At 41.3% G+C, this 288358-nt stretch overlaps 2 protein-coding genes across 3 annotated transcripts in view; both read left to right on the plus strand.

Annotated features, from left to right (window-relative positions):
* The first annotated feature begins 15804 nt into the window (after window positions 1-15804).
* On the plus strand, window positions 15805-180925 carry SLC24A4 (solute carrier family 24 member 4). Of its 2 annotated transcripts, none has more exons than XM_089522417.1 (17): window positions 15805-16145; window positions 39809-39919; window positions 129940-130016; window positions 135362-135436; window positions 136150-136234; window positions 137785-137888; window positions 139631-139705; window positions 142343-142368; window positions 144079-144132; window positions 150354-150496; window positions 160812-160981; window positions 164152-164290; window positions 166300-166466; window positions 169725-169839; window positions 172254-172366; window positions 173709-173774; window positions 174781-180925. In XM_089522417.1, the coding sequence occupies exons 1-17, from the start codon at window positions 15992-15994 to the stop codon at window positions 174931-174933; spliced, it is 1827 nt and encodes a 608-aa protein (XP_089378543.1). In that variant the 5' UTR covers window positions 15805-15991; the 3' UTR covers window positions 174934-180925. The 2 variants fall into 2 exon arrangements, with proteins under 2 accessions (XP_089378543.1, XP_089378544.1); XM_089522418.1 differs by having other exon boundaries at window positions 150354-150439.
* Window positions 180926-198385: 17460 nt separating this feature from the next.
* Window positions 198386-288358, plus strand: part of RIN3 (Ras and Rab interactor 3) — a 115139-nt gene continuing 25166 nt past the window's right edge. The window contains exons 1-7 of the mRNA XM_089522419.1: window positions 198386-198659; window positions 229622-229811; window positions 239588-239702; window positions 257866-257938; window positions 261883-261974; window positions 267240-268706; window positions 277096-277404. Coding sequence (XP_089378545.1) covers window positions 198625-198659; window positions 229622-229811; window positions 239588-239702; window positions 257866-257938; window positions 261883-261974; window positions 267240-268706; window positions 277096-277404 — 2281 coding nt within the window. The 5' untranslated portion in view covers window positions 198386-198624. The remainder of the gene's footprint in view (window positions 198660-229621; window positions 229812-239587; window positions 239703-257865; window positions 257939-261882; window positions 261975-267239; window positions 268707-277095; window positions 277405-288358) is intronic.

The raw sequence follows: 288358 nt of genomic DNA on the forward strand, positions 1-288358 counted from the left end.
ATAAATTTTAAAAAGATGAATATTGAAGGCAAACGCTTCAGGGCCTAGTACAACAGGGTAGAGATGCTAGAGGAAATGGAAACAAACAAATCAAATCACAGTGTGAGCCTATTTTTGAGGATTTGTATTGGGGGGATCTGGGTATATGTTTGCTTCCCTGTTTGCATCCAAAGACTGCCTCACTAGAAGAACACAGCTCTACAGCTTTCTCTTGGTTCCATCGCCATTAAACACTCATTTGGTGAGGACATGGGAAAGAGCCCTCCCAGTGGCTGAACTCCCTTCCATAGGAAGTCTGATTAGCTCCCCCTCCACTCTCCTTCCACTGGAAAGGTAAGACCTTCTTATTTAGGCAGACGTTTGATTGATTTTTAAATGTGTATCCACACTCCTGAAATAAAGCAGTTTGACACCATTTTAACTGCCATGACTCTGACCTACAGAATCCTGGGATTTGTATTCTGACAGACCAGTCTGAATACCTCACCAGACCATGAACTAAGGACATTTAGTCCAGGGGTAGGCAACCTGCGGCCTGCGGGCCGGATGCGGCCCAGCGAGGCCTTGGGACTGGCCCCAGCCCGGTCCTGCTGCCGACTGCCGCCGGGGCTAGGGTTGCCATAAGTCAGGACCTCCAAACCGGGACAAATGTAGGACAAAATGATCAAATGTAGGACACATTTTTTTTAAATGGAGGGCACACAAAAAAAATGATTATTTTTGAAAAAATTTTCATATAAATGCATGTTTCTTAGGCATGATCAAAATGGAGGACATTTGGCATTATTCCTAGACAGATGGCAGAAATGTGCTTCCCTTTCTGGCCAAAAACCAGAAGAGGAGGAGGAAGAGGAGGAAGAAGAGGAGAAGGAAGAGGGGAAAAGGAGGAGGAGGAAGAAGAGGAAGTAGAGAGGAAGAAAAAGGGGAGGAACAGGGGAAGGATGAGGTGGAGAAGAAGAGGTGGAGAAGAAGAGGAGGAGGAAAGGAAGAAGAAGAGGAGGAGGAAGAAGAGGAAGAAGAAGAGGAAGAAGAGGAGGAGGAGAGGAGGGCGGAGGAGGGGGCAAGGCAGGGGAAAAGGGCTTCGCCGAGGCGAGACCCTTTTCCTCCGTCAGGCCGCCTCCCTGGCCGGCGGAGGAGGCGGCAAGGCAGGGGAAAAGGGCTTCTCCGAGGCGAAGCCCTTTTCCCCTGTCAGGCCGCCTCCCTGGCCGGCGGAAGAGGCGGCAAGCAGGGGAAAAGGGCCTCGCTGAGGCGAAGCCCTTTTCCCGTCAGGCCGCCTCCGTCCCCAGCGGAGGAGGCCAAGCAGGGAACGAGCCTCGCTGAGGCGAGGCTCCTTTCCCTGCCTGGCGTCCATCGCGGGGGGGGGAATCCCGGGGGTGGGGCCAAACCGGGCGGGACCGTGCGGACCCGCCCCAAACCGGGAAAGTCCCGCCCCCCGGCGGGATATGGCAACCCTAGCCGGGGCCTTTGGCGTCTCGCGCGAGGGGCATGGTGGGGCAATTGTCTATAGAAGCCTCAGAAACATGCATTTATCTTAACATTTTTAAAAAAATCAGTAAATTTTTTCGCGTGTCCTCCATTTTTTATTTAAAAAGTGCCCTCCATTTGAAAATTTTGTCCTACATTAGTCCCGGTTTATTTATTTATTTAATTTTTAAAAATTCATTTAATTATTTATTTTTTGGTTTCGGCCCCCCAGTTGTCTGAGGGCCAGCAACCCGGCCCCCGGCTCAAAAGGGTTGCCTACCCCTGATTTAGTCCAACCCCTGCTATGCAAGAATATACAATTATAGTCGCCCTAAAAGAGGCTCATCCAACCTCCAATAAAGAGTTCACCACCCTCTGAAACAGTCTATTCCACTGTTGAATAGTGTTTCCAATGAAGAGGTTCCTCTCAGTATTTAGGCAGAATCTCTTTTCTTGTAATTTCAATCCATTGTTTCTGGTTCTACTGTCTCAAACAGCAGAAGAAAAACTTGCTCCATCTTCTACATGGCATCTCTTCAGATATTTAAAGATGGTTATTCTGCCATCTCTCAATCATCTCTTCTCCAGGCTCAACATACTAGCTCCCTAAGTTGTTCCTCATGTGCACAAATGTGCAGAAAGAAGGTCCTGAGTCTCCAGATTCTAGTTTACCTCTCAATGATCTTGCATGCAGCTAAACCCATAATAATTTAATCACAATGATTTAATTGAACAACAGGATCATTCCCTTTATATCTGGCTTTTAAAAGAGTACAGTCAGCCCTCCATGTCCACAGATTCCTTATCCATGGTTTCAACCATCCAGAGCTTGAAAATGTTTAAATATATATATAAATTCCCAAAAGCAAACTTTGATTTTGCCATTTTATCTAAGGGACACCATTTTACCATGCCATTGTATTTAATGGGACTTAATCAAACATTAATCAGAAAGGAGACTGCAGTCAAGAAATCAGAAGACTAGGAATGGGAAGGGTAGCACAGAAAGAACTGGATATGATAATAAAAAGTAAAGCTATACAGCTGGACATGAAAGTAAGAATTGTCCAATCAAATGTATTCGTCACCAGAAAGTAAGAATTGTCCAATCAATTGTATTCCCCGTTAACATATATGGATGTGAGAGCTGAACAGTAAAGAAAGAAGATAAAAAGAAAATAAATGTATTTGAGATGTGGCGCTGGAGAAGAGTGCTGAGGATACTGCGGATGGCCAAAAGGACAAACAAATGGGTCCTATAACAGAACAAGCCTGAACTATTCCTGGAAACCAAGATGTTTAAATTGAGGCTGTCATATTTTGGCCACATCATGAGAAAGCATGACTCATTAAGAAAAACAATAATACTAGGAAAAATAGAAGGCAGTAGATAGCTTGACTAAATCAGGGATGTCATGAGTCTAAATCTGCAAGACCACCATGAGGCAAGATCTACTCAAGGGCAGCTAACAACAACAACAATAACAAAACATCCACCAATTTTGGTATCCACAGCATGTCCTGAACCAAACCCCAGCGAAACCCAAGGGTCTACTGTTTAAGCTGAGTAGCTTTAAGTTGCACTGAACTCTGAAGAAGATGGATGGCTACTCTTTTTACTTACAGCATTGATGGCAGAACCAATCAAAGACATTTTGCTACCCAAAATGTTTTGAAAAAAGAAAATGCAACTATCACCCACCCTAGCTATTTCACATAGAGAAGCTGAACAGACTGGCATTAGAATCAAACTGGGTGGGTTAGCTCAGAAAACAGAATCAAGAATCAAGATGACCTTAATTTATTGGTGAATTGGTTGAAAACTACTACTGTAACAGTTTCAGCAAGGATAAAATGGAAGATATTACATTTGGGACCTTATTGCTTGGCTTATTAAACCAGCGTAATTCTATCTGGTTTAAGGCTTAATTTGGGTGGCATTGTGATCTCATCACAAGCTTTTTACCACTGAATTTGCCACCCGAATACAGACTGGGTCCATCCCCAATTGCAGAGCTGCTCCTCCAAGCTTGTTTTGGATCTGGAAGTTTTTCGATTTAAGAAAATGGCTGCTGGAGCAGCTCTGCAAGTGGGGATGGACCCGGGCTGTATTTGGGTGCCAAATTCAGTGCTAAAAAGCTTGTGATAAGATCTCAAGTTCTCCAATCTGTTAAGGTAATTTTGAAATCTGAGCCTCTATTGGCTACCCCTCCTATTTTTGGTGTCATTTGCAACTTTGATAAGCATGGCCTCTATTCCATCATCCAAGACATAAAGATGTTGAATAGCACTGGGTCCAGATCAGAACCCTGTGGCACTCCACAAGTCATTTTTCTCCAGGTTGAAGAGGAGCCATTGGTGAGAACCCTTAGGGTTTGGTCAGTCAACCAATTACAAATCCACCTAGCTGTAGCATTGCCTAGCCCACATCTTACTAGCTTATTTGCAAGCATATCATGGGATATTTTGCTGAAGACCTTACTGAAATCAAGATACACTACATCCACAGCAGCCCCTTCATCTACAAAGCTTGTAACTCTATCAGAAAAAGAGAGAACATTAGTCTGGTGTGAAATGTTTTTGAGAAAGCCACGTTGACTTTTAGTGATCATGGCAGTGGTGTTGTGTTTGCCAGAAGCAAAGGAGTAATGGATCACGACCATGTTAGAAAGGCGAGTAGCACCTACAGAGCACCTGTCAAGTGGCACTTTTGGCCAACTGGATTCCGCTGCCCACTTGTTAGTTTAGAAACTTCTTTTATGGATCACATCTCTTTTAACTGGGATCAGAAAACCAATGTGAAGACTAGATAGGGAATGAAATGCCAAGCATTAAGCAAATAGAAATGAAGAGTAAACAATGCAAACTTGTTTTAATGGCATGTTATATCTAAAGATCAAAGATCATGTGAACTACATCCTTCTCACCCCCAGTCTACAAGAACATTCTTTGTCACATACTGGATTTGTATTTTTATTGTTGCTCTCCTTCTCTAAGAGTGTATTTGCATATCTCCACTACACAGTTATATCAGTTTTATACCACTTTACAGAATCCTGGAAACTGTAGTTTTGTGGGGTACATAAATTTCTCTGTTCAGCGAGGTCTGCTGCCTGTCTAGAGTTCGAAATTTCTCACTAAATTACAAATCCATAGGACAGACCCATGATAATTAGTGGTTTCACAGTGCTATTAAGTGCATAGTGCGGATTTAGCCATATTGTTTTTGAGGGCATAACATACCAGGAACACTTCCTGCAGAGACCCCAGTAACATACACTGGACAGAAGATCTTCACTGGGGCAAAAGTGATGGGAGCATAGCGTGAATTCTAGCATCACTTTTTTATAGATGGGAAAGTCCTGTGAATACCAAGTGATAGCACTTTTTATTCACAGGATAATGATGTGATTATCAGGATGTTGTGCAATGTCATATGATAATCTCTGTGCAATTGCACAATAGTGACAGGAGCATCCTGCTATGTGCCAGTCACTTTTGCCCGTGTGAAAATCTCCAAGTCTTTGGATGGAAAAAAGTCCCTGCAAGTCCCAAGTTTTCTTCTTGTACAGGCTAATCTTATTTTGTAGATCCATATGAAGCTTTCCTCATCCTGAAGTATTTCTTGTGAACTCCTGGCATTTATTTATCTAACTTATTTAATTTACCAAAGACTTTTTATTCCCACTCCCAGGTCAGTTTAAATTAACCCAGTACGTTCCACAATGTCTTGGTTACTTGCTGTGTGTTTCTACTAACAGTGATGTTCTCACTTATTTTATTTTTCTCTGAATGAGTTGTATCGTTACTTGGAAATTAACAAAGAAATGGTAGATTTCCTTTTGGAAGGTCCCTCAAAGCACTGGTTAGTGACAGAGATCCCTTTTGGGATTATTAGTTTTTCTTTTTCTTCCATTCACTTCATACTATCTTGGTAGCACCAGATATTTTCAGACAATAAATTATAACTCTCTAAGTCCCTCAACAGCACCTTTTGACCAAGCTCGTTAGGGGATTCTGGGAGTCATATACTTACAAGCAATGTCTTCAAGCTCAGATAACCACAATGCTTTAATTTAAAGGTATAGCCTTGTTAGTTTTTTGTGGGTTTTTCGGGCTATGTGGCCATGTTCTAGAAGAGTTTCTTCCTGACGTTCTGCCCAAATCTGTGGCTGGCATCTCCTCTCTGAAGATGCCAGCCACAGATGCTGGCGAAATGTCAGTAAGAAACTCTTCTAGAACATGGCCACGTAGCCCGAAAAACCCACAAAAAACTATGGATGCCAGCCATGAAAGCCTTCGACTTCACATAGCCTTGTTAGTCTGTAGAATCAGTATATAGAGAGATCTTGTAGCACTTTGAGACTACCAGAAATATGTCAACTTCTTTATTTCAGTTAGTCTCAAAGGTGCTACAAGATCTCTCTACAAACGAATGCTTTAACTTGTTAGTCAAATAAAGTTGCAGACAAATTCACCAGTGTTATAGCTGAATTAGACAATGCGTCCTTGGCAAATGGGCCTGAATTGAGGTCAGAGTTGGAGGAATCGCTGATACAGGTCGCAACACATTTAGTAAACAGCATCAAATGAAATTAACTCATGTACAACACTATGCTGAAACGTTTTAATTATGAGGAAACCAATGTTTCCCATTTTGACAGTTGCTTCAAAGCTTTTTCATTTTGGCTCCCCCTCGCTCTGCCTTCTCTTCTATGTGATAGCTGGCAAAGTACAAGGAAAGCAGACTGTGTAACCATAAAAACAGACCTTTGATTAGCAATTTGCATAAAGAAAAAAACATAAATGGAATACACAGAGTTGGGAGGAGGCTGGGAGAGAAAATGGGAATTTGTAAATATATGTTTAAAGACCTCTTAAATTCATACAGGTTGGTATCTGCTGGGGTTTGGTTCCAGAACCCCCCGTGGATACTAAAATCCGTTGATGCTCAAGTCCCATTAAATACAAAGGAGTAGTAAAATGGTGCCCCTTATATAAAATGGCAAAACCAAGGTTTGCTTTTGAGTGTGTGTGTGTGTGTGTGTGTGTGTGTGTGTGTAATATTTTCTAGCCATGGATGGTTGAATCAGTAGATAAAAAAATCTGTGGATACAAAGTGCTGACTGTATATGCTATTAATCATCATTGTCATTAACAGGAAGAGGAAGAAAAGGAGGCAAAAGAAGCAAAGAAACATATGTATTATATAGTCAGCAATTTTAATTACAGAGGAAAGGCGGGTTGAATAGTACCATCCAGAGACAACTGACTTGTTCTCCTGTTTCTACTAACTCATGTACAAAATGTTATACCAAGAGGTATACATTAGAACTATTTCCTTTTAATTTTGACTGTCATTTTAAGATCAGCGTGGCAATGACACAACATGGCAACAACATGAAGGACCGGTCATGCAAGAGCACTGCCAAACATGCTCCCAGCTTACAATGAAAGGCTGGATATAAATCCTTGAAATAAATAAATAAATAAATAAACAAACAAATAAATAAATATTTTTGTTTTATTGTGATTTTTCCAGAATGCTCTGTCATACAATATTATTTGCTTATTTGTAGATTCAAAGTAGGGGTGGAAAGTATATTCAAAAATATTTGACAAATCACTAAAAAATATTTTTCCAAGTATCTAGAAACCGCGATGAGAAGAATCCTGGACTGATGAGAATCCGCACAGTGCATGACTTATTTTGGCTGTTTTGTACAAAAATTAGTATTTTCTGTGCAGAAAATAACATTTTCACACAGAAATATTTCCTGTGTGTTCCAGAAAGGTTTCCTGAAAATGCTGCAATTGAGGCCATTCCGTGCAAAATTCACATGTAGTTGAATTGCACTGAAAGCAGCATTTTCTGTGCAGGAAACAGCTTTTTCTGAATGTTTCACAGTTTCCTGCACATACATGCAGATTAAGCATAAGATAACACCCCTACAGATTCCTTTCCCCCCAATCACATTTCTAGGAGACCTCACTGTTCCATAAGATTTTTTGCAGACATCAAAGGTAGTTTTCTGCCTCCTTTCCAACAAAGGTTCACTTCCTTTAACTAACTCTTGTTAGTGCTGCACAGAGGAAGGTACAGGCAAACAATTTCTGAATGTCTTTTACTTTGAAAAGTCTATGCTGAGACAATATTTATAAGGATGGTTGCATTAAAAAAGTGTTCTGTGTGAACACCAAGGTATTTCCTGCCACTAAAAAGATGTAGTAACTGAAGTTACACATAAACCAAGAAAAACCATCTTACTTTGGAGATACAGAAAGTACTTGCAGAGAGAAAATGAGCTATCATTTGACAGGGGGAAAATGGCCCATTTCAAGTCAATTGAACAAAGGTTTCACAATAGTGTAGTAGCAATTTTTTCAGTGAGCCACTTTTATGAACCAGAATTATATGCATTGCCAACACATTTTTGAAACACTGTGTTTACTAGTGTTTCAGTATTACTTTCTAGTTTGGACTTCTCCAAGCTAAACAGCCCATTTTTACTTTTGGAAAGCGTAGGTTTATTTTAGCACAAGATAGATCACCCCAAAATACATGTATGAACGTATGTTTTCAGATCCTCCCTCCTCTCATGTTTGAAGTGGGTATTAATTGTATGATTTTAAAATATGGAAATATTCTAGAACAGTATCTAAAGCCGTTCACAGAAGCCAAGTTTCCAATTCCAAATTCCAAGAAAAAAAATCCAAAAAAGCCAGCTGATGGTATTGTGCCAAGAAAATGAGTGTACTTTGGCAGGTGAGTGCCAGCATGAAGTATGGCTTTACTACACACCATCAATCAATACACACTGTCTGAAAAGTGCTACTCAAGAGGTATGGCGCAGGAGGTGGGTGAGGTTGCCAGAGGCCATGCTATGATTTGGTTTTGGACTTGTCTCCCTCCTTCCATTAATAATTCTGGAATAAAGACTAGTGGACTAAGTTCTTGAGAAGTAAATTTATGGGATGGAATAAAATTAGTGATGCTCCTTCCATCATAGCACATAATCAGTACCTATCTTTTGTGTAATTCCCAGCACAGTCTCTCCACTTGCAATAATTTATCTGCTTAACTTACCCATGTTCTCTTCCTTTATTCCTTTCTCTTTCCCCTTATATTTACTTGTTTTGTTGCACAAATCAAACACACATGCACACATACACACTGATTTTGTATTATTGGCCAAGATCCTACACCACAGTCTACATTTTATAACTTTACAAATCTGTAGCTATGTTGTAGAAATGCAATGAAACTGTTAGTGAATTTTGAAAATGAGCACCAGCAAGAGCATTCTAATGCACATTGGACAGGTCTTATGCATATCAGGCATTTTTGATGTGCATTGGACACTTTGGACGGATACAAGGTGTTGTATTCCAGCACTTTCTAAGCAGTGTGTGTGTGTGTCTGTGTGTGTGTAATGGCAAGTCGCAAAACAACTCAATTCAATTTTGTGCACACATAAGGCCATTTACAAAGATGTATGTCCCAAGCAGAATGCCTGCCATTGCAATTATTGTTGTTTTAACATTTTTTATTAGATACAAAGTAAAAATTGCACAGTTCATTTAGCAAAATAGTACAATATTTATAAATTCATCAGCATCAAAATAATATGATCATGCTGGCTGCATCTGCATTGAATAAATAATCCAGTTTGACACCACTTTAACTGCCATGGTTCAATGCTATGGAATGCTGGGAAGTGTAGTTTCTTGTGGCACCAGAGCTTGCTGACAAAGAAGGCTAAATGTCTCATAAAACTACAGTTCCCAGGATTCCGTAGCACTGAGCCATGGCAGTTAAAGTGGTGTCAAACTGGATTATTTTTGCAGTGTGGATGCAGCCGCTGTATGAATTCGGTAGCAACAAATTTATAAATCATCTGACTTTTGCCATTTTATAGCAGGACTTCCTGTACTTCCCATCAGCTTATTCAAAAAGATCAATCCAAAATATCCTACATAACAAGGGAATTACTCCCAGACTCCCAAACCTGTTGAGAAAGTCTATAAAACCTTGCCATTTGGTCCGAAAGTCATCTCTTGTTACTTATTTATTTCTTTGTTTTTACCACTAACATTCTAATATACATTCAACATCAAAATAATATACATTCAGAAAATACATATAGAAATTAAGAAACAAAGAGAAAGAAAATGAGAAGAAGAAAAAAACAAACATTTAAAACACAGTAGATCTCTGACCCTCCAGTCTTAACTGTAATACAAAGAAAAAGAAAAAAGGCAGGAGGAAAAAGTTACTCTACCATTACAGATCTTACTAAATAATCCTACTAGAATTACTAATAACCATAACCACAGAGTATTACACAGTTAGATTTCTTATAGCTCAAAAAAGTCCATAAAATCTACCTCTAAACTTTTTGGAATTAACCTGTCACCTTCTTACACATCCACCATCTATGAAAGAATGCCCCCTCATTATCTTGACATCCCCAGCAAGAAAGTCATCTTCTTATACTCATGTGTACCTCAACTTCATGGCTAATTTTTTTCATATTTAAGGCCAAATCCAGGACTTTGTTGATCCAGGAAGATAGGGACCACATCTAGACTGTAGAAATAATCTGGCTTGACACCACTTTAACTGCCCTGGCTCAATGCTAGGGGATTCTGGGAACTAATTTTGTGAGACATTTAGCCTTCTCTGTCAGAGAGCTCTGGTGCCACAACAAACTACTGTTCCCAGAATTCCATAGCATTGAGCCATGGCAGGTAAAGCGTCAAACCAAATTATTTCTGCAGTGCGGATGCAGCCTTGATATATCTGATATTTCCCCCAGAACTGGGACTGAAGGCAACTTAGAACAGTTAAAATAAATGAAAATAAAAACACAGTTGTAAAAAAAATGCAAAAAGTTACTGCTAATTTATAATTAAACGACAGCACTAAAACACTTTTAAGTATATCATATGCCACGTAACTGGAATGCTAGGCATTTATGATAGGGATTCTGGGGAGGGGGAACAATGCTCAGAATGGGTGCAGGAATTCTTGATACTAAACAGCATCTAAAAATATCAATGAGATTTATGTATACAACAAAAACGTGAGTTGTGCTAAAACACCATTGTAATATATGGGACAATTTATTTGTGATTGAAATCATTTCCTGTGATCTCAGTAGGACTTAAACATGACTATTAACAAGACTGAATTCATTTCCTGTGATCTCAATAGGATTTATGCATGACTATTAACAATGCTACGCTACACTGTTGTAGCACTATCATTCCACTTTTGCTGTTCTTGAAAAGATGCAGTGGAAGCTTGGGTTGCAAATGGGCCGCGTACTCCCCAGCGAGGGGGAAATGAGATAAGATCTGTTTTCTTAAGTTACATCCCGCATCTATTGTGGCAGCAAAGCCAATGCAATAAACTCCAATATCAGTTCACCAGAGTAGTAAATCTACTGGATGTAGGTGCTGTACTGTTCAGTGATATGGCTGAACAGCTTGGATCCAGGTTATTTATACATCCCGTGTCTATCACAGGAGCAAGGCCAATGTGATAAACTCCTTAGTCCACAAGGATTTTCTGCAGCATCTTAATTCACAACATTCCTATGTGTATCAGGGTTGGGAAACTATGGAAAGCAAGGGGACCACATTAGCCCCTTAAGGTCCAAAACACACTGCACATATAATTGTCAGAAATCCCCTGCATTCATATATTCATTTGGGGTTTCTGTCATAAGGATTATAAGTTTAGGGTTTTGTTTAGATATTATTAGAATAAGTTTATAATGAGTTTGATATATATTGGTTTGTTAGAATATGCTAGAAGGGGATAGATTGATGGTTAGCTTCTGTGCTTGCTTATTAGGATTGGAATGTTACAGTGTTAGGGAGTTACCCAGCCAGGCAGAGACTGTTACTGAGTTGGGAGGGGGAGTTTAACCTAAAGAGTTGTTGCTATTGCTTATATGATGTTATGGTAATATGTTCATGATACTTATATATTTTAAATGCTGCCATGTCTGTTGGGTTGTGGGATGATGGGATATATAACCATGCTTGATTATACTTATAGGCTGTTAAGGTTCATTATTACTTAGTCTAGTGGTGAAGGATGTTTGTGCTTCAAGGCCAGAGGTGCAAGGAGGAGATAACGCCTTGTGAGAACTTAATTGTTTTGAGAGTTTGCCAGAGATCCCGGACTATACATCATTGGGGAGGAGATTCCTCACTGCGAGGGAAAGACTTATCCAATTAATTTACTTTATTGCTTTATGGGGGGATGGTTATGCTTGTGGGACTATGGCCGGTTACAAACCGGCAGTTGGGACGTCCTCTGGACGTCCCATTTTAAAAAAGGGGCGTCTCTTATAGACGCCCCTGAGTCTAGTACGGACTGTGTCCGTACAAGATGGCGGCGCCCCTTCCACATGGGCGCCGCCATCTTTGCGTATCGGACGCTGAGCGTCCGTACGCGTCGCGCCGCTTGTGACGTAGCGAGCGTGCCCCTGGCACCTCGCTACGTCGCAAACGCGACGAAAAAAGAAGCTCCATTTTGGAGCTTCTTTTTCGGTCCGCGCGGGAGTCGGGCCGTGTGAAGGCTCCGGCTCCCCCGCGGACCAACTGGCGGCGGCGGCAGAGCGCCGCAAAGCGGCGGTCTGTACCCCGCCTATATAACCCATCTGTAACTATACATCTTCATTCCTGACAAAAAAGTCACTTCTCTTGTATGTACACTATTTTCAATAAAGTTGGTACTTTTACAGCCCAGCCTCTTATTGGGAAGGGAGACTGCAAGCAGGAGCCTGAGACTGCTTTAACTGCCATGGATCAATACTAGGGAATCATGGTAATTGTAGTCTATTGTGGCACCAGAGCTGGTGTATTGTGGCACCAGAAAAGGGTAAATGTCTCACAAAACTACAGTTCCCAGAATTCCCCAGCGTTGAGCCGGGGTGGTTAAAGTGGTTTCAAACTGGATTATTTCTGCAGTATGACTTTAGAGACTTTGGAAAGTTGTGCTGGCTCCCACATATAAGAATAAGAATAATAAAAAATGTTTTGCTCCCAAAAGTCTCTAACAGGTATGGGGGCATTTCCACCATGTTTTGGGTTTGGGCCTCTTCTAGGCCTAAATTGATCCGGAAGGCAGCAGAATATGATGGAAATGCACCTCTTAAATGTTCTACTAGTGGGCATTTTGGAACATTTTGAGAGCAAAAATGTTTTTCTTTAAAGTTTTGCAAACATTGTTTTTAACCTTTGAGGAATCTGAGGGGTGGTGTCCACATGAGTGGAAATCCCCTCCACATCCATTGGGCATTTTGGGGCATTCTGCAGAAATTCAGTTTTTTTCCTCCCAAAAACCCCTGGGACTCACCCAGGTCAGAACCAGGGTCAGAATAGCACAGGCTTGATCTGCTTAGGCCCATGTTTTGGATTTCAAAAAAGGTCTCCTAAATTGGCCCCAGGGGGCCAGCAGAATGTGGTGGAAATGCACCTTATTGGATATTATATAATATTAATATAAATGCATGCTTCTTAGTCATGCTCAGAATGGAGGACATTTGGAATTCCTCCTGGACAGAAGGCTGAAATGTAGGATACATATCCAGGAAAAGGAGGATGTCCGGTTACCCTGGAGCAGATGTCCTAACTGTAAAGGAGGACAAGGCATTGCAAAATGTAGGACACTCCAGAAAAAAGTGGAAGACCTCTACATTATTTATATGGTTTCTAATATGTGAATGTTGCATGTGTGTGTAAAAAGAAAAAATGGAGGACATGACAAAAGAAAAGCCAAAACCACTCCAATAATAATAATAATTTTATTCATTTGTAGCTCGCCTTTTCCCCACAACAGGGATTCATGCTTCTTTGTCATGCTCAAAATGGAGGATGTTTTTGGAATTCCTCCTGGACAAAAGGCTGAGATGTAGGACATGTCCTGGAAAGGTGGAGGTCTGGTCATTCTGGACCAGGTGCCATCACTGCAAAGGAGGACAAGGCACTGCAAAATGTTGGACACTCAAGAAAAAAATGGAGGACATGACCAAAAGAAAAGCTAAAAACATTCCTATAAATACAAATCCATGCTCCTTAGTCATGCTCACAATGGAGGACATTTGGAAATTCCGCCTGGATAGAAGACTGAAATGGAGAAAGGAGGACATCTGGGACCAGGTATGTGTGTATATGTAAAAAATGCTTGTTAGTCATCCTCACAATGGAGGACATTTGGGAATTCCGAAAGAAAGAAAGAAAGAAAGAGTGAGAAAGAGGAGAAGGTGTCTGGTCACCCTTAGGGAGAGAGAAAGGAAAGGAAAGAAAGAGAAAGGGAGAGGAGGAGGAAGTGTCTCATCACCCCGAGAGAGAGAGAGAGAAAAGAAAAAAGAGCGAGAGAGAGGGAGGGAGGTATTTGGTCACTCTGAGGGAGAGAGAAACAAAAGGAAACAAAGAAAGGAAGAGAGAGAGATAGAGAGAGGAGGAGGAGGAGGAGAGAAAAAAGAAAAGACAAGAAAGAAGGAGAGAAAGAGAGAGAGAGAGAAGGTGTCTGGTCACCCTGAGGGAGAGAGAAAGAAAGAAAGTGAGGAGGAGGTGTCTGGCCACCCTGAGGGAGAGAGAGAGAGAGAGAGAAAGTGAAGAGAGGTGAAAAGACAAGACAAGAAAGAAGGAGAGAAAGAGAGAGAAAGAGAAGGAGGGAGAGGAGGAGGGGGTGTCTGGTCACCCTGAGGGAGAAAGAAAGAAAGGAGAGCGAGAGAGGGGCGAGTGCCCTGGGTGTGAGGCTGGTGTGCCAAGAGGGCCAGCGGCACATGCCCTGGCACGCCTCCCTGCTGCCTGCCTGCAGTGCCAACCAGGGCTAAGTGAAGGCGGGATAATAATAAGCATGCCTGCGCCATTTCGGGGGAAAGATTAATTTGGTCAGCTAAGCCTTGTCCTTTCCCGCCTTTCTCTCTCTCTCTCTCTCTCTCTCTCCCGCCAGAGGTCAGCGCGGGAGAAGCACCTGCAGCCCCAAGGAGGGAGCCCCCTCCTTCCCTCCCTCCCTCCCTTCCTCCAGGTGAGGAGGCGCCGAGGGAGAGAGAGAGAGAGAGAGAGAGGGACCCAAGGGAGAAGGCGCCCTGAGGAGGAGGAGGAGGAGGAGCGGGGCCAGCCAGGCGCCGGGGGGAAGGTCTGGGGACCCCTTTCCCAGCCCAAAAGCCCAGAGGAAGGAAGGAAGGGAGGAGAGGAGAGGAGAGGAGAGGAGGCTGCCCAGGAGCCGAAGGATGAGGCGGAGGAGGGTAGTGGCCCTGGTGGCCTCTGGAGAGAGCCTGCGAAGGGGGCAAGCCTGGCTCTGAAAGTTTCCCGTGGGATGCTCCTCCTGGATCTCTCTCCCTCTCCCTCTCTCTGGATCCCTTTAGGCTCCAAAGTGTTCACAAGAGCCTTTGGCACCGACACCTTGGAAGAGTCTCAAAGGAGGGGCAAGAAGAGCCTCTGGCATCTCCGACCCTCTTTGGGTCCTGAAAGTCTGCCAGACCCCTTCGCATCCTGACTTTCTTCAGCGTCTGAAAAGACTAGGCAGACGCTCCTTTGGCATCCCGACCCGGCTGCCTCTTGGGATCCCTCCAGCCCCCAAAGGAGGAAGGAGCAAGATCCCTTTGGGGATCCCTTTAGTCTGAAAAAGGAGGTACAAGGCCCCATTTGGCATCCTGACCCGGCTCTCTTTGGGGGTTCGATTCAAAACCGCCCCAAGATCCCTTTGCGCACTGATTCTGCAGACGCCCCTTTAGTCTCCAAAAGGAAGTACAAGATCCCTTGGCATCTCCGGCTCTCTCTTGGGATTCTGCTGGCTCAACCCAGGCGCAGACGGATCCTCCTCCAGAGTCAGCCGCGGCATCTTTGGGTCCTTGGCTCTCGAGGGCGGCGAAAGAGAGAGAGAGAGCCCCTGGCATCCTGACCCTCCTCTCTCTCTCTCTCTCTCGGGATCCTTCTTGCTCTCAGAGGAAGGAGGTGCAAGAGAGCCCTTGGCGTCCTGATTGTTCCAGACTAAAAAAGGAGGGACAGGATCCTTTGGGCAAACCCTGATCCTGCGAAAGTGCTCCAAGATCCCCTTCGCGCACTGGTCTTCTCTTTGGATCCTGAGCCTGGCAGGTGCCACTAGGAGATCCCTTGGCCCCCTGGTTTTTCTCCTCCTCTCCTTCCAGATGGCTCTCCCTTCCCTCTCCTGAAGCGGGGCTCATTCTTGGCGAGGGTGTGGGGGCTTCTCTCCAACGTCGCAGGGGATACTTCCCCCTCTTTCCGAGCCCTGCAGCCGGCGGCGATGGGACGCTGAGAGCAGATCGCGCGAAGAAGGGACTCCGGGTGGCTGGCTCTCCGGGTGGCTTTCTCCGACCCCTCTCCCCTGCTTCCCTCGCCTTCGGTGATGAGGAGGAGGATGCCCCCTTCGGCGGGGATCCCTTCCCAGTAGCAGCCAGCCAGGCTTCTTTCCGGACTCCTGGCCATTTGGGAGAGACGCGGAGGGAGCCAGAGCCGGAGCCCGAGGCCCAGGCAGGTGGCCATGGCTCCTCCGGAGGGACCCAGCCCGGCCAAGGCGGCCCTTCTCAAGCTGAGGAAAGTTCGCAAGAGGCGGGAGATGCTCCTGCCCCAGCTGGGCTTCATCTGCGCCCTGCTCTTCTTCGTCTGGGGCATGGCCAGCCTGCTTCCCAAGCTCGGTAGGTGGAGAAGGAAGGGCCCCTTCCCCGGGGCTTTGAGGGAGAGTTCCTGCATGGCAGAAGGGGTCGGGCTGGAGGGCCCTCGGGCTCTCTGCCAGGTTTTATACACTTGTTTTCTGCTGCTCCAGAGAACGGGACCCAGAGCAAGGGATGCCAACCCCAGGAAAAGAGATCCCAGCTCAGACAGTAAGAGCTGTTTGAGAGGGGAACACACTCCCTCCGAGTGTAGCGGAGGCGCCTTCTGTAAGCAGAGGCTGGATGGCCATCTCTCAGATATGGTTTGATTGCCAGTTCCTGCATGGCAGAATGGGGTTGGACTGGAGGGCCCTTGGGGTCTCTTCCAACTCTGTGATTCTACGTTTGCTGCTTATATGCCCTCAAGTTGTTTCTAACCCTAAGGCTAGGGTTTTCCTGGCAAGATTTGTTCAGAAGGGATTTGCCTTTGCCTTCCTCCAAGGCTGAGAGAGTGTACTGGCTTTGCAAACTGCAGAGTCCTCATTGCCCTCCTGACTGCTTGCCACTGATGGGCTCATGCTCAGTGAATGCTTTCTCGTTTTAATGCCATCACTACATCTTGTGGCAATGAGCTCCATAAGTTTTCAAGGTGTGTGGAGATGTACATCCACCCTGGTTAGTAGTTGGACAGGATAGGAGACTGCAAACAAATACCTCGTGTTGTCAGCTATATTTCAGAGGAAAGAACTGGCAAATCCACCTCTGAGTATTTCTTGCTTGTGAAAACACTTAGCATGGGTTGCCTTAAGTCAGCGGCAACTGGAAGGCATACATATAGAGAAGCAGCCTTTGGCCTCTCCTTTCGCCTCATCTGTACCGGGCCTTAGTCACTTCAGGGATGATACATAAGAGCACATGCCAAATACATGAAGGTAGCCAGGAGTGTTTGATCCCATCAGTGCATATTTCTTCATCAGTACTTAAACAGATGACTTAGGCAACTAGTTCCAGGGCTGCTTTGTGAAGATTTCTTTTTCTTATCAGAGATACCAGGGAAAATTGCACATCAATTTATAAGTCTTTCTTGCAGCAAATAGGTGACTTATGGTATGCAAGGGAACTGATTCTTTCCTTGTAAATCTTAGTCAGATCTGGAGTTGTACATGGGAAACTTTTTATCACAGATCAAATGGAATACAGAACCTGACTTCATAGTGATTTTTGGAAGCAGAAGATCTGAAGTGTGAACGATAGCGTACAGCAGGGGTAGGCAACCTGCGGCCCGCAGGCCGGATGCGGCCCGGCGAGGCCTTGGGACCGGCCCCAGCCCAGTCCTGCCACCGATTGCCGCCGGGGCCTTTGGGGGGCAATTGTCTATAGAAGCCTCAGAAACACGCATTTATATTAACATTTTTTAAAAAATCAGCAAATTTTTTCGTGTGTCCTCCATTTTTTTTAAAAAAAGTGTCATCCATTCGAAAATTTTGTCTTACATTTGTCCTGGTTTATTTATATATTTATATTTAATTTTTTTAAAAAAATATTTAATTATTTATTTTTTGGCTTTGGCCCCCCAGTTGTCTGAGGGACAGCAACCCGGCCCCCGGCTCAAAAAGATTGCCTACCCCTTGTGTACAGTGTCCAAAGGGTGTGGGAGAGCACAGCAATCAATGGCAGTAATAGCGTAATATAACACTGAATGACTTTAGGAATCATGATTTGGTGTCTTTTATTAATTAGTACAATGCGTAAAAATGACAGTTACCACTGAATGAACTTTTATTGGACAAGGATTTTGCTTTGTAAGTGATGATGATCACCATCATATGAACTTGATTGTTCCCTTATGAAGAGTCCCTTGTAAGCTGATTTGTATAAAACTTGGTGAAACCCACCCCCCAACAACAACCCAACTCTGGGAAATGCTTTCTTTCTTTCTTTCTTTCTTTCTTTCTTTCTTTCTTTCTTTCTGTCCTTCCTTCCTTCCTTCCTTCCTTCCTTCCTTCCTTCCATAGGCTTAGAATATTAATTCCAAATTGGGCAGATTACAACTAGGGTTGCCAAATCAACCATTTTAAAACATAAAAATAAGCAGCCATGAATCTTTGCTGTCTGCTGAGTAGAGTTTGATGAAGCTGTGGCAGATCAGAATTCAGTGATCCAAAGCACACTGCAGAAATAATCCAGTTTGAGAACTGCCCTGGCTCAATGCTAGGGAATTCTGGGAACTGTAGATTTGTGAGACATTTAGCTTTCTCTGTCAGAGATCTCTGACATTAAACTACAATTGCCAGGATTACCTAACACTGAGCCAGGACACTTAAAACAGTCTCAAACTGGATTGTTTTCTGCAGTGTGTTTAGGACCAGAGTCATCAGATGCAGTCCTTTAAAATACTGCAGGCTCTTAAATAAATGGACATCTGGCAGTCTCTAGTCCCCAGAGGTGATGGCACCATCCTTCTTCACCCCTCCGCTAGGGTTCCTGTACCTTTAACAAGAGAAGAAATTTGGCAAGTATACTGGCTTCTTCCTTTAATAACTGAGATGTTCCAAACAGCCTTCTGCCAGGTAGTTATTAAGTGAATGATCTGTGAGACCAGGAACTGGCAGCTGTTCTTAACTTGGACCCATCCGTGGGTGTGTTCTCGGTGATTATGCTAATAGTAGGTGTTGCAGAAAATAGAACATTAAAGACAAGAGATGTTGAGTAGAAGAGGTGCATGTGGCCACTGAGCAAAAGAAAATTTCCTTTTGTGGTTTCTGTCCTGAAAAGCTGGTATCATTTAGTGGCTCATGCTACAATCCTATGTGGCAGGGGTGGGCAGCCTCCTTGGGTCTAGGGACTACTTTTCTCACCTGGGGCATTCTAGAGGATTGCAGTCAAAATTATTAAAAAATGGAAAACAAAAACCAAACAATAGTGAAAGTGTTGAGAATCACAGAGTTGGAAGACACCACAAGGACCATCCAGTCCAACCCCTGCCATGCAAAAACTCACAATCAAAGCATCCCCGACAAATGGCCATCCAGCCTCTGTTTAAAGACCCCCAAAGAAGGAGACTCCACTACTCTACAAGGGAGTGTGTTACATAGTCGAACAGCTCTTACTGTCAGGAAGTTCCTCCCTAATGTCGAGGTGGAATCTCTTTTCTTGTAGCTTCCATCCATTGTTCCAGGTCCTATTCTGTGGAGCAGCAGAAAACAAGCTTGCTCCATCCTCAGTATGACATCTCTTCAAATATTTAAATGTGGCTGTCATGTCACCTCTTAACCTTCTCTTCTCCAAGCTAAACATACCCAGCTCCCTGATCTGCTTCTCATAGTGCAATCTACTTCTAGTTTTGAAAAATAGGGTGATTTTTTTAAAATGTTGAACAGTGGGGTATGTGTGAGAGAAAGATTGATTTAAAAATTGGCAATTACATAGCTGCTGTGGCTGCATCCTATGGGATCATGGTATTTGTAGTTTGATGATGAGGCAGGAGAGGAGCTCCATAGCTGAGAATACAGAATATCTTTCCCTAAACTGCAACCTCAGGATTCCACAGGCTGCAACTGTGGCAATTAAAGTGGAATCACAGTGTCTCAAAAACAGTGCTGTGGGTTGTATGCAGCCCCAGGGCCATGCTTTGCCCATTCCTCTTATACACATTTGCCTAGGAGTAAGCTCCACTGAACGTAATAGGATTTACTTCTGACTAAACATGCATAGGCTTGTGTTGTGCCCTTCTAAGCTGTACACTGGCCAGTTTCCAAGTCAAACCATACTGACTTTAGATTTTGGGGTTGCCTCCTGGTGGTACATAATTGGTGGGTTGTTTTCATTGGCAAGAGACGTAGGACACTGTGAAATATAGTTGTACCCAAATGTAAAGGAAGCTAATGCAAGCAAGACAAGACACACATTTTCTGGAAGGACATCAATTTCCAACTCTCAGGTGGTACAGCTAAAAGGCAGTTTTACCATGCTGGATGCCAGGACTTTCTTTCAGTGGCATAGAGATGTTGAAGACTGAAGGAAATTTAAAGATTATTGCTAAAGTCATTGCCTGAAAGGTTTGTTTGGTTTTCTCAAACCTCAGCTTTTAGTCTTCCAGCCTTCAGTCCCCAGAGTCTGCTCTATTTCTTCAGGACACCAGGCAGGCATCTTTTGTATTACCCAGGTACATGTTCCTTGTAAAGGGAGATGCTAGGGCTTGAGTTTGGGCTTTCTCTATGCAACATGTATGTGTTACCCAATCCTATCCCTAAAGGAAGCTGCTGTTATTTAAACCTCAGTACTATGGATACAAATATGCATATGTACGTGATACATGTAGCTGCAGTTACTAGTGGGAAATTGTGGACGAATGAAACACCTTAGCCTACAGAATTGGAAGGGTTCTCAAAAGTAATCTAATCCAATCACCTACCAATGAAGGAACCCACACCTAAACTATCCTTAACCATTCACCATCTGCCCTCTCTTTGGAAGCCTCCAACAAAGGAGAACTCACCATCTTCTGAAATACCGTAGTCCTTTCCACTGTTAAAGATTTTGTACTATCAGGTTTTTCCCAATGTTTAGACATAATCTCCTTTCTTATCATTTGAGTCCATTAATTTTGTGTCTGCAAGTTTGTTCTGTCTCCAGGTATTTGAAGATGGTTAACATATCACCTCTCCGTCTTCAACAGCCTAAACAAGCCTAGATTCATAAGTTGTTTCCCATGGGGCTTCATTTCCAGACCCTTTATGATCATGGTTGCCATCTTCTGGACATGTTCTAGCTTGTCAATATTCTTCTTAAACTGGACATAGTACTCCCATTGGTGTCTGAATGGAGGAGAATAGAGTGAACACGTAAACATGTGAAATGCATTATATGGATATAAAACAGAGCTAGGCAATTTGTGATTCTCAACATATTGCTGAAGTACAGGCCCCATCAGCCCTAGCCAACACAGAAATACCCAGTGATGAGGAATGATGAGACTTGCAGTTCATCAACTTCTAGAGAGTCACATCCCTAACAGAGAGTATTACAGTATTACTTCTGCATTTGTTTTTATTCCATCCCAAAATTAGGTAGATATCAGTAAGATAAATATCTAATTATTAGCAGTCTAGTCATGTAGCACTTTTGAGACTAACAGAAAGAAAGAAGTTGGCAGCATGAGCTTTCGTAGGCTGAAGTCTACTTCCTCGGATGCATTTGGGCCAAATTTGGACCAGATGCATCTGAGGAAAGCTCATGATGGCAACTTCTTTCTTTCAGTTAGTCTCAAAGATGCTACAAGATCTCTCTGTATACTGATTCTACAGACTAACATGGCTATATCTTTGAATATTAGCAGGCTAAATATCTAGTTGGATTAGTGATTTGAGGTTTGAACTACAATTCTGGAGACAAGGCTTCAAATCCCCACTCAGCCATGGAAACCCAATAGGTGACCTTGAGGAAGTCACACTCTGTATGCCCTGAGAAAACTCTGTGATAGGTTACCATAAGTCGAAAATGACTTGAAGGCACACAGTGGCACAACAAAATACTTAAAATCAGATCCAAAAAATGTGCTGCAAGTTTTTCCTGAAACCCCAGATGTGTGACAAGCACCAAAGAATTCTCCAAGCATGCTCTTGCTAAATTGATTTGGAGAAAATATAGTGTTGCTAAGAGAATGCTATTGATTTGCTTTAGAGATTTTATGATAGAACAGGGCCTAAGATTTGCAGGCCCTGACAATGGCTGAATCTGCACTGTGAAAATAATGCAGTATGGCACTGTTTTAACTGTCATGGCTCAGTGCCATAGAATTCTGGGATTTGTGGGATGTTTAGTCTTCTCTGGTGCCACAACAAACTACAAATCCCAGAATTCCATAAAATGAAGTCATGGAAGTTAAAGCAGTGTCAAACTGCATTATTGCTGCAGTGCAGATTCTGCCAATGTTAGGAAGAAATCAAAACCAGCTTCTTGAATTGATTTCAAATAGTTATCATGAGTTCCAGGGTATCCTCAACTCTTAACTGTTGAGGATTCAGATAGATTTCTCCAGGAAAGCCTGCCTTTCCCAACTTGATGCCCTTTAGATCTGCTGGACTGCAGTTTCCTCCATTGTAGGCAGCATGCCCAAACTTGCTAAGGTCTCAAAGGTATTGCTGTGTTAGTGTGGAAAATCAGTATGCAAAAGGATTTTGTAGCATCTTTTGAGACTAACTGAAAGAAAGAAGTTGGTAGCATGTTCACTTGCTTTGCATGCTGACTAGGGATTGTGAGATTTGTAATCCAGATGGAAGAAAGGCAGCAAATCATGGAAGGATGCTATAAGAAGTTGCAATTTATCCCACCCATACTTCTACAATTTATTTTTTAAATGACATTTAATGTTCTGTGGTTCTTGGTGAGTTCTCTATTCTCATTCAGCTGTTTATAGAACTCTTGGAGAGGATTTGATTCATTTAAATAAGTTTATTTAGAGCATGGTGGTTACTTCTGCAAACCTTAAGGTTCCTTGCAAAAATGCTAATAACCACCATCTGTGGAATTGTTTAGAGCTTCTAACTGCATGGTTGGAGCATTTCACATTTTATTACTTGTGTTTATAGCTTGCTTATCAGAAAAAGGTCAGTTGAACTTTGTGATTAACTGTAAGTCTTCCTTTCTTACCATTTGTAATTTATTAAACCATTGTCCTTTTCAGATCTGAAGATCTGTAAACACCAGAAAGGAGAATTGCACCAAATCATCTCAAATATGAAGTACAGATTGTTGCTGAAGAGTGAATGCAGAGGCATCATTTTAACAATAGAGGAGGTGGTTTGATAGAACCATTGCTGCTGTCAAGTACAGTACTTTGACCCTGTTTTGCAAGTTGTAGGTCTGCTTGAGGCTGAACTAGAGAAATACAGGGATCTAAACAGGGTTAGCATGCACATAATATTACCATAACTCGTTGAGTTTTATAACAGGTTATAAAACATTTTTAACTTTTTCCTTCAGTATGCCGTATGAAGTATCAGTGCATGTAGGCTTTAAAATGTTGTTGTGTGTTTTCAAATAGTTTCTGACTTATGGAAACCCTAAGGCGACCTTATTATAGGGTTTTCTTTGTTCAGAGGTGGTTGCCTTTGCCTTCCTCTGAGGCTGAGAGACTGTGATTTTCTTAAGGTCATCCGGTGGGTTTCCATGGCTGAGCAGAGATTCAGACCCTGGTCTCCAGAGGCTTAGTCTGATGCTAAAACTACACTGGCTTTCTTAAAAATGTGTGTGTTTCTTGAGAAACAGCAATGGCTGGAGAAATTCCATTTGATGTTCAAGGGCAGGAATGAGCCTGAGAATGAGCCTCCTTGGGAAAGGGAAGCAATTTGCTGGTCCAGGATTTAATTTGCAAATGAGGTCTGGATTCACAATGCAGGTTAAAAAAACTGCTTTGAGAGGGTTTTCAGATGCTGAGCCTGTCTTCACATAGAAGTGCAGGTAAATGTGTGCAATTTGTATAGGGTCATATTTAAAGCTTAATTCTGGCAATTGAAACTTAGCTAACAGAACAATCCTAATGATGGGAAAGTGTGTAGTGTCCCTTTCCAAGCCCCACAAGTTCCTGCTAGCCAGGGAAAGGACAGAACTTGGAAGAGTTACTTTTTAAAGACTTTTCAATGAATGAATGAATCTTAATTTAGGTCAATGACCAGAAAACCTTTGGACTTTTGTAGTTGTTATGTACCTCTGATTTATGGTAACACTATCATAGGGTTTTCTTGGCAGGTTTTATTCAGAGGCTGAAAGAATGTGGCTTTCCCAAGGTCACTCAATAGGTTATTATAGTTGAGTGAGGATTTGAATTCTGGTCTCCCAGAGTCCCATTCCAAAACTCAGACCACTATACTATGCTGACAGTTTTTGAGGTGTGGAGAACTATAGCTTCTGAAACCCCTGGCTAGTATGTCCACTTGGATTCTGGAAATTGTAGTCCAAAAATGACATTTTCAAGTTCTGCTCAAGGGAAGTGGGCACACCACCATTGCCTCCAAGGGAAAGGAATTTACTACAGTTTGGACTCACACAATTTGCAGCCCTGTGGGGCTGTACATTACAAACAGTATCTTAAGCAAAGTAGAGCATCATCCAAACTCCACCAAACAGTGATACCTTTATTGGGCCAAAGAAAATGCACATTATACATGCTGCAAACTTTCAAAGCTCCTCTGGCTGTTTCATCAGGCAAAGGTGTTAAAGATGATACAGGATATTTTTTAAAAATGGATGATATTAGTCATAGCCCAGCATTAGGTTAAGCTGTTGTACGTGTAGACCTGAGTTCAGATGGTTTGGAAGGGAATTCATGCAGGTGGTACCCTCCTCTTTCTGGCCATGTGGGTGCTCGGAAATTTAGTCCAGGAAATAAACTTTAAATTCCATTTGCAAGATAAAAGGCTACTGCCTTTGAGATCCAATTTATCTCAAATCCTTCATGAGGCCACAAACCCTTTCTTACGAAAAGAATCCAGGGCTTCAAGCATCCATGGCTTGAAAATGTATTTTTAAAAAGTATAAATGCCAAATAGCAAACTTTGATTTTCCATTTCATATAAGGGACACCATTTTGCTGTGCCATTATATTTAATGGGACTTGAGCATCCACAGATTTTGTTATCCACAGGGGATCCTGGAACCAAACCCCAGTGGATAACAAGGACCCACTGTACATTAAACATGAATTTTGTTATATCAGCAGACCAGAGAGGCTATGATGTCTGCTGTTAAATCTCAGCAAATCCAAGTCTTCTATAAATAACAACATTTATTAATAGCATTGGAGAGGAAAATTTGGGATATACCTTGGTAACACTGTAGCCACAATGGTGGAAAGCACTACTGTTATTCAAGGAAGATCTTTGTGGACAAATTTCCCTTTCTGGAGAGGAACATACAGATGGGATGTCTTTACACATGAATGTGTTCAGGGACCAGAGAATTGCACCGTACTTTTTCAGTTCACTAGTAAGTGGAATTTGAACTCCATTTTATTCAGTACATTGATCTAAAATTAGAGCTATGATAGCAATAAATTTATTATAGGTAACAGCAATAAATCTATTTTGGGACAACCTAGAAGCTTTATAATCTGAATAGTTTATGAAGTACATTTTGTTCTATGATGAAGTTCAGACCTTATCAATATGTGTAGCATATCCTGTTTGCAAGCTTGGATAAACCCCTATCTGCCAATTGTTTGTCTTTTTCCCCGGTCCAAGGATCACTGTGGAACATCAAGCCAGAACTCCCACATGCCTTGATTCTGTTTCATGCTCTGTTCTGTGTTTCAACTTATATTTCTGTTTGGTGCTGGAAATCTCTTTCCCCAATCCAACTGTAGGAAGGAATACAGAATTCCTACAGCCCAATATCAATTTCTGTGTATCTTTGTTTAATTTCAACTAGATTAGTGGCCTCTCCTATGAGGGAAATTTAATGTTACATGGCTCAACTATGACATACAAAAAAATTCAATATTTAGACTTTTTTTGTAATCCCAGTTGAATCATGGTTCATATAACTACAAATGAGCCAGCATGGACCTTAGTCTTACATATTGCCTATCCTTTGTGTGCTTTCCCTTTTGATTAAACCATAGTTTTGCATTATGTATGAACTCAGGAATCTCTGGTCTTATCCCAATTCGAATTATTTATCCAACCAGAAATAACAAATTGCAGATTTTTCCTGGCTTGTTTTCACTAACTATGGTTTGAATAAACCACTGTTTCTTGTATTCATAAGTAATGTGAAACAGTGATTTAGGGTGGGTCCACACTGGCCAGAATACTCCAGGCTGCCCCCAGAGCATTCTGTCCCTGACACTGCCCTGACATCCCTCCCATTACCTGCACATTCTGTAGTGATGTCAGAGAGCTGACTACACAGCGTCATGCTCTGCTGTCTATTGCTTCTGGCACAAATTTCTCCCCCTGAGGCCAGAAATGAAGTGCCCAGTGTTGATTACATACATGTATAGACAGCCCCCCAGCATTGCTCCAGAGGGTTCTGGATTTTCTGGGAAGATCCAGAGTAAAAGATGAATACAGTTCACCTTTCACATTTGCAGTTTTGATTTTTGCAAATTCAATTATTCACATTTTTGATTACCATATATCTCTAAGTCAAGGGTAAAATTTAGGGCCACATAACAAAGGATCTAAACAATGAAGCAAAAGAAAACAGTACCAAAGAACTTAGAAAATTCCAGCAGACATAGCTTTAGTGCTCACATTAAAGGCTGGATGGATGGAGAATAGAGGTGTGTCAGTGCTTCCAGGACAGATTATGCTCTTGCTTTTCACCAGGGGATGGTTCCTTTTTAAAAATAAGAGTTAAAGTAACTAACATTGACCTGTGCATAAGTCGACTCTGGTTTTTGGGGTCAAGTTTTGGACTAAAATTTCTAGATTTATACATGAGTATATACAGTAATATCTAGGAATCTCTAGGTCCTCCAGCACAACTTTACCAGAAGTTGACCATAGAATTGTGGTGGAGAACCTAGAGGTATCTAGAGAAAACAGTTCTCTGGGCATTTGTAGCCCCCCTAGTATGATTATGTGATCACCTTCCGGCAGACGTTGGTCATAAAGTTGCACTGGAGGACCTGGAGATCCCTAGAGAGTTGTTCTCTCAGGTAAAAAAAAAGTGTTTTTTTATTTGCAGATTTCCACATTCACGAGCATCCTTCACCCCTAACTCCAACAAATCTGAAGGGACCACTGCAATTTAAATTCATGTTAAGGGAAGAATGGCCCACATTTGCTGTGGGACTGCCTTTCCCATGTGTGGACAGCCTGCAGTCCAAACTTCTGAATAGGATGACATGGGGGTGGGGGTAGAAACCACTGCAAATGGCCTATGTGGTCATGATTTTAGACAAAGCAGTAGCAGAAATTTTAATTCTCCTTCTGTCATAGAGCCTTATCACACCGAGGTTTTTGCAGCTTTTTGCAGCTCAGATCCGATGTGACTGCGGGTCCAACAATGTGAATTCATGTTATAACGTGAATGTTTTATCAGACGCGATTCCTTTCTATGGGAGCTGCTTATGTGGCACTTTCGCAGTAAAGCCAAAGTGACTCCTCCTTTTGATGAATTCGGAAAAAAGTGAATTCACAGAATGAGCTTTCAAGCTCACTTCGATTTCACTCCAAATTGGTCTGGTGTGGAATGCAACTTTGCCTCTGCTCTGGTACACCACCACAAACCCCCCGGGTTGCAAATTTCCTATGATGCAGCGCTGCAATTTCCCCCCATTTCCTTTCGGTGGTTCTTTCACTTTCAGGAAAACTTTCAGGGAACTCATTTTTGGGGAATATATATATGTGTGTATGTTCGTGAATGTGAATATACAGATATGTCTGTCTGTCTATCTATCTATCTATCTATCTATCTATCTATCTATCTATCTCTGTGTTGAAATTGCCGAAATTGAAGGGAAAATAAAAAAGGGAGATGAAGAAGACACAGAAATATTCACGAGGCAAATATTCACGCAATTACGCAAAACAGGGAACAAGAACCTGTGCCCCTTTTCACCCCGTAAACATACAAGGTCACGATGCATTCAGACCCCCACTGAGAATGCGCAAGGGTGCAGATTCGAATAGTTGAATCCCACCGGTATGGTAATATAATTTGCACTCACTCCGCTTTGCTTGAATCTGCATCACATGACTTGCCTTGGATTCGATTCCCCCTCGATTTGGAAGGGCAATGGAAGGGCAACCAGGTGTGATAAAACATTCACGTTATAATGTGAATTCGCATAGCTGAACCAAGAGTCACCCTGGATCTGAAGTGCAAAAACCTCCGTGTGATAAACACCATATACAAAGGGAGTAGGTGATCAGTCAGTAGTCATCACAGTTCATCACCATAATCTATGTTAGGACATTATCACACTAGCGAACTCGCACTGACAAATAGGATTTAAAGTAGATTTAAATTAAAGAAAACTTGCAAATGCGGGAAGTTTATCACACAATGTTTTGCCAGATCAGAAATAATGCGAAAATAAAGGGAATGTAAAGGGAATAAAAATGGCAGCTTTTTACTTTTGGGAAGTTCCGAGAGTAAAAAGCTGCCGTTTTTGTCCCCTTTAAGTTCACTTTATTTTCACATTGTTCCTGTTTGGTGAAGCATTGTGTAATAAACTTGCCGCATTTGCGGGTTTTTAAAAATTTAAATCTACTTTAAATCCCGTTTCTTGCTAGTGTGATAAGGTTCTTAGGGCTAGTCAATTACAGTGTTACAGATGTTTTTAGCCTGAAGGTTCCCTCACCCCTAGCCAGTATAGCCCTTGGTAAGGCATTATGGGTACCGCAGCACAACCATATGTTGAGGAATACAATTGACCACTTGTGTTCTAAATAATCTAAGTGGCCCCTGCACCTCTAGTCCAAATTTTTGGCTCTACACTAACTCAGGTAGTTTGGGATTTACCATTGGAACACAGGATGTGTCCTTAAAAACAGAGTTGGACCATCCATACATCTGGCACAGTTTGTCAACTCTGGAATGTCTAAGGATTCAGGCATGTTTCTTTCCTAGTCCTATATGGAGATACTTTCTTTAGTGATCAGCCAAGCATTAACCAAACCTGTTTAGCTGCTGAAGTCAGCCTAGAGCCAATGCTCATTAGTTCATTATCAACAGTGACTTCACCTTCTAAACTGAGATTCCTGACTCACTGATTTCTGCTAGGATGGGGGCTGGGGTTGGAAGCCGTGCTCTGGGCACTGGACCACCATGGCAGTATTTTATCTGTATAACAGAGCTCAGGCTGAGTTTCTCAGTCTGTATCATAGGAATCCCCTTCATTCAAGTAAAAACAGTCTGGACATCCCAAAGATGCGCAAGCAGTTTGCACTGTACATTGCTGTAGTGTGAGTGTGGGAGTCATGCTTGGTAGTCTCTTGTCACAGTACTAATCAAGTCTGAGTCTTAGGTCCAAAACACATGGCAAAAATAATTCAACTTGAGACAACTTTAACTGCCCTGGCTCAGTGCTAGGGAATCCTAGGAACTGTAGTTTACGGTATTATCTCTCTGACAGAGAAGGTTAAATAGCTCACAAAACTACAGTTCCCAGAATTCCCTAGCATTGAGCCAGGGCAGTTAAAGTGGTCTCAAACTGGATTATTTCTGCAGTGTGTTCTGGACTTCAATTTCCAAAATCAGAAAATATAGTAAAGCGGTTGGTATATGTGTGTGACCTGTTTCAAAGGTCAGAGACAGATACTGTATTTAGATTTATTTTAATGCTTGCATGTTGGCCTTTATGCATATTAAATTTACATTTTCTAGTGATGCAGGAATAACCTAACAATGTTGATATTTGTGAGTGAGCAATCTTCTCTCTGTTTGTCCCATTCCTCTTGATATATGTGCATATATACACACAAACACCTGCAGATTATTCATGATTGCGTAGTTGTTGATTCCAGCAAAAAAAATATCAAATTCTGTGGATAATATGCATATAAAAATATAAAAGGAAGAGAAGGGAAATGATTTATTTTAGCATGAGGGCTCATGGAGATACAGTGCTGTGTGTCTTGAAGTCATTTCCAACTGATAACAATCCTAATATGACCCTATCTATCATGGGGTTTTCTTGGCAGGATTTCTTGAAAGGAGGTTTGCTATTGCCTTCTACTGAGAGAGTGTGACTTGCCCAAAATCACCCAGTGGGCTACCATGGCTGAGTGGGGATTTGAACCCTTGTCCCTAGAGTCTTAGTCCAACCACACTGGTTCTCTTTATTGAAATGCACCTGGGGAATGTGGATTGCAGTCTACAAAAACATGTGCTAAAATAAATTTGTATGGAGAAAAAAAAACTTTTGAAAATCTTCTATTCAATGCTATGGCAAAGATTAGTAAGCAGGAGGATGTAGACAAAACTCTAGTCTTTCACATATTAAGCTCATGAAGTCTTTGTGAATTTTGTATTCTAGTGGATATTTCGGCCCATGGAAATGATTGTACAGTACTTGCAAAACCAGAATCCATATATTTGCATTCACTTCCATTTTTGTGCTCAAATAAACACATTATATTACACTAGGTGAGTCCATTTTTACTTATTATTTTCTCCTGTTGTTGTTTGGATTGGATAGGTTTAGCTTGGTTTTAAAATGTGCAGCTCCAGCCCATTGATTGGGTTCATGTTTAGGGTTGCCATTAGTCAGGGCCTCCAAACCGGGACAAATGTAGGACAAAATTTTCAAATGTAGGACCTATTTTTTTTGGGTCCTACATTTGAAAAAGAGCCTCGCTGAGGGGAGGATTCCTTCTCCGCTTGGGCTCCGTTCACGGAGCCCAAGCGGAGAAGGAATCCGCCCCCAGGGAGGCATTCTTTTCCCCTTGGACTCCGTTTTTGCCAACGGAGCCCAAGGGGAAAAGAATCTCTCCGCTCAGCGAGGATTCCTTCTCCGCTTGGGCTCCGTTCACGGAGCCCAAGCGGAGAAGGAATCCGCTCCCTTTCCCGGCCTCTGTGGAGGCTTGGCCTTCACAGAGGCCTGGAAAGAGGGAGGAGAGCCAGGCTGCCTCCCTCGGCGGCGGAGGCCAAGCAGGGAAGGGGCCTCGCTCATGCGAGGCTCCTTTCCCGGCCTGGGGTCCGTCGCAGGGGGGGTGTCCCGGGGGCGGGGCCAAACCGGGGCGGGACCGTGCGGACCTGTCCCAAACCGGGAAAGTCCCGCCCCCAGGCGGGATATGGCATCCCTATTCATGTTCCTTTCTGTTGCATTGCCTTAGCCAGTTGTATATGTGTGAACCCAGGGTCTCTGTGACAGGAACTGTGTTAACTGTCTCCACTTGTACTGCTAGCACTTTCTGTGAACATTTGAAGTGCAAGTTCCTACTGGGCTTCTTTAGACCACTTTGAACTTGTCTCTGCACAGTACCTGTGAAACCATTTTTGAAGAGAACCCATGTGTTAATTGAGAACAACGTAGAGTTCTATATGGGTATTTCTCTGACTGCTATGACAGTCTGGATGTTGAGTTAGTTGACAGTGACAAAGGCAGTTGCTTTCCTTTTGAGGACTTTTGTTTGTATCTTGAATAAGAGAATTCTACTGTCAATTATTTTAATTGCTTTATTTGCCCCTGCTCAGAATCAGTGGGTGGGGAACATGTATGTGATTTCCTAAAGAAGTTAAGAAGAGCTGGATCAAATGGAAGGCCTTTCTAGTCCAGCATTCTGTTTACCCAGCAGCCAGCCAGATAGAGGCCTATGGAAATCCCACAAGTAGGACATAGAATCATAGCGTTGGAAGAGACCACAAGTGCCATCCAGTCCAACCCCCTGCCATACAGGAACTCTCAGTCAAAGCATACCTGACAGATGTCCATCCAGCCTCTATTTAAAAAGTTCCAAAGAAGGAGATTCCATCACTCTCTGAGGAAGTGGAGTTTATCGCATCGCGTTCCGAGAACATTTTTGGAACCCGATTGGAACAGAACACTTTCAACTTTACCGCACGTTTTTGTCCCCATCGGGTTCCCATCGGGTTCCCATCGGGTTCTACATACCCCGCAAAGTGTTCCATATGTGTTCCTCGGAGGGAACGGATGAGAAAGTGATCCAAGCTTGTGGAAACGTTTTTAAAACGGTCCAAGAAATGTCAGAGCGGTAATGTAATCCGTTCTTACTTCCGTTCCCATGTTCTGCCTTGTTGTGATTGGCTGAAAGGACTTCCCTCCCTGCATTCTGTTTCCCAAGCTCTAGCCTGGCCCTGGATGGGGCTCCTCGACTGCAGAGTCCTCCAAAGCTTGGCTGGAGCTTGAGAGAGGCTGTCTCCCCAGCTCTAGCCTGGCCCTGGACAAGGTTTAAAAATGTAGGACCTTCTTTTTAAAATTTCCTGGCCAGGAAATTTTTTTTTAAAAGTCCTACATTTTAAAACATTGTCCTACATTTTTCCTAGTTTGGAGGTCCCCAGGGATGGCAACCCTATGTTTATGTATATGTATAACATTTATATATATATGTGTGTGTGTGTGTCTAAAAGTATACATACAATATATATACAATATACATATTTTAAATATGTAATATATACAAAATATATATTATATATAATATAAATATATTACACACAATATATACATATATATGCATATTATATATATATATATATATATATATATATATATAAATATATAATTGCAGACTATATGTGTTTATACATGTGTGTGTGTGTGTGTGTGTGTGTGTGTGTGTGTGTGTCTATATGTATCTTGTATATAAAAAGATTAGGTTGTGTTTGCACAAATATCTCCCTGTAAAAGCCTTTTGTTCTGTGTATGTGGTACTCATGAACAAGAATACACAGTTACAAATACGCATGTGCAAATATTGAAACGTTCTCATACTTATCACGCTTCCTATAAGGACAAATGCGGTAAATTGTGTTCCCGTTACGTTCTCGGAACGCTTTACATTTTCGAATGCGATAATATCCGTTCCCATAACGTTACATCTTGAAACGTTTTCGGAACAGAATAGAAACGTTTCAGGCACTGATGCGATAACCTTCAGTGTGTTCCACTGTCAAACAGTTCTTACTGTCAGGATGTTCCTCTTAATGTTGAGGTGGAATCTCTTTTCTTGTAGCTTTCATCTATTGTTCCGGGTCCTATTCTCAGAAGCAACAGGAAACAAGCTTGCACAATCCTCAATCTGACACCCCTTCAAATACTTAAACAGGGCTGTCATATTATCTCTTAATCATCTCTTCTCCATGCTAAATATACCCACTCCCTAAGTCTCTCCTCATAGGGAATGGTTTGCAGACCCTTCTCCAGTTTGGTAGCCTTCCTCTGGACATACTCCAGCTTGTCAGCATCCTTTTTGAACTGTGGTGCCTAGAACTGGACACAGTATTCCAGATGAGGCCTGACCAAAGCAGAATTGAGTGACACTATTACATCCCTTGATCTAGACACTATACTCCTATTGATGCAGCCTAGAATCATGTTGGTCTTTTTAGCTGCCACATCACAGTGTTGAGTCATTTTCAACTTGTGGTCTACTAGGATGCCTAGATTCCTTTCACATGTAGTCTTGTTAAGCCAGGTTTCCCCCATCCTATCTGTGCATTTCATTTTTCTGCCCTAAGTGCACTACCTTACATTTTTCTGTGTTGAAAATTTAGGCCATTTTGAATTTTCATCCTGTCCTCTGGGGTATTAGCTGTCTCCTCTAATTTTGTGTCATCTGCAAATTTGATAAGCATGCCCCCTATTCTTTCATCTAAGTCATTGATAAAGATATTGAATAGCACTGGGCCCAGGACAGAACCCTGAGGCACCCTGCTGTTCACTTCTCCTCAGGATGAAGATGAGCCATTGCTGAACATCCTTTGGCTTTGGACGGTCAACCAATTATAAATCCACCTAACAGTTGTATTGTCTAACCCACATTTTACTAGCTTGTTTGTAAGAATATCATGGGGGACCTTGTCAAAGGCCTTACTGAAATCAAGATATGCTATGTCTACCGCATTCCCTTCATCTACCAAACTAGTAATTTTATTAAAAAAAAAAAGAGAGAGATCAGATTAATCTGGCACGACTTGTTTTTGAGTGCAATACATGAATGCAATAGTATTTCCTGGTTGTGTGCACCGGTGACTGAAATTCAGAAACATACTCAGGGGTTGTGCTAAGGGGAGAGGAATGAGGACACTGTCCCCAAATAAGAATTCTTCCCTCCAGTAAAAATTTTCCTACAGTCCCCACATTTCTACCTCTGGGTGCTTAAATTGGATTTCTGAATGCTCAGCTGAAGTTTAAGCCATTGCAATACTAGAAATGTGGGGACTGAAGAAAAATTTCAAGGAAGAATATTTATTGAAGGTGGCAATGTCTCCATCCCACTCCCTCCCCACTATACCCCTGGGTATACTTCCTTTGAGACTGGAGATAATATATAGGCTAGTAGATCTAAAGGCACACAACAACAGCAAAGCCATTGTTGGTCTTAATGTCCATAGAAACCTTTCTTGGAACTGCTTGTGTTTTGAAACACAACCACATTGTTATATTTTTGCAGGTTTTTCTGAATGTAACAGTTGCATCCTCCCCATAATTAAATGTAAAGGTAGCTTGTTCTGCTTGTATTGTGGAAGGGGAAGAGGAGAAAGCAAAAAGGAAGTTGGTTTTTATATTATTATGTATTATATCTTCCAACAAGCATCTTAAAATATGCCACTAGCAAGCTCAGAAGACAGACAGAATATTGGATAAGTAAGGCATTTCTTACATTCTTATCTTGCCATAAGTGAACAGAATCACAGAATTATATGTAGAGATGGAAGGCATCTTGGAGATCATCTAATCCAGAGCGAGGCAAAAAGTAGACTGGGATCTTCTGATAGACACCTCACAATTTACAGATGATCATTGGGGACTTTGATTCTCTACTGTTTAGCAATAAAAGCAACAAAATGACTCTTACGTCCAAGATAACTAGGAGTGGATTTTTGAGTGGGAGGGCTGTGAGCCCTGTTTATTTCTGAAAATAGCTGGGTTCAGAATTTTTCAGAAGCTAATGAATGTCTTTGTATGAAGCTCTTAGAATCATAGAATCATAGAGTTGGAAGAGACCACATCCAGTCCAACCCCCTGCTGGTAGATCTTGGAGTTCAAGGCTCCCCACCTCCATAAGAGCATGAACAACATACGACACACCTTGTGAGTCTGATTGTGTGCCCAGTCCTGTTGTAATCCAGCCCTCAGTTCAAGATAAGATCTGAAATGCAGAAGATCCAACTACAGCATCCCTGACAGATGGCTCTCTAGCCTCTGCTTAAATATCTCCAGAGAAGGGGAACCCACCAGCTATACAGCCACAATCTGTTGCAATGTGAAAAACAGTAACATATTTCTATGTTCAGATCCATGTATTTTAAAAATGATTACAGAGCAGGAGGAAAAATAGTCATCCTATATGAGATCTATGTGTTAGTGGTCAATGTTGTCACCATGAATACATAAGCTGGAATGACTCCCTCACTTATTTGTTGTTTTTGTTGTGTACCCTGACTCAAGTGTTTTCTGACTTATGTCAACCCTAAAGTGAACCTATCATGGGGTTTCCTTGGCAAGATTTGTTCAGAAGAGGTTTGCCATTGCCTTCCCCTGAGGCTGAGAGAGTATAACTTGCCCAAGGTCACCCAGTGGGTTTTGTGGCTGGGCTGGAAATCGAACCCTGATCTCCAGAGTCACAGTCCCAACAGTCAAACCACTGCACCACACTGACTCTCACTAATAAGAACCTGTAACACTGTCTTAACTTCTTGCCCTTTGCTTGAGTGAAGGAGCTTCCTATGACACAGAGAAATTGAGCCCAGTTAGACTTATGAAATATGGCCATGATAGACCAGTTGCTCGGAGGGTTTGCAGTAGAAATACTGTCCTTCTGAATTCGCAGCTTTGGAACTCGCAGTTTTGATTATATGCAAGGTTGCCGCCTCCCACTTCCCTCTCTCCCCAGTGCTCCTTTCCATCTCCTCTCAGCCCCATCGTTCTGGAGCTAGATCAGCTGAGCTGGCTCTAAGGCAATTGGGCCGAGAGGGGAAGCAATCGAGGGGACCCTCTGCTCCCTCTCTCTGCCCCATTACCTTGAAGTTGGCTCAGCTGATCCAGTTCCAGGGTGATGGGACCAAGAGGGGAAGCAAATGGGGGACCAATTGGTCATGGTGGAGGGGGAGAGGGAGTGCCCAGCGGGAAGGGGAATTGCCATGATGGCCGGTGAGCTGGGCGTGGATTACAGGCCCTGGTTGCCCCTGCACTTTGGCTCACTCTCCCGGATGGAGGGAAGGCCCTCTCAAGCCCCTGAGGCAAAGGTAGGCGGGGGGGGGGGGAGGAGGTAAGGAGAGAGGGGAGGGAGGGACTTGAATATCCACAAAATTTCGAATTCACATGGGGTCCCAGAATGGACCTCTGGGAATTCAGAGGGACGACTGTATGGGATTCTCAGTTTAGTAAGTGAAGTAATTGTTCACAGGGACCTAATGAGAACTGGACCCAGCGAATCTCATATGATGCTGGAAGCTAAGCAGGGTCAGGCCTAGTTAATACTTGTATGGGAGATCACTTCCCAAGGGATCTCCAGAGAAGATCAGGAAAGAATCTTGCCTGATACCCTGGAGAGCTGTTGCTGTCAACTAGAGCTGAGAATATTTGTCCAGATGGTCTAATGTTCTGACTCAGTATGAGCCAGCTTTTTGTATACACATGTTTGTACATACACATTTATTTTGTTCCTGTGGTAGATCACTGCAGTGTTGGAGAGGTAGGAGCAGTTATAGTGTTATTATTGTATGTAAGGCCAGAAACTCAAAAGGAGTTTTATTTTTTGGAGTGCAATTGCCTAGAATCCATGCTGGCAAGGGGATTCTGGAAGTTATAGTCCTATGTTTCCAAGTTCTGTGTGAGTCATGTTCATCTTCATTTGTAAGATAGAAGTGAATCAGTCTAACAAGCAATTGTGCAGTTTGAAATGCACATGTGTGCACACACTCACACATGTATACACACACTTTTCAATAATTAAATTGCAAACTACTAGTCTGCAGCCCAGGCTCTGGTGGATTATTTTAAATAAGTGGATGAATTCTAGCATTAACATCTGCAGTTCCTGGCCATGTTATCGCTGTACAGACCTCTCCGCCCCACCTATTCTGCCAGTTTTTCCTCCCTATTCAGATTGTTCTTTATTATTGTTTTGTTATTCTTGTAATGTGTCTTCATAGAACCATAGAATCATAGAGTTGGAAAAGACCACAAGGGCTATCCAGTCCAACATTCTGCCATGCAGGAACTCACAATCAAAGCACCCCAGACAGATGGCCATCCAGTCTCTGTTTAAAGACCTCCAAAGAAGGAGACTTCACCACTGTCTGAGGGAGTGTATTCTACTGTCAAACAGCTCTTGCTGTCAGACAGTTCTTTCTAATGTTGAGGTGGAATCTCTTTTCCTGTAGCTTGCATCCATTGTTCTGGGTTCTATTCTCTGGGGCAGCAGAAAACAAGTTTGCTCCATCCTCAATATAAAGCCACTTCAAATATTTAAACAGGCCAATCACATCAACTCTTAACCTTCTCTTCTCCGGGCTAAACATACCCAGCTTTCTAAATCTCTCCTCATAGGGCATGATTTCCAGACCCCTCACCATTTTAGTCTCTCTGCTTCAGACATGCTCCAGTTTGTCAATATCCCTTTTGAATTGTGGTGCCCAGAACTAGACAGGTGAGGTTTGACCAAAGCAGAATAGAGTGGCACTATTACTTCCCTTGACTCAATTTGACTCAAATTTATGGTGACCCTATTTTAGACTTTTCCTTGCAAGATGTATGGAGAGGGGTTTTGTTGTTGCATTCCTCTCAAGTGTGTACGTGATTTGCCCAAGGTCACCCAATGGATTTCCATTGCTGAGCAGGGTTTTAAACCCTCATCTCCTAGAGTCCTAGCCCCAAACTGAAATCACTATGTCACACTGACTCCTTGCCTTTAACCTCCTACGATCTTAGCCTATTACCATTTCAAGACTGCTGCCTCCTCATTTCCTAGGTTCCTTCTATTCTAATTTCTTTGCCTATTTTGGGTAATAGCAGCTCAACCAATGGCAACCATAGATATCTATTGTTTGTTCAACTCTTCTGGGATATTAGAGCAGTCCAGCCCATCTCTCCTTGGAAGCTTCTGTGATTCCATCTGATCACACTGTCCTTTACAGTAATAATGCAACCTGATGGAGATAGCATAAGAATAGTAGGACTGTTTGCACCTGCAGCAATACTAAAGTAACTAAGCTCACCATGCCCTTATTTATTTATGTATTTATTACATGAGATAGTGGGATTTCAGAGTTCTTTATGAATAAAACAATATGCACAATTTTTATTTGAGAGACTACAGACTGGCCATGAGCTTTTGCAGACAATTGTATAGAGGCATAGTGGAATGAGACACTTGATATGTATACATGCATTTGGCTTAAGGTTTGAGTCACAAAGCAGAAGAAAGAAAGACAAGAATAAAGAGAGAGGTTGTTAAAAATACTTCCCCCCTCCACGGTTTTTTTTTTAAATAAAAAGCATCTTGGTAACATGTACTGTATTCCCTTTCAACTAGCATTATAAATATTCTTTGAACATTTCAAAGTACTCTTTGAAAAGGTCTACAGTGTCTAACAGAGACGTCTGGTAAAGTCCACACACACTGATACAGACACATATACAGATGTGCCTTGCTTTAAGGTGCTTCACTTTAGAGCATTTCTCTAATACAGCACTTTTCTAATATAGCACTTTTCAGTTATATTGTTGTTGTGTGACATCAGGTTTTTTCTGACTTATGATGACTGCAAGATGAATCTGTTTTATTTTTGCAAGATTTGTTCAGAGGTGGTTTGCCACTGCTTTTCCCTGAGGCTGAGAGAGTGTTGTTTACCCAAGTTAACCCAGTGGGTTTCACGATTGAACAGGAAATCAAACCCTGGTCTCCAGAGTTTGTAGTCCAACGCTCAAACCACTACACCATGCTGGCTGACATAGTATATCACTATTTTGTTACCCACACCCAGTCTGTTTACACTTGTGGACTTTGTGTCTCAGTTTTGTATTCTAGCAATTTTTTAGGCCTAGTGCTTTTGTACACTTAATAAATAGTGGTGTAAATATATTTTTAGACTGCTATTTTCATTAGACTGCTATTTAGACTGCTATTTGCAAGTGGGGGAAAGGGTTGTGTTTCTTTTTAAGGCAATCTTGGCTTTACTTTCAAAGATATGACTGTGTTAGTCTGTAGAATTAGTATGTAGACAGATCCTGTAGCACTTTTGAGACTAATTAGTTAATCTCCAAGGTGCTACAAGATCTCATTGCTTTACATTGGTGGTTTAGAACCTAACTCATCATATTAGCAAGGTCTGTCTGTATTTTTTTATTATCCTACTTCCTGACATGTATCTGTATTAGTCATTTGTGACTTGAAAGAAAGAAAAAGAGAGTGAATGAGAGCAAGTAAGTGTGCTACTCACATTAAGGTTCCCCTATTATTTGCAGGTCTTGTTCATTAGAAGTAGGTATCTGTTGACAAGACTGTGCTGAGCACTCAGGCTTTCAGTCTTCATTTATTTTTTTGTATGGATTTGCTATTGCTATTATTCATATTCTTACTCTTTCTTCACTGACTTCACGGGGCAAATTACCCCTGTGTATCCTTAGAGCAACTCTGTAAGATTGGGAAGGCAAAGAAAGAGTGAGTGATGCAAGATTCTTTCGAGTTTTTTATGCAAAAGTTGGATGGTCATCTGTTGGGATGCTTTGATGGTGTATTCCTGCATGGCAGCATGATGGACTGGATGGCCCTTGGGATCTCTGCCAACTCATAATTCTCTGATTCTGTGATTCAATGATTGTGTAGTAAACCTCACAGCTATGTGAGGATTTGCATTCTGACTCTTTCCCATTTGTGTTTCTCTCATTAACTTTTATCACCAAACATACATCCAGCCATAAATGCGTAGAGAGAAAAGATGCCAAATTTTGTTTAAGTCTGACAGAAATATTATCAAGGAGCAGAATAATGTGTATACAGGAGCAGCTAGGTTTTTGTTCTTTTTTGGCAAAATAAAACAGTACAAACATTTTGTCTGTCTTTATGCAGGACAAGAATCAGCTATTGTCAACAGAAATGTCCTGTCAGAATTATGGAGGAACAGAAGATTGATGGCATCAAATAATGAGTCACATGAAGAAAAGAACTGCACGGAGCCAGGTAAGAAATGGAGAGCTTTAAGGTATTCTTCATCCCCCATTTCTGCTTTGTTGTACTGCTGTAGCAAAAGCTGCAGTGAAGTGTCAGACCTGGAATTGTCTGCCATGCAAGAAGAACATTTAATGAGCACAAAACTTTGTAAGAGACAAAAAGCACAGGAACTGAAGGCCTTGCCCAAGCAAGCAGAAAGGTAATTTATCAGTTATAGAAAATGTACCCGATTCTTCATGCTGATTCTTCTGGAGATGTTTCTTGATCAAAGCTATGTGTGCCATGTTTGTGCTAGTGTATTCAGAAATGACTGGACCACAAAATGTATAGGTGTGTGATTATTTGCTTCTGAGCATGTGAAACTGAGATGTGACATGTTTTGTTCATGCTTAGTGATGCATCAGTCTACAGTAAAGGCAAATGCATTTAGCCTGCTTGGTTTGATTGATGTCCTCAAAAATTGGACAGAAGAGGAGAGAAATCAAAATGTCACTGAAAAACAGCAAAATCAAGACTCAGCAAATGCAAATGAAAAAAACCACCCAGGTTCACGGGTTTTTCCTGCAAACAGTGATCACTAATTAAACATACACTTTTTGCACATCCTCCCACTCTGAGGCCTTGCCATTCAACAACAGAGCAATACACAGATTAACATGAAAATCACTCCTCCCTACACAGGGTCACACAGTATATATATATATATATACATACATACACACCCCACTCTCTTCCATGCCAGCATTTTTTGAAGATGCCAGCCAAATGCTGGCGAAACATCAGGAATAAACTCTTCTAGAACATGGCCATGTAGCTTGAAAAAACCACACAAAAAAGCTACAAAATGGCACTGCTCAGACAGGTTCTGGTCAGGCAGATAGTGGAGCTCAGGCATTATTTCAGTAGGCAAGCATGCAAATCAGATTGGAAGGGCAGAAAAATTGAAAATTTACAAGCAGATCGATCTGTACCAAAGCATCAAGTTACTCAGAAGGGGGAAAAAGCCTGGAATTAGAAGATTTCACAGGACCAGAACTGTGTGCCATCTTAAGTTGCTACCTGCAGTATCGCCCTATGGACCTCTTCAGTCATGGCCATCCACAGTCCTCTATGGGCCAGAAGATGTCAAGGTTTCTCTCATGCTTCTAATTTAAGGGAGGTTTTCTTTTGGAACCACCTCATAGTTTCAGTGGCTACTCAATGCTGCACTTCCTCACATAGGAAAGAAAGAGGAAGAATAAAGTCACTCACAAAGTGCTGGTCAAGAGCTTTTAGCTTCACACACTTCTCTCCCTTCCTAACAGGAAGTAACAATGGGGATTCCTGTAGCCCCCTTGTAGTCTACAGGCTTGGTGAGTGTGACTCTGCAGGCTAGATTGGGTATACAGAAGGTAACATGCACATCATGCACTAAATGGTCCAAAGCACACTGCAGAAATAATCCAGTTTGAGACTGACTTAACTGCCCTGGCTCAGTGTTAGGGAATCCTGGGAATTGTAGTTTATTGTGGCACCAGAGCTCCCTGACATAGACGGTTAAATATCTCACACAGTTCTCAGAATTCCTTAACATTGAGCCAGGGCAGTTAAAACAATCTCAAACTGGATTATTTCTGCAGTGTGCTTTGAACCAATGTCTCCCTTCTTTGGCTAGCCATCAACCAATGGTTAGCCAAAGTGGCAACCTTTCCCCTACCACAATACGATGCTCAGGATGCTATGTGCTTTGCAGTTACATCACCTCAATCCATTAAACTGCTTCATATTTTTTACAACATTTTAATTATCTCACACTGCAAACTCCCCTCCTCACATTTTTAGTGCAGTAGGGATAGTGTCCCTAAGAGTGATAAATATATGCCATCATTGCTATGTTTCATTGTGACAAAAATGTACATCTTTTAAGACTGCAGCTGTGCAGAGGACTGGAAATGTATTCTCACTAAATCACTCAAATAGGAATGGGGCTATAATTTGAGTTTATGATTGCTGTTTTCCATATTATGTACTGCATGCATTAGAGTCTCACAATTTTTTTAAAAAATAATTCATTAGAAGTAGGGAAGGATTTTCATGACTTGCAAAACAGCACTCTGAAAGTATAGCCAAGGCCAAAATAAAATATGCTGGCTATCTTTGTTTTGAAGCTCACAAAGGCCTTTTATTCCTTAATGTTCACTTTCTTCTTTGCTGGTGTGCATAGAACAGTATATTGCATTTGTAGCAAGCATGCTCTGACTTGGTCCTGAACTTACTGCAAGGAAGAGTTCTGAAACAGTATTAAGAATCCTCTCTATGCTTAAGCCAATGGATCACTTCACCCAGGCAGATCCTGTGGCTCTCTCCGTAGTTTCCTTATTATATTGGTGAATCCACTCTTGTTACAGGAGGTGAATATTCATTTACTTCAGATAGATGTTTAACACATTTCTTCACTGGCTACCCGATTCTTTATATTCTCCCATCTTTACAGTCTTGGATAATGGAGCATAGTATGAAGATTTTCTCTATGACTACATCATGGGTTATGATCACTCACTGAGTGAGAATGAAATCCTAGAAGCTGGCAGCATCAATTCCATTGACGCTATAAAGCACAGATTACAACTTTGAGGCTTTGGCAAGTTACTATACTTAGGTGCTTCGTCAAAGGATATTCACTGTGCATTTTCTTATGTAAATTTTAAAAGGAGCCACTGGAACAGCTTGATGGACAGAAATACATTGCTGACCCTGATTTCCTAATGTTTTAAAGTTTCTTTGGAGTTGTTAAATATAAAATAGAGATGGACAGGTTCGGTGAGTCTAGAGGCCAGCCATCTGTTATTGGGTCATGTGGATGCTATGTCAGCTGACACAAATGCCCAAAGTGGAGAGGAGCTGGTGGTGGAAGCAGCCAGAAGTTCAATTCTGGTTTGGAAAAAAAGATTTTTTTTTAAAAAAAGTTAAATGGTTCAGAGAGTCCCTGAAGGGGTCATTGAAAACCTCTAAACTATTTAAAAGGTAAATTGCTGCTCTTGGACACTTCAACCCTCTTCCACAGTTTGACCACAGCATTTGTTTGTTTGTTTATATCTTCTGCTCCCATCTGCCTACCATATCTATAGATCCCAGGGCAGGTGCAGACAAATCAGTAAGATACAAGAATGGGCAGAAATCTACAACAGTTTACATTGGAGCCAAACCATTGTCACTGTCTACCAAAAGCTTGGCTCAAGGGCCAGATTTAAACTCAGCACCTAGATGAGGCCTCAGTGTTGAGCCTCAGATGCATTTGAGGAAGCAGGCTCAAGTCTATGAAAGTTTATGCTACCAACTTCTTTCTTTCAGTTAGTCAAAGGTACTACAGCATACTGATTTTCCAGATTGCCTTTGAATTCTGTCTCCATACAATGTACTGCTCTTATTGGTAGACACAGAGGAAATATATAGAACCACAGTATATTCATACCAAACATGCATACCAACATGGGATGTTGAATCCACTCTCAGTTTAAGGCTGCTTTTCCCACAGCTGTTTTGGATTATTACGGGAGTAAGCCTGGGGCCAAACTACTTTCAAGAATAGGGTCCAATGGCTAGATGGCTCTCACAGAACCTGGGGCAGCTGCGATAACGATGCCCCTCAAAAGATTAAAAATAGATTTGTGCCCTCCCTGAAAATGGACCCACTGCCTGCCTCGGTTTTAGTGTGTGGTTCATAATTGCTGGTGAATTTGTTTATTCCTCTGACTGTAACCACATCTTGTGGCAGTGAATTCTGCAAATAAATTATGCATTTTGCTGCCTCTGAGATGGCTCTGCCTCAGATGATGACAATCTCACATTTATTCTGTGATTTTCCAGAAAATTAGAGTCAATACTGATGGACTAACTAGTGGACTAACTAGTCCATCTAGCATTAATTGTTTCCTCAATGTGATTATCAGCATTCATTGATCTTAGTGCAGTTAGAGGACTAGGCATCTTGGTGCCCTCTGATGCTTTAGGGCAGTGGTTCCCAAACTTTTGTCCTCCAGATGTTTTGGACTTCAGCTCCCAGAATTCCTGACAGTTGGCCAAGCTGGCTGGGACTTATGAGAGCTGAAGTCCAAAATACCTGGAGGACCAAAGTTTTGGAATCATTGCTTTAGAATAAAAATCCCATAATTCATCTCCATTGGTTGGTACTGACTAAAGCTGTAATTTAAAATATCTGGAGGGCACCAGATTGCGTATCAACAGAAAGGGAATCTTGTTGATAAACAAGGAGAACAAGGAAGTACCAGTAATTGAAAACTAGAAATATAACTTATTACTTTGTCACTGTTTATATAGCTTTCTCAGCAGGGAGCAGGTCAGCCAGCTGACTGTTATTACAACAATTCTGCAGAATATTCTCACTATTGGAACTGATTTCATATTTATGATATGATAATCTGTAGATGCTGGTAGTCACAAGCTTAGGAGAAATGACAGAACCATTTTTTTTATTCCTCCCAGGAAGTTATTGCTAAAAATATTTACAAATGCCTGGATATTACAGCAAACATTTGGTAAGGATCTAAAGGAAGGAAAAATAACAAGACTGCAAATATTAATTATCTCAAGTATTGAATGATTTCCTTGTGGGTTCCCCCCCCCCCCCCAGCTATGGCAGCTTAATTTAATATTTTAAAATATCTTCATCTTCCTTCTCTATATCTATACTGATGGCTTAAGAAAAAAAAATATATTTTCTTCCTTTTCTGATTATGCTTTGCTGCTTTACCAGGAAAGTTATTGTCAGTTTTATTGTCTTTTGGTTGGTTTCTAATTATATTTTTCTTTTCTTTTTTAAATGTGTGGGATCTTTTTAGGACCAAAAGATAGCATATAAATGCTTTTACACATACATAAATTAAATATACACCATGGAATAGGGTATCACCAACAATAAAGATGAGACTAAATTGAAATACTGCTTTTTATAATAGATGTATGGATTAAATTTGGTCTTTGAAGTACTGTATACATGGTAAACGAAGAATGAACCCTGAAAGCCATTAAAAGGGAAAGGAGGAAAGATTGCAAAACTCTATTTTATTTAGTTCTGTTATATTTTCTCTCTCTCTCTCTCTCTCTGTGCATGCACACACACATACACACACACATATATATATACGTATATACGCATACATGTACCTACACACAGACGCACACACTTAATGTCTTGCTGTGCATCCAGGTCTGGCACAAAAGCATGTAGGTCTGGATTGTACCTACTAGATGTACTTCTTATTACTAAGCACAAAATGGGCACTATTTTCTAGGGCATTATCCCATTCAAGCTGGCCAATTGCATCTTTAATAGGCGAGAGAGGGAAATCAACCAGACATGGTACCGTTGTTGAAATATTATCTTCTACACTACTGTTAAAATTGCAGGAACCCAGTTCTCTGGTCATCCTGTGTGTGGACAAGTTCCACTGAAACAAATAGAAATGTATGCAAAAAAATGATTGTGAGAATGAGCTGGGGGTTATACCAGTTGATAATTACAGTCAGACAAAACTAGTTGATTCCACTGTTTGCACACTATCAGATGATGAAACTAGTGATTCTGCCTCCATACTGGCCTATCTAAGGAAATTATGACCCCATATTTTCCCCTGTTGTTTCATCTCCTTCTGGCTATCAGTAAAATCTCAGCTGTGTTATATGTGCAGTATCAGTAGGCAGCAGAAGTGACCAGACCTATTTAGCTTACATCCATTGTTAGCTCTGAAGGTGTACCCAGCTATTAGCTCCTTTCTTTTACTAGCATGTAATCTCTTTATATATAGTTATGTGAAAACATGTTCTAATCTAAAGGAAAGAGTCCATGAGTAACTTTTTCAGTTGTCCATCAACAATATAATTTCCCTGCATTGAGTCCAAGGTCTAATCCTGAATGAAGTAATAAACTTATACTGCAGTTGTGAACTCATTTGATTGAGTGCTCTCCATAAAGAACAACAAACTTGCACAGAGAAAATTAATATGGCATGGAGTATTCCTTTGCCATACAGCCAGTTTCTTTCATATGAGTTTTTGTTTTGTTTTGTGTATCTGTGGGGGGAGCATTCAGTCATGAGATCACCCACTAGCAGTCTCAAGTAGTATGGTCTAGCCATAGGTTTACCTCTAGAGCAGTGGTTCCCAAACTTTGGTCCTCCAGATGTTTTGTACTTCAACTCCCAGAAGCCACAACCAGCTTGGCCAACTCTCAGGAATTATGGGAGCCGAAGTCCAAAACATCTGGAGGACAAAAGTGTGGCAATCACTGCTCTAGAGTGAAAGCTGGGCAGTAGGACACATTGCCTGCACATTTCAAAGAATGTCTTCTGCAAGGTGACATAATAACTATCTTTAAATATCTGAAGGAATGTCATGTGGAAGATAGAGCAAACTTGTTTTCTAGTCCTGGATTCATTGGGAAGAACTTTACTGTAAGGGTTGTTTGACCACTGGACTGAGTGGACTGCATCAAAGGGTGTAGACTTTCCATCTTTGAAGGTCTTTAAACAAGTATCAGATGGGCATCTTCCTGTGCAGTAGGGGTTTAGACTTTTGTGATCACTTATATTTCTTCAGATTCTGTAGTTCGACTGAGTTCAGTAAAAATTGTAAGTGTGTATGGGAATGTAAACACACCAGAGCAAGAATAAGCAAAATGGGGCACTCCAGATGTTGCTGGTCTTCACCTTCCATCAATACTAAATAGCATAGTCAATGGTAGGAAAAGTTGGGAGTTGCTATCCAACAATATCTCAGAGGGAAAGCTGCATTTTAGAGACCCTTGTAACAGAGAAATCCCTACTTAAAACAATAAGATTTACTAAAATCACGGCATTTGCCCAAAATCCTAGGAGAGACGCTTGGGATATAGACGGCCACAAGACTGAACAATGGGATTTACTTCCAAGCAGAAATGCGTATGTGGCTAAAGTCCTATCTACACTGTAATCTGCAGTCCAAAATAGCTGAAGGGCCATAGTTTTTTCCGTTCTTATGTGCACTTGTGCCCTATTAAGCCTCGACACTTTACATCTAAGTAAAAATACAGAGAACAGTGCTGCATGTGTTGTACCTAGCATAACACAGAACTTTTTGCGGCATCATTGATCACAAGGTTATTTATGCTCACTGCCTTGAGTCCGTATATTGGGAGAAAGGCAGGATATAAGAAAATAATAATAATAATAATAATAATAATAATAATAATAATAATAATATAGTGATGCCTTTCCAAATGGACAACCCAGAAGAACTTGTCAGGAGCTTCTGGGACTAGACCAAGGAAACTGTGCTTCTCTTCACATCTGCATCATATGAAGAGTATGGGTATATATGGTTCCTTTAAGAGGTGGGCTGCAAAGAAACAGATTAGGATTGAGTTGGCCTTGGCCAGGTCCAGAGTCAGTGAGAGAGAACAAGTGGGAATGTTAATTAAGGGGCTGGTCAGACTGCCCCTAAAGGGTGGCTTGCAGCTGCCTCTTTTACAGCTGGATCGGGGCCGTGGCAACCGCACTAAAGGGTTCTCACCGATTCAATGGGTGACCCATCTGTAGGCTGACCTCATGAGGAAGGGCAATAAAAAATACTGTTTAGTCTGGGACATTCCCCAAGCAAAGACAATCTCTACCTGATTCTAACTCATTATCTCCTGTCTCTTGCTTGTGGCATCATTCTGACAGTAACTAAAAAAGACTCATAAGATCAAATAATATGAACAGAAGAAATAAAATTAAATCCCCAGAACAAAGAAACAGAACTGCAAAAGCTGATGCTCAAACTTCTTTCTCTCAGTTGCAAATGTGCTACAACATCTTTTTGCAAACCGATACAAACTAACACGGTTTTGACTTTGAATATGAGTAATATTTAAAAATCCCTTGTTTTTTCATCCCTACTGAGGGACTAGAGTAGAAATAGTTGAAAAACAAACCATTATGTGCCACTAGGAATATTACTGAACAATGCTCTGGTCCCTAACATGTAATAAATAGTAAATAAGTAAGTATGTAAGTAAGTAGGCCAAACCTTCCTCAGAAAAGAAAGGAATCCCTGACATACACACACAAAGAACCTCTTCCCTTGAACCAGGAGATGGTATTTTCCATCCCCCCTCTATGCTGTGTGATGGTGAGATTACTCATGACCACAGTCTTTGAGCAGGAACCACATCCTCAGCTCTTCCCTGGGCAAGGAAGAAGAGAGAGCAGAAAGGAGCCAGAGCATCCATCATATGACAAGGCCCTTGTGAGACTACATTTTTATTTGATTTTAACTCAGTCATAGAACCTCTAAGAGGAGTGCCAATGGTACTGTAGGCTATTAGCTTCACATCTTCTTTCCTAACATCCTCATCTTACATGTGCCAGAGCCCAATACCTCTCTTTGAACCCTTTAAAATTACTTTATAACTAGAAACATTAATTCAAGGTATGATCAAAAGAGTGGACCACATGTCAGACATCTGGGTTACGGGTATAATTCAGAACAGTTGAAAGAGCAGGTCGTTGAAAAGCAAGAGACACACATTAAGAACAATAATTAATATCAGCACAATTTCAAGACAACTCCTAGCATTTACGCCGCTATAGACATATACACACTCACAGGATATCATATAGGATAAGAGATTTTCATGTTTACTGCTAAATCTGGATATCAGTATGGAAACGGATCTCCATTTTCTTGAAATTGCATTAACTATAAGCACCTTTTGACTTTTCATAACATCCTCCAGGGAACACGATTCTAAAATCTCTCCAAAGTAACTTGTGTTTTTGTCAAACACCTTGAGGATATCTTGTGGGGGAAAAGTCCTCTGAAAACTCTTAGAGAACAGAAAAGTATGATGTAAAAGGTAGTAATTTCACATTGTGTTCTCTTCAGCCTATTAATAGTTTGAAAATGACTGTACTGGAACATAAAACATTGTAAAGTTCTAGCAATATGTTTTTAAAACTTTTTTTAAAGGAGCCTCTGGCTTTGAGGAGGCATGGTGAAATATAAGGAACTTAAATCTATTTATTTGTTAATATCAGAAAGTCAAAGGGTGTTAGCAGTGTTAAGCATTATGACATTCACTGACTTTCAATACACTAGTATTTTCTTTTAAAAATAATATGTTCCTTGTGGATTTTGTGCTGTAGGATCATTGGGGGCAGAGATCTAGCTATTTTTTGCTTACAGAACTCAGTAAAGTGCCATGTGCTAGCACTGACCAGTAGTAACAACAACAAATCGGTGAGGAATATATAAATGAAAGAAGAATATTAAAAGATCTTTGGGCCATTGGAAGTAAGGCCATTATAGTCCAGCATTATGATTCCATAGTGACCAGCTGGATGTTTTGTGGGAAGCTGAGAATTAGGACATACGTGTAATTGTATCTTCCTGGTGATTTATGCTGAAATTTATGCTGAATTCCAGAGGCATAGTATTCATTTGTACAGCACACAAATAGTGGCTACCAATAGCCTAATTCTTCTTTATTTTGTCTAATAATCCTTAACAGCAGGGATGGGTAACTAAGGAGTAGGTGTGGGATAGTTCCCTTTTTAGACTCTCCCCAGGCTGCATGATAGCGCCTGGCATGACTAGAAGTGTTGTTGCCTCATTATTGTTGGTTAACATGGCTTATTTTTAACATTTTGGATGTGGGTGGGGTTTGGGGGAGTAGTGGGAGACAAAAGGACCCTATCTGCCATGTTTTTTGTGGAGATTTGGGCACTTTGAGAGTGTTTTCTCTCTCTCTGCATTTAATGGCAGGGGGATGGGGACTTTGAGGGTCTCTAGGGAGACTTCAGCCCCTATCCCACAGGCCACAGTTTCATCACTACTTCATTAAGCCCATCCCATTTGGTGCCATTGCCACATCCTATGGTACCAAATTCCATCCTTTAACAAAGGAAGGATTTGGGTGGCAGCTAGGATTCGTGTTAGCCTCCACGTAAATCTCTTAAGTGCCTTAGCCTATAAGAATAACCTGCAAAGCTGCCAGTCAAAGCCTCAGGCAGTTGTCCATGTGTACCCACCAAGATTTGCTGGATTTGTCTTTCAAAATGCTTTTGGAAGCATTGGGGGAATGACCCCTATGAATGTTTGCAGACGGCCAAATCCTGCATGTGGCTGCTAGTGCAAACTAACTGCTTGCCCTGGCCTGTGGTGGATGGAAGTTTACATTGTAGGTAGAAGTTTCCTAGTGCCCAACATGGTCTTGAGAGTAATTCCTAAGGAGTTAAATGTGATGGATCTTCACTTGTGCAAATTTCATGAGGTTACATTATTTCTAAATTCCTCATATGACTGGCTCTTTTCATAAGAGTATGCACTGGCTTATTTGTCCAGCTGCTGCAAGACCACAGAAACAGATGTTGCTGGGATTTGAATCAACATGTCATCTGGCTGGACTATTTCTGCATGGGGTTTTTACATCTCTGTGGCATATTTGTTGATTAAACTAAAAAAGATTTCATTCTCTCCCAAGTCAGTGGCTAACAAATTCAGTTTCTGTACACTTGTTCCAGAGTTGGACTTCTCTGACATTAGTCACCGGGTATCAGGCAATAGATCCTGTTTCCAAAGATAGCCTGAGAGCATGGAGATGTAGCATTCAATAGGACTTTGGACAGATGTTCCTTCAGCAGAGATTGGAGCTCAAGTAAGCACCAAAATAGCTAGCAGGAGTTTAAAGGAACATAGGAACCAACCTTCTGATAGGATCAGATAGATATCCTGATACTATCTGCTCTGATTAGTAGTTGCCTTCCTGGATTTCAGGTTCAGGTTGTTGTTTTTTCACCTGTTTACTTTTACTTAGAGATTCTAGGTATTGAACTCAGACTCTATGCTTACAGTGTGTTTGCGTTGCCAATAAGCTAAATGTAGGAGACATGGTTTGGCATCACTCTCAGGCTGCTGTTTGATGGCTATTTGTATTTATTGATTTAATTTTTACTGTTGTTGTTATTGTTGTGTGCCTTCAAGTTCTTTCTGACTCATGGCAGCCCTAGGGTGAACCTGTCATGGAATTTTCTTGGCTTTGTTCACAGGCTTTGTCCTCTGAGGCTGAAAGAGTGTGACTTGCCCAAGGTCGCCCAGCAAGTTTCTATGGCCAAGTGGAGATTCAAACCTTGAGACCTTATCGCACACACATTTGCTCCTGATCTGGGCATGGGCAGGGAACGTGTGTGACTGAGTGAAAACACATTTTATCACATGCCACACTATCCTCAAGGTGGCCCCATGCCCCCTAAGCCATCCCTGAGGCAGGGCTCAGGCATGTGAATTTTGAAAGGTGCAAGCTTAACAGGGGAGCAAAATCTTGTGACTGAACCCTGATCGGGGATGGCTTAAAGACAGACGATGGGCCACCTTGAAGATAGTGCGGCATGCAATAAATGTGTTTTTAAATTTATTTTTACATGCACTTATATCCTGGCATGCAATGATCTCTACTTTATCCTTTCTGCAGCCTTGCGAGATATAGTAGGATAAGAGTGACTGACTTAGTGGGGACTTGATTCTGGATTGTCCACATCCAGTCCAGTCTTCTAACCAGTACACAGTCTCACTGGCTGTCCTTTTTACCTGGTCAGGATGCTCCAGATGTAGCAATATTTGGAGGCAATTAGGTAAAAACTGATGGTTGACTTAACAGTGGCCACAGGTCTCTTGCTATTGGTATAATTGGTATAATTAGCTTACTTGCTAATTAGCTTACTTGCTGTTCACCGCTATGATCTTTGGAATAGCGGTATATAAATAAAACAAATTATTATTATTGTTTGTTGCTGAAATGGTAAAGGAAGGAAAAGAGAACAATGGTGTATTGCTGCCACAGCAAATTAGAAATCCACCTTCTGCTCTTTAGAGAATCTGCTTTCCACTAAAATCATATGCAGTTAGTGTTTCTGGAGGTGTGGCAAAGTCAAAGCCACCATCATTTTCAACATAAAAAGAGAGTAAAAACACCCATTAGGAGAGATCTTTCAACCATGTAGTATGGGGAAAAGCCTATATAAAAGCCAGGAAACCACCATGGAATGGTGTAATGCTCTTCTCTGTGTCCCACCACTCTCACAGCTACATCTGGTAGGAACATGGGAGAGGGCCTTCTTGGTGGCTACTCCCAGTTTCTGGAACTCATTTCCCAGAGAGGTTAGACTGACACCCACTGTGCTGTCCTTTTTTTAGTCAGGTGAAGCCTTTTTGTTGTTCCAGCAGGCCTTTGAGGCCTAACTGCTCAGGGAGAAACAATCTTTCATGTGCTGTATTCCTTATATTCTTTGTTTTTTTAATGGTTATAGTTTTAACTGTTTTTTATTCATCGTTTAATTATATTTTAAACTTTTGTATGATATAAATGTTTTAGCTTTATCTGATTTAACTTTTGTAAGCTAATTTGAGTCCCAGACTGGGAAAATGGTGAGATGATGATGATGTTGTTGATGATGATGATGGTGATGATATGGCAGGCTGACCCGCTCTGGAAGCTTCTTCTCCTATTGACGCAGATTGAATCTTTCTGCAAGGAAACCAGCACAACCATCTAAAAAATGAATTTGTAGCAGGAGGTCAGGAGAAAGAGTATAAATTTGTTTGGAGGGCAGGGATGTTGCTGTCAAATCACCTCTGCTACTCCTAAAATGTCACATCTGTTTGTAGGCTTTGAATCATCCTGTAAATACTACAGCCCCTTTGAGCCTTGTGTTCTATGTGTGAATGTCACCATATGCAAAACAGAACATGGAAGAGAAGTTAAACATACCACATTCTAGCACTGTAGGTTTTGATGTTTTCATTATGGATTGATTAAATAGGAAACAGATTTAAAGCATTAGAACACACTTTTTGAAAGATTTACAATTTTTTGTGATGCTTCTCTAAGTTATTAAAAGTTCAGGAGAAGTGAGAGGCCAGAGAGATGTGCTTTATTACTCCATTGGTCCTGAGCTCCTTCCTGTAGATAAGGATGGTGTGGAGAGCTTTGTTTGAACAGAAACTATGGCCTGTTACAGACTGCCAAAATAAAGCTGCTTTGGGTCTCTTTGGAGGTATACTGTTTAAATGATGCATGCATCCTAAGAGTCCGGAAGCTGCACCAAAGCTGCACTCCAGTGCTTAGGAATGGAGTGTGGCTTTGGCGCGACCTCCAGACTCTTAGGACCCATGCATCATTTAAATAGCATTCCTCCAAAGAGACCCGAAGCAGCTTTATTTTGGCAGTCTGTAACAAGCCATCTAGAAATAGCCTGGCTGTTGAATCTTTTTTCAGGACTGTGTAAATCTGGTTCGAACCTACAGTACAGACCAGCTCTTTGTATTTTGGCAAAGCAGGAAACAGAATAGTTTTTAAAAAACTCAATCATAAGACAAACTTGGGGTGTTTCATGCGGTTCTCTGGATCTAGTGCCAGTTTTACAAGGAGTGATAAAGCTAAAAGCCAAGGAGAGTGAAAGTGAATCTAATATAGTATGTATTTGTCATGGATTGATCACTACCTGGTAGGGTTTAGACTCACTGGAACTCAGAGCCTCTGCAATTGTCCACCCCAGGAGGCTTATAGATCTGGATGGATTCCTGATGGCTTGGCCATCAGTTTCCTGTTGCCTTGGCAGGTGATCCTGTTGAAGCCTTGGCAGATTTCTGGAATAAGGAAATGGCCAGGGTGGTGGACACGATTGCCTCTGAGCATCCCCTACTACAAAGTAGAGCCAAACATGCCCCCTGGTTCACTAAAGAGCTGGCAGTGATGAAACGAGTGGGTCGGAGACTACAGCAATGACGGTAGAAGACTTGGAGTGAGTCCGACCAAACATGAGCTAAGGCCCGTTGGAAGGCCTGTGGTGGAGTAATGGATGCAGCGAACCAATTACACTTCTTGGCCACCATTGCACCTGCATGGTGTCATCCAACAGAGCTGTTCTGAGTGGTCAAGGGCCTTTTACACTCTGTCCCCCAAGAAGAAAACAAAGACCACTTGGCAGCTCACTGTGCACAATTTCAAGACAATCTGCAGACAAAATCACTCAGATTTGTTCTGACTTGAATGTTGTAATTGACACAGGTCCCGTGGATGTAATCTTAGAGCCTGCTTGTCCCATTTGGATAAGTTTCAATCTGTGTAGCCTGATGATGTGCACAGGATCCTTGGAGAAATGAGGGCCGCCATGTGCATACTGGATCCTTGCACTTCCTGGCTCCTGAAGGCAGCTAGAGGGGGAATGGCTGAGTGGGTAAAGGGAGTGGTGAATGCTTCACTGCAGCAAGGCAGATTTCCATTTTGTCTAAAGGAGGCTGTGGTGAGGCCACTACTGAAAAAGACCTCGCTGGATCCTGCCATCCTTAATAACTATCAGCCAGTCTCTAATATTCCATTCTTGGCAAGGTTCTGGAGCGAGTGGTGGCCTCCCAGCTCCAGGGGTTTCTGGATGAAATGGATTATCTAGATCCATTTCAATCTGGTTTCAGACCTGGCTATGGGACAGAGACAGCTTTGGTCGCCTTGGTGGATGACCCATGCAGGGAGCTGGACAGGGGGAGTGTGTCCTTGTCAGCCCTGCTGGATCTCTCACTGGCTTTCAATACCATCAGCCATGGTGTCCTTCTAGACCACCTTTCTGGCATGGGACTTGTACTGTTATGTAGTGGTTCCAGTCTTTCTTGGAGGGGCAAACTCAGAAGGTGGTGTTGGGGGACTCAACCAGTGTCTGCAGTCAGTAATGGACTGGATGAGGGCAAACAAATTGATCCAGACAATACAGGGGTGCTCCTGTTCAATCGAAAGGCAGATCAGGGAATAGGGAGCTTGCTTGTGCTGGATGGGGTTTCGCTCCCCCTGAAATCTAAGGCTCGTAGCTTGGGTGTGCTACTGGACTCAACTCACAGCCTGGATGTCCAGGTTTCAGCAGTGGCCAGGAGCTCATTTGCACAAAACTTGTGCACCAGCTGCGCCCATTCCTTGAGACGTCAGATCTGGCTACAGTGATACATGCCTTGATTACATCCCATTTGTACTATAGCAAAGCACTTTACGTGGGGCTGCCTTTGGAAACTGTTTGGAAATTTCAGCGTGTGTAAAATGCCACAGCCAGAATGTTGACTGGGGCTAGTTATAGGGACCTTGTTAAAAAGCTTCACTGGCTACCAGTTAGTTTCTAGGCATAATTCAAACTGCTGGTTATGACTTATAAAGCCCTATATGGCTTAGGTCCAGATTATTTGAGAAACCGTATCTCCCCATATGAACCAGCTAGAGTGCTAAGATCCTCAGGAGAAGGTTTTCTCTTGGACCCACCACCATCACAGGCTCTCCTGGTGAGGATACGAGAGCAACCCTTCTTGGTGGCTGCTCCTGCCCTCTGGAATGCCCTTCCACAGGAAGCAAGATTGCCCCCTCCTTGCTTGCCTTTCATTGGCAAGCAAAAACGGCTTTATTCAAGCAGGCTTTTAATGTATAATGATGGGATGGTTTGGGTATTTATTATATAGGGTGGGTATCATGGTTTTAGTGTGTTGTTAATGTTTGTAATTTTACACTGGTTTTAGATTATTTTTAACTGTTTTATTTTAATATGTTTTTAGAATTTTATTTGTGAGCTGCCTTGGGTCCTCTCTGGGGAGAAAGGTGGGCTATAAATCAAATCAGATAATAAACAAACAAACAAACAAACAAACAAACAAATAAATATGGTGTGTTATGCTGCTGTCCTCCCTGTGTCAAGTGGTCTCATCATTGAAATCAAGTGGGTTTCCAAATGTTGACTGTTTCCACTGTCACTCAAAGACTTACCTATTTACCCTGACTTTTTCCTACTTGTTAACCCTATCAGTGAACAGTTTTGTGGATTTTACTGTTTTATTGCTTTATTATTTTAATCTTAGTAAACACTGTTCTAGTGTACCTGGGGGTTTATTTATGAACCAGTTTAGGATTTTGTACACAAAGAGTGGTATAAAAATGCTGGAAATAAATAGACAAATTTGTGGAAGTGACAAAGTTTGCAAAGTATTGTTATATAACCTTTTCCTGTTTTCCCTTCACTTCCATCTCCTACTCCCACCATTCACACAACTAGTTTCTGCATAGAGATTTTTCACTGACCCTCTTCTTAGCCACTATCTCATTACTTTCATGAGGGAGTAACATTACTCGCAACCCTCACCCTCCAAAAATGCAACTGCCATTACTTAGAGCAGTGGTTTTCAACCTTCCTAATGCCATGACCCTTCAAGACAGTTCCTCATGTTGTGGTGATCCCCAACCATAAAATTATTTTCATTGCTACATGCAGATATGTGTTTTCTGATTGTATTAGGCGACCCCCATGAAAGGGCCGTTTGACCCCCAAAGGAGTTCCAACCCACAGGTTGGGAACCACTGACTTAGAACATTGTGTTAGAACATCAGATCAATCTAATGAATGTCTTTCTTTGGATGTTCTGCCCTTTGTGAGTTTATTGGGCAAAGTCATTGCCCAAGCAACTAGATATTAAATTTGCGATAGCAGTAATATTGAAAAAGTTTTGAAATTTCTAAGAGAAGCTATGGCTTGCTTAGTTGATTTGAGTAAAGCAGTGGCCAATTCTAAATCTTCCTCCAAAATGTTATCTTTCATATAGCTAGGAGGTGCTACATGAAGAGTTAAAGTAATGTCAGTCTTTCATTGCTTCCATCACTGCCTGACAAAATGAGGGCAAGACCAGAAAACATGCAAAAGAATCTGCCTGTGAAATGAGCTGATTTCTTCTGCTTTTGTCCTCCTGAAGAGCACAGATTTTTTTTCTCCTTCAGACAAGCAGATGTAAGATACTATATGAATTGAATCTTCCAGAAGGTTTCAAGTTTTTCAGATATGATATTCTTTGCTGTATTGTTATAGGACTAAGCCAATCTTCTATACAAGTTTTCTTCTTTTTTTCTCGAAGAGATTCCCATTTGCCATCAAACTTAAAACTTATTTGGGAAAAAACTTTCTGCCACAGTTAGCTTGTGAAAAGACTCATATTTCTGGAAAAGGGTTAGGGAGATGTCTTTCTCCTGAAGATAATGGAAGAATGGAAGATTTTATTCTTCCATTTTTTTGCTTCTATCTGTGTCATGATTTTAGTATTGTGCTAAAAGTTTCTAACCTGACCTAGCTTACACAGATATAGAAGAAAATGACCATTTTAAAAAGTGCAGTGCATGATGAAAAGCTACATGTCACTTTCTTTTTAATCTGCACCAAATATTAAGTATACTTTCAACTTTAGATTGAACTCCTTCATTTCGAAACCTTGGTAAATTAACAGATATCATTTTAAGTTAGTCTCACATCAAGCTGTTTATGTATCTGGTTGGAATAATTCTTCTGTCCCTTCCCATTTAGAAATGTGATAGTATAACATCTCCCAATCCACTCTTTCTCTTCCCCCATACAATTTAGATTTAAATAGTACTTTCTTTCCACTACCTTTGACATGTCTCTTATCCCACACTGCTAGATCTGTATCTTTTGGAGATATATCCTGAAATATTTAATATGTTTGCTCATATTTGCTCATATTAGGAGTGGAATATTTTAAATACTATCCAGGTTACCCATGTTCAGATTAATACTAAACCATTCAGGTGTACAGAACAGTCCTGGCATTGCCAGCCTCTGTATAGTTACCTGGGAATAAGTCTTATTGGGCAAAATTCAATTACTAGTTTCAACTAGATTACACAAAAGCACAAGAAGTACCCTGGTAGATCAGACCAAAGACCTGCCTAATCCAAAATTATTGAATAACCCGTTTCTTATTGTGGTATAAAATCATAGAATCATCAAATTGTAGAATTAGAATAGACCATGGGGGCCATCCAGTCCAACCCTCTGCCATGCAGGAAATCACATCCCCGACAGATGGCCATCCAGGCCTGATACAGACAGCCAAAATAAAGCTGCTTTAAGTCACTTTGGAGGTATGGTGTTTCAATGATACATGCGTCCTAAGAGTCCAGAAGCCGCACCAAAGCCGCGGTCCAGTCCTAAGGACTGGAGTGCAGCTTTGGTGCAGCTTCCGGACTCTTAGGATGCATGCATCATGTAAACACCATACCTCCAAAGTGACTCGAAGCAGCTTTATTTTGGCTGTCTGTATAGGGCCCCAGTCTCTGTTTAAAGCCCGCCAAGGAAGCAGACGCCACTACGCTCTGAGGAAGTGTGTTCCACTGTCGAACAGCCCTTACTTTCAGGAAGTTCCTCCTAATCTTGAGGTGGAATCTCTGTTCCTAGAGATTGCATCCATTGTTTCGTGTTCTGGTCTCTGGAGCAGCAGAAAACAAGCTTGCTCCATCATCAATGTGACACCCCTTCAAATACTTAAAGAGGTCTCTCATATCACCCCTTAACCACCTCTTCTCCAGACTAAACATATCCAGCGCCCTAAGTCGTTCCTCATAGTGCATGGTTTCCAGACCCTTCACCATTTTAGTCGCCCTCTTCTGGACACGCTCCAATTTATCAATATCCTTTTTATATTGTGGTGCCCAGTATCAACACTTATATAAGTTACACTGACTCAAAGGGTTTGCTTCCATTAGGACTAATAATTGAATGTAGCCCATTGAATTTGTGGGACTTATGTCTGCGGAGATATGTATAAAATTATATTGTGAGTACGATTTCTCTTATAGACGGAGACTGCATTATGTTGAGTGAAAAACTGAAACAAAAACACAAATTATTCTTCTAGTAGTGTTATAGTGGGAGGCACCTTGACATTCTAGAATTCTATTTTCTACTCCTATTTTCATAACCAGTCTCTCAAATAACTTTATTTCATCCAACAGAAATTGTGTGAGGTTCTGTGGTCAAAGCCAGGAACAAAGGGAAAATTTTTGGGGGGAGGGGTATTCCTTCTAAACTGGAAATCTGAAGTTATGCCACTGCCTATTTTTATTCTTACAGCTGGAGAATAATTCAGTTTAATCAGATCATTCATTCATTCACTTTACCCTTTATTTGTTTGCTTTTTTAATTTATACCGTGCCTTTCTCCAGGGATAAGATCCAGGGCAACTATGTATATGCCCCCTATCAATAAACCTTCCCTGGATATCTTACAGAAATGAAAATAAAATACAATAAAATATTTAAATGCAAAAAAATCTGTAAAATGCAAGATTAAAAAGCCAGTCTGTTTTTAGTTGTTGTTATTATTCTCTACCACTTCTGCCTCTAGATCAAAGTAGAGAACAGTGATGGATTAGATGGATTGTATCAGTAAATGTGCATGTAAAACCAAGGCATATTTAAAATTATCAATATACACGTTAAAATCATTTGTTTAAAAACCAGCTGGGTAGGCATGTTGGAAGAGACTGGTCTTTACTGTTGTTTTCCAGTCCTAAAGTATATCCAGCTGATCAATCTCCTCCAGCAGGTCATTCCACAGTCTGGGGGTGGCCAAAGAAAATGTCCTCTGGGTAACAGTTGTCAGCTTAGCTTTGAGTGGCTGAAGTAAATATTCCTCAGATGATCTGATTATAAGGGGACTTTAAAGGTAACAACCGACACTTTGTACTTTGCCTGGAAACTACAGTATGATCCCCATATCTACAGGGAATACATTCGTAGAAACATGAAACCATGGATGAATGCAAACCCTATTGAAATGACTGACTTCTGGTGAAAGTTGACTATAGAGTCTCACTATGGAACCTTCATAGAGAAAATACATCTCTAAGCATTTCTACAACTCTGTGGTCAACTTCCACTGGAAGCATACAATAGAATTGTGCTTAGAGAGAACTTATTTTTTTCAGATATGGGTAAGTGAAAGTGCAGGTATCAGTGCTGCAAATATGGCTCTACTGCTGTAATTTACAGCTTTGCATTGTGCTGGAGGACCCTGTTCCTGTTTATGACCCTGTCCCATGATTCTCTCCTGTCTATGGATTTATGGAACAGTAATGCAATCTCAGCAACTGGGGTGACCAGTTCCTATTCCTTTTCAAAGGAAGATGTTAGAGCTTGAAACTGGGATGTTTTATATGACCAGCAGCTGTTCTGTTGCTCAACTGTGATCTAATATATTTGCTAGAAACATTAATCTTCCTTATACTAAGTCATACCAGTCTTCCATGAGTAGTAGTGGTTCTCTAGACCTTCAGGCAGAGGTCTTTCTTAGCTCTGCTGCCAAAGATCCTTTTAACCAGCAGTGTGATAGATTGAAATTGGGAACTTTTGTGTGCCAAGCAAGTGCTCTGTCGCTGAGCTATAGCTTTTCCTTGTGCTCCCACCAGTGAATACTGCCCGCACATGCCTGAACAAGCTTTTCTACTGAGAGCTGTAAGATGCTCTCTTAACCCCTGAATACATGATTAGGTATATTTCTATATCTTATCTAGTTTTCACATCAGAAAGTTTCTGACTGTTCTTTTTCCTTCAGTGAACTGAAACTGAACCACAATTATGTTCAACTTGCTGAAACAAAATTTGAACTAGTATAGATTTTAAAAGCTTCCCCGCTTAAAAAAAATAGCATGGGGGTAAGAAAGACCTAATTTTGTGATATTCAGGGATTATACATTTTTCTTAGCTTTTTTTTAAAGTAATGAATACTGCTTCTAGAAGTGTTGGTGCTGTCACTAAAGCCTGGTGGTATTCCCTATTTAGAATAGCCTAGTGCAAATCATGCTACCTGATGGCTTAGCAAATAAATAAATAGTGGCTGTTGCTTAAATAATTTTTGGTTAACTAATATGTTTTGTAAAAACTGAACTTTAATGTGGGAACTAAGCAGTTTATTTATTACTTTTATATTCTGTTTCTTCCCCAAGGAATTCAAAGTGGCAGATATCACATGGTAGTGTTAGGATGAAAGAAAGTGATTGGACTGAGGTCATCCAGTGAGGATCTGAACCTGGCTCTTTCAAGTCCCATTCCAAAAATCTAACCATTATTTTCAACTCACTATTAACATTCTTCTTCTTGAAAAAAAATCTTTGCTTATAGCTTGTTTGACTAAGAAATATTTCTGGTGTTATACTTTCTATATTTGTCACCTTCGTTCTCTAATGACAAGTTGGATTTACAACAAAATGTTGTAGCCTATATTACCCTCTATTAAGAATGCTCTTCTTTTAAGGGCTCTGGTTAGTCAGTCACACCATCCCCAGACTATTTGACTTCATCACTTTCCTTTAGCCTTCCTTTTCCCTTTTGCAACAGTCAGTCAGTATTCCAGGCTATTGAACATACTCGGTCTTCATTAGGCTGTTTCGGGCATACCTTCCTTTTCTTTCTCACTGGCTTGTTTTGGCACTTGTCCTGTTGATATGTCCTGTTAGAAAGAGTGATCCTCTTTCCACATCAGGTGATACACTAAGGAGAGTGATTCTACTGTTCCCCAAACATCTGCCTTTTGGCAGAAACAGGTTGTGGCATTCATTTGCATCCCTTTAAAATGGTGGAGCTCAGCTGAAGAGTTTATGTGAGTAGGAGGCTCAGTGGGAGGAGAAAGAAGAGGCCTCAGGGGTTTTGTTTTTAATTTTTAAAATTATTTTAAAATTTTATTTAAAAACATCAAATTTTACAAAAATTAAAATTTTATTTAAAAACATCACCTTTTACAAAAAATTCACTTTAACCCCACGAAACTATGTACGTGTAAATACATTTAGGCTGTGCATATGATATTGTAATTTAAAAAGTATAATTTTAATTTTGCTAGTTGTTTCTGTCACAAGTGTTGCCATTACATTCAGTGATATTCTGGAATTACTATTTGTGAGTAACATTAGTATGGAAAGACATTACTAAGGATTCTGTAAGGTATGGTGTGGAAGGAGGACAGTGCAGGGGTGACACCATGAGTTACTGCACCAGAGGTCACCAACCCTAGTGACACCACTGCCTGGGACAGAATTTTAGCAAGGCTCCGGTGGATTTCTACTTTACTAAAATATACAGACATTGTTTCACAGTTTTTAAGCCTAGTTGGGAAAGAGAAGGGAAACATCACAATCTCACAGTTATGGTCACCATGGCTGGCTTGTAATTTCAGTTCTGCAACAGGGCCTTTATGCTTCTCTTTGCAGAGGTTCCTGGTATCAGCATGTAGTTGTGTACTCCCACAGCAAGAAGGGGAAATTCTCTTCTTCCTCTTTCTCGGGAACATGCAGAGTGGTTATCATGCTTCATTCAACTGTTCCTGGAAACTAGAGTTGAAAAGGTATTATAAATCCAACTGTGCTCATTAGTCCATGTGTTATTTTGAGGCTAGTGTGGAATAAAGCCTCTGTGAGGCACTGGGTTGTCTGAGAATGTTAACTCATAGCAACCATTTTCTAAGAACATAATCACTGAAACAGGAATCGTGATTAAGTATTTAGAAAGCTAGTTAGGGTGGATTTGACTGGGTGGTTTTTCTGTCTGTCTGACCACTTCACTTACCTGCCTTGAGTTCCGAGGCATCTTGATTTTATTCTTCCATCTTGCACATTTTTCTTGGATCACTTTATCCTTCCCTCTACATTAATGGTTAGGAGAAGAGTAATGCTGCTCCCCTCCAATAGCTTCCTGAGCAATCATAGACAAGTGTTTTAATGTCCTTCCTCCACTAGTTGCTGGTGGCAATGGATAATTGTGTATTGCCCTTAAACCCCCCCCCCCTTCATAGCTAACTTACAATCAGCTGTGGTTGTGTTAAGAAAACCATCTTTCTCTGCACTGAGTACCAACTTTGAATTTGTGATAAGCTCCCCGAAAATTCTCAGTATAACTCAAAGTGTCTGGTGGAACTTTCAATAAGATAATAACTGGGATGCTGGGACCACAATGAAGTCAACTCATGTGAATGATGTCTCCTGCAAAATAGGCCATCTCAAGGACTGGTAAGACTTTAGGTGGAGCAACACAGCAGAGCTTTGTCTACCATATCAGTTCCCTTCCCTTACTTTGGGGATAGCTATGTAACCTGATGCTTTTTGCCTACAGCTGTTGCTACAGGTTTAACAGTAGCAAAAAAAAAAAAAAAAAAAAAAGGCATTTGAGACATCAAATTCTGCCTATGGTTGCCTTCTGCCATCCTAGTCTAGGCCATAAGGTAGCTCTTTGGAGCAGTGCTATGTCAAGGAGAATGGCAAGAATCAAGAAAGAATCAAAGTGGGGGCTACAGTTGAGCTACTTCTTGTTTCTGAGAGGAGTGTCAGGTCTGTATGACTATAATAATAAATAATAATAAACATTTTATTTGTATACCGCCCTTCTGTAAGATCAGGGCGGTTTACAGCAGTTAAAATACACAATATTCAAGTTAAAACCATACCAAAAATTACATAAATCACACAATAAACAAAATCAAAACAGAACAAAAAACAAAACAAAAGCAAAAGCCCCCGGGTTAGCCAATCCATTGCCTGTGCGGCCTGTGCGGCGGGGGGGCCTATAGGGACTTAATCGGGGAATGCTATTTGAAACAGGTAGGTTTTCAAATCCCGTTTGAATTGGGCCAGGGAGGTAACTGAGCGGAGCTCTATGGGCAGCGTATTCCAAAGGGCCGGGGCGGCGATGGAAAAGGACCTCCTAGAGGTGGAGGATAATCTCGCCCCGGGAACCCTAAGTAGTTGCTGCCCAGATGTTCTGAGGGTGCGAGGCGGAATGTACGGGGAGAGGCGGTCCTTCAGGTATCCTGGGCCCAAGCCATTTAGGACTTTATAGGTCATCACCAACACCTTATATTGCGCCCGGAAGCGAATGGGCAGCCAATGGAGGTTTTTTAAAACCGGTGTTATATGGCTGGCCCTGGACGTGCCAGTGACCAGCCTAGCTGCCATGTTCTGCACCATTTGGAGCTTCCAGGTTTGGTATAAGGGCTGTCCCATGTAGAGTACATTGCAGAAATCCAATCTCGAGGTTACCAGGGCATGTACCACAGTTTCAAGGTCCCTCTGGGCCAGGTATGGGCGCAGCTGGCGAATAAGTCGAAGCTGATAACAGGTGCTCTTGACCGTCGCATTCACCTGAGCAGTCAGGTGAAGGGACGAGTCAAGAAGCACCCCCAGACTGCGCACGGAGTCCTTCACAGAGAGCGTGACCCCGTTTAGGACAGGTGGAACCACCGTCATTCCTGGACCAGGGGAACCTATCACGAGTACCTCCGTTTTCTCTGGATTCAGCCTGAGTCGGTTTTCCCTCATCCAGCCCATTACTGACTCCAGACAGGCCACGAGAGGAGAGACGCCATCCTCAGTCACTGCATCAGTCGGAGACATAGAGAAAATAATCTGGGTGTCATCAGCGTACTGATAACCCCGCGCCCCATGTCTCCGGATGATCTCTCCCAGCGGTTTCATGTAGATGTTAAATAGCATGGGAGACAGAATGGCTCCTTGAGGGACCCCAGTTTTAAGGGCCCTCTCATCGGAGCACACGTCTCCCAGCTGCACCATCTGGGACCTCCCGGAGAGGTAGGACCGGAACCACTGGAGCGCAGTGCCCCCGATTCCCACCTCTGCCAGGCGCCCCAGAAGGATACCATGGTCTATGGTATCGAAAGCCGCTGAGATGTCCAAGAGCACCAACAGGGACACGCTTCCCCTGTCGATGCCCAGACAGAGATCATCGACCAAGGCGACCATGGCCGACTCAACCCCATAACCCGCCTGAAAGCCAGTTTGAAATGGGTCCAGATAATCCGTTTCATCCAAGACCCCCTGAAGCTGGATTGCAACCGCCCTCTCGATCACCTTCCCCAAAAATGGCAGCAGTGAAACTGGCCGATAATTATAAGTACTATTTGGAGTTGGGGTTAGGGTTGGGGCTTCGTAAAGGTCTGTCAACATCTGCCCAAAAGTGTGGACTCTCAACTATTCTAATTTGGTAGGGACAATCTGTCCCCCAGGATTCCACAGGATGTAGCCATGGTGGTGAAAGTGGAATCACAGTGGTATATCTGTGTCGTGCAAAAGTGTCCCAGGTCCTGTAAGTCAGTACCTCTCAAATTTTCATATATTCTATCCCAGTGATACTCAAACTTTTTTCCCTTGGGACTCACCATTTACATCTACATGTGGACATCACATCCACTACTTTATACAATGTATTAATAAAAATATTTTGTTTATTGAATGTGTGTATTTTCATTTGCACTTTCTTGTACAGTGGGCCCTTGTTATAAGCTGGGGTTTGATTCCAAGATCCCCTGTGTATAACAAAATCTGTGTATGCTCAAGTCCCATTAAATATAATGACATAGCAAAATGGTGTCCCTTATAAAAAATGGAAAATCAAGGTTTGATATTTGAGATTTATACTTTTTTGCAACATTTTCAAACCGTGGATGCTTGAATCCATGTATAAAAAATCTGTGTATAAGAAGGGCCGACTGTATATTCATATTTTAATATTTTATAAGGAAATAACATTGTTCAAATTAGAACAGTTTTAATTAAGTTAATTCAATATTTAACTGAATGCATGTATAAATTTTACACATAAAAAGCTTGAGAAGAGGAGTAGGATCAGGGCCTCCAAGTCTCGTGCCTCCCTTGAGCAACCTTGTGCACCCCCTGGGGTTCTGCCCACTGTTTGAAAACTGCTGTTCTAACCCACTATCTGTGAAAGAAAGAGAGAGCCTATATGAAACAGAGGCCGCTTTCCCCGAGAAACATATTTATATGTTTACATCATGGCATATCAAAAGATCACAGATGGATAATCCATGCAGGAAAACATGGGAACCGAGAAAAAGTGAATTCTTAGTACAGTAGTGCTTGTGAAGACCTTTTTGAGAAATTATCCTGTACCTGCACCATCCTCCCTCCACGCTGCTACTTGAAGTAGTTTATTGGAAGCACTATTGGATACAGTCTTGAACAGGTGTTTAGACAAATTCATTGGGGAATATCCATCAACAGTTACGAGTCACAGTGATTATGCACTGTCTCGAGGATTGGAGATGTGATACAGGCAGATACCAGTTTCTCAAAAACAACAGCAGGAAAGAGCTTTTGCCTTCATGTCTTGTTTGTGGGCTTTCCAGAGGCTGATCTAGCAAGACTCATATTTATTTGTTTGCTTGCTTATTTATTCATTAAAATATTTCTATCCCATTTCTATCATGATATCCCAGGATGGCATACAATTAAAATAATATAAATAGTTTAAAATAATTCCAAATAAAAACAACAGAAGAATTTGAATAGTATAAAAACATACTATATAAATCACCAGGATTAAAAACAAAAACAGAAAAGGCTAAAACATTTAAAAACATGCATTTGTTGCTGTTAGTTGTTAATTGCCATCATTCCAACTTTGACTTATAGCAACCTTATGAATGAGAGACCTCCAAGTTACCCTGTCCTAACAGCCCTGCTCAGCTGTTGTACACTCAGGGCCATGGCTTTCTTGATTGAGTCTAACCACCAATAATGTGGTCATCTTCTTTTTCTACTGCCTTCTACCTTGCCAAGCATTATTATTGACCTTTTTAGTGAGTTATAACTTCTCATGATACATCGAAAGTACAACAGTATGACTTTAGTCATCATGACTTCTAAGGAGAGTTCAGGCTTCCTCTGCTCTTAGTCTCATTTCAGTAGAACTCTTCCCCAACACCACATTTCATATGCTTTCTTCCCTATCAAACTTTCATGCTTTCTTCCCTGTCAAACTTTCACAACCATACAGAAAGATGATGGTATGGACAATTCTGACTTTGGTATTCCAAATGTATCTTTGTACTTGAGAGCTTGTCTAGTTTCTTCATAGCTGCCCTTCCAAGACGTAGTCTTCTGTTTTCTTGACTGCATTATGAATAGTGACTGACCCAAGGTATGGAAAAATTTTAAATGCTTCATAAAATCATAGACTCATATAGTTGAAAGAGACCTTAAGGGCCATCAGGTTTAACTCACTGCCATGAAGGAATACACAACCAAGTACCCCAAGACAAATGGCCATCGAGTCTCTTGTTTAAAAATCTCCAAGAAGGAGACTCCACCACTCTCAGATGCAGCATGTTCCAGTGCTGTACAGCTCTCACTGTTAGGAAGTTCTTCATAATGTTGAGGTGGAATCTCTTTCCCTGTAGCTTGAATCCATTGCTCCATGTTTTAGTCTCTGGAGCAGTCGTGTCTTCAGGAGGATGTGGGGTGTGTGGACCACACTGAGTGACATCCCAGAGGGGAGTATATACCATTGGCACAGCTGCTAGGCAAGCGAGAAAAGGTATCTGTCCCTTTCTCACTTGTCCAGCAGCAGCATGAGACACCAAATGGCTCTTCTGGAGCCATAGCACTGCCCCCCACAGAAGTGGACACTGATGGGGGAGGCAGTGCCTTTTTGGGGATCTGGCATAGCTACTCCCCTCAGCAGCCATGGCTAACTTGAAGAAACTTGGCAAGCAAACCCCATGATGGATTTGCCTTTGTTGCTGTTGTGTGCCTTCAAGTCATTTCTGAGTTATGGTGACCCTGTCATGGGGTTTGCTTGCCAGGTTTCTTCAGAGGGGGTTTGCCATTGCCATCCTCTGGGGCTGTGAGAGTGCTACATGCCCAAGGTCACCCAGCGGGTTTCCATGGCTCAGCCAAGATTTGGACCCTGGTTTCCCAGTGTCTGTCCAAACTTCAAATCATTATACCACACTGGCCCTCATAGGTTTGCCTTAGGGTGTCCATAAGTTGGAAACAGCTTGAAGGCACACAACAACAACAACAACAACAACAACAAATCTTTGTTAGACACAGGTACATCAAATAGTTTGACTTAAGGTGGAACAAGTTCTCTGTAGGAGTGAATTGTCTTCTGTCCCTCTTAAACATCCCTCGGAGTGTGGTGGTGTCTCCTTCTTTGGAGGTCTTCAAACAGAGGCTGGATGGCCATCTGTCAGGTGTTTTGATTGAGAGTTCCTGCATGGCAGGGGGTTGGACTGGATGGCCCTTGTGGTCTCTTCCAACTCTATGATTCTATGATTCTATTAATTATTTAGATAAAGAAACTTACAATTGCAGAACTACCATATGCTCCAAAGCCACAGCAGCTATTCTTCTGGAGGGTATTTATACGGACATCAATTTACAGAGCCTATCTTTCTTGATTTGAATCCATTGGCATCTTTTCATTGTAATATTGGTCTGAAACAGATTGGTTCAATTAAGAACCTTTTAAAATAGACCCTTCTTGTAACTGGATAATATCTTGTTATGAAATGCATTGTCTAGTTTCAGAGTCTCAATGTAAAATAAATAATGTTACTTAAGAAGTAGAAAGTGGATTTTTGCATTGTTGCTACCCCTGTTCCAGAGGGGGGAAAAGCAAAATGTATTTTTTAAAAATATTTTCCAGCTTTTGACATTGATTATATGATTTGAACATTATGTTTGCATACTTTACAATGAGCACATTATGTGAATTCTAAGCTGGATGCTATAGTTGTAGATATTTAAAATTCATATCTTATTTTGTACTCAGTTCCCCCCTAAATATAGATAGATCTTTTGTCATTTTGTGGTTTGTTTTTTTTTAAGTCATCAACTGTTTCCTTATTGCCTGCCACTCTGAATCACCATATCATATTTTGATTTTTCCACTAATGGCAAACCTTAGTTTGCAGTGCATTACCTCAGTGGCAAAACCTTCATGGTTTCCATTTTACCTCAAGGAAACTATAAACACTAAAAATATATATGGTGTGCCATAATTATTGTGTGAAAGCTTACAAACTAGATTCAGAAACAGTAAGTGAGTGGTTGAGTCTGTGAATCATCATCATCATTGTCATCATCATCCAACCTATCAGGGAATGTGTCCACACTGCAGAAATAAAGCAGTTTGGCATCACTTTAACTGTCATGGCTCCATCCTGTAGAATCCTGAGATTTATAGTTTGGTAAGGTAGTCAGCATGGTCTTGTCAGAGAGCTATGGTGCCTCACCAATCTACAAATCCCAGGATTCTGTAGGATAGTGTCACTGCTTTATTTCTGCAGTGTGGACACACTCCCTGACAGTGTCTGTCAGAGCAGAAAAAAATGGCCCAGACCTGATTGTTACTTTCCTGAGGTTGCCAGTCTAAACCTTATGAGTACTGTACATCCAAAAAACCACAAGACAGTGATACCTATATTTAACCACCCAAAACGCACATTATATATGGTGGAAGCTTTCAAAGCTCTATTGGTTTCTTCATCAGGGAAAGGTTTTAAAAATTATACAAGAGGGAAAAATTGACTATGTTAGTCATAACCCTGCATTTGGTCAAGATATTGTAATTGTAAGGTTATGGTTAGGATGGAGCTCTCCGTTTATAGGAAGGGTTGAAGGTGCACATTTTCCGGGTTGGAGCAGTTTATTTCTGCTTCTTTTCAGTCCTGCTTTTCCTCCCTTAGAGCTGCCGCAGCACAGTTTCTGGCCGCTTCAGGGGTGTGTATCATCTAAATGTCATGCCCCCAAAGCGACCTGAAACTGCTTCTTTGGCCCGTCTGTTTGAGGCCATTGTTTACACTGACTGGCAGCTGCTCTGCAGTACTTCAGATAAGGTTCTTTTTTAGCCTATGTGGAAATACAAGGTATTCAGCCGGGGACTTTCTACGTGCAAAGCATTTGCTCTTCTACTGGAGTGTGGCTATTCTCTGTAGGCACAATATCAGCAACTAAGATGATAAAAGTTGACCTGAGATGGTCACTCTTGTTTAACTGCACTTTGATTTTGTTAACATTAGAATTTGTACAGGTTGAGTCTCTCTTATCTGGAATTCTGAAGTCCAAAATATTCTAAAAACCAACACTTTTTTCATGGGTAACTGAGATAGTGGCACCTTTGCTTTATGGTGGTTTAGTGTACACAGACTTTATTTCATGCACAAGATTATTAAAAAATACTGTGTTTAAAATTACCTTCTTCAGGCTAATGTATAAGGTACATATGAAACATAAATGAAGTTTGTGTTTAGGCTTGGGTCCCATCTCCAAGATACCTTATTATGTATATTTAAATAGAGCTATTCCAAAATCCAAATAAATAAATAAATATCTAAAATCCAAAATATTTCTGGTCTCAAGCATTTTACATTTGTTAAGAATTGAATGTATTAAGACAAAGTTTGAGCTATGTCAATTGTCTTTCCTCCCACCCTATCATTTACTTTTATGGATTTACATATTATTATTTAAATAAATGTTATGTAGCAAAGCTTCCTTTCTTTCCCTCATATGCTATTTTGGTTATATGGTGACTTCATATTTTGAACTAAGACGCTGGATCTTATTATTATTTAACAACCATGGACAAAAGCCTCTTGTAATTATAAGATTAGCCAGAGTTACACTGTGTTTTCATTCTGCATTAAGTCCACGGGTGTGTGAATACATGTGCTCTTTGACCAAAAGCATGAGCTGATCTTTTGGATAGGAGTTTGCTGTTAGCCAAAAGGCTTTTGAAAAGATTATGAAGTTGGATTGTTCTGCTAGGCAATGTTTATGCCCAGTTTCTCTCCTGAAGAAACAAAAAGGAGGTATAAATGGCTTCCAGAGAGCAAGTCTGGTATAGTGGTTTGAGTGTTGGACTGAGACACTGGGAGACCAGTGTTTGTATCCCTGCTAGGCCATGGAAACCTACTTCATGACTTTGGGCAAGTCACACTCTCTCAGTCGGAGAGGGAGACAAAAGCAAAATCCTCTTGTGATAGTTCCACTTTAGGGTTGCCATAGGGTTGGCACTTTAGGGTTGACAAGTCAGAAATGACTTGAAGGCACACAACAACAAATGGTTTAATCACTCCTGGAGAAAGAGGAAAGGAGATGGAAATGTGTGCCATGTTTTCTGGAAGGACTGTATGAAGAGTGGTACTCTGAGCTTGGAACAGTTACTTTTTTGTCTATTCCCTACTAGAATTCTCCAGATAGAATGGTCATAGCTAGGGAAATTCTGAGAATATGTAGTCTAAAAAGGAAACCTTTCTAAGCTCTTGAAATATATAATGAACTGGAGTGGCCTTCTAAAATGCATGCTCTCCACTGTTTTCACTTCAGCTGCTATCATCCCCTTACCTGTGGTCATGTTGGTTGTGCTGATGGGAATTATAATTCAAAGCACCTACAAGATGCCTGGTTGGGAAGGGCTTTATGGAGAGACTACATCTTTTTAGCATCTGTTGGTATTTACATTTTTTTTACATCTAGATTTATGCTCTTCTGTGTTTCTACAAACCAAAAAATGAACAGATTTCCCAATCTTCCTTCACTTCCTTTTTGTTGTTGCTGTTGTTGTTGAACAAAGGCTTGTACAGTATAGTCCAAAATGGTGAGGCTCCACTCTAGAAGCATAGCAAAATTGGTTTAATAGTTATTTGGGGCAAAATGTATTTTTGGTAGGAAGGAGCATAGGGATTGATAATGGAAGTTACAGCCCGAGAGACCTGTGTGGAGACACAGTGCATTCCCCAGCACCTGGCATTTGCTCAACCCAGCAGTTGCTCATTCTTCAACCATTCGTTACCTGCTAAATATCACGAATTTTGCATATGTCAATTACTATTAATTGAAATGAGCTGTCACCAGTTGGCCCCATACTCTCTAACTGTCCTGATTTGGCAAGGACAGTCCGGATTGGCCTTCTGATGTCCCACTTTTTCAGCTGCTTTTAAAATGTCCCAGCCTGTCTTAGCTTGTATGCAACTTGTGTGCGGCTGCAGCCTTTCTTGGCTTGTGTGTTGTTTCTTATTAGTAACACCATTTTGACCACACTCTGATGTTGGTTGAGCACATGTGTCCTGGTTTCATCTATGAAGTGTCGAAGAGTATGCCAGCCTTGCAGCAAAGGGTGGCATGGGTGTGAGGCTTTTTGGTCACTGCTCAAATGGCTGCTTGGTCACTACTCCCTTGGTACCCAGTCACTTTGGGAGCAGCAGTGAAGCAGGTGGTCCAGCAGTGACTGAGAAGCCTCTTCCCCATGCTGTCCTTTGTTACAAGGCTTCCGGGTTGCAGCTCAGCCAGCTGCTTGGTTGCTGCTCCCAGGGGAATCAGGTGCAAAGAGAGTAGCGACTGAACAGCCAGTCAAGCAATGACCAAGAAGCCTCTCACCCACACCACTCTTTCCTGAAAGGCTTGCACAGGCGAAAGAGTTCTTGGTCGCTGCTGAGCCAGTTCCGTGGTTGCTGCTCCCAGGGTACCCAAGTACAAAGAGAGCAGCAACCAAGTAGGCAATACAGCAGTAAACCAGTGACCAAGATGCCATTCACTGTACTAGTCTTTGCTGCTAGGGCAGCGTGGATGAGAGGTTTCTCAGTTGCAGCTCAGCCAACTGCTTGGTTCTTGCTCCCAAAGTGACTGGGTGTAATGGGAGCGAAAACTGAGAGTGATTGTTTTGAATTTGCAGTATAACAGTAGACCTAATATAAAGAAATAGGCATTGAGAAGCACTAGGGTTGTCACCCAAGAGGAAAGAAGGCAGTAGCTCAAAAAAGTTTGCCCTAGCTGGATTTCCTGCATTGAACGAGGAGTTGGATTTGATGGCCTATGGGGTTTCCAACTCTATGATTATATGAATCGATTTATTTGTGTTCGTCTCTGCAGCAGAAGATAAACTCATTCCATCTTCATTTTGTCACATTGTAGGCATACTATCTACCGCCCATTTAACATATTAAATTGCCAATATTTTCTCTCTCTCTTTAGGCCTTGTTGTTCTGGGAATATGAGTGGAGTGTGTGTGTGTGTGCTGGCAGTATTCTAGCCAAATAAACAATCTTGCTCCTGAGCAAGTAATTTCTAGAGAGATTTGAAATTATCTTCTCTGCAAGCACGTGGATATGGTAATTTAAGCCTGTTTATGGTGCACTGTGTTTCTGGATTGTGGGCCTTTTGTGTAGAGAAAGGTTATTTGTGGACAGTTTCATCTTCCCTTTGTGGATCCTGAGAATGGATTGCTTAGCTCTTTCTTTCTACTCTTGTAAGGGACTTAATGATGCAAAACTTTTTCCATGCTGAAGAGTGTTATGAACTTGCGGGGTTCTAAAAAACAGTTTTTACTATAAAAATGAGAGGTTCTCAGGCTGAATGCCAAAGAGTGCAGACTGCTTTTCCATTATGAAAGGAATGTCATTGCCTTGCCTTCCTTCTAGGTATGTGGTTGGAATCTCTTGTCTTGCAGTTCAGCCTCAGCTTGTCTTGCTAGCTCAAGGGAACAGAAGCAATGACAGGTATTTGTACAATGTTTGCATTTGAGAAAGAGAGAGAGATGGTGAGAAATAGAAGGAAGGAGTGTGTGTGGGTGTACGTTTTGTTCTGCACTGCCTGGCTTGTCTGTACAACAGCTGAGAAACCAATACACTCTTGTGCAGTCTTCCCTGGCATATTCTGCAAAACAAGATCAGAGAGGTCTGAGTTATATACCTATTAAATTCATACCCCACTTTTCCAGAAAAAATAAAAGATGCTCAGGTTACTAGTGTTTGGGGGGTGGGGGGTGGGAGCTGGTAGCTTCCCCCCTCCTGTCCACACTCATGAACAAAAAGAAGCTGCCGACTTATTTAAAAGAAATATATCCCAGTACATAACAGGATAAAGAATTAAACCAGGGATGGGTACACAAATGCTCCTCAAACTCAAACTCCTATCACCCTGAGTTAGCATGACTACTGGCAAGGACTAGTTACAGTTGTAGTCTAACAATTCCTATAGTAATGCTGCTTCTCCACCTTTGAGCTAAGCCTCTCTTCCTCAATATTCCAGATCGGGATAAATAGGTCTGTCCCTGTTGGGACAGTCCCATTTTGTAATTTCCAGTTTGCACTAGTGGATAAGAGAGTGTTGAAACAGTGATACAGAAGGTTCAGAAGTGGCTCTACATATAATCTAATGTGATCAATCCTTACCTCACCAAGACCAGAAAGCAGCAGCAACAACAACAACATGAAGGAGGAGGAGTGTCCTCAGTAACAGAGCACACTGTACACAGACAGTCCCACTTCAGTGTCTGGCTAAGGGATCCCAGCCCTGCTAGCCATGAAAGACCTTTGCTTTGTCCCTTGAGGAACTATTTGGCTTGATAGACTGATGAGTCAGGGAGGTCAATTTTTTCATAATAGTGCCAGCCACTTCTTATGAAGGAGCTGTTTTCCATATAGACTCCTGTACATGCATTTGTACAGCACGTGCATACATGCTCATTATACTACAAAGGTTGCCATCATTCCTGTGCTTCAGTGCAGAGGAGGACAAATTGTTGTTGTTGTGTGCCTTCAAGTAGTTTCTGACTTATGGTGTCCCTAAAGTGAACCTATCACAGAGTTTTTTTGGGCAGGTTTCTTCAGAGAGGGTTTGCAATTGCCATCCTCTGAGGCTGAGAAAGTGTTACTTGCCCAAGGTCACCCAGTGGTTTCTTATGACAGAGCCAGGATTCAAACCCTGGTCTCCAGAGCCATAGTCCAACACTCAAAACCATTACACCACACTGGCTCCTGGACAAATTATGGCCCACCCAATATTATTAGACTGTAACTCCCAGCTGCACTAGCTAGCCATAGCTAATGGTGAGGGATTATGAGAGTTGCAGTTTAACAACTTTTGGAGGCCCACAAGTTGTCCACCATGCTTTTGGATGTGATTGCAGACAGGACCAGTACGGCATATTATACTGTCAGAGGCAAAGAAGAAACTTGTGCCCCCATCTCCTGTTCCATATACAGAAACAAACTGGACTGGGAACTGATTTTAGCACAAATGATGGGATAGTTTCCTCCCCAACACCTTGGGACAGATTCATGTGGCACATACAGCTCTGCTCTCCATCACTAGGGAATAGCCAAAGGTTTCAGGAGATATGGCCTGGGGGCTGCCACTTCCACAACATCTGTTGCATAAAACAGTTACTAATGGTAGGGCGGCATATTACATTTCTGTCTAACACAAGGCTAAATACAACAAGGCAAAGAAATGTTCTTTATCATCAGCGGACAATTGCCTGTGATCCTAGAGTTGAGAGGAAAACAAGGTGTTCATTCTCATCCTGAGAATTTAAGCTTTCACTTGAATGAGGAGCAGGTGCACAACCATGGCTTCTTGGAGCTGTAGAAATGAGGACAGTACTACATGCTAATCTTCCCTATCTCTTCCAAATGCGATTTGCTGTGTTCTCAGGCTCAGAGGAGAAAGGCAGGCAGAATTAGCAATACTGGCCACTCTTTCAATCTGAGCAAATGGCCAGGTATCTTTCTACAGCTTTTTCAACTGCCTTTGTGGTAAATGCTGGGAACAAGCACAAAGCAATTGGAAGGACATGCCTGAATTAATAGGCTTGATTTGCATAATTAGCAGGACATCTGCATAATAGAACAGGATTATGGAACTCTATTTCTTTGTAGTGGACAGATTGCAGTTATTCTGATGTATCTGTATTTTGAGAACTGTTCTATTCAAAAGTGGAAAATAACTGAGTCAGCTCTATAAAAATCTTGATATGTGGAGACTGGATTTTTCTTAACAGGCAACCTTGTCTTTATCCAGTTAATAAATGTTACATCTTCACATTTATCTCTTTGAAAGTTAGAAACATGCTTTTAAAATTATATATAAATATAACAAACTGAATCTTGTATCAAGTCATGGTGCATATTAAGAGTATGAATCTAACTGTGTGTCTCTTATTCACCCATTTTTGTAGTGGTAAGTTAACAATTATTGCTGACATTTGTCTACTGTATTTGAAATTAGAGCAGTCACTCTATTTTTTTTAAAAAAGGAAAGTGAATACAGAATTAATAGTAACATTTTCACACTACTGTTCTGCTCTCATGTAACACTGTACAAAGAGAAAGAAAGACATGTAATGAAACAGCGGGAGAAATCATTTGTGTAAGCTGTTTATGGAATAATCTTTTAATTCTGTGTTTTTAGCATTTCCAGGTGTCAATGAAAATTTTGCTAATGGATGATCCTCAGAGCAGGTGTTTCATTTTTTGTTGTTGTAAGGGTTGTCATAAGTTGAAAATGACTTGAAAGTATACAACAACAACAACAACAAAATAGATAGCAGAATAATGTCAAGTCCACACTGGAGAGACCTTACAATACCCGATTTGCTGGAAATGCTGCAGGGGGGTGCAGATGGTTCAGACCTCATCAAGTGACATGCTAAGGATGGGGTGACACTCCCCAAACATCTGCCTTTTGGCAGAAGCAGGCTGGGGCATTCACCAGCATTCCTTTAAAATGTTGGGGCTCAGCAAAAGAGATGGTGTGAGTGGGGTGATGCTCAGTGGGAGGGCAAAGGAGAGGCCTCCATATATATGTGTGTGTGTGTGTGTTAAATTTTTTTTTTTTTTTTAAATATCTTACCAAATTTTTACTTTAACCACATGGAATGACGTACATGTAAATGCATTTAGGCTGTGTGTATGATATTTTAATTTAAAGGTATAATTTAAATTTGGTTAGTTGTTAATGAAAACTATTGCTATTAAATTCAGTGATTTATAGGAATTACAATTTATTAGTAATATTTGTAAAAAAAACATTAGTAAGGATTCTCTATGGTCTAGTATGGGAGGAGGTCAATGGAGGAGTGAGATGATGAGTTACCGCATGGGTGACACAAACCCTAGTGATGCCACTGAAATGCTGCACGAAGCATCATTACCACTCTGGAGTATGTCACTTGTAGCTTACTAACTGAAGCAATTGTGGCTTGGGTTACCACTGCCCCAAACACAAACCCAAGGCTGTAAGAGCCTGCTGTTACTTCTCTGTTTCCATGTGTCGATCCTATAATCATTATCTTGCTTTTTTAAAGCTTAAAATGTTATTTCCCATTTGTTCCAAGCACTGTCTCCCATGCACATCCCACATTTAGTCTATCTCTTTGTTGTCTAGATAAAATATTTAACAGACAAACCTCAGCAAATTCATACATTTCAAAGATCTGAAAAAAAAACACCCCAGAGTTAAAATTTGAATTACTTGGGACACATGGATAGCATTATAATAATTGGATTAATAATCGTGATTGTGCCATCAATGTTTTTTAGGAGCTTGTAGTCTAAATTTTAATATAAGAGAAATAACAGAGGAAAGAATGGGGAAGTGAGGGTACAGAGGGAAGTAATATATGGTAGTTACTGGCCAAATTGCAGTCGGGCAGGGGAGTAGAGCTTGTGTAAAAGTTTTTATCAGAAAAGTTGGGTCTTGAAGAAAAATGATATTGAAATGTTCAACATGATCTGAACTGCATTCCCATACAGAACAGTTTCCAGCATGTTTCCTCTGATAGCTTGTATTACAGGAATTTAGCATTTTCAAGATGTAAACTTGTACCATTTTAGAGCATTAAAGCCACTCCAGAGGTGCTCTCCTTATGTACAATCCAAACATAACTATGGCTTGGGATGAGTCAGCTCTGGGGGAAAATTGGGTTTGCATTTTGAAGCAGACAGAACCTGTCTATCTGGAATACAGATTGGCTGCTTATTTCCAAGAAACTGTCCCTTCTTTTTCTCTCTCCTTTATTCTGGAGTACTTTTGTATTATAGTGGGCCCTTGGTATCTCCAGGGGTTTGGTTCCAGGATCCGCCATGGATACTAAAATCCATGAATGCTCAACTCCCATTAAATACAATGGCATACTAAAAGTGGTATCCCTTATATAAAATCGTAAAAGTCAAGGCTTGCTTTTTGAAATTTATATATTCTTGAATGTTTTCAAGCCGTGGATGGTTTAATTTGAGGTCCTTTTAATACATTAGTAGGGAGAGAAGACGAAACATGTGAATGTTCATGGGGCATGGATACAGGGCAACCAGCCTGCCTGAAATGCTTGTGGAGGCACTGGAAGACATTGGTTTACCAGTATCTGCATTGAAGGTATGCAAGTCCCATCATTTCTATTGTGAAGCCTGAAATAAAACAGAGCTGAAGAATGAACTGTGACCCTTGTTCTTGTTATTGTTCATCTTTACCATATTTTGCTAGATTAGGCCACTCTATTTTATATCGATTTTTATATATGTGTGTCCCACCTTTCCTCCCAAATTGGGACGCAAGGTGGCTTACAATTTAAAAAAAGAAATACTAATACTACTGATAATACTAATAATATTGTGAATAAACTTTTCACAATATTAAAGCAACTTAAAAACAGAAAAGAACAATTAAACAGCAATGGAGGGGGCAGTTCTGGCACTCCAGGCAAGCACTTCCAGAATCTAGGGCTGCATCCACACTGCAGAAATAATCTGGCTTGACACCACTTCAATTGCTATGGCTCTGTGCTATGTCATTCTGAGAGTTACGGTTTGGAGAGACATTTAGCCTTCTGTGTTAGAGAATGCTGGTGCCACAACAAACTACAAATCCCAGTATCCCATAGGATGGAATCATGACACTTAAAGTGGTGTCAAACTGCATGAATTCTGCAGTGTGGCAACAGCCTTGGAGGCACACAGCAGCAGCAAGAAGAAGAAAATTGTAGAGGAGAGATTCTTTTTTTTAGTTCCCCCACTCATGGACTACTTAAAATCCTAGGGATAGGTATAGACCACTGCTTAAGAATCTCTGAACTCACCATAGTGGGGAGATTATGAGTAGGCGAGTCAGTCTGCTTTCCAGACAGGCTTTCACATAAAGCACATCCTCAAGTAGAAGACTATCTTCTGATCATCAAATAAAGAATTGCCCTCTGTAAGATAGAACATGTGGCCCCCCTATTCATATGGTCTTTTGGGATGGGCAAGGGCATGGCCAGACACTTTATTTCCCTGCCCAGATAGACTCCTGCTGGTTGTTTGACTTTTTCTGTATTGCGAGCACAAATGCGAGACATGTAGTCAGTGCCATGAAACACTCATCTCTCACTTGTGACTGATAACACAAACATGTTTGCCAGATTATTGCTCCTAAACATTAAGAGGTACTTCCTGACAGTAAGAGCTGTTGGGCAGTGGAACACACTCCCTCGGAGAGTGGTGGCATCTCCTTCTTTGGAGGTCTTTAAACAGAAGGTGGATAGCCCTCTGTCGGGGGTGCTTCGATTGTGTGTTTCTGCATAGCAAGTGGTTGGACTTAATGGCCCTTATGGTCTCTTCCAACTCTGTGAGCCTATGAGTCTATGAGCAAGGATCATACCAGGAAGAAAGTGGCCATAGTTAGCTATACATAGGATTAAGTGGTCCCAGGTATATCAGTAATGTAAGAAGAAAAGTACACTGCATTAATTTTCCTCAGAGTCTCATAGGACTTTTATTACACAAGAAAAATCGGGGGTTAAACAGTGAAAATCATGTGAAAATCTTTCAATCACAATTCACATTTTTACACGACGTCATGATTAAAGTGCCATTATCCTGGGAATAAACAGGCAATAAACAGCAACAAATCATTCATGGGAAAATCCCATGAATGAATCGTTGCTGTTTATTGCCTGCTTATTGCCTGTTTATTCCCGGGATAATGTCTCTTTAATCACAATGTGTGTGAAAATATTAATTGCGATTGCGTGACTTTCACGTGATTTTCACTGTTTAAACCCCCGATTTCCCCCCTGTGATAAAATCCATAGGTACATCATATTTATCTTAAATGCTTTTGATTATTTTTATATTGTCTCTATTTTTTAAATTGTTTTAGAAGATACAGTAGGTACATAGTCATTTATTTATTAAAGTGGAGAAATGCTGATTTTAGCATGCTCTATCGAAATCTTTCAAGCTTTAAAAAAATTAGTCATACATTATGTTGTTGTTGTTATTCTTGCTGTTATGTGAATAAATAGCTCTGGAACTTCTCTCTGGCTGAGAAAGATTCTGTATAATTAGGGTCAGAGCATGTCTAATGAGGGCAAACTGGATGGTGAGGAAGTCTGGAAACCAAGTCACAAGAGCAGTGGTTGGAAGAGTTGGCTTTGTTTAACCTACAGAAGAGAAGATTAAATGTAGATGTGATAACTGCCTTCAAATATCTGAAGGGCTTTTACATAGGAAATGAAACATATCTTTCTTGCCCCAAGGAACATGACTGTGACTAATGGGTGGATACATCCAAGAAGGAGATTTTTGTTAAAATTAGCAGAAACTTTCTAATCATGAGTGTTGTTTGGCAGTGAAACAGACTGTCAGGGGATGGGAGATGGTTTGCTGGATGTATTTCAGCAAAGGCTGGATGAGTATTTGTTGGGGATGCTCTTATTGGAAGATTCTTGAGTTGAGCCAGAAGTTGGGCTAGATGACCTCTAAGGATGCTTCCACCTCTAAAATTCTACCTTGATCAGTTGAAGAAGTTTGTGTCATTATCACAGTTTATGATAAAGTGTTCCATGGGAAATGCTCTTCTATAAGTATTAAGATTGATTTCCATTTCATTATGATCATATGATAGCAATAGCAAGAACTGAGACTTTTTTGTTCCTCCATCCTGATGAAGTCAGAGTCACATATATCAACATTTTTCTATGCAGTTGTGAGTTTATGCTTTCTGTTTTCCTGATTGAGCTACAAAGTTTATTTTCCTTTTCTGGCCTTATACTGTGTGGCTCAAAGTCAATGCAAGTCCCCATCTGGTGGTCATGATGGCTGGCTGTTGCATGATGACAACCTTTCTATTGTTCCATTCAGTGAAATAATACCACAGTGTGAATTCCTCAATTCTGTTCAATTTTGACTGTGGACTCTGAGAATGTAGTCTTCATTTTTCCAAGCTCTGGTGTGATTTCAGGAATTCATGGTCAGAAGAAAGCATGAGGTAATGCACAACCACAGTTACCATGGCAATCACAGCTCACAAATATCCAGGATTTCGGAATACCACCACCCTTCCATGCTACTGTGATGGCAATGTGGAGGATCCAGCTTCAAGTGAATTTTCATAGCTACTTGTTAAATACTATCTGGGGGAGAATGGACTCTGTTATGTTCCTGAAACTTTGTGCTTTTGCTTTCAGAAAATATTCATTCAATTAAAGTGATATGATTCCTCCACCCTCCTTTTCTGATTCTTTGTGTGCATATTCTTGATATGAACTGTAGTGTATTCCCCTGGGCTTTTTTTATTTAAAAAGTACAAATATGTTCAGAATATACAGTTAGTAGTTTTGAAACTTGCTTGTTTTTCACCTTGTGTAAATTCACAGTTGGGACTGATGGAGGGTTTTCATTCTGCTCTCAGCAAATTGGGTGGCACAACAGGCAACAACTGGCCATCACCCACAAATAGCAAACAAGGGCAACAGCTACTAATTTATGCTTCTATTCAGTTTTGATGCAGCCAGGCAGTAGCAGTTGATGGCTCCCATGTCAGTAGGTATAGGTAAGGAACTGAGATCACATAGCTAAGCAGCAAAGAGAAGACATGCTCCACATGCTCAAAAGTGGTCAACTGTTTATTAGTGTTTAAAAAGCCCAATGTGTTTCAGTCACACTAGGCCTTTGTCTGGGGCTGAAAAGAAATATAAATTCACTTAAGATATAATATATAAAAAGATAGGATAACACTCATCAAACTGTGATACAAAAATATTCATGTAGTTCTAAACAAAGTTATACAAGCCCCTGAAAAGAATTCACTGGAGTTGTGAACACTCTCCAAAATACAGGACCATAGAGATAAAGAGAAAAAGATAAATTCTTTTGAAGGGTATGTATAACTTTGTTTAGAACTGTATGAATATTTTTGATCACAGTTTCATGAGTGTTGTCCTATCTTTTTATATATTATATCTTAAGTGTATTTATATTTGTTTTCAGCCTCCAAGGAAGGCCTAGTGTGGCCGAAACATGTTGGGCTTTTAAAACTCTTATAAACAGTTGACCATCTTAGAGCACATGGAGCTTGTCTCTTTTTTATTTGCTTTCATGTCAGTAGGGCCATGAATCCATTTTGGTTTTTCAATAATATTAAAGGAACTATCCAAGGTACTGACTCCATTTTGAGTATATTGTTCAGCATCTTGGATAACAGGAATCACAAGAACAGCATTGGCTGGCAGGATTAGAAGTAGAGCCTACCCTAAATGCACCAGATCCTTTCTGATCCTGGAAGCTAAGCAGGGATGGGAGACTGCCAGTGAATACCAGATACAGTAGCCTATAGTTCAGAGGAAGGAAACTGTCAAAACCACCTCTGAGGATTCCTTGCCTAAGAAAACCCTATGAAAATCATTGGGACCACCATAAGTCAACAGGTGACTTGAAGGCACACACACACACACGCAAACATTGACCAGGGAAGTGTTTGGAACCTGACTAGACAACACCTTCCATCCATGAGGCAGAATCCCTCCTATTCACTTTCTATTGCTATTGTCACTTGATGGAAAGAACAAGTCAGAAAGGAAGTTGTGAGGTCAACTTTCAAGTTCACACCCAGATTCCTAATCAGGCTGAGGCAGTGTTTGAGTTGGTGGACAGTAACTGTCTGGCCAGAGAGACAACCCCAGGATAGTCTAGCAAAGTAGCGCAGTCCAACAGTTGTCAGTTGTCACCTCTTTATGCCTTTGTCTATGTTGTCTTGGGATCTAGTACTGTATGTATATTTTTTGTTCTCTCTTTCTCTATGTTGCAAGACTTTTTATGGTATCTGGTGTTCTCATGCATAATTAATGCGGATCTTTTCTTAGCAGGGAGAACTACATCTGATGAAAGGTTATAGATCAGGCATGTGGAAATATTGGCCCTTCATGTCATTTGGTCTCCAGCTCCCAGATGCAGCAGCTAACATAGCCAATATTAAAGGATTTCGGGAGTTACAATACAGAGCATTTGGAGAACCAAATGTTCCTCACTTCTGTTGTAGACACTCAAGCTCTTTCTGGAAACATTTGTTGGGGGGGGGGGGGAGAGCAGAACTATCTGCTCCCATCCCAGCTTTCATATTAATTCTGTCCCTTCAGCAATATGAACTTGAGATTTTGGATTATATGCTTCAGACAATTTTTTTTATCATCCCCCCCCCCCCCCCATGTTTCAGAAAATGGTTAAAGTTTTGTGCATTTTTATTTAGGAGTGAAAATAGAACATTGGTGGTAGACAAAAATATCCCCCTGTTCTCGTGTTTATAAACTTATTGCTGGATGAGTGATTTTAAGGGAGTACAAATTTATTTATTTATTTATTTATTTATTTATTTATTTATTTATTTATTATCTTTATTGTATATAAAAAGCAATATATACACAACAAATATAAAACACATTGAGACAAAACACCTTTACACCTCGAGTCCAAAGACAAAAACACAAATTAAAATGGCTTCCAAAGGACAAAGCAGTCGTTGCTTGTACTATTTGAATATTCCCTTGCTGTGATCTCCTGGCTTTCACACTATACTAATTTTTTTTATTTTATATCAAGTTTCCTATTTTGCAATCCATACATTTCCTGAACAAGTCCACATACTACGTGATTACTTTATATAGGTTGGGTTTCCCTTAACTGGAATTTTGTAATCTGAAATACTCTCAAATCAAAATTTGTCCACATGGGTGGCTGACATAGTGACACTTTTGCTTTCTGGTGGTTCACAGACTTTGATTCTGATGTACACAAATTTTGTTTCCTGTGCAAAATTAGTTAAAATATTATGTATAAAAATAACTTCAGGTTATGTGCATATACAACCCATAAATGAATGTCATGTTTTGGCTTGGGTCCCACCACCAAAATATCTCATTATATATATGCAAATATTCCAAATTCCAAAAAAAATCTGAACCCAAGCATTTCAGATGAAGGAGACTCAACTTGTATTAAAATACATTGATTGACAGATAAATTTTATGCTTAGAGAATAATCCACATGTGTCTTTGGCATCACAGAATTATAGCTCTTTGAGTTGGTGAACAGTTTGGCTCTCTCTGTACACATATAAAAATAATAAGGCCACTTACATGAAAACTGGCTGTACAAAACGTTCCAGAAAGGCTGGAACAGGGTTGCTCTATTAAATCAAAAGTAAATATTTCCTTGTTTAGTTTTTTGTGGTTTTTCAGGCTATGAAGCTTTGTTCTAGAAGAGCTTATTCCTGACATTTCACCAGCAGCTGTGGCTGGCATCTTCAGAGAAAATGCCAGGCACAGCTACTGGTGAAATATCAGGAATAAACTATTCTGGAGCATAGCCTCATAGCCTGAAAAACCCACAAAAAACTATGGATGCCAGCCGTGAAACTCTTCAACTTCATATTTGCTTGTTTAATTAATAGAGACATAATTCTTCAGAAACTGAGAACTGAATGCCTGTGGAGGTTGAGTAGTAATAGGACACAGAACAGAAGAATAGGAATAGCTGGGTAGTTTAAAATGGATGATTCAGGTGAGATGTACGATGGTGTATACATGATACTACTGCATTATAATCATAATGTTTTATACTGCAAGCCAGATTACTGCCCCTTATTTTAAGTTTGTTTTTCTTTATTAAAAGATTGAAATTCGATTTTACTGTGAATAGGGTTGCCATAAGTCAGGACCTTCAAACCAGGACAAATGTAGGACAACATTTTCAAATGTAGGATACATTTTTAAAAAAATGGAGGACACACAAAAAAATTTGATGGTTTTTTAAAAAATGTTAATATAAATGCATGCTTCTTAGGCATGCTCAAAATGGAGGACATTTTAATATTCTTCCTGGTCCTGGATAGAAGTGTGGGATGTAGCTTTGTGTGGTGGACTAGGACTCTGGAGACCAGGGTTCACTTCCCTGCCTATTGGGTCACCTGAAGCTCAAGCAAGTCACACTCTCTCAGCCTCCTCTGCGGATAGCCATGGCAAACCTCTGAACAAACCTTACCAAGCAAACCCCAGGATAGGTTTGCTTTAGGGTCTCCATAAGGGGAAAATAATTTGAAGGTAAACAATAACAAAGAATAACTGAGTATTGTACCTTATGCTGTAGAGGCCTAGGACAATGGGAGGCCAGGGTTCAAACCCCAGCTCGGCCATGGAAACCCACTGGGTGACTTTGGGCAGCAAGTCACACTCTCTCAGCATCTCAGGGGTAGCTAATGGTAACCCTCCCTGAAGAAGCTTGCCCAGGAAACTCTTTAGGGTCACCATAAGTTGGAAAGGAGGTGAAGGCACACAACAACAGCAGCAGCAGCAGAGGAGGAAGAAGGGGGGAGAAGAAAAGTGAAGGAGAAAGAGAAAAGGAGGAGAAAGAAGAATAGGAAAAAGAAGGTAAAAATAGGAGGAGGAGGAAGAAGAAGAGGAGGAAGAGAAGGAAGAGGAGGAGGAAGAGAAAGTAGAAGAGGAGGAAGAGAAAGTAGAAGAGGAGGGGGAAGAAGAGGAGAGAGAAGAGGAGGAGGAGAAAGAGAGAAGGAAGAGGAAGAAGAGGAAGAGGTGAAAGAGCCCCTCCAACCCCCGCCACCTGCCACCGGAGAGAGAGGCTTATGGGCCTCTCTCTCTGCTCCGTGATTGCTGCTGCGCCAAAAGTGCCCCCCAAACTCCCTCCCCCCGCCACCGGAGAGAGAGGCCTATGGGCCTCTCTCTCTGCTCCATGGCTGCTGCTGCGCTTTTAGCACGGCAGCAGCCACGGAGGCCCCCCAACCCCCAACCCCCCTCTTTACCCCACCACCATTTCTGCACCGAAAGCGTGCAAATGGCGGTGGTGACCCCCGAGGCCCCAGCACAGCTCCTTCTCCTACCTGGGCTCCTCCTCTTGCCCCTTGTGGTCAGTGGAGGTGCTGCAGGCAGCTCCTCTGGCCACGCTGAGAGGAGAAGGAGCTGTGGCCGAGCCTGGAAGTGCGCCAGAGGCCCCTTGGGCCCGGGACAAACTGCTGAACCCGGGCGGGGACGATCCAAGGCCCCCAAAACCCGGGTTTGTCCCGGGTACAGCCGGGATATGGCAAGCCTAACTGTGAATCGTTTTTTAAAAAAGATTATTAATAAAATTTAGACTTTTAATAAAAAATGGTTGCAGCTCCATTTACAGCATTATTTTAAAAATATAGTCAGCCCTCTATATGCATGGATTCTTTATTCACAGATTCAAGCATCCATGGCTTAAAAATATTTTGTAGAAAATTTAAATTCCAAAAAGCAAACTTTGATTTTTGCCATTTTATATAAGGGACACATTTTTACTATGCCATTGTATTTAATGGGGCTTGAGCATCCATGGATTTTGGTATCCATAGGGGATCTTGGAATCAAATCCCAGCAGATATCAAGAGCCCAGTGTATTTTTTTTCTCCAGATATACTGATCTCTGCCAGTCAGAGATCAAATAGTGACATCAGGAGACTGCAGAGCCAGTAAGGTTGACAGTATATTGCCATCACAGAGACAACTGAGAGTGAGGGCAATATTTCAATCAACATTGACCACACTTTTAATAACCTATTTCTCCTTTGCCTTTGGTGCTTCCTAAACAATAATGAAAAGGGAGCACCAGCACCCTTTTTGGTTCTGCCCAATTTGGAATTTAAACCTGAGTGGAGGTGAAAAGTATAAGAGCAGGAGAAATCACCTTGAACTACCTGTACACTATCTTATTATGTTTTTATTTCCCCATGGAGTTTGTACCAGCACTTTTAACATCAGAATAACAGCATAGGATAGAAGCAACAGAGCCCTGGTGGAATCTATGAGTTAGGCTGGTCTGAAAAGACATGATCAAGTAACACATTATGGTTTCCATGTCAGTGGAGTGGTGAATCCATACTGGGTTTTAGTTTAGACTTTAAAGTTTGCCCCTCAATAGTTTGTTACCTTGAATAGCGCCTTTAAAATTTGGACTGAACTCCACCCCATTGACTAGATTCACCACACTGTTGACATGAGAGTTCATAAGGCGGGCCTGGTGAATATGTAGTCCTGCAGTTGGACTCCAGCTTCCATCTACCCCTACCAGGTCTAGCCAGTTGTGATTAATAAAGGGAGAAGCAATTCAGCAGGTGTTTCACCTCACTACAGGGATTTCAAATATGGAAGTCCAACACAGTAGCTTTTTTTTGCTACATAGGTGAATCTCAGCATAGGGAAATAGTAATTTTAGCAGCTGTAAAAGTTGCTGGAGATAACCAAGGTATCATAATTTTTGGTTTTCTTGCCACAAATTAAGTGCAGGGCTTTCAGCCATTACAAATGGACTTGCTGTGCATATTCTAGGTGTCTAATGCTCAGACTTCTATGAAAAGTTTTTTTAAAAATGTCAGGAATGTTAAGCTGTGAGTAGCCACAATTAAGTCTTGTGAGAGACTGTGCAGCTTTACATAGTTCTCTGTGTAATCCCTCACTGTGCTTTACCTTCCCCCTCCCATCTAAGGAGGCGACGACAGCTGACCACCACTAATATATTGCAGGTAATTAAAAAGGAGAACTTGGACTCCCATCATCTCAAGACAGGGAAGGGGGTAGGATTCAGACTTCAAGCAGAAGTGAAAGCAACAGAGAGATTTTTTTAGGTACAGGAGAAATGTAAGAAGGTCTCTTTTAATAGAAAGGAACTGTTTATAAAATGCAAAATTGTTTCCAACAGATTTGCAGTATTTCCAGGTTTAAAGAATAAATGCTTTCTGAGTGTGCACATGTATCTATAAGCATAATTAAAATTCATGGTCTTATTTCTGAGAAGTTATGTACAATATTACATTATGAAATATATATTTTAAGAAGAATTCTACTGGATCAAACCAGTGTTCCATCTAATTCAATATTTTTCTTTCCATTGTGGCCAACCAAACACATCTGGGAAGCCTGCAAGTAGAAGAGAGTTTTATGATACAGTTGTCTGAGTGCTGGACCAGGACTGTGGATTAATTGTTTTTACTTAGCAATGAAGTTTACTGGATGATATTGGGCCAACCACCATCTCTCAGCCTGCCCTACTTCACAGGGTTGTGTGAATTGCCCTTTTCTGTCCCTTTTCTAGCATGCACCAATCAAGCCTGTAAACTATTTTACCTTCATTTTTGTCAATGATATCATCTAGCTTAATTTCCTTCTTAGATTAATTCGTAATGTAATTTTCCTTCATGGAGGTGAATTAAATTTTGTTCCCAGCAGGGATAATGTACACATGTTTAACAGCAGAGATCAGGCCTCTTCCTAATACAAACAGATTTTAAAATGCTTTTGGCATTATGGCGCTCTAAGCAACTTCAGGTCTCCTTGAGACATTTCTGTGGGGCTGCTTCTTTGTTTTCTGATATGGATTCTCAACAAATTAGTTGCTTAGCATTCTTGTGTGTGGGTGTTCTTCCGTGGCTGCTTGCCAATAGGTCTTTGTCCTGCCACAACTTTGGTAGTAACAACACAAGAAGAGACTTGCTGGATCAGACCAAGGGCCTATCTGATCCAGCACCTTATTTTGGATGATATCCCTGCTAATATCTATGACAAGCCCATAGCCAGGAAGTCTTGTCCTGGAATGATCCCCCCCCCCCCCAAATAACTGGTGTTTTAGGCATAATCCCTGTGATTCTGGAGGCATTGTGTAGCTATCACCATTTGCCTAACCCCCTTGTAAAGCTAAACAAATTGGTAGAAATTGCTCCAGTCTTGTGACAGAAAACTCCATGTACCGTGTGAGAAGATACTTTCTTTTTTTGTCTTCAGTCTCCCATAGCTCAGTTGCATTGGGTTATAGGATTGTGCAAGAAGGATAAATGTTTCCCTCCTCCATTTTCTCTACATTATGCATAATTTGAAATACTTCTGTCATATCTCCTGTTATTCTCCATTTTGATTACCCTTCTCTGTGATAAACAAACCAAAACATGCCTCTTGCATGAAAGTGCAATTCCTTCCAAGATTTACATCCCATTTGAGGCCTTGAAATATCTGTTTATGTGGGCTGAGGGCTTATCTGCATGGAAGACTAACAGTTTTAGTATTAATTTGCTTGTCTAAGATAATCTTGGGAATCATCACTGTGGATGATGTGTACAAGTTTACTAAAAGTATTCTTACCAAACTGTAACTGGCTGGACTATTTGGTGAAAGCTTAAAATAACAGGTAAATTGGTTTACAGAACTGACTAATGAGCACACATAAGAGCGCTTGCACAGAGGATTGCTAGATTGAAAACTGGGGAGGGCTGCTGTACCTTTAATGGTTTAGTAGAAACGGGAATTTCAGCAAGTGTTGCTTATCATGCAATGAAATAACAAGCAGCAACTGCTGAAACTCCCTCTTCTAAACAACCATTAAAGATACAGGAGCCCTCTCCGGTTTTTGCTCTGGCAAATCCACTTACATATGTGAACAGCATAGGTGAAAATTGGAGGGAAATGCATAGTACAGAATGCAGTGACCATGGCTTTCTAATCATTGTTTTGGCCTAGCTGTACAGGCTGCAGCTGTCCAGTTCCTTGGGATCCCAATATGCAGTGTTTACCTCAAGTTCCCAATAAGTAATGGAATTCCTATCCTGATATGATCCTGCCAATAATCAGAAATTAATATCTGAATCCTTCTATACACCTTCTTCAGGAGAGACATTTAGAGAATGGTAACAAAAGGAAGGGCCTTTTTGGTTGTGGCTCCCTCCATCTGTGGAATATTGTTCTTGTGAGGCATGTCTATCCCTGACAATCTCATATTTGCAGTATCAGGTTAAGAGGTTCTCTGCTCCCAAGTATTTGATGTTATGTGACTGGCTCATTTTAAAGAATTGGCCTTAGGCAAATTGATTATCCCTGCAATTTGTTCTTAGGGGTGGGAGTTGTTCTGTAGATTATTCTTATTGTTTTTGATTTGAACTTTTGGATATTTTAATTTGGTGATACCTTGCATCTTTCTTTCTTTTTTACTATATCTGAGAAAAACAACAACCAGGACAAAAATAGGAGAAGGCACTAAGAGAGTATCATAGCAGCTTTCTACTGGGCATCTGAATCAAGCCTATGTGCAGAGCTCAGAAACAGAATCTGTTGGATGAAGAGATGGAGATGAGCTTTACCTCTAAATAATATCTCTGTTGCTCATGTTAACCAAGCTCACAGCCACCAAGCAATAACTCCAGAAAGTGAGTCAAGCAACAGAATATCAATCAAGTCTTAGCCTGAGGGCAGGGAACCGTCCAATTAAAAAGATTGTATGTACAGCGCTGTGTAAATTTACAGCGCTTTATAAATAAAGGTTAATAATAATAATAACATAAGCATATACACTATATGGTGAAGGAGTTGAGCAGGTTGGAAACACAAAAATACACTCTCATCCTCACCACCTTTCATCACACAGAAGAGAATAAAATGGAAACGGATAAAACCAACTCTGTGAGAGTGCCCACAACACTCTGTCAAAATTCCAGATGTGCCCACTGTGTGGGTTGTTCACTTGTCCCACCATTGCCACAAAATGTGAGGACCTGCTCCTTTCCCACCACTATGACATCAAATGGCACTATTACCAATACATTATTTTCAGTATTGAAGATTATGGCCAGTTTTAAAAATGTTTTAAATCTAGATTTGTTGGCATTTCTTGGTATCAAAATGTACTTAAACCCCCTCCCTCCCACCGTAGTTGAGCATTATACTGTGTCCTTAAGTGAATGAAATAATAATTTATGCAGAAAAAGTTTAGACTGAGATAACGTGCAGAAAAGAAGTCCTGATATGCATTATTTATTAGTTCTAGTGTTTTAATGTTTTTAACACACACACACACACACACAACACACACACACACACACATGCACATCACATTGTATTCAGCTGAATCATATCTGACAATCCATACAGGAACTTTACAAAAGCAAATTGGATCTTACAAGGAAGGTTAAAATGATGTGCCAGATTTGTTTATCAATGTCCTAAATTAGCTTATTCTGTTAGCTTTTTTGAATTAGCTTTTCCCAAGTCTGCAAAAGAAGTTTCTGAAGAAGGGTTAGGTCTGGTGTGCTTACTTAATTTATTACAGTTGTTATTTGATGTCATATTGGCACTGACTTATGACCACCCCTATGAATAAGAAGACACCTCCAGGAGACCCAGTCATCAACAGTTCTTGTAAGCTTGGGTCCATGGCTTCTATCATAGAATTATTCCATATATACTGTGATCCTAATCTTTTCTTTTTAACTGAGAGCCTTATGACATGAGAAAAATGGAGCAGGACTAGAGCAGCTTTCTTCATGGCTCTCCACATGCTGTCATAGCACTTCTGTTCTCATCCCCAGATTTTCTACTCCTTGAATCAGTCATCAATCAAGTTGTAGAATGTAGGTAAAAAATCAGAATCTTGGGAACTTAAAGGAAATAGATAAGATCCTCAAGTGTAAAGATATATAAATACAAACTGCCTTGATTCCCATTATGGGAGAAAGGTGGAATGTAAATGCTTGAATGAATGAATGAATGAATGAATGAACGCTAATGTCAGAATCATTCATGCCGTAGTATCTCTGGTATTTATGTATGGTTACAAATGCTGAGCAGTGAAGAAAGCTGAGATGAAGAAAATAAATTCTTTAGAAGTGTGATGGTGGAGTAGAGTTCTATGGATACCATGGAATGCCAGAAAGCTTTTAAAAGGGGATCCAGAATCAAAGCAAGCCTGAATTGTCACAAGGCATCAAATGACTAAGCTGAGGTGAATGTATATTATAAAATCCTGAGGCAATATAACTTGCTGGAAAAGATAACACTCCGAGCGTTATCACAGGAGAAAAGAAAGCTGACGTGGAGTGGGAGAGTAGGAGCTTTCACTGTGCTTCTCTACATACCATCATAGCACTTCCATTCTCTTCCAGAGAGAGATAGTTGTAAAAGCATGCCATTTGTCAAACGGATTTTTCCAGTGGGAGAAAAGGCATCCTTTTCTATCTTCTATCTATCTTGCTTTTTCTCCTGAACTAGGACAGGTTCAATTCATTCTCTTTCCTAAAAAGATACGAGTTGCCGTGTTTTGGAGCAGCTGTAGCTTCTGAATAGGCTTTAGTATCATGCTACAATGATCAGTCACAGTCCTCAAGTAGCAAAGGCATGGATTGTGAGTACCAAATATCCATTCTATTTCCATCAGCACAGAGCATTGGCCCTAAGCCAGCATGGCCAACACTCAGGTATTCCGAAAGATATGGATGGCCAATAGTTCCACAGTTTTGTGAACTTGGGGATTCCCAACCCATATCCTAAAATGACATTCCCAGTTTTCCCCATGATCCCTTTTTCTTTGTTCCTCCTCCAAATATGGGAACATCCAATCACAATTCATTTCCATCTTATATGGATTCTGCATCATCATGTTTGCCCTCATTTGGTTTCCCATCACCTCTAGATAGTGGCTTTACTCTTGAGCCTGCTGTCTGAGCATCACTGAAAAAGAGATAGGTTATCATCAGCCTATCAAGAATACTTCATCCAATGTATAGGGCCATAGGTACATCACCCATCGGCTCCAGTGGAAATGGCTAGTGGTGAATGTTGTACCTCAACAGCATTTGAATGGCCACAGATTCCCCATCACTTACCCATGCAAAGCCACACAAAGGACCTTATATAGCAGTGGTGTTTGGAGTAAGAGATTGTAGGGAGAGAAAACACAGTATGTGCACAGAAGGGTTGGATGGCACAGTGCTGTGAAATACTTTAATGCCCTAACACTTTGGATAGTTTAATTAATAAATTAATTAATTGAAATCCATGTTATTTGTATTCTGCCATGTAAAAAAAGTTCTCTGGATAGTATACTGCATAAAAATGATTGATCTTACAGCAGAAGCAGCAAATAAATATGAATAAATAAAGGGAAGCTTTAAAACAGAGAGCAAAGAAAGGAAACTACAGGTCTCAGAGAATTAAAGGGGAGGGGAATCTTCTGCTAACTTAAACAATGGCATGGTACAGACCACCCCAAAGGAATGGCCTGCAGCCATCCCTGTTCGTGCCTGATTGGGGCCAGGGCAATGTCACTGGCAGCCCCTGTGGCCCCAATCCAGCGTTTTTCCAGACCAAAGGGAAGCGGCAAAATGCCACTTCTCTTTGACCTGGAAAAGGGGTGCCCTGGCACCTTAGGCGCCCAGTGCATCCCGGCGAGGCCAGTGCTACAGAGGAGAAAGGGACGGGCCCTTTCCCCTCTGCATTGTTGGTGTGGCCATTTGGTTGCCACTGTTTCAGAGCTCCTCTCCGCACCACCACCAGGCCGCCATAAGTGGCTTGGGCGGTACGGAGACGTCACACCCACACGGCACTGTTTGGATGCAGTGCATGCCTGATGTCACAATGGTGGCACCGTTTGGACGGGATGCTACCCAGGCTAGGGTTAGGGACCATGCGGTTGCCGCTTGGTCCCTAACCCTAAAATTGATGCCAGCATGCCACAAAAGGGTGGTCTGTACCACGCAAGTGTTAAGCAGGTGGATCAGTTGTCACAGAGGCAGCAAATTCACTATCACTTTTATGGCTGCTTCTGCTGTAGCTTCTCCAAGTTATACAAGCAGTGGTATTATTAGGGTTGTGGTAACTCATGGTATCACCCATTTATTGACCTGTGAAATGGCTTAGAGGAGATACTAGGTGAAACTCTCTAGAGAGGGTATTCCCCTGCTAATGGAAAGGCTCTTTCTCTCATAGCCAACCCATATACCTTGTTGTTGATATTTTCCATCAATCAGACTTTGTCTTATGGTGAGCCTGTAAATGAGAGACCTCCCAGAGTCCCAGCCATCAATAGACCTGTTTGGATCTTGCAAACTCAAGGCTATGACTTCCTTAATTGGATCAGTGTTCCTCTAATGTTGTCTCTCTCTACTGCCTTCCACTTTGCCAAACATTATCATCTTTTCCAGTGAGTCATATTGTCTCATGATATGTCCAAAGTATGATAGGCTCAGTTTGGCCATTTGGCATCTAGGCAGAGTTTGGACTTGATTTGCACTAGGATCCAGTGATTTGTCTTTTTGGCAGTCCATAGTATCAGTAGAACTCTCCACCAGCAATAGATTTCAAATGAGTTGGTTTTCTTTCTGTCATCTTGCTTCACTGTCCAGCTTTCACAACTGTGCAAAGAAATCAGTACCTCATTAGACAAGGGTAATTGGAGAAAGGCTTTAGATGATAATTTTATAGTAAGGGTAGGTATATGTGTCAGGATCGCTACCTGTCCTTTGAATCTGCTTGGGCCTTGAAATTGGCTTCAGAGACCTTGCTTTGTCCTGTCACCATTTGACATACTATGAGAAGGCCAAGGGGGCAGGGCTTTTTGTGTGATAGTACTAAAAATGGCATACACGTTTTGGGGACTTCTGCTAGGCATCCTTTCGTGTTCAGGCATACACAGTATTAAGACACACTTGTTTCAGCAGCCTTCGGATTTTTAAGAGTTTACTATATCTAACAACATATGTTGTTACGTGATTATGTCATGATGTTTAAATGTAAGAGTATTAGTCATGTGAAAAACAACAACAACAACAACAACAATAATAATAGTTTACTACATCTGAATTGGCTTGTGGCTTTATTTCAAAGCTGCAATGAGTCCACCATTTTATTATGTTTGAATTATGATTTCAACAATCTTGATAGAGTGTGTGTTTTAATTACATTAGCCACTTTGAAATATATTTTCAACAAAAAAACAAGACAAAATATATTAAATAGCAACAATGTGACAGTGCATGACAAAATAAGGTTTCTGACTGAAAGGAAATGGTTGATGCAAGAAAAACCTTTCCAATGCATCAATATGGCTAAACAAGCTGGAACAGTCATTTAATGATATATAATCCAGTCTGGGAATTGTGGTACTTGGCATTTAAGGTTGCCTTATTTATAGACGCTTTGCTAGTGTGCATCTACACTGTATAAATAATGCAGTTTGACACCACTTTAACTGCCATTGCTTCACCCTACAGAATTTTGGGATTTGTAGTTTTGTGAGGCACAAACACTCTTTGGCAGAGGAGGCTAAAGACCTTGTAAAACTACAAATCCCAGGATTGCTTAGGATGGAGCTACAGCACTTAAAATGATGTCAAACTGCATTATTTCTACAGTTTTGATGCATCCCTAGATTCATTACAACTGGCTTATGAGAAAGCATTTATTGGATTGCACTGTTAGTAACTTACTTGCCACTGTCATTTTGTTCTTATGGCTGCAATAGACTGCCTTCTCAAGAGTCAAACTTTCTCTTTAAGATAATTTCATAATCCGATGTTAAGATAAAAAGCATTAAGAGAAGAAGCTTAGCATTGTGTTACACATCTAATATATCACTATTGACTTTTAAATAGATTTTAACCTGGTCTTCACTGTGTTGCAAGCAAAAAGAAAAAAAGAAAGAGAAATGAAAAACAGCTTGAAATACAAATATTGAAATTTCAAAGTTAAGATCTAAATGATGTGAACAGAGGCTCTGAAGCACATAGGGATTATAGGAAAGGACAAAATGATGGGCCAGTTGAAGTATATCACAAAGTGAGATAATATAATGCATTGCTGGCACAACATAGCTTTGCTATATGGGATCACGATGACTAAAGAAAATCCACTTTTGACCGACAAATGCTCTTCACATTTCTTTTCTTGCCATTTTTACGTCTACCTTCATAGTGCTCTAGTTTCATATCCAGATTTTGATGAGCATTTGTTGTGGAAATGACATTAGTCTGTTTTTAAATTTATGTGCGGATCCTCACGGTTGGATATCATGGACTAACGTAACCTGCTGAGACCCAAGAATTTTTCAGATCCAATACCAGTTTCCCCCCCCCCCCCCAATCTGTTTCCTCAGACATTGTTGAGGAGGTCTGGCCTACAGCATACCTGATGTTGTCTAGTCCAGGAATGGGCAACATATGAATATTATTATTATTAGTAGTAGTAGTAGTAGTAGTATGTAGCTACCACCCATTTTTGGAGGCTCCAGACCTAAAGTTGGAAATTTCTGGTGATTCCCTCCCAAATAAGATTTAATTTTTGCATGTTGTTATCCAAATTTGCCAGTTTCACCTCTTTAATTTGCTTTTATTGTTTAATCTCAGACCTGAAAAACCAGACTTTTAGTTATCTTTACTGTTTTGTTTATTTTATATTTGTCCTTGTTTGTATTGCTTATATTTGTTGTTCTCAGTGTACTCTCTTCTCTCTCTGCATGTCATTTTGTTATCACCCTCTTAAACTTGTTCTTTCCTATCACTTTGCAGTTAGGTGACCAACATGGCGCTTTCATTCTAAAATACTTGAAATGTGATGTGATGTTTTGACCTAAAGTTGGATAGGTTTGTCCTCAAATTCCTCCTTTTAGAATTTATTTGTGAGCTGACCTGCTGCTGTTTTTAGCAGATCTGGTTTTTCTTTTTAAAGAACTCTAGAAACTCTATACAGGTTTTTCCTGCAGCTTGGCCTTCTCAGTGCTTCCACTGCCTATTTATGTCCTTGATCCACAGTTGCGTCATTAAACTGAAAATTTAGCATTAGACAGACTCTGGATGGAAAGTGTAAAATGGACCAGTTTCTTCATTTGTCTTCTACGCAAGTATCTGTCTGCAAACATGCCCACATCTCTAATTATTATTTTTATTATTGTTAAAGAAAAAAACAGAAGCAGTGATTCTGGACAACCCACACAGTGGGCACTCACAAAATGAAAGTGGAATCTAGGTCTCCTGCCCTCTACCTTTCCCTTTCTCTCTCCAAAATTTACTTTGGAGGGGTGCAGCTGAAAGAGTAAGCAAAGAGACCCTTTCTCACTCAACAAATATAGCACTATAATTTCAGTTTGACTTCCATGGTTTTGTTCTATGGAATCCTGGGATTTACAGACTTGGGCGGGGGGAGTATTTAGAATTTTCTGCCAGAGAGCTCTAGTGCTTCATCAAACTACAAAGCCCAGGATTCCAAAGAATGGCATTAATGACTGTTTAAAGTGGAATGAAAGGTCCCTAGGGGAATGTAAGGTCTCATTAAGGAGCAAGGGACCAGCTTAGTCTCAGTTTATGTAACAGATGGGGATAGAACCGGTGGACAGGAGGAGAAACACACCCAAGCTATTGCTATTATCTGACCGTACCATTACTGCTCCTTGTGGGCTTTCTTGCTTTTATACTGCTCTCCATTTCATAGAGGGAGAACCTCTATAACACGGGAGGTGGATCTGGGGCCTGCAAAGTGTGAGGAGAGAGCAAAGATCTCCTCCTAACTTTCTGCTGGTGAGGCCATTGTGTTAACATGGAAACAGTAGTTCTATTTTCCCCAAAAGCTCTATTTTCAGGGACTTCTTAATTTAGCACAGGGGAAAGGGGCTAGGTCCAAACCTATGCGAAGGAACATAACATTTGAAGATGCAGGAGCACTATCTGAAGGCAAATGCAAGCAAATCGTGTGCTGAAAGTAGTGAATAAGATTAGATTTTTTTAAAAAGGTTAGGTTCACACTTGGGTGCCTCCTGCTAATTGAATTCCAGCAGTCACACAAAGATCCAAAAAAGCCATTATGACCTTTTAAAAATCTGCCTATTCAGCATTTATTAACGTTTAAAGTGTGACCTAAGTCTCCTCAATTTTGGATGCACTTGAGTGACCCTGAGTGATTTGCAGAATCAAGGCTTCAGTAAAGTTAATAAAGGCCAAAAAAGAGAAGAAGATATAATAAAAGTGGTGAGATCAAAGTAGGAGCATAAACCAAACACATGAATGGACAAAGGAAAAGGTAATGATGAGCCTAGAAAAGGGCAATGTGAAATGCTGAGCAAGACAATTAGGTCTTTGCCAGACATCAAGGGGAAAATTCTAATCTTCCTCTTTGTGCTTATTAGTGGCATGGGACACTAATGGCATCCTTGTGTAATGGCTGATGCAGCAGTTTTGCAACAAGGTTGGAAGTCCACCTTGGCTACACTTTTTGCTTTCCTTTTAAAGTACACTTGTAGATCATTGAAGTTGGACTGTATTTTTGGACTGAATGCAGCCAACATACATGCCTACCAATTTAAATGATCTACACTCTATAGTGTCTATATAGATATTAAAAAATAATCTATCCAGAGCTGATAAGAAACATGTGTCAAGTAACAACACTCTACTTTTGGGGGAGGAAGAATACAGAGTGGCAACAGTGGGTGCATCTACACTGTAGAAATAATGCGGTTTGACACTGCATTATAAGTGTTAGAGCTCCATCGTATGTAATCCTGCGATTTATAGTTTTTACAAGGTCTTTAGCCTTCTCTGCCAAAGAGTGATAGCGCCTCACAAAACTACAAATTCCAGTATTCTGTAGAATGGAAATATGGCAGTTAAAGTGGCATCAAACTGCATTATTTCTACAGTGTAGATGCACCCAGTGTGAACCAAACTCAGTACTCCACTTTACTTTTGTCAGTCCTGAGATGGAACAGTGTTAACACTCTTAATCCTTTTACTGATAGGGGTGTGGGGATGAATCCTGCTTACTCATTAATTCATACAAGTTATTTTTCAGATCATTTGGGGTTTTATTTTCTCCTATTTTTGTCTATTTTTCTGTTAAGTAAATGATGTAAGAGAGAAATAAAATTAATAATCAGCATGCAATCATAATGTGATACTAACACATCACCACCACCCACCCCCAATGCTAATGTTAACAAGTTACAAAAACATTAGAACAGTGACTAAACACTAATGTATTAGCTGTCTCATATAATGATCCCAACCTTTGCTTCCACCCCCATTTAAAATAATGGGCAAAATTATAGCTCAGCAAACACATATGAAGAGAGTTTACCTTGGGGAGGAGCAACTACCTGAGGTCTGGGGGCTGCATACACACTTCTCTCTGGACTTTGAAGGGCCATAGCCCCTCAATGCAGCCCAGTTTTTATCGTATGTTTTACTTAGAAAGCATCCTTTATGGGGTATGGGGGAAATGTTATCTTCTCCCCTACTTCCAGAGAGATATTTTGTAAAGCAGGAGGTAAACCTCCTTGCTTACTTTCTGCTTTTAAAAAGAGGCCTCTCCTGGGCTTGAAATGGTGTGGGTGGGTTGGTGAGTGGATGGAAGGGTGCAGACTGTGAAACTGCCTCCCAGACTTCACAGAAAGCATAGGGGTGTCATTTTAAATCTTGAATAATCTTTCCTCCTCTGAAAAGTTGGGTAAAACTCTTGGGGGCTTAAAAAATAGCCTGTTCCCCACCAATGGTTTACCTGAACCATGAGGGAAAAGATAGTATGGTTGGCTTTGATGGTGCCCAGGGGAGAAAAATATAGCATTTATCATTATCTTGTTCCCCAGTGAAAATATTGGAAAAGCTTACACAGGAGTCCTCCTCCTGGCACCGATGCACACCCGCTTGCTTCAGAAAAGCTATGATGGTGGCTGTCCCAATATCATTCACTGGGATATGTTTGTGCTTCAGGGTGAAGACAGAGATCCATCCTCCATTTGTGCTGACACTGACAGTTGGATACAGAAAGGGAATTTGTCATTCATATGAGAACTAGATTGACTAGAAATGATGCACATGCATATTTTGATACAAATTAATATAAGATAGACAATTTGGGTAAGACATATTTTAGAGGAAAAACATTATACAATCAAATGCATTTTCTTTTTGTCATGTGATTAAAAAACAACAAACGGCTAAATATGCATTGTGCATATATGCATTGTGCAAAGGTGCAAAATACAGTGTGCTTTCTTTTGAAACTGATTTGCTTCTTTCTGGTGTTAGAGTCATTAGCCTGCATCATATCTCAGATGTTTGCTTAAGTTGGTGTTTAAGGTGGTCTTGAAGGAGGGTTGATTGAGTTAGAGGACCTTCCACTTCTTGGCCATGTGGGAAATAAAGACAAAGGCAATAAAAGCTAGGTAAAAAAAATTCCATCTTCATTAGTAGCAACAACGCTCTCCTCCAACTGGTTTGGGAATTTTCCAGTTTTCCTGGGGAAAAAGTGAATTGGAAAACATTCCTGAACAAAATCTGCAGAAATGTGCCCACCCTCTCTTCACCTTTGTTGTTCAGTGCTTTCAAGTCATTCTCAACTTACAGCAACCCTAAAGTGACCTTACCATGAGTTTTTTCTGGGGCTGAGAGTGTGTGACTTATCCAAGATCATCTAATGAGTTTCCATGGCTGAGCTGGGAATCAAACCCTGGTCTCTAGGGTCCAATACTCAAACCACTACACCATACTGACTCTTTCTCTTATCTAGTTTCCACCATTCTTAAAAGCCTTCACTCACACAGATATCCACCACCTCTGTCCCTTTCCTTAAATCATCATTAGTATGAGAACAGTGGTGATATGATGGTGAAAAATGGGGGAAAATTTTCCTTAGGAGCTGGAACTACAAAGCCCTTGTGAAAATAGTTTGTTCCAAAATCCATCCTTTTCTTTTCCTGCTCACCTCTCCAGCTGTTCTTGCACTGCCTCAGATTGAAGGGGAAATGGGTATGTGCATGGGTGGGAGGGAAACTTTGGAGTATGGTGGAAGGTAGTGGAAGTTGGGCATTGGGGAACAGAGTGAAATCAGTAGATATTGTGGGCAAAATATGGCTTCAGGAGATCTTAGCTGTCAGTACAAAATGTATGAAAGCTTTCTAAGTTCTGCTATTTCCCTTGTGCTCCAGTTCAGCAAATGATGAGTCGTGATCTGTAATATGAACACATGATGTGCACAAAAGCATAACAGTCATTTCAGACTTGGGAATAATAGAAAAATGGATTTAAATGGGGCTGGTTGTTTAGGCCTTACAGATGAGCTGAGTAGTTTAATTTCATCTCATTAATGTCAGAGGAAAGGATACGGTGCTGCTACCTCAGCGGAGATTATTTTGAGGGAGTGCTTTTCAAGAGATATAATCTGGTGAACTAGGCAAGGACTGGTACCATATATTTGCCCATTGACTGTTCTTTTTCTTCCTGGAAATGCGGGGGACTAGCAGTCAATGACTTGGGGACCAGCATCAGTTCACAGACAATCTCTTTGACTAGCACTGTTGTACTTCTTCCTTCTAAAATGTATAAATACTTTTTGTCCATCTACTCATACATTACAAGCTCCAGCAGGTATCCCTGTAATCTCTAAAGATGGATAGAGCAGTGCAATCTCTAAAGATGTTTTCTTCCATTAGAGAAGAAGATGGTGTGAAGTCGAAGGCTTTCATGGCTGACATCCATAGTTTTTTTGTGGGATTTTCCGGCTATATGACCATGTTCTAGAAGAGTTTCTTCCTGACGTTTCACCAGGATCTGTGGCTGGCATCTTCAGAGAATGCTTGCCAGGAAAGGACTTATACCCAAGTCCTTTCCAGGCAAGCATTCTCTGAAGATGCCATTCACAGATGCTGGCGAAACATCAGGAAGAAACTCTTCTAGAACATGGCCACATAGCCTGAAAAACCCACAAAAAACTGAAGAAGATGGTCTCCATCAATTTTGATTCCTTTCTCTGATAATAAGATTTACACTTCTAAGGTTTACATTAATAGGCAGTACATAAAGGTAATACATTTAAATGTATCTGTAAGGTGCTTTGGTCTCTGGGAGGTAGCCCATGAGTTCAAAATTGTAAAATGTGCAGTGGCACAAACAAAGCGCAAATCCCCATACCAATAAAGAACCAAGGTGAGGTACAGTATCTATTTAACAGACATAACAATTTAGCCCATATAAATTGTGCTCCGTGATATTGCAGTAGCCTCATTAGTATAGTCACAATAAAGGTGCTACTATGCTGCAAATAACGCAAATGGTTGGAGAACACTTCCAAAAGCTTTTTAATCATTTAATTGTAACAAAATAATGTACAAGAAGCATGGGGTAACATAACAGATATTGAATACATGTATAAGCAGTGGTGATCAGTAACAACTGTGTTGCTGCAGATGAGCTTTGGGCTCACGGTAGGATAAAACAGAGACTGAGTTCTGTTCAAATGCTAAGATTCATAAAGACCAACTCTTAACATTTCAAAATTATTTCCATGTTTTCTTGCTTGCACTTGTCTGTAGTAATCTCATTATAAACAAATCCTGTTAAACCAATAAATTATGGCATTTGTGGGAACCTAGTTTCTGTTTATATTTTTGTTACTGCACCTCTCGCTTTCTCCCCCCCCCCTTCTTGTTTTGCTTTTCCTCAAGAGACTTCAAAGAAGATTTCACTCTTTTGAAAAAAAGTGACTTCAACCATGGCATCTCTCCCCCCCCCCCCCTTTCCTCCACCCTATCATTCAATGGAAGCTCTGTGGCAGAAATTTCAAAGGAATGACAGGTGAATCTGACAGCCTCTATCGTGTCACCTCTGGTTGATTTTTTGACCTCTTGCTCGCTAAATTTCACAATGAAATAAAACATAGTAGATTGCTACTGATTAATGACAGTATGCCCTTGTCTTGCACTGAGCCATGGTCCAGCTACTGGGGTCATTCACTGCTGTTTGTATTTTTTGCAAAATGCAACTGATTTTCCATTTTGGGCTTCAGGGATTGGATTTAATAACTATTTAGCCAGTGTGGTGTAATGATTTGAGCACTGGGCTATTATGTAGTCTAATTGATTTTTATATTGGCCCTCAGGTGATGTCCTTGTATAGTCATTTCTTTGGTTGCTCTTGGTTGTGTTTGTCATGAACCAACTGTTGGCCTCACAAAAATCAGTCAGCCAATGTCCTGTTCCATTTCTTCGTCCTAGCCCAAATTTTCCTACAATCTTTTATTCTGTTCTATTTCCTATTTTTGCATTCCAGTTGCCTAAGATTAACAAGAAGTCCTGTTTTGATGTGTGATCAGTTTCCTTCTGAACTCCAGCACAGAAAGGCAACACTTGAGATCACCTGCAGTACATCTGAGAAGGTGATGGCTGTGACACCAAGCCAGATGTATCTGACAGGAAATATTATTCTCTTTATTCACTTCAATTAGCTTGAAATTTTAAATGGGCATGCATGCACACACACACACACACACACACACACACACACACACACTGGCCAGGTGTATATTCCTCAGTCATATAGTTATTTTTGAATACCCTTAACGACTTATGGCACAATTCTAAAAAGATTTACTCTGAGGTAGATCTTGTTAATTTCAGTGGAATTTTTCATAGGATGGAAGTTGTTCAGCTGCATTTGCTACCATTACCTCTGCATTCATGTTAACTCTTTTGAGTGAAAGTTCAGCCAGATGAGGGGGTCAACTGGCAGCTCACTCTCAGTTCACTGCTACATGGGTTTAACCTGTTATATCCTTAGCAGTAGCATCACTAGAGTAAGTGTCACCTGGCACAATTACTCATGGTGTCACTGATCGCCTCCCATACAACACCTTACAGAATCCTTAGTAATTTTTTTCTTCTAATGTTACTCATAAATCATAATTTCCATATATCGCTGAATGTAATAATAGTTGTCACATAAACAACTAGCAAAATTAAAATTATAGTTTTAAATTACAATATCATACATCCAGCCAAAATGTATTCACATTTACATAGTTTCATGTGGTTAAAGTGAAAATTTGATAAGATGTGATGTATTTAAACAAAATTTCAAAAGAGTAAAAAAATTAAAACTCGGAGGGCTCTCCTTTCTCTAACCACAGCACAGTTTCAAAGGGATGCAGGTGAACACCACAGCCCATTTCTGCCAAAAGGCAGACATTTTGGAGAATAGTGGTGTCACACACACACACACACACACACACACACACACATCCCATTGTGACACCCCTGCCTTATTGTCCATTGGTCATAGCATGTAGCATGGAAGTCGATCTGGCATTCAGGACAAAAATCCTTGTATTTCCAAGAGTATGCTGTTCAATTCCTTATTCTAAATTAAGAAACTTCAGTAAGGTTAGGGTTGGAAGAGAGATGTAAGGGGAGAGGGAAATAAGACAGGCAACTGCAAAGAAAGGAAACAAGTAGATTGTTGTTGTTATTGTTGTTGTTGTGTGCCTTCAAGTCATTTCAGACTTATGGCGACTATGAGGCAAACCTGCCGTGGGGTCTTCTTGCCAGGATTTGTTCAGTGGAGGCTTGCCATTGCTTTCCCTGAGGCTGAGAGCATATAGCTTACTCAAGGACACCCAGTGAGTTTCATGGCTGAACTGTGACTCTAACTCTGGTCTCCAGAGTGGTACTCCAGCATTCAAACCATTACTCCACGTTGACTCCAAGTAGATCTTTTAATGTGCTGAAGTAAGTCATAACTAAGATATGTCCAACTTAAATGCATAAGTGTAGTGGACAGAACAGTGGCAGCTGGTGTCTCGGTGGGGCAGTGAATTCACTTACAAAGGTTGGCTGATATTTATTTTGGGGAGAGTGTTCAATTGTGTGGAGACCTCATTTGAAGTTCAGACTCAAACCCAGAGCAGATTCACCTCCCCACTGCCATGGACACATACACTCTGAGTCAAAAGAAAAGTAGATTTCATGTTTGTGCCAGACCTGAATTTGACATTTAGTGATTATCTGTATTGACAAGTGATCATCCAGCACATCCTGAAGGGAATGTGTGTGGGATGATTGGAGGTGATAACGGTATCATTTTGCATTTATTTTTATGAACTAAAAATCCCCGCACAAGGGTGAGATGAAAGGATTATATTTTGTGCCAGCAGTGATGCCACACAGGGCAGTAGGTGCCCCATCCTGTTGCTAAAGGAGATTATGGACAGATGTGACAAGAACATAGTTAACGAAAGTGTCAATGGGGGGGACAGGGGAAAGAGGTTTGGATTTTGTCTGCAACTACATTCATGCTGGCAAATTCGGTTCATCCAGTGAAAAGAAAACGGCTTCTCTCACACTGCTTTCCAAAACACTAATTGCCTGCAGAGAATCAATAATATACAAGAAACCCAGTCTACTGACAAATAGCTTCAGAAAAATGAAATTATATATATATATATATATGAGACAGCCATTGTTCCAAGAAAGATATTTTCACTAGGCAGTTACTTTAGCCATGCTGTTTTTTGGCAAAGAAAATGTCATTTGATTAATTCCTGACATTTTGTGAGAAAAGGTGGAAATTTTATTATTATTAACATCATAAATGCAACACTTAGTGTGTGTGGGAGTAGCTTGGTGAATGTAAATTTTAAAAAGTGAGAACATCTTTAGCATATTATTTTTCCCCTCATTAGCATATTTCATCATTGCTACATAAATATTCCAAGCTGTATCAATGTAACTTGCTAACTAAAATTGACATAGCTGAGCCTGTGCGTCATGTCTGTTTTAATAAGACTTACGTTGTGAAGCCTTTTGGACATTTTCATACTCAGAAAGATCATCACACCACTCTGGAAACACTTGGACCCTTGCCACCCTGCATAAAGAAAGCAGTTTGACACTACAACTGCCATGACTATGGAATTCTGGAATGTGTAATTTTGTGAGCTATTTAGCCTTCCCTTTCGGAGAGCTGTGGTGCCCTCCAACACAACAAATTCCAGAATTCCATAGCAATGTGTCATGGTAGTTAAAGTGATGTCAAACTGCTTTATTTCTGCAGTGTGGCAGCAGCCATGATCTCATCTGATTTTGGAAGCTAAGCAGGATTGGGCCTGGTTAGTTCTTGGCTAAAAGGCCACCAAGTAGTACTGTACCAAGGATCTGCAGATAAGGCTAAGAAAGGCCCCTGGAGAGCTAAGCCATAGCTACTACTTGACAGTATAACTTCTATCAGTACAGTGGACCTTTGTTATATGCTGGGGTTTGGTTCCAAGATCTCCTGTGTATAACAAAATCCGTGTATGCTCAAGTCCCATTAAATATAATGACATAGCAAAATGGTGTCCCTTATAAAAAATGGAAAATCAAGGTTTGATATTTGAAATTTATACATTTTTTGAATATTTTGAAACTGTGGATGCTTGAATCAGTGTATAAAAAATCCGTGTATAAGAAGGGCCGACTGTATTGGTTTGGTCCAGTGGGTACGCAAACCCTAAAGAAGGGGTGTATTTGCCAGTTGAGTTCAGAAGGAGTGTGAGAGCTGAAGCTGGAGAGGAACTCCAGCTGTCAGGGTTCAGGAGTAGGCCCTTTTCACATTAAAGATGGTAGTGTGATTTTCAATTGTGTATTTAGGAGGAAACAAAAGAGTAAATTTGTTGCAGTGTAATTTCTGTATTGCATTTGCTTCTATTTTGTATTTTTTAATATAAGGTTTTAAGATTTGCACCTATGTTGCAACATAGGTAGAAGGGTCAAGTACTGCACTACTGCACTAGCACCTTTTTGGAAGCTTGAGGGCAATGTCTATTTGTCTAATTTAATATATTATTTGTTTTATTATATGTGTGTTTGTGTATGTGTACACACACACACACACACACACACACACACACACACGTATATATGAGGTTAAATTGTGATTGTGAGCCACCTTGGGTCCATTTCCAGGATAAAGGTGGCATATAAATTAAATAAATGAACTAATTGCGTTTGCATTATTCAATTACATTTGGTCTTGTAGAACCCAGAAAGTGGTACAACAGCACAAGGAGGGTAAATCATCAGTATAAAGCAGTTTTTTATGTCTTCTTATGCACTTCAGTTGCTCCAGCGGTGGTCAGAAAGAATATGTCAAAAATCTCTCACCTAGGAATTTTTAACATGAGTTTGAAGAAGCTACGAGTTTTGCCCCTGTTAACGGCTGGGATGATAGCAGTAACCTTAATACTGGGGGAAGACTGCCTTCAGGGACGTAGCCAGGATTTTGGGAAGGGGGGGGGTCCAGATTAAGTGCCATCATTATAATGGGGCTTGGGTGCGGCGGCGCAGCAGCACACACCATTCATTTTATCTAACGGAAGGGGGGGTCCGGACCCCAAGAACCCCCCCCCCCCCTTGGCTACATCCCTGCTGCCTTACCATGGGAAATGATTATTTTCCTTCTGCCACACCAGCAATTTATTTATTTGTTCAGTACTTTTCATCCCTACCTTTTGCACAATAGCCTTAAGGTAGATCTTGCCCTGCACCCCCAATGCAAGGGGTTCTAGAGGGTTGTTTGCACTGGTACACTTTTGTTTGAAGCATAGCAAAAAAAAGGGGTGGGGGGAGAGTTAAGTGCTAGGTTGTCCCCCTCCTGAAGCTGCTTTTTCCTGAACAATGCAGTATTCCAGATTTCATTTTGAACATTCATCTAAGAGTCAGCTTTCAGATATTGATGATGATGATGACCACCATCATCATTGTATCCTGCCTTTCCCCCAAGGAAAGGCAGGTATTCAAGGGATGGCAGGGATTGTCTCCAGAGCTTGGAAAAAACACTTTACTCTCTGGATCACTTGGCTAGAATGAATCCCAGCGTTTCTACTGCCAATATCCTGCGGCAGTGTTTAGTGTGCTATCTGAATACAAGAGCCTATATATATCCAGTGTGGATTCTTAATGCAATCTGAAACCCTGCATTATTAGGGCTACTTTCTGCGTAGAGATCTTATGCATGTACAGCTAGGCATGTTTAGACTCCCCCTTTCAGATTCCATCTTGAAGGCATGGGCATTGGGGATACAGCCATTAGGCTTCATGATGTCAGGGAATAGAGCTAGCAGGAATGACTGCACTCTCACTGCCATTTTTAATTTCCTTCCTGTGGGTTTCAACCAGAGGGAAATTGGCCAAATATATTTTTTTTGTTTAAAGTGAAAAGGAAGGATCAAAGAAAGTAGTTGCTCCCTCTTTTCTTTTGCCCCATGATGCAAGCCCTGGAGAGTTTTGGACAAGGCAGTTTTTCTGCCTTTAGATCCCCCCACTATGACCAGCAGGTGATCATTCTGTAGGCCTTGTCAAGGAAGGGAAAAATGGGTCAGTGCATTTGGGTCATAGCACTTTGGATTGGATTTGTTATCTAACAATTGCTCTAAAAATACTTCAGGCATTGCATGGGCCTTAGGTAAGAACTTCACCTGCCTCCTCATCAAACTCAACAAGTGTGCTGTTTGTACCCTGCTTTCACTAGACAAGTTTTGGAGGATGGAATCTGCAACAAGATACTGGCAACACAGGAGCAAAGCCTGAAAAAGTTACTTTTCTGACCCCGAATTCCCTGGGGAAATCTAATCAAAAAGTAACTTTTCTAAGCTCTGCCTGTGGCCTTCCTTCCCAGTACTGATTTTTTTTAAATGCCAAAGCATATCTTATCTTTTGAATTTCTCTCCAATCTATTCAACACTCCTGAGCCCCAGTGCATTTCCCATGCTGTTCCTTTATATTTTCTTCCTTGTTAAGCAGTTTTCTTCTGTGCTCACGTTTTCTCCTGCCCTTTTGCTTTGGAACATTCTTTTTTTTTTCTTAATATCTTCTGAGAGTTGCAAGAAATTCCCTATCTTCTATATGTTTACTTAGAACATGTTTAGAATTGGTTGTCTCATCCCACTGGGGTTCCCCTTTCTTAGATTTGTCTCTCTTCAGTCTCTTGGAATGGGAATAAGTGCCTTATGGTCCCATGGAAGAAAGGGCATTTATCTGGAAATGCAATTTAATTCTCAGTTTACAAAAAGAGAATTTCTACATTCTTCCCAGGAGCTAGTTCTATCCTGTAGCACAGCAGTATAGCAAAATGGCAGAAGCAAAGCATATACAAGGCTGAGGGCTGGGACATGAATCCACCAGCCATCATGGGCCAGTGGCTATATTGAACTGGGAATTCTGGGAACTGTAATAATAAAAAAGAGCACAAAATCATTTCAAACAGTTTGTATAGCACCATTTTAAAAATATTAACAAGGAAAAACACACTTGTCTTAATTTGGTCCTGAGAGATGTTTTCTTTGTCTTTAAATATGCATACAGCCTTTCAGTCACACTCAAATCTGAATAATTTTGGAAGTACAAACTGTTTTAGGTGCTGCTGCAAGATCAAGAATCATAAAATAGGGACAGCAGTTTCCTTGAGATTGCCCATCCAGAATTTCTATCTGGGGAGCAGTCTGAACAGACAGACAGGTTGCAGTTTTCCCCACTATAGTAACATTTATTTCACTTTTGTTATGACATGAATTTTACCCAAAGAAGGGTGGAGGGACTGGAGGGGGGTCCCCACCAATTGTGACGCCTTCTCTTAAAAAGCTGGGGAATTTGTTAAGCTCGAGGAACTTGTGAGAGGCTGGGTAACTTGAGGATTGTTTCCTATATACTATGTATTCTAGTATATGCTGTTTATACTGAGCGGGACTCTGAGTTTGGGTGAATTAAGAATGTTTTATTCAGAAATATGCAAGAGTACAACCAAACACACAAGAGCAGTTCAGACAGACACAACATTCAGAGCTAACTAAAATATGTGGAAATATGGAGATTGGATAATGGAGTTTTAGGGGTGGAGAGGGGTGATAATTACCTGTCCTGGAGAGGTGACCATGGAAAGTGGGATGTGGCTCAGACTGGGGTCTGAGGAAGACACAGTGAGTAAAAGGATCTCTCTGGGAACAAACACTATATTCTCTGTGCAAAGGGATCTTGTAGCACCTTTGAGACTAACTGAAAGAAAGAAGTTGGTAGTGTGAGCTTTTGTACACTTAAGCCTACTTCCTCAGATGCCTGTTTGGAATGGAGAACCCAGAGACAGACCTGTATAAGCCATTTGTGTGTGACAATGCCAATTCAAATTCAAAACCTTGTATGTATGGAGATGAGGTGGCAAGTATAGTTTTAACTATGGTTGTTGGAGCTGTTGCCTTCAGCCAGAAATAGTACATACCCATCTGAATGAATGTTGGAATGTAATGGGAAACAGAGAAGGTTGTGATGGACAGGGGTACCCTCATGAGGATGAGGTCAGATAGTGTATTCACTATGTATTGGAGAGGCTAGGTTTGGGACTAATGCTTATGTCTAGGATTCAAGGAGTGTGCTATCTTGCAATGTAACAAAGACATGATGGTCTTCCCAGGAATCAACAGTGGGATTCTGGACTGGAGGATGGCTTTAACTTCGGATTTACAAAATGCTATGGAAAATCACCACCTTGAGTCCGTATATTGGGAGAAAGGCGGGATATAAGAAAACAACAACAACAACAACAATATCTGGGTATTGTAGTTTTGTGAGACATTTAGCATTCTTTGTCAGAGAGCTCTAGTGGCACAACATACTACAAATCCCAGGATTTTCCATAGCATTAAAGTGGTGTCGAACTGGATTATTTCTGCAGTGTGCAGCCTTATTAGACTGCAGTTCCCATCAGTCTGTGGTGCTGCTGGATGATGGGGCCTGCAGTCTAGCATTGCCTGGAGCAGGGCCATAGGACTCCACAGCCACAATTCATCATCTTAGATTGATTCCATATATTAATTAATTAATCATAAAAACATAGAGTTAGAAGAGACCCCACGAAGGGCCATCCAGTCCAACCCCATTCTGCCATGCAGGAATTCTCCATCAAAGCATCCCCATTGACATGCTAAAAAGGGGCCAGCTAACTGTATTTTATTCTATTTGTCTTTTAAAAAAGAGAAAAAACAAGGCTGGAAGGAAGCCTCTTGCTTTTTTGCATCACAGACCCTCCTCTTTTTTCTTGTTGCAAAAATCCAGAAATGACTGGTTTTGAAAACCTGAGTTCATTATCAGAAGAAATGTCCAGAGTAGAGTCTGAGTCTCCTTTCTCTGGACTTCTGAAATCTGAATTATTCCAAAACCCAAAACTGACCCTGAGAGCATCTGGCCTGACCCCAACTCAAGGAAACTTGGGAAGCCTGAAGGTTTAGATCAATGACTGAATTATTGAATTATACAAGGAATAGTGGTCTCAGGGTTTTGCTGACAGCTCAATGTACAGAAGCACAACATTATTTTAAAAATACTGTGTATTAAATTACCTTCAGTCTATGTCTATGAGATGCATATGAGACATACATGGATCCCATCTCCCATTATATCCCATTAGACATATATAAATATACCAAACTCTGAAAAACTCCAAAATCCAAAATACATTTAGTCCTCAGCATTTTGGGTAAGGGATATTATTATTATTATTATTATTATTATTATTATTATATTGTATATGGATATAACTGATGAAAGGAAAGTTAGAAGTCACCTTTTCTTTCTTTTATATTTCCTTTTAGAAGCTTCCTTCCTTTCTTTTTCTTTCTTCCTTTCTCCCCTTCCTCTTCCTCCCTTTCTTTTCCTTCTTTTCTTCAGTTCTTCCTCCCTCCCTATCATTCTTCCTTTTTCCCCTTCCTTCCCTTCTTCTTCATACTCTCCTTCAGCAGGAAGAGACTTTTATTCTGGCAAAAGCACAAGGGAGGAGGGGGGAGGAGGAGTGGAAGCTGGACTCCGATGGAAACGAAAGGGAAAGAAATCACAGGGACCCTCCTCTCTCTTCCCCCCCCCCCCTGAGCTTGCAACTTTTGTTTTGTCTTTCCCCTTTTCCCTCTCCGAGTTCTCCGTGGTTTTGATGGAGGGGAGGAGGGGGGAGGAAGGAGCTTGAACGCCCCCAGGGCCTGAAGGGGGGGGTCCGTACCCCCAAAATACCCCCCTTGGCTACGTCCCTGATGCAGGGTGTCCTAACTTCCATCAGCCCTCATTTCTCAAGCATATCTAATTTTAATTTTATGCATTTTATCTGTGCATTCTCATTGTCTTCTTTTCAGTGATATAGTTCACCAAGGAAGTACTCACAATTGTGGGCCCTGTTTCTTTCCATTAGTTCCACAATAATTTTATTATTAGACAAATGAGAACTGTTACAAGTGAGAGACACATTAGCCATACCCTATGTAGGATGAAACATCCTACATAGGTTGTCAATTATGGATGACTTAACCTGATGAACCTATAAAAGAATGTAGACAGTTCTAGAGACAGATAATTTTTGTACTTGTAAAGAACTAAGCAGATGGTAACAAGCCAGATACCATGCCTTTATGTGGATTGACACATCATTCTTTCTTGTACAAGGATAAGTTCACATAGAATTGCTCTCTTGCTCACAGTAGCTTGTTCTTATTCTCTCCCACCCTTCATTTCTCTCTCCAGCTATATTATTTGCTTCAGGTATAGCAGAATTTCATGGAAAGAAAAAAGTAATATGGATTATTGTGGTGTAGGATAGGCCGGAAGAGTATTCTTGTATTAATGCAGGCTAGCCTTCCAGTTGTTGTTGGAATGCAGCCCCCAGCCATCCTAGACAATTGTAGGAGATGGTGACTTTTGCAGTCCAGCAACATTCTGGAGGGTTACACACTGCTTGCACCTTCACAAACGGCTAAGAGGTGAAGGCAGTATTCCTGTGCCAACATGCTCCCTTGTGAGTAAGGCCCACTGAATGTAATGGGACTTCTTGTAAATAATTATCAATAGAATGTAGTATACGCTTTACATTAGGAAGTTCACAGTTCAGATTTAGTAAGGATTATGTATGTAAAGTGCCTATAGGAAGGTATTCTATAAGATGCCAAAAGAGCTAAGATTAACCATACTGCAGACTGAGAGGAAATATTTAATAGGTTGCTTTTAACATCTGATAATGTAAGCTGCTTTATTCTTCTAATTTGTTTCATTTATTAGTTATATTTTTATTTCACTTTACTTCCAGTGAGTTGAAGTCAGCATATGTGGCTCTCCTCTTCCCTATGTTACCATTAAAGCAATCCTGTGAGATAAGTCAGGCTGAGAGAGAGTGACTCGCCCAGTATAGCACTGTAATCATTACACCACATTGGTTAGATATAAATGGAACAACAGACCTCACAATAGCAATGCAGACATAGGAACCAGGCTCTGTGACAGACCCAGATGCTAGATCTATTCTGGCAACACTATTACAGGATCTAATAATGTAATCCACTACATCAGGAGCTCACTGACTTATCCTTCTTGGCCATCATTTCCCAGCAGTGACCCCCACCGTATTCTACAAAAAACAAAAGGGCAAGTCCAAACAGAAAGGGATACAACAGACATGTAAAACTGCAGCATCAAAAAAGTGATGTGGGAACACTTCAGCCTCCCAGGACACTCTGTCGCAGACTTTAGAAGAGCTGGAACAAAGAAACTTCAAAAGAGGGTTAGAAAGAGAGACTGCTAAATTATACTACATTAACACATTCCAATCAATTACAAGAGGTTTGAATTAGGATAATGGATTCTTCCCACATTGCATAAATTAATTGGTTTAGCTAGACCCAGCAAGTCTGTTACCAGCAACAGTCCTGGGAAGGACTAAGGTTGATAAGGTCTTTGTTGAACTTACTATCAATAGCCCTACCCCCAAACATGTACTCTCTTTTATGACTGAACTTCTAGAGGCCCTTTTACACTATACAACTATACCACTATGATTCCACTTTGATTGCCATGGCAGGGAACACTGGGATTTGCAATTGAGGGAGGATTGTGTGTCTCCAGCCCTCCTTCACCATCCTCTCAATGCTGATGCTGCTTTAAAAAAAAAAAAACCGTTTAGCTAAACAGAGAGCAAGGAGTAAAGGATGTGGCTGGGTGGGTTTAAAAAGACTTCCTTAAAAGGTGCTTCTTTGTTATAGGCAAGGAGCTGAACAGTCTACCTCTACCCAAAGCAAATCCTGATGTAAATAAATACCGTACTTCAGTTTGTACATGATTTCATGGAATCATATATGGCCTGGTCACATGAGTCAAGGTCCCTGTACAAATGTATTATTTTTAATAGCTATTTTAAGATAATCAGAGGGGTTCCCCCAATCAAAACTGATTTTGTCTTTTTCCTTTGTCATTCTTCCTCCACTTCTGCATTCCAGAGAATTGTGGTTTCTGAGCTGTGTGTCTCTTAGGTACCTTCAGTGATTGCCATGTGGATTGCAGATTGCTATGATTACAAGTGCATCTTCATCCAGAGGGAGAATTTGGATTCCTCCTGTGTGATTTCTTGGAAAATAAGCTCAACACCATCCACTCAAGCATTTTCATCCTTTTCTAACTCCAAAAATCTCCCTATTTTTCCTTTTCCCTCCAGTTACTGTCCAGGAATTTTGGATGGGTGGACATCGACAACAAACAACTTTACTACAGAGGAAAAAAGTGAGGTGGAGGGAGAAGGATGGTATAGTACTAATTTTGACAGTTGATAGGAATGACAGCATGGTGTCATGGTTGAAGTTTGGACTAGAAGACCAGGTTTCAAATCCCCACCCACCCATGGAAACTAACTAGATGACCTTCAGCAAGTCACACTCTCAATCAGCTGAGAGGAGAGCAATGGCAAACCCTCTCTCAACAAATCTTACATAGAAAACCCTGTGATAGGTTTACTTTAGGGTTGCCATAAGTCGGAAACAACTTGAAGGCACATAGCAAGTACAATTCAGAAATCGTATCTCTGATTTCTATGTATAGTTATAAAAGGTGGAAAGTGAACAATACTGATAGGAACAGAACCATTTCATTTTAAATATGGTGCTGGAAGAGAGTTCTAGGGAATACCATGAATCCTAGAATAAATCAAGACTGAAATCTCCCAGGAAGCCAAGATCACAAAACAGAGACTATTGTACTTTGGACATATGAGAAGACATGACTCACTAGAAAAGACGGTGATGCTTGTTAAGGTTAAAGCAAATAGGAAAAGAGAGAGAAATACAAATTTATTATTTGTTTATTATTACAGGTGGAAAGGTTCGGATGAATCCCATTGTGGGAGAAAGGTGGGATATACTGTATATACTCATGTATAAGTCTAAAAATTTTGGTCAAAAAATTGACCCCAAGAACCTGAGTCTACTTATCCATGGGTCAATATAAGTATTGTACTTAACTCTTATATATACAAAATAAACCATCCCTTGGTGAAAGACAAGAGTTTAATATGCCTTAAAGGCATTGACACCTACTCTCTCATCCATCCAACCTTTTGTGTGAGCACAAACAGTTATGCCTGATGAAATTCTGAACATTTTTGGCTGTTTATCATTGCTTCATCCTTAGCTCCTTTGCTGAATACCCCTAAATTTTACCCTCAACCTATCCATAGGTCATATCAAAATCCAGCATTTTGTCCTGAAAACCTGCCCTTGACTTATACATGAGATCGACTTATAGTCGAGTATATACGGTAAATTCTGGAAATAAATAAATAAAAATAAAAGAGGAAGATCCCATTACAGGAAGCCTGAGTTTGCAAGACCTGAGCAGTGACAGAAGTTTCTCATTTATAGGGTCACCGTAAGTTGAGGTTGACTTGATGGCAATTAACAACAACGTTTAGAATAGAGCTCTAGTCCCTCATCAAGCTACATATCCCAGGATTCCATGTGATGTTGCTATGACAATTAAAGTGGAATCATAGTGCTATAATTTTCTGGTGTGAAAGTGCCCTTATAAATACTTCAGGTATCTGAACAAATAAGGTATAGTCCATGAAAGCTCATGCCAAATAAAACTCCTTAGTCTTTAATGTACCACAAGAATTTTTATATGGAGAAAGATCATAATTTTTTCTTATGTGAATGTCAGTGCTACAATCCAGCACCCCACAGATTCTTCCTCTCTTTTGTGTATGCTTATTCCCATATGCTCAGTTCTCTCCTTTTGGCCGTCACTGGCCTCCAACTTTCATTCACAGTGCATATGACACACAAACTGGATCATGTCCTTAGAAAAAATACTGGTTTGCCCTATAATTGTTTAACAAGTGCAAATAGTCTCTCTTCCTAAAAGAATTAAATAAAAATTCACATTTTAAACAAGGTACTGGCAATCTTGACTTTTGCAGAATAAACGTTTGTAATCAGAGCAAAAGAGCACATCCAGAGTCCATTCGTTAATACACTACCCTTTCACAATGCAAATATTCATTGGATTTGCTTTGTAACGTGCCACTTGCCATGACAAAGATAATTGTATTTGACAGCCTTCTCTGGGTTGAGCCAAGCAAATTGAATTAGTACACTGCTGTGATTAAATGTTTTAGCAATTGCTGTTGCTTTCAGAATTGGAAAATGGGGAGCAAGGAGCATACTTTTTGTCTCACTGTATGATGCTCTTCCTGTGAGGGGAAACATGTGGTTTTGCCACTATAGTATTATTTATTCAGAAAAGGTAGGGGGCTGAATAAGCCCTCACAACCATGTTAAGTGCTCTTTCATTCCAGGGTCCTTGTAATCAATTTTCATTGTCTTAGTGGGAAAGTCAGTTTAGCCCTATGTGGTGAATGGCTTTCTAAGGGCTTCCTCATTGTAGTCTCAGTCTTGCACATAAATTCACTGGTCTGCAATTATTCTTGCATATCTCTTAAAAACTCCTTGGGTGTCAGAGGAAGAATGCAGGTGGTATCCTTTCATTGTTAAGTCTACTAATTTATTATGAACATAGGAAGCTTCCTGTGCTCTGTGGGGGGTATTCAGGGGAATTGTAATATAAAATAAATAAATAAAATAAACACAGTTCTAACTACAGGCAGCCCACCATTGTCTACAATGGTAGGCATTATTAATCTTGGGTGTTTGGGCTGCTTAGCAGAAAAATTAGCCTGCCATGCATGGCTAAACAGAGGGGGAAACTCTGGTACCCATTCATCACCTACGCCATAGATCCTTTCTTTACACAAGTCTATCAGTTTCTCCGTTATAGCTATGAAATAGCAGACTGTGAACTTGAACAGATTGGAGACCTGGGCCAAAACTAACAAAATAAAATTTAACAGGGAAAACTGTAAGGAATATTAAGCAGAAGAAAATGAAATGCACAGATATGCACAGAAATGCGCAGAAATTGGTGACACCTGGCTTGACAGCAGTGCATGCAAATAAGATCTAGTCTTAGTACACCAGAAGCTGAACATGAGTCAACAGCATGATGTGGCAGCTAAAAAAGCCAATTTGTTTCTAGGCTGCACCAATAGGAGTATAGTGTCTATATTGAGGGAAGTAACAGTACCACTCTGTTCTGCTTTGGTGATCTCACCTAGAATGCTGTGTCCAGTTTTGGGCACCAAAATTCAAAAGGTTGTTGAAAATCTGGAGCGTGTTCAGAGGAGGATACCCAAAATGGTAAAAGCTCTTTAAACCTTATCTTCTTTGGAAGGTCTTAGAGAGCTGGGTATGTTTATACTGGAGAAAATCAAGTTAAGAGGTGGCATGATGGCCATATTTAAATATTTGAAAGGATGTCATAGTGAAAATGGAGCAAGTTTGTTTTCTGTTGCTATAGAGAAAAGGACATGGAGCAATGGATTCAAACTATAGTATAGGAAAAGAAATTCCACCAAAACATTAGGAAGAACTTCCTGATGGTAAGAGCTGTTTGACAATGGGATGCACTGCCTCAGAGTGTGGTGGAATCTCCTTTTTTGGAGGTTTTTAAACATAGGCTCAGTGGTCATCTGTTGGGAGTGCTTTGATTGTGTATTCTACATGGCGGGGGGTTGGACCGGATGGCCCTGTAGTCTCTTTCAACTCTGTGATTCTAACTCTATCTGGTCTGATCACTGAACTTTGTTGTAAAGAGAGACAGGGAGGATGGGGAAGGGTGCGGTGAGGTCATTACAATCAATGTATAACTAAAATTAAAAAATAAAAATAAATTAATCTTTTTTTAAAAGAAAGAACCCTTTGGTGTTGTAGGAAGAGAGAATTTTGTTTCATTGCCTGATTCCTTTAATGCAGGGGTAGGCAACCTTTTTCAGCCGGGGGCCGGGTTGGTGTCCCTCAGGCGACTGGGGGGCCGAAGCCGGGGGTGGAGCTTCAACCCTCCGGGGCGGGGCCACGTGCGGGGGGTGGAGCTTCCACCCTCCGGGGCGGGGCCGTGTGCCGGGGGCGGAGCTTCCACCCTCCGGGGCGGGGCTGCATACCGGGGGCGGAGCTTCCACCCTCCAGGGGCCAGGCCTCCCCACCTTTGCTGGCCCCTGACGGGGCCCCAGGCCCCGTCATAGACCGGCAAAAAAGCTGGTGGGGGCCACCAGTGCTGGAGGGCCCCCTGGAGGGCCCCAGCGACAGCACCGGGCCTCCCAGAGGCCCCCTGCCGTCCCTCGGAGCCCTCCTGGAGGGCCCCAGGGATGGCAAAGGGCCCCCCAGAGGCGACCTGCCGCCCTCGGAGCCCTACTGGAGGGCCCCAGGGATGGCAAAGGGCCCCCCAGAGGGCCCCTGCCGCCCTCGGAGCCCTCCTGGAGGGCCCCAGGGACGGCAGCAGGCCCCCCAGAGGCCCCCTGCCGCCCTCGGAGCCCTCCTGGAGGGCCCCAAGGACGGCAAAGGGTCCCCCAGAGGCCCCCTGCCGCCCTCGGAGCCCTCCTGGAGGGCCCCAGGGACAGCAAAGGGTCTCCCAGAGGCCCCCTGCCGCCCTCGGAGCCCTCCTGGAGGGCCCCAGGGACGGCAGCGGGCCCCCCAGAGGCCCCCTGCCGCCCTCGGAGCCCTCCTGGAGGGCCCCAGGGACAGCAAAGGGTCTCCCAGAGGCCCCCTGCCGCCCTCGGAGCCCTCCTGGAGGGCCCCAGGGACGGCAGCGGGCCCCCCAGAGGCCCCCTGCCGCCCTCGGAGCCCTCCTGGAGGGCCCCAGGGATGGCAGCAGCCCCCTGCCGCCCTCGGAGCCCTCCTGGAGGGCCCCAGGGACGGCAGCAGGCCCCCTGCCGCCCTCGGAGCCCTCCTGGAAGGCCCCAAGGACGGCAAAGGGTCCCCCAGAGGCCCCCTGCCGCCCTCGGAGCCCTCCTGGAGGGCCCCAGGGACAGAAAAGGGTCCCCCAGAGGCCCCCTGCCGCCCTCGGAGCCCTCCTGGAGGGCCCCAGGGACGGCAGCAGGCCCCCTGCCGCCCTCGGAGCCCTCCTGGAGGGCCCCAGGGACAGCAAAGGGCCCCGCAGAGGCCCCCTGCCGCCCTCGGAGCCCTCCTGGAGGGCCCCCAGGGACGGCAGCGGGCCCCCCAGAGGCCCCCTGCCGCCCTCGGAGCCCTCCTGGAGGGCCCCATGGACGGCAGCAGCCCCCCTGCCGCCCTCGGAGCCCTCCTGGAGGGCCCCAAGGACGGCAAAGGGTCCCCCAGAGGCCCCCTGCCGCCCTCGGAGCCCTCCTGGAGGGCCCCAGGGACAGCAAAGGGTCTCCCAGAGGCCCCCTGCCGCCCTCGGAGCCCTCCTGGAGGGCCCCAGGGACGGCAGCGGGCCCCCCAGAGGCCCCCTGCCGCCCTCGGAGCCCTCCTGGAGGGCCCCAGGGATGGCAGCAGGCCCCCTGCCGCCCTCGGAGCCCTCCTGGAGGGCCCCAGGGACGGCAAAGGGTCCCCCAGAGGCCCCCTGCCGCCCTCGGAGCCCTCCTGGAGGGCCCCAGGGACGGCAGCAGGCCCCCTGCCGCCCTCGGAGCCCTCCTGGAGGGCCCCAGGGACGGCAAAGGGCCCCCCAGAGGCCCCCTGCCGCCCTCGGAGCCCTCCTGGAGGGCCCCAGGGACGGCAGCAGGCCCCCTGCCACCCTCGGAGCCCTCCTGGAGGGCCCCAAGGACGGCAAAGGGTCCCCCAGAGGCCCCCTGCCGCCCTCGGAGCCCTCCTGGAGGGCCCCAGGGACGGCAAAGGGCCACCCAGAGGCCCCCCTGCCGCCCTCGGAGCCCTCCTGGAGGGCCCCAGGGACGGCAAAGGGCCACCCAGAGGCCCCCTGCCGCCCTCGGAGCCCTCCTGGAGGGCCCCAGGGACGGCAGCGGGCCACCCAGAGGCCCACTGCCGCCCTCGGAGCCCTCCTGGAGGGCCCAAGGACGGCAGCGGGCCTCCCAGAGGCCCACTGCCGCCTTCGGAGCCCTGCTGGAAGGCCCCAGGGACGGCAGCGGGCCTCTCAAAGTCCCGCCGCCGCTGCCGCCGCGGCTGCCCATCGCGGCTTTTCGCCGCTCTGGGCGCCGCCATTTTGGGCGGCAAAATGGTGGCGAAGTCTCGCGCGACCTCCCCCAAGGTCGCGCGAGATTTCGCCGCCATTTTGGGTGAAAAAATGGCGGCGCCCATAGCCCCAGAGGCCGCTCTGGGCGCCGCCATTTTTTCAGCTAAAATGGCCGCGAAGTCTCGCGCGACCTCAAGGGAGGTCGCGCAAGACTTCGCCGCCATTTTGCCGCCCAAAATGGCGGCGCCCAGAGCGGCGAAACGCCGCGACGGCGGCGGCAAGGGGAGGCAGGGGCCGGCCGCCAGGCCTCCGCGGGCCGCATCCGGCCCGCGGGCCGGAGGTTGCCGACCCCTGCTTTAATGGAATCACCTCATCCCCACTGAGCTGTAGTCGCTACCCAAAATCATTTTAGAACGGTGCAAAAGGAGGTTGTATTTCCTTTTCATGAATTATTTCACATCATGTTACATGTTCCTCAGAGCAGAGCTTTTAGGGGAGACTTCCCATTCTGTAACTTCTTTTAAAAACTATCGGTCTGCTGGAGATTCATGTCCAAAAGAGATTTTTTCCTCCTTATGTATAATTTTAGTAAAGGGAAGTTTACCTGAAAATGTGTCTTGCATGTATGGTTGCCTCCTGGGTTTTTAAAAGGAAACTGCAGACATGTGGTCAGATATTTTCCTTGTGGGAAAAATTTAAAGACAAGAGGGAATTGTATAACACCCTTCTCCAGGTTAAATAAAAATCTCAGTTTTGGAGGAGATAAGACTTTACAAGTCTTATTGTAGTGTAGTTATAAAACAAAATTGGGGGGGGGGGGGGGGAAGCTTGGAATGCAAGAAACAGTGGAGCATACAGTCCCTTTGCAGCATCAAATTTGTTCTTTTTAATGGTGCTTGGCTTCTCTTTTCTAACTTACGAAGTGGTAATTAAATATCTACTGGCTGTGGGCATTAAGCTATGCATTGCCCAGTTATAGAGGTCACCTAAGGTCCCTGCTCTTACTCATTGGTTATATCAGCCATGGGCTTTGCTGTTATGAGTAAATTAACTGAATGAACAGAGTGTAGGAGGAAAATGACACCAAAACAGAACTACTTCATAGAATTATAGACACCTTTTGTTTCAGTTAAACTACTAAAGTGAACATGCAGGCATTGCTCAAGAGAGAAATATCTTATGTTACATTTATATTTACTGATCTCTTCAAAAGTTTTACTATATACAGGGAAGATGGACTAAAAAGGGGGGGGGGGGAGAATTCTTTTCAGTACTAATAGACCTCTTCCTCCTCCTTCTTCCACAGATTTCAGAGGTATCTTCATCCTTGTCTGCTCTAGCCGGTATGTCTAGGGCATAATGCTCTAGACTGGCCCTGAACTAATCATGATAGTGGCCTCACACACTGAGCCAGAGTGCAGTGGTGCACTGTTGTTTGAACGGGCCAGCTAGGTCCCATTGGCACAACTAGCCTGTCCTCCAGAGCTGTCGCTGCATCCCTTACCTGCAGAAGCTTTGTGGACCAGCCTTATGGTGCACTTTTTCTTAGGAGGGTGGGCAACCAATAAGAGAAGTGGGTAGAGAGACCCCCTGACAACATAACAAGGATGTCCCTCTGCCCTATCTCCTCATTGGTCAGGTGGGCAAGCCCACCCTCCAGAGAAACAGCAGTGCGTCAGGAGGACTGTGCATAGAGCTCCTGCAGTTAAGGGATGTACTGGCAGCAGCTCCAAGGATCAGCCATCCCCCTTCTCCATGCTGCTCAGCACAGGGAAGAGGGATGGTGTGGTGCCTGGCATGCAAACAGCTGGCTGGCTTGAATTGGGCCCATTCCAGCTGTTCACATACCACAAAACTCCATGCTAACCACAATATTTTTTTGGGGGGAACTGCTGCTACCTGTGATTTTGCTAACTCTGGGGCAAAGTTGAGTTAACCAGGGAAAGCCATCATATTTCACTGGACATCATCAGGCATCGTGGAAACAGACAGCACCAGCTCTGGGATGAGCATGGGGGTTTTTGCCTGTGCGACAACACTTTCTTCATCTCTCCATGTTCTGTTTCATTTATGCAATGATTTTATGCTGTTTTTTTAAAAAATATATAAATAATATATATCGTAGAGGAAAGGTTTATTAACAGATGACAGTTGTGATCCATAAATGGAACATCCATGATCTGTAGCAGCATATCTGCTTAAATAACAGTGTATAGATAATTTGATTTATCTATCTGTCTGGGATGTCGTCTTTCCAGAAACATCATGAAACGACATTACTCACTGGAAAAGACAACAGTGGTTGGTAATGTGGTGTCAGAACCATGTTTGCTGCATGGATTCTGTCAGGTTTCTATGTTCTAAAGTTGTATTTTGTTAACTTTATGTTTTAATTGTTATTAATATAGATAATTGCTGTGGCTCATAAATTTTTCTGGGAATTATGGGTAGTTGTGTAGGTTAGTTAGATAGGGGGAATGGGATCAGTTACAGCTGGCTAGAATAGTTACGGGAATGATAGCTTTTGTAATGTGGGGGATAAAGGCTGAAGAAAATTGGTGGCTGGTTGTAACAGAGATGGGGTGGTTGCTGGGAATGTCAGAGACAGGGAGAAATAGTGTGTGTGTGAAAGTTGAAAAAGGGGATTGGTTAACAGTGGGGGGGTAGACTGTGGGAATTGGAGGTGGGTTTTAGTTTTGGTGCTGAACAGTAGAGGGTGGAGTTTATGTTTAGAGCTTTTAATGTATTGTATGGCTTGAGGTGGGCAGTTCTGGCTTAAACAATGAATTGTGAATTTCTGACTGTGTTCTCAATAAAATTCTTTGCTGTTTCAACACACTGGACTCTTAGATGCACAGAAGTTCTGAACTTGCACAAAACTGACAGTGGAAGGCAATGGGAAAAGAGGAAGACCGCATTAGAGATGGCTTGAGTGTGCAAGTTCTGAGAAGGGCAGCTGTTGACCAGGTCTCTCATTCCTTGTGTCACCATAAGTTGAAGAAGACAAATAGCAACATAGATAACTTCATGGCAAACAGCAGTGTAGATAATTTGATTTGTTGGGTTGTCAGCTTCCTAGAATCCAGCAGCTGTGCCAGGCCAAAAATGGCTGTCCAGAACCATAGCACCATGCCCCACAATATAGTGGGTACTGCTGGAGCAGGCAGTGCCTTTCATTTAGAATCTGGCATGACTTCCCCCCTGAGCAGCCATGTCAGATTCCAAATGGCCATCTGGAGGCCAACTTCCCCATCAGCAGCAGCCATTGCTGGTGCGGGTGGTTCCTTCCCTTCAGAGTCTGGCACGGCAGCCACACTGGCCTCTGAAGGGCCCTCAGAGGCCTCGGAACAGCCTCCTTCAGCACGTTGGGTGGCTGGGGGGGTCACAGTACCAGGTGACATCTAAGGTTGTAATACCACTGACAGAAACATCGCATTTCCAGTTTATTTTGTGTGTGCACATTTATCTGTTTTGAATTGTGCATCTTTTAAGAACTGGAATCTATTCAATATAAAACATAATAAAACAAAACAAAAAAAGCATCCCTGCTATGGTCTGTGTAAATCAAAAAGAACAACCAATATGTACATCTAGAACACTTATCTTAGCTGCAGCAAAAAAAAGCTACTTATACAGGGCGATTCAGTGCCATCCAGTTAACTAAAGTAGAAGTTGAGTAAAAGATTGCTGGAAGGAATACAGAACTATTTTAAAAGAAAATGTAACTGTATTCCAAAATACAGTTGAAAAACGATGATTCCAGGCAGGAGAAAAAGAATTAGAAAAAGAAACAGGATTAAAAAGGATATTTTAAAGACATGACAAACAAAAGAAAGGAATTAGATACTGCTGAATTAGAACAAACAAGGAAACATTGAGAACACTTTGCTCAGCTGCAGAATGAGAGTGAATGTTTTTGACAGCAAACAAGTCCTTTTCCCAGTCATAAATCCTGCCCAAAACAAGATAGAGTACAGACTTCTTTATGTACAGCTAGGTACTCAAAGCTGTGGGTGCTGCATTTTGCCTGCAGAACAGAATAACTCAGCTTGTTAGTAACTGTGTCAGGGAAGCCACAGGACATCTTGCACAATCACCATCCCATTAGGAATCTCTTGCCTCTGCGGGTAAATCATCTGGCGATAAGGTGAAGAAAGCACATGCCTGGATGGGTTATAAAACAGCTGATCCACGTGGCTGGTGAGATGTTCTGTCAGGCTTATGAGATTTTGGAACTTAGTCCATTGGCAGGTTGCCTCTAGTGGTATAGATAGGGCATATGGGAGCAATGCTCTTGTGCTAACCAAGTAAGTCTCCTGGAATAATCATCCAGTAACCACTCTAAGCAGAAAGCAGGTGTCAGTTGTAGGCAGAGGAATTTCTCCCTCTGGTTTCTGGAGAGGCAGTCAAGGCTTCAAAAACAAGGGCAGGCTTGGCCAATTAAGCAATTAAGCTTCCCTGTAATAATTCTTCACTGACAGATGCTGATACCATGGTTTTTATTGCTATTTTTAGAACAAACATTGCTGCAGAGCAGGCACCTGCACCCTCCCAGATCTGTTTGGGATTACAACTCCCAGAATCCCCAGCAAGTAAAGTCACTGGCCACTAAGAGTTACAGTTCAAAAATTCAAAAAGTATCAGAGTTAAAAAAAAAGGGGGGGAGAATAGTTCCTTGATTATTTAACATTTAGGGGAAATGTTAGAAAGCTGTATCTAAGCAGCTGTTTGAAAAATAATCTGAAATAACTCGCAACACATTCCTAGGTATATTTTCTTGAAAGTAATTTATATTGTGTTCAGTCAGGTTTTCTCTTCTCCCCATAAGTATGATTAGGTATGCAACCTAAGAGTGTAAATCCGTTTGAGGATACAGGGAGATTTCACTCTGCATCTACAGTTGGCATTGCTTATGGTGCAAACTTCCATGCATTTATTAAAGAGTAATTCTCATTGAAATCAATGGAACCTCTGAATACACACAGAATTGCACTGTTATTGTGTTATGTGCAATGGTAGACTTAGACCAGAAAGACCTAGGTTCGAATTCCCACTTGGCTTGGTCATCTGGCATCACAGGGTGTCTTGGGCAAGTCACTACTTCTCAGTCTAACCTGTCTCACAGAATTGCTATGCAAATAAATTGTGCTAAATTGGAAGCTGCTTTGAGCTCCAAAGAGCAGATACAAATTATTTTTGTTGTGTACCTTTAATGCTTTCTGACTTATTAACCCCCTAAGGTGAACCTATCACAGGATTTTCTTAACAAGATTTATTCAGACAGCATTCATTGTTGCATTCCTCTGAGGCTGAGAGAGTGTGACTTGCCCAAGATCACCTAGTGGGTTTCCATGGCTGAGCAGGGATTTGAACACTGGTATCTAGAGTCATAGTCCAACACTCAAACCACTGTACCATGCTGGCTCTAAAGATACACATGCAACTGACAAATACACGTATCAGATAAACCAGTAGTTTAAGTCCTATGCAAAAAGATAGGAAATGACAAATCACTCCCAAGAAACACTCTGCCTCTCCACACCTCACATGGTCTTGTGTACTACTTCTGATTTGTGGGCATGGGGGAGAGTCTGCCATACCTCCTCACCAAGGAAACGATCAATTGAATGGGCAATTTCAGTATTTGGCTTGAATATTCCCAATTAACTTTTATATAGGCAAAAGACTGCAACTATGAGCATTACTGGCTGTGATCCTGCATGGGATTATGTAATGTAAACCTCCTTTTGTAGAGCTGCATGGCTTGGGTCCAGGATATTTGAAGGCTATCTCCCATTATGAACACTTTAGAGATCTAGGATCATCTAGAGAGATCTTTTTCTCCATCTCACCACTTTCTCAGGCTTGTTTGGTGGGAACAAAGGAGAGGGCCTTCTCAGTGACTTCTCCTAGACTTTGGAATTCTTTCCCTAGGGAGGCTAGGATGCTCCTGTCCTTAATCTCCTTTCATCAGCAAGTTAAAACATTTTTATGCCATCAGGCTTATAGAAGCTGGTCGGAATGGGCCTTTAATGCTGTGCAGTCCTGTCTTTAATGTTTGTATATAGTCTTTTGTCATATTTTAATGTTTTTAATATTTAATGTTTTAAATGTATAAATTGTTTTTCAAGTAATCTCTATTTTATACTTTCGTATAGTTTTTAATCTTTATTGTTTTTAAATAGGTTGCTGCTTAAATGGGTTTTAAATAGGCTGTTGGCTGCCTTGAGCCCCATTATTAGGAGAAAGGTGGAGCATAAATGGAGATGATTGATGATGATGATGATGATGATGATGATGATGATGATGATAAGACATTTATTGGGCTAAGCAGCCCTTGTGTTGAATGGCAGTGTTGTACAACTGAGCCAAGGCATTAAATGCACAATCAAATGCATAATGAAATTTGTATGCAGAGCCATGCACAGTGTGCACTATGCATACATTCACAGTGTACAACCATGCTCAATGAGATCACATGGAAAACTTCATTTCTGCAGTCTTGAACTCAGTGCAGGTATGCCACATCTGACAAAAATATCAAAGTGGGAGAACTTACACACGCATAAGGCACAAACAGGATCCCCAAATGGTTTGTATTATTTGTACAGCAGTAGTCATTGTTAAATAGAATACATGGCTTGGATGGTTTACAATGTTATGTTACTTACTTATGGCCTCGCATGACCCTATAGTGTGGCTATTCTATACTGATAGAGATTTCTTCAAATTGAAGTAGAAAGGGAGGGAGAGACATGGAATATCTGCAAAGTCCAAAACCTGGAAAAGTTAACATTTGGGGTGCAACTCGGTAAAATCTACAGCTAGCACTGGGGGGGGGGGGGGGAGAGATAGACTCTAGTTATCTAAGAATGCTGTAATATCTAGGGCCTCTGCTCACCTCCCTCTGTCCTAATGACAAGTGTGGTGAAATAACTTTAAGTGGTTTCAGATTTAATCCCATTACAGCAGTGACCCACTGGCTACAGATTTTGTATATACTGGCTCTGTAAAGGGCTGGGAAAAATGAGGAGCAAGCTAATAAACCTCACAGCTTGGAAAGGTTTTGTGTTTGGTCTTCTGCCCCCTGCCCCTCAAAAAAACCCTATATTGACTGGGAAATACTCAGAGTTACAGTCCAAAAAAGGGAAACCTGCCCAAGCTCTGGTTAAAGTGATTGATGCAGGTCCATCTTTTTTTATACAAAAAAAAGGTGGGTATTTCCTCCTCTATTGGATCCTTTTGGTTTTGTTACCAATTATTAGCAGGGGTTATAATAAAAGGAATGTGTGTCCTGCCTTTTGCACTAAAATGTAAGCAAGGGATAAATCCTGATGGAAGCTCATGGGGCAGCTGCACAGGAGGATCATTCAGAGGCCGATGGGAGCGATCTGAGGTAGATGCTTGATTTAGCAACATCAGTTTTACATAATATGGAGCAGTTCTGGCCTCTTGAAAAACTGACAACAGCCACTGAAGATTACTGAGTGCCAACAGCCGTTTTGTGGATTATCCTGCACAGCACCCGCACGATTAATAACGTCACTTACATTCCAGTGTAACTATATGGTATCTCTTGAACACTGAAATGGGAAAAGCACTATCTCAGACTGTGCCTCATTGCTATCGTTCCCTGCTCCAAGCATTCTTTGTGAATAGTCCATGTAACTTGTACATTGGTGTTTCAGGCACAATTGGGAAGAAGTGAAGGCATTAGGCTAGTAATTAAATGTTTCCTGTTTGTACCTGTCAAAGTGTGTGGAATATCCCATGCCATCACTTTAGCTATCTCCAGCATAGCAATAGCAATATCATTCACATTTCTATGCCACTTAATCGTGAACTCAGCACTCTCTAAGTGGTTTACAATCTGTAAGCTAATTGTCCCCAGCAAGCTGTGTATTCATTTTACCGACCTATGGAAGGCTGAGTCAACCTTGGAGCCCTGGGATCGAACTCACAACCTTGTGGCTGCTGTACAGGTATTTAACCACTGCACCACCAGGACCCCTCTAGGTGCAGTGTGAGATGCTGTCTTCAAATACTACATGCCTTCCAGCTGTCCTGATTTGGCAAAGATTTGGGTTATTACACATTTCTTCAAGACTGTAGCTGTGATTTGATGTGCATTTGAAAACCATGGTTAAGACTTGAGGAAGCCATGGTTAAGAGGTGGAGAACCTGGTTTAATGAAAAACAGTGATTATCACAAGTATACAGATACAAAAGCATGGTTAGGACTCAGAGAACCTAGTTTGTAATCCAAATCTGTTGATTATCACAAGTACACTGGCACACGCCATTGTTGACACTGGCAAGAGAATGGGAGGGGCAAAAGTCCAGGGAGTCTATATTGTATTTGTCCATGGGCTTTATTATTCACAACATTTACTGTAGTATAAAGGCAATTTCCTGAGGAAAAAAAGTCTCTCTGTCTTGCAACATCTCAAATCTACATATAGATTTCCTCCTCCTCTACTGCCAAGATCCTGGTCCATGCCCTAGTGATCTCACGACTTGATTACTGTAACGTCCTCCTGGCTGGGCTTCCTCTTTCTCACCTCCGTCCTTTAATCTCTGTTCAGCATTCAGCTGCACGCATTATCACTTCCACCCACCGCTCTGACCACATCTCTCCTGTGTTGGCATCCCTTCACTGGCTCCCCCTCCCTTTCCGTATTCAGTACAAGCTCCTGCTGTTGACGTTTAAAGCCCTCCATGGACTGGCCCCTCCTTACTTATCAGACCTTCTTTCTCCTCACCTTCCCACTAGGGCCCTCTGTTCTGGTAGTCAAGGTCTGCTGTCCCAGCCTAGGATTTCCTCTGTCCCATCCCGGATTCGCCCCTTTTCACTTGCTGCCCCTCAGTCCTGGAACCTTCTTCCCCCACAAGCAAGAGCCATCACTTCTTTAACAAGCTTCAAAACGGAGTTGAAAACCATCCTGTTCAGAGAAGCCTTCCCAGGCATTGCATAATTGTTGCTTATTATTTGATGTTCTTTTGGTGCCTGTTTATCAAACCATTTCCTGTATTGCTATGTACTGTATATGCATTATCCTACTTGAGAGTATGTATTTTCCCTGGAAGATTAACCATCCATTATGAAACCAAGCCCTCCCTCCAGTCCATCTGCCTTGGTCCAGGCCTCGGAGGTAGAGAGGAACTGCTGGACCTCTTACCCTTTCCCTCCACCACTCCCTTCTCCTTCTGTGTCATGTCTTTTTAGATTGTAAGCCCGAGGGCAGGGATCCGTCTAGCTAAAAAGATTGCATGTACAGCGCTGTGTAAATTTACAGCGCTTCATAAATAAAGGTTAATAATAATAATAAAATAGCTGTATAATATTCAATCAGGCCTAAACTTGTTTTGCATGTTGGATTTTGTGCACAAAGGCCATATTCAAATATTAGCTTTCCACATGGTTGTGTAGAGATGGAGATGAAAATGACATATCTGTTGGCATCGGAGAGCAGTTGTGTTGTTGCTTTTCCCTGGATCACCTCATGGGATACTCTACCCAAATACTGCTTCTTCCTCCAGAACCCCACATCAGATTTGCTCCAACAAGGCTGGATGTCTTTAAGACAAGGATAGTTAAGGAAGCACAAATAGCTTGGATGATTCCCAATTCTAGCTGCTGTCCTTAGAGAGTGAGCATAGGTGAAAACTCATCAAGAGCAGTCACTGGCTCTGATTCAGTTCACTTAAATCAAAAGATCATCACAACATGGTGGCATTTCTAAACTTATCCTTTGTAACCACTCAGAAGTGCAGGACAGCAGAACAGTAGTAAATTAACCATGGATGTATTGGCTTATTTATAGTATAAATGGTCACATTTGTTTGTAGCTACATGATCAACTGAGAGGGAATCACAAGTAAGCTTTTAATTTTAATCACCCTATTAAAGTTACTGTCCCACAAATTGGGGAATGCTGGAGAATTGTTATCTAGTACAGCCTAATAGTATGTTGAAGGAAAGAAGATATGCATGCAATTAAACCTGCTTGATGTAAGGAACTGAATGGTTTTGAAGATTTTATTGGTTTTTATTGCATAAACTTTGGGATTTACTTTAAATGAAAAGCAATAGATAAATGTTAGAAATAAATAAACACATTTAATAATTCCCCCTTTCTCCTAGTCTATCATACTGTATTGGATTAAATATAGTCTCAGAAAGAATATAGGTCTCTGCATGCAGATATTTCCTCATTGTTTTGAGGCCATGATCTTTACCTCAGAAAATTAACTGGATTAAGCTTCATTCATTTGAGGTTTATGAGAAATGGGGAATGTTTTTCCTGTCACAGAGTCTCAGTTATTCCTAACCTTTTCCTGACTGTTAAGCTGTCTCCATAATTTCACTGTTGTAAATCAATCTTTCCTGTTCACCTTTTTTTCTCTTTCAGCAATTCATGAATTCCCTGATGATTTATTCACAAATCGGGAAAGAAAACAAGGAGCAATTTTGCTTCATATTACTGGTGTAAGTACAGTCAGCTTTTCACACAGATGTTGTTGCAATTGTTGAGATATTGAGCTGTCCCAGATTTATTTATTAATATTTAGATTTAATATGATATTTTACAGGGTGTATTTCACTTTATCTTGAAAACTGAGAGGGAATCACAGGCCTGTTATAGACTGCCAAAATAAAGCTGCTTCAGGTCTCTTTGGAGGTAAGCTATTTTAATGATGCATGGGTCCTAAGAGTCTGGAGGTCGCGCCAAAGCCACACTCCATTCCTAAGCACTGGAGTGCAGCTTTGGTGCAGCTTCCGGATTCTTAGGATGCATGCATCATTTAAACAGCATACCTCCAAAGAGACCCAAAGCAGCTTTATTTTGGCAGTCTGTAACAGGCCACAGTTTCTTAATAGAACTCTATTTGCAGCCAGCAAGTTTACTCAGGGATAGGGATGCCATATCCCGGTGGCCGCCGGGAAAATCACGCTTTTGGGGGCCCCTCCCGGTCACGGTCCGGTTTGGCCCCAGCCATGCATTGGTCCCGGTACGGGGCCCGCTCCTGCGGCCATTGCCGCTGCCGCTAATGCGGCTGGCCACGGCACCAACCCACCTTCTCCTCCTCTTCTGGAGTGGTGGGCAGTGCCAACCCACCTCCTCCTCTGGCTCCGCCTTCCTCCTCCTTGGCGCTCTCCTTCCTGGCTTCTAAGGAGGCTTGAGCTCCTTAAAGGCCAGGGAAGAGGGAGGAGGCCGGCCGTGATCGCGGCGATCGCGGCCGGCCCCTGTGCCCCTTCCTGGCTTCTAAGGAGGCCTCGGTCTCCTCATAGGCCAGGAAGGAGGGACACTTTTTTTGTAGGACACTTTTTTTTATTAAATGGAAGACACCCCATGCCCCTTCCAGGCCTTTAAGGAGGCCTCGGTCTCCTTAGAGGCCGGGAAGGGACGCGAGGTGTCCGCCATTAAAAAAAAGTGTCCTACATTTGTCCCGGTCTGGCGGTCCTGACGTATGGCAACCCTACTCAGGGAGGACCCATACATAGCTCAGTGGAAGATCACATCCTTGGCATGGGACATAATTTTGTAAATGTGGATTTTAATGTGTTGTGAACCGCTTTGATTGTCTCGTCACAGAAAAGTGGGATACAAATAAAAGTTTTATTATTTTTATTTATGCAGAAGGTCTCAAGTTCAGTCCCTGGGATCTCCAATTGAAAGGATAATATGGCAGGTGATTGGAAATAACTTTCTCCACCCAGCAGAGCCTCTGCCAGTCAGAGTATATGATGATGATGATAATCATCATCATCATCATCATCATCTCGCCTATCCCTGCAGATCGAGGCGGTTTACAGTAAAACTTACTGGGCTAGATAGGTATTTACAGTTGGCCCGTCATATCCACAGATTCTTTATCCATGGATTCAATTTACTGTATATATTTATTCCAAAAATATATAAATTCCAAAAAGCAAAATTTGATTTTGCCTTTTTGTATAAGGGACACCATTTTACTATCCTGTTGCTTATAATGGGACATGAGCATCCATGGATTCTGGTATCCACAGGGGATCCTGGAACCAGGCCCCAGTGCATACCAGGGGCCCACCATAGTTTCACCTGGTAGAAGGCAGCTGCCTTTATTTCTAGGCCAAGAATACCTGTGTTTTAGGTCAGATCAGTGTTGGTTTGTGGACTGTTTCTGGTCCCTGGAAAGTTCCAGGAAAGGGAAAAAATGTAGGCAAGGTGCACAAATATGGTACACATTGCAGGAAAAAAAATGGCAGTTACCCCCATGAGACAGCATAAGAAATATTGCTTTAGTTTATATTGATGTAGAGAGTGGGGTGTGTTTGTTGAATGTATATGCTGTCTTTCTCCTGAGATGGAAATCTAAGAATCAATTAGTATTCTACTGTACAAGTACTGCTCTGCTGAGGCTTTATTTAACACAAACATAAAAGGAAGCGGTAAGATGCTAAAGAGAAAAATTGGCATGAGATAAGGGAGAATGTAGCTGTGGATGGAAAATGGAATTGATGCAAACAGAAATGAGGGCCTGGAGATTTGCTGCCAGCCAAAATAAGCAACATGGGTTAGGTAGAGACATAGTCTGAGCAGAGCTAATACTACTTTCAATGTTCCCTATGTCTCCCACAGAGCATGGAAATGCTATTTTTGGACTATGTTTTCTATGGTGGCTGGGATATTCTGGGCATCATAGTCCAAAAATAATTTACAAGGTCGGGTCTCTCCAGTCAAACCTTATAATGGAACTAGACATTTGGAAAGAAACCTGATTACAGCCATGTCTTTTGTTATCCTCTTCTGTTGTGCAAAATGTGTAATATGATGTCATCTTGGCCTGAGTTAACCCATCTACACAAGCAGCAGTCATGAAGCAAAATCTCAAGAAATTGTGATGATGGCATATCCTATCATGCTTCAGCTCGTAGGAGGAGAAGGAAGAGGAGAAATGGGGCTGCTGTTTTGCCTGGCCTTTGCCTTCGGATGAGTAGATTCATAGGCTTGCATCATAAGAGCCTGCAACATTGGTTGCTTGATTTCTGTTCCTTTCTTCACCTCTGGAGAATACCACAGATACTTGTCTAGAATGCCCAGGTTGTTTTGTATGTGCCTACTAGTCAATTGTAGACTTATGGTGACACCATTAATTTCATAGAGTTTTCTCAGCTAAGGAATATTCAACTGTGGTTTGCCATTGCCTCCCTCTGAAATATACCTATGGCACCTGGTATTCTTTAGTGGTCCATTGTTCAAATACTAATCAGCCTAACCCTGTTTAGCTTCCCAAGTCAGTTGAGATCTAGTGCCTTCATGGTATTTAGACATAACAAAAAGTGTTGCAATTGTATGTCTTCAAGTCATTTGTAAAGTATGACAGCTTTAAGCTGATGCTGCTGTGGAGTTTTCTTCACAAAATTTGATCAGAGGGGCTTTCCCATTGTTTTCCTCTGAAGCTGAGAGAGTGTGACTTGCCCAGTGCCAACCAGTGGGTTTCCATGGCTGAGTGTGGATTCAAATCTGATCTCCTGAGGTCATAGTCCAACCTTCAAGCCACTATATCACTCTGGCTCTCTAACATAAAGTAATGTGGAATCTTAAAGGCTAACATTTGGGTATGGCTTTCTTTTAATCCAGAATTCCCCAGCCAGTGTAACATAATGCTGGCAGACGTTACTGCAGGATATACAGTATATTGCGATTTTATTTTTATTCATTTAAATATCTGCTCCCAACCTTCTCTTACATTTTTGCACACATCCTTTCCTGTGTTCATGGTGACTAGATTCAATTTTCCATTAATAACAGGAAATATTTATGGAGTCTAACCCCCTGAAAGAAAGATCAAGTCAGAATCTTACACTCAGAACAGGTCCTTAGGATATTGCTGTATGTGTTTCTGCTTTCTATATAATTTGGCTACTACTAGTGAGGACATGTTGAGAAAGTGGCAGATTTTGCTATATATTAGGAAGGTTGTCAGGGAGAATCCAGGACAGCCATGCTATTGTGGGCAACATTTTTAACATGCAGTTTCATTCTCTCCCTCCACATTTTTGAGGGAATTTTATAAATTGGAGCAGAGAGCTTTCTTTCTGGAAATGAAGAATATATAATCAATACCAGGAAAGATTCTAGAGCAGATCATTAAACAGAGAGTCTGTGAACATCTAGAAGGCAATGCCATAATCACAGATAGTCAACACGGGTTTCAGAGAAAGAAGTCATGCCAGACAAATCTAATCTCTTTCTTTGATAAAATTACCAGCTTGGTAGATGAAGGGAATGCTGTGGATATAGTATATCTTGATTTCAGTAAGGCCTTTGACAAGGTTTCCCATGACATTCTTGCAAACAAGCTTGTAAAATGTGGACTAGACAAGGTCACTGTTACATGGATTTGTAATTGTTGACTGGCCAAACCCAAAGGGTGCTCAACAATGGCCCCTTTTCATCCTGGAGAGAAGTGACCAGTGGGGCCCCACAGGGCTCTGTCCTGGGCCAAGTGCTGTTCAACATCTTTATCAATGACTTGGATGACAGAATTGGGGGCATACTTATCAAATTTGCAGATGACACCAAATTAGGAGGAATAGCTAATACTACAGAGTACAGGATCAAAAATCAAAATGACCTGAATAGACTAGAAAGCTGGGCCAAAGCTAACAAAGTGAATTTCAACACAGAGAAATGTAAGGTACTACACCTACGGTGGAAATATGAAATGCATAGATATAAGATGGGAGACACTTGGCTGCATGAAACTATGTGTGACAGGGACCTGGGAGTCCAAGTAGACCACAAGTTGAACATGAGTCAACAGTGCAATGCAGCAGCTAAAAAGGCCAATGCAGTTTTAGGCTGCATCAATAGAAGTATAGTGTCAAGATCAAGGGAAGTAATAGTGCCCTCTGTTCTGCTCTGGTCAGGCCCCACCTGGAATATTGTGTCCAGTTCTGGGCACCACAATTTAAAAAGGATGTTGAGAAACTGGAGCATGTCCAAAGGAGGGCAACTAAAACGGTGAAAGGTCTGGAAACCATGCCCTATGAGGAACGACTTAGGGAGCTGGGGATGTTTAGCCTGGAGAAGAGAAGGTTAAGAGGTGAGGTCGCTAAAATGAGTATCCAGACTGTTGGGGGCAAATTAGCTTACTTGCTAATTAGCTTACTTGCTGTTCACCGCTATGATCTTTGGAATAGCGGTATATAAATAAAACATTATTATTATTATTATTATTATTATTATTATTATTATTATATGATAGCCCTGTTGAAATACTTGAAGGAATGTCATATTGAGGAAGGAGCAAGGTTGTTTGCTGCTGCTCCAGAGACTAGGACCCGGAGCAATGGATGCAAGCTACAGGAAAAGAGATTCCACCTCAACATTAGGAAGAACTTCCTGACAGTAAGGATTGTTAGACAGTGGAACACACTCCCTCGGAGTGTAGTGGAGTTTCCCTCCTTGGAGGTCTTTAAACAGAGGCTGGATTGCCATCTGTCAGGGATGCTTTGATTGAGATTTCCTGCATGGCAGGGGGTGGACTGGATGGCCCTTGTGATCTCTTCCAACTCTATTATTCTATGATTCTATAATGCATACACATAACATTCCGTTCAAGAACATCAGATTAACATCAAGAGCAAAAGAAAAGAAAAAAAGTTGTTAAAATTATTCATCTGAAATGAACAGTTTGAATTCATGAGAGTTCTCCTCAGGTTGTCTCAGTACATACTCCTTGAATGAATAACAAGAATATATTGCTGTGTTTCACTTGTGACCTTTTTTTTTTTGTAATACCTTTTTGTATTTTGTCTTTGCCCCCCCCCCCCCTTCCCCACAGGCTCTGTATATGTTCTATGCCTTGGCTATTGTTTGCGATGATTTCTTTGTTCCCTCTTTGGAGAAAATTTGTGAGGTACGTGAAAAAGAATTGTTGCTCATTTACCTGTTCTTGCTATGCTAAGGCAGGTGGGGAGAAACTCCAGGCCAGCTTGAGAAAATAACAAAGAAGATATCTCATGCTTTACAACATTCACACAGTCCTTTAGGCAATCTGACCCTAACTACTTGTGGCTTGACCTGGCCTCACTTCTGCAAGCTGTGCAAACTAGGGATGGAAAGAATATCTGAATGACAGATGAAAAATTTATCAAGGACAAGACAAGAATCTTCCCATTTGGGATTTATTCTGCCCAAAAAATGCACATGGTTATATTATATTATATTATATTATATTATATTATATTATATATGTGTGTGTGTGTGCAAATAACTGCTATTTGTTCACAGAGAACAAGTCTTCAAGAAAAGAAGATTTATGGGTTTTGTGAAGAATGTGCATTTAATGACATCCTTTTTTGTGATAAATTCCAAAATAGTCCTTGACAATTGCTCTTTTAAAAAAAGGACTTCCATGTAGCAGGAAGAGTGATGGCATAATTTTTGTTCTTGCCTATGAGAACAAAATTTTACAATGACTTATATTCCTAGTTTAAATGAAGGTTGGCATTTTGAGATTTGGTTTTGTTTCCCCTTCTCATATCTGGTACACAAATTCTGTGTTTTTAAAAGTAGGTATATAGACACACTGTGCATGACTGTTGAATCTCACATTTGTATTTCTTTTAGAAACTACATCTAAGTGAAGATGTTGCAGGTGCCACATTTATGGCTGCAGGAAGCTCAACCCCAGAATTATTTGCATCTGTCATAGGTAAGGAATCTAAAGATATATAAGGTTTATTAAACTGTTTACCCAAATGCCAGAGATACAAGGATTGCTACATCTAGATGGCCAAAGATTCTCCAAACCTCCAAGGTACATCTGCTGTAGACACTTGCTAGATGACACTAGCTATTAAAAGATATAAAGGTTCTCCACTCCTGCACTTAGGGTGCACTTGATGCAGCCTCTCCATTGCCTTTGGCACTATTACTCATAGTCTTACAGCCAGAGCAGTAAGGGCTGTTCGACAGTGGAACAAACTCCCTCGGAGTGTAGTGGAGTCTCCTTCCTTGGAGATCTTTAAGCAGAGGCTGGATGGCCATCTGTCAGGGATGCTTTGACTGAGAGTTCATGCATGGCAGGGGGGTTGGACTGGATGGTCCTTGCAGTCTCTTCCAACTATGATTCTGTGATTCTATGACTTGTCTTTATGTATCTGTATAGGACATGTGATACTGGCAAAGACCATGCCACTTACAAGTGGAAGGTACACACCTCCTAGTGTGTTAATAACCTGGTGTCATTTATGGACTCATTTTCTAGACCATAGAATGACTGGCAGCTATGGGAAAAATTCATTTGTATTCTAAAGCAGTCTACTAAAAATAGTGGCTCCTGGCCCTGTGCCAGAGCCGTTAGTTGCTGGTGGTCTATGGAGAGTTTTTAAGAAAGAAAGAAAGAAAGTTCTGGTTCCTGTTGGGAGGAGAGGGAATTTCCTGTTGCCCTACATCAGACTGCCTGAGAAGCATTGTTCTAAACTCTTATCAAACACCAGCCAGAAATATTTTCAAGGAGCATATCCTACATTTACTATTTTTGAAATTAATCTGTGGTTGTTTATTTATTTATTTGATATACACATGGCAACAAAAAAATGTCATGCAAACCAAAAACAAACCAGAAATAAAAAAGATAATCAGTAACAAAAATAATGCATAATTTATATTCAGAATACAGTAGTGCAATCAGTTACAAAGAGAAAAATAAAAAATATATATTATCAAGAATTATTACCATTCATACTATATAGCACAAAGGTAGGTTTTAGGAGGCTACATATGTTACATTTAGTTCTTCCTTATGTCTTTTTCACCCTAAAGTCAGTTAAAATGTTTTCCCAGAATTTTAAATGATGTTTCAGCAGCTGACATAGAGAATGTTCATTATTATTATTATCCCGCTTCTCCCCAAAATTGGGACAAAAAGCAACTAACAAATTAAAAACCAGTAGAATTAAAAGCATACAAAAGTGGGCATCAAAGTAGAATTAAACCAGTATAATATTAAAACACACTATTTAAAAGATAAAACTTCTTAAAACAGTACATATTAAAACAATTAAAAATACTAGAACATTAAAATAATAAAAATAAAATTTTGTTTACAAATAAAATGAAAGGAAACCAAAGTTCATCAAAATTGTCCATATATTTCTCTGCTTTCACATATTTGTCTAATAGCATTGTTGTCCAAATTCTGTTTATCCAATTACACTAAAATACACCTGTTGCTCACTCTCTTCTTCTTTCTGTTTCCAGGTGTGTTTATCACTCATGGGGATGTAGGTGTTGGAACCATTGTTGGTTCAGCTGTTTTCAATATCCTCTGCATCATTGGAGTCTGTGGTATCTTTGCTGGACAGGTTTGTAGGTCACCCCTGCCCCACTTCCTTACCATTGTGCCTGAATAAAATAACCGAGGCTGCTTGCACACTGCAACATTAATGCTGATACTACTTTAACTATCATGGCTCCCTCCTATGATATGCTGGAATTTATAGTTTGTTGTGGCTCCAAAGCTCTGACAGAGATGGCTAAATATTTTACAAAACTACAAATCCCAGAATTCCATAGCATTGAGCCATGGCAATTAGAGAATAGAATAGAATAATGTTATTATACTCTATTATATAATAATATTATATTATAGACTATAATAGAGAATATGTTTTAGAATAAATTCTTATATATATTGATTGTGTATCCAATATGCTTGATTTTAAGTCCAGTTTCTCACATATATAAATGAATTCTCAGATACATGAATGAAACCTCCACATTGTTCTCAAAATTTACATAAATATGCAAACAGTTGCTAATATAATTATTGCCTTCAGTGCCTCATGATTTAGATGGGAATGATATTATTTTTCCAAACTCCATGGTATCATCAAGTTTTTAATCTTAGTGTTAGTGTGTCACACAACTCTTTGTTATTTTGCTGGAACTCACTGACATGGCAGAGCTGAGAATCCTGTTACATTCCCATGTGGCTTTGGTGACTGTGACCTTCCTTGGGGCATAATTTGTGGGTTTTACACCTCATTTTCAAATAGTTATGAATATTTAAGAAGAAAGGAATCTCAGTCGAATAAAAGCATTTAATACTTATTTTTTAATCCAGTGAACACAGACCTTTTCTTTATGGTAGATGTTTCCACATTTTGTGTAATAGCCAGTTTCCCAGTCCAGCCAAAGGGAAGTACTTGGGAAAGCATATAACAAAGTGTATTACATGGGCTGGATTGTGCTCATTGCATTTATAGTTTTGGTTTCCATTTGACAACTCTCTATAAATAGATTATGGTTCTGGTTAATTTTCCGTTTCTAAGCAATGTGGCAGGTGGCTTACCACATCTGCAGTTCAGCATGTATTATAATTTGTACCACTTACAAATGTAGGTCCACAATGTTTGCCTTCTCATGACTGCTTTGCCTTAGTTAAGAAAAACAAACAAACCACTATTCACTATAATAATTCTAAGTAACATTAAAGAAGGGACAGGAAGACATTAATTTATGTTTTGTGTAAGTCCTTAGTAGAAATGAAAACGATGTTAAGAATTCAAACAGCAGTGTGAATCAGTCCTCCTGCAGGGGCTCTGAGCTTTTTACAGTTCATGTAGCCATAGGGGTTTTGGGGGTTGTATGTGTGTGTGTGTGTTTTGTTTTGTTTTGTTTTGTTTTTGTGATGAACAGAGATAACCAGCATGGTTACTGTTTCCTCATGTCTCTTGTATGTCTGCTTGTCTATAAGACAAGGATAGGAAATCTCCATACTGTGGGCACAGAGGAATAGGAGCCACACCTGTACCTGGCCATTAGCCTGAATTATACGTTCTAAAATTTATTTTCTAAGTCTACTTTCTGGGACGGAACATAGTTCTTTCTGTGAAACCTACATGCAAGTTAATGGCAAATTCTAAGCAATAAGTGATAAGGAAGGAAGAAGGGTGGTGTACACCCCTCTGTGAATCACCTCTTGGTTTTAGCAGCACTGCTCACATTTAGAGAAGCTAAGTTTCAAGTATTTCCAGATCCATTTTTAAATTGCTAAGGTGATGGCTAAATGTTGCTGCATAGAATAACTGTGTCTACTTTCCAGGTGGTCCGTCTCACCTGGTGGTCTGTGTGCAGGGATTCTGTCTACTACACACTGTCTGTGATTGTGCTTATTGCGGTAAGTTTACATTGTACTCTAAACTCTCATGCTCTGTTTAAACAGACTGAATGGGACTGTGATGCTTTGTGTCTCTCTAGAAAGTTTATATTCATTTGAAGCTTCCTCTTAAAAAACAGTAGGTGTAATTGTGTCTAAATTGATGCATAACACCTCCTAAAATATTCACCCAGGATTCTGTGTATCAGGGGTGGGGAACTCCAGATGCTGTTACACTGGACCTCTATTAGTTGTAGCCAGTATTGCCAGTGGTGAGGTATGATGGGGGATTGCAGTCCAACAATACCTGGAGGACCACACATCCCTCATCTGTATTGTGTGTCATGGAGGCTTACTAAGGGAAACACTTTGTTTAGACTTCATGGGAACTATCAAAACTGCTTTCAGGCTTGAAATATGTCCATCCTCTGACGGTTCCTTTTGCCACTGATGAATCCTGGTAGACATACTTTGCAGTTGGGAAAGGCATCAGAAATGTGCTAAACAGTTCTGGTAATAACATTTTCCACCTAGAGTGATACTACATCAAGGTCTTGGTGTCGCTTACGTTTCCCACAGTGCCCTGGAATGATGCTACGGGAAGATGGAGGGTAGAGATGGTGGTCATACCTAGCCTCTTGGTGGCCCAGAGCAAGCCTTGGCCATGTAACGTGACAGTTGTCTAAGGATGCCAGCTGCCAACACTGGCAGGGATGATTGGAAGCATTTATTTCAGATTTAATTTTGTTATTCAAAAATAAATTATACTGTACTATGAGTCAGGTGATTATCAGTCAGCATACTAAGTCTTGAGGTTTGGCAGCAAAATCTGTTCACCTACCATTCTTCCTTACTAAGTGTAATGACAGGGAAACTACATCTTACATGTAAATTTGTGTGGGGTGAAACTCTGGCTTTTAAAAAATAAAAATAATAAAATGCATGGGGAAGGAAGCAACTGGGAGGGCCATTCTGATTTTTTTTTTTAAAAAAAATACCATTATGGAAATGATTAACAATGAAATCATATCTCAGAGATCTTCTGGTCCTATGGGATTGGGATTAGGCATAAGCTTCTCATGTTGGCCGGTTGTTGCCAGAACCCTCTTTGATCTGCTGAACTTAGAGATGGGAGGAAAGAGCAGCCAAGGTGATGACACTTCTAAGTAGTTTCCAGTGTCCCCAGGCTGGGAGATGTTTCAACTGGTCTTTGGACAAGGATCAACTGGTCTTTGGATATCTAGGACAGTTAGGATTGAGCTTTAATGCTTACCCCCTTACAGTGATAGCTCAATTTTAAATGTCAACACCCTGAAAATGCTTCTCTTTATTACAAAAGAAAGAAAAGGAGAAAAAAGATGAGGCACTGAATCTCATCCTTGAAGAAAGATGGGATATAAATACAGTACATACATATATACATTTACTATGCCCTTTTCATGTACTGTCTTAGTGTTTTTCTGCATAAGAAAGCCTTCCATAGCCTGAGTTACTTCTACATTACCCAACTATAGTACTATGATTCAGCTGTAGCTGCCATGTTTGCATCCTTTGGTATCCTGGCCACCAGAGCTCTCTAGCTAAGGATACTAGCCCTTCCTAAACTGCAAATGCCAGTATTTCCATAGGAAGTTGCTGGGACAGTTAAAGTGGAATCAAAGTGTTATAATTACAGACTTTAGTTACAGATTCTTTATCCATGGATTTAACCACCCACAGCTTGAAAATACAGTATTCCAAATAAAAATATAAGTTTCAAAAACTAACTTTGATTTTACCATTTTATATAAGGGACACCATTTTACTAAACCATTGTATGTAATGGGACTTGAGGATCCACGAATTGTGGTATCCATAGGTGGTCCTGTAAGTAAACTCCAGCTACTGTATGTAGCATGAAAAGGCCTCTGGTTCTATCCAGATGTTTTCAAATCCAACCCAGCTAACATGGCCAATGATGAGGAAGCAGGGGAGCTGAAATCTGAAACATCTGTGGAGGATGCCAAGTTGCAGGAATCTAACTTTAGGTATGGTCTCTGGGCCTGAACTTGGCAACCCTCCTTGGTCTTCGTGACAGGAGCAGTGATTCAGAGCTTGTGTTCACTGGACAGAATAGTCCAAGCCACAATAACAGCAGCTGTCTTCCCATGGAGTTTGCATTCATTGTTCGGCACTACCACTGAGGTCACAACACTGGGTGCCCTGTTATCAACACTGGGAGCCCTGTTCTAACCTCAAAGTAACTTGCCCCCACAGTGGCAATGCCAAGTGGTTCTCAGGGACTGTGTAGGAAGGCAGTCCATTGTCACTGCAGAGTGAGCAGAAAGCCAGAGTAAAACGTAAGATTTTTAAATTCAGGTTAATGGGAGAAAACACCAAATTGGGTGCGGACGTCATGAAGACGGTCAATGACTGATTTGGGGGTTTGGCCCTGTGTCATGTAAACAGGACGCAGCAAGCTTGGGAGGAATTTTGAAGTAAATAACACATGTAGACAACCCCTCAGAGGCAAACCTTTACACCTGCTGAGAATGAAGCCCCATAACAATTCTGTCTGGAAATCTTTCTATTACTGCAATGTGCAATAATCAAAATGCTTTCATTGGATTAGAGATATATCATTCTTCTTTTTGTCTTTTTCCTTTTTCTCCCTTTTAGTTTATATACGATGAGAAAATTGTATGGTAAGCTGTGATTCATATTTCTTCAAATAGTTTTATGATTTGAAATTAATGCTTGACAAGCAGAACAACTCTTCCCTAGTGGGGTTGAAGAGTAGGTGGGAAATCTATGCTGGAGCAACTGCCACATCCACAGCCCTGCCATTTTACTGTGGCAAAGGTGGGAAATGAGGTGAGGGGTTGTCCCATTGATTCCAATGGGACAAGCCTCCTTCTTTCTTCCCAGCAATGTGACTCCAATGCCATATAGTAAAAACATGCAGAGATCAATATTAAAATGGATATAAACTATTTAAACAGTTTAAAGCATTAAAAATAGTTTAAAAGCAGGGTGTTTTTTAAAAGTACAATTAACACAGTACAGAATGCCCTTAGTAGCTCTTTCTTTAAAAATGTCCCATCCACAGAAGCCTGTCAGTATAAAAGCATGTTGACCTGCAGATCGAAGAACAACAAGGGAGTTTTCAATCCTCCAGTTCAACTATTACCCACAACATGCTTCCTGAACACCTTATTTGTCTTTTCGGTACTTGGGGAACATCATTGGCAGTATAGCTACGCCAGCGGGAGCTTTCCCACAGTCTGTGACACAGTCTAATGCTATCAGGCTTCACACTCAAACAGTGGAGCAGGGGACCTATCACACTACACAGTTGTAGCACTACGATTCCACTTTAACTGCCATGCTTTATTCTAGCGAATGCTGTGATTTGCAGTTCAGGGAAGAGTATTTAGAATTCTCTTCCAGAGAACTCTGGAACCTTACCAAACTGCAAATGCCAAAATCCCATAGGATGTTGCCATGGCACAAGGTGGAATCATAGTGCTACAGCGCTATATATATAATATAATATATATAATATTGCTATATAATAGTGCTATAGCTGTGTAGTGTGAAAGGGTCCCATTACTTGCCCTGTTGCCCCTCAGCCAGTTTACTAGCTAAAATAGGATTGCTCCTCCACTACTTTGAGCCAAATAACATGAAGTAACTATGGTTTGTGCCATATCTGCCTTTGCAATACTTCTGGAGTAGCAGTTAATATTAGAGAATAGCAGTTCCCTTCACATTCTATCAGCCATTGCTCTGCTGCTGAAGGAGAGAAGAACAGCCAGGCTCACCTCCATCACTTGGCTCAGTGGCTGATGATAGGCCTTCCCTCCATGTTGCAACTGTCACTGCTGTGAAGGAAAGAAGAGCAGCCAGCCCCTGCTGGACTTGATCCCTTCCCTCACTGCCATGCCCTTTTCCATGAATTTCCTCAAGACCTTTGTCCGTTAAGTAAAGAGGTAGACCTGTGCCCATTAGAGGGCCTGTATAGACAGGCTAAAATAAAGCTGCTTTGGGTTACTTTGGAGGAATGCTATTTAAATGATGCATGCGTCCTAAGAGGCTGTAAGCCATGCCAAAGCCACACTCCAGTCCTAAGGACTGGAGTGCAGCTTTGGCACAGCTTCTGGCCTCTTAAGAGGTGTGTGTCATTTAAACAGCATACCTCCAAAGTGGCCCGAAGCATCTTTATTTTGGCTTGTCTGTACAGGCCCAGAGCTTCTAACAAAGGGAGGTGTAAATGCCATCAAAAGATGGGAAATATTGGTCACAGTACTGACAGTGCTTTCTCACATTCACAAAAACAAGCTTTATGCCTTACTGACATATCCACTTATATCATGGAGTACACTAATAATTTCCTTACTTTTTATTTCTTTGAGGTGGGAAAGCCTTATACTCATCGTTATGTATTCTTTCTACATACTTATTATGAAGTAAGTGCTCTTAACCTACTCTGTTTTTTAATTGCATTTAGCTGTCATTCATTTATCCCTATGCTGTACTTTAATGTGTACCTAACAGTAGTAACTCAGAAAACCCCCCTTTCCTGTTATATTGCTGTTGCTTGCTCCATGCTAGATAGATTTTTGTGTGAATACAGTACATATCATACAACAGTAGCAAATGGTTGGAAGTGGTTGTTCCTGTGTTACTCTACAGTAACACTGAGGAAAGTTATACATCTTTTGCACAAAACAATTTTCTGTATGACCTTCTTCCATAACCTGGCATTTCCAAATGTATTGCAATTCAATGCTGATCATTACAATGGAAGATGGAGATTGTAGTCAGCATATCTGGATAATACAGATTGGAGAAGGCTTGTGTGTTAAATGTCAGGGAATATAGCTTTAACTCTAATGAGCATTTACACTTCCTCAAACAGTACACAAATTGCAATATGGTTATATTCGGTATTTGCACTTGTCATAATCTTGAGGTGTAATTTTTAGAGGACAAACGTGCACTTTAGTGAAATAACATCAGATTAATTTTCATGTACTAGGAATAATAAAACCCTTGCATTTTATTACAGTGGGTTTTTTCTTATCTTAATGAGAATTTCAGTGTATTATGGGGTATAAATATGGTATTATGGTATATTACAGGGTATAAAGATGGTTCGTGTTGAAATGGGTTTATGTATTTTAAACTAAGTGTATTTCACCCAAAAACCCAGAGCTAGAAAATACATGGTGGAATAAAAGTGAAATAAAATAAGGTAAAACAAAACAAAAGCTTCTTGTACTACATGGCCTTTTCCTTGCCCTGGGGAATCCCACTGTTGTATCAGTGCAATAAATTTCAATTTTTCCAGCACCAACCTACTGACACCCAGAGCACATCATTTCTGCTTCGGCACATTGTAATTTGCCAGAAAAGAGCATGGACAATTTCTGTCCAAATAAGTTATGTTGGTTGGGACAAAAATGTGGAGTGATGACAAAACAAAAACAAAAACCCCAAGACCCTTCAATAGATTTATTCTTGCAGTTAACAAAGACTTTATGTGTGAAATTGAATTTTTGAAACAATGGAAATAATTTATGTATCTTTCCTTTAAGAAATCAAAGATTTCTAAATTCCTAAATAGTTGCATTCAGTTTTTAAAAATGATAAGAGAGAATTGTGGAGTGCAAGAGGTCATTTTACTTTGAGATATAAAACTGTAACCTGCAGCTGTTATAGCTGCTCCAGAGTCTTGCTTATTTAGACTGCAGAACTTGCTGTGGATAATGTGTAATTCTTGCTAGCCTCAGGGACTTTGCTCAGTCTGCTGTCTGCATCTGATTTATAGTGCCAGTGTCATTCACTTTCAGGTTATGTAATTGTACACTTAGCAGCACATTTCCAAAATATTAGGGATAAAAAGTAAAAGAAGAAGTCCGGGGACACAACAAAAACCTTGTCAAGATGCCTTTAACTAAATGGATTGTAGTTCTGCACCTGCTCACTCTCACTCACATGCTGTACAAAAGACAGTGGCCACAGATCAATGGGAGAGCATATTCTTGGCATGCAGAAGGTCTCAGGTTCAGTCTCTGGCATCTCTAACTAATGGAATCAGGTAGCAGGTGGTAGAAAAGATAGTTCTTTACTTGGTACCCTGGAGAGAAGCTGCCAGTCAGAGGAGACAATACTGCCATAGTCCTAAAGCAGCTCTCTGAAGGAGCACAGCATATGAAATGAAAATCAGATTACTTTCTGACCAGGATTTAAATCCCCACTCAGCCATGGAAACTCACTAGGTAACCTTGAGCAAATCATACTCTCTGAACCTTAGAAGAAGGCAATGAGAAATGTCCTCCAAATAAATTGTGCTAAGAAGTTCCCATAATTTCAAGTTAACTTGCAGGCACATAACAACACAGCATTTTGGCATTAGCCTGAATTATATTGTTAGTCCCAACAGGAGTACACTCAGTGTGTTTTTACCTGCGTGTAGTCTCATCATTCAACAGTCAGATCTATGGCTTTACTTCCGCTGGGCTAACCAATAGGATTCAGACCACTGGGTGTAATTCTGGCAATGCATGATTGTCATTCTCAGCTGGCTGGCTCATGTAACTTTGTAATTTACTTATGTGTTGCATTCATATGTTAAGTCTTTATGTGTACACACAGTAAAAAAGAGGCATGATCCAATTGAAACATAAGTATTTTAAAGTCCCATTGCGGACTTTGGGCCAGGGGCCACGCTGCTGCTGCCGGGCGGCTCTCTCTGGGGTGTCGGTGCGCATCTGCGCACCGCCCCAGGGAGGCCACCCACGGACTGTTTGGAGGACTCCTTGTTCTGTTTTGCTGCGGCTCCGAGGCAGTTCCTGAGGACCAGACCGGGGACACCTGGGGGGAAGGTGAGCGAGGGGCGTGTCGGTGGCAGCGACACGCTGAAAACCAGCTGCCTGGACTCCTCCTTCACCACGCCTCCCTCTCCTGCCGGACTTTGGGCCAGGGGCCACGCTGCTGCTGCCGGGCGGCTCTCTCTGGGGTGTCAGAGGTGTGCATCTGCGCACCGCCCCAGGGAGGCCGCCCACGGACTGTTTGGAGGACTCCAGCTGCGCAAATGCGCAGCCGCGCATTTTTAGCAGCGTAAGAGCTACAAGAGGCTGTGTGGATGTCAGCCTTAGAGCAGGGGATGCCTGAAGTGGCTCACCTCTGCTCTTTCAATTGCTGGGAAAGGGGGGGAGGAGGTTATGGACGCGGGGGATGCGCGGGCTGGGGAGGAGGGGGATAACATCGGCAGGAGCGGAGCTCCCATTGAGGTAGTGCTGGGCAAGGGGAGATATGGCGGTGGGAGAAGGGACTTGCGTTACAGAGGAAGGCGGGATCGATGTGTCATATCTATCTCTCCTTCCTGTCCCCCTCCCAACCAAAGGGACCTGAGGGTCACTCCAACCGTGCCACAAACCCTGTCGCTGCTCCTGTGCAATGCCAGGTCGATCAACAACAAGTCCCACATCCTCCATGATCTGCTGGAGGACACTAACTGCGACCTGGCTTGCATTACCGAGACCTGGCTTGGGCCTGAGGGGGACGCTGTGTGGGCACAGGCCCTCCCTGCTGGGTTCTCGGTGAAGGACCAGCCCAGGTTAGGTGGGCGGGGGGTGTGTGGCCTTGATACATAGGAACACCTTGTCTCTCACCAGGAACCACATCTGACAGACGTCCTTTATAGACTGTATTTACCTGACCCTAAAGGCTAAGGACAGTCTAGGGATTCTGTTGGTGTATCGACCACCCCGTGCACTAGCGGACTCCCTTAACGAGCTGACACAGCTGGTCGCGGAGCTGATGCTGGAGACGCCCAGGCTACTTGTCCTGGGTGACTTCAACATCGCCCTCACGGCCAGCTATGTTCCATCCGGTGTGGCTCGGGAATTCATGGATACCATGGCGGCCATGGGCCTGTCCCAGCTGATTTCGGGTCCAACGCATTTTGCGGGTAATACACTTGATATGGTCTTTTGTTCGGATGCGGAAAATCCATGGGCGGAAATAACTAATATTTCCCCCCTGTCATGGACGGATCATTTCCTCGTGGACGCAAAAATCAAGGCCTCTACCCAGATCCCCCCTGGGGGTGGTGGACCTATTAGGATGGTCCACCCTTGAAGGCTGATGGAACCCAATAGGTTCCAGGAAGCCTTAGAGGGACACATGGTTGGAAGTGATGGCGACTCTGTTGACGCCCTGACTGGTATCTGGAATACCGGTCTCTCTAGGGCTATTCCCAGCATCGCTCCCAAGCGCCCTCTCAGGCCCGCTTCCAAACGTAAGCCCTGGTATACGGAAGACCTCCGGGCAAGGAAGCGGGTCCTGCGACGGCTAGAGCACCGCTGGCGGAAACACCTACGCTTAGCCGACAAGACTCTCCTAGACCGCCTTTTGCAGGACTACGGAGAGGCGATACGAGCAGCTAAGAACTCGTTCTATGGTGCTCGTGTCGCGTCTGCGGAGTCGCGTCCAGCAGAGTTGTTCAGGGTGGTCAGGGAGCTAACTCAGCTCCCTCCCGCCCCGAACCAGATCCTTGAACCTTCTAAGGCCTGCTGTGACCAATTTAACAACTTCTTCGCGGATAAAACCTCTCGGATAAGCGAAGGTCTTAACGCCGGCATTGGAGCAGAACCTAGGGTAGAGGCATCCAGAGCCTCCGTGGACTCCATTAAACTGGATCAGTTTGAGTTGGTAAGTACCAACGATGTGGACAAGATCCTCGGAAGTGTTCGGAAGACAACCTGCTCTCTCGACCCTTGTCCCTCATGGTTAGCAGCGCAGGGGGGAACGGCAGTAACTTTATTGCTGCGCCGGATTATTAATACATCCTTGAGGGAAGGGCAATTCCCATCTGAGTTAAAATTGGCCATCGTAAAACCTTTATTAAAAAAGCCCTCCCTCGACCCCCTGGTATACAATAATTATCGGCCAGTCTCTCTGCTGCCATTTCTGGGGAAGGTGATCGAGAGGGCGGTTGCAATCCAGCTTCAGTCGGTCTTGGATGAAACGGATTATCTGGACCCATTTCAAACTGGCTTTCGGGCGGGTTACGGGGTTGAGACGGCCATGGTCGCCTTGGTCGATGATCTCCGTCTGGGCATCGACAGGGGAAGCGTGTCCCTGTTGGTGCTCTTGGACATCTCAGCGGCTTTCGATACCATAGACCATGGTATCCTTCTGGAACGCCTGACTGAGGTGGGAATCGGGGGCACTGCACTCCAGTGGTTCCGGTCCTACCTCTCTGGGAGATTCCACATGGTGCAGCTGGGAGACGTGTGCTCCAATAAGAGGGCCCTCACAACTGGGGTCCCTCAAGGAGCCATTCTGTCTCCCATGCTATTTAACATTTACATGAAACCACTGGGAGAGATCATCCGGAGACATGGGGCGCGGGGTTATCAGTACGCTGATGACACCCAAATAGTCTTCTCTATGTCTCCGACTGATGCAGTGACCGAGGATGGCGTCTCTCCTCTCGTGGCACGCCTGGAGTCAGTAATGGGCTGGATGAGGAAAAACCGACTCACCCTGAATCCAGAGAAAACAGAGGTACTCGTGATAGGTTCCCCTGGTCCAGGAATGGCGGTGGTTCCACCTGTCCTGAACGGGATCACGCTTCCTGTGAAGGACTCCGTGCGCAGTCTGGGGGTGCTTCTTGATTCGTCGCTCCACCTTACATCTCAGGTGAATGCGACGGTCAAGAACACCTGTTATCAGCTTCGGCTTATTCGCCAGCTGCGCCCATACCTGGCCCAGAGGGACCTTGAAACGGTGGTACATGCTCTGGTAACCTCTAGATTGGACTTCTGCAATGCGCTCTACATGGGGCAACCCTTGTATCATACTCGGAAGCTACAGCTGGTACAGAATATGGCGGCCAGGCTGGTCACTGGTACTTCCAGGACCAGCCATATTACACCTGTGCTTAAAGATCTGCATTGCCTGCCTATTCGCTTCCGGGCACAGTACAAGGTGTTGGTTATTACCTATAAAGCCCTACATGGCTTGGGCCCAGGATACCTGAAGGACCGCCTCTCCCCATACATTCCGCCCCGCACCCTCAGAACTTCTGGGCAGCAATTACTTAGGGTTCCTGGGGCCAAACTCTCCTCTACAATGAGGAGGACGTATTCCATCGCCCCGACCCTTTGGAACACGCTGCCCACAGAGCTCCGCTCGGCCACCTCCCTGGCTCAGTTTAGAAGGGACTTAAAAACCCTTCTATTTCGAACTGCATTCCCCGAATGAAGTCCTAGATGGCCTCCCTCTCTAGGTTGACGGCAAGATGGATGGCTGACCGGGGGTTTTTAAGTTGTTTTTAATTTGTACAATGTATGTATTGTTTTTATTATGCTGTTCACCGCCCTGATCAATGGAAGGGCGGTATATAAATAAAAGTTTTATTTTATTATTTTATTTATTTAGTGGAAGAGAGGTAAGCACACTCTGAATCATCTCACTGAAATTAGTGGTATATAAATGCTTAATTTTTTTCAGACTGGAGATGTGATTCTTAGTTGGCTTTTGATCAATCATTGTGTCTTATCCTACCCTACTCACAGTAGTAACAACACTAGAAACAGATAGAGAAAAGGAAGGTAATAGTGATCTTACACACTTTACCAACCTTAATTTTTCTCCTATGCTTTTATATTTCTAGGTACAATGTGAAGATGCAGAATTTCTTTACTATAAAAAGCATGAATGTTGGGAATGGCAATACTGTCAACAGCGAACTGGAAGATGGTAATGACTCTTATGACATTGGTTGTGATGACCCTTCAATACCATTGCTGTGGAAAGGTAAGGCTAAGCAGACAGGAGCTGAACAAAAGGTTGACATGAACCATTGTTATGTATTGGTGATTCATAAAATCACCAACTTCCATAGCCTTGTTTTTTAGATGCCAGTTTTCCCCTGCCTCTGCTACTTTCAGACACATCCAATTCTGCTGAGCATTTTGGGGAATATTAAACCTAGCAGATGTATATATTTGGCATAAAAGCAATTGAAAATAAAACTGCCAAGATCATTTTGTGTGTGTATGTGCCATCAAGTCACCTGTCAATTTACAGTGATCCCATCAATTTAATAGGGGTTTTTAAAGCAAGGAATTCTCAGAGATGTTTGCCATTCCCTTCCTTTTGAAATATATCCTTTAGTATTTGGTATTCCCAGGTGTTTCCCTCATCCAATTACTAACCAGGCCTGACACTGCTTAGCTTCCAAGACCAGATTGGATGTGTTAACTGCAGCGTATTTAAGCTCTTGCCTTTTTCCAAATCCATGGTGTGACCACAGCTGTGGATATTTCTGGTTTCCATACCTGAAAAAGAATACTGTAGAGATGGAAAAGGGCACAGTGATTCCACAGTCTGCTTGAAAGAATTTGAGAAATCATCAAACAAAGTAGTAAAGGGCAACCAAAATAGTAAAGGAATGGAACATGTCCTCTATAAGGAAAAGTTAGTTTTGGGGGCTATTCATTTTAGGAAGAAAAAAAGAGTAAGGGGAGATATTATAAAGGTGTATAAAATTGTGCATGGTCTGGAAAAGGTAGATAGGGAGAAGTTTTTCTCCCTCTGTCATCATACTGGAAAGAGGAGTCATCCACTGAAAATGAATGGTGGGAGATCCAGGGCAGATAAAATGGAAAACAGAGTAAAACTGCCACAGATTGTAGTGACAATGGCTGACTTTAAAAAGAGAATAGATAAATTATTTATTCTATGACTGCTAGTTAGGACAGTTGCCTGATCACCTCCAGTATTAGAGGTTGTATGCCTCTGTATATCTGTTGCCAGGGAATGCAAAAAGAGGGTAAATTTGCACCTGGGTCCTGCCAGTGAGCTTCCTCTAGGCAACTGATTGGCCACTGTATGAACAGAACATAGGACTAGATAGGTCTGATCCAGTGTAGCTCCTTAGTTCCTCTTATGTTCTGTCTTATGCAAAGGTTAATTATAAAGCATCTGAGGTTGCATCTGCACTGCAGAAATAATGTAGTCAGACAAGACTTTAACTTCCATAACTCAATGCTGCGGAATTCTGGGATTTGTAGTTTGTTGTGGTATCGGAGCTCTCTGATAGAGAAGGCTAAATAACTCACAAAACTACAAATCCCAAAATTCCATAGCATTGAGCAATGGCAGTTAAAAGCATGTCAAACTGCTTTATTTTGCTGTGTAGACAAGACCTGAGTTCTATGCAATGGTTCCATGGGTAGAAAACAGCTTACCTATCCTATCCATCATCTTTTCCCATCCTTACTTTACCAAACTCTATGCATCATGCTGGGTTGGTTATTGAACATGGTGGCCTACAGGACAGCAGTGGGGAAAAGATTTATTTCAAATAGGATGGCAGAGCTTCTGTTGATGAAAGATTTCTTTACCCAGTTTCACACCCATCCCACACCACCACGACAGTGTTCACAGCCCACAGTGTTCAGTAAGCCACATCTGCATAGGTTTTGGGGGGACATGGGGGGGAGGAGAATGGAGGAAGTGGCTCGATATGCAGACAGCCTACTGTTTGCACAACCACAAATACAGTAACATTGCTGCTGGTGTGTGTGTGTGTGTGTGTGTGTGTGTGTTTAATAAAGATTATTTATATGCCACTTTTCAAATCAAAAGCTCTCAACGATTTTTTTAAAACAGACATTTAAAACAACAATTGACTTAATAAAAATGCAGTGCAAGTGCATTCAAACAACAATACCTTGATTACAAATGAAATAAATACAAGGAATAGAGGTGAGATTCTGTACCATACAAGCTTCTGTGGTTAGGATATTATAAAATCTAGACATGTCAACAGAGAAGGCCCTGTCACGATGGGTGGGTGAAGCAGCAAATTGGCACCCTCCGACAATTCAAGTACAGAATATCCAAAGGCAGCCAAGTTATTTTGACACAATGCAGAAAATCCAACAAACGCCTTCCCCAATCCTAGAAGCATAGACAAAATGATAACAAATTCAGGAACTAGCAATTTGGCAACCTTTCATGATTCCTCAAATTTTCTGTGTTGTCTTGCCTGAATTGCACATGCTGTTTTTCTTATTTAGTAGAGATTAATTTAGTTGTTGTTCTTGGTTTCTATTTGTTCTAAGAGGATTTTGCCCCTTGAATTTGTCCAGAATCAATAGTAGACATGGTTGCTCTCCGTTAATTGATATAGTCCTGTAGTTTATTCATGTTCTAAATGCTGCTTGGACGTAGTATAGTACTGCTGTTCATATTTTATCCGAGTTCTCTGGTTAAAAAACAGACAGAAGAAAAAAAGCATGGTTGAAAGACCACCACCATTGAATTTCCTGTGAAGCTGCAGGAGAGCATTTTATGTGATTGGGGTTGTGAAATAGGTTTATGCAGGGCAGCAATAACCACCGATATGCTAGTGCTATACATGAACTGAACATGTATGTTAGAATACACAAAATAAACTCCTGTAACTTTCTGGGATTGCTTGGCAGGAAAATCAATGTGAAAAGGATTCCCAAATGGAAGACAATTTGAAGATTGAGGTACTAAGGCAGTAGAGTGTGGAACAGAAGAATACTTGTTTCAGTGTTAATGTGTGACTGCTGGGTGAGGATCAGCAGGAAAACAGGGCCATTTGTAAGAATGCTTGATCCACATGTGGAGAAGATATTCTAGCACTTTAATGTCCCACTGTGTCCAGAGAAGCAATTACTAGCACCCTGTGGAGCAGGATATGATGCTTTTCATGGATATGTCAATGAAGTTCCCACCAACTCCGGAGAGGAGGTAACAACCAAGAAACTGATACATTAGCTGATGTGAGGTAATGTTTGACTTTCTAAACTGAGCAGTGAAAGATGGATCTCTCTATTCAGTCTCAACAATCTAATGAAACAACTAGTGAAATTATAAACCTTTTTCTTTACTGTTTTTTCACTAATTCTGCTTGGAAGAATTTATACATCTTGCCCTGATTCTTTAATCTGACAAGATATCCTATCAGCTCAGTCCTGCATATGTAAACAGTAATATTTCCATTCTTTCATACAAGATGTTGTGAGAGCTGCAACTAACTTTTCAAAACCGTGTGAATAATGAAATATGGCCTGACTCCATTGTGACATTTTCAGTAGCACTGGAATTTGGATCCCTTCCCTGTACCCCTCTCTGGTGCTGAAAAACATGCCCTGTAGAGTTTTGAAGTCCCCCAAAATAAGTTTTGGGGATACTGCTGTGGATGTTGGCTAGCCCCTTATGCCGGATTCCATTCTTGCATGAGGGAAAAGTCTAATGTTTGAGGCCTCCTTGCATTCTTAGGCATTCTTAGGCCTGTTACAAATGGGCCTAAAAGTGTGCGCTCCGCGCGTGCTAGGGTTAGAAAGCGCGCACAAAATTCCGCACCAGGGTGCATAGTGCGCCCCTTCCCCGGCCACAAAAGGATCTCTGAAACGGAGCTCCTTTTGCCGTTTGCGTCGCAGGGCGTAGACTTCAGACAGCTGCGCCCAAGCGGCCCCTTTCTCCTCCTTCCCACCGCCGCGGGGTGTCCTTGGGCCTTGAAGCCCCAAGGACACCCCTTTCCAGGCTGCGGGGAAGGGGCCTTTTGCCGCTTCCCCGCAGCCTGGAAAGCGGCGGATCGGGGCCTCAGCGGCTGCCGCTCTGGCCGCTGAGGCCCTGATCTGGCTGGGAAAGGGGCGGGTGCAGGCCGCCGCTTTTCGGCGGTCTGTAACCCGCCTTAGTTTTTGTCTTGTTACTTTAAATTTGCTCTGATTTTCCCAGGGAAGGAGGAATAGTAATACAGGCTATTTATCCACATAGCACAACCTTCTACAGTGACCATTATTGGCTATACTGACTAAGGGAGTCATTCATTCACATGTCTTTTTTTAGCACGACAATGTGAATAACCTCATTCAGGCATTTTGGGTTTGTTATTCACACTGTGAAACTGCATTGATCTGTATCAGTACAGATCTCTGTGATCACACGTGCAAGCATTTGAATAAAAATGGAGCTGATTATCCAAATACATCCGGAACCCCTTTTTTGGTATGTAGTGTTTTATCCCCAGGTCTATTCAGGTCTATTCACATTGGTTATTCACACTACCAACAATGCAGATCTTTTAAAAAAAAAACTTGGGGGAAAACTTAATATTGATTATCCTGGATTAAGTGGGTTTTTTGACAGCACGCCCCCCCCCCCCAACTTAATCGGGTGCATTTGGGATGTGTGTGAGCAATGGAGATTTAACCTAGTCTCATCCTAGATTATTTTCACAGTGTGAATAACCCCTCGGAATAATGGAAGTCAGAATCCAAAACATCTTGGAGGCTTAGCTTGGGGAAACCAGACAGGGGAATCTCTTTCATAAATCTTCGGTGCATAAACTCAGTTCAGGATGAACCTATTTGCCTTGTTGAATCTATACAGTGACATGTTTGTATCTCCCTTCCCCACAACCATAGGACAGTAGCTCTCCCCGCCCCCTTAGCCAAAATATATTGTGTCTTTCTGTTACCCTGAATAGTCTGTTTCACAGTTCCTTGGAGTGAAATTTCACTTCGCTAGGGTCAAGATTTTTGCCAGTGCAGACTGTATTTCTAACTTTTCGTGCTACCTCCAGCAAGGCTGTCTGGCTTGTCTGTTAACACCTCTCCTGGGTCAGTGGGGCTTGGATCTCACCTTAATCTTGCCCAGTTTATGAGTGCAAAGTCTGATTATTTTCTAACAAAGAACACCTGCTCACTGTCTACTGCCTTCTGCATCCTGATGGAGGGAATTCTATTACTTGAGGGTGAAGATAAAAGGGAGGTTCACAGACTGCTGAGCTGCCTTTGAAGCTTGTAACTTTTATTGCTTTCAAGAGCTTCGACTGGCAAAACATAAAAGCTTCTATTACTGGATTCTCATATATAAAGTTTCTCACCCAGAGGAAAATCCAATTTCAGAGACAAACCTTATACACAAGAAGTGATGATTTGTACTTTAGCTGCTAATCTTCATGTTTTGACAGTAATAACACAGTGACTGGACACTCCTGTTTTTATTGCGATGACCCACACAGAGCTTAGGCCCTGTCCAGATGGGCCCTTTGTGGTGCATCCACGACATGCTAGGGTTGCCTCGGGGCGGCGCGTGCACACACCCCGCAACTCTAGCACGTCATGCACGTCCCGCAGTTGTGCAGTGCCATACATACGGCGCGTGCAACGATTACGTCACAGCTGCGCCACCTCTAAACGGTTCTGCACAGCTGCAACATAACTGCGCCGTCTTTGGCACTTTGCGGTGCCACAGACAGGAGCTGCCTTTGGGAGTTCCTTCTTTGCTGCGCAGCAGCACTGCACAATTTGTATGCTGCAACACTCCTGCATAGCAGAGAGAGGCGCTGAGGAGGCGCCTCTTTTTGGCAGTCTGTACCCTGCCTTAGATTTCTAGGTAATCATTAGAAACCTTCAATGTTAAAATAAGCAGAGTGGGTTTGTTCAGAATAGAGGTCAGGTATATCAACAACTTACCCACATTCCAGAGGAGTTGCCCACCTTTCTGTTGTAGCAAAAATGACAATCTTGCAACACCTTGGCGGGATACATACCGCCATTTAGTACGTATAGGATACGTACTAGGGTTAGGAAGGGGCGGTGCTTCCGCACCCCCCTAACCCTAGTACGTATCCTATACGTACAAGATGGCGGCGCCCCTTCCACATGGGCGCCGCCATCTTTACGTATCGGACGCTGAGCGTCCGTACGTGTCGCAGCCTTTATGACGTAGCGAGTGCGCCCCTGGCGCCTCGCTACGTCACAAACGCGACTGAAAAAGAAGCTCCATTTTGGAGCTTCTTTTTCGGTCCGCGCGGGAGCCGCGCCGTCTGAAGGCTCCGGCTCCCCCACGGATCTACCGGCGGCGGCGGCAGACCGCCGCAAAGCGGCGGTTTGTACCCCGCCCTTATCAACAAAATTACTTATTGTGGCATATGCATCATTGTATGGACCATGGACCTTTTCACACTACACCATTATAGCACTATGATTCCGCTTTGACTGCCATAGTTCCATCTTTTGAAATCCTAGGATTTGTAGTTTAGAGATTGGCATTTAGAATTCACAGCCAGAGAAGTCTAGTGTATTATCAAAGTACAAGACCCAGGATTTTATAGGAGCAACCATAGTAATTAAAGAAGAATCATAGTGCTATAATTGCCTGGTATGAAATGTGGGCTCCCTTTGTCATATTCAAGTTATCAAAAGACAACCCAAGGTGGCCAAGGGCCCTTTCAAACTATGTGTGCGTGTGAGAGAGTGAGTGTAACTTCAAGTCACCTGTTAATTTTTGGCAACTCCATGAATTTCATAGGGTTTTCTTAGGCAAAGAATACAATTATGATACCACGTTGTTGTTGCTGTGTGCCTTGAAGTCATTTCCAATGTATTGTGTTTTCTGGGTCTGAGAGTGTGTGCATGTCCAAAGTAGAGCGACTAAAATAGTGAAGGGTCTGGAAACCATGCCCTATGAGGAACGACTTAGGGAGCTGGGGATGTTCAGCCTGGAGAAGAGAAGGTTAAAAGGTGATATGATAGCCCTGTTTAAATATTTGAAGGGATGTCATATTCAGGAGGGAGCAAGCTTGTTTTTTGCTGCTCCAAAGACTAGGACCTGGAACAATGGATGCAAGCTACAGGAAAAGAGATTCCTCCTCAACATTAGGAAGAACTTCCTGACAATAAGGGCTGTTCGACAGTGGAACAAATTCTCTCGGAGTGTAGTGGAGTCTCCTTCCTTGGAGGTCTTTAAACAGAGGCTGGATAGCCATCTGTCGGGGATGCTTTGATTTGGATTTCCTGCATGGCAGGGGGTTGGACTGGATGGCCCTTGCGGTCTCTTCCAACTCTATCATTCTATGACTTGCCCAAGGTCGCCTAGTGGGTTTCCATGGCTGAGCAAGGAACGAACTCTGATCTCCAAAGTCATAGTTCAACATTCAAACCACTACATCATGATGGATCTGCAGTGTGGAATATAATACTATATTCCATTTTTATTACCATGTCAACATTGTATGGCATCCTGGGGTTGCAGTTTGGTGAGACATTAGAGCTTCATAGCAGAGAATTATAACTGCTTGTTGCTGGATGCTTTCAAGTTGTTTTTGACCCTATGTCAAACCTATCACGGGGTTTCCTTGGCAAAGAGGGTTTACCATTGCTGCAGAGCATGGGCTTGAGTCCTGGTCTTCTAAAATCCTAGTCCAGCACTCAAACCACAATACCACATGAGCTCAAGGGTTCTAAATCCTCATCCCTCAACTGCAAATTTTTGGTTCCATAGGATGTTGCCATTGCAGTTTAACTGGATACTCTACTATGTGTATTGGGAATGGGCTACGGGGCCTATGTCTCTTTCACACAGAAGAAGATATTTCAGCAGGAGATGCTTGACATATGAAGATGGGGAAAAGTTCACCTCCGGAACAGTCGCCTTTTGAATATCTCACTCTTCCATAATAATAAAAGTACATAAGCTTTAAAGCTTTAAAATGAAATCAAGAAGAGGTTTCACCTTTATCTTCTATGAACACTTCATAATACTCCAGTCCTTAGTGAGGGATAGGCACTTCTCCATATATTAACATATTGCTCTTAACTTCTATTTCTCTAGGATATTGAGCTTGTATTATTGGGTCTTCACTTTTTAAAAAAATGCCTTGCCTAAAGCAAATTCTCCACTTTCTTCTTTGTCTATTGATTTCTCAAATTCTTTCAGGCAGATTCTGTAACTAAATCCATTCGAGTCGGCTGAGATAAATAAAATCAGGAATTGTGGGTTCTACCTCCTGATCTGTGTTGTTCTGTTGCCCTTGACAGCTGAGCTTGAGGCTTCTGAAAAAAGACTGAAACAATTACATTGCTCCCCAAATTTCAGCATTTCTACCCATGTGTGAAACCAGTTTTTTCTGCCTGGCTGGCTATGAATGGTCTCAGGGTCAGGCCTGAGCTTTTTCTTCAGTCAAAAGCCAAATTTTAGCCCAGAGTTTGGAAATGTTTCTTGAAAAATAGTGTTACCTTTTTTTAAAGGTAATTCATTGGTTGTTACTAATTTGTAACAAGTTACTAATATTACTTTTAAATTAGTGTTTAAGGTAATAACTCAATAATACCCCAAAGCAATATTTCAAAGTTAACTAGTTAAAATGTTAGCATTACTAATTATTAAGAAGAAAATCATGTTTACCTCATTCTTCTTAAAATACATTAAAGTAATTAAATTGTTGTGTGCTATTAAAAATAGATAATGAGTAATTATAGTGTGCGTAATTATAGGGTCTACACTGTGAAAATAATACAATTTGATACCACTTTAACTTCCATTGGCCTATTCTACAGAAAGCAAAGAAGGCTAAAGATCTTGTAAAACAACATATCCCAGGATTCCACAGGATGAAGTTACAGCTGGGCAAGTCACACTCTCTCAGCCTCAGCAGATGAAAGGATTCTAACCCAGTCTACTTGCAGGAAGCTATCAAATAGCAAAATATTCCAACATGTTTTGCCCTTTCACTCCCCAAGTCATACAGTCCATTTTGCTTCATCCCCATTCATTAGATTGCCTGCACAAGCTAGGTAACTGTTTTTGCAAGTTTGGCCCATCTTTGAACCTCTTCTGAGGTTTTGCTTCCTCTATGTGCAACTTGCTGAGCAGTGAACTGCGTAAGTAGCAGGCAGGAATCTGCAATCTGGACTCACCCCAGAGGGATTATGCAGAAGACAGTGCTTCTTTGCTGTCCATGACATAGTCTTGAAACAAAATGTTGCTTGGGACTTCTTCCTCATCTTTCTCTTCTGACTTACCTCTGTTTGCAATAACAGGCATGCCATCATTCCATGTCAGGTTTTTATGAGGAACTCTTTCTTATTCCTATGCTTGAGCTGGGTGTTTCCCCAGTTTTCCAGTGCTTTCAGACTGTAATTATGCACTAATGGTTTGTTTAATTATTTTCCCCACACACTAAAATTTCCTGTTGCTCTTAATGTAAGTAACCTGTAAATATGTGTATGTGTGTATATTTATCCAACTCAGTAACTAAGGCAATAAAGAATGATATTGCCCCTCGATCCCTTCCTTTCTCCACCACTGCCACCCACCCACCCACCCACCCACCCACACTTTTCCCTTTAGGGTTATATTTTACTTCATTGCAGTGTGTATTCTAACACCATACATCTCCTGTCTGCTAAGCCTTACTGTGCTTGCTTTGTCTAGCTAATAGCATTTGTTATACTACTTGCATGCGTTTGTTATATTTTCCTTTTATTAATTCTCAGGCCTGCATGTTTTATGTCTGGGTTTAGAAATAAAGTTTAGTATAGTGTAAAGCTCTCATTTTTATGTAGATGATCACAAATCCATTAAAACAAGCTTTTGCTAAACTGCACAGTGATCTGGCATGGTATATTGAAGGTGGAGATAATATTCTTCTAAAATGATAGTTTTAGTTGAAGGATTATACCATTATACCAGTTTAAAAAAATGAAGACTATGAATCTGCTTGTCCTTTAGTCAAACAGCAGCCGTCATTTTTAAAGGCTTCTGTTACTAGCTAGTTTTGTTTTTGTTATTGTTTTCATTGCCCTTATCATTATCATTCTTAATTCACACAAATTAAATTATTTTGAGAACTATTTATTTTGCTGAAAGAAACTTGTGCATGTCCTTAGATTTCTATTTGAAATTACTGAGAATGACCTTTGGTCAGATCACAGCCATTATTTAAAACTAAGTTATTATAAACTGCCTAAAAAGTACATTTCATGCAGTAATCACACCTAAAACAATAATATAAACCAAAAGAAATTAGTGAGCCAGAAAAGCATCCTATTTCCACAGAAACACATGAAGTTTCTACACAGTTGTAACTTAAAGTGATTGCACAAAGATGGCAAAATGCACATATTGACATGCAGCTTAAACTGGCTGTCGATCAAAATCCAATGATTTCAGATTTTTCAGGCTTCTGATTCTGTTAATCCTTCAGCAATTTGAAGGAGCCATTATGAGGCAAACATTGGCAAAGACAGGCACAGAGAAAGAAGCAAATTGTATAGCTAACCATTGGCGTTGTGGTCAATAGTGAAGGGAACGCAACAGTACGGCCGAAATTCTGTGGTGATGGTCGATGAGATAATTTGTTCCAGTCCTCCAAAGTACCGCTTTCCTGAAGCTGGCTTGCGAATAATGATTACAAACAAATTTGGGCCAAGAACCAGGCTACGGATGGCAAGCAGGCTCATTATCAATGAGGTGAGTCCACAAAGGGGAAATTAATTCATGTTCTGAGTAACTTAATTCAGTGGTTCTCAAACTGTGGGGCAGGACCCCTGAAGGGTGCAAGAGATGCTCAAGGGGGGGGGGGGAATGCAAGAGTTTGTGGCCCTGATCTTTCTTTCTTCTCCACTACTCAAACTTTTTCTGTCCTGGAGGGGAAGAAAAATGTGAGGACAGCGTTTGGAGCATTTGAAGGAATGAAAGGAGAGTGGTGAAGTTCATTGGATCATAACCTCTGGCAGGGCTCATCCTGAGCTGCTACTTCTTCTTCCCCTACCTGTCCTGTCAATGCCCTGGTTCTCTGGGCAATAAGTTCCTGCAGCCTGACCCAGTGCCCTAGGGGCATAGTGGCTATAGGAAATCTAGTGCACACGATGGCCCCCGGTGAAGAAGGAGATTGGCAGCACCTTTTGCTTGGGGCCAGCGCTTTCACTTGGATCTGGCTGGACCCCTGTGGAGGCAGAGGAGAAGCAGTTGAGTGTGGCTGTGTGTGTAACAGTGTGTGTAAAATTTGCACATGTATTAAGTATTGAATTTATCTAAATAAAACTTCCAATTTAAATTGTTATTTCCTTATAAAATGTTAAAATATGAATATCCATTGAATGTGCAAATGAAAATATGCACACTAAACAAATAAAATATGTTTATGTCGAGAGGAAGGAGCATGATGTTTGCATGTAGATGTAAATGGGGTCACAAGAGTAAAATGTTTGAGAACCACTGACTTAAAACCTTTTTTTAAATAAGCACTTTAATTGCACTTATGCATTCTTTGTGTAGCAGTCAACATTGCCTTGCAGACAGGGTTGCCATAATTGAGGACCTCCAAACTGGGACAAATGTAGGACAAGGTTTGAAAATGTAGGATTTTTTTTTTTTTAAATTTCCTGGCTAGGAAATTTTAAAAAAAGGTCCTACATTTTTAAACCTTGTCCTCCTCCTCCTCCTAGCTTGGGAGGAAGCCTAGGCCTGCTCCCAGGCCGGGAAGGGCGCGGGGGCCGCTTGGAATCGTGGCGATCGCCGCGGTTCCAAGCGGCCTCCTCCTCCTCCCGGCTTGGGAGGAAGCCTAGGCCTGCTCCCAGGCTGGGAAGGGCACGGGGGCCGCTTGGAATCGCGGTGATCGCCGTGGTGCCAAGCGGCCTCCTCCTCCTCCCCGGTCTTGCGGAGGCCTTGGAGGACCCCGCGATTGCGGAGCCGCCTCCAAGGCCTCACTGGGGCCTGGGAGGAAGCGTCTCCGTGGCCGGAGCTCCGACCGCAGAGAGCACTCCCAGGCCTCAGCGAGGCCTTGGAGGACCCCGCGGCGCACGCGGGGGCGGAGGTGGCCGTGGGTGGTGCCGTCCTGGTCTTGGCGCCAAACCGGACCAGGACCGGGACGGCACCGCCCAAAGCGGAATTGCCCCGCCTACAGGCGGGATATGGCATCCCTACTTGCAGAACAATATTTTTCTCAAATGCCATTGTTCAAAGGAAATTGAAGTTTTAATCTATTATAAAGTTTATGGTGAAGATTGTATAGATAACTGGGTCACAGAGCACATGCTTTGCATGAAATAGGTCCTGAGTTCAATCTCTGGCATCTCCAGAACCGGGACAAAATCCTGCCTGAAACCCTAGAGAGGCAGTACTATGCAGGGTAGGAATGAAGATGAGAGAAAAGTCAGGAGCAGGAAATTTGCAACTAGTGGGTCAGGGTTTTGTGGGTTTTATTATTTTTGTATTGTGTACTGTATAAATTCTGTTGTTACCTGCCTCGATCTCCAAACGGAAGAGGCGGGATATAAATTATTATTATTATTATTATTATTATTATTATTATTATTAGTGTTAAGTGGATTGGGAACCATGTTTCCAGAATCAGTGTTTATACCAGGGCCAGGGAACTATTAGTTCTGCAGATGTTTGGGACATCAGCTCACAGAAGCTGCAGGCAGCATAGTGATTGGTGAGGAATTCTAGAAATTACAGTCCAAGATTTCCCCAACCCTGTTCTGGGTGAAAGTTATTTAAGAATAAAGGAAAGAAACGCTGTTAGCTTACTGTTGTAGAATGATAGTATAATGTGCTCTCTGTAGATGTAGTTCTATATGACAACCAAGAAAGGGAGCTTGTAAGGTCAGTTATCTATAAAGAGAAGTAGCTAGACATAGAATCGTAGAGTTCAAAGAGACCACAAGGGCCATCCAGTCCAACCCCCTTCCATGCATGAAATTTAAATCAAAGCATCCCCGACAGATGGCCATCCAGCCTCTGTTTAAAGACCTCTAAAGAAGGACATTGTATTGAGTGATAATACATACTATTTGTGGAGTAAAGGGAATACATAGTCATACATTTCCCTTCACAGAAAGTCTGTCATTAGAATCAGGGAACAGCTACAGGCATCCAAGTCTTAATAGGACAGTGTCCTTTATTTTTATTATAATACAGCCTATAACAGGGGTAGGGAATATGTGGCCTTTCAGCTGTTGCTGGACTCTGACTTCTATCTAGAACAGCCACAGGTCAGGGCTTAGGGGTGTAATAGCTGAACAACATCTGGAGGGCTTCATATTCCCCATGGTAGGCTCACAATGCGGCTGATTAAGAGTCAAACAGAGAGAGAGAGATTCAGAAGGGGCAGAAAATGATCTTCTTAAAGATACACTTATCTCTGTCACTGGTATACTAATGAAGAGGAAGACTGTAACAGCTTAAGGCAGGCAAAGATCAGGCTAGGCCATCTGACTATATGTTAATGCCGATGTGCTACTCAGGGGATACAGAAGATCCCATCTCACAGTAAACCTATTACAATGAGCTGGTGTCAAGTGGGGAAGACTTTTGATGGTTCTTGGTTTTATTTCTTTTGCTTCAAGAGGAAAACTTGCCATTGTTTATGACCAATTGGCAGCACAGAAAAAGAAGCTCAAGTTAGAAAGGAAAGAAAATTTCCAGTATGCAGAAGTGCTCAAACTTGCTAGAAGGAATCCCTGGATCCTAACCATGAGCACAAATTGGCAGATTTACTTAAATGTATATGATGAGTGGGGATAGGGAGAGTGACATATGACAAATTTAAATAAACAAGCAAAACCAGCTAAGATCAGGAAATTTTCCAAAAAATGGCTTTAATATTAACTAGAATTGATTTGCATACTTTCTAGCGGCAGCGGCTAATCCATTCAACTAATGGCAAGCTGATTCAGAACGGGAAACATGAGAACATTGAAAATGGGGGTGTCCCCATTGATAACCAAGAAGAGGGCAATGAACATGTCAATCTGTCTCCATTTTCACCTCCAGGTAAATCTGAAAAGATGTATTATAGAATAAATGGCAGAGAAGGGTTTATTCCTACCATAGAGTGCTAACCAAAGTGTTAAGAGTTCCGTACTCAATCACAAGCACTGTAGACCCTGCTAACCTCTGACTTTATTTATATATAGTCAGCCCTCCACATTTGGGGGTTTGACTTTTGCAGATTTGATTATTCACAGTTTATTTGCTGTCATTGCTGCTGCTGCCCTTTGCCATTTTTAATAGGGACTGGTAGCCTTGCAAGATGGAGACTGCAAATAAAGTTTGTAAGTCCCTATTTAAAATGGTGTAGGGCAGCAGCAGCAGCAGAGACTGCCACAAATCCCACTAGCCAGCCTTGTGAAACCCCTGCTTCCTTGAACGCATCCATAGTGGGTTGAATCTGCAGATTATACTTTTTGTGTGTATTAAATATGGTTTTGAAGGACTTAGAGTTATTTGCGGGTTTTCCACTTTTGTAGAGGTCCTCCACCCCTAACCCCAGTGAATGTGGAGAGTTGACAGTATACATTTGTTCTTTCCCCTGTTCTTTCTTGATCAGTCTTGTTGTCTGGGTTAAGCAAAATGGGGAATAACACATTTGAGTAGCTTATCAGCTGAAGGCTCACAGCATCAGCATTCAATGATAGAGTCTAAATTCAAGCTGATGCCCAAGCCAAATACTTCATTTCTACCAGAGCCTGGAAAACATTACTGCTTTGAATTACAACTACACATAATCTCCCCATTAGTGTAGTCAGTGACTGGGGATTCTGGGAGTTGTAGTCAAAGTTAATTTCCATATGGTGGGACTTCACTACACATGGATTTGTGTGATTTGCTACAGAAGTAACCCTTGAATGTTAAGCTCAGTGAATCAGAATATATTCACATTAAGATAAATTCATATTCATTTTTGACTTCATATTTTCAGCAATGTTACTCCATGGTTAATACTATTTCAATGACAGAACTGTATATCTAGCAATAGTCTGAATATTTTAATTTCATATTACTGTGCTCTTGGGCTCAAGAAAACACCATAGGCTATGGTTAGTCCATTTGTATAGATTTGTATAACCTGTGCTGATACAGTCAATGATTTGTACTGACAGAGTTTTAATAATGATTGAATAGATCTGTGTTACTGTATTACTTGACTCTTTGACACAAACAAGGCAAAAAACCATTTCAAAGAACTTTAAGGCTCAAATTAATTGCTTGCATCATTTTAATATCAATTATGTTGATATTAAATGTTGACAGTTTTAATATCAGTTATCTCTTACAAGTTTATCACACGGGGAAAATCCCATGGAGAAACAGGGGTTTTCACATTACATCATTGTTAAAGTGGTAGTAACCTGAATGGAAAGTAGACAAAAGCTGCTCCTTTTTACTTTCAGAAAATCCCAAAGTAAAAAGGAGTGGCTTTTGTCTACTTTCTTTTCTGGTTAACTCCAGTTTAACAACAACGTGTGTGAAAATCAACCCCCTTTTGCAGGTTTTTTCTATCTTTTAAATCCTGTGTTTGCATGGGATTTCTCCCATGTGATAAACTCCTTAGTTCAGCTAGACTCCAAATTGTTACCTGTCTACAATGTTTCTCTGGAAAACTCATCACTTCTGGTCCCTCTCCAATATGTAATACTAGTTAATTCCACTGCAGATATATGACATCTCCCTCAATTGAGGGTTGGTTTAGGACCCACTAATTAAAAATTTAAAAAAGAAATGAGGCTTCCATAGCTGATCCAAGAGTTAGACCTTGATCTCCCAGAATCCTAGGTCAACAATCAAACCACTTACATCACACTGGCTGACAGGTACTACATGGTCCTCCCCCTTCCTAGAATATCTCTTGCATTTGGCCAGTGCAGCTGGGTGAGAATTTCACTGAGTTCACTACATCATGCAGGCTCTCAATTATTATCTGGTTCTGCTTAAATATAAATATGACTAAATAACAAATGTCCAAAGGAAAAAACACCTTCTTTCCCTTTTTTGTTATCTAGATGGAAAAATGGACAAAGTCAAATGGCTTATTACCTGGCCACTGATATTGCTCCTCTTTTTCACCGTCCCGAATTGCAGTAAACCACGTTGGGAGAATTTTTTTATGCTGACCTTTCTCTTATCCACTTTATGGATTGCTTTTTTTTCCTATTTTATGGTGTGGCTGGTAAGTGGATGCAAAAATAGTTGTTAATTTTTTTAACATGAAAAAAAAATTGATTTTGAAGTAACACTGAAAATAGGAAGAGCATGACAACAAGGTGTAACACCACAGCAACTGAAAGAGAAGATATTATTGGGCAAGTGGTTCTTTTCTTCATTCTCCAGTCTTAGCATACAAAAAATGTTGGCAAATCTAACCTACCTATAGTGCAACTGCTCCTTTTTTCCTCATTGCCTACAAAGTTTTGCCTGGTCCTCTGAATGAGCCAAAGTAAAGACTCGTGTAGCATTTACATGACAATAAGGAAAAGGTCAAGCATTCATGCATTTTTAAAATTCAAATGTACTTGTCACTGTCTAGTATCAAATTTTAAAAAAGGATTTCCTCAGATGTGCATTAGAATCTTGCTGTGGACAAGACTGATTGGGTTTTCTTAGCAAATTTCTTCAGAGAGGATTTGCCATTGCCATCCTCTGAGGCTGAGAGAGTGTGATTTGCCCAAGGTCACCCAGTGGGTTTCCATGGCCAAGCTGGGATTTGAACCCTGGTCTCCCAGTGTCCTAATCCAGTGCTCAAACCACTATGTCACACTGGCTCTCCAAGCGTAGAAAATGTTAAAAACTCCGCTTACTCTTCTCGTTCATATAAGAACACTGACTTATGCAGCACAAGTGCATTGTAACCATTGGAGCTTCACACATAGTCATTGGTTTTGTGATTCCTTTGCTGAAGTCAATTTGTGGAGGAAGCCAAGATTATATAGTGCATTTGTGAATAACTAATTAAAACATATGTGTGCTGCTTTCATGGAAAATATAAGTTCTCCAGGTTACTGTGTCCCTAGAGATATATTGGTAGGATGAATATATTGTTGTTTTTTAATTAAACACATATCTATTTAGTTCTGTTTTGAGCTAGAGGTTTTTTTTTAAGCACAAGTTCCCAGTCATCTATTCCCCAAGGTACGCTGCTCTAAGCAGAACTTGCCAATGTTACTTTTTTAGACTACAATCCAGAATTCCACAGCCACCATGGCCAATGACTGTAAGGTCTGTAAATTGTATTTTCTCAGGAATGCAACAAGAATAATACAGTTGAGCCATGCCTTGGTTCTGTTGGGTATTTACCCTAGAAAAGTTGTACAAGAAAGTAGTCCACTGATCATGCTGGCTGGGAGATTCTTGGAGTTGTGATCCAAAAATGTAATGGCGTCATTGTGGGGTAAGAGGGTGCAAACCACACCAGGTGACAACCTAATGGGGGTGACTCCACTGCTCCTCAAAAATGTGCCCTTTGGGCATAAACATGCTGTGGTATTCACCTGTGTCCCATTAAAATGCTAAAGAGATGGTATGAGAGGGGGAAGAAAAAGAAGAGGCCCTAGTTGTTGTTTTTTTAAAAAAATCAAATTTCAAAAAATTAATTTAACATTTTTTAAAAAAATTAAAAATTAAAAAAATATTTAACAACATTCATTTTACCAAATTTTCACAACATTTTCATTTTACCAAATTTTAATTTAAAAAAGTAATTTTAATTGTTCTAGTCGTTTGTGTCACAACGATTACCATTACGTTCAGTGATATATGGGAATTATGATTTATGAGTAACATTAGTAGAAAAAGCACTACTAAGGATTCTGAATGGTGTAGTATAGGAGGAAGTCAATGGGGGGTGCCATCACAAGTTACCACACCAACTCTAGTGACGTCACTGCAAAAAAGGTAACATTTGCAAGCCTCTTTGATCAGAGATGACAATGAGACAAAAGTGTGCATATCTACCTTCACCAATTTACTGCCCTCCAGGTGTTTGGGACTACAGCTCATATCACACCAGCTACAGACAGATGATTGGCCTTGCTGTCTGAGACAGATGAGAGCTGTAGTGTGAACCATTTGGATGATGCTGAGTTGGGGAAGACTGTTATCCAAATGTGATTCTACGGTGTCATTTTCATCTCCTTTAATCCTTGTTTAGTACTTCTTACCTTGCCTTTCCTCCAAAGAAAAGGTAATGGACACAGTGGTGGTGATGATGATGATAATTAGTTAGTTAGTTAAATCCTGCTTTCCACCCAAAATTGGGACTCAAAGCTGTTCACAGTTTAAAATTAAAAACATACAAAAGGAAAACATTAAAGAAGAATTTGCAGTATTAAGACAGCTCACAGTCACTAAAACAATAAATTCAATGTAAAGGATAACCATACTCTTAAAACCAGTTCATTTAAAACAATACAATACCCTCTAGCCTGTTCTTTTAAAACTTTCTGCTTTGCAAACCTGTCAGAATTTTTTTTTAAAAAAAGTTTTAGCTTGCCAAGAGAAAGACAAAGTGTGTGTGTGCAATTCTGGCCTCCTTGGGAAAGGAGTTCCAGAATCTATGAGGAGCCACCAAGAAGACCCTTTCTTGAGTCCCTACCAATAGTACTTGTGATGGTGGTCGGACTGAGAGAAGGGCCTCTCCTGGTGATCTTAGAGCCCAAGGTGGCCTGCAATAAACATGGTTCTCATCTATTAATTTTATCCTCACAACTGTGTATTGTGGATTAGACTTAGAAATGGGGACAAGCCCAAGATCACCCATGAAGGTTTAGGTCTCCATGAGTGGTTTGAACATGGGTTTCACCAGCCATAAGTAGTTAAGAGTATTAAACTACCACAATCTCCTGGCTTCCTTTGGGCTTTCTGTTCTTTCGGCTCATCAGAAAAGAGGACTGCCAGTTAAGAAACAATCCAGCTGCAGTGCAGAGGAACCATCTCAGGAAAAGTAGAGGTGCAGAGCAGACTCTGGAAGCATTGCCTTCTTTGGATTACAACTCCCAGAGTCCCCCATCCGGCATGCCTTTGCTGCCTGAGGAATTCTGAGAGCTGTAGTCTCCAAAATATCTTTTTTTCTAAATTCCGAGAGAGACTACCATTTTACAGTTTCTGACACTTCACATGGGCCCAAAGCACTGGGGATGTGTTCTTTGGAATTTCTGATAAACAACAAGGATACACACAGAAGCTTTGCACTACACTGCTCTGCTCTCACGGATAATCCCAGTCATCTGTAGAAATTTTTGTTTTGCTCTAGATGGTTAGTACAATTTTGTTTCATTACTGAAATTCTTGTGTTTATATATTAGATTGATGTCAACATCCCCATGCTCAAGAAACTAAAGTAATCTATGAGTCGTGATTGCTATTGTGAATGCAAGACCACAAAGAGACTGCTCTATTGTTTTCAACAACTATGTTTTCCTTTGTTGCATAGGTTACAGTGATTGGTTACACTCTAGGGATCCCTGATGTTATCATGGGCATTACTTTCCTAGCTGCAGGAACCAGTGTACCAGACTGCATGGCCAGTTTAATAGTAGCAAGACAAGGTAACGTCAGCAGTGGTTTCAGAGAAATAATTGTGATTGTGCTCTACATAAATTACATTTTGGCAGATACAGATAAGGTTCATATCATTTAAGGATAGCAATGGTAGTGAGATTTCGTAGGTTTTAATACAAATGACACTAATTTGTCTTTCATGCTGTATTACATGAACTAGAGCATGAAATTTCCCTTCAGTTTTTCAGTTTTCCATGAAAATTTCCCTTCAGTTATGCAGTTCAGTTTTCCATGAAAAATGCATAGAAAAACGCACGTGTTAAAGAAAATTACATACAAAAATATGTATACTAGGGAGAAGAGCAAACATAAAGGCATATTTCAAGGAAAGGCATTTGAAAAAATGTGTTTCTTTGGAGAAATGTGTACAAAAGTTGTGCCAACTTTAAAAAAAAACCCAAGCCAGTATCAAAATTGATCAAAACGAATCTATTTGGACTAAACAAAATTGTAAAATGTAATCCAAATAGATTCATCCAGCAGCTCCCAAACTCTGACCTTTCAGGTGTTTTGTAGTTCAGCTCCCAGAATTCCTGACTGTAGGCCAAGCTGGCTGGGGCTTCTGGGTGTGGAAGTCCAAAATACCTAGAGGCCAAAGTTTGGGAACCACTAGATTAATCCATCCTGATTTAAGGAACAATCTATGTCCTGAAACAGAGGTACAACATTTAATCATTTGAAATTGTTGGCTTTGAAGCACACTAAGGGCCTCAACAGACCAGCATAAAAAGCTGGCCTTGGAGTGGAGTGGGATGTCTAGCATCCGCATGCCACCCACCCAGATTCCTTCCCCACACCTGACCAGACGGCAGGCGCCATCATACTGCATCTTCAGCGCAGCGCTTACATGTGCTGCACCAAATAAGCAGCAAAAAGCTATCACTGCCATGGCTAGGGCACCCTTTCCACGTTGCAAAAAGGAGCCGCTTTTTATGGCTCCTTTTTGCACTACAAAAATGCCAGATCAAGGCCGTGGCATGTAGTTGCCATGGTCCCAATCCAACAACAAAAGAGACGGCTGCAGGCCGCTCCTTAGGGGCAGTCTGTTCAGCCTCTAAGATTGGTTGAAAAGCTACACTAGGTTTCCATTGAAAGGAATGAGAACATTTAGTCATTATGCAAGTCCTGTTTATGTTATTAGGTGCTGAGTGCAGGAAATTTGATTAAAAAGGGCCTTGGTGATTTTGTCATTTATAGATGTACAGATAAATATATGTACAGATAAAAAGATATATAGTTAAATATAAATTTAGTTATATGGGAATTAAATTGATGTAGACATCTGGAAGAGCAGTTCAGCAATGGAGCTAATTGCCTAGAGATTTTGTGGGGTCTCCTTCTCTGGACGTCTTCAAAAAGAAGGTGGACAGCTACTTGTATGGGATGCTCTAGCTAGAGGTCCTGCATAGAGCAGGGGGCTGGACGTGCTCATTCATGAGGCCCCTTCCAACTTCATGGTTCTATGACTCTATATGCTTATAAGTATGTGTGTGTTATGTGCCTTCCAGTTGTTTCCGACTTATGGTGACCCTAAGGCAAACAAACCTATCATGGGGTTTTCTTGGCAAGATTTCTACAGAGGAGGTTTTCAATTGCCTTTCCCTGAGGCTGAGAGCATGTGACTTGCCCAAGGTCACCCAGTGGATTTCATGATACCTGCATTGAAAACTATTGATTGTGAATGTATATGTGTTTTTTATACAAGAGTTTAACAAAAACTGTAGATGAAAAGCACTGTCTTAACAGAAGCATTCCCTTTTCTCTCATGTAAGAGGGATTACCTCTTCTAAACTGAACTAGAAATAATCTAGTTTGAGACCACTTTTACTACCCTGGCTCAGTGCTAGGGAATTCTGGGAACTGTAGTTTGTTGTGGCACCAGAACTCTGACACAAAACTACAACTCCCAGGATTCCCTAGCATTGTCCCAGGGCAGTTAAAGTGGTCTCAAACTGGATTATTTCTACAGTGTGTTTTGGACCTAAGATTTTTTTAACTGAGTTTTGGTCTTAGTCTAAAATTATGGCACCAGGATGCAAAGAGGTGCTTTAAACATTCCCCAGTGGGATTTTAGCCTTTCAGTAGTGTGAACACCATGTCCTACTAAAACTGATTCACCAGTGGGGAGGTTGATACGCTACAAAGAAAACCGGGGTCAAACTGCCAGTCTACAGTTCCAAGGCCATGAGGCTGAAGGCCACTTAGGCTGCAGTACTCCTTTGCACTTTTATTTGGGGGTAAGCCCCACTGCCTCAGAGGGACTTTGGAGTAGATAAGTAGATTAGTCTGTTAAACTTATTGTTTCTACACATGATCTTCCCTTTCAGAGGGCATTAGCTTATCGTCTTTGATGTTCCCAGATGTAAAAACTAATTTTAATTGTGAAATTCTTATTTTTCAGGCCTAGGTGACATGGCAGTATCGAATACAATTGGCAGCAATGTGTTTGACATTCTGGTAGGCCTTGGAGTACCATGGGGTTTGCAGACTATGGTTGTTAATTATGGCTCAAATGTACGTATATTAATTTACAAATTTCTTTTCAAGCCTCTTATTACCAGAGCAAATACACTTGATTAAAAAAGTACTTTCAGACCCCATTTAGCAGAAATCACTAGGTATACAAAGGTCATGTTTAGCACAATCTTCTGAAAATTCAGTGGGTTGGATCCAGGCTTAGAGGCTTATCGCATTGGTTATTAAATTGATTTACTTCTATCCAATTTAAAGCTGAATTCAGGCAGCATCCTGCTCTTATCAGACATTTTTTGCTGATGAATCTGCTGCCCAAATACAGCCCGGGTCTATCCCCGTTTCCACAGCCGCTTCACCAGCCATTTTCTTAAGTTAGAAAATAGCCAGATCCGGAAAGAGCTGGGATGAGCTCTGAAAGTGGGGATGGACCCAGACTGTATTTGGGCTGCAGATTCAGTGCCAAAAATGTCTGATAGGATCAGGATGCCACCCAAATTCATCTTTAAACCAGATAGAGGTAGATCAGTTTAATAACCAATGCAATAAGCCTCTTACTACACTAAAAGTGGTTCCACTGAAATCAGTGTGAGGTAGGTTAGTCGTGACTAACAAGTCCCATTGATTTCAGTGTATAATTTCATAGTATGACTAAATCTGAGTCCAGTCCAGTGTAGATAAATTCTGTAAAACAGTTTCTCCATTTGAAAACTTTCTTGGTTAAACACTCTGAGGCCAGCAGTGACCACATCATTCTTGTCAGGAATGTATGACCCTCCTACAGATTATTGACTTGGTATCACTTCCTACAGAGGACTAACTCTGTTGGAAGTGGTGCTTCTGGTACAGATTCAAAGTGGGAAGATGCCTCATAAGATTCTGCAATAACATGACTTTACAGTTTGTTGGTTTCATAGAAGGATGCACTAATGTCCACAAAGTCAACATTGCTCTGTTCCTGCTCTGTATCTAAACAGAATGAGTTGCTCCTGGTGCTGCTTTAGTGTGTCAGTTGAACCAACCCCATTGCATTCTGCTGATTTTAAAACTATAGTATTATCTTGTTCTCTACAGTTAAAGGCACACCAAATACCTTCCACCCCTTGCACTCTTGGAGGTGCTAAATTAGCCTCTCATATTAGGCTAATATTTTGCTGTGGTTGCAAGATTTGATTACGGATTCCTTATGTGCTTTAATATGTCTGCAAGGGTCTGTAAAAAAATTCAGGCTGACAAAAAATTAGAGTTCCTCATTGACTTTGTTTATTAGGGCCTACATCTTGTGATTATTATTTTTTTATATAGAAGTTAACAGTTAGCTAGGTCTTACATCTTTAAGTTGTGAAAAACATTTTAAAGTTGTATTTCTTCTCATTTTCAACAGGTTAAGATAAACAGCAAAGGACTTGTCTATTCTGTTGTACTTCTCCTAGGATCTGTAGCTCTTACTGTAAGTGTCCTCCTATTGTATTAGTCACTTTCTGCATACATCCATTTAATACAACATCTTATTATATAAAGTGGACAAAATGTGCCCTAGCAGCTGAATGCGACCTGCCAGATCCTTTCCAACTACACAACTCTGAAAGAGAAAGCTCTAACAATGACAGATTGTGCCAACAGAAGCCTCTGGAGGGCACAATTTTCCCTTTAAATTGTCTCCTCCCCCTCTGGTTGTTGTTATTGTTGTTGTTTTAAATTGGAAGGGCAAAAAAAGCCATTTTAGAAATTAGAAGTGGCCTCCTGGTTTCTATATTCTGCCCTCCCCCACAAAAGTATGAAGAGCAAATTATATTTACAGCCCAAAAGCAAGCCCCACCACTGGTTTCTGGGAACAAGACTTGCTATTTGGGGGGATTAATTTTCTACCAGAGGTCAATTGATTTGGAGGGGTTGCATTCCATAAAGATCCAAGGAAGGGCAGAAATGGTCCTTGTGAAATTACTCACCCCATGTCTCCAGAAATTTGTGCAGTTTCTATATTTTTAGATGCCAGCTCTTCATTGCAATTCAGAAAACATCCCCAAAGATTTGTTTCCTTAACATTTTATATAACACTAACATTCTCTGTCAGCAACCCTTGACTACAATAGAGAACAAAGGAGGGCCATTCATTAAAAGCATTTTTAAAAATCCCCTTCAACAACAACAGTCTGGACAGTATCTTTTAGAATGATTGCCCAGTTTAACAAATCCTCCATTGATTGATTGCATGAGCAATAGGACAGGTGGAGCACCTCTTTCTCTCTGTTACTCTCTACAAATCTTCATTCAGAGGCGCCTGGCTGCTGGGAGATGGTTAATGTTCCACCTAAAGCAGAACAAACAGAAGCCAGTTTCTTTGTGTGATGACATGTTTTAAAAATGCTTTATTTTTTTTTTAATGCTGCTCTTCTTAAGTTTGTAACATTGATTTCATTCAGTTCTTTATTAACTCACATATTGTGTTCTTGTAGGTCGGTGGCATCCACATAAATAAATGGAAACTAGACAGGAAGCTGGGCATTTATGTGCTCGGCCTTTATGCCATCTTCTTGTGTTTCTCAATACTGATAGAGTTTAATGTCTTCACTTTTGTCAACTTCCCAATGTGCCGAGAAGATGACTGAAATAAACCAGTGACAGGTGTCATCTGGATCCATTGTGCTAAAAATGACAGGAGATATTTTACATTGCTACCTGCTTCTTCTCCAAAATCTCAGTGTCTTTCCTGCTTCATCACTTTACAAGCACTTTTCCTGTACTTGGAAGGAAAACACCTGTCTCTTTGAACAACATGCAAGCTCAAGGCAACCAAAGCATTTTCTTCTTCTTCTTCTTCCTCTTTGGATCTTATTGTTCCATCATGCAGCTCTGTGGATCTCATGCAGAAATTGCAAAAGTCCAGTGGTATCCTGTTGTGGTATTCAGTCTCTTTTAGGCCAGTGATTCTTATCATGAATTTTAATATGAAGTCTGGGGAAAACAACAACTTCCTTTTGATGGCCTATGGTTTTCCAAATAAGAGGAAAAGAGAGCGGGTCAAGACTTTATTGTGGCTCATTTTGAGCATCTCAGCCATGGAATTTAATGCACTTATTATGAAATGCACTACTAAGGATCCTTCCTCTCCCCTTCAAGTGCTCTGTTTAAAGAGAACTTTCACTGATGCTGAGGAGTCTTTGGTGGTGTTTAGTAGAACACTGTTACCCCATTTATATTATTTAAAAAGAAAGACTTGAAAGAAACGGACAAAAAACAACAACAACCAACCCAGTCCCACTTAAAAAAAGAGGAGGGAATACAACACTACTGATGCTATAATTCTTTTTTTTTTTAATCATGGAACCAATTATGTTGTAATCTGGAGATCCATACTTGAAAACAGCAACACAATGTTCTAAAGTTGGTGAGGAACAATTGCAAATATCATGAATGACTATGTATATGGAATATTATACTTTAAGTTCATAAAGTTGTGCCAGCACCACTAAGCATACCCACCAATTTTAGAGGAAAATAGAAAACCAAATCCTGGGTGCTCAGTAAATGATTGTGCAGGTAAATCATTTGAAGAATGTGATTCTAATCCAAATGCCTTCCAGATCATCATAGATGCACTTTGGATTTGAAGATGTTTTATATGTTCCTATATATGTGTGTGTGAGTGTGTGTTTACATGCATGTGTACATGCATGCATACACACTACAAAATATAACTGCACAATCCCCAGTTAATGATTTTTCCATGGACTAAATCTCTTGTTTTAGCATTGGTTTTAACAAACGGTTTGAAAAAGTGGGTGACAGGAACATATTAAAAGACCTGGAATCTCCACATTGATTGAACTAATTATGGAATGCTGCACAGTATGCACCTTTATTCCTTCCCACTGTGTTTCAATTTATGTCTGGTTAAGGTCTTAATCTGCCTCATTGGCACTGCAGAGCTTGGGAAATTTCCATTTTGGATTATAATTCTCAGAATTCCCCTGCTGGTTCAAGTTGTCTGAAAAATTAATTTTTTCCAGGTTTTGCAGGATTGAAGAGATCACTATCACCATTATAAGATTCTTGATGCATGTTCTCAGCTGGAGCTTGGATGTTTTTTGGACACCTACTCCCAGAATTCACTAGCCTAGGGAATTCTGGGACCTTTAGTCCAAAAAGTAATTGTGAGCTTTGTTCTCAGGTTGGATTACAAATGTCCAATAAACCTGTTGAGAACTGTTGCAAAAGTTTATATCAGCTGTTGAAAAAACAACAGCACAGGACTCCTTTAACTTAAAACAGAATCAGGGATAGGGGGTTAAACAAGGGTTCACACGTGTACATATTTAGCAATTTGCTGTGTTCCCTTTGTTGGCACTTTACGGGATCCTGCACCATAATGCAGAATAGCTTAATCTACATGAAAGAGGTTATTTTGTTTTGGATTTGGTTTTTTGTTTGTTTGTTTTTTCTTGTCAAAGCATAACTGAATTGGCAGCTGAACTGGATTCTTAGCCCCCTAGGGCCATCGTCTAGTTTCTATTTTGCCAGTATATATCATAAATGAAATATATCTACATCATTGCGGATGTAATTGGGAAGAGAACTGGACCCATAAAACATAAACTGTAGTTAATTTTGGACCTTTCCACTGATTGAGGAGAGGAAATGTTAATGCCTCTCACCCCACATCCCATATTTGCTGTTCTTATGTACCATCTGAAGCAAAATCTTGTGCATCTCCAGCACATTGCAGTGCAGAAGCTCCATTTGTCTCTAGAAGCTCCTGTGGTTCCTCTGTGAGAAAAATGCAAAAGCTCCCATTTTAGAATTTTCAGAAGCAGCACAAAAACATGAAGTGCAGGTTCCCTATACTGCATGATAATGTTAGAAGTGGTTCTTAGTCACCTGCTGAAATGGTGATCCCATCCAGATTTGCCAAAACCACCAGCACATTTAAATTCTGTTCCTTAATCCCAAAATAATGTTTTGTAAATTTACTGATGAGCATAAAAGTTATCACCGAAGCACAACTGATCTTTATACATAGCTCTTTTTTTCATTTTTAACATAGACTGCTAAATAAAATATATTGGATGCCTGAAAGATTTTATGAATGAAAAATACATTAAATATTTATTTTTGCATTCAAAGCTTTTTGACAGAATTCCTGCAATGATTGCACTGTAAAGAGAACACTGTACCACAGTAGAAAGCAAAACCTTTTTACAAAGGACATGAACACTGCTGCAGGTATCAACCAGCAGATTAGCAACATTTCTGTTCACATTTCCATAAAGGATTTGATCCCACCGACTCAGGCTAATGTGGAACAGAGTATTTCTTCCTCTGGCCAATTGTACTTCATAAAGTCCAGTGTATAGTGTCCACATACATGCCAGTTGACAGTACCCTAGAAAGACATAAACTAGAAAAAGAGCCTACCCTCCAAATATATCGCTCTTTGGTAAAATGGAGGCTGAACAGTAGGCTTCAGAGAGAGCTCTTCTGTTGACAGGAAGTGTTAGGAGTTCAAGATTAAAATGAAAATATATATTTTCCTTCTTCATTTCCCATGGCTGGATTAAAATTGGATGCCTCAATTTACCAAATTATGTTACAAGACTGATACATGTATGCCTGTTTCATTCCCAAGTGGTTGCAACAACAGGTGTAAATGACTTGCCGGGTAGAACTGTCATATATCCTCCCCTATGATCAAAGTGAGATTTCCCAAAGAAATGGCATCACACAGAGCTGTTTCACACATTACATGGTACTCTTGGTACTCTGAGTGCTTATGACAGCTTGGCAAATTTAATTTTTTGTGCTCTAAAAACTAACTTTTCCAAACTGTGGTGTTGACTGTATGAGAAAATACATTTGCAAACACATACTTTTTTAGTATGGGAGTTAGGGATAATGTAAAAAAAAATGTAATGTGTGAAATTGTTCAGCATTCAATTGCAAGCAATATAGTGCTGAATGATCAAATGAGGTGTGTGTCTTTGAACCAATCCAATGGCATTCACACATCCATACAAACAGGTGTTGAGAGACCAAAAGACACTGGGGGAGGCATTCATGCAAACATCCATTAGTTGGTCTTCTAGATTCATTCAAATGACACAGAACAGATGATCTCTTTCAAAGCAGAAAATTAGACACAATTTCTTACACAGGGAAATGAAATGTAAATAAGACCTTTTTTTAAAAAAAATGGATTCCTTTACTATTAATTGGGATGAGGCATCTAGGGCTCATTTGCAATAGCTTTGTGGAAAAGGAGAAACCTCTTTTTAATCTTGTTCTGTTCTTTGCAACAAATATCAGTATTGATTAAGCTGGCAACTGAATCCCACAAAATGGCTTTAGTGCCATAGTTTGTCAGAAAAACAGCCTTTATTCTGTAGTTGGGACACAGGGACACAGGAGAGAAAGAATTTTCTCTGTCCCACATACTTGGGGAAACACAAAATCAAAAAAGTATCTCTCTGCCCTTTGGAGCCAATACATTGGCTGGGAGGTGGCTAGTTGGCCCTCTTCACCCCAATATACTGGCCCAATCCCACCGTGACAAACAGAAAGTGGAATGCATCACCAAAACAATGCAGAGTGTTGGTTGCTACTACTGCTGTGGTGATAACACGTTCTTAGAGTTAAGGAACAAATTGCCCCCCACCCCAGTGCAGATCCTAGAGCTTGTTTGCTTTTGCTACTGCTGCAGTGTAGCAAAGTTTGGCAAAGTTACTTCGGACTACACATCATATAATCTACTAGTCACACATGGCTAGTAGCCATATTAGTAAGAAGATTCTAAGAGCGGAAGTCTTAAGTAACCTTTCTGCCCTCCTGCAGTGCAAAAGCTTATCAGGTGGAACACTTTCGGATGGGTTTGCCTATCATAAGACAAATTATGCCAACAAGATCAGGAGGAGAGGATGCTTCTTTGTTTGGTAGGTGTCACAGTCTTGCAGTGTACAGAGCAGAAGGGATCCTCATTTGTGGAAATGCCTTGACCTAGGTAAGAATGAGCTGTAAGGATACATGATGCAGCAAGAGGCACCGTGTCCTCCTATGGGCTTTTTGCTATCCCAGAGAAGGAAAGGTGTTTGCATTAGAATTTCCTTCTTCCCCATGTCTTTGTCCCAGGGTTAAATAACATTTTCCTCAGCATTCTGGTTGCAAAGTAAAATGAACATTGCCTGCATTTTGGAGAAGTTTGAGGGTGGATTCCAAAAACAGGAGCCTCAAATCCTGATGTGCTTCTAGGTTGTTGAGGTATTTTACCTGCTATTTTTTATTTTGAGATACCATTGCAGTCAGCCTGAAAAAATGTCAATTTATATTGTTAGAGAAAGCCTTGTAAGCCATGTGGTCTAACCACCTGTTTGATGCAGGAAACCCAAAATATCCAGTTGACTCCTTCCCTCAGAAGAAAGAGCCCTCAACACATATGCACACAGGAATATATGATTTGCCAAAGAAGGTGTACACTTCATATGAAGACAATGATGAGAAATCACATACAGTCATTTATGCTGAAGTTTCCCGTTGTATAGTTTGATCTGCATGTCAAAGTCTATTGCATCCAAGCCATAAGAAGAAGAAAAATCTTAGGGAAAAGTAACCTTGTCATTGAGTTAATTCTTATGCTTATAGAAGACCCACAGAAATTTATATTTTTGCAGTATTTTGCCAAGAACCTCTAGGTTGGTCTCAGACTTGTGCCTTGTGTTCACTCCTGACACTAATTCATTCATTTGAGTTGAAAGAAAATACAATGAGGTTTTATTACCATGAAAATACAATATCAGGGTTTTATGTCCACTTCTCCTTACTAATTCCTAAAAACTTGTTTTGCATTCAAATAAAAGATGAATAAGCAATTATATTATTATGGAAAACTAAAGTCCTGAGTTCCATTGACTGTATAAGTAGGTATGCTGTATTGGTCCTGAAATGAAATGAGAGAGAAAATGTTACCTTTATACTAGATTGAAATATATTTATTTGTGGATAAATATGTCTAAAATGGCTTAAGTTTGACCGAAACTACTATGAGCCACTGTATTAATGAATGATTATCCTAGACCACAGGTGGGAATAGATGCTGTTAGACTGCTTATCCCAGTTTAGGATTAACTATCATAATGAGCAGTGTGGAATTCTGGGAGTTGCAATTCTACAGCACCTGGAATGCTATATGATTTCTACCTCTGTGCTAGATATTGGCCTGGATCCTATTGGTAATCCCCACTAAATTAGGCCCATTGATTCAGTGGAAGTTGCATCAAGGTAGACCTGATTACCAAGGTTTATATTAAGGTAAACCTGAATTACTGGGATTTACATTTATTCAGTGGGATTTACATAGTCATTCAACAACTGAATGAATGGATCTACTCTAGTTGACACTCTCTTAAGGTATTCAGACCTGTATCTCCCCCATACTGAAGTAATCAGGTTTACCTTGATTTCACCCTGTTGTGAAATCCTATAGAGATCAGTTCTTCATCAAAATGTTTCAAACACATGAGCCAGTATGTATGTATGTAATAAAAGTCATGTATGTGTATGTATGTATTAAAAAGATCTTTAAGCCACTCTTCATCAGTGTAACTGTGTGGACAGTATCACAACCCAGGATCACAACCCAGTAAAATACATTCAAAGACACATCAATAAAATACAATAAAAATAATTACATTTAAACTAATCATCATATAACAGTACAATACAATACAATTATACAATGGTCAGAAAGTGAAACAATATTCCTTACAGGAGGTCAGGTGGGTAAGCTCACCGGAAGAGATCCTTCTTAAGTGGCCTCTTAAATGCTTCCAAGGAGGCAATAAGACGGATCTCTTCTGGAAGACTATTCCATAATTTCGGAGCAGCCATAGTGAAGGCTCTTTATGTTTCATATACACCTTGCATACATAGCCTGGTAATTTGATACACAATATTTTTTAATGATTTTGTTCATGAAACAAAGTTTGTGTACACTGAGCCATCAGAAAGGAAAGGTGTCACTATCTCAGATACCCAATTTTGTACTTAGGAATATTTTGGATTTTGAAATTCTGTCATAAAGGATTCTCAACCTGTAGGTTAAAAATTCAGAACTTGGAATAATTATTTCTTTGGGCCATAATGCTTAGAATTTCCTGGCAAGAGAGGCAGAAGATTTTCTCTTGATTATATTGAAGCGCAGACAGGTTACTAGAAAGAGGATCCCAAAATGTTTAGGACATTAAACATAAGAACATTAGAACAACACCTTGAATTGAGCTCAGAAGTGAATACAAAGACAGTGCAGCTTTTGTAGAATTTGTGTAATATGATCCTGCCTAATTGTACCAGTTACAGTTGTGCACTAGCTGCAGTTTTTGTGTCATCTTCAAGGGCAGCTTCCAATACAACCTGCTACAATAAGCTATCCCGGTGGCTGGAGATAGATGGTACTCTTCAGAGAAAGCTGAAGATGGTTTGAAAGAGGGATCACTATGTAACGTGTTCCACCTTATATCTCTCTCCTCTAAATATTATCTATCTATTCCCTGCAAAATTTGTTTATGTTAGAGTTTCATATTCATTTTCCTTCCTGTACTAGCCTCAAGCCAGTGACACATGTAATACAGTTGGCCCTTCTTATACACGGATTCAAGCATCCACAGTTTGAAAAGGTTCAAAAAACATATACGTTTCAAATATTAAACCTTGATTTTCCATTTTTTATAAGGGACACCATTTTGCTATGTCATTATATTTACTGGGACATGAGCATCCACAGATTTTGTTATCCATGGGGGATCTTGGAACCAAACCCCAGTGTATAACAAGGGTCCACTGTATAATGCATTATGAAGCAATTGGATCCAAAGCAAAAAAGCTGGACAAAAGGAAGTATGTGTTCTGCTCTCTGAAATCATTTTCAACTCTCTCCTATAAAAAAATAGCACAAAAGTAACCTATTGTCTATTTCCACCGTTCTCCAATTCTCTTGAAATAGCAGAGCAGGATGTTGCCAGGTTGTTAGGGTTTTTTTTGTCTTAAGTGTTTGTAGTAGTCCTGATCCTGCAGTGGGAATCTGCACTTCAGACTCCATCAAGAGGGAGTACTACTCACTGAAAAGATACTGCAGGATCATGGGTTAGGTATGTGTTATACTTATTTACCAAATCAGCACGCAAGTTTATTGTATGACGATGCAATGATCTGAGTTCTGATCCCTGGTTGTGAGCCAGCTTGGAAGACTGGTTGCCTGTCTTCCCATTCTATCAGCATGGTTTTCCTTCTTGCACATTCATTATCATTATCATTGTGCCAAGTTTATTTTCTTTTATATGATTTCTTACCTCCACTGCAGTTGTAACAAATACGTATCTTAGCTTCTCAACAATGGATTTTTGTTCCTTGGTGTTTGGAGAGCTTTAAAACAAAAGATGCAAGGAAAAAAAGATTCCCGTTTATTATTTTCTTAGGCTTTTATACTGATAATAGTATAGAAAGTTGCACTCATCTCACTGAAGACTGTTCTGAATGTCAAAAGTGGTGTTTTTGCCCCCTCTGCATTTTCCAGTTTTCACAATTATCTGTCATTGTCAAAATATTTTTTCTTGACTAACTGAAATTATATGTCAATATTAAAAGATTAGGTTATTTCAACCAAGCTTGGCTTAGTGCATTATAAAGCCTAAGTGTTCATGCAAATATTGGAAACAAAAGTCAACTCCAAGGTCATTTTAAAACAAATGATGAATAATGTTTATACCCATGTCAAACCAAAGATGTTTGCTATTAAATTGCACCTCCTTTAAGTCCAAATTTGTACAGTAGAAGGTTTCCTTTACTAACCTGATATTCAAATACTACCCTAAGTGTATGATGATCCTTTTGTATATGAGTTTTGTGAGTTCCCTTTTGCTGTGTGTAGTCGGTTGGCTCATTACTTTGTCACACTAGTCTTAAGTTCCATTGATTTCAATGGGTCTCAAGCATGACAAAGTATGCATCCAATCTGGTGTTTATACATTACCAGCAGTAATTTCCAGCTTTGCTGTTTGTGCCATTTAACGTGAACAGAGCAAGCACCTTTTGGCTACTTATCTAGAAAATCATTGCCTTGCTAGCTGGTAGCATAAGCTGCTGACATTTAGGTTTCAAGCCCATTTCATTGAAAGACTATGCAGGGTTTAGTTGTGTGTAAACCCTGTTACCATCTTTTTTACTTTTTGAATGTTGATTTTCAAACATTATACAGTCAGGGAATCTGTTCCACGTTCTTTTATTAAAGAACCCCAAAAAGTTGCAAAGGAGAAGTACAATAAGGTGCAGTGTGTCCTAGAACTGAGGCTCTCAAGCCATTTTTTTGCAGGCCACTTGAAAATGTCTGGAAGTCTTAGTGAAACACTTAACCGTATTTTTCTTTTTGCTGTTGTTCTACAAATAAAGGCCAAATGTAACTCATATTTTAGGAAGAGTTTCCCCACCCATTAAAAAAAAATCAGGAGTATGTTATGAAAATCGTGGAGCCTTAGAGCAGGTTACTGAGAAGTTTCTTTTAACTATTAAAATATTGGCAGGAAAGCAGTAGGATGCCCCAATGCCATATTATGAGATTTGTGGTTCCTGAACTTCTCCTTGCTAGCCTACATAATAGTCTGACCCTTTCTTGACTGTTCCACAAAATGCTCCTAGACCGATAGAGATCTAGCGTGAACAGTAAATGAGCTATCCAAAGTGATGAATTCAAATTCAGTTCAGCATTTTGGATAGCGCCTTTAAAGGTTTAACTAAGGCTGGGATTGGAATGACCACCTCACTGGCATGGAAGATGCTATTGGAACAGATCGACTGTATAGAGTTTGGAGGCCATAGTTTGAGAACCTCTGAGCTATAACATACCAAACTGTCTCTTGCTACAGGCACACTGAAGAGGAAGAAGATTGGTATATCAGACAGATTTTTTTTTTAGAGATGTTTTCTATCCTTTTAAAATATCTTCAGGGTTTCTTTGACCACTACCCTAAAGCATAACTGAGCAGGGGCAGATTCACTGCTGAACACAGCAAGGCTTCTGGGTTATGGGAGTTGCACATTATGCATTTATGTGCACTGCCCTTTTGTTGTATATGATATGTTCTCTGTGCTGCTGTCTTGTTATTCAAAGCACTTTCTGAACGAAAATTGATTGTAATGGAGAGCTGCTGTTAGCTGCCTGATCCCTTAAAATACAATTGTTGGCAGTCTGTTCTTGTTTGTTTGTTCACTTTGTTTTTATTTCTACGGAAAGAATGTAGATCTTTTACGGTCTGTCAACACAATATTCTTGAAAGGTGAATAGCTTTTGATGTTTGGGAAGTTTGCATTTTGTCAAATCTGAAAACATCAGAAGATGACATAACCAGATGGGTGAGGTCTACAGATCTGACTGGTGCCCATTGGGAATCTTTCATTTTTGTTGTTGTTGTTTTACTGAAGCAAGATTATGGCCTTTATTTTTAACCATGGGTAAGAAAAAATAGCATGTATAACTTTTCCAAAAGCAGCAGTTTTGTTCCCAGTGGCTAAAATCCTCCAGCAAAGTTCTCCCTTTGTTGGGTGAGATGATTCAGGGATGTTTCCAAGCACAGAACTAACAGCTTATCCACATCCATTTCTTTTCAGTTCTGTGTTGAAAGGGTATGCATTGCGTGCATCCCACAATCGAGTGTGTGGTAGTTGTGGTACCTCTTTTTAAGAAAGAAAAAAAAAACAACCTATGAGATAATTTTTATAGTGCTGCTGAGAAAATGGAAAGTAACACTTTGTAAACTGTAAATTACACAGATCTATTTATCATGGTGTTTTTTTCCAATGACTGTGACCTTATGCACTGTGAATGCTCTTGTGATATGGGGTTGTTTGTACAGATCTGTATGTCATTAAAACAAAGATCCAGATGTGATAATTTGTTACATAATATTGGCATGAACATTCATTATTTTTATTGCGGAAAGGAGGAGAACAAATCCAATAGTTAATATGAACTGAATTAAAGATTTATATTTAAAATAAACCTAGCAGTCAGTATTGTAAGACATTATATAAATATATATATATTTATCTCTCAACATATGTACACTGTCAATAAAAAAGAACAACTGAAGTGTGGTAATGATATTTTTCTAAGTAAAAGTATATCCAAAAGTCTGAAAAGTGTAATGAATCATTGTTGATAAGTGTGAGATCAGAACACCATGATCTTTTTCTTGGATATTCAGAATCAAATATTGGTGGAAATACTATTGATTGATTCAAATATAAGAAGAAAAATGACAGATTTATTCATTTAGCTTTTGAGTGCTTAGCTGTTACCCTATGTGCAACATACGCATCTTCCTGAATCACCTCCTATTCAACCTCTTGAATCTGAAGAAGTGGATTGTGATCCACAAATCAAAACATTCTGTGATAAATCTGTTAGTCTTAAAGTGGCATGCAATTCTGTTTTGGCCTTTAGAGTCCCCTCTGCTGAGTATCCATCCATTGTTCTGGATTATGGTAGGTTAATATCACTTTCTGTCTGACAGATTTCTCTTTAACATCTAGCTGGCAGGTAGCAATAGCAATAGCATTTACATTTCTATTCCTCTCTATAGTGCTGAGCACTCTCTAACTTGTTTACAATGTGTTAGCCAATTGCCCTTAACAAGCTCATTTTACCAACCTATGAAAGGATGGAAGGCTGAGTCGACCTGGAGCGCTGCAGGATCGAATTCACATTTTGGCTGCAATACCAGCATTTATTACTCCACCAACAGGTAAGTCCAGCATAGTCTTTGTGCTGCTGAGAATAGGTGCACCTATTGAATTTGGCCAGAGCTTGCTTTTTGTAAGAGCCTAAAAAATTGCAAATTCATAAACAGGATGAAGAAGGGGGGGGGGGGGGAGAACCAGAAACTCTTTAAAAGTGAATGTGAAACTGGGGGAGGAAACGAAACTGGTGGGTTGTTTTTCTCTTCCCGTGGCTGCCTTGATGCATCTTGTTCAGCCTCAGTCAGTAGGTGACCTTAAACAGAAAAACACTGAACCAAGGCTGCTCTGCAGCTTTTCACGACAGAGGGGGGATTTGAATTTGTGTTAATCCAGTTCATGTGAAATATGTCATTCTGCCCCTTCTGAATCAGGTGAGGCAAAACTGAAGGCATTTCCACACATCTGTTTGACTTGCTTCTAGTTGGGTATTTTAGTACTTCCAACAAGTAGACTAGGTGGGACTCATGTGACCATCCAGGTATTGGTATTCGCACACCCTACACCCCTTTCACTGGATATGGGGTTTCATATTATTATTTATTATAATTAATTAATCTAATTAATTAAGTTACATGTATAAGGAGTCAAGCTGACCTAAGCATGCATGAGATCTAGATAGTACTACAATAAATGCTAAATGTCTACACTAAACTACAAGATCCAGGATTACATAAAATGTTGCCATGGCAGTGAAAACACAGCCATAGTGTTATAATTGTGTAGTGGGTAAGGTTCTCTGGTGTACTGTGTCCAATCCCCACTTTCCACCTTCATAATGGAACTAGAAGAGTTTGATGACTTCCATAAGCCTCACACAACTTTTAGCCAGATCTTCTTCTGCCTTCTGAAAAAAGGAGCTAATGGGCCACCACAAAAGGTCAGGGAACCATGTAATTTGAGCATCAGTAAATAAATACAGTACATAAAGTGGGCCCTTGCTATCTGCTGAGGTTTGGTTCCAGGACCCCCCATGGATATCAAAATCCATGGATATTCATGTCCCATTAAATACAATGTTGCAGTAAAATGGTGTCCCTTATATAAAAAGGAAAATCAAGGTTTGCCATTGCCTTCCCCTGAGGTTGTGGTTTGAGATCTGAGGCTAAATCACAGAACAGGGCTAGATCTGGGGAACATGATTTGGTTCTGGTGGGGTACCAAAAAAAGACCATTATTTTCAGCAACAATGCTGTCTTTTATTATTGTCCTTTTTTCTTTTCTTTTTTACTGTCAGGGTTCAGGGTTTTTGCAGCCTCAAGTTCCAAAATAATTTAGACCACCTTGGGTCTTACACACTTTGAACTGGGTGTGGTGATTTTTTTTATTTTTCTGCCTCCGACAGTAAAATGTCTTGGGCCAGATCTACTCCCTGCAGTGGAAGAGAGAAGGCCTTAAATGGACAAGCCTTAAATTCTTAAATAGGCTGGATTGTGTGGGGTTTAATCCATTGCCTGAGCAGAGCAGATTATAACGTCAGGTCATTCTTCACACAGAATGTAGTTCGCTGCATGCACGAGAGAGAGAGAGAGAGAGAGAGAGATTGAGATTCCACTTCATTTCTGCCTGGGAAAAGGTTAGCATTTATGCAGACGCAGCTCATAAAAGGCTCAGTGTTGTGGGAAAAGCCCCATTCTAACGTTCAAAACCAGACAACAGTTTGACTCAGCAGGCTCAGATAGCCAGTTATGTAATGCCAGTTTGTGCTATAAAGGGCTTGTAATCTATGGATTAGCAACCCAGGAGCCCTCAGCAGTTGGTTCAATGTTCTTATGTAGCACCCAGATGATACAGAGCAGCTCACAGACAGCGGAGGAAAACGTTGTTATGCAATCTGAACTTCTGAGGACACCGTGGTAAAAATCCCATTTCCCTTTGACATTTGTTAGGGTTTACTGTCACTGCTGGAATTCTCCCCCCTCCCTTCCTATTGAAAGAGATATTGCAGGAAGAGCAAATATGCCTGTACTCGTACTTTGCAAGAGACAAATTCATCCTCTCTTTTTTATATATATGCATGCATTTTTAATTATGCCACCACCAGAGCATGTTACAGCCATTAATATGACCCTAAAAGCAGTCAGATAAAAGCAGAATAAAACCAAAATAATTGCACAACTATTTACTTCTACCTTAGAGAATGTTTCCTTACCATCATACACTTCTTATTTAGTTCAATTATTTAAAAACATAGAGAAAAGGGCAATGAAGCCAACATTAAAGAATACATCTTAATCATTCATATTATAATTAGAATAATTCCTATCTATATTTTTGCAAAAACGATTAAAATATTTTTGGGAGGAGGAACAAGGAAAGGAAAAGAAAATGATTTTAAAAAGTGAGGGGAGGACAGGATAAAAATAAACTTAAAGAATAAAAGGATATCAGAAGGGAGAGTGAAACCTATTTGATAATATTTTAGCCAATAAACTACAGTATGTGGATGAACTACCTCAGTGGTTTTTTTTATTCCAGTACTTTAAAAACAGTGTGCATCGTCCTACAGATATTCTATTGCTGCAGTTACTGTTTCCCTCTAAGTGTTAATTTACAAAAGTCAACCACACACCATTTAGTCTCCAACCAACCATTAAACAAAGGTATTTCTGTCCTTTCTCATAATTTAGCAATACAGATTTTTGCAGTAGTAAAAAATATATTGTAACTGCGTCTAAATCTGTTGCTTGACCTTTAGGTTTTGAAAAAGTAGGAGAACCATCTTAGGGTTTCATTCTAAATTATGCCCAGCAGTCTGTTGAACTATAGCCAACATTTCACTTCAAAGGTCATGGGGGTTTGTTGATTTTTGTTTTAACTGATTAGCAATAGCAATAGCAATTTCTATACCACTTACCGATGTACTAAGAGGTTTACAAAGTGTAAGCTAATTGCCCCCAACAAGCTGGGTACCCATTTTAGCAACCTTCTGTAGAGCACCAGCCTGACTCGACCCAGAGCCCCTGGCTGGTATTGAACTCACAACTTTGTGGTTTTGTGAGTGAGTGGCTGCAGTACAGGCATTTAATCACTGCACCACCAGGGCTTCTCCTGGTTTGAAAAGAAGGGTGCTCTATTAAATAGAAGGCTATTCTATTAGTCTAATTAATGAGTTCTGAAACTAGGGCTGCATCTGCACTGATGAGAAAACCCAGGGCTTCCAGATCCACAAAGAAGGCGAACTGTCTGTCCAATTGACACTCACAATGGGCCAATATTGGTAGCACTGTCTGCACATTCCCTCCTCCTGTACTGTTCCAATCACGCACAAACATGAAATTGACAGTGCTGTGGAGGGAGCTGGAACAGCCAAACATGAAGAGGTCAGCAGCTTACCTAACCTAGGATACTTCCTGACGTCTACAACCAGGGTTCCAGCCTGATTCAATAGTAATCACATTTATATTTCTATACCACTTAATAGTGAACTCAGTACTCTCTAAGCAGTTTGCAATCTGTAAGCTAATTGCCCCCAATAAACTGGGTACTCATTTTACCAACCTACGAAAGGATGGAAGGCTGAGTCAACCTTGGGGCCTGGGGATCAATCTCACAACCTTGTGACTGCAGTACTGGCATTTAACCACTGCACCACCAAAGCTCCTTATTCAAAGCAAACAAGGCCTGTACAGACAGGCCAAAATAAAGCTGCTTCGGGTCACTTTGGAGGTATGTTGTTTAAATGATGCATGCGTCCTAAGAGGCCAGAAGCCACGCCAAAGCCATGCTCCAGTCCTAAGAACTGGAGCTGAGCTTTGCTGCAGCTTCTGGCCTCTTAAGATGTGTGTGTCATTTAAACAGAATACCTCCAAAGTGACCCGAAGCAGCTTTATTTTGGCCTGACTGTACGGGCCCTGAGACTCTTTTTACCCCAGAGAATCATCCTGGAGTGTGTATTGGACTCACATTTGACCCATTTTGGCCCCATGCCTCAACTAAACAGGTCAATGTGGGAATATATGTGCCTATGCTAGAGGGGTTTCTTTTCCTCTACATGAGCAGAGCCTAAATTGTAACAGATTTCCCCCCTATTACTCCTATATATGGGGGGGGGGGGGGAAGAGAGATCATTGGTGCTTCTGTCTAGCATTAGGCACATATAGCCTACCTGTGTATATTTCTTCATTGTGGACTAGAGGACATTACTGCAATGCCCAGTAGAGAACTGAAGCATAGGGGTTGAAGAGGGGAAAGGAAGCAGGCTGCAACCTCATTGAAAACATATTTGTGAGTAATTAAACTGTTGTTGTTGGATGCCTTCAAGTTATTCTCTGACTAATGCTGAAACTAAGGTGAACCTATAATAAGTGCAATATTTGTTCACAGTGGGTTTGACATTGCCTTCCTCTGAGCCTAAGAGAGTGTAATTTGCCCAAGGTCACCCCAGGGGTTTCTATGGCCAAGCAGGGATTCAAATCCTGGTCTCCTAGGTCCTGGTCTATCTCTCAAACCATTACATAACACTGGGTGAACCTACACTGTAGAAATAATGCAGTTGCACACCACTTTAAGTGCCAGGGCTCTGTCCTATTGAATCCAAGAATCTGCAGTTTTACAAGGTTTTTAGCCTTCTCTGCCAAAGAGTGCTGGTGCCTCACAAAACTACACATCCCAGATTTCCATAGGATGGAGCCATGGCACTTAAAGTGGTGTCAAACTGCATGATTTCTACAGTGTAGATACACCCACTGTCTCACAGGCTAATTGCAGTATGTTTGGTTAATTTCTTTCTGTAAGGCCCTGAATCCCTACTAGAAGATAGTTTTTTGTGGGGTTTTTGGACTATGTGGCCATGTTCTGGAAGAGTTTATTCCTGACATTTCTCCCGCATCTGTGGCTGGCACCTTCAGAGAGTTCTTTGAAGATGCCAGCCACAGATGCAGACAAAAGATCCGGAATAAACGCTTCCAGAACATAGCTACATAGCCTGAAAAACCCACAAAAAACTATGAATGCCAGCCGTGAAAGCCTTGACTTCACAGAAGGTAAGTCTAATTACTAAAATTAAATGTTCTGAAAATATGAAGTATTATAGAAGTTTGTTTCAAGTGCTTTTGGTGTTGTAAAGGTGTTAGATGGTCATTTTCTGCATAGAAATGACTGGAAGACTGCTCTGGAGAAGAGGTAAGGAAAGAAAAAATCCAAAAAGTCTTTGTAAAGCAAAGGAAGCCGCAAAAGAAAGAAAGCTGCAAAGAAAAGTTAAATTTAAGAGAACATGATTGAAATATTCTAGAAAGCAATGCCATAATAACAAACAGTCAACATGGGTTTCAGAGAAAGAAGTCATGCCAGACAAACCTGATCTCTTTTTCTGATAAAACTACCAGCTTGTTAGATGAAAGGAATACTGTGGATATAGTATATCTTGATTTCAGTAAGGCTTTTGACAGGGTTCCCATGACATTCTTGCAAACAAATTAGTGGAATGTGGGCTAAACAAGGTAACTGTTGCATGGATTTGTAATTGGTTGACTGGCTGAACCCAAAGGATGCTCAACAATGGCTCCCTTTCATCCTGGAGAGAAGTGACCAGTGGGGTCCCACAGGGCTCTGTCCTGGGCCCAGTGCTATTCAACATCTTTATCAACGACTTGGATGACAGAATTGGAAGCATTCTTATCAAATTTCCAGATGACACCAAATTAGGAGGAGTAGCTAATACTCCAGAGGACAGGATCAAGATTCAAAATGACCTGAATAGACTAGAAAGATGGGCCACAGCTAACAAATGAACTTCAACAGAGAGAAATGTAAGGTACTGCACTTAGGGCGGAAAAATAAAATGCACAGTTATAGGATGGGTGACACCTGGCAGAACGAGACTACATGTGAAAGGGATCTGGGAGACCATGGACTGAACATGAGTCAACAGTGCGATGCAGCAGCTAACAAGGCCAATGCGATTTTAGGCAGTATCAATAGAAGTATAGTGTCAAGATCAAGGGAAGTAATAGTGCCACTCTATTATGCTCTGGTCAGGCCCCACCTGGAATATTGTGTCCAGTTCTGGGCAGCACAATTTTAAAAGGATGTTGAAAAACTTGAGTGTGTCCAAAGGAGAGCGATTAAAATGGTGAAGGGTCTGGAAACCATGCCCTATGAGGAATGACTTAGGGGACTGGGGCTGTTTAGCCTGGAGAAGAGAAGGTTAAGAGGTTATGATTATGATAGCCCTGTTTAAATATTTGAAGGGATGGCATCTTGAGGAGGGAACTAGCTTGTTTTCTGCTGCTCCAGAGACTAGGACCTGGAACAATGGATGCAAGCTCCAGGAAAAGAGATTCCACCTCAACATTAGGAAGAGCTTCCAGACAGTAAGGATTGTTCGACAGTGGAACACACTCCCTCGGAGTGTGGTGGAGTCTCCTTCCTTGGAGGTCTTTAAGCAGAGGCTGGATGGCCATCTGTCAGAGATGCTTTGACTGAGAGTTCCTGCATGGCAGGAGGTTGGACTGGATGGCTCTTGCGGTCTCTTCCAACTATGATTCTATGATTCTATGAAATTGTGAGTTTGTACACATTGAGATTTCTTTCGCCTATTATTTTAAATATTTTGTAAATATTTTCTAAAGTGAATATTTTGTAAAGTAACTATTTTGACCTAATTCAATTATTGTTCCTAACTAAAATAATAAGTGTTGACTTAATAAAACTTATTATCACCTTCCCACTGATTCAATAGGTCTACTCTAGTTTGGAGCAACAAGTGAATATTGATCCACTTCTAATGCTAATTCAAGTTGGAAGCACAATACATGATTAAACAAGTCCCTGTATTAATCTAAATGACCTACTTACTCTGTCTCAGTTTGGCAGGAACAGCCTCAGTTAATCCTCTGCCATCCCACTTTTTCAGATGCTTTTAAAATCTCCCAATTTCTGTCTCCTTCCCACTTTACCCCTTTGTCCTCACCTTACTTCAGTTGCTGCAAAGGTTTGCCTAATTCAGGGAGAGGAATGGTCGAATCTTTCCATTTCCAGGAGGCTCAGGCAAAAGCAAACTGCTGAGTTGCATCTACTTCCTCATTAACATTTTTTGCTACTGTGATCACACTCCAGCCACATGTGTTCCAGTTTTCATCTAATAAGTCTTGGAGGGTATGGACCTACCAGTAAACTAAATGTATGCCGGGCCATTTTTTACTTTCAACTTTCAGATGATTCCATATGATTGATTTTCATTTTGGTGCCCAAGCTGATAGGTTCATGATTTTTTTTTAACATGCTGGAAGTAAGGTAGATTTATCTGCTGTCTCCTTTTCTCTTTTTGTTGTTCATACATGTTCACTAGAGGGAGGCACCATTGCATGCTATAAGAAAGCACACACAGCCACAGTAGGATCATCTAAAACAGTAACTGGTGCTCCAGAGGTTTTGGACTTCATCTCCCAGAATTCTTCACTGTTGACTAAGGTGTCTAGGGCTTCTAGGAAATGAAGTCTCAAACATCTGGAGGACCAAAGTTTGGGAAATCTCATTCTTTTCCAGCCCACCTTTTTATTGCATTGCTTGCTCTAGACATACTACTGGAACCTGGGACTGAAAGGCTGTCTTTCTCTGTTTCTTCACCATCCTCCCAATGCCAATGCAATAATAATAATAAAAAAAATCTTCCAGCTAGACAGAGGACAAAAAGGAAATGGAGAGGGATGGACAGGCATTTGTAAAAGAAACTTTTTTGTCAGAGGCTTTAGCTGAGGTATGCCTGTATAAAAACATTTTACACATCCTTTGAGAGTGCCTCCACACTGTAGAAATACAGTTTGTTCCAGGACAAAATCTGGGTACTAAAATCTGTGGATGCTCAAGTCCCCTCATGTACAGTGGGATAGTAAAATGGTGTCCCTTATATAAAATGACAAAACCAAGGTTTGCTTTTTGGAATGTATATATTTTTATAATATTTTCAAGCTGTGGATACTTGAATCTGTGGATCTCGAGGGCTGACTGTAATGTAGTTTTAGACCACTTTAAGTGTTGTAGGTCCATCCGATGGAATCCTGGGATCTGCAGTTTTACAAGGTCTTCAGCTTTCTCTGCCAAAGAGTGGGCCAAAACTAACAAAATGAATTCAAACAGGGAGAAATGTAAGGTACTATACTTAGGCAGAAAAAAATGAAATGCATAGATATAGGATGGGGGATACCTGGCAAAATGAAAGAAAAAGATGAAGGGGAAAAAAGAACAGCTTCTTTTTTTCCTTTTTTTAAAAAAACAACCATGAATACTATAGAATATGGTACCCCACCTATATTGTTCTTATTCTTACTCTGAATTAGCACATTCCTCAAGTGGGAGGAAGAATGTAATTCCCCTACCAGGTTCTTTCAGACCGTTTCCTTATGTCTACAAGGCCAACCTTTCCAATGACAGAAGTGCTGGATCTCTCTTCAAAAGAGGAACTGACAGATTAAAGTTGTCCAATCAGTTTGGGTTTCCTTGGCAGGGGTTGCTCTTGCTTTCACTCTGTTTCAGCATTGCAAAGAGACACACTTTTGGTTGATTGGTTGCAGGACTCTTTCTGGTGGACTTGGGGCCTGTGCAGACTGACCATTAAGGCCAGCCTGGGGGTGCAGTTGGGGCATGGCAATCATATGACTTTGCCCCCATGGCAGCGTGATGCTGGGTGCCACTCCACATGGCGCGTAGTGTCATGGCACTTCTCTAGCACTGTGTTTACATGATGCAGCACCAAAGGAATGCCTTAAAGCTACGGTGCTGCAGCTGTCATACCCTTTCCAGGGCACAAAAAGGAGCCACTTTTTGCAGTTCCTTTTTGTGCCCTGGAAAGGCCAGGTCGGAGGTGCGGCGGGTGGTTGCCACGGCCCCGATCCACTGCAGCTGGAGGCAGCTGCAGGCTGCCCCTTAGGGGCAGTCTGCACAGCCTGACATTAGATATGCCTTGCTGTCGGGGAAGGAGATTTCTTCTTTTGATGTGATACAGGGAAGAAGTGATGGGTGAGAAGGGCCATCAATTTATTAGTGAGTGGAAGTTTTGAGCAGTCTTCCTACTGAAGAATGTTATGCACCTCTGCATACCCCACGCTGTATTTCAATATCTTCATATTTTGATATCTCATATTTGGAGATAGCATGTTTTTGAGAGATCAGTGACCTTTCAGTATCAGTAAAAAGTTCAGGTTCCCAGGAAGAAAGGAATTGCTTTCTCCAGGCACATGGACATCTAAGTAAATAAAACCATCAAATCCTTCAGAGTATTGTGGAGTCTCCTTCTTTGGAGGTTTTAAAAAAGGCTGGATGGCCATCTGTTGAGGGTACTTTGATTGTGAGTTCCTGCATGGCAGGGGGTTAGACTGGATGGCCCTTGGGGTCTCTTCCAATTCTATGATTCTGTGATAAAGTGCTTCCTCTTTCCTCCAAATAATCTGCATTTCCTCACAACACCTGAGACAAAGGATTTCTCCACACCCAAAGCAACAATCCAATTTTTCTCTGATGACCCCCTGATGTATTTCCAGCCAAACTTATCCATCTATCCATCCATCTCAGGGCTATCCTGATCCTATCACCACTTCTTCTAGTCTAAATCGAACAGACTGGAATCCCATTGTCGATTCCTGGGAAAAGTCCTTCAAGCCTTTGTTACCTGGCTAGATAGTCTATCTCCTAAAGAACTAATTTTAAGATGTACTTATGGCTTGAAAACCTAACTGCTGCACACACAGCCCAGCCCACATACATGCCTGCACTCTGTGTACATTCTGTGTCACTCTCAGGCCTCCATGTCTGAGCCACTCCAGCTTCCATGGTCTTCTCTTTATTAAAGCTGAGGGAGAGTGATTGGGCAAAGGTCACCCAGTGAGTTTCATGGCTCAATGGAGACAAGAATTTGAATATTCTGGTTTTTGGTCTAACAGGCTAACCACTACATGTTGCCAGCTTCCATTGTGATTTCTTGCCTAAATCCAATGCTTAGTCACAAACAGAGTAAACTTACTGAATCAATGGATTATACACAAGTGTTATCAACCCCCATTCATTCAACAAGTCTACTGCAGTTGGGACTCATCATTTGATTTAGCCTTCTAAATCCTCTGTGGCTGTGAGAGTGTGACTTGCCCAAGGCCACCCAATGAGTTTACATGGCCAAGCCGGGATTTGAACCCTAGTCTCTCGTCATAGTCCAATGCTCAAACCACTACACCATGCTGGCGTCTGTGTTCTTCTTCTCCTGGAGGAAAGCCATTGTGGTGTAGTAGTTTGAATATTGGACTGCAACTCTGGGGATCAAGGTTCAATTCCCAGCTTGGCCATGAAACCCACTGGATGACCTTGGGCAAGTCACATACTCTGAGCCTCAAGGGAAGGCAATGACAAACCCCCTCTAAACAAATCTTGCCAAGAAAATGGGTTTTCATAAGTTGGAAACAATGTGAAGGCACACAACAACAACAAAAACAACAACACCAAGTTCTCCAAAAGATTGTTTATACCAGGCAAGAGATGGGTGCTAGTTTATGGGTGTTCATAGTGAAATATCCTTGCTAGAAGACAGGAAGTGGTCCAGCAAATATTGGTTGAGATTTAATGAGGCTGCAGAGAAAACATCTCAGAGGTGTTTCTCCTTCTAGTTTAACATTGATGCAGTGTGATTTTAAAGAGGTGATCACACGTTCAAAGGAAAAGTGTGACCAGAAGAGTGTGCCCACACTGCAGAATTAAAGCAATTTGACACCACTTTCATTGCCATGCCTCTATTCTATGGAATACTGGCATTTGTAGTTTAGTGAAGTATGCAGCCTGGTCTGACAGAGAGCTCTGATGCTGCGTTGCTGTTGTTGTGTGCCTTCAAGTTGTTTCTGTCTTATGGAGACCATAAGGAGACCCTATAAGAGGTTTTTTGGTAGGTTTCTTCAGAGGGGGGTTGCATTGCCATCCTCTGTGGCTGAGAGAGTGTGACTTGCCCAAGACCACCCAGTGAGTTTGCGTGGCCAAATCGGGATTTGAACCCTGGTCTCTAGTCATAGTCCAATGCTCAAACCACTACACCATGCTGGCTCTCTGGTGCCTCATCAAACTACAACTTCTGTAGGATATAGTCAAGTCATGTCAAAATGCTTTAAGTCTGCAGTGCGGATACACTTCTGGCCTCTCAAGCCTAGGCTTTTAATCAGTGGGACAAGGCCAGCCCAAGATATTTTGCTGCCTGAGGAGGAGAAGCAAATGGTAACTTCACCAGCCCAAAACACCTGAAGTCAGCCAAGTCATTTTGCACAGTTAGAAGAAAATTCCATCATACTCTCTCTGACTGTCCATAGTAAAATTATAGCAGAGCTTGCAAAGCGACTTTTCAAATGCAGTGCATTGCATAGCTCATTACAGTGATTAAAAACAACAACTTGTTCCTGGGCCAATGATGAAGAAAGGTTAGCTTGTTACTTGTTGCAACACCCATTATTTTTCAATTCTGTGATTTTATTTAGGGGAGAAAACCATAGGGTTAATAAGAGATTGGCATAAATGAAAATGTCCTGTCAATATGCTTTCAAAATTGCCCCTAAATGTAATTTTTGAAAATAACTAGGAACTGTAACTCATTATACTTGTAAAATAGATTTGCTTTTTTTATGAACATGCTGTTAATTTGTACCTTTGCAACACATTAAGGATTCAAAAAGTAACTAGTTACAGTGAACACTGTCAATTGTAACAAGCTTTGGGCTACACTAACAGTTAACAATTTACTGCTGTTTCATGACCCTCAAAATCTGATGCCTGAGGTGGCCACCTCCCTCTCCCTAATGGTAGGGCCAGTCCTAAGTGATACACTTGTTCATATGGTAGCAAGTTCAGGATATATAAACACAATGGTGTCAGAAAATCGTGCCACCTCCGGTGTGTAAATATTCCATTCTTGCTGGTCCTGTGCAAAACAGCGTGAAGGTTTCCAGACTCCATCTGGTTCCAGTTACTCACTCGCACACGCAAATACACATGCCTCAGGAATTTGCAGATGGACACTGTACTGCTGTGCATAAAATCCTTTCCAGCATTTGCCGTAGTCTGTCACTTCCTCGCCTCCTGAATGTACCTGCAGCCCTGATGAATTTATTCCTTCCTATGACTTGAAGGGAACGTCAGGTACAAAACCCAGTGACTCACAGTCACAGGCCTCTCTTTCTACTATCTGAGTGAAACATTCATGCCCAAAAATGGGTTTATAAAAAAAAACCAGAAAGAAAAGAAAACACCCTTGACCACCAAGGACTGCCTCTTCCTGAAGGCCCCCGTTCACATAAATACAGGAAGTTGAAAAGAAAGGAAAGCTCAAAGCAGACACATTTGGAAGTTTATCCTCACTTTGGAGACTTCAGTCTTTTGGAAGCACTGCAGCAAAAAAGAAAAAAGCCTGGCTTCTCATCCTGTCAAACCCATCCTCTGTCCAAAAGTGGGAGTCCAAAGAAGGCGTGGAAGATTTGTCAGGAAATGCCAAGGTATAACTTGCTTCACCAGGGAGATCTCTACTGATTTTGAAAAGACACCCACACCATTCGATTCTTGTGGTGATGATGAAAACATCGCTGGGAAACCAGGGAGCTGGGTGAGTCTTAAAACTTTTTCTGACTCTCCCAACTTTCACCTACTCTACTTTTGCTCTCAAGTGAAAGTCTCTCTCCCGCCACCCCACCCACCCTTCAGGCTGCCTGTTGGAGAAAGAATGCCTCTGTCTGTCTTTTTCTCTCCTTTTGTATCAGCTTGCTGGCAGCCTTTGTGGAGGTATCAGCTGTGCAACCGCAGTAAGAGGAATTTACAGTCTTTCTTTTAGCGGATGCCAATAAATACCTATTTAAAGCAACAAGGGCTTTGTGGGAAGAGAGGGAGAAGTGTAGTTTAGCAGGAGGAGGTGGTGAGAAAAAGAGATTTGCAGAAAGAGCAATTTTCCCTTGCTGATGCTTGTAACTGCCTTTGACTTGACTGCCTCTATCCTGGGGATGAGACAAGACCCCCTTGTTTTCAACCTCTCTGCTCAGATCCTGTAGGTTCAGGCCCGTGGTCTCCCTGATACAGTCTAGCCATCTGTCCTGTGGTCTTCCTCTCTTTCTGCTACCTTCTAATTTCCTAGCACTTTGCTTTTCTAATGAGTCGTGCCTTCTCATGATGTGGCCAAAGTATGATAGCCTTAATTTGATCATCATGGCTTCCGGGGAAAGTTCAGGCTTGATCAGTTTTAAGACCCATTTATTTGTCTTTTTGGTCATCCATGGTATCTTCAGCCCTCTCCTTCAGAACCACATCTCAAATGAGTTGATTTTCTTCCTATTGCCTTTCTTCACTTTCTACCTCTTGCATTCTTACATGGTGATGTATACACTGGCTTGGATTATTCTAACTTTACTGTTGTTGCATATCTTTACACTTTGATTAGTTTCTTTATAGTAACCCTTCCTGGTCTTCTTCTTGCTACCATGCTGTAGATCTGGAATCACAGCAGGACTTTTCTGTAAATCCTGAGTGAAGATGGGTGATGTGTCACAAAGATGGAGCTCTTTTTCCCTGTTTTTTTTTTTTTTGGTCAAAGCCATAGGGCATCTATCCTGTGGCTTAAACAGTCGCAAATTAGACAGGCAAAGTCCTCCCTCCCTCCCCTTTTCCACTGGTCAAATAGTGTAGTACCAGAAAAAATTTCACCTGTTGGGTTTCTTCATAATAGGCTGCTGTTAAAAGCATGAGAGCAGGAAACAACAACAATAAAAAAAAGTCTGTGGTCCAGGTCAGGACAGCTTTAGGGTGTAGACACAGTATTTGAGACACAGTTTGTGAGCATGCACCCAACATTATGGTCCATGTTGAAGGCAGATGTAACAAAGTTAGAGATTTGCAGTGTGTCCACTTTTTAAAAAAGGTTTGCTGGGGTTGGGTTCACATTTAGATATTTGGTCTGCTGTTATTGAAATGTACAAGTAAAGATTTCTCTGTTTTATTGCCTTATTGCTGTAATGTTAGAACATCTTAAAAGGTTAACTGAGAGCCGTATAATGTAATTTTACTTTGCATAATAATTTTTTAGAAGTTTGTTGGGACAGGATTTGCAAAACAAGGACAATACTGGTCTCTACATTTGGCATGGCTCAGCTTTCACAGGGTACATAGCAGCTAGAAGGTGCTTGTAGGCTAGATCTCTTTTACACTTGACCATTACCCATTTGAAAGACATAGCTGTGTTAGTCTGGAAAATCAGCATGCAAAGGGACCTTGTAGCACCTTTGAGACTAACTGAAAGAGAGAAGTTGACAGCATAAGCTTTCATATACTTGAGTCTTTTGTAGACTTGAGTCTTTCACTTGACGGTTAGTACTTGATGCCAACTTAATGTCCTTGGCTGCAACCTACAGAATTCTGGGGCTTGTAGTTTGGGAAGGCACTAGAGGTCTCTGGAAAGAATTTTTAAAAACCCCATAGATTCCATAGGATGGCCCCCATACCAGTTAAAGTGGTTGGAAACGACCACAAGGGCCAAGCAGGAAGACACAATCAAAGCCCTCCCAACAGATGGTCATCCAGCCTCTGTTTGAAAACCCCATCACTTTCAGAGGCATTCGTATTCAACTGTTGAACAGCTCTTCCTGTCAGGAAGTTCTTCCTCATGTTGAGGTGGAATCTTTTTTCCTGTAGCTTGAATCCATTGCTGTGTGTCCTAGTCTCTGGAGCAGGAGAAAATGAATTTGCTCCATCCTCAATATGACATCCCTTCAAATGTTTAAACAGGGCTATCATGTCACCTCTTAATCTTCTCTTCTCCAGGTTAAACATGCCTAACTCTCTAAGCCATTCTTCATAAGGCATGGTTGCCAAAGTGGTGTAGCTGTGTAGTACAGTTAGCGCTCCATATCCATGGATTCTGCATCAACAGATTCAACTATCCACAGCTATCTGTTCCAAGAAGCAAACCTTGAATTTGCAATTTTATATAAGGGACACCATTTTACTACTCCATTGTATATAATGGGAGTTGAGCATCCATGGATTTTGGTAGCCATTAATCCTCGAAACAAACCCCAGGAGATACCAAGTGCCCATTGTATGAAAGAGACTGCATACACAGCAATTTTGGTGTTGCAAGTACTGTTAAATGTTGATAAGATTTGCCCCCCACCCTTCAGGATGAATGAGGAATGTGTGTATTTAAAGAGAGAAAGCTCACCAGCTTACTGATCTGATGGACAAAACTGGAGATTAATGCAAACATATATGTTGGTAATAGAAGAAATTTGAAGACTAGGCTCACACCAGTATGAAGAACCTGCTGTGAATGCTCTTTAAAATCATGTGCAGCTTTTAGTTCGTGTGTATTCCTTTTTATTTCTGCCTGTTTTTAAAATTTCTAAGTATCTGTTCCATCTGAGTTTTATTTCAGGGAAGATTATCTTACTAATACATGGGCACCATGACCAGTGGCATTCCACAGCTTGTTTTCTGTGCTTCATTATAATCAGTTGGAGACATTCATTAAAAAAACTTCAGTTCCCAGAAACTTCCCATGGCCATGCCGACAGTGGGGAATTTGGGAGCTGTAGTCCTAAAAAGGCACTTCTCCAACTAACTATTGACTCCAATAGAAAAGGCCATTACCTGGAACATTTCCCTCGTATCATGTGCTTCCATCAAGCCAGCACTTACAGGAAACCTCTGTATATGTTTGTTTTAAAAGGCAGAGATCCAGAGATTTATCACAATCTGGAAAAGTTCATTAAAAAAAAAATCCAGCCCTTATCGTTTTGGAGAAGGAGTTCTCATTCCTTTGTTGTTGTGCACCTTCAAGTTGTCTCTGACTTATGGTGATCCTCACATGAAACTATCATCAGGTTTTCTTGTTTGATTTGTTCAGAGGGGGCTTGCCATTGCTTTTTTCTGAAGCTGAGAGAGTGTGACTTGCTGAAGGTCACCCAATAGGTCGGGATTTGAACCGTGATTTGAGCCTAGTTCAAACTTAAACCATGACACCATGCTGTCATTCCTATCTACTACCAAAATCAGCACCGTGGCTTTCTTCTTCTCCCATCTTGCTTTCTCCCTGTGTAGTAAAGTTGTTTATCAATGCTCTCCCTCCAAAAGCCCTGGATAGTGGCTGGAGGGGAAAGGAGAAATGGGGGGATTTGGGGAGCTAAAAGATGAGGGGAATGGCTGGGAGGATGGTGTTGAGCTGATTTTCCAAAAGCTCACACAGAAGGTATCCAGATTTTCCCTCTGGATGAAGATGCACTTGTAATCATAGCAATCTGCAATCCACATGGCAACCATTGAAGGTACCAAAGAGACAAACAGCTCAGTAAGCACAATTGTCAGGAATGCAGAAGTGGAGGAGGAAGGAAAAAGGAAAGCCACAAAATGTGTTTTGGTTGGGGGACCCCCCTCCTGAACTCCAAATAGCTATTAGAAACAATATGTGTGACTTAGGTTCCTTGACTCATGATTGTGTGACCAGGCCACAATAGGATTCCATGAAGTCATGTACAAATTGAAGTATTTATTTACATCAGGCTTTGCTTTGGATAGAGGTAGACTATTCAGCTCCTTCCTGGTAGAATTACAGGACTAGTTCATTAAGTAACCCTTTAACAAAAAAGCTCTTTTTTTTACAAAGTCTTTTTACACACATCCAGCCACTCAGCCTTTCCTCCTTGCTCTCTGTGTAGCTGGAAGTTTTTAGTAGCATCAGCATTGGGAGGATGCTGAAGGAGGACTAGAGACACACTAGATTTTCAGAGGTAGGCTGCAGTAGTGACACTGCTGCAAACAATACAGTAAAGCATAAATTGGGAAAGAATGAGATTCTGCTATAGCTGACCCTACTGAAGGTATGTGTGGCTGCCTACAACAGGCAAAGTAAGCAGTAACTGCCTTCAGAATTTCTTACTGCATGAACAGCAACACAGAGAGAAAGGGGGGAGTAAATAATAAGCCTGCCTTACCCACAATACCAAACATGTTTTAAAAACCATCGATCTATAAATTTGCCTATGAAAATAGAAATCATATGAAAAAATGGAGGCTGGTGAAAGAAAAAGTCATATTGCATATATTTTGGAAGAAGCCTTCAAGTGGTCTCTAGAATATTCTCTCTGTGTGTGTGTGTCTTAAGTATGCACAACTCAGGAGACCAGGAAACCCACTGGGTGACTTGGGGCAAGTTGCACTTTCTCAGTCTTAGGAGAAGACAATGGCAAGCCTCCTTTGACCAAATCCTGCCAAGAAAACCCTTTAATAGGTTCACTTTATGGTCACTGTAGGTCAGAAACAACTTGAAGGCACACAACAACAGCAAACAACGAACACCTGTATAAGGCTTACCAGACCTGACGGTTTCATTTCACACATGCCTATTGTTATGCCAAATGCATCTGAGGAGATGGACTTAAGTCTAGGAAAGCTCATACTGTCAGCTTCTTTCTTTCAGTGAGTCTCAAAGGTGCTGCAAGATCTCTCTGCATACTGATTCTATAGACTAACATGGCTATATCTTTGAATTCTATACCTATCATTAGTTTTGAACAGAAGGCTAGCTGAAACATATTGAACTAATCTTCTTTTTTTGTAGTGTAGGAACCTATCACAGTCCTTTCCATGTTATTTCTTCCTCTGGTGCCAAAGGTTTTTTTTTTTTATTAAAGAAGTAATGTGCAGCAGCACATCTGCTTACTTAAGTGAAGTCTACCTGTAATTCATTGGGGAGACAGGGCTTGTGAGTATGGAAGGCTGCAGAGTTGGTCCAAGTTCAAATCTATCTTTAGAAAAACAACAAAACTTAAATGTGTTCATGTTTCCTACTTAAAAACAATCAGGGGAAGATGGCGTCACTATCCAAAACATCAGTTAACCATGTGGAATAGCACTGCATGCCAGCCATTGCAAAGAACTCTTATCAGTCTTACACACCCTGGGATGCTATTTCCCATGTGCAAGACATCCAGATAGCACCAGGAGAAAGGCATGCGCTGACAGAGAAGAACCGGAAATAAACACATACTTGAGACGGTAGGATAGCTCTCTTTCGTGGTTTCACCTGGCAACTGAGAATACAATGCTAGCAAAAAGCAGAATAAGTGGGAATCACATTTAAGGAGCATGAGGGCAAAGTCAGACACACTAGGGCTGCATCTGCACTGCGGGAATACTCCAGATTGAGATGACTTTAACCGCTGTGACTCAATGGTATGGAAGTCTGGGAATTGTAGTTTGTTGTAGCACTAGAGCTCTCTGACAGAGAAGGTTAAATGTCTCACAAAACTGCCATTTCCAGAATTCCATAGCACTGAGCCAGGGCAGTCAAAGTGTGTCAATCTGGATTATTCCTGCAGTGCAGAAGCAGCCTGGAGGAAGGAGGGGCAAAAATGACAAGAAAGTGCTGAGGAGAATGAATGTACCTTGTACACTACTATATTAGTGGGCTCTGATGCCGTCTATCATTCTCTGAAAAACTGTTGTCTGTGCCCAATTGTCATGTGCAAAAATATAAATCACATTTTTGGGGAGGTGTGTGTGTGTGTGTATCAGAGAGAGAGAACACAACTAAATGCTGACAGAAAGAACCTTTGTTGTGACTGCTTTTCCTATTTCAGACATAACAACTATCAGTGTTATCAACACAGTTTAAATTGCCACCAGTTTTAAAAAGAAAACGATCATATTTAGGCTACATTCAACATCATCCTAAGCTTGTTGACTTCAAAACAAGTTTCACTAAATTCGATGAGAATACCCAGAAGCTCAAATAAAACCTCTATCTGTCGCTGCCTGTCAGGTTTTTTTTATCTCACACATACATACACACAGAGGATGATTTGTGAGGATTTGCGCACATGACTACTGGATGCAAACAACAGGGCTTTTTAAAAAAGCATAATAGGTGGCATGACACATTTTTGCCTAAATAACCCCCATTCATTCCGTTGTTTCATTTCTGCCCACAGGTCTTAACAGGTTTTTAAAATTTGACCAGAGATGATCGTGGACTGACTATATACACTCAGAAATGATACATTCCTTAGAGATCATGTTTATTCCAAACATGGTTTGGGGTAAAGATGCATTTTTTTCATTTTATGTGAAAAGGAAATAAAATTGTTTTGAGTAATTTCTGCTTAGTCATATCCAGAATGCCTGCTTGTTGGTGCCTCGGACCATTACTCCAAGTCCTGAGGCGTACCTTGACAATATTGAATTTTTTTCATTACTTTGGATGAAGCTCACATTCCACAGTTTAGGCTATATATCTGAGTTCACAGTTGTTCTTGTTGGCAAGTCTTAAGAGGCAAGTTATGATTTGTCCTTTGGCTTGTCATGCCATACCTTGATGGGAAGGAGCCACATGTTAGTCAACTGAACATTTTGTCTTAGTTTGCTCACCCTTCCCTTGACTTCATGCATTGTGCCAATATTAATTTTGATGGAGACAAAACCAGTTTTAATCCAGTATGTTTGTCTAAGCAACATTGTAAGCAACAACAATCTGAAAAGTGAACATTTAAGGTTCCTCACACTTTTGTGTTGGGGCCATCAATGGTAGTCATCTCTGAACTATATAATAGTGATGATGGTATGTCCCAGTAGTGATGGATGGGTTAGTGTATTTCCTCTCTGTATCCATTTTGAATGTACTCATTCAGCTCTGTTTCTGCATTAGTCAGTGTTTTTATATGCATTTTTGTGTGCTGTTCCATCTTCTTAAAATGCAGACCAAACAAAATAATAAAGCATCCTTGTCTTTCAATATATGCAACGTGGCTTCCTCAACAAGCCAACTACCAACAATCCCCCAAGCGCATTAAGGGGTCAGATATGACTTGCATGAGAATCATAGTTTAATTTCACAAAATAAAGCTGCCTTCCCTATCCCAGCTGATCTCCCCACTCTGTTCAGATATCAGCCAAGAGGGGTAGCTTAGGAAACTGTTTTGCTAACATGAGAAAGAGGGAAACAGCTCCAGTGACAAAGGAGTTTATCACACAAAGGAGATTGGGAGTTAATCCTGTGAATATCCCGGAAAAATCACGTAATTGCGCATAATGATTTCACACGATCTTGCACAAAACCCACTATTAAAGTGGTCACAAAGAAGAATTAATTCACATCTTTTTACTTTCGGGATTTCAGCGACAATGCATTTCTGATATCACTTGGCTGCAAAGTTTCTTGGTTTATAGGCCAATAAAATTCTTTAAGGAGACGTATAGGGAGTTTAGGGAGCTCTATGATTCTGTGATTCTATTTCACCTAGAAGATGAAGCAAGCTTGCTTTCTGCTGCTCCAGAGACTAATACATGAACCAATGGATTCAAATTACAAGAAAAGAAATCCCACTTAAATGTTGCATATAACTTTTTAAAGAAAAATTTAAGAGCAGTTTGACAGTAGAATAGAGCATCTTGAAGGATGATGGGCTTTTCATGTTTGGAGGAGGTTGGATGGGCATTTTTCAGGAATGCTTTATTCCGTGATGGCTGGAGGATGAACCAGATGGCCCTTGTTATGATTCTATGAAATAAAATTGGGATCAGGGCAATTGTATCATGTGACAGGCAGGACTAGCCAAATGGCTCATTCACAGTACGAAATAACCCGGTTTGGAAACCGGGTTATTTCCCTGTCATTCAGACTTGCACCGATTGTGTTCAGTGCAGTTTGTGGGAGGGGGGACTGAAAATCCCATTTAAACTGGTGCATTTGGCACCGGATCCCTTAGCAGTTCTTTTTTGCGCAGCCACTGTTAACAGGAAAGGGAGGTAGCAAATGGGAACTTCAAAATGGATTTAATTGCCACAGAGAGATTCACTGTCTTAAAACGTAGTGGGAACAGTGAATCGATTTTGAATCTATTCACAGATGCAAATCTCTTCATGCAAAAAATGTAAGTGTGACTGACCCCTAAGACAATTTGCTACTGGAGGCAAAGCAGATTGTGGCAGTGGCTACAGAACAGCCTGAAGAAGCAGTGTAGATTAGAGAGTGCAAAACAGGCTGTCTTTTGAAAGAGAGAAAATGCCCAGGGCATTCAGAAAGGAACAGGTGAGAGGCCCCCACTGCGACTCCTATGATTTGCTGCCTGAGGCAGTTGCCTCCCTGTGCCTTATGTCTAGTCCAGCTGATAGCATTACAAAGTTAGTGCAGTTTCACTGGGGATTTCTTCTATGGTGAGACAAAATGTGGCTTTTTGTTTGTGTCTGTCAAAGCAGCAAGGGAAGTTGTTGTAACCAGAGTGCACAGCTTAAACAGTCGCTCAGAGGTGCATTGCTACAAACTTCCCCCATTGCAGTTGCTGCGAGTGCAGCTGCTGTGAGATGGACTTCCGTTGTCCATCTTCTGAAACAATGATACACTCACAGTGTTCATAAGAAGCGTTGTAACTAATAATACTACATGGCAACTAGATGAACAGATAGCTGAATTTTAAGTAAATTGAAGGTGATCAAACAGAACCATCCCTGTCTGTGATCGCCAAGGACACTTTTCTTTTGTAATGTATTGCGCAGGTTGACCAGATGTCCTCCTTTTCCAGGACATGTCCTCCATTGTGAGCATGACTGAAACATGAACTTGTATTTATATGTGTGGTTTTTTAGCTTTTCTTTTGCCACATCCTACATTTTTCTTCAGTGACTTACATTTTATGGTGCCTTGTCCTCCTTTGCAGTTGAGACATCTGATCATCCTGCATATTGCAAAGATGTTTTGTAGGATTTCAAGGACCTGGAAAAACCTATAAATGGAGGCAGCAGTGCAGGATATGCCAACCAGGGTGGGCTGGCATGGTGCCCCTGTCATAACTTCAACTTTCATCTGTGTCTGCTTTAATTTTTGTAAAATGGCTTGAATCCCAGGGGTGGGGAAATAGTGGAATAGCAACAACAATGACCAGCATTACAGTCTCCTTCAGCACAGGCAGTTATTATTATTATTATTATTATTATTATTATTATTATTATTATTATTATTAACCTTTATTTATAAAGTGCTGTAAATTTACACAGCGCTGTACATACAATCTTTTTAATTGGACGGTTCCCTGCCCTCAGGCTTACAATCTAAAAAGACATGACACAAAAGGAGAAAGGAAAGGTGGTGGGGAAGGGGCCTCTCTAGTAGGATAATACATAAAATACATAGCAATACAGGAAATGATTCAATAAAACAGACAACAAAAGAGCAACAAAAAGCAAGTGACAATTATGCAATGCCTGGGAACGCTTCTCTGAACTGGATGGTCTTCAGCTCCGTTTTGAAGCTGGTTAAAGAAGAGATGGCTCTTGTTTGCGGGGGAAGAAGGTTCCAGGAGTGAGGGGCAGCGAGTGAAAAGGAGCGAATCCGAGATAGGGCAGAGGAAATCCTGGGCTGGGACAGCAGACCTTGACTACCAGAATGGAGGGCCCTAGTGGGAAGGTGAGGAGAAATAAGGTCTGATAAGTAAGGGGGGGCCAGCCCATGGAGGGCTTTAAACGTGGACAGCAGGAGCTTATACTGAATATGAAAAGGGAGGGGGAGCCAGTGAAGGGATGCCAACACAGGAGAGATGTGGTCAGAGCGGTGGGTGGAAGTGATAATGCATGCAGCTGAATGCTGAACAGAGATTAAAGGATGGAGGTGAGAAAGAGGAAGCCCAGCCAGGAGGACGTTACAGTAATCGAGTTGTGAGATCACTAGGGCATGGACCAGGATCTTGGCAGTAGAGGCGGAGAGATATGGTCAGATTTTGGCAATATTGTACAAGAAGAATCTACAAGCCTTGGCTGTGATCTGGATCTGAGGGATACACGACAGAGAAGAGTCAAAGATAAAATCAAGATTGCAGGCTTGCTGGACTGGTTGAATAGAAATGTTGTCCACAGAGACAGAAAAGGAGTGTTGAAGGGTGGACTTAGGAGGAAAGACAAGAAGCTCCGTCTTGGACATGTTGAGCTTCAAACACCGATGGCGCATCCACTGCGAGACAGCTGCGAGACAAGATGAAACTTGCTGTTCAAGCCTTGGAGAAAGGTCAGGGGTGGAAAGATACAACTGGGTGTCATAGGCATACAGATGGTAGGAAAAACCAAAAGAACTAATGAGTTTACCTAAGGACAGTGTGTAGAGAGAAAACAGAAGGGGACCCAGAACAGAGCCCTGAGGAACACCCACAGATAAGGGAACAGAGGATGAAGTCTGTCCACCTGCAACCACTGCAAAAGATCTGCCAGACACATAAGATCTAAACCAGTCGAGAACAGAGTCTGAGAACCCAAGGTCAGAGAGTATGTCAACTAGGAGACAGTGATCAACGGTGTCAAAGGCTGCAGACAAATCAAGAAGGATGAGAACAGAGTAAAGGCCATTAGCTTAAGTTTAGTTTAGTTTAGTTAAGAAATTCCTTGCAGTTCAGAAAGTGGGAATCTGGGGAGCATCTGCTTCCACAGAAAAAGGCAGGCTGGAAAGTGGCAGAATATGGTTGGATTCTTGTGTAACCATCAACTGATGAAAACTGGGAACAGACTTCATCCTCTGTTCCCTTATCTGTGGGTGTTCCTCAGGGCTCTGTTCTGGGTCCCCTTCTGTTTTCTCTCTACACACTGTCCTTAGGTAAACTCATTAGTTCTTTTGGTTTTTCCTACCATCTGTACGCCTATGACACCCAGTTGTATCTTTCCACCCCGACCTTTCTCCAAGGCTTGAACAGCAAGTTTCATCTTGTCTTGCAGCTGTCTCGCAGTGGATGCGCCATCGGCGTTTGAAGCTCAACATGTCCAAGACGCAGCTTCTTGTCTTTCCTCCTAAGCCCACCCTTCAACACTCCTTTTCTGTCTCTGTGGACAACATTTCTATTCAACCAATCCAGCAAGCCCGCAGTCTTGGTTTTATCTTTGATTCTTCTCTGTCGTGTATCCCTCATGGCTTGGGCCCAGGGTACTTGGAGGACCACCTTTCCCCATATAATCCGCCTCGCACACTCAGGTCGGTCGGGAAGCAATTGTTGAGGGTTCCAGAGGCTAGATTGTCTACTACCACCCAGAGGGCCTTTTCTACCTCGGCCCCCAAGCTCTGGAACTCGCTTCCTGACGAGCTCCACTCGGCCACCTCATTAGACCAATTTAAGAAGGGGTTAAAAACACATCTTTTTAAGCAGGCATACCCCTGACTTCTGTTCCCTGAAATAACCCCTCCTCCCCTCTCGACCTCACTGTTGAGTTGGTTTATTGCTATGTTTTATATTTTAAGATGTTTTTAATGATGTTTGATGGTTTTAACTATTGTCAATGTGAAATGTTGTTAACCGCCTTGATCTCAGGAAAGGCGGTATATAAATAAAATGTTTATTATTTATTTATTATATGTAACCAAACAACATCAGAGTGTAGTCAGGATGGCAAAATTGATTAATGAGGAAAAACACACAACCTAGGAGATGCTGCTGCAGTTTGCTTTTGACTCAGCCTATTTGGAAGGCCAAGATTCTGCCCTTTCTCCTCTCCCACCACAAATGAACTGAGTGCAAACCATTTTTGCATTTTGAACTCAGTTTGCAGCAACTGAAGTAAGCTGAGGACAAAGGGAGAGCATCAGAGGATGTGAGAGAGAAAGTGGGACATTTTAAAGCAGCTGAAAAAGTCAGGCAACAGAGAAGACATAGAATCATAGAGTTGGAAGAGACCCCAAGGGCCATCCAGTCCAACCCCATGCCAGGAAATCTAAATCAAAGCATCCCCAACAGATGTCCATCCAGCCTCTGTTTAAAGACCTCCAGGGAAGGAGACTCCACTACACTCCGAGGGAATGTGTTCCACTGTCAGACAGCTCTTACTGTCAGGAAGGATTATTCTATCCCTGTCAAATCTAGATAACTGGATGGTATGCACTATAACCATTGTATCACTCTCTGTCTCTAGATCTCACCACTGACTCTAGATCTTTGGATGATTTCAAAGTATTGTCAAGGATTAACAGTCAATCAGCATTATGCAATTTTATATTCATATTTAATTAGGAGAGTTCCTGCAGCATTAGAGCAGTTGGAAGGCATGCTCTTTGGCAAAATGTCAAGTTCATTACAGTATTTGATGGGGTTACTTTTTTGGACTATATCTCCCAGATTCCCATTTCCAGCAAGATATGTGATAAAGAAGCAGACTTGGAGAGTCTGGGAATTGTTTTTTTTTAAAGCCAGGTTTGTTTGCAAGTAAGAATTTTATTAACATGCAGTTACACAGTATTGGCTAATACTAATCCAATCACTAGTTTAAAGACTCTTCTTATTCATCTTCTCTTCAAAATTTTGTTGGAGGGATGTGTCTTTAGAGCTTTCAACAGGGAGTGTATATTATTTTAGTAAACCACTTACTGTCCCGGTAGTTGCTAGCCAACCAGTAGTTGAAGTTCAACAGACAGTGTACCTTGACAGAATGTAATTTTATTAACTGGAGGAGTGTTGAATTATGCAATTCTAGGTATGTGTTGCTGGAAGAAGGGGAGAGAGGTAAATTCAAAATGACCTTAATAGATTAGAAAGCTATGGCAGTTTTTAAACAAAGGCTGGATGGCCATCTGTTGGGAATGCTTTGATTGGGAGTTCCTGCATGGCAGGGGGTTGGACTGGATGGCTCTTGGCATCTCTTCCAACTCTATGATTCTATGATTCTATCTTATGCTCTCAGCCTCAGGGGAAGGCAAAGGCAACCCCTTCCCCCATGATAGTTTTGTCTTAGGGTTGCTATAAGTGAGAAATGTCTAGAAGGCACACAACAGCAAGAAAGATGGTTATTTACTAACAGCAAAAAAATCAGGACTGTCTTGTAAAACAGATATGGCTAGAGTGTGTGCTTTAGGAATGTTGGTCTCCAGAACATGTCCCAAAAGACCTGAATCAGTCAGTGGCCATCTCCAGCAGTCTTTTAGATCCAGCATCGCTCTGTCCTCAGCAGCATCCCACCACACCCACTTGGAAACTGGCCCTGCCTTACGCTCCACCAGTTGGCAATAAATCCAACCAGTTTCCCATCTGTTCAGACAATGCAATGCGGTGAACAGTTTCTGGGTTTTTTTTTGGGGGGGGGGATTTTTAGTGCAAGGGACACATTCTTTAGAGATGACTCTACTGAAGTCCTCTCTAAAGGAAATCAGAAACTGCTTGCGGCATTGCACTTATTTAACAGATGGGAAATTGGTTGGGTTCGGCCATGGATTAAATTTTGCCTAGGAATCGTTCATTCAATAAAAATGTGCTGAGTGCAGTTTATGGGACTTTGCAAGCAAACTTCTCCAAACACTTCTCCAGTGGAATAAAGTTATACATGTGTGCTTCCCCCCTTCTAACATATATGATGAAGGGAAAGGCACCTCCCAGCTCTTCTTTCAAACACTTGCTTTATTAATTTTTCTCATGCTGTCTGCCCTTTCTGAGAAACCATCTTTATTACAGCTTAATGAAGTGCTGATTACTCACTGTCATGAGGGATTAATAGTCAGGCCAAAGAGATACAGCTAGTGAGTAATGTTTACACAGTACGTTAAAATATTTAGAATTGTCTCTCTGCCTGTGGGTATAATAAGAACTCCATCATGGTTCCTGTGATAAGGAAACATTGCTCAAAATGCAGGGATCTATAAAAGGAAAAAGGGGGACTGAGAAGGGGAAAAAATATTTGGAAGCTGCAGTTTGTGCTGCTATCACAAATATGGAGCTATCATGCAGGTTAAATTAAGCACCTTTAAATTCTTTTGATATTAGTGGCAGGAATAAGCATGAGTTCATTTTTCTCGTTTGGAAATCAACTGAATTTAGAAAGTCTCAGTAGGCATAACACGAGACCATTACTAATCCTGTTAAAATGAACCAACAGAAAACTGGATGAAAACAAGGTTCATGAAAAGAGTTTAAAAGTTCATCTTCTTTAGAATCACATTGGTTTGGCCTGGCAGTGGTCACACTTGACACTAAAGCAGAGCATAGAGAGTTTATTTTTTGAATCACATTTCCTAGAATCTCTCCATCACCACAGTCAGTACAATCTCCAAAAGTGCATACAGTCCAAGGGGTTTTGCAATCCAAATAAGTCATTCTTCCAAGCTCTTTTGTTGTTGTGTGCCTTCAAATCATTTTCGACGTATGAGGACCCTAAAGCATGAGGTTTTCTTGGCAAGATTTGCTCAGGGGAGATTTACCATTGCCTTCCCCTGAGGCGGAGAGTGTGTGACTTGCCCAAGGTCACCCAGAGGGTTTCATGGCCAAGCTGGGAATCGAACTCTGGTCTCCAGATTGATAGTCCAACACTGAAACCACTACTAAGTAACACTGGCTCTCATATCCAAATCCAGTGGAGCTGGGCAAATTCCTGTGCTAAAGGAGGAATACTGAAGGGCATCCCATGTTAGCTTCATCTGTTGGCTGATGGACCAAGAGCTGCTGGGAGATCAACTGCCTTCCAGGATCATCATCATCATCATCATCATGAGATGACCAAACTGGGTCCATACATTGCCTTCCAAAAGGAATCACTGTTGGACCCTTGCTTCCCTCCCCTGCAGTTGAGTCAATTCACACTACAGAATTACTGTATACTGCTGTTACTCCACTTTAATTGGCATGCTTCTGCCCTATTTAATCTGTTTTTTTGGAGTTTAACTGACATGGTTCTGTCCTATTTAAACTCCAAAAAAACAGATTAAATAGTGGAAAAATAGCACTGTAATTCTGTAGTGCGAATAGGCCCAAGGAGGGGGTGGGGAGAGAAGCTGGCATTTGAAGGTTTGAGAGCCAGCATGGTGTAGTGGTTTGAGCATTGGATTACAACTCTGGAGACCAGGGTTTGAAATCCCACTCAGACATGGGACCTTACCACACGGGGGCTTCTTGAGCGTCAATTCGCATTGGCCAATGCGATTTCACGTCATATCGCATTGGGCATCCACATTTGTGCTCTCTCAGTACGCTTTGCCGATCCGATTTCACGTCATATCGTATCATTCATCCACACCTGGGCGGCCTTCTGGATCGGCCAATGCGCATCGGCCAATGCGTATTGACGCAAAGTGAGGCCAGTGCGGATTGGAGAACCACACCAGCCGAATAATGTGTGTTCGCCGATGTGCATCGGCAGCTTTGCGCATGCTCTGTGGGGCTCTGAATGGGGCGCAACATTTTTAACTTCCGGGGGTGAAGAATGAGGTCACTGTTTAGCGCGGAATATCGCGAGAATTGCTGCCTTTAGCCACTTACGAAAGGGGTATGCTCCATCTGTATATATGTGTGTGTGTGTGTGTGTGTGTGTGTGTGTGTGTGTTTGTATATGCACACACATAAATACATACATACATACTTATATATATATATATATACACATAGTGGTATAGCCAAAAGTGTGATGCCTTTTCTATGTGTATACACACATTTGTCTGTATGAGAGTTTATATGTGTGTGTGTGTGTGTGTGTGTGTACTGTGGAGCAGCTGAAAGTGTAATGCTGCATGTATATGCTTGCACACACATCTTTGTGTGTGTGTGTATATATATATATACACATACATATACACACACACACACACACATATATATATACACACACACAAACTGGAGCAGCTGAAAGTGTAATGCTGCATGTATATGCTTGCACACACATCTTTGTGTTTGTGTGTGTATATATATATATACACATACATATACATATTCACACACGCATATATATATATATATATATATATATGCAGGAATTCCCTGTTACAAGGAAATTTCCCTGGATGGCAATTGCCAAGGATCCACTCAGTGAAATCATGCGGTTGGTACATTGCCATTTAGGAATACTGGATCACCCACCCATGGCAATGTACCTACCTTTCCCTTGAGATTGGGATGAGAGTTTACATATATGTATGTATGTATGTATGTATGTATGTATGTGTCTTTTTAGATTGTAAGCCTGAGGGCAGGGAACCGTCCAATTAAAAAGATTGTATGTACAGGGCTGTGTAAATTTACAGCGCTTTATAAATAAAGGTTAATAATAATAATAATAATAATAATAATAATAATAATATATACACACAAACACACACATATATATACAAAAACACACTGTGCCACAGCCAAAAGTGTGATGCCTTATTTATATGTGTACACACACATCTGTCTGCTTGAGTGTTTATATATATATGTGTGTGTGTGTGTATATATATATATACTGTGGAGCAGCTGAAAGTGTAATGCTGCATGTATATGCTTACACACACATCTTTGTGTGTGTGTGTGTGTGTGTGTGTGTGTGTATATATATATATATACACACACACACACACACACACACACACACACAAACTGTGGAGCAGCTGAAAGTGTAATGCTGCATGTATATGCTTGCACACACATCTTTGTGTGTGTGTGTGTGTGTGTGTGTGTGTGTGTGTGTGTGCGCACACACACACACATATACATTCCCCCCACCCCGGACACAAAAGGTTTCTGCTTTATCTCGTTCAGTGGAAGTAACGCTCCCAGCCCCAGCGGTTGTGCTAAAAGGGAAAAGGGCCACCGGAAGGAGAAGGGGGAAATTCCAGCTCAGCATCATGGGAGATTTGTAACTGGTGGTCTTCAAGAGAACCAGCGGATTGGATGTACACACCAGCCAAAGCAGCAGGGGTTCTGCACTGGCCATCAGTGCGGATCCAGCCGATCCCCTAATTTAGCGTACTCGGAAAAGGGAGGAGCTGGCTGCCTTCAGTTCGGAACCCAGCCGTGAATACGCATTGGCCAAAGCATATTCACATTATATCGCATTGGTCAATGCGTATTCAGAGCTCACAGGTGTGGAACTCCAATGCTATATAACGCGAATACGCATTGGCCAATGCGAACTGACGCTCAAAAAGCCCCCATGTGGTAAGGTCCATGGAAACTCACTCAGTGATCTTATGCAAGTCACATTCTCAGAGGAAGGCAAGGGCAAACCCCCTCTGAACAAATCTAGCCAAGAAAACCTTGTGATAGGGTCACCATAAATGACATGAAGGCACACCAGAACAACACGGCACAATACTAGGTGCACTGATCTAGTATTAAGTATCACCTCTGAATTTCTTTAAAACCTAAATACACCAGAACCTGTCTAATCTTGGATGCTAAGTAGGATCAGCCCTGGTTAGTACTTGAATGGGAGACTGCCAAGGAACACCAGGTACTGTAGTCTATATTTCAGATGAATGAACTGGCAAAACCACTTCTTACCTAAGAAAACCCTATGAAATTTATGGGGTTGCCATAAGTGGATAGGTAACTTGAAGATGCACGCGCACACATTGGAATTTAGGAAGGGGTATTTAGAATTCTCAGCCAGAGAATTCACCAGACTACTAGATTCCATTCGAGAGCCTCAACAGACTATTAGGATTCCACCTGATATGGATTAATAGTGTTCTAATTGTATAGCGTGTATGGGTCTCTTGTCAGGAAGAACGCTATCACCAACTGACATTTGCCTGGGGCCCACAGAGTTGAAGATTGGCACACTGTGGTTCTAACTTTTTGTTGTTGTGTGCCTTCAAGTCATTTCTGACTTATGGTGACCCTAAAGAGAACCTATCAGGGGTCTTTCTTGGCAAGATTTGTTCGGAAGAGGGTTGCCATTGCCTGCCATGGGTTTCATGGCCAAACTGGAAATTGAATCCTGGTCTCCAGAGTCATAGTCCAACACTCAAACCATTATTCCACACTGGCAACAGTCAGAAAACTAAGTCCTAAAATACACTTTCTTGTCTCAGCTAGGGCAATCCCACCAAATCTTGGTGATTTACATTACCACTGATTTACCATTCAGGAATTGGTTACATGGTTGTTGAAAGCTGGAAAGGGAAGAAGGCTGAAAGGAAGAGAATCAACTCATTTGAAATGTAGGGCTGGAGAAGAGTTCTATAGATATGAAAAAAGACAAATAAATGGGTCCAAGAGCAAATTGAGCCTGAACTCTGCCTAGAAGCCAAAATGACTAAACTGGGACTATCATACTTTGGACACATCATGAGGTGACATGACACATTGGAAAACACAATAATTCTGGATAAAGTGAAAGATATATTGTAACATGTTTTGAAAATGTACTAATTTTAGTGACCTTGGAAGGATGCAAGCCTGAGCCAAGCCTGAGCCCTTGGCTGGTATTGACCTCACAATCTTATGGTTTGTGAATGAGTGGCTGCAGTACAGGCATTTAACCACTGTGCTACCAGGGCTCCTTGGGTGAGTCACACACTCTCAACTTTAGAGGATGGCAATGGCAAACCCAATCTGACAAAACCTGTCAAGAAAACCCCGTGATAGGTTCACCTTAGGGTCATTGTATGTCAGAAATGACTTAAAGGCACACAACAATAACAACTAGGATATCAGCAGTTTTAATTTTTTTAATTAATTCCCTAATGATCCCAGTAGAGTTGCAGATTCAGGCCTTATGGGTAGCTATTCTACCCAAATTTGTCAATCGCTGGTAAGATTCATAGTTTTTATATAATGATCAGGACTTCTTGATGTCAGATTTATATCTTTGCTTTTTATGATGGTCTTATTCTACGCCTCTACAAAATCCTATTCTGCTGCCTCCTTGTGGTATAAAGGTGACCCTGGGCTCTGAAAGAACTGTGTTAGCAGCAGAGGGCAAGCTTTTGCAGGTTTCACTAAGATGAAGAGTCTTTTGAGTATGGTCCAGGCCATAGACTGCATGTCTATTGTCCCAGGACCACCTAAGATAAGTACAGAGAGGCCAATAAACATAAAAATGATGCACCAGATAATTAATTTGCCGCAGCACCTATAAACACAACTATGTGACATAGTTGTGTTTTATATTGGTGGAGGGAATACCCGCACTAATGAGATCACAGATTCAAGATATCATACTATGAGGACGCTCATTGTTGTTAGCTGCCCTCAAGTCACCCCTGAATCATGGTGATCCTGTGGATAAGACGTTGCTAAGACTTCCTATCTTACCTCCCAGCTCAGGTCCTCCAAGCTCTCTCCAGGGAGAGTTTGGGCTAGTTCTAGGACCCATTTTTTCATCTTTTTGGTTGCCCACAACATTCTTCTCCAGCACCACATCTCAAATGAGTTGATTCTCTTTCCGTCTGCCTTCTACAAACCCACTTAACCAATGTACTACACTTCAAGCAGTATCACTTACCTCTGTTATTGCCACTCAGGACTTTATCACGATAGCAAAAAAGATGGGAGCATAGCAGGATGCTCCTGCCAATACCACACAATAACTCTATATTATCACACAATGTCTCACGACATTATGATTATGCTGCAAGTATTCCATTAATAAAGAGGAATTCTAGCACAACTTTTTATTAATGGAAAAATTATGTGAATAAAAATCAGTGCTAGGTGCCTCTTTATTCAAGGGATAATTGCTCAGTAATAGTGATGTCACATCATGTGATAATCATAGTGTTATTGCACAATATTGATGGGAGCATCCCGCTGTCCTTCCATCTTTTTTTGCTAGTGTGATAAAGTCCTCTGTCCCTGAATGGAAAGTCTCACCCTAGCATCCTGCAGGGAGAAGAGAATCATATCCTTCTTTGAATCATAGTGCACAGCAGTCTCCTGAAACTAACAAGGTTCTAAAGGTTGTAAAACAGCATGTATGTTGACTGCTCTAATTGCAGCAATACCACAAAGCCCTAAAGACAATTTATCCTGCCATTTCCTGGAGATTCCAGCTGAGCTGTCTTGCAATTTATGTCATATAAAGTACGGTGCTTGGATGTAATTATTATGCAATCAATTAAGCCATATTTCCAGTTATACTGCTAAAAATCTGGCTCCTCTGGAAAAAGGCAACATTTCCTTGTGATTGAGATAGCCAGGCATTTGCTCTTTGGCAATAAGGGAAGCTGAGAGCTCAGAAGAGTTATATCTTAGAGAGCTACTACTTCCTGGAGAATTCTGGTAGTTGTAGTCTAAAAGGTAGCTAAAATGGTAGAATTCAAAGATATAATCATGTTAATCTGTAGAATCAATACATAGAGAGATCTTTACCACCTATGAGCCTAACTGAAAGAAATAATTTGGCAGCATGAGGTTTCGTAGACTTCAGTCTACTTCCTCAAATGCATCTGAGGAAGTAGACTGAAGTCTACGACAGCTCATGCTGCCAATTTCTTTCTTTCAGTTAGGTTCAAAGGTGCTACAAGGTAGCTAAAATGGTAGCTCTTGAAGCAAACTGGCAACCAAATCTATTGTGATGGTTGAAGGAGGAGCCATTGGTCTGAGAGTTCATTCTTAGTGGATCTAATCTTGTTGGGCTTCATTCTTGCTGGATCTATTTGGGGGCGGGTTATTAGCACGCCAAGATTCACAAACCATATCCTCTGACATCTTGCAGGTGAAAATTGGGACACATGTGGCCAGGCAACAACAATATGATAAAAAAGGCAAGAGCTGTTAGAACACACAAGTGAAGAGAGGCTGCAGCAGTTGGCTTATGCCTGAGCCTACTAAGAAGGACAAAATATTGCCCCCTCCTCCCGATTGAGTTAAAGTGCAAACAACTGTTGCACTTAAAATCCAGTTTGCAGCAAATTGAGTTATCTGAGGGCAAACAGGGAAAGTAAGAAGATATTTTAAAACAACAATCCCTGAGTCCTCCAGCCAGCATAGTCATAACTCTTTAAATAAAGTTGTTACAGCAGGGATGGGAGACCTCAAACTAAAGAGCCAAATATGGCCCATGGGAAGGTTTTTGTCTGGTCCAGAAAATTCTCCAGCAGTCCTCACTCATTTTACGTAGGTTCTGCCCTTCTCTTCCAGACTGCCAAATCCTCTGCCTCCAATCAGCAGCTGAAGAGAATTTTCTTTGCAGAAATGTTTTTATCTTTAATTTCCAATGAGGGATAAGAAGTTTTCCCTGCTTCTTCACCAGTAGAGGCTGTCAATAGGCCTGACTGCAGCATGGAGGCACTGGCTGAGCCATTACTAGGGAGGAAGGGATACTCTTCCTCTCCCAACAATGTGAACCCAACTTTTTGCAAAACCACCTGTCCCTTAGTATAGCGGTTCTCTAAGACCATCAGAAAACACATATTTCCAATTGTCTTAGGAACCGAGACAGAATTAATGTTATGGTTGGGGGTCACCACAACATGAGGAACTGTATTAAAGGGTTGAAGTATTAGGAAGGCTGAGAACCACTGCCTTAGTATGATAAGGAGAAAAATGTAGATGAAAACTGAAAATCCAGAGAACCAGTCCATCATTGTTGCTCCACTGCTGTACACATGGTCCTGGCTTTAGAACTGTCTGTGATACCCAAAAACCTCCCTCCCCCCATTTTTAAAAAAAGGCGAAGTTTTCCCCTGTTTGTTTGGACGAGGGGAAAACTGCTGGCTGTCTTGTTGGAGCTGTCAGCCTGATGTTCTGTTCAAAGCACAGCACAGAGATAAACCATTAGATGCATGTGGAGTAAAATAGAAATGACCTGCTTCTCAGCACAAATCCTGAGACTTGGCAAGAATGAGGGAGCCCAAAAGTGGCTCTGTTTCTCTCCTCTCCTTTCTTGCAGCAGCTACCTGTGGCGCTGGCCGCACTGCCTGATTAAATGGCTGATTAAGCTTTTTCACAATTTGGCCTCTGGATGCTCGACCTGCTGAGAGCAATGCACAGGGCCAAACGTTGCTTCCACTGGCTCCATTAACTGATATGACTCAAGACTTGGACACATAGCAAGGCTAGGAAGATTCACTGGCAACGCCAATTATACGTAGAATTCTCTCTGTTTTTTTCCCTTGAGCAAGTACCTGTTCAAGATGAGATTATTTTTCTAACAATTTAAACGGAGTACTTCTACTTTATTGTTTATTTCTCTGAAACATCAGCCTTATTTTACAGATAAGTTAGCCATACATAATATGCACACAAGCACACAGACACAAACACACATACCTAACTTGGGTTGCCAGGTCACAAGCAAAACCTCAGGGATCAGGGACATTGCTCAGTGTTCCTAGAGGCAGAGTTTGGTGGTGCCATTAAGCATGATACATTAAGCATCAACCATAGTTGCTCTGAACATTGCTCCAAGCAGAAGCAAGTAGGATGATGAAATACAACCTTCCTTTATATCAGGAGTGGGCAAATGTGAAAGACTAGGGGCCACATTAGACTTGGTTGGCCACACCTGATCCCACAAAAATATATATATATATATATATATATATATATATATATATATATATATATTGTTCCAAACACTTTCTATGGGACAGGGAGGTACTGTATATTACTGCATCCCTAAAGGGCATTTTAGAACATTCAGGCAAAAATTACCATGCCCTGCTTCCAGAACATGGAAATGGATTCTGACTCAGAGACTGAAGCAATGGATCTGCTAGGATCTGCTGTTGAACCAGAGCATCTAAGGGGTCATTCGCACTGCAGTTTGCTCCAAAGCGGGATTCGGGCCAAACGACCCTTGTTCCCATTTGAAACCGCTTCCGATCCTCACTGGATCAGTTCCAGGAGGAAAGAAGCAGGCAAACATAAACAACCTGGAGTTTCCTGACACTACTTTGGAAGTGGTTTTATTTTTTAGAAGAATCGATTCTGCAGCATATACAATAAGTGGGAACAGCAGATTAGGATCGAGTTCTTTTTTTCTTTTTTCTTTTTTTGGCAATACAGTGTGCCTGTTTTATATGCGGGTGTGCCTTACACAGCTTCCAGCGTATGCTGAAAGTCACTCCGGAAGAAATAGCATTGTGCGCCGGAAAGAGTAATGGCACGCACGCCACCACAAGCACGAACCCCATTGGCTTTAATGGGGCTTGAGCTTACGCGTAATTTCCCTTATGCGGGGGGGGGGGGGCGCTTCGGTAAGGGTAAGGGGACTACTTTAGAAATAATCGAAAAATCAATATACTGCTAAAGCAACTACTTGCTTTAGCAATAGATCGATTTTTCAATTATTTCCTTTTTAAAAAATTGTCTCTCACCCTCCTCCTCCTCCTGGGTCCCCTGGACTTGCCTTGCTCCCTCTTCTGCAATGCAGATGTAGCCCAAGCCAAGTTTCCAATGTTTCAGAAAGAACGTCAGAAAGTGACTTTTTTGGATTATAATACTGAAAACCCTCCAGCCAGCATTCTGGAAACTGTAGCCAAAATGTAATTTTTTGAAAACTCTGTTATAATTGTATATAATTTATATTTGACACTTCAGGCTATAGATCTTCCAAGACAGCTTAATTTTTATTATCAAAATAATAAAATCAAAACAAATAATATCAAACTATAATTAGCCATCAAGATCCTTGCCACAGGGCAGTGTCTTTTTTACACAGGATAGATGTCACTGATATATATCTTTTGCCACTGAAACCTTTATGTTGGTCCTTGATGTCATTCTTAAAAACTTTTCTATTGGGGCCTTAAACCTCAATCTGGATCTCTTTTAAAATTCAAAAGAAATATCATACATACTTTAAAGAACAAAACTGGGCTGCATATAAAGAGGAAATAGTTGTAAGCAAAACAAAACATTCACATTATTTCCCCTTTTATGGGGCACTTAATCACATTGATGTCATGCAGTTCATTCTTTAAACAAACTTCCTTTTCGATAAAAGGGGTTGTTGTTATGAAGGGGAAAAAAGAAATCAACTTTATATTAAATGTTCATGTTATCTTTCCGGTGCTTTCCTTTCAACAATGCCTTGGAGGGTTCTCAACTGTCATTACTTTGGAATAATAAATTATTGCTACATAAAATCATTATAGATTGTATAAGCAAACAAGACCAATAAGCAACCAAACCTATCCTTAAATTAAACTATGAAAACAAAAAGGATTTTTTTTTCTCCACAAACTCTTCCATTCCATTCCACAGGTTCTATTTTTCAACAAATCACTTATTCTGCTGGTAATTATCTTTCACAATAATTCAATTTAAACATTAAAGCCACTTACCCCATCTTTCTTAACTAATTTGTTATTTTTGGATTATTTTTGTTCTGTTTGAACTAGTCAATGTGTATTTTATAGACTGTCAGTAAAGAAGTAATGTTGTGGGTAATATATAACCATCATGATTAATAGTTAATCTTCCACGAATTTGCCATGGATATACAGGTACAGCTATGTCTCGGTATCTTGATATACAGAAAAGCATACTATGGCTGCATCCACTCTGGAGAAATAATCCAGTTTGACACCACTTTAATGGCCAGGGTTCAATGTGATGGAATTTTGGATTATGTCAGAACTAGTCAATGTGTATTTTATACATCGTGAGTAAAGAAGTAATGCAAAAAACTACAGTTCCTAGAATTCCATCACACTGAACCCTGGCCATTAAAATGGTGTCAAACAGGATTATTTATGCAGTGTGGATGCAGCCTACCTGTAATAATGAAAGGAACAAATATCTATTATGACAGGCAGCCACTGAAAGCTACAGACACTATGAATTTGCCTCCTTTTAAAGAGGCAGACAATACAAGTTGGCATATACCATAACTTCTCGAGGTAATAAATTCTATAAGTACTCTCTTTCATGAGCCTTAAATTTCCCACCATTTAGTTTCATTTGATGATTCCAGGTTCCCAGCCCAGAATCCCCAGATTGTAAACAGCTGCCTCTAGACACATTTACCTTGGCACACAACTTTCAAAGGCTGAGTGTCCCTGTTGCTGTGTGCCTTCAGGTTGTTTCCAACTTATGGCAACCCTAAGGTAATTCTATCATTGGGTTTTCTTGGCAATATTTCTGCAGAAGGGGTTTTGCCTTTGCCTCTCTCTGAGACTGAGAGAATGTGACTTGCCCAAGGTCACCCAGTGGGTTTTAATGGTTGAGCCAGGATTTGAACCCTGGTCTCCAGAGTCATAGTCCAACACTCAAATCATTACATCAAGCTGGCTTTCTAGCCCCCCAAAATCTTTGAAGTCAACCAGTTCAATTTTGCACATGTTTATACAGAACTAAAGACTCTATCACACAAGGATTGAAAGGGGGACTTAGAGCAGAATAGCAGCATCTATGGCTGTACATTGTCACATGACACTGTGTCTGACCAATAACTGTTTTGCGATCTATCCATTCCTCAAGCCAGTGCTCCTTTTAAATGACAGGCAAATCCTGTCAATGCCTCCCAGTCCCACTGCTTTTCCATTTTGATTCATGTATAAGTTCCTCCTGCTGCAGTTCTGATATGCAGAAAGTCACATGGTATGAGTGAATCTGGTTATGCTCCTCTCTCCCTTTTCCTTTCCCCTTCTCCCTTGCTATTCCCAAGCAGACTGTGTCTGTGTGTATGTATGTATATATGTATGTATTGATTGATTGATGGCCATAATCATGCAATTGTGCTAAAATAAATGTAAATAAAAATAAATGCAGGCATGTTGGGAAGAGGTTAGGACAACGAGACGAGGCTATGTGGGTCAGCGTGCAGAAGACATGCTGGGACACAAATGTACAATGCTTCCTCTCTCTTAAAAACTTTATTTCTTTTATTTCAGTCTTTTTCTATCTATAACCGGTGAAATATTTGAGTAAAATATTATTTCTGTTCTATGTATATGCATTTGAGTTGTATCAAATGCATGATCGGATCCTTAATCCTCTTACTCTAAAAAGTGGCTGTATCATTATCCAAATTATTCTTCCATGCATACTCTGAATTAAAATAGGAAGCATTTTCAATTTATCACTGTTCATTTTTTTTAAAGATTCAATTTTATTATACTTTTTGCATCAGTTTCTTTTTTTGTACTACATATCTTTATGTAGTACATCCTCTGTTTAATTCTTCAAAAACACATGTAAGACACATTTGTATTCTTCCAATTTGCTTCGCAGTGTCACAGACTTATCCTCAGCTGATGGGATTATGCTATAACTAATTATGTGCATTTTCAGGCTTCAGATACACTTTAGATTTGTTTGGGGGCCCTTCATCTTGTCCCATTCAATAGCTGGCACCATTAAACACTTGTCCTTGCATCATAAATGTGATGCTTGTTGCAGAATGGCCAGCAGTTGCATTATTGCTTGTAGGTATGTTCTGTGATGGGCCTCTCAGTCTTAATTTTGGATGCATACCCTCCAACATTACCCAGATGAAAATTGGGACACATGTGCCCTAGCAACATAAGAGTAAGGTCAAGATAACAAAAAGTTATTAATGAAAAAGAACCCACAAGCCGGGAGAAACCGCAGCAGTTTCCTTTCACTTGTGTCATCTGGGAAGGGCTAGATCCTCCTCTCCTTCTACTCTTTCCTTAATGAACTGCAAACTACTTTTGCAGTTTGAATTCGTTTTACACCTATGGAAGTAAACTGGGGACAAAGTGGGAGCAGGAAAGAGAAAATGGGGCATTTTAAGATGGGATGGCAGAGGATTAATTGACAACACCTCTGCCAAATTGGGACAGTTGTTGGGGATGTGTAGATGAAGAATATGTTCTCCCACCTCTCTTTGCCCTGGAAAAAACAAGGATGCCTTCAAATACTAGGATCTAGGCAGTGCTTCCAGGCCATAAAAGAATGTGAGCCAAGGTGGACAAGATCCTTTCCCCGCTCCTTTCATCACTGTCATGGTTTCAGTGTGTTCTGTGGGGGACTTGCTTACAAATATATGTGCCATGACATTGCATAATGTGAAGAGAGCAGACACAAAAAGATATTTCATCTTCCTTTTTCATAATACTGCAAGCCCATTCAACAAATGCATGCCTTCAAATCATATCCCCCCCCCGAGTAAAAAAACAATAAAATAAAATGTATTACTTCATCATAGTATTTTAATTCAGTGTAAGCAAAATAATAATAATAATAATAATAATAATAATAATAATAATAATAATAAGTTTTATTTATAAACTGCTTTTCCGCAGTGATCAAAGCGGTGTACAGGTAAAAATTGCAATGACAGAGTAGATAATACAGAATAAAAATTGCAATACACAAATAAAACTTCAATAAAAACATTACAGTTATACAAATTAAAACCATTACATCAAATCCAAGCTAGCTGAGTGCAGTCGATAGTACAGTACATATAGGGGGGAGTCACATGATATCAAGGAACATCGGGGAAGGCTTGCCGAAACAAGAAGGTCTTGAGTCTCTTTTTAAAGAGATCCAGGGAGGTGGTGGAGTGGAGCTCATCGAGAAGGGTGTTCCAGATCCTAGGGGCCGAGATGGAAAAAGCCATTTGTGAGGTTGACACATATCTCACCATCGGGATCCTCAGCAAATTCTTCCCGGCTGACCTAAGTGTGCGGGGTGGATTGTATGGGGAGAGGCAGTCCTCCAAGTAACTGAGCCCTACACCTCAAACAAGACTGAAATCCACAACAAACCCAATCCTGGCAATGAAACAAAATTGCCTGTGCCAAAATGCAGACCCTTTAAACTTTAAAGGTCCCAGGTTGCTTCCCCAATAGCATGAATGAAACCCAATTAGCTTTTGCACCCTGGCAATTGTGCTTCAGTTGCACTATTGAGAAGCTGTTCACAGGATTTCCCCACGAGTGGTTTTGTTGCTGGAGCATTCCTGTTTCTGAGATAGGTCCTGGATGAGCAAAACGTCATCTGAAAATCTGCCACACAATTGCATGATTTAGCCGGGATTATGCTCCCCACACCTCCCTGGTCTGATAATCTCCTCAGTGGCCTTTTATGCAAGTAACTATAGAAGGGGGAAATAATGAGTTTGGGGAGTGAGAAGAAAGTTTACTTTTCTCCTGCCCATCATTGTGTGCAAATGGTACTTCCAAAATCTGCTTTATCCCCTGCAACCATATGAGCCTCCTTAAATTTTTTACTCCCATGGCTGACAATTCAATGCAAGAAAATGGTGAGCAAGGAAGGATTAAGCCCTCTCCACATCACTATTTTTGACCTCTCGAAATCCTCCTCCACAAAAAAACCTTAGCAACAGCTCTCTAATAATTCAGGTTTGCACCTGAGTTTGGAAGTAGCACATTAAGAGTAACACCTTTACTGGGCATGCCAATTTTTGCAGTAATGCGGGCACAACAAAGTTATTTTTGTGAAATAACAGAACTCAACTGCGATCCAGTTATTTCTGGTGTAATATAAAACATCTGACTGTTATTCTAGAATACTGCTGGGCAGTCATTAGCAGGGATTTGAGGGCAATTTTACGTAATCTTTGCAACCACGATCAATAACAAAAAGCAGCATATTACTAGCATTTTACTCTTAAATAACAGGTTTTTATTTTAACTTTGTGAAAAGCAACAGCCAACACATCACTTTTTAAAATAATGTTCCAGTCTCTGGTTTGCATGTTACCACCAATCAGTTTCTTTTGCAATAACGTGGCAAGGGTTGTGTTTAAACATCAGTCATCACAAATACAATTCCACCTGCTCTTCACATCTCTGAACAAATCTAACTTTAGACAGAAGACAATCTGTGTATTTATTTTTAAAGTGTTGACAATCTTTTTGCAAAGCCTCCATTGGGATTCACTAAAAAAAAAAACCCTTAATGAAGTTCCCAGCTGCTATAAACTGCACTATGTGATGTAGTCTGAAAATTTGCTGAAAATGTATTCAAAAGTAAATACATTCAGAGTATTGCTGTATTTGTGGAATAATATCCATTGCTGAGGGCTGGTGTGTGTGTGTATGCTTGTATGTCTCTATGTGTATAAAATAGGCTTCAGGTAATGAAACTGTAGTACAACAGAGTTACTGCTGCTGAAATAGTGGTATGTGGTTGCTCTCCACCTTTTTTGAATGGAAAGATTAGAAAGTTCTCTTTCTGATTAGCTGCTCTTGCTTTTCTCCACCCCAAGTGAGATTGGACTGAAATGACAGAAGTGTTATTTCCCTTACTTCTAGCATTCAGTAGATTCTTCTTGAGCAGCATTTATACTGTAGAATTAATGGCATTTGACACCACTAACTGTCATGGCTCAACAGTATGGAATTCTAGGATTTGTTGTTTTGTAAGGTATTAGCATTCTCTATCAGAGTGCTCTGGTGACACAACAAACTATAAATCCCTGGATTCCATAGGACAGAGCCATGACAGTCAAAGTGGTGTCAAATTGCATTAATTCTGCAGTATGGCAGCAGCCTAGATCACAATTTGTAGATAATACCTCTTAAAAATCTATCAGTCATCCAGTCCTGTGTGAACTATCTGCCACAGAGGCTGCATCTGCACTGCAAAAATAATCCAGATTGACACCATGTTAACTGCCATTGTCCAATGCTATGAAATTCTGGGAATTGTAGTTTGTTGCAGCACCAGAGCTCTCTGTCAGATAAGGCTAAATGTCTCACAAAACTACACATCCCAAAATTCCACAGCATTGAGCCATGGCAGGTAACGTGGAGTAAATCAGGATTACTTCTCGGATCCATAAAGAGCACAAAGAATCAACAGTATTATGTAGGACAGAAGTTGGGAGAGTGCAACCTACCTCAGATGAAGGTTGAAGCAATTATTGTTGTTATTATTATTGACATTTCACTCACTCCCATCCCTTGATACAGATAGTAAATACATTTGTTCTAGAAAGTTGTCTCTTCCATACCATCCATCTGTCCCAATTTGGCAGGGACAGTGGCAACTAATCCTCTGTCTCTCCCTTTTCCAGCTCCTTTTAAAATGTCCCAGTTTCTCTCTCTTCCTCCCACGTTTACTCTTCCATACTTTGGAGATTATCACACTACCCTTTCCTGTCCTTTCCTCCCATGCTAGGCACAGGATGTAAACTTTAATACATGGATTTTATTGCACAGAAGGTATCCTGTTCCCAATCTGAGCATCCCATACCCAATCCGGACTTCTCCTACACTTTTTGAAAGAACAGGATTTTTCCTTTCTTTGCAAGATGCAGGAGAAATCCCAGTCAGATGCCAGATTGGGTACGGGATGCCTCCTGCCTGGGCATGGAGGTGTGCGATAAAATCCATGCATTAAAGTTTACATCCTGCACCTAACATGGGGAGAAAGGGCAAGAAAGGGTGGTGTGATAATCTGCTAAATTCGCTCTGAGCCACATCTGTTCACAGCGAGCCCTACTGCATGAGAAAAGAAAACTAAATCAGAGCAGGTGAGTAGCAGCTTTCTCCATACCTCTCTACGTACCCATCATAGCACTTCTGTTCTCTTCCAGAGGGAGACATTCATAAAGCATGTCTTTTGTTGAACAGATTTTTTCCAGTGTGACAAAAGACATGCGTTTACGACTGTCTTCCTTGGGAAGAGAACAGAACTGCTCCGAAAGCATTCAGAGGCATGGAGAAAACCGCTACTCTGCTGCTCTGTTTCAGCCTTCTTTTCTCATGCATTAAGGCACTCTGTTGTGGCGGACTCCTGAGCTTTTTGCCTTGCCTGAGAGTCCCACAGATTCCATTTACTAGCTGAGGGACAGATGCTGGGGAGATCTAATATGCACACCAACAGAATAATTGCAACATCTGGTTTTCCATACATTTCAGTCTAAGACTCCTCTGCTCAGTATAAGCTGCCATGGCTGCTGCCTCATAGGTGTTTGTTTCTCTCTCTCTTTTAGACCCGTCACAGAAGGTGGTGATGAACAGGAAAATAAGACCCAGCCAAGCCAATCTATTTCTCCAAGAAACTGCTTCCCCACACCAGGCATCAGTGTTCTTGACAAGCTCATCAAAACCTGCCCAGCCTGGCTTCAGCTGAGCCTCAGTAAAGAAAAGGCTGCTGAGATACTTGGCAAGGAACCAGCAGGGGTATGCCTCCACTCCTCCAGATTATACTGTTTCCTGCTTCTCAAAGAACTGGTTTTAGGTCTCCCCTCTTTTCTGGTTTCTTTTTTCCCTGTTCAAGCTTGAGTTGGAATCAAATACATTTGAATTTTATTTTGGGGATGTGATTCTCTCCCTTCCCAACTGCTCTCACCTCCTTAGGCTTTCATGGGACAATTTGTGAGAAGGTGGATGATTTTAGGGTTGCTAGGTATTCCTTATTCTTAGCCTCTTATTTGAGGGCCAGAAAGCCTGTCCCTTATGGGATTGACAGATGTCCCTCATCCCGTACCCGATCCGGGTATATATATCAAGTATATAATCTTTATATACTGATTACATTGTATTACATTGTTTGGGTACACCCCAAAAGGTGAAGGCTTCTGTAAAAAAGGATTTTATATAATAAATACAATATATTATGATATTAATAATACATAAAATGGTCTTTAAACAGAGGCTGGATGGCCATCTGTCAGAGGCGCTTTGAGTTTGAGTTCCTGTATGTAAGGCTTGGAGTCTTTTCCAACTCTACAGTTCTATGATTCTATTAATTTTGCTTTTGTTTGTTTTAATTTTGTTTGTTTCATTTTGTTGTCATGGAGTTTATCACATGAAGGAAGATCAGGAATTTATCCTGTGAATATCCTGGAAAAATTGTGTAATTACACGTAACGATTTCACACAACATCGCACAAAACCCACCATTAAAGTGGTCACAAAGAAGCATTAACACACATCTTTTTACTTTCAGGATTTCAGCAACAATGCACTTCCGATATCACTTTATTTACAAAATGAATGTGATAATCATTCGCGCAATTACTTGCCATTTTTGCTTTATTTGCGGGATGCTTTAATCTCTCTTTAATGCCAAAATTAGCCCCAGTGTGATAAACTCCTATGTCTGATTGCTAGATCTTCCCTGGGAGCAAAGGTGGAAACTGTTTGACCCAATGTTGCTGAACTGCAGTTCCCATCAGGCTTAGTCAGTATAGGCAATGGTGAGGAATACTGGCAGCTGCAATTCAACATCATTTGGAAGATCACATAAATACTTCCCCTGCTACAGATGAGTAAGGACTGGCATCAGTTTCTGGAGACCGTGGATACTGGTCCTGCTTTAAGATGTTTGGAACTGAGATAGTTAAAATTTCAGATCTTTCACATTTGAAGTAATGCTATGCCCATTTATCTTGGAGACAGCACAGCTGAATTCACTGGAACTTACTTTTGAGTAATATAAGGGGTTTTGTTTTGGGGGTTTTGGTCAAACATTGCGATTGGGGTGGGGATCATGTGGTCCTCTATAAGTTGTTGGTGTGCTATTCTCATCAGCATAGCCAGTAGGGTGATGGAAGAAGCAGTTCAACCATTGGCATCATCAGGCTTGGTGACACCCATGTAAGGGGGCTGGGGGGGGGGGGTGGCAGTATCCTGCCCCGCCCTCCCCTCTGACTTCCTTGCTCACCTACCACCCTTGCTGCCATCTTGGCTTGCTTCCTGGGGAGAGAGCCAGGCCAGCCAAAACCATAAGGGCCTGCTTGCTCCTCTGCCACAGTGGAAGGAGGGCCCCACTGAGTGTCACTTTTCCTTTGGGGTGTCACCTGGTGTGGTCTGCACCCCCTGCAACCATTCAGTGCTGCCATTGAGTTCAACAAAATCTGGAAGACCATGCAGACCCCCATGTTGTAAATCACTATTTATCATCCTTTGGTCCCTCAGATGTTTTGGATTTCAGCTTCCAGGATTCCTGTGCAGTGACCATACTGGTTCAAATTTCTGGGAAATAAAGTCCAAAACGTTTAATCAAAAGCATGGAACCATTGTTCTAGATGGACCCTTGATAATGCCTACATTTTAAAGACGAAACAACCTCCCAGATGCTCCTTAAAAGCTCACTCAAAGGAATACTTTTAGGAAGGATGTGAAGATGCGATCCACCCACCTTGCTGTTGTATGGCCCCAGCATTTGTCAGTCTGACGTATGTTATATCTGAACTCAGAAATTTCACTTATGTACTGGATCCAGTAGTTATACTTTAGAGAATGTCAGCAAGTATGTGGATAGGGGCAATCTGATGTGCTTGGTTTTCCAAAATTCTTCAGAAAAAAATCCTTTAGCAAATGTTCATTAGGAGTTGCAGGATAAGAAATATATAAACAAAGTTTTCTAGGAAAGAATGGCCTGTTACAGACAGCCCAAATAAAGCTGCTTCGAGTCACAGTGGAGGTATGGTGTTTCAATGATGCATGCGTCCTAAGAGTCCAGAAGCCGCACCAAAGCCACGCTTGGCTGGAGCGTGGCTCTGGTGCGACTTTTGGACTCTTAAGACGCATGCATCATTGAAACACCATACCTCCACTGTGACTCGAAGCAGCTTTATTTGGGCTGTCTGTAACAGGCCAATGTTTCAAAAAGTGAGTCGTTACCATTGCAACATAGCCCCATGGTTAGTGGGTGGATAACATCTTCATACTTTCTCAAAGCATCCCTTTTGATGAGCTTTTAGGAAGCATCTGGGAGGTTATTCCTTTTTGAAAAGGTAGGCATTGGCTTGCTGTAACAGATCAAGAGTCCATCTAAAACAGTGGTTCCAAAGCATCCCTTAGAGGTGCCAAAGGGAGAAGGGAGACTTTTCTTCTTCTTCTTGCCACCAGTTTGTGGCTCAAGCAGATTGAACAGCAACATGCAGGTTTAGCCAGCCCAACTTTTGCCTTGGCTCCTGTCACATGGCTGAGCAGCTTTCAAGCTTTCATGTATCCACTGTGAGGACATCACAGCCCCCTGGGGATCTGTGGTCCACAAATCATTCATAGCTACGTTTACATAGATATGAATGCAAGGCAGGATCTTGGCCAGTGTTCTCAAAATACTTTGGGATAAAAGGAGATGACAAACAAGGACTAGAATCAGAATCTGTATCATCATCATCATCATCATCATCATCATCATCATCATCATCATCATCTCTTACCAACCTCTTCCCATGGATTGAGGTGGGGAACAACAACAGACCAATAAATATATATTAGTTAAGAACACAACATCAATTAAAACATACATCAGTTTAGAAGAACAAACAAGACACATATGTATTAAAACAATCTATGTTTGAAATTTACAGTTTTAAAAATCATCTGGTTAGGCCTGTCGGAAGAGATTAGTCTTCAATGATGCTTTAAATTTGGACAGTGTATTCAACTGCTGAATCTGTTCCAGCAGGTTGTTCCACAGTCTAGGGGTGGCTGAAGAAAAAGTCTTCTGGCTGGCAATCACCAACCTAAAGTCTTGGTTGGCTGGAGTAAATGCCCACCAGAGGACCAGAGTGCACAGAGCGGATTTTAAAGGAGGAGGCAATTCTGTAGCTAATATGGACCCAAACCATGTAGGGCTTTAAAAGTAATAACCTACACTTTGTACCTTGCCCAGAAGCTAATTGGCAGCCAGGGGAGTGGTTTTATTTTTGGTGTTGGTTTGATATCATATCAAAAAATGAGAATGCATCCCCTTGAGTACCATCCCATTAGTAGAGGACAAACCCTTAAATCATGACAGTCTTACATTGGAAATGTATAGCTGTACAACCAGCTTCTCTGGCTGTAATTGTTGAAATGAGTGGGATGATGAAGTGGGCTGGCAGCATCATCTGAGTGGGAGTTCTGGATTTACTTTCAGCTGAATCAAGATGGACATATGTAAAAGCACCCATCTGCTCTTCCCACAGATTTCTCACAGTGTAACCCTGTGTTTTGCCAACCAAATACTTCTGTTGCACTTCCTGTTACTAAGAAATTAACGCATTGCTGTGGGATCCTCATTGCATCATTATCTGTGCTAATTTTACAGAGACTCACATTTCCCCTTTTTTTGAAATAAGTCTAAAAGTCTCTAATTGGCCCCTTTTTGAAAGCACTCTTATAGATTTCTTGACACAGTTTTTTTTGCCCAAAGCATAAAGTTTAATTCTAAGGACTTCATTCACTATTTCAGGTACAAGCTAACATTATTGGTCATCCTGCAGTCCAATTAGGGACACACAGAACAGTACAGTTGAAAGCAGAAATTATCTACTTATTCCAGCCACACCAAAGTAAAAAGGAAGACAAGGGACCACTTACAGGGAAGATGGGCTGGTTGAAGCAAGCGGTGCTCCATTGCTCTTTTTCCTGCCATTTCTTTCCTGAAAATGTGTTCTCCAAATCATTTCTTTTCCAGCTAGACTTACTCCGTTCCATAGTCTAGTGAGCATAGTGGGTCAAAAAATTCAAGGAGCATGAGTGCTTTTCCAGAATCAGTAGATAACGAAAATGTTAAGCACCCCCTCCTACTCATAGGAATCATAGAGTTGGAAGAGATCACAAGGGCCATCCAGGCCAACCCCCTGCCATGCCGGAAAACTCAATCAAAACATCCCTGACAGATGGCCATCCAGCCTCTGTTCAAAGACCTCTAAGGAAGGAGACTCCATTACACTCCAAGGAAGAGTGTTCCACTGTTGAACAACTCTTACTGTCAGACAGTTCCTCCTAATGTTGAGGTGGAATCTCACTTCCTGGAGCTAGGATCCACTGTTCTGGGTCCTACTTTCTGGAGCAGCAGAAAACAAGCTTGCTCCCTCTTCAATATGACCTCCCTTCAAGTATTTAAACAGGGCTATCATATCACCCCTTAACCTTCTCTTCTCCAGGTTAAACATCCCCAGCTCCCTAAGTCGTTCCTCATAGGACATGGTTTCCAGACCCTTCACCATTTTAGTTGCCCTCCTTTAGACACGCTCCAGTTTCTCAATGTCCTTTTTGAATGGTGGTGCCCAGAACTGGACACAGTATTCCAGGTGGGGCCTGACCAAAGCAGAATAGAGTGGCACTATGACTTCCCTTGATCTAGACACTATATTTTTATTGACGCAGCTTAAAATTGCATTGGCCTTTTTAGTTGTCACATCACACTGTTGACTCATGTTTAACTTGTGGTCTACTTAGACTCCCAGATCCCTTTCACATGTAGTCTCGTTCAGACAGGTGTCCCCCATCCTATATCTGTGCATTTCATTTTTCTGCCCTAAGTGCAGTACCTTACATTTCTCCCTGTTGAAGTTCATTTTGTTTGCTTTGGCCCAACGTTCTAGTCTATTCAAGTCATTTTGAATTTTGAGCCTGTCCTCTGGGGTTTTACCTACTCCTCCTAATTTGGTATCTGCAAATTTCATAAGTATGTCCCTAGTTCTGTCATCAAAGTCACTGATAAAGATGTTGACTAGCACTGGGACCCCACTGGTCACTTCTCTCCAAGATGAAATGGAACCACGGTTGAGCACCCTTTGGGTTCGGCTGGACAACCAATTACAAATCCATGTAACAGTTATTTTGTCTAGTCCGCATTTTACAAGCTTGTTTGCAAGAATGTCATGGGAAACCTTGTCAAAGGCCTTACTGAAATCAAGATATACTATATCCACAGTATTCCCTTCATCTACAAAGCTGGTAATTTTATCAAAGAAAGATATCAGATTTGCCTGGCATGACTTGTTTCTCTGAAACCCATGTTGACTTTTTGTGATTATGGCATTGCCTTCTAGATGTTCACAGACTCTTTGTTTAATTATCTGCTCTAGAATCTTTCCTGGTATTGATGTCAGACTAACTGGACGATAATTGTTGGGATCCTCTTTTTTTCCCTTTATGAAGATGGGGACAACGTTTGCCCTCCTCCAGTCTGCTGGCACTTCTCCTTTTCTCCAGGAGTTCTCAAAGATTATTGCCAATGGCTCCGATATTACATTAGCCAGCTCTTTTAATATTCCTGGATGTCCATGCTGCCCTTCCTCATCATCTTTAATAACAGAGAGAGACTGAAATTGTTTCTGTAGCTGCAAGCTCACAGAATGATCCATGGTTTCCCTACTTCTGTGTGTGACATTCCTCCAACCATCTACTTCTGTTGTATGTGAAATGACTTCCTCCTCCCCAGCAACCTCCTCCGTGTGTTTCCCATTCAGGACCATCTGGTCCGTTCTGGTCAGGAAAACCTCTTGCTCTCTATGATGCTGAAGTGTAGCTACCTGGGCCTCCAGCTGCTATACTTTCTCTTCTAGGAGGGCGACCAACTTGCACTGGGTGCAGGTGAAGTTCCCCACATCCATAGGCAAGAAGACAAACATCCCACAAGTGTTGCAGGTGACTGCAGCAGGTCCTTCAGTGTCCATACTGAGAAGTCTTAAGGAGGCACTGAAACAAAACTGTGGGCTTCCCCTGCTAAACACAAGTGTAAACAACCCCTGCTGGCTTGGCCTTTGTCCCAAGCTCTGTCACTGAGTTCAATTCATTGGGCCTACAGTTATGTAGAGAGCTCCTGGCTACTTGCTCCTTCCAGAGGCAAGTCTCTGATTCACTTCCTCTGAGCAAAAGTACCCACAAGCCCCTTAAGGGAAAAAAGTTTAAAGAAAATGTGGAAAATAAAAGGAGAACCCCTCCAACAATATTCCCAGGTCAGCTTTCTCCTGTGTACTCACTGATTTTTTTCTGCAAGTGCTCCTCTTCCTTCTCTACCACACTCCCCACTTTCAGATATTTTGCAGGTGACGCTGGGACACAGTGGCATCTCTGTTGGTGCAGTAGTTAAATGCTAGTACTGCAGCCACAACATTGTGAGTTTGATCCCAGGGCTCCAAGGATTACTCAGTCTTCCACTCTGTTGTAGGTCAGTAAAATGAGTACTCAGCTAGTTGGGGGCAATTGGCTTAGAGATTGTAAACCGCTTAGAGTGTGCTGAGTCCACTTTGAAGTGGTATAGAAATGACAACCTTCTCACTCACCCAGCACCTGCGCCAATCCCACCAAGTGTCCCAGCCCACCAGATGTCCACATCCCACTGGAGTGAACCCCACACCCCCTAGTGATGCCGCTGCTGGGACACCTGTGATCAAGATGGAAAAAATAAGGGTGTGGTCAAAAGAACAAGTTTTTAATGAAGAACAGACAAGTTAGGAGAGGTTTGCTTTTGCCTGAGGCTACATGCCATCACCTCCTCTCTGGTGACTTGACTGAGGACAAAATGCTTTTTCATTTTTGTGCTCAGTTTACAGCTATTTAAGGCAAGTGAGGACAAAATGAGAAATGGGAAGAGGAGAGAGAAACTGGGACATTTTAAAAGCAGATGGAAAAAAGTGGAACAGCCAAGGATTAATCAGGATTGTTCCTGCCAAACTGGGACAGTTGAAGGTCATGTTTATCTATCTATCTATCTATCTATCTATCTATCTATCTATCTATCTATCTATCATCACATTATATCATACTATTTAGGTATGTAGTATAATTATATGAGACAAAGGACTAGAAAACAGTGGCCTGATCTAAATGCTTGCTTTCTGTGACCAATGATCTTCCTATATTTCATGCCTATTAAGCTGGGTGAGAATTTTGTTCCAGTTCATGTTTGATAAGGATTTGCCAACATTTCCAAATTTCTCCCAGTTTTTCAATGGAAAGAATTTGACGTTTTAAAATATCAAAGCTTGGAGAATCTGAAATTGAAATATTCATCCATCCAGGGTCAAGGATAAGAATCCTTAACTCTCAAAAAATTGAATCCCTTCAATTTTGTCCCCTGGGTTTGGATCCCTACTTATTCAACAATGTTTGCTACCTTTTTTTCCTGTAGGTACTCTATAGCTGGAAACAACTGTGTGTACTGAAGGGCAAATGGATAAGAATTTAATTTCAGTTCATCTAGGTTTGCATCTGCACTGCAGAAATAATTAATTTTTGACATCACTTTAAATACCGTGGCTCAATGCTATGGAATTCTGGGAGCTGCAATTTGTTGCAGCACCAGGCTTCTGGTGCTGCAGCAAACTATAATTCCCAGAATTCCATAGCATTGAGCCATGGCAGTTAAAGTGGTGTCAAACCAGATTATTTCTGCAGTGTGCATGCAGCAGCAGAATAATGAAATTGTAAAAACCTGAGGTTTGAGACATTCAAATGCAAGCAAAAGCAAAACTGGATAACTCCATCCCTGTATGAAAGAATGCACTTGACAGGAAGCAAGAAAATACATTTATCATATTTCTTAAATAAGTGCAGAGCAGACACCAAAAAATCAGACATCAAGATATAACTAATTCCAGTGCAACCTAGTGATTAAACTATATAACTATACCATCCACAGAATCTGTGTTTTGCTAACAATCTGATATTGGCAAAAGTGTCACAGGTCTCTACAACTCTTTCCTGACAAGAAGCCTGATTTTATAACTTCACTTGCACCATTTAGACTTCAGAAAAGTCTCCCATTGGCCCCAGTAGAAAGGATTTTTTTCACTGCAAGTAAAAATCATTTTGGGGAGTGCAACAGTTGGGAAGGGAGTTCATATTTTTAACATTCCCTGGCTACATACATTGAAACCCTCTACAAAAACAAAATAAAACAAAACAAAAATCTTTATTTCTTGTGCAAGTAGGCAGCCACTTCAGGCAGTTGTTCTTGTTGTTATTATTTACTTATATTATTTATTTATTTTTTAATTATATTTATACATTTTAATGTTTTTGTACTGTTTTAAAATTGCATTGTTTTAAATTTCCTGTTTGCAGCCTTGAGTGCTTATATTGGGAGAAAGGCTGGATATAAGTAAATAACAACAACAACTTCCTGAAGTGGCTTCCTTGCCCTGCGTTACTGTAGAGCTGTCTTGCCCTAAATCTGTTAGTCCCAACTAAAGTAGACTCATTGAATCAATGAACTTACCCAAGTGTTGGTTTAATTTTCTCCAGAGGTAACTCCAGACTGCATAATTATAGCAGTTTAATTCCAGTTTAACTACCATGGCTGTATCCCATAGGAATGTGGGGACTGGTAGTTTGAGTGGGGATTTACAATCTACTGGTGTTCTCTCTCTAGCAGAATATTCCAAGTGCCTCTCAAAACTACATATTCTGGGATTCCATTGAATGGAGCCACAGAAGTTAAAGTGGTATCAAACTGCTATAATTGTGCAGTGTGGATACAGTTGCAGTAAGTCTCTTATACTTACTGTACATACTTGACTATAAATTGACCTCATTTAAAAGTCGAGGGCAGGTTTTGGGGCCAGAATGATGGATTTTGATATGACTTGTGGATAAATCAAGAGTAAACATTAAGGACATGTAACAAAAGATCTGAAGTATGAAGCAAAAGGAAGTCATGCCAAAGAACTTAGAAAATTCCAGCAGGCGTAACTGTTTCTACTTACACTAAAGTCTGGCTGGATGAGAGAGTAGAGCAGGGTCAGAGCTTCCAGGACAGATTATATTCTTGCCTTTCACCAGGGGATGGTTCCATATTTTAAATAAGAGTTAAAGTACAGTTTTTACATTGACCTGTGGATAGGCTGAACCAGGTTTTGGGGGTCATTTTTTTGGCTAGTATTTTTAGATTTATACATGAGTATATACAGTAGATATAACAATTGGATTTAGGGTCTTTCACGCATTCATCTTAGTTATTTGCTAGAACCGGGATTTAAACCTACTCCCTGTTGGACAGTAGTCCCTTAACCTTTTCTTTTTAATTTCTTGACCAAGAAATAATATCTTTTTCCCCCTTACCAAAACCCATTATCAGCAGCTGTAGGGAGAATGTAGTCTTGCTGTAGTTGTACTTTTGATGTAATAGAATTACAACATTTTTGGTCAGTTGTGATATGATGTTTATTGGATAATCAGACCCATGACCCTTTTCTGTTGTCGTATTATTGTGTCTCTCTGTTTAGATATTCATGGTTAGGAAAGATGAGAAAGTGAAACACCTGTTCCTCTCAGTTCATTACCCAACTCAGACAGAGGCTTCTGAGGTTCTGGAATATAATATTAAAGAAGAAAATTCATGTAAGTTTATCCATACTTTTTAAACGTATTGTTCAACCAATTTGTTTTTCTTTCCCCATTTTTCCACCCTGTCCTCCCCCCCCCCCCCCCCGATATATACAAGACAGAATGTAAGTCATGTCATTTTTTAAATGCCTTTGGGTGGATTTTGTTGTTATTGTGTGCCTTCAAGTCATTTCAAGAGCCTAAGGCGAACTGATCATGGGGTTTTCTTGGCAGAATTGGTTGTCTTGGCCTTTCTCTAAGGCTGTGAGAGTGTGACTTGCTCATCCAGGCCTGCAAAGTCATAGTCCAGCACCTAAACCACTATACCACACAGCCTCTCAAATCACCTAGCCACCCTGAGTAGTGGTAATGTTGGTTGGATGATTGCAGAAACTGTTGGGTTTTTGTTTTTGTTTTTCATCAAACCGAGGGCAGTTAACAACACAACAAATTGGGACCGGTGAGAACTTTTTCTAAGCCGCGAAACTATAAGTGGGATGCTTGTGGGGGATCTTCTGCAAAATTTCAGCTGTTTCAGAAAACTGAGTATTCTGTCTCCAAACATGGAGGCTCTAGTTTCCCTATGACTATGCTAATGCTCACTGATGGACATATCCTCCTCCATGATCATTTGGGGCAGTTTAACTTAAGGGGGGAAAGGAAAATAAGAGGAGACATGAGGCTGTACAGACAGGCCAAAATAAAGCTGCTTCAGGTCACTTTGGAGGTATGCTGTTTAAATGATGCATGCGTCCTAAGAGGCCAGAAGCTGTGCCAAAGCTGCACTCCAGTCCTTAAGACTGGAACGTGGCTTTGGTGTGGCTTCTGGCCTCTTAGGACGCATGCATCATTTAAACAACATACTTCCAAAGTGACCCAAAGCAGCTTTATTTTGGCCTGTCTGTATGGGCCCAAGGTGTATAAAATTATGCATATAGCAGAGAAAGTAAAGTGGGATAAGCTTTTAATTCTTTCTTAAAATACTGGAACCTGCAGTCATCCCTTGCAGTTGAATAGTGGGAGTTTCAAAAAAGATAAAAGGAGTACATCTTCATACAGCATACAATTAAACCACAGGACTCACTGCCACAAGTTTGGTGATAGTTATCAACTTGGCTGCTTTCAATGAAATCTAGATAAATTGATGGAGGATTGGAGTCATCCACAGCTACTAGCCAAAATGGCTATGTATCACTTCCAATATCAGAGGCAATATGTCTTTGTGTATGAAACGGGTAGATGCATATATCATTTGTTTTTGGGTTCCCTTTGGACAACTGATTGGCAATTTTATGAACAGAATATTTGACTAGAGGCTAGTCTACATGTTTAAAATACTCTTCATTCCAGTTGAAAAGAATGTGATCCAGCCACACGCAATTCACAGGAGTGCAGTTTTTTGCAGCCTGGGAGGGGGTGGGGACCTTCCTTAAACTCCACAGAAAAAGGATTTGCAGTTTTTACCAGAGTAACCTACCTTTGCCATGAAACTCACTGGGTGACCTTGGGCGACTCACATGCTCTCAACCACAAGGGAAGGTGATGGCAAACTTCCTCTGAACAGGTCTTGCCAAGAAACCCCCATGATCCCTTTGCCATATGTTGGAAACATTTTGAAGGCACACAACAAAAATCCACTGAAATGGCTGTCACATGCATTTGGATGGCTGCGTATGTTCAGTGAAGGGAGGGTGAATAGATGTGAATATGTGCAGGAAAGTGAAGACACCATCAATGCGAATGTGTGAAAATGGGCACCAAGTTGCATTGTACACTTACATCTAGACTAGCCCTGGATGGGCCATTGGTTGTGTCCAGCATGGTTGCTCTTGTGTGCTTGTGTTTTTGACAAACATAGGTAATTTTAAAAACCACCCATAGGAACCTCCTTCCTCTAAGCATGGCAGTCATGGAACTGGCACCATGGACCAAACTGTTTCCTCCATCATCCTGCCCATTGCTGCCTTCTTCATTTTTCTGTTGTTGCTCTCTTGCTTTTCCCCACCTCTTTGTTGTTGCTCCTGCCATCACTTCCAACATAATGTTGCCTGTGGAGCAATAGGATCTCAGCCTTTGAGCTAGGAACTTCATAAGCAACGGTCCACTAAGCCAGTTTGGCCCTACTTGCTTATATAGAGTGAGGGCATTTTTACTTCCTCAATTTTTGAAGTGAGAGACATGCCCTTCCTTAACGGCCTACGGTTTTGCTGACTTCCATTATATAAGCCATTCCTGCACTCTAGCACTTGCAGTTCCTGCTGATAAGGTTAATAAATGGATTCAAATGCTAATGGTTACCCTGGAGTACTGCAGCGTTCAGAATCAAATGCCCAGTGCTCTGTGCAGCTTGGCACACAATGAGCCTCTTGCAGATGAAATTTCTCCTGTAGCATATTCTCCGAAATTGCATCAACAGGAGCAATGAGCTATTCCAAAGAGAGGTCACATGCTTTTACACACACACACACACACACACACACACACTTTTCACAACAGCTGTCATTCTGAACTTCACAGCCTTTATCTCTGAAGAAGTGAACTGAAAATAAAAGGAGGGATACATTTTATTCTGGTTCACCCTTTGGTTGCATGATCTCATTTTCTGATAAGCATCAATGCAAGCCCCAGAGTTTGCTTCACAGCTACTTCAGAATTATTATTATTATTTTTAAAAAAGTATTATTATTTTAAAAGTGAGTGCATTTCTTTGAGTATCTGGCATTTTGAGCTTCTTGGATGAGAAATGTGAAAGTGCTTGGGGAATATTCATGGGTTTTATGGCATATCATGATTCAGGGAGTGTTAAATTAGTTTGAACAATTGAGGAGTTATGACACTATCTATAGTAGCATCTATGCATTATTCATATGGAAGCTTAATGAGGGAATTGAAGGAGATAACTAGGCAGAGGTTGACAAAAGGCAGTTTTATTCTTGAACAGACAATTTCCCTCCAGTTTCAGTCTGTATTGGTTTGAAAACCTGTGGCAATTTGATGGTTATCAGCAAATGCATCATTTAGCCCATAGCAGATAATTACATGCTTTCAGATCTTTCATTCCACAACTAAAGATTTAATGAAATGTTACATAAACTAATTGCAACACGGTGCCAGTAATAGATCTGCCCTGTGGGAGTATTTGTTATGTTTGTATTCCATCCTTCTAGAATCATAGAATCACAGAGTTGGAAGAGGCCAACCACAAGGGCCATCCAGTCCACCTCCTGCCATGCAGGAACTCTCAAAGCAAAGCATCCCTGACAGATGGCCATCCAGCCTCTGTTTTAAAACTTCCAAAGAAGAAGACTCTACTACTCCCTGAGGGAGTGTGTTCCACTGTCAGGAAGTTCTTCCTAATGATGAGGTGGAATCTCTTTTCCTGTAGCTTGCATCCATTGCTTCAGGTCCTATTCTCTGGAGCTGCAGAAAACAAGCTTGCTCTATCCTCAGTGTGACACTTTTTCAAATATTTAAACAGGGCAGTCATATCACCTTTTAACCTTCTCTTCTCCAGGCTAAACATACCCAGGCGTTCACTGCTGTGTTTAATTATTTACTACATTTACATACCATCTTTCTCCTGAGGTAAAACCTGACACAGATAATCACAAGTAGACATAAGACCAGGGTTTCTCAACCAGGGTTCATTGGAAACTCAGGATTCTGTGGAAGATGGTGATGGGGGGGAGCTGTAGATATACTGTAATATATTTTATGCAAATGTTCCCTGTGAACTGAAAATTATTTCATGCATTCCTCCAGGATAAAAGAACTGAAAAGGCTGCACAAGACAGTTGTAGGACAATAGGAAACAAATGGTGGAAACTCCCAGACAGGTTGATGGAAGATGTGCCACCATCTAAACTTTTCCTTTGCTGCAGCTAAGCAGAATGAGTAAAAAAGAAGCAGAAATCAGGAACAGTTACCATATTTCATTGGACTACTAGATGTTTATCACACTATACTCTTAAAGTGCTACTATTCCACTTTGACTCCTCTAGCTGCCTCCTGTTGCATTCTGGGATTTGCAGTTTTAAGGAGGGGTATTTAGAATTCTCAGGCAGAGAATTCTAAATACCCCTCCTTAAAACTGCCAATCCCAGAATGCAGCAGGAGGCAGCTAGAGGAGTCACACTGGAATCATGGCTCGTTAAGAGTATAGTGTGATAAACATCCTAGTCTCAGAATTCCCTCAACCAGCATGGCGGCTGTCTATACTGGTTAGGAATAGTTATATACTTAAGGACTGGAGTGTGGCTTTGGCACAGCTTCTGGCTTCTTAGGACGCATGCATTATTTAAACAGCATTCCTCCAAAGTGACCCGAAGCAGCTTTATTTTGGCCTGTCTGTACAGGCTCTTAGTTAAGGAAGGAAAAAGCAAATTAGCAAGCACAGTCTCTTTGGAGGTATGTATAGGAGTGGGAGTACACTTCCAGAGAAAAGCAGAAAGAGTTGTCCCTAGGAATTGTGGATGACAGGCTGGGGAACCCCTTCCTTTCCTTATTGGTTGCCATGTATTTCTGGTTGGGTGCAGTTTTGCGTTCTGCATAACAAATACTATCACTTGGTCTGGTGGCTTTCAGTCTTAATTAATACCTCTTGGAAAGAGGCTTCCTCAGCCCACATGCTCTAATTAGCCATTTAATTAGTAGATTACATTGGAAAGTACAGTGTTTACTTCTGAGTATAAATGTGTAGGTTGGTTCCGGCTGTAATTATTTAAGGATATAATCCTTTAGCTCTGTCCTGCTTGCTACTGAGTAAACTTATTAGGTTTCAGCCATAATCCTATAAAGTTACAATTCTCTAGCCCGGTTCTATAGGTACATTTAGTATTCATTTTAATGTTCACAATATTATGGAGAACACAACTAACAAGCATGAGAGGATATTTTAAGCCTGGTTGGGAAAATGACTTGATTGGATTGTCTGCTTAGATCTTGTTGTAAAATTATTTATAGACTAGAGAGAGATTATTAATAGGTGAAATTGGGTAATACTTATGGATCCATACTCATGTTCACCTGGACCTATTAAGTTTAGTTTTTCAGAGGTGCCCCCTCCAAATAAAAATCCTATTCCTCCAAATGAAATTTTCCTTCATCCCCAGATTTTTTGCACTGCAGTAACTTAATATTTCAACTGAATCCTGTTGGGCAGATCCTGTTGGGATGCAGAATCCTGTTGGGCAGTTACAAATACGTAACCTAAGTTATGCATTTTTAATTGCTACATCTTTATGATCCCTGGTGGTGAAGTGGTTAAGTACCAGTACTGCAGCCACTGTGTTGGGAGTTTGATCCCAGAGGGCTCCAGGTTGATTCAGCATTCCAACCTTTCGTAGGTTGGTAAAATGAGTACCCAGCTTGTTGGGGGCAATCGGCTAACACAGTGTAAACTGCATAGTGAGTTATGAGTTCACTCTGAAGCAGTATAGAAATGTAAATTCTATCCCTAGTTTAGGTGCTATGTAGGCACCATGAGAGTACCACAAACTCCACTTACCAGTACAGCTGGGATAGTTGGGAGTCCATTCCTCATCAATTGAGAACCAACTGCCTGACATTCCCACTCCACTCCTTGATGTGAACAGTCTCTGGCAAAAGAGGGATTTACAATGGGTGTTCTTTCTCTGCCAGTTGTGCTGGAAATTGCTCATGGGAAGGGATGGGAACATCAGGTAGCTGCTTCTCAGTTGATCTGAGAATGGATCCTTGTTGATTGCAGCATCCTCTGACCAGTAAATGGGGTTTGGAATGCTCTGGCCAAAATCCACTATGTAGCACCACAGTTATGGTGTTACATAGTACACAATAGTTATACAGTGGACCATTGTTATATGCTGGGGTTTGGTTCTAAGATCCCTCATGAATAACAAAATCCTTGGATGCTCAAGTCCTATTAAATATAATGACATAGCAAAATGGTGTCCCTTATAAAAAATGGAAAATCAAGGTTTGATATTTGAAATTTATACTTTTTTTGAACATTTTCAAACCGTGGATGCTTGAATCCGTGTATAAAAAAATCTGTGTATAAGATTCCACTGATAATCTGGTCATCCAAAGAAAAGGGGCAGATAAAGGAAAATGGAAATGTAAGAGTTCTAATTGTGGTCAGTTTTTAATCTATCACTTTCTATAGAGCTAGAAATTTGGGGAGTGAAGGGGGAAAAATAATTTGGAGGCAGAATTTTTATTGCGGAGGGCCATGCCTCTTCTCCCCGCATTCTGCTTTACCAGGTTTTTTCAATCTTCTTGATATATGCTGCAGTCACTCTTTCTAGAAGGAAATTTAAAAAGTCTCATTCTGCTACAAAAGCTGTTCACATACAAAATACAGAAAAGCATCTAGTTCAAAATTGGGGAGAAAAGTGTGTGTAATGACCAGTGGGAGGTGGGGAAAGAGGAAGATTGATGCCCACAAAGCTATTGTCATTTCCACTGTATGGAAAGGACATAGTGAGTTTTCCCTCCTCCTGAGCATGCAGAATCCCTGAAATGTGCCTGGTCAGGTGCAATTCTGTTTGTATCCTACAGTGGAAGATCAGACCGTTATTTGAAGCATGGAAAAGCAAAGTGCAGCCTTGAAGATATTGCTAGACTGCAACTCCCATGAGCTCTAGGCAGAATAGCCAATGATGAGGGCAACTGGGAGTTGCAGTCTAGCAATATCTTCAAGGCTGCACTTTGCTTTTCCATGCCCTGGTGGCCCAGTGGTTAAATGCCTGTACTGCAACCACTCACTCAAAACCACAAGGTTGCGAGTTCAAGACCAGCAAAAGGGCTCAAGCTTGACTCAGGCTTGCATCCTTCCGAGGTCACTAAAATGAGTACCCAGATTGTTGGGGGCAAATTAGCTTACAGTTGTAAACCGCTTAGACACTGCTTAGGTGATATGAAGCGGTATATAAATGAAGCTTGTTTGATTGTTTGTTTAGTTGTAGTCCAACAATTTCTTGAGGGCTAGACTTTACTGACCCTTGTTCTAGAAACATGTGGTCCTTAGGTGAGGCGAGGCTAATCAAAATCAGTGCAGAATGAACATCAAGAAGTGGATAGTGGATTTGAGAATCTGGAATAGATTTAAACCACTATTGTGGCCCACGATGGATATCAATATCAAATCAGGAAGCATTTCATAGAATTGATAAGATAACCTCAGAAAAGTGGTTAACTTACTATGAGCTAGTAAAATGAAAAAAGGAGAACATAGATTCAAAATATAAAACAAACACAGCTTCAGAAGGTCACAAAATGCAACGGTACAAATAAAATCTTTTATGTAGACCAAAAATGTCCAGGCATGGAATGAGTAAGATCAGGGCTAGAAGAAAAACTTTGTGCAGATGATGAACCTCTCATTGGGAAAATGTTAATGAAATTGGGACAGATGAACAAATCAAAAGAATGTGGATGATGAGATTTAAGGGCATATTATGTCATTATGTTAAAGATGTTAAAAATGATGTATAGGTGGTTTTTTTACCCCAGTTAAAATTGCCAAAATGTTAGAAAGAACAAAAACATTCTGTATTGGAAATGTGAGGAACATATTGGATGTTTTTACCACCTGTAGTGGACTTGCGATAAAGCTAAAAAATTCTGGAAGCAAATACAAAATGAGTTGCATAATGTATTCAAAATGAATATAGTCTTAAATCCAGAGTTATTTTTACTGGGAATGGAAAATGTCCAGAGTAGATGCTTTAATTATAAAGTCATCCATTATATGATATTGCAGTGTTGTATTGTATGCCAGTAAATGGAAATGCCTGGAAATACCATCCAAAGAAGAATGGATATAAAAAAACCACTAGAGTTGGCAAAATTGTCTCAGTTTAGGGATTGTTTTTTTTTAATGTGAAAACTCAATATAAAGTTGTTTTTTAAAAAAAGAAGTAGATAGGATTGCATTATGGATGAAATCAACATTGGGTTGACAGGATGTGGTTTGATAGGCATACCAGGAATGGGCTGAAATTCAGCATCCAGGCAACTCTTCGAGAGTAATAAAGAGCATGTCCATAATGAAGGAAGATATGGTGCTTGTATCACTATAGACATAATTAAAGCGTTTGTTAGAATTGGGATCCTGGCTAAGTTCAGTGACTAACGAAGTTAATATAGGTCAGTAGCAGAACAGTTCTGGGAACCACAATTCAAGGATACTGACAACCTGGAGTGTATCTCAAAGAGGGCGACCAAAATGGTGAAAGGTCTGTAAGCCATGCCCTAGGAGGAGAGACTTAGGGAGCTGAATATGTTTAGTCTGGAGAAGAGAAGGTTAAGAGATGATATGATAGGCATGTTTAAATGTTTGAAGGGATGTCATATTGAGGATGGAGCAAGCTTGTTTTCTGCTGTTCCGGAGACAAGGACATGGAGCAATGGATTCAAGCTACAGGTAGAGATTCCACTTAAACATTAGGAATAACTTGCTGACAATAAGAGTTGGTCAAAACTCAAAAATTGAATACACTACCCTGGAGAAGGAGATGTGGAGTCTTTTTATTGGGAGGTTTTTAAATGGAGACTGCATAGTACAGTCAGGAGTACTTTGACTGTGTATTCCTGCATGGCAGGAGTTGTACAGGATGGCCTTTTTGAACTCTTCCAATCCTATGATTCTATGGAGAGTATTATCCAGTTAAAGCAAAATTGGTGGATTAGATCAAGGACCAAAATGTAGCCCAGCATCTTGTTTCCAGCAGACATCATCCAAATGCTTCTGGAAAACCCAGAAACAAAGCCTGAAGGCAGCACTTCTACCTTCTGTTTATCCTTTCAGTATTTCATATTCAAAAGTGCACCATCTGTGAACCTGGAAATTCTCTGAAGCTGATAGTCAGTGACAGAACTATCATATAAAAACATGGCTGGTCTCCTTTTAAAACCTCACAGCCCATTGGGCCATTGCTTGAAAACATTACGTTTTGGATTGTTGTTACCAAAATCTCCAAGTCCAAAAGATTAGCTTTTCCAAGATCTCATGAAACCCAGTGTATTGTACTGTATTGGGTCAAGAAAATAAGAATGAAGATATTTGTGTAACCCTTCCATACCAGGATGAAAACAGGGCATGGACCAAGGCTGGAAACCTTATACTAATCCCCAGAATCAGTTGATGCATATGTTTCAAGATAGATTGAACTTACCTTCATATCAGTTGATTCTTATGTTTCTATAGCTACAAAGATAGGCTTATAAATTCACATAAGTACTATCATAAATTCAATGTAGACAATGTGGAAATTGAAATAGCTAAAAGAGTTTCCATAGCTTGGATCAAGAATTGATCAGAATGGAGTCTGCAGTCAGGAAATCAGAAGACTGGAATGGCTATGAAAGACAAGGTCATAAAGAGTAAAGCTATACAACTGAACATTAAAGCCAGAATTGTCCAAGCTATTATAATCCCCATCATCCCCTACTGTAAGGATACAAGAGCTGGACAGTGAAGAAAGCAGATAAGAGGAAAATCAACTCATTTGAGATGTTGTACTGGAGAAGAGACCTGAGAATATTGTGGATAGTCAAAAAGACAAACAAGTGGGCCCTTGAGTAGATAAAGACAGAAATCTCCCTGGAAGCCAAAATTAACAAATTGAGTTTGTCGTACTTTGGCCACATCATGAGAAGGCATGAATCATTAGAAAAGGTAATAATGCTAGGAAAAGGGGAGGCCATTAGAAGGAGAGGAAGACTACATACCGAATGGATAAATTCAATCAGAGAAATTACAGGCCTGAAGTTACATGACCTAAGCAGAGGACAGGGAATCTTAGAGATGTCTCATCCACAGGGATGTCCTTTTGCATAAACTGGGGACAACTCAAGGTCAGTTAACAACAAAAGCAACATATTAGAACATAAAAATGTGAAAAACGCATCAAAGGCCTGCCTAAGCCAACATTCTGTTTACATAGTAGCCACTCAGTTTCTGTGGGAAGCCCTCTTTTATCTCTCTCAGTTATCCTCTGTAGTTCTAAGCCCAATATTATTAATAAGTTGGTAATTGGTGCAGAGCTTTCTTTTTCTTGCAACAGGGGCTTAACAGATAAGCTTTTAAATAAATGATCTGGAAAGATGCCAATATGTAGCCATGTTGATTCATAACTACTAATATCTCCATTCTCCACGAATGTCCCCCACTCCAATTTTGAAGCTGTAAATGTTAGCAGCCATAAATGGTGGAACTGTGAATTTCAAACTTTAAGTATGAACTGTGTAGAGAAGCACCCCCTTTTATCTGTCTTGAATCTCCCACGATATCTTGTCAGTGACAGCAAAGAGTTAAACCATGTTACATGTAGAAGGGTCATGAGGATAATAGATTTCCAGATTTGATCCCATTCAGTGTATAGGCAGAAGATGCCACTCTAGACACGCAGAATGATTGCTGGAGCCTTGGAGATGTTACATTCCAGTCATGGTGACTTGTGTTATTTTTAGCTCAAGTAATGTGCCAGAGATAGCTTTGTCAGTTCTCCCTATTTAGTAACTTTGACCGCAGAACATTGGAGCAAACTAAGGGTTGTGCTTCTAGTTTCCCTCCTCATTTAGGGTAAGTTGCCCACCTTGCTATATCTACTAGCAAGTGGTGACCTCTCTTTCTTGTATATTTTTCTTGAGGAGACAAACTGCTAATGTCTGTCTGTATATTTTTCTTGAGGAGACAAACTGCTAATAATCTAGTATATTTCCTACAGTTTAAGTCTTTTAAAAAAAAGTTTGTTTCAGCAAAGATATTTGTTTTCAGGATATTCTGTATGTAGATTAAGCATGAAGGGCAATGGATTTAGTTTTACTAAGCTCTGATTTTTCAGATGACCTTGGTGTTCTCAAACAAACATTAATATTAAGATTTCCAAAGCACTGGCACTAGGACTATTTACTCATGTAAACAAAGAGAGAACAGTGAAACTATATAACCAGGGATATGCCTTTAGGATTGAAAAATATTTAAACAACATTCTTCCTATTGCACAGACTCAAACCATGACATTGGGACCAAAACCTTGTACTGTGACAATGCATTGAACATGGTCTGGGAGTTGCTGTTATTATTTGCCATCAAGTAGATTTTGACTTACAGCATCTCTATGAATAAGACGCCTCCAAGGTCTGGGAGTATCTTGGTTTCAATTCATGTTCCACCATGAAGGTCACTATGTGATCAGTCACTGTTGAGTTAGTCTTATTTTCTCAGTCTAGCTTTCCTTACAGGGTTCCTAAGCAGAGATGACCTTGCTATGCAATACAGTTAAGTACTTGAGAACATCACAAGGGGTGGAAAATTGAGAAATACATGAATTGTTGTTGTTATTATTATAGTTATTTCTATCCTACCTTTTCCCCAGGTTGGGACTCAAAGCAGTTTACTATAAGTCAAGAAACACATTGTTCAACATTCACAAGGTGCAAAAATTAAAACCAGATTAAAAAATTAAAAAATTAAAACCAGATTAAAACATACCTCATTAGACACAAACACACACACACACACACACACACACACACACACACACACACACAGAGTAGGCAGGATTTTTGCCTAAATGGCTCGGAGTCATGACAGCTCCCAAAAGATTTGGTTGCCCCTCTAGGGATATGAGTGGTATGCGGGTTCCAATATAGACAGCCAGAACGAATTATGATTATGAAGCACACATAGCTCAATGACAAAACACATCCTTTCAATGATGAAAGTAGGAGTTTTAATCTAGATATCCAGTTAAGGCTAGGAAAACTTTCAAGAGTTCCTGCTAGTCAGTGTCAACAATGTGGGGCTAGATAGCGCAAATATCTGTCTTAGTAAAAGGCAGCTTCCTATGGAGGAGAGCCTACAGCTTGGAAGTTACTTTCTGGACTACATCTCCCAGGGTATCCCAGCTAGCATGGCTTTTAGTTACTTTTTGAACTACATCTCCTAGAATCTCCAAACTAGTATGATCACTGGTCATGGTGGCTGGGTGATTTTGGACTTTTTCCAAACTCTTGGAGAATTTGTGTACAGCACCTTGAATTCTTTTTAGCAAAAGGTTAGTGTACAAAGAGACAAGTACAGTACAGCTCTGTGGAAGAAAGAAACAAAAACGGAGAAAGAGAAAGGAATTCTTCTTTTTAACCTCTATCTCCATCCCTTCATTTTTTCACACACTCCAGTGAAAACCCTATCAGATCCTGCATGGCTCAAAAGGATGTACAAAAGGTCAATCCAGATTCAGCCCGGGGTCTGAGCAGCATCTGAGACCCTTGTCTTGGAAAGCTGGTGTAGAGCTAATGTGTGGTAGAACTCTTTTCTTGCAAAGAAGTATCATAGAGCCAGTGTGCAAATGTACTTAGAAAGCAAGCAGCCATGGCTTAAGAGTTCCTGAATGTGGCTAATTCCAAGCAGGAAACCTACCTTGCAACTGTCCCAATTAATCCTCTGTTGTCCTGCTGTAACAGTTGTTTTTAAAATGTCCCAATTTCTCTCTCCTCCTGCCACTTTCTGCCTTTGCCCTCAGCTTACTTCAGTTGCTACAAACAAAAATCCATTCATGATACCTTTATTGGCCAATGAAAATGCACAATATACTTGTTGCAAGCTTTCAAAGCTCCATGGCCTGACCATGCAGCACTTGGGAGATTTTCAGTTGCCAAAGAGGGGCCCCTGTTGAGATGTAAATGGACTTTAAATTTCCTGAACTTTGAAAATCTCCCTATTGCCGCATGGCCAGAAGGAGGATGTTATCCTCCCCAGCATAACGGACCTTATTGCACACATTATTTTCCCCATTATGGGAACGGGAAGGGGATTCTTGGGGCCGTGTGCCACCAGGAAAGAATGGATTTTATCACACAGCAAATTGTCCTCAAAATGGCCCCATTCCGTTCTGTGGTGCCAAGCCATCCCCATTCAGTGCTGAGGGGCACAATTTTGCACGGTCGGAAAACTTCCGACCCAAACATTTAACGCTCCTCAGCACTGAATGGGAATGGCTTGGCACCGCGGAATGGAACAGGGCCATTTTGAGGACAATTTGCTGTGCGATAAAATCCGTTTTTTCCCGGTCGTGTGCAGCCCTGAGAGTCCCCTTCCTGTTCTCATAACAAGGAAAATAATGTGTGCAATAAGCTTCAACATCTTTACTAAGGACTGAAACAACATGCAGGCATCTGACTAACTTCTCCAATTGTTTTTTCCCCCTTCTGTTTCGTTTGTAACATCGTGCCTGATGAAAAAGCCCATGGAGCTTTGAAAGCTTGCAACAAGTGTAATGTGCATTTTGGTTGGCCAATAAAGGTATCACTGATGGGTTTTTGTTTGTATTTGTTAAATGGCCAGCACAGCTACCCCTGCATGTTTTCAGTTGCTCCAAATTAGACTCAAAGTGAAAAAGTGGTTTCCACTCAGTTAACTCAGCAGTGAGGAGAAGAGAAGAGGAGATGGAATCTTGCTCTTCCGTGTAGACTCAGGCAAAAGCAAACTGTTGCAGTCCCTCCTAGGTTTTGTGTTCATCCTCATTAATAACTTTTGTCATTTTGACCATGCTCTCATGTTGCTTGGCCAGGCATGTCCTAGTTTTCACCAGTGAAATGTTAAAATGTGCACTACAGAAATCCAAATGGCACCCAGGAGATGCCTTTCTTTGATTCGGTACTTGAACACCTACCTCCTCCCACTTTACAGTTGTATTTTTAACATGTTTCAAGACTTTAATGCACAATTTGCATTTCTGATTTAACAGCATAATAAAAAATGCTAAATTTGCTTGCAGGTGTCTGGAAATCTATAACTAAAATTTGTGAGTTAGTTCACACTTGAGAGGGGAAGGAACCTTAGGTTAGAAAAATGTAAATGTGGGAGATAGCAGTGAATCCACACACACAAAATGCAAGATTCTGCTCTTGTGTGGGTGTGGGAGACAAGCTTAATATTCTGGGCCTGGGTATTTCTACATCCTGAGGAGAGTTAGCTTCTGAATCAAGGTATACTTGGGGTTTTCCATACTGCTCTGCAAATGTCATTGTTCATGGTAACTCTGCCTTGGTTAATTTGAAAAACAATTCAAAGCAGTTACTGAGACAGCCTGCAAGCATAAAGAATTTCCGTCTTAAAGTTTAATCTCTTCCTCTAAGGGAGAACTTCCTGAAAAAGCCTGCCTCTGGCAAAGAAGCACAATTTCCTTCTTTCTGTTCTGTTTTCTTTGGAACAAATTACCTTACTTTGATTTGTGGGTGCATGTTTGGGTGGAGGTGTGTGTGTGTGTGTGTGTGTGTGTGTTAGAATTCACGCAATATTTATTAGGAAAGTAAAAGTAATATGATTCTTTTCGGATGACCATCCAGTTTTGCCTAACTTGGTGTCTCATTACCCTCTCGAGCATAGTGTCCAGTGCTCCCTGGAGATGATGGGAATTGTTGTCCAATACATTTTAAAGGCTTGAAGAAGCCTACTCTTTAAATGGGGTGGGGAAGAACAAAGATGAGCTATGGTTGGGATTGTTGGGATCATAGAGTTAGAAAGGGCCTCATGGACCACTGAGTCCAAACCTCTGCTTTGTGCAGGATCTCCAGTTAAACCATCACCAGCAAACAGTGGCGTCACCACTCTTGATGTATCCTAGTCCAGGGCTTCCAGGGTGGCATGCTTGGGTTTCCTTGGGGTTGCCCTATTGTTTTCCTCATGAAGAGAAGGACAGAACAGAATGGCACTGAAGGGGTGTGTGCGCTTGATCTCTATTAGGGCCACCCTATCATTTTCATCATGTGGAGAAGGATGGGACAGTACAGGGGGAAGCACGCTTGGCCTCCCTCGGAGCCACCCCATCATTCTCCCCATGAGAACAATGAGATGGCATGGGAAGGAGTGTGCTCCCCCTCTCATGATGGTACTGGGGTTGGAGGGCCCAATCAGGTATCACCCATCTTCTGCAGTGGTCTGCACCCCTAGTAATGCCATTGTCAGCAGGTAGCTGTCCAGTCTTGTTTTGCAGATATTCAGAGAAGGAGACCACACCACCTCTCTAGACAATTAGTTCCACTACTGAACCACTCTCAATTCAAGAAGTTCCTTCTCATGTTCAATTGAAATCTCCTCTCCTATAACTTCCTCTCCTGCAACATCAAACCTCCTCTTCTCTGTGACAGCCCTTGAGGTATTTAAAGACTGCAGTCATGTCACCCCTTCAGTCTTCTCTTCACAGCTCTTTCAACCTTTCATCATATGTTTAATACCCAATAGAGCCAAAATAGCCGCAGACCAAGAAGGATTCAAGTCAGACAAATGGGCTAGAGGAAAGGATTGATTTTTTTTAAAATCCTGTCCTACTGTTGTAATTTCAGTTTGAATCATAGCCTGCTGTAACTGCTTTGGACTTTTATTTAAGAAATGTGGAGAATGCAACAGAATTCAAGGGGGCACTATCTAAATGCAATCTGTTCCTACTGATGGGTGCTCAAGGGTGACTTTACTTGGAGGTGGCAACAGGAGTAAGAGTGCTATTGTGAGGACCCAGCTGGGTCTGAGGGAGCCATATATTTTATCAGAATTCACAGATGTTACTTTTTAGGACAGTGGTGATGGTGATGTGCCTTAAGTAGTTTCTGACTTATGGTGACTCTTAGGTGAACTTATTGCATGGTGGTTGATGTTTTTATTTTTGGCAAGATGTATTCAGAGGGAATTTGCCTTTGCTTTCATCTGAAGCTGCGAGAGTGTGATTTGCCCAAGATCACCCAATGTGTTTCCATGGCCCAGTGAGGATTTGATCCCTGGCCTCCAGAGTCCTGGCCCAAAACTCAAATCACCTTGCCATGCTGGCTCTCTTAAGGACTATAGCTCCTAGAAAAAGGGGATGTTCAGAAATGGAGATTAGTTGTATGTAGTACACCAGATAAAGAGCTAAATGAGAGTAGTGTTCCCTAGTTATTAAGAGGCATGTTTGTTCTCATGAGGCTGTAGAGAGTAATCTTAGGTGCCCCTACTAGACAGCTAAATAGTGTTCAAGAGTCTACATTAAGTGTAAGAGCTATGTAAGTTGTGTAGTATAAGAGCCTTATCACACGAGAAAACAAAGCAAAAATGGATCAGGACAGTAGGAGCTCTCTCTCTCTCTGTCTCTTTGCATGCCATCATTGCACTTTTGTCCTCTTCCGAAAGGAGATGGTCGTAAAAGCGTTCCTTTTGTCAAATGAAATTTTCCAGCAGAAGAAGTCATGCTTTTATAACTGTTTCCCTCAGGAACACAATAGAAGTGCTATGATATCATGTGGAAAGACATGGAGAAAGCCACTACTCTCCTGTTCCGTTTCATCTTTCTTTTCTCATGTGATAATTTTCTAAATCTATATACAGTACATGGAGGTATATTTTGGTTGTGCTATGCAACTCATGTGTTGATTGGCAGTATTAGGCAACTGAATGCACACTCAGATATGCAACAAATTGCACAACAGTGTGTGCCATCTCAAGCACATGTGTCTCTGCATGCACAATGATGTTGCATGTGCAATCCTAGTTCAGCAACTTTGAAATTAATGTGGACATTGGACTAAAAGGTCCAACTACTTCCATAGGAGAACTTATGCGTGAGATATCAACAGGATTCTGGCCTTTGGAATACATTTCCTCATGTGCTATAATGGGGGCTTTATGGTCTGAATGAAAGAATTCCTCTGTTTAACAACCCATCAAAGCAAAGTCTAATGGGCCTTCACAATACTAAAAGCCTTCCATTTTGATCAGCCTGACTATACACAATTCACTCAACAGGATACAGAGACAAACCTATGTGAACTAATAATTTCCTATTATTAATTAAGTTGCTATTCAAGAAACACTAAAAAAACCCAACACTCCTTCCTGTAGTTAAACAATAAAGAACAGTGAGAGACTGCCAGTCTGCTGACCCTGTTGTGTATAGTCGATACCTGATCACAAAAAGCACCATTTCTAGCACAGTACATCCAGATTACTCAAACTCATAATCAGCTGTGAAGAATACTTTTCCCATACAAAGCTGAAAACACTTTCCAGCTCCTTTTGCACTTCAGTGCCCATCTGTGAATGTTGTTACCGTAAGTTAGAAAGTGGAAGACAATTATTTTAAAATCAAATATACATTCTAGCCAGCGTAGGTTTTACATTTGCATTCTGGGCCTGGGGAATGCAAAACGACTTTGGGCTTCAGTATTCAACTGTGCATAGTGAAGTGTGCTTTAAAAAGCTGATCTTCTATTCCCTGACTTTAAAATACACAACAAACATTTGCATTTTGTCCCTTTTAAAAACACTTTTTAAAAATGCAGATATACTAGTTAAGAAAGAAAATATGTTCCCGGGCATTACTTCTTTAACAACAGCAGCTAGAATAGGGATTGGTTCTTGCACCACAAAAAAGAAGAGTAAATGTTTCAGTAAATGTTTTATTCAAAACTAAATCTATAATGAAATATCCGGGTCAGATAAACCTTACATAAGGGGGAAAGAACCTATTTGAAGCTTTTTGAGAACAGCCAAAGGCTTCTTCCAAAATTTAACCAGGGAAAACCCACAAAAAATGGATGGATGCCTGCCAGACTTCACAAAGGATTACTTTCTTTTTCTGCTACCCCAACTTTTCTTAGCATTTCCATTGTGGTGACCAAAGTTATAGCACTATGTGTTGTTGTTGTTGTTGTTGTTTTTATATGCTGGATCAGGTTTATCTGGCCTCCCCTTTTTTCTCCATTTTACTGTTCATCCATGCTTAGTAAGGGATTCTGAAGGCAGATGCTGTTTACCTTGCTTATTGCACATATTGCTACAGTATAATTGGTTAGAACAGAATCCCATCTCAAGATTTACTGCATTGTTTACTAAAGATCCAATGCTACAACCCTGCACCAAAAATCCATGTTTCTCCAGTTCTCCTTCACCATACTCCCATTGCTGACCCTGTTTTAAAAATCCATCTGGACAGAAGAAAAGGAGGAAAGGGAATTTGGGTGGAACTAAAAAGTCTTTGCAAAAAAGAAGCTTCTTTCTGAGAGGGCTTGTTAACTGAGACAGACCTTGGAAATGACTTTTGGAAAAGATTCACGTATATACCATTTCTGCCCTCCAATGACCATCCCAGAATGAATTTATCCTTTATTGTTTCTCATTTAGTGACAATAATCTCTGAATACTTTTCTTGTTTTTCATCAGTATTGTACCTGGAAGGATCCCTCCTTGTGTTTGAAGACATCTTCAAACTGATTGCATTCTACTGTGTCAGTAGGTAAGTTCAGTTTATGTTGCTGTCTGTTAGTCTTATACAGTCAGCCCTCCGTATCCACAGATTCTTTAATCTATGAATTCAACCATACATGGTTGAAAATATGTATTAAAAAATAAAATAAATTCCTAAAGCAAGCTTGAATTTTGCCATTTTATATGAGAGACACCATTTTAACATGCCATTGTATTTAATAGGACTTGAGCATCCACAAATTTTGATATCCACTGGGGATCCTGGAACCAATCCTCAGGAGATATCAAGGGCCCATTGTAATGGCATCAGGCAACTTTGCAACTACATCAACAAGCTACTAGCCTGCAGGAAACTATTTTACTAACCTGCTGGAGATGGGCAGTGGAGAAAAAAAGAGCTTTATCATTCCTGGAGCAGGCCACTTCTTTTCTAAATTGGGCTCTCAGGAAGGACAGAGAACTCAATTCCTTCTCTGCTGGCCAACTTAGACCCCATCATGGAATTTCTTGCCACTTAGGACTGCTAGTCTGAAGCTTAAATGCAAGGCTAGTAAATTCTATAAATAATTTAGCATCTACTGCAAGTATTTGCACCATCCTTGCAGAAATTTGTGGTGAATAAAATTGCCTTTGAACGAGGGAATTTTTCTTTAGAAAGCACAGTGTGCACATTTGGGGTTAACATAGCTGTCTAGGGGCCAGTGGAGAAAGTCATAGTGAGTTCATCTGTTAGACTTTCTGGGATCTGTGAAGTCAGGCAGTTTGCTCAACAGTTGTGTCAGTCATGTGAAAAATTCAACAAAAACTTGCAGCGTAGAGAAACTATAGACATAAGTGATATATAAACTGGCCTGTTCCAAGAAATAGAATTGGCTTGGGAATGTTACATCACTGGCTCTCAGAATATTTTGGCTGTGTGTAGCCCTTTGCAACAGTCATATATGCCTGGTTCCTTTAATTGCTTGAAAAGATATCCATATGTATACATGGCTGTGGTGCATAGCATGTCACAGTTGGAAGGTGCTCAGTGGTGCTTGGTGTTTCCTTTTTCACGTGTGGATTTGCTAGAACAAATTATTACTAATTACTACTAATTATTTTTAGATTGTGTGTGAGAGAGTGTGTGTTTGTGTGTGTGTGTGTTTATAAGCAGTGGAGGGGGGGAGGTCCAGCAATGACCTGTGATCAATACTCCGAAAATATTTTTAGGAAGAGTGGCAGAAACACTAGACTTCTGTTTGTGGCTGATCTTGGCCACTATCCCAAAATGTATGGCACCATCCTGAAAGAAAGAGAGACAGAGAGAATGTGTGTTTATATTTGAGTGTTTCACATCCTAGAGTTCAGTCTCGGTCAGTGTTCCCAACAGTGGTAGCTGTCTTGACATTTCAGACTACAGCTCCCACCATTATTGACTTTGTTGGCAAAGGTTGACTAGAGTTGGGAAGATATGCAAAAGTCATGTAGTCCAACCTCTGACAAGCAGGAATGCACAACTGAAGCAGTCCTGAAAGATGTCCAATAGACCAAAGTAGATCTATTCACTGCTGAGGCAGTCTATTCCACTGTCGAGCCATTCTTACAATCAAGATGTTCTTCCTAATGTTTAGGTGGAATCTTTTTTCTTGTAGTTTGAATCCATTCATTCATGTTCTAGTCTGTGGAGCTGCAGAAAACAAGCTGGCTCCATTTTGTACAAGACATCCCTTCAAATATTTAAATATGGCTATCATGTCACCTCTCAGTCTTCTCTTCCCCAAGTTCTGACTCCCTAAGTCATTCCTCATAAGGCTTTTCTGACCTTTGAGACCTGAGTTCTCAAAAGGCTGTAGGATCTTCAGATACTTAAAAGATAAAGGGTTTATTATTCTGTAGTTTTTTCCCTGTCCAAGGCCACCAGCCAACTATTCTAGCCTTCCCAGACTCACAATAATACATAGTCTAAGACATTTTGACATGCCTGACCATGGATTACTGCATACATTAGAAAGGCCTCCACTTTTACCTTCCAAACTTGCAAGAGAGACACTCTGCACATGGTTAGAGATCTTCTCGGATCCCGCCTGCTTTTCTCACAACTTGGACCAATGTATGCAGTGCCCTCCACCACTCAAGTGCATTGTCACAGCAGCCTTGTAAGGTAGGTTGGGTTGAAAGACAGTGACTGGCCCAAGTTAATGTACTAGTAGATATTTGAACCCAGGCCTCCTGACCAAAACCCAATGCTTGTAGTCATTGGCTTCACAGCACCAGTGCCATGTAGTCTGAAGATGGGGGCACTTCACACTGCCATTTTAAGTGTGGCACCACCTCTGGAATGCCCTGGCATTTCATGGAAATTGTGGTGCTGATGAAAAGGGTTGTCAGGCCCTGAAGTTTCTATCCCCAAACCTAAAATGTAGGGATGACAACTCACTCCTGATGTCCTACGGTCCAGGTCCTGCTGATGTTGAAAAGATTATGTTACAAGGGACAGCCCTTGTATGTTTTCCTAAATATCCACCATAGCTGATACTGTGACAGCAAGTATGGTGTTACAAGGGACAGCATGTTCTCCTAAGAATCTACCACAGTATGCCATTCAAATAAAAAAGGCCAAGTCTGATAAATGAAGAAAAATATATATATACATGCAAACTTTTCAAGACAATGCCCTTGCCTTGAGATTTCTCTCACTGACTTCCAAGGATTGGAGGAGAAGGTCCAAGCCCTGAGGCCTGGCAACCCTAGTTTTGATTATTACAGTGCTTTGAAAGTATATTCTAGCACTGAGGTCTGTTGAAGAAACCTAACTGAAATTGAAACCTGAATCAATGAGGCTTCTATTTATTTGCCTCCCATATTTTTTTCCAGGAGCATATTGGCAAATTTGGGATTGATTTGGCTGCATCTCACAACAACCTTGCTAAGCACACTAGGTTTAGAAAATACATACTGTCATTTAAATGGCTGCTTGAATGAGTGGACACCTTCTTGTTCTGAGTATCATTCCACCCATTTATTCAGATTAATCTTGATATTAAAATATTAAAGATGTGGTATAAACCACCAGTTCACATAGCTGTGCATTACTAATTGTGAGTGGATGAGAGGTACACTTTACCCTGCTTCCTCCATCACTGCATGCATCACTACACATGAAAAGCTATGTAGAGAGATCTTGCAGCACCTTTGAGACTACTGAAAGAAAAAAGGTGGCAGCATGAGCTTTCGTAGACTAAAGTCTACTTCCTCAGATGCAGTTGGTGGAGTAGAAAGCGAAGAGACATTCTGGCTAAGCTGAGAAAACTCATCTTTTTGGAATACAACTCAACGTTTTGGACTACAACTGTGGCCATGGTGAATGGAGTAATTCTGGAAGGTGTTGTCCAAAAAAGTAATCTTTCTGGGCTCTGCTATATCCCAGAGACTAGTCTTTGCAGATAGATAAGAGCTTCCCTTTCAGGAAAAGCTGGATGAGGGGAAGCAGAGGAAGCATGCTCCCTCTTCCTTGCAAACAATCTGAACAGCTGAATAGGGCTTTCATGTAAGAATGCTCATACAGACATGTATGTAGGTTGGAGTAACTTCTTTGCTGCTTAAGATACAGGTCAGAATGCTGCCTCCACCCATTGCACCTAGAGACATTTCACAGATGACCCTGCCCAATACTTCACCTTTGTTTCCCAATCCCTCAGCATCTGCTCTCTGATGTGACTGCTATGCCTGCTATGCATAAGGGCCTGTCCAGTATGATTGTATGTATGCATTTTATTGACATGAGTCAGACATGGGGACTAAAGAGATATTCATCTGCTGACCCCAAAACAGAAATTCTCTAAATGGCTTAGAATGAAAAACAAATGTTTCTCTTAAGTGCAGAATTTAAAAGAAAAAGGAAAATGATGTAAAACTATCCAGAAAGCTCTTATCTGCCCAAACACATTCAATTGTATTTGCTTCTTCTCTCCACCATGCCCCCGACTTTCCTAGAGATTTGCTTCCCTTCACTCTGAGACTTCCACAAGCAATATTGGAAGCCAATAGCTTCACAGACTTGGAAATCATCTCTAGCCTGGGGATCGGTAAGTTGTGCTGGCAAGCTCATCTGAAAGATCCATGGTAATGTCAGTTCTTACTTAAAGAAGAGGGTTGTGAGTGACTTGTTAGTATTGCTTTCTCTGTGCATAGATATATTCCTTGTTGTCTCTGGAACATGTTAAGGTCACTTTAGTTGTGTTAAAAAGGAATATCCACATCTCCTACTTCATAGACCTTGTTGAAGGATTGTCAGAGAAGAGTCCTTTATATAAAATTACCACTGAAGAGCTGTCAAGTTCAAATCTGATTTAAAGGTGACAAGCCATAAAAAGAGGGATCAGAGGCCTTGAAGTTGCCTATTAGCTGCCAGTATCTGGATAGTAAACTGAGCAGGCCCATGGGTTACCTGCTCACAGTCTCCCCCTGTCTCCCACTAAAATTAATTTATCTTGTAATTCTGTTTAAAGCATATCAGTCATTTTAAATGCATATTAATTAATTAGCCCATGCAGTTTATGTACAGATGCAATCCTCTTTTTGTCCTCTTTGATGTACAAATAGTCATTATATCTGTGCCTTTGCTAGTTTGTGTTACAGTTCAGGCTTGTGTGGAATGACAGACCATATCATCAACAGCTAGAGAAGTCTAGATTTCAGATATTGGGAGTACTATTTCTTTAGCTTGGTTGTCTTGTGGTTGTTGTGTGCCTTCAAGTTGTTTCCAATTTATGGCAACCCTGAGATGGAACCTGTCACAGGGTTTTCTTGGCAAGATTTGTTCAGAGGGGGATTGCCTTTGCCTTTGAGGCTGAGAGTGTATGACTTGCCCAAGGTCACCCAGTGGGTTTCCATGGCTGAGCAGGGATTCAGTGCTGGTTTTCTTTAAAAATTGGTTCCCATTTTGTGTATCTATTCTCTCCTTTAAAAGAGATGTGCATACATCTATCTACTCTGGAATGAGAAAATGTAAGTGAAACTTTGGTGTTATATTTGGAATTAATATGTGAAAAGTCGGTTAACATGTTGTTGTTGACTGCCTTCAGTCAGTGGTTAAATGCCAGATTGTGAGTTCGATCCCAGAGGGCTCCAGGTTGATGCAACCTTCCATCCTTTTGTAGGTCAGTAAAATGAATACCCAGCTTGTTGGGGGCAATTGGCTGACACATTGTAAACTGCTTAGAGAGTAATGAGTTCACCATGAAGTGGATGTGGATGTAAATGCTATTGCTATTGCAATTGCTAGGGTCACTATAAGTTGGAATCTACTTGAAGGCACATAACAACAGCAACAACAAATGAGGTTAGTAAGACCTATCCAGGATAGCCAGCATGAGTCTTGGACTAGGACTCTGGGGAAACTATATTTCAAATCCTCCCACAGTCGTGGAAGCCCACCGGCTGACCTTCATCCTTTCAGCCGAAGAGGAGAGCATTGGCAAACCTCTAAATAAACTTTGTCAGGAAAACCCTATAATAGGATCACTATATGTTGGAGTAGTCTTGAAGGCACACAACAACAACAAGAAGACGGTTGTCAAGATTCCTGGAATAACTTATACAGTGGTTTTTGAACACTTGGAAATTCTCTCGCAGTCATATAGGAAGCTGCCTTCTGTCAGGTTATATAGTCCAGCCATCTGTCTCAGTATTGTCTACAATAGAGGTTGTGAGCTGCCTTGAGTCCCATACTGAGAGAAACATGGAAAATGAATAAATAAACCCAACTCTCTTGCCCATCTTGGTGATCTCTGGATGTGCTGAACCTACAACTTCTATCATCCCCATATAACATAGCTAATGGGAAGAGTTGGTTTACACTTCTTGGCACAACCTCCATCCCTCCAGGTTTCAGCCAGGTCTGTTTCCCAGCTATGTCAACATTGGCCTTCCCATTTTTCTTTAAAACATAAAAAAAACACCTTGAAAGATGTTTTACGTTGCAATGCCTAATCAGCTGAAAGAGGAGGAAGTCGCAGGTAGACGACCAAAGTTTCCTTTTCCAAAAGGAAAGATTTCATAATCTACAATGCCTTTTTTGTTGACAGTTTCCACTTCCTCCAGAATCATGCATTGTTTTAGGAAGAGGAATTCCCCGTTTTGTAGTGATTCTTCCAAAGCATATACACACGGCCCTAAAGACAAATCTTGTTTCTTTTATTAAAGCACCATTCATGGATAATTTCTAATTTCTGAATCTCTGTTTTATGTATAACATTTTATGTTTTACATTTTAATTGGTTTTTAGCCTGTGTTTGTTTTACTGTTAGCCATCTTGCATAATATGTTATTGTTATTATTTGTGGAAAGATAACATCTAAAATAAATAAATAAATAAAACACCTACTAAGAATAAAATTAACTCTCCCTAGAAGCAAAAATGACTAAACTGAGGTTGTCATATTTTGCCTATATCATGAAAAGAAAGGATTCTATAGAAAAGACTATAATGCTTAGTAAAGTTGAAGGCAATAGGAAAAGAAGAAGACCACATTCCAGTTGGATAGGTTCAATCAGAGAAGCAACAACCATGAATCTGCAAGAGCTGAGCAGGGCAAACTTTCTCATTCATAGGGTCACCATGTGTCAAAGTCAGCTTGAAGGTAGTCAACAACAACAACATGTTAACCAATTATCCACACATTAATTCCAAATATAACAAGAAAGTTTCACTTACATTTTCTCTTTTAAGAGCAGATAGATGTATGGACATCTCTTTTTTTAGGAGACAAGAGGCACGAAATGGGAACCAATGTTTAAAGAAATCATCCTTGAAACTAGGGTGCAAAGTAGACCAAACCTACAGAGAAATTTTTGTCTCTTATAAACACTTCCCATATTTCATCTTAGAAGACTGTGAGTTCTGTTAAGCAGGAGAAAAACTTGGCAATGAAAATGCCTTGAATATTATTTTTCATGTGCACTAAAGAGTACAATATTTTGTCCTTTGGAAAATGTGTTATTTCCACCTAGACAGCACATTCGTTGCAGTTTGAAATGTCTTGATGATTGAGGTCAGTTATTTATTGGGTACATTTTGTGATGTGCTTAACACAGGACCGTTCAGTTCTCAGCTGAAACATATTTCTTGCATGTATACATATCTGGTACAAAGTTACACTATTAATTGGTTACATTTATATCTCGCCTTTCCTCCACTGAAAACAAAGCGGTGGACTTTAAACTCCATTTGCAACAATGGAAATAAGCCTGAGGACAAAGAGGGAAAGTTGGAGAGGAAAGAGAAACCAGGACATTTTAAAAGCAGCTGAAAAAGTGGGGGGACAGAGGATTAATTGGTCCCTGACAAACTATGGCCTTAAACAGATGGGCAGGATAGCACAGGCCAAGCCCATGCTATCCTGCCCTAGCTTATGACCCAGGATAGTCCCCAGGCTGGTGTGGCATGGAGTGGGTATTTACATGCCCATCTGCCACTGCACCATGGACCGGCTGTTGCCATGCTCTCTGTATCTGCTTCTGCCATTGCATCTTCACAGAAGACCCCTGTTGCAGCCCATAAGGGTGGAAATGGGCACCCACATGGCCAGGCACCCCCATCCGATGTCACAGGCTGTGATGGGGGTCTTCTGTGAAGATGTGATGGCAGAGGCAGGCGTGGAGCATGTGAGGCCATGCAGTGTGCCAGCTATCACCACATAGTTTTCAGGTTCCTCCACAGCAAACAGCCTATCAGACCTGTGCTAAGGACCCTTTGGGCAGGGATCAGTATGGAACTGGTGGATTGGCATCTGGACAGGATGATCCTGACCCAGGGCTAATAGCTTGCATTGTCCATGTAGGACTGGGGAGTGCAGGGGGTGGCCCACACCAGGTGATACCCCAGAGGGGGGTGTACATCTGAGGGGGAAGTACACCTGGTGGAAGTGGTATGGCTGCTGGGTGAGTGAAAAAGGGCATTGCATCCCTTGCCCAGCAGCCATGCCAGAGCCCAAACAGCCCTCTTGAAACTGTGGACCTTACCTCACAGGGCTCCTGGCATGGGTCAAGAATGGTCCAAAAGGAACCAGGAAGGGAACGGAATGAGTGGGAGAGGCATTTTACTGCACACAGAAGTCCCTCACTCATTCCGTTCCCTTCCGTTCCCAATCCGTCCCAGAGGAGGCGATTTTTGAGAACTATTCTGAACAGTTCTCAAAAATCGCCTCCGCTGGGATGGATTGGAAATGAAAGGGAAGTGAATGGAACAAGTGAGGGACTTCTGGGTGCAGTAAAATGCATCCCCCATTCATTCCCCACTTGTTCCCAGCCCCCTCCATTCCATTCTCGTCCCATTCCATGGAGGCCCTGTGTGGTAAGGTTCTGTAGCTCTGTCCCCTCTGGCAGCAGAGGCTGCTGGGAGGATAGTGACTTCCATGTGGGGTCTGGTGCAACTGCGGACCTGCTGGAACTCAGATGGCCCTCTGGAGGCCACAGCAATCTGCCCCCCTGCTGCCCCCCCACACCAAGTGACACCAACCCCAGGGACACCACTGGACATGAGCCTGGGGCAAGCAGGGGCCTTTTGGCCTGTGCATACAGGCCTCATATCACTCTGGCTCTCTGACTCACCACTGACTCTTTAGATCTTTGGATGATTTAAAAGGGCTGTCAAAGATTAGCACAATCATCATTAATATTTGTATGGCACATGTAACAACAACAACCACAGCAGTGTATGCAGTGTATTTATTTTATTTTATCTGTTTAATAAAAGTATTTATAGCATAGTAATAGTATTTATTTATTTATTTAATAATAGTATTTCTATCCAGCTGTTTATTCGCAAAGTCTCTCAGAGTGACTTACAGATTCTTAATTTGACAGTTCCCTGCCGGTTGTGCATGCTGCACTTTTCTACACATCTTTCTCTAGGAATTTCAAGGCAGTTTACATTAAGCTTTAAAACACACAGTCAACATTTTCAAATTACAAAAATGATGAGGGAAATCAAAGCAACTGTCTAAAAGGATAGTTGCAGATATTCAGTAACTAAACAAAATGGAATCAGCTAAATATTGCCAGTATTTTCTAAATCAAAGGAGAGTTGTCAATTTTCATCTTGCCTTAAGCAAAATATTCTGGTGCCTAGACACCCTTGTCAGAGTGTGATAGGGTGGTAATATTTCTTCTGAATTTTATATGAATCTTCTATTAGATTTTGTCAGTTCTAAAGCAATGCTGATACAAAATAATATGCAAATTCTCAAGAAATGTTCTGCAATTCTTTTTTCTTCTGTACTTAAGACATGGCAGCTTTTTCCTTTCTTATGCTTTCACATTCCTTTAATTATCTATGTATTTTTGTACAGGTTTCTGGGGCTCTTCTTTAAATCAAAGACGAGGTGGAAGGTTTCCTCATCCTGTGAAAGGTCCTCCTTTCGCCACAGCCCAGGAAAAAAAAGTAAAAAATGCCAGCCAATGTTTTGCAAGCAGCACAAACAATTGTTCATGTGAAATTGAGCTGTCAATAGGAAATGACAGGCTGTGGTTTGTAAATCCTATTTTTATAGAGGAGAGAAACCCTTGGTTTCCTCTCAATGTTCCTCCCCTAGAGAGCTGCAGGGAGAGTCCTTCTTTTAGTAGTGATATAGTGACAAGACCACAAAAGAAGTCTCCAAGCCGCCGACCCCCTCCACCTCCACCACCACCAGCTCCACCACCATCTCTACATGCTCTGAAGAAGCCTGATAAACCTCCCATGACCACCTCTGAAGAGGACCACCTTCAGGATCTTGGGAAAAACCAAAAGGAGATGAAAACTGAGGTTATCAAAGAGAAGGATGGACGAGAGTCCTTCTTTCCTCATGACCCTTCTTCATCTGCCATTCCCAATAAGTGTTTTCCTCCTTCCATTCCACCAAGGAGATGCTCAAGCGAAAGGGCTTCAGGGACAAGCTGCTTTGACAAATCTGGGCAAGTTGTAAAACCAGGAAGGGAACAAGCAGCAAAACAGAGTGGTAGAAATGAGAACTGTGTCAAAGATCTCCAAGGCACAGAAAAAACAGAGGTGCTGGAAAAGGGGATGGAGGAGACCTCCTCAGAAGGTCTGGAAACGAAGCTTGGTAATGAGGCCAAGGAGAAGCCAACTGATCTGCTGAGGAAGCCCTCGGAGAAGTCAACAGGGCCTCCAGTCCCACCCCCAAGAAAGAAGAGGTTTTCTCGACATCCATCATCTGCCAGCTGTGGATATTCAAAGCACATGAGCACTGAAGAGCTAGAAGTGTTCAGTCCAGAAGAAAGTACACAGCCAAAAGAAAAAAAGTGCTCTGACGTAAAAAGAGAATCAAATTTAGGCCTTAAGCTTGTCAGCATATCAGACTGTGAAGGTTCTCGTGACTCACTGCATTGCCCCGTAAGCAGTGTAGGCCTTCCAACCCCTTCTTCTGAGCCTGATTCCTATTCTACCAGTAGCACTGAGGATGAGCTGGAGTCAGTGACCAGCCCTTCTGTAAAGAAGACCCGCTCCATGATTTTGGGCAGGGCCAGGCATCGCCTGTCCATGGTCAGTCTGAGTAATGTCTTTACAGCTTTCCTCTCTGCTGACAGAAAGCTCCAGAAGAAGATTGTGGAGCTGGCTCAAGATAAGGACTCATACTTTGGCAACCTGGTGCAGGACTATAAAGTGTACAGTCTGGAGATGATGGCCAAGCAGAGCTCCAGCACTGAAATGCTCCAAGAGATTCGCTTAATGATGACACAGCTGAAGAGCTACTTAATCCAAAGCATGGAACTCAAATCCTTTATAGACCAGACTGTTCACACAGATGAGCAACTGGGTAAGTGTTGCCACTTCTATACTTTTTTCAGATGTTCCAAGATATTTTGTTACCAGAAGCAGAGCAATAAATGGTTGCCACACTCTCTCCTAAAATCAGGGCACACTGTACGTAGTACCATAGGCCACTCAAGTTTTTTGCTATTGAAGGCAAAAAATGTCATAGGTGCTCTGTTCGGTTCCTGGCAGAAAAAGACAAATGAACAAAACAATCTTAATAAAATATGGAAATAACCATTAGCCCCCCTTTCAAGATTCAGAATCTGCCTTTGAGGCAGCCTCTTCACTGCGTTTGGAGTATGTAATATGTAAGACAGGGGTAGGCAACCTGCGGCCCGAGGGCCGGATGCGGCCCGGCAAGGCCTTGGGACCGGCCCCAGCCCGGTCCTGCCGCTGATTGCCGCCGGGGCCTTTGGGGGGCAATTGTCTATAGAAGCCTCAGAAACATGCATTTATATTAACATTTTTAAAAAAATCAGCAAATTTTTTCGCGTGTCCTCCATTTTTTAAAAAAGCGTCTTCCATTTGAAAATTTTGTCCTACATTTGTCCTGGTTTATTTATATATTTAATTTTTTAAAAAAATTATTTAATTATTTATTTTTTGGCTTCGGCCCCCCCAGTTGTCTGAGGGACAGCAACCCGGCCCCCGGCTCAAAAAGGTTGCCTACCCCTGATGTAAGAGAAGAGAGCAGGTTAAGAAATCAATAGGAGAACTAGAGGGATAAATGTTTTCTGTATTTGTCATTATTTCACATCTACTGAGTCCCACATTTTAAAATAAAGGGACTTTTAAAGAGGATGCTAAACTGTTTTTACTGTAGTACTTTTTTATTTTAAAAAAACTGATCTGTATCATTTTTATTGTATGTTTTCAATTGTTGTTTTAAAAAACTGTGCACCTTTCCCATGTGCAGGGGTTCAGTTCTGCACCCACCCCACCCCCAATGTGGATGGGAATAAACCCCATATTAGTCAATGGGTGGCAATGTGTACATGCTCATGTTGGCATGGCTGCATGCATGTGCCACCACTGTTTAATATGAGGCGGGCGATCTGTGGGAGCACCAATCAGCAGATGGCTAGCCTGCCAATATGGCAGGCCCACTATATTATTTGTAGTTTGTTGTTATTGTTGTGTGCCTTCAGGTCATTTCTGTCTTATGGTGAACCTGTCATGGAGTTTCCTTGGCAGGATTTGTTCAGAGAAGGTTCTCCATTCCCTTCCTCTGAGGCTGAGAGCATGTGACTTCCCAAGGTCACCCAGTGGGTTTCATAGTCAAGCTGGGAATCAAACCCCTGTCTCCAGAGTCATAGCCCAATACTCAAACCACTATGCCATTCTATATTTAATTCCATTTTAATGCTTATCTTTTGTGTGATTTGCATTCATTTTAATTTGTAAGCTGCCTTGAGTCCCAGTTTTGGGAAATAGGGTGTATGTGCAGTAAATACATTTCATCATGAACATTTTGTTTATTTTTATTTCTTTATTTATTTGATTTCTGTGTCACCTTTCTCCCAGGAAGGGACCCAAAGCTGGTCACAAATAAAAATTCTAACTAACCTATTACAATAAAACAGTTAAAACATCAGCTAAAACAATATAAAATTACAAACATTAAAACCAAAATAAAATCATACTAAAACCCTTTCATTATCAGGAGAACTGGAAGTACACAGATTTCTTGCATTTGGGTCCCAGAAATTTATGTGTGCAAATCAGGAGTATTAATCTATTTTTCCTCTCTGATGTCAACATTTAAAACAGAGGTCTGGAAAAAGCAGTGCTGTCAAAGGGCACAAGCTTTCATTTCTGGCTTGCACTGTTCTTTCAATTTGTGCCCCATCCCATTCCCAAGGGCTTGGGAAATTGTCTTTTTTGGGATTTCCAGTCCCAGAATCCTCATGATCCTTGGCCATGAAGGCTGGGGAAATAACTTTTCAAAGTCCAGCTTCTTTCCAGGATTTTGGGCTGATGTATGAAGTCATCCTATTTTATCGATATGATGGATTGAGAAACAGTGAATTTACCCAAGTTGAAAAGGTCATCATTAATCTTTGAAACTCCATAGACAATATTACAGCCCTAACTGATCCCTGGAGTTTTGATCCAGTGATGATAATGATGAGAGCTGGTGTGGTGTAGTGGTTTGAGCTTTGAACTATGGTTCTAGAGGCCAGGGTTCGAATCCCAGCTTGGCCATGCAAACCCACTGGGTGGCCTTGGGCAAGTCACAGTCTCTCAGCCTCAAAGGATGGCAATGGCAAACCTCTTCTGAGGAAACCTGCCAAGAAAACTCCGCGATAATTTCACCTTAGGGTCACCATAGGTCAGAAATGACCTGAATGTACAGAATGACGGTGATGACAATGATGATGATTTTTCTTTGTAGCTGTTTTCCTCAGAGTTCCTTTCCTTCTTGTTTTTTACTCTACTGTTTCTAGGAGTATGACAGTGATGCAATGTTTCACTTAAATGAGACAGTGGGCCAGACTGGATAGGTGCAGTGTTTGGGAGAAAGTAAGAAAACGGACTTTCTGAAGAATTTATTTTTCCTTTGAACCCTAGGTTCCTTGGTTATTTTGAACTCTGCTCCTTTAGCTGAGTCTTTCCTCATGTATTGCATAAAATGGAACAAGATACTGCTATTGACAAAGTATCTTCAGAAGTAGTAGTGTTGACCATATAGCAAAGTACAATAACATCTAAAATCTGGAAGAAACAGAGTAAACTCCGGGAAGTAAAACTGAAAGTCCATTAGCAACAAACAAAGGAGGTTTCTTATTGTGTTGCTAATAGACTTTAAATTTTACTTCCTGGAGTTTACACTTTGTCTCCCAGAGCTCTCATGACCAAGGAATAATAACCTCTGCCTACATGGATAATCCTTCTGTACCATTTTAACTGAGACAACTATGACAACATCTTGATAAAATGTAGGCATATCACTCCAAAATCATCATTTGATGAAGAAGTCAGCTGAACTTTGAAAGCTTGCATCATATATTTTGTACATTTTGATGGCCAATAAAGGTATCACTGTTTTCTGGATTTTGGATGCTTTTGTACTTTGTCATTTACATAGACAGTCCAAAGGCTTGTAACTAGAGAGTCATGATCATAGCTATTTACAGATTGCATCAGATTTGTATTTCAAATGCAATGGATGGTTGTGGATGCATTGGACTTAGGACTGCCAACTGCTTTCTCTAGTGCTACTCTTGTGCAGAAATCTAGCTGGTGAGCTTTTCCTGATATGCATTTATGTGTAGTATTTCTATATCACCTTTTTTAGCCCAGACAGAGCACCACATAGAAAATCCAGAAAATAATTAAAACTAGGCATGATGATTTATTATTATTAAAATAGTAAAATTTTAAAACAATACAAAGCATTTACAAAGTATAAATATATAGTTTAAAGAAACTATTAAGCAATGTAAACAATTAAAACAATTGCACATTAATATATTAAAATGTATTTAAAACTACATGTAACCCTTGATCTGACTTGCACAGCATTTAAAAACCCAACCCTTATCAGTTTTAAACGCCTGATGGCCATCCTCTCTTTCAAAGTCTGGGAGCCGCCACTGAGAAGACCTTCTCCCTTGTTCCCATTATATGTGCCTGAAAGGTGGTGGGACAGAGAGAAGGGCCTCTCCAGATGATTTCAGTCCTCTAATAACATTAAGAACACAACAATAGTTTAACAATCTCAGTTTAAAATCTGTGTTTCTTCACATCCTTTGTATAGACAGAGCAGGGACCAGTGGCAATTCCAAAGTTGTGCATTCCAGAGTCAGTTTATGCCTGACTAGCAGATCCCTATAAATGGAACCACCTTCAAAAGGGGTTTTGGCATCTTTGTTGGAAGTGAGGAGGCAGCAAACATTCATTTGTGCAGGAAAATGTTCTGTACAGTGCACCCACATCATATGCGGGTGCCTTTTATGTGGCTTTCAGCTTACACTGTATGTCATGTGATGGGAGAATAATGGTGCACGGGCCATGCATGAGCCCTGTGATTTTCAATGGGGCTCGAGCATATGCACGATTTGCCTTATGCGGAGGGGTCTGGAACTGATCCCCACGTATGGCAAGGGCGCACTGTATATGCCCTGAGGCTCTCAGCCCATTTCTGGTTAAGGATTTTCCACCTTTGATGCTACAAACATTTGATTGTTTGACAAGAGATGATTTCCATAATTTTAAAGATGATGATGAAGCCTTGGCTCAATTATTAATCAGAATGGAGATCGCAGTGAAGAAATCAGAAGATGACTAAGACTTGAAAGTGCAGCTAAGAAGGAACTAGACAAGATCCTCAAGTGTAATTGAACACTAAATTTAGGATTGTCCATGCTGTCCTATTTCCCATTTCTATATATGGTTATGAAAGCTGGACAGTGAAGAAAACTGATATGAAGAAAATAAAGTCATCTGAAATGTGGTGCTGGAGAAGAGTTCTATGAATACTCCCAACTGTGAAAAAGTAACATGAATGAGTCAAAGAGAAAAATCAAGCCTGTAATCTCTCTAGAAGTGAAGATGACTAAAGTGAGACTGTTGTATTTTGGACACATAATGAGAATGTGTGACCATTAGAAAAGAGAATAATCTTGGTAAGGTAGAAGGCAGTAGGAAAAGAGGAAGACTGCATTCCAGGTGGATAGACCCAATCAAGGAAGCCACAGCCTTGATTCCGCAAGACCTGAGCAGGAATGTTGATGATAGAGTGAATCGGAGGTCTCTCATTCATAAGGTCACCATAAGTCAAAGTCAACTTGGCAGCAGTTAAAGACAATAACCCTTCATTCAATGGCTGAATTTTATAGCTCTCCACTTACTGCTTAACTACAATAGATCAGTGTTCTCTAACTGGAATAATTCACTCCTTACTAACCTTTAACAAACAAGTCATTTGAAGAGTGAAATGTCCATGTTGTTGGGCGTAGAAAGAAAATAGAAGGGCTGATGAGTGACACACTGAAAGGCACCAGATCCCATCTGATCTTGGAAGCTCAGCAGGGTCAGCCCTGGTTAGTACTTGGATGGGAGACCACCAATGAATGCTGTAGGCTAGATTTCAGAGGAAGAAACTAGCAGAACACTCCAAAACTGAAGAATTTGCATCCTTGTCTTCTGCCTGGAGATGACCCATGAGAACTGAAGACTGAGGACCAGGGTCTGAGATCTGGCAACCCCGGATTTTCATTGCAATAATTCCACATATATACAGGCACCTTTCAGTGAAATTATATTTCATATGATTCATTGTTGAACTCTATAGCTCCATTGCTGCAATATGGGCACAGGTTTAGATTTTCTTAAGTGCATGTAGATTTGACAAGAGGACAGGCATGGTGCAATTTGTTGGTACACTTTTGCAAGTTCGATGGAAAGATTTTTTGATTTTTTTATTTTCTGTAGAGAAGTATTTATTCACTTCCTGGATGTTAAGCAAGCGTTAGGCAATAGCCTCAATACGCTATGAAGAGGAGTGGCCTGAACTGTAGAATAGGCTGTTCTGTGCTGCTAAATGTACAGCTAGAGCTGCAGAGGGCTGTACTCAGCAAAGCTGTAGGAGTCAAATCAACTAACAGCCTTATAGGGAAATGAAAACCTGAAAGTGTTGCTTCACTTCGCATCAACTCTGAGGGATCATCTTTCTTCGTAGTCCTATTGTCGACATTTCCTCCTGGATGTTCTGCTGCCCTTTCAAACTGAACATAACATGAGATTGATTTTTTTTCATTGAACCTTCATTTTCCCACCATGTGCCACCTTTTGAGAAACTGTTTCTATTCCAAGAATAAAAGATTTTGGGATTATCTTAATCTCTCTCTCAATATGCAGACCACTGTTCCATTGTCTTTTCGTGCGCGCCCCCCAACAATTGCAAAATCTATTGTTTTCTCCGCATCTGTTGCTGAAGACCTTGTCCAAGATGTGACAACAGTTCACTCAAATTACAGAAAAATTCTGGTTTACTTTCATGTTGTCCTCCTCCTCCTCCTCATTTTCCATTAATTCACCAAGACTTTTCTAGAATCAACCTTGTGTCATCTTCCTCCTTCTGGCAATAGGTGAAACCTGTTGGAGAAGTTAGCTGACAGACCCATTTCCAAGTATGAAGGATGGATTTGTGTACATTTATTAACTTTCCAGGTGGATTTTACATCCCCTCCAAGATTTCACAGGTGGAAAAAAAAGGCATATGTGGCCAAGCAACATCAGAGTGTGGTCACAATGGCAGAAGTTACTGATGAAGCAGTACAAACTAGTTAGGAAAGTCTGCAAAAGTTTGTTTTTGCCTGAGCCTACTGGAAAGGATGAGATTCTGCCTCCTCCTCTCCTGCACTGAGGTCCAAAACAGATTGCAGAAATAATCCAGTTTGAGACCACTTTAACTGCCCCTGCTCAATGCTAGGGAATTCTGGGAACTGTAGTTATGTGAGACATTTAGCCTCCTCTGTCAGAGAGCTCTGGTGCCACAATAAACTACAATTCCCAGGATTCCCTAGCACTGAGTGAGAGCAGTTAAAGACATCTCAAACTGGATTATTTCGGAAATGTGTTTTGACTTGAGTTAACAGAGCATGTATGATTTTTGTACTTTGAATTCAGGTTGAACCAGCTGGCATAAACTGGGAATGAAAGGGAAAAGTGGAAGGAAGAACGAGAAACTGGATCATTTCTAAAAGCAGCCTCAAAACGGAACAACAGAGGATTAATTGGCAGTGTTCCTGCCAAATTGGGACAGTTGGAGGATATGATTCTATTCAAAATGAGTTGTGAGAGCAGGGTAAAACCAGAGAGACAGATTTAGGCTGAGATCATGGGTAGCATAGTGGTTTGAGCCTTGGACGATGAATCTGGAGACCAGGGTTTAAATCCCGTCGCAACCATGTAAATCTACTGGGTGATCTTAGGCAAGTCACACTCTCTCAGCCTCAGAGGATGGCAATGGCAGAACCTCCTCTGAACAAAACGTGCCAAGAAAACCTCATGATAGGGTTGCCAGAGGTCAGAAACAACTCAAAGGTACACAACAACAACAAGGGCAAGATGCTCAGAGAGAATTGCATTAGCCCGCAAGATACCTTGTCCCTTGTTTGCCCCTAAATGCCCCTAAACTTCCTGTAGGGGGGCATAGGAGCATTTATGCCACATTTTGGTCTTTCCTGGGCCATTTTTGATTAAACAAAGTGACCGGGATTTTCAAAAGATTGACCCCAGGCCACAAAAATGGTCCCAGGAGGCCACATGTGGCCCATAGGTTATATTTTGTCCATCCTGGCCTAGACAGAAACCTGTGTGAGCCATCTAAAGCCCTAAAGAATATTTTCAAAGTATGAAGTGTTTTAAGAGTTGGGAAGTATTTTAATTGCTAGAAGCTTTTGTGGGTTAAGACTAAAGCTTTCAGATTCCCAGGACTAAACTTAGTAACATTATTAAAAAGGGAACTGATTAGTCAGGAAAAAACAAATACTGTATATAGGCATATTGAAGAAACAAGCGCTGCTCTATTTTAGCTGCTGGGTACTTAAAAGATGTGGCACAATGGTTAATGTTAATGTTACCTACTTTCTCTACAGAGAAGACCTATTCTTGCCTTCACCAAACAAAAGAATCTTGTAGCACCTTGAGTAGGAGAAAAAGGCTTGTAAGCTTTTGCTGCGATTTCTGTGTCCCAGTTAGTCAGATTTCTACATATGCTGATACAGACTAGCACAATTGTGGCTGCTTCTGCACAGCAGAAATAATCCAATTTGACACCACTATTAACTACCAAACCTCAATGCTATGGAATTCAGGGAATTGTAGTTTGTTGTGGCACCAGAGCTCTCTGACAGAGAAGGCTAAGTGCCTCACAAAACTACAATTCCCAGAATTCCATAACATTGACCCCTGGTAATTAAAGTCATGTCAAACTAGTACAGTGAAAATGCAGCCTATGTCTTTAAATACGATTTCACCAAACTAGCCTGAGACTTCAGATCTGACTGAATATTCCAGAAGGAATTGTAATAAATACAAAGAAGATTGCAGAGAAGGAGTACAGTAATATCATATTTTAAAATATCAGCTTTAGGCCAATTGTAATTTATTTGTGGTGAATGGTGTTACATTATGTATAGCTTTTAAATTGCTTTTAATTTTATCTGTAAGATTTCTCTGCTTGAAAAGGACACCCAAGAAATCATCATCATCATCACCACCCAGAATACAGTGATATTTCCATACAATTAATATATAGGTGGGATAGGTAGAATAAAAGATGGGTGATGGGTTTTAGGAGTGTGCTTCACTACTTCTACGAAGGACGTCCGTTTCTGTCCTAATATGTTTATTTCTGACATACTCCTTTTCTGCTTTTCTAGAGGTGATTATTGAATCAGCTTTGCACAAGTGTGTCTTGAAGCCTTTAAAAGAAGCCATTGATACCTACTTGAGGGAAATCCATAGCAAAGATGGCTCTTTGAAGCTCCTCAAGGAAAATCAACAAGTCATACAAAACACAACTACCACTGACTTGGGAGTCACCACTAGTGTGCCTGAAGGTGCAGTTCTGGAGAAAATCCTACACAAATTCACAACTATGCACAAGGCCTATTCTCCAGAGAAGAAGATTAGCATCTTACTGAAGTCTTGCAAGCTCATCTATGACTCCATGACTCAAGGAAACCCAGGTAGTATGAAACTATGTTATGCATCTTGATGTTGTTTTTCTGTCTTCTAAATTACATGGGTTCTAACAAAAATGGCTGTGATTCGTAGAATTGTATTTAACACATTTGATTTATATCTCACCTTAGTCTCAAAAGTATGTTAAAACAAATTTGGGGCTCTTTCAGAGCAAGCAAGCAAAAGTCTTGCGATATGGCAAGAGTTGTACTTGTATTTGCTGGAGTTTTAAAAATATTTGTATGTCTACTTGCTCTTCTGGTCTGTTCCTTATAAATTTCAGGCCTTTGTTGTTGTGTGCCTTCAAGTTTTTCCCAATTTATGATGACCCTAAGGAACTATTTTTTTAAAAGAATTGATAGAAGATTCGATTCATTGGTTTTGTAACTATTTGCTTCACTGAGCTGCCAATTGCCTGGCTTGCCGCCCGAGTAATTGCAAGTAATCAATGAATCAAATCTATCAATTTTTTTTTAAAAAAAATCATGTATTCATCGGTCACACCACAAGCACAAAGGCAGTGCAGGGGGGGTACGGGGGGATGGTGGATCTACCAAAAACTGAGGAGGGATGGTAAACACCCCTCTGCCATTAATCCCTCCCCCCATAATGACGTGATTCAGATCCATCGTTCCCACTTGGTGAACACACTTCAGAATCTATTTTTTTCCAAAAGATCCACCAAAGAACAGAACTAATGCCGCTTACGTCACCAATGACGTGCAGATGATTGACATGCATTTTGAAGTGACACCAACTAGTGGGGACAACAGTCGTGCTAAAAAAGGAGCGATTACAAGGGAATAATGAAAAGATCCACTTTCACAGTGGGAACGACGGATCTTTTGGAATCAATTCACAGACATGGAACAAAGGCAAATCACAAACTGGTTTAAATGTAAGTGGGAATGGGACCTTTGATTAACTATGCTGTCTAGAGAGCTTATCACTCACCTTTTCAAACCGGCTCCAGCCTCCCAGGCTGGAGCCAGGACACAAGATGGAGGCAGGGATTATCGCTCTCTAAATTGCTGCTGAACCTCTGGCTGCCATCAGCCTGGGTCCCAGCTGGGTCCAAGCCACGCTCCACCAGCTTTCAGACTTCTAAAAAGTGCTGGCGGAGTGCAGCTGGGACCCAGGCTGATGGCGGCTAGCAGTTCAGTGGCGATTTAGTGAGTGATCATCCTCGCATCCTGGCTCCAGCCCACAGGCTAGAGTCGGTTTAAAAGGGTGAGCGATAAGCTCCTAGGATTGCATGGAGTTGTAATCCAGCAACATCTGGAGGACCATACTTTGCTCACCCCTGCAGTAGAGCAAAAGCTGGCACCTTCATATCCTGTTACTCAAACAGGAAATGTTCCATAGTGTTACCAAGTTTGGGGCCTTTCCTCCAGCAACTGCTAGCAGGAAAACTGCTGGATATAGCTTGCTGTCTACCTTGGGGCAATAAGGAATACCTCCACATGGAACTCCCTGTTATTGGCAGCATTCATGAAATGGCACCAACAAACTAATCTCTTCTCCCTTAGCTAATAGTGTCACCATAGCAGTGGAGATACTTCTGATTGTGATGTAAGCTGTTTTTGTGAGTTTGTGGTACTCAGATTCACACTGAGTACCACAGTGTGGTACAAAAGTATCCTTTTGTCTCACTGCTTTTGTATTCTATGGTAAACTCTCAAAATATCACAACAACCCATGAAAATGAAGACTCATAGCCGTGTTGGGCTGAGAAGCTATTTTCCTTTATGCATAGGAATGTAATAACATTGGTAGATTATGAAGAGAATAATGATCCAGTTTTGGGTTGTTGTTTTTTAAAGATATGTCAGGAGCAGAATTAGCAGTACACCGAAGTTGCAAACAAATGTCTTCATCCTCAAGAGGAATGGGTATCTTGATACATCTAGATATCCTAGCATTCAAATGGGCAACCACCATGAAGGTTGTTGTTGTTTTACATTTTGGGACTTTTTTTGTGGGGAAAAATGTTTGCATACCAAATGTTTGGGTTTTGACTGGTTTTGCAAAAACCAGAGTTTGCACACAAAAACAACTCCCATTTAGCTCAGAAAACAGTATATTTTCACAACATGCACAGTTTTCTGTACATACATTTTATTTTTTGCACAAAAAATGAGGGATTTTGTTGCATACAGTATTTACAAAGAAATGTGAAAAATCACTGGAACATGGCTAAAATGCTCAGTCTCACCAAGTGGGGAGAAAACTTTTGAATTTTTTTTGTTTTTACCTGTAAGGAAAAAAATAGTCAAGATGTACATTCCTAATGTGCATGCTTTTGTGTACATAAAAGCAGAAGAATTGATCTCTACGGTCCAAAACACACTGCAGAAATAATCCAGTTTGAGACAACTTTAACTACCCTGGTTCAGTGCTAGAGAATCCTGGGAATTGTAGTTTATTGTGGCACCAGAGTTCTCTGAAAGAGAAGGCTAAATTTCTCACAGAACAACAGATCCCAGAATTCCCTAGCTTTGAGCCTGGGTGGTTAAAGCAGTCTCAAACTGGATTATTTCTGCAGTGTGTTTTAGACCTAGGAAGCATAAGAACTTTGTGAGTCCCCTTAATATTTTTTAAATGGACCTGCGTTCTAGATCTGGTTCCTTGAAGTGGAAGGACATGCACCATTACAATATAATTGCCTCTGCTGTTGTACATGCATACATACTCAGACACACAAGAAATGAGTTGAATTGGTATACCTTCTTGAAACCACAACAGCCCTTTTTTTCTAGATGTATGAGCCACCTCTCCATGGATCCCCCCTTATTCTTCAGCTGCTTTCTTACCACAATACATGCTGCAGCAGTGGGATATCAATATTGACAGGGCTCTCCAGAGCATCAACCATGGCTCCTTGTTGAGGCAGTCAGTGGCAGGGAACCACTGTGGAGAAGGAAGGCTCAGCATTTGCTAACTCTCCTGCTCTCTAAATGCCAACTCTCCTGCTCTGAGATGGAGAATTCACCCTGCCTAATGGAAAAGCCTGTCTTGCTTAAACCAGACAATTAGGGTACTGTCACAGGCAATGCAATCCTATTTCTCTTCACCCAGAAGTAATTTGCACTGTGTCCAATCCAACCAGCAGCACTCTTGATGTCAGGGAGGCTCATTCCTAGGTTACAGCACTGCAGGCTGAATCTGTTAGTTTTTGTTATGTGGATCTAAATAGTTATCTAAATACCAGTAGTTATATTTGCTTGCCTGTTACTATACTGTTTAAGAAAAGATAATAATTTTGTGTACTGTTAGTACAGTTCCTGGAAAGGGTGACATCTGAATGGCTTGACTGATGATGTTTGTAAATTGCTTTGACATCCATGTGTGGGGATGGTGCCTAAGCCACAGATGACTGACTATTTGCCCCACTGTGCCACAGAGGCAAAGGAAAAGCAGATCCATCCATGAGTGGGGGTAGAGTTCTCATTTCTTTATGCAGGTCTGGGAAGGTTTCCAATTGCTTTTAACTCTGCATTCAATTATTAAATAACAATTTCATTCAAGCACTGTAGCCCATCCACTGTGGCTGATTCTGCAGGTCCTTTACCTAGAAGGCTGCAACAACGAGGCAGTTTTGTAGCATAGGAGAAAGCTTATTTTAAGCCTCTTACTGATATTTATGAAGCAAATGTCTTGTGTCATTGGAAACAAAAAATAAAAAAAGGCAGGCTGGATTTGGAATAAAGCAATGCCACCTTGAACAAGTGAGCCCAGTTCCAATGCCATTGAAGTAGCTGAAGGACATGCCGCTACTAATCACAAGCTCTTTGGGAGACAAATGTGGAAGTTAGAATAAGGACTGGATGAATCTTCCTTTTCTTTTTTAAAATAACCTTTAAAAAACAGTATTGCATAGATATGCAAGACTATTGGGAGGGGGTATAATTAAAATGACACTGTGCATCTTGAGTGCCTTTGAGAGTGATGTCTACATATAGAAGGACCTTTTCCATTTATGGGAAAGATGGGAAGAGGGTTGATCTAATAGGTCCCTCTATGAATGGAGAGGGAATGGAACAATTATTTGAAGAAATAATAGGGCAAAGAAATCCCTCCTTTCCATTAGAAGAGGCCTCTGTTGGATCAAAAGCTCTTCCACATACCTTTGAATTCAACCCTCTGTTTTTAAAGTATATAATATATAGCTGGAAGGGTGGAGAAAAAATAGGTTTTTCAAAACACACACACACCTGGTTTGTTGTTTAAGCCAGTTTTTTGCATTAATATTTTAATGACAAATGTGAATCCTGCTTATAATATTAATACTGTGAAATGTTATTTTATGTATTAGAAAGCTTGATCAACCATGCCAGAGAATTAAGTAGCAAAATGCAATTCAGATGTTACAGCCACTAGCTTAAATAATGATTGTTCTAAAAAAGTGCTCTTTTAAAGCAAACTGTTTTGTTTGAACTTAGGTTAATTGAAGGAATTTTTTTTATATAATCGGATTTTTTACACTACAAAATAAAATAATTAAAAAGAAGCATCTCACGCTGGATACTGGTCCAGCAATGAACAACCGCCAATAAACTATTAATTCAAACACTCATTGCTGTTCCAGTAAGAGGGTTGGAAAATAGTAATAACAGACAGACTTTTTTTTTTAAAGAATAATCAGTTTTAAAAAAACAGGAGTGTTTTTTTTAAAAGTCATTAGTTTAAACCAAGGATCAAGTTATGGTTTAAATTAACCTGGTTTAAACATGCCAAACCTGTCCAGTACTCAGTGTTTGTAAGAGCAAAAAGTGTTCATGTTGAGATCTCTTTCTCTCTTGCTCATCCCTGAGCTGAAAGATGATGTTGACTTGTCGCAAGTGGATCACAAGTGAGTCTAAGGGCATTTTGCAGAACCTCAGGCTAGAAGATTTTGGACTGTTAAGCGGCTTTCGATACCATAGACCATGGTATCCTTCTGGGGCGTCTAGCAGAGGTAGGAGTCGGTGGCACTGCGCTCCAGTGGTTCCGCTCCTATCTCTCTGGAAGGTCCCAGATGGTGCAGCTGGGAGACGTGTGCTCCGATGAGAGGGCCCTTAAAACTGGGGTCCCTCAAGGAGCCATTCTGTCTCCCATGCTATTTAACATTTACATGAAACCGCTGGGAGAGATCATCCGGAGACATGGGACGCGGGGTTATCAGTACGCTGATGACACCCAAATAGTTTTCTCTATGTCTCCGACTGATGCAGTGACTGGGGATGGCGTCTCTCCTCTCGTGGCCTGTCTGGAGTCAGTAATGGGCTGGATGAGGGAAAACCGACTCAAGCTGAATCCAGAGAAAACGGAGGTACTCGTGATAGGTTCCCCTGGTCCAGGAATGGCGGTGGTTCCACCTGTCCTGAACGGGGTCATGCTCCCTGTGAAGGACTCCGTGCGCAGTCTGGGGGTGCTTCTTGACTCGTCCCTTCGCCTGACTGCTCAGGTGAATGCGACGGTCAAGAGCACCTGTCATCAGCTTCGGCTTATTCGCCAGCTGCGCCCATACCTGGCCCAGAGGGACCTTGAAACTGTGGTACATGCTCTGGTAGCCTCGAGACTGGACTTCTGCAATGTACTCTACATGGGGCAACCCTTATACCAAACCCGGAAGCTACAAATGGTGCAGAACATGGCAGCCAGGCTGGTCACTGGTACCTCCAGGGCCAGCCATATAACACCGGTATTAAAAGATCTCCATTGGCTGCCCATTCGCTTCCGGGCGCAATATAAGGTGTTGGTGATGACCTATAAAGCCCTAAATGGCTTGGGCCCAGGATACCTGAAGGACCGCCTCTCCCCATACATTCCGCCCCGCACCCTCAGAACATCTGGGCAGCAACTACTTAGGGTTCCCGGGGCGAGATTTGTCTCCACTACTAGGAGGACATTCTCCATCGCCGCCCCGGCCCTTTGGAACACGCTGCCCATAGAGCTCCGCTCAGCCACCTCCCTGGCCCAATTTAGACGGGACTTAAAGACCTTCCTGTTTGGGATCGCATTCCCCGATTAAAGTCCTCTAGGTCTCCTCCCTCCACACTGGCAAGGGATTGGCTAATCCGGGGCTTTTCTGTCTTTGTTTTTATTGATTTATTGTATGGATTATTATGTATGTATTGCTATTAAATTTGTTGTAAACGCCCTGATCTGATGGAAGGGCGGTATATAAATAAAAATTTTATTTATTTTATTTATGTTAAGAGATTTTGGAGCATTCATCATGCTTGCATCTTGAATGTCCTGCATTTGACCTTGCCAGTTCATGCTGAGCCAATATGTCACCTTCCATACATCATACCTCACCTGCTGGATCTCTATAAATTTCATCAATGTATCTGTAACAGTACTTGCCAAGTAGACAACTAGAGCATAACCTGCCTCTTTGCAAGTGATGCCAATCCAGTGTAAAGAATAAGGTTGCTTTCTGTTGGAATTAGTTTGGTCATTTTTTCCCCATGTCTCTTCCATTTTCCATTTTCCCAGAATAAGTGGGAACTTCTTCATGTTGTTTCCATCTGCCAAGTTTAAATTGTTTCTGAACTCTCTTTTGTTAATGCCTGTTCATTGCTAATCAAGATGTGGAATAAATAACAAAAGGGAGGTCTTGGTGATGTAAAATGAAAATATTGAACTGGTAATAACCACAGATGATTTACATAACTCTCAAGTGGGTAACAAAGACATTGAAACAGTTAAATATTTCCTATATTTTGGTTCAATCATTAACCAAAATGGAGACTGTAGTGAAGAAATCAGAAGACTAGGACTTGGAAGGGCAACTATGAAGGAACTAGCTAAGATTCTCAAGTGTAAAGATGTATAATTAAATACCAAAAACATATTTATCCAGTAAACTCATTTGAGATATGGTGCTGGAGAAGAGTTCTGTAAATACTGTAGACTGCTAAAAAGACAAAGAATGGATCTTAGAGAGCAAATCCAGCCTGAACTCCCCCTAGATACCAAAATGACTAAACGGAGATTTTTGGAATTTGTAGACATCATGAGATGACATGACTTATAGAAAAAGATAATAATACTTAGTAAAAGTGGAAGACGGTAAGAAAAAAGGGAGACAGCACTACAGCTGGATCGATTGTCAAGGAAACCATGGTCCTGAGTTTGCAAATCCTGAGCAGGGCAATTGATTGGGGTTCTTGAAGGTCTCTCATTCATAGGGTTGGCATAAGTTGAAATCTACTTGAATTGAAAGAACAACAAAATGCATGGATGACCCTAAGCATTACCTAAGGCTGCAAAAGTGGAGTGGCATGAAAAGCAGAAAATTATTGTGCATTTAATTTATGATGTTTGCATCTTTACTGTCAAGAAAGGGAAAGATGTGTATATGATTTCTGCCTCAGGTGTCAAAATAATTTGATTGCCTTGGTGGAGAAGCCTCAGGCAGTAAAATATCTTGTGTTGGCCCTGCTGCAGTGCATTATGGGCCCATTGGTTTCTATGGATCGGCTCTAACTAAAACCCAGCAGTTTGTGTGATTAAGAAAGTAATCCTAGAAAGAAAGAGTACTCCATTACCAGACCTTTTGATCCATCCAAAGTCCTGTTGGTCTGTTGCTGGCAGGGTGGAGATTGTGAAAGAGCTCTGTTTTCCCAATTTTGCAGGCTGTTTGTTTTGTCTTTTTAAAAAAAAAACTATTCAAAAATTATAATGGGAGGAAATTAATTCAGAGTCCAAGCCTGGCCTCTGTTTCCTGTGTTGGTGATGAAATTTGGAACGGAAAGGGCCATGGATTCAATGGATGGATTTCTATCCCCACCTGCTACCATGGCTCAAACATACTGTTTTCCCTTTTTTCCGGGTTGAATTCCAGCTTCTTTGAGGCAGCTACTATGGATACCTCTATGATGTCTAGGAGGACACCAAAGGTTTCCATTATCTGAACTCCCCCTCTGAGTTTCAGAGCTTTATCTAAGACCATAGGGGGGTATGTCCACTAATTCCTGCGACAGCCCCCCAGGTGCTAACCTGTGGCCATAGATTTGCCCTTTACATATAAAAATACAATACATGTACCCTTTCATTTCTATGAATATCTGAGCTCTTGGAAGTAGTTGATTAATTCCCATGCGCTCATGGCAAGGCATTTAGCTGTTATCACTTTCCAGCCATTATACTTCATGCAGGGAAGTGACAAAGGAGAAATCACGACATGTATGCAGCCATCATTTGAGGCAATGTTCCCTATAGTTATTACCAGTGCAACAAGGGAACACTGCTAAGTTATAACAGTTATAATGTCAAGGAAAGGTTAGATTTCTGGGGGTGATAAAAACAACAAGTTCTGTTCAGTAAAATGTAGAAATGGGGAGGAAAGGTTCAAGTCTGAACTGAACCTTCAGCTCTGTATATATCGAAGAAGGCAGTGGTGGAGCTGACTATTATTTGAAGTCACGGCTGCTTCAATCTAAATGCTGTTCCTACACATTAAAAAAAAAAGAGTAACGTAATGTGTAAGATTCTATTCTGGCCTCCTCCATACTGTGTTTCTTTCCATTCCACCAATAATACAGGTAGGAGAAGAGTAAAGAACATCTGCCTTTCCCAACCCAGACATTGTAGGACTGCAAGTACCATCAGCCATAGCCGCCAGTGTAGCTAATCATGAAAGATGATGGCAACCAGGACTATACTTACTACTAGGTACAGGGAAGTAATTACCTCAGATGGCAGATGTTAAGAGCCATGGGTTATTACATTTGGCCTGCCTAGTGTGCCTCTATTGTGGTGTCGATACTGTGGTGTCGATCACAATCAAAATTTGAGTCCATTTAATTTTACAGAAAATACTAAATAGAACACATAGCCACTGTCCCTGAAATTCCATGCATACAGTGAAGTGCCAGTGCAGGACTTGATTGTAGATATGATGTTCACCAATATTTCAGCCTTGGATGGAAAACTTACAAGACGTAAATAAAAGATAAAAATGGGTACAGATGCAATTTCCACTATAATCATGTCTTCTCATTGTATGGCCAAAATATGGCAGTCTCAGTTTAGCTTCCTGGGACAATTCAGGCTTGATTTGCTCTAGGGACCCATTTATTTGTCTTTTTTTTAGCAATCCATGATATCGATAGAACTTTTCTCCAGCACCACAGTTCAGATGAGTTGATTTTTTTCCTATCAGCTTTCCTCACTGTCCAGTTTTCAAAACCATAATAGAGATGGGAAATACAATGGCATGGACAATCCTAACTTTAGTATTCACTAATATATATTTATACTTCAGGATCTTGTCTAGTTTCTGCATAACTGCCCTTCCAAGTCCTAGTCTTCTGATTTCTTGACTGCAGTCTCCACTTGACTATTATATTTACCTCATCCTAAATTCCATTATACTTGCATTAATGCACTGAATTAATTTGCAGTTTGTTGAAGCTAATACTGAAAAACTGGAAATGAACTCATTTTTAAATGTTAAAATTAGCATATTATATTAGATAGATTTAGAGGGCATGTTTCCCTACAATTAGTTAATTATATTAGACATTTTTAGAAGTCACAGTTCATACTTATTTAAGTTCCATAGCTTCTGTTGCTCAATGCAGCTATCCCTTGAGGCAATATTCAATGTTCAAATTCCCAACACCACCTTCCCTGCTCATGCCACAGTATTCTAGTTCCTAAGCTTCCCTAAGCAGAATGAATGACTGTTACACAAATTGTTAATCTGTGTTATTGATGTGTTAAGAGAATCACATAGAAATGTAAAGGGAGACATACCTCTGGAGGATAAATGTTGACAATTCAGTCTGACTAGTGCAGATGCAGCCATCAAAGTATGACTTGACCATCCTTGGCTCATATATCCCAGAGTTTAGAATGGAAAAACATGCTCAGTTAACTGCTTACTTTTACCAGCAATGAACTGGAGCAATGAAAGGGTTTTGCTTTTGTCTGTAACAAACAGGGCTATAATTCACACGTTTTCAATGTAAGGTAGTGCTCTGACTGTTCTGACTCTGCCTAAACATTGGGAGAGGAGGAGGAAAAATCATATCAGTGGCTGCCTCTTTGTGGACCAGGGTGCAACTAGTGATGCAAAAAGAGGAGCCAACAACAAGGATGAGAGAAAGGAAGAGGCATATTGCAAATGTGAACTGTCCCAGAGAGCCAGGAAATGCTAAAATAAATAAAAGTTAGGTTGCCTTTTCTACCTTCCCCCATTCTGCCCAATTGAAAGAGGCTGCTGTAACTGCCACAAAGGGAAAAAAGAAAAGCAAAGGACATTGTCACACCAGCTGCGTGTCTTGCGGCAGTGAGGTTATGAAAGAAAACAGAAACATTTGCTGTTATTGTTAGCTGCTCTCAAGATGACCCAAACTCATGGTGATCCTGTGGATGACACATCTCCAAGATTCCCTCTCCTCGACTCCTCTGCTCAGGTCTGGTAGCCTCAGACCCATGGCCTCCCTGATCGAATCTAACCATCTGTTGTCTGGTCTTCCACTCTTTCTACTGTCTTCTACCTTTCTCAGCATTGTTGTCTTTTCTAATGATTCTCATGATGTGGCCAAAGTACAGCAGTCTCAGTTTAGTCATCCTGGCTTCCAGGGAGAATTCTGGAAGGATCTGTTCTAGGATCCATTTGTTTGTTTTTTTGGGCTAGTATTCTCAGCACTCTTCTCCAGCACCACATTTCAAATGAGTTGATTTTCTTTCTATCAGCTTTCTTCACTGTCAGATTCTCACATCAGTACATACTGCTTTGAAAACATTTCATATCACACCTCTTTTCTTTGCTGTGACTGCTCTGTTTTGAAACCCTGCCACCACCAGTGTGATAAGTCACTTCACTGCAATTCCAGCATTACATGAAAGGGCCTGGTTCTGTCCCATTCACTATTCCAAAGCAGAAGAAGGGCCTTCTGAAAAGCCGGACTGGGAGCAGAATTGGGGTGTAGCATCCTGATGACACACTCTTGACTCCAC

Source organism: Sceloporus occidentalis, unplaced genomic scaffold (assembly GCF_023333645.1).
Source record: "Sceloporus occidentalis isolate IW3139 unplaced genomic scaffold, rSceOcc1.0.p SCAF_4, whole genome shotgun sequence".
In the NCBI taxonomy this organism is placed as follows: domain Eukaryota; kingdom Metazoa; phylum Chordata; class Lepidosauria; order Squamata; family Phrynosomatidae; genus Sceloporus; species Sceloporus occidentalis.

Coding starts and splice junctions, on each gene's coding strand:
- SLC24A4 (XM_089522417.1), top strand. CDS start 15,992: ATGGCTCCTCCGGAGGGACCCAGCCCGGCCAAGGCGGCCCTTCTCAAG. Junction 144,133..150,353: donor TTCTACATACTTATTATGAA/GTAAGTGCTCTT, acceptor TTATATTTCTAG/GTACAATGTGAAGATGCAGA. Junction 164,291..166,299: donor GTCTCCATTTTCACCTCCAG/GTAAATCTGAAA, acceptor TTTGTTATCTAG/ATGGAAAAATGGACAAAGTC.